The 288,358-nt window shown below is 41.3% G+C and overlaps 8 protein-coding genes across 50 annotated transcripts in view; 4 read left to right on the top strand and 4 right to left on the bottom strand.

The window, feature by feature from the left end:
- Positions 1-76,797, bottom strand: part of tcf7l2 (transcription factor 7 like 2) — an 88,055-nt gene extending 11,258 nt beyond the window's left edge. For 6 of the 39 annotated variants that reach the window (XM_061027822.1, XM_061027836.1, XM_061027839.1 and 3 more), the window contains exons 1-8: positions 76,207-76,795; positions 75,964-76,030; positions 75,645-75,769; positions 46,014-46,115; positions 38,089-38,148; positions 5,452-5,584; positions 2,668-2,770; positions 1,634-1,720 (exon numbers count right to left, since the gene is read on the bottom strand). In XM_061027822.1, the coding sequence (XP_060883805.1) occupies positions 1,634-1,720; positions 2,668-2,770; positions 5,452-5,584; positions 38,089-38,148; positions 46,014-46,115; positions 75,645-75,769; positions 75,964-76,030; positions 76,207-76,395 (866 nt within the window). In that variant the 5' untranslated portion in view covers positions 76,396-76,795. Of the gene's footprint in view, positions 1-1,633; positions 1,721-2,667; positions 2,771-5,451; positions 5,585-11,166; positions 11,292-14,491; positions 14,866-15,324; positions 15,530-15,738; positions 16,005-38,088; positions 38,149-46,013; positions 46,116-75,644; positions 75,770-75,963; positions 76,031-76,206 lie in introns of those variants that run through there. The other 33 variants (XM_061027823.1, XM_061027847.1, XM_061027843.1 and 30 more) reach the window with 18 other exon arrangements.
- Positions 76,798-105,859: 29,062 nt separating this feature from the next.
- Positions 105,860-223,852, bottom strand: vti1a (vesicle transport through interaction with t-SNAREs 1A). Of its 4 annotated transcripts, none has more exons than XM_061028967.1 (9): positions 223,683-223,852; positions 217,664-217,722; positions 216,568-216,678; positions 199,967-200,044; positions 194,406-194,426; positions 187,510-187,594; positions 146,006-146,076; positions 141,908-141,980; positions 105,860-107,381 (listed from the first exon to the last, which is right to left on the bottom strand). In XM_061028967.1, the coding sequence occupies exons 1-8, from the start codon at positions 223,774-223,776 to the stop codon at positions 141,915-141,917; spliced, it is 585 nt and encodes a 194-aa protein (XP_060884950.1). In that variant the 5' UTR covers positions 223,777-223,852; the 3' UTR covers positions 105,860-107,381; positions 141,908-141,914. The 4 variants fall into 4 exon arrangements, with proteins under 4 accessions (XP_060884950.1, XP_060884948.1, XP_060884951.1 ...); XM_061028965.1 differs by having other exon boundaries at positions 141,919-141,980; XM_061028968.1 differs by lacking the exon at positions 194,406-194,426.
- Positions 223,853-224,013: 161 nt separating this feature from the next.
- zdhhc6 (zinc finger DHHC-type palmitoyltransferase 6) lies at positions 224,014-230,338 on the top strand. 2 transcript variants are annotated; one of them, XM_061027528.1, is made up of 11 exons: positions 224,014-224,153; positions 225,397-225,941; positions 226,372-226,463; positions 226,858-227,017; positions 227,139-227,297; positions 228,284-228,337; positions 228,683-228,850; positions 229,044-229,085; positions 229,318-229,463; positions 229,560-229,606; positions 229,705-230,338. In XM_061027528.1, the coding sequence occupies exons 2-11, from the start codon at positions 225,675-225,677 to the stop codon at positions 229,803-229,805; spliced, it is 1,236 nt and encodes a 411-aa protein (XP_060883511.1). In that variant the 5' UTR covers positions 224,014-224,153; positions 225,397-225,674; the 3' UTR covers positions 229,806-230,338. The 2 variants fall into 2 exon arrangements, with proteins under 2 accessions (XP_060883511.1, XP_060883510.1); XM_061027527.1 differs by having other exon boundaries at positions 229,315-229,463.
- Positions 230,339-231,072: 734 nt separating this feature from the next.
- Positions 231,073-239,973, top strand: coasy (CoA synthase). Its single transcript, XM_061029169.1, has 10 exons — positions 231,073-231,233; positions 234,139-234,857; positions 234,965-235,179; positions 235,660-235,791; positions 236,950-237,139; positions 237,755-237,819; positions 237,930-238,014; positions 238,104-238,201; positions 239,165-239,311; positions 239,395-239,973. Exons 2-10 carry the CDS (start codon positions 234,182-234,184, stop codon positions 239,452-239,454), a joined length of 1,668 nt encoding a protein of 555 aa, XP_060885152.1. The 5' UTR covers positions 231,073-231,233; positions 234,139-234,181; the 3' UTR covers positions 239,455-239,973.
- Positions 239,974-240,510: 537 nt separating this feature from the next.
- On the bottom strand, positions 240,511-250,521 carry LOC132956014 (myosin light chain kinase, smooth muscle-like). Its single transcript, XM_061029168.1, has 16 exons — positions 249,793-250,521; positions 248,049-248,195; positions 247,267-247,398; positions 246,888-246,971; positions 246,660-246,790; positions 246,395-246,551; positions 245,792-246,106; positions 245,607-245,703; positions 245,278-245,481; positions 244,729-244,946; positions 244,000-244,123; positions 243,372-243,524; positions 242,884-243,013; positions 242,626-242,707; positions 242,304-242,444; positions 240,511-241,120 (listed from the first exon to the last, which is right to left on the bottom strand). Exons 1-16 carry the CDS (start codon positions 249,956-249,958, stop codon positions 240,912-240,914), a joined length of 2,490 nt encoding a protein of 829 aa, XP_060885151.1. The 5' UTR covers positions 249,959-250,521; the 3' UTR covers positions 240,511-240,911.
- A 7,124-nt stretch (positions 250,522-257,645) lies between these two features.
- On the top strand, positions 257,646-260,658 carry pus3 (pseudouridylate synthase 3). The gene is made up of 7 exons (XM_061028708.1): positions 257,646-257,778; positions 258,079-258,515; positions 258,628-258,905; positions 258,985-259,168; positions 259,328-259,437; positions 259,536-259,708; positions 260,250-260,658. The coding sequence occupies exons 2-7, from the start codon at positions 258,087-258,089 to the stop codon at positions 260,519-260,521; spliced, it is 1,446 nt and encodes a 481-aa protein (XP_060884691.1). The 5' UTR covers positions 257,646-257,778; positions 258,079-258,086; the 3' UTR covers positions 260,522-260,658.
- A 939-nt stretch (positions 260,659-261,597) lies between these two features.
- Positions 261,598-267,074, top strand: dcakd (dephospho-CoA kinase domain containing). The gene is made up of 5 exons (XM_061028326.1): positions 261,598-261,900; positions 262,630-262,757; positions 263,323-263,526; positions 265,410-265,497; positions 265,788-267,074. Exons 2-5 carry the CDS (start codon positions 262,646-262,648, stop codon positions 266,071-266,073), a joined length of 690 nt encoding a protein of 229 aa, XP_060884309.1. The 5' UTR covers positions 261,598-261,900; positions 262,630-262,645; the 3' UTR covers positions 266,074-267,074.
- A 10,215-nt stretch (positions 267,075-277,289) lies between these two features.
- LOC132955794 (C1q-related factor-like) lies at positions 277,290-282,593 on the bottom strand. The gene is made up of 2 exons (XM_061028813.1): positions 281,692-282,593; positions 277,290-277,919 (listed from the first exon to the last, which is right to left on the bottom strand). Exons 1-2 carry the CDS (start codon positions 282,325-282,327, stop codon positions 277,740-277,742), a joined length of 816 nt encoding a protein of 271 aa, XP_060884796.1. The 5' UTR covers positions 282,328-282,593; the 3' UTR covers positions 277,290-277,739.
- Positions 282,594-288,358: the final 5,765 nt, after the last annotated feature.

Genomic DNA, 288,358 nt, shown 5'->3' with positions numbered 1-288,358 from the left:
CAAATTGTTTGAGCTATCACAACAGTCTGCTCCATTCTTTGAACAAAACCAACTAGCTGAAGGCTGTTTCTGAGAGGTATCTGAGCGATTTATATTAGATTTTCTAAAAAAAAAAAAAAAAGAAAAGAAAAGAAAAAAAAAATTCCTTCTGCCTTGGAAAATCACAATTGGGAGTGTTTTTTTTGTTTGTTTTTTTTTAATGCATAAGGATCTTTTTTGTCCAGAGGTCTGTTAACCCCCTCCCATTCTCCAGAGAGCTCCCAGAGCCCTCCATCTATTCAGTTATACTAATTCAATTAGGGGGCCTCATCACAGGGCATTAGCTCTCCCCCATGGCCAGTCCCCCCCACTCCCCAACACACACACACACACACACACACACCCCAGCCAGTATATTCAATTAACTACACTGCAAATAAGATGATCACAATGTAGAGACTGTCATTAAAGGACCAAATTAGCAGTCACTTAAAGCCCAGGTTGGCTGGGTGCTGCTGCCAGATGCCGACGTCTGGGCAAACCCGACGTCTGACCCCTTTGTGGCCTCAAGAGAATCTAACTCTAATCCAGACACCCCTTTTTTAAGAGTTTGTTTGAAGAGAAATATTTGAATTCAATACACGAATTAGTAGAACAAAAGCAAAGACCTAACAGCAAAAACTAAACTTTACCATATCTCTTTGCTTTCCCTCTAAGGGCTATACTTAAAAAAAAGAAAGAAGGTAATTCCCCCTTTGTGGCTTCTCCCTCCCTTCCCACATCTACATGATCCATCAATGTCACAGAGGTCCAAACAAGCCGCCCTCAGGAGCTGCTTTTCCAATCAGGCTGTAATTAAACTAAAGCTTGGCCTCATCCCTGGACTGTTAACCAGCCCCAACCCAAAAAAGTCCCCTGCTGCAAGGGCGTGCACAGAGGAGGAGGAGGAGGAGGAGGAGGAGCTGAGTGAGCAAAGAAGGAGGAGGAGGAGGCTGCTTGTTTTATTTTGTGTTATTGCTTCTTTGGCTGCTCCAGACCCAGAAAACCATCCCAAAATAATCCTTTTCCCACCCAACACTGAGGACATGCATCCCCCTCAAGGGAGCAGTAAGTAGTTTAACACCAACTGACAAACACACACACACACACACGTGTATACAAGATGGCAACGAATACACATATGACCCCCATGGGTGCGCTAATGTCCACAGCAGCACTTGAGCTGGACCCTAATGGGGCTGGACCAAAGCACTAGCCAAGTGTCGGGGTCCCCGGCTTGTATCATGTAGTCCCCCTTCAAAGTGTTGCGCTGTTTGTTTATGTGTCTGGCTGCTCAAACTCACAGCAAGGACATGCCCCGGCTCATTTCAGATCTGCCTGACATGCAGTGGGGGTAAATGTTCTTCAGGGGCCTCATTAGAAAATGATAAATATAATTAATATTTGAGCACGCTAGCTGGAGCACCACACTGGAGGATTGGCCTTTTGAACACAGAGATGGGGAGTGTGAGCTCTCCTTAAGGGAGAAGATGCTGCTCTGTGTGTGTGTGTGTGTGTGTGTGTGTGCAGCCAACACAAACACACAAGTGAACGTAAGAGTGAAGTGAGAAGGTGTGTGCGTGTGTGTTTTTATTCTCCTAAAGGCTCAACTCACCTTGACATGGATGCGTTGACAGTGAGCGCAGTTGGGTAGGGGTGTCTGAAACCCCCTGTTGTGATTGGATAAACAGGTTGACCTTGCCTAGGAAGGGGGGGGGGGGGGGGGAAGAAAAGAAGAAAGGCGTGTTAGGTAAAAGAACAGGGTTGATGGAAGAGGAGAAGGTAAAGCCCTCTGTCTCGCTCTTCTCCCCACCGTGGGCCTCTTTATTCTCATTTGATCAGGACAAAAATCTAGGGGATTGCAGAGCGCGGATCAAAGGGAGGAAAACTCTGAACAATTTGAATGCCACAAATCTTGATAGCGATGGCTAATTAAATTTCATAACCCTTCGCTCGGTGTCGACAGAGTGGGGCCCTGTTCCTCCCCGAGCTGGAACTAGGTGTTTTGTTGTGATAATTAAAGACGAAGCGCGGGTCTCTTTAATGGAGCCATCACGCTAATTGAGGTCTACACATTCAAAGACAAACAATAATGAATGTAAATTTATACCAAAATAAAGTGCAGCAAATCAAAGGGCGCCGTGGCTGCGCTCGGGGCCTCTCTCGGTATTTAGATCGCGGTGAGAAAACATTAAATTAACAGAGCTTAATTTGTAGCCTTTTGTCATATTAACAAGTGTTGACAAGAGTTACCAGGGGAGAGCCCCCGTGTGGAATTGTGGGTAAAATACGGGCAATCACGGTTCATTACTCTAATTGGACCATACAGAGACATGCAAAATAGAATTTGCCAGAAAAGTAGCAAGCTGAGGTTGGTGACGGCCTGAGGAGGCTGCAGTGGGCTGCTGTGGTCCAGGAGTGAGTTTTTTAAGAAAGTTAAAGGATCAGGTTTAAGTTTTAGAGGCTGCGGGGAGAAGATGCCTTCTAAGGAGGAGGAGGAGGAGGAGACAGACCCAGCTTATATGTTTGAGTCTCTATACACAAGGAATAACATCATGATGCAAAGTATGCACATTAAGGGTTGGATTTGATTGTCTTCAATTTGAAGACAACGCTGTAGAAAAAAGGAGTAAAAAAGGTTTCGCTTACTGTGGTACTAGCCATCCTAGTGGATGGGGGATCTGGCCGACAGTGCCAGGTGACAGTGGGTAATAAGGAGATATATCTGGAGGATGAGGAGGCCTTGGAATTCCTGTTGAAGAAGGGGGAGGATAAAGGAGCAGAGAGGAGGTGGACAGACAGGGAGATGACAGAGAGAGAGAGAGAGAGAGAGAACCAAATCTTTGTTAGAGCTCAATTCAATTCTTTGTCGAGAGTTTCACATCCGAACGGGGCAGACATCACAGGAGTGCAGATGGGAGGAAGAAGAAGAGGAGGAGGAGGAAGAGGGCTTGTTGCTTGCATGTACACACAGTGCTAAATCACACTTCCTGATCAAAGGCCTTTGAGGCTGCAGCGGCGGCGGCGGCGGCACAATGTGTTGGAGGGTGAGAGAGGTGAGGAGAAAACACCAACACGATTCTTGTCACATTTGTCTGCTGATTCAGGAGACTAATGATGTAAAATGACGGAGGTTTAGAAGTTAACAAAACACAACAATATAATTAAAGCCTTCACTGTGATCACAGAGCTGCTAATACTGGGCTAACGTTTGATTCCGGCTCATTTACACACACATACAGGCTGGATGGACATGGATTAGTACCATAAACAGGCTGAAAATCAGCAACGTTTTTTGTCCATTTCCCTGTTTGGTTGAAGTTGGATATTTTTGGCTTTTGACTTTTAATCATTTGTTGAAACTCAGAGGAGTTAAACTCCAGATGAAAATGTGAACAGAAAGTAAATCAGCTCATTGGTCCACATTTGCCAAACCACAGAATTTACATTGTTTCCTATCCCCTGCAGATGAACGGTGACAAAGCTGGAGAAAGAAAGATGTACAATCTAAGGACAGCTCTTGTTGCGGGCATATCCGAGCATCTGCAGCGTTGCTCTCACTTTCTGTGGCAGATGACAGGCGAGAACCACATCGACAAGCTGCCCTAAAACAAACGCCTTGAAAAGGTCTCATGTGTAAAAATAACTTTCTCCCTCGTGACAAACTTGAAACAGGGAACAATAGACATGTAAAAAAAAAAAGGCGCAGTACGGAGGTGTGTGTGTGTGTGTTCAGTAGATCACGAACTGGTGGGACTTATATTTTGGCTTTCTCTACCACACAGCTGGCTTTAGCCTGCGCAGCTGTTGCTGCAGTTATTCCGACCTGAGGAAACGCGGCTGAAGCAGATCCAGTCTTCATAGATCAGAATTGGCTGCTGTTGGTGGTTACACCCAAAGTTTGCAGCTGATCTGCTCCAGGTTATATCCAGGAAGTGAATCCTGAGAGGGATTCTGTTACTGATGGACAATGTGCTGTGGAAAACTTCTCTTGGTTTATAAAAAAAAGGGAAGTTCTTTTAAAAAAAAAAAAAAAGAAAGCCTTGGCACATTATCTCATCACCACCCAACACTGAAGACCTAATATGGCTCATTAATTAATTAAACACTGAGGCCAATTAAGCAGCCCCATTAAGCACTACATTAAACAGCAGCTGGTGCATTATTTCCCCCTTGTAAGGACCATCATAATAAGGGAACGTTATTACCTAAAACATTGACTGAATACACTGGGAAATGCATTAACCTGAAAGGGTGAGCTGAATGACAGTTAACAAAATAAAGCGCTGGGTCAAGAATCACTCGGAAATGAATGAAATTGACAAAAAAAAAATGTACGCTGAACGGTTGTGGGAGAAGGGATGTGTGGGCAGACGCGGACTGCTAAATGTGGAGCAGGATCAACAGGCTGTAAAAATATAACAACCGTTCTGACAGGAACTGAGGTAATCATTGATAACCTGAAAAACCGGAATATTCAGGTCACACATTTTTTTTGTACTAATTTTGATACATTCTTCCAAAAAGACAGCCTTAAGAGGTTGCTCTTTGGTATTCAAATGCGATGACCTACAACTACAGAGGCTGTTTTGTTTCAGGTCTTGGCAAGTGGAGTTGTGGTCATGGGAAAGTCGAGGCGGAATTCCATGTTTTACAGTACATCTATCTCGCCACTGCAGGTTTTTTATACTTGAACGATAAGGCCATTTGCCACTGAACCAAATCACCTTCATGGGCATGAATGATTGCCAAATCAATCAGTAACAGCTAAGAGCAGCAGTCCTCTAAAAGAAGCAATCCAGATGACTTTGCCCCACTATAACTAACCACCTCCTAACAAGCTGCAGTTGAGATTCTTTGTCGTTTGAAAGAAAAACTGGTGACAAATTGAAGATTTTCCTCAAATAATGCTTAAATAAATGGTTCCTACCAAAGGTGAAAACCCATATCATTCTTAAACATGCAGGGAAATCGACACGTGACCTCTCCTGTTAACATGACATCTGAATGATTCTTTAATCTCGAGTTGTTTTTACAAGAATATGTCTAGAGACAGACAGACAGACAGACGCCACGGAGACAAACAAGAGTGTGAGCTGAATGTGTGAGCCATGGTGGCAGGGCATAATAAAACATTTACACAGCCAACAGTGCAAACAGTTCTGAAGAGGAGAAGTGCCTTATCTAAGGAGATCTGCCTCTGTGGTTTTCTCAAACTTTTCAGGCATATTTTCTCATCTGTTGAAACACATTGGGATGTTCAGAAGTTTCATTTAAAGCTGTTTGAACATCCACTGTTTCCTGCTAATGTTTTTTTTTTTATAGCAAGAGTCAAGTAGCATGTTGCTAATGGAACTTCTATACACAAGCAAAACCCACACACTTTTTTCAAACATGCATGCATGCAGTGGAAGAGTTCTTTTTGGGTTTTACCTGTTTTGGGATCCACGTCTGTCTGTAGGTGAGGTGGGGGGTTCCCCGGTGTGAAGTGCTCATTGCTGTAGGTGATCAGAGGTGTGAGAGGGTGCACATGGTGAGGGTGCTGTACCACTGGAACCTTATTAGACTGAGAGAAAGGAAGACAGAGAGAGCAGAAAGAGAAAGGGTGGAAGGAAAAAGAAGGCACGGGTGTTAATATCACGGGTTAAAGATTGTACACGCTCGCCACAGATTTACAACTCGGTTTGAAGGCACTCGGAGAGAAGGGATATCAAATTCGAGGTGCTCTTCAGGCGCCAAACCGCCAAACCACAGTGAAAGTAGTGTGGTTTGTAATTAAAAACACTTCTGCGGTGTCACCCTGGAATCCAGTAACACAATCTAAGCGGCTTTGGGGGGTTGCCAGTTCACATTTGGGTCTGATATGTGATGGGGCACTTTTAACCGCGGTTGCAGTGAAGTAATCGATCATCTGTAAAACCACAAAATCAAGGCAGCGCGTGTAAATCCACAGTCATTAGCAGAGCCAGTCAGCGCCACGCTCTCCTCCTCCCTGCTCTCCAGCCTCCTCTTCCTTGCTCCCCTTTTCCCCCTCCTCGTCTATTCCCCCAGGGCCCCCCTGGTTCAGGGAGAGTAAGGGGTGTATTGTAATAAAAGGGTTAGGAGAGAGGAGGTGGGGCTGAAAATCCATTTCTGCATTTTTGCCAAATTAGTTTTAGCTATGTAATCTTCTCTTTGTGCTCCTAAGTGGTGCAGGCCTACTTTTTTTCAATTACCCAAAGATTACAGTGGAGCTTTAGGGGTGTGCTGCCGTGGGCCCCTGTGTTAACCAGAGCTCAGCCCCTTCTCATCGGGGCTGGGCCCAGACAGACACTAATACACGCGCAGTCCCCGCCGACCAGAAGATAACCAGATTAGAGCTGTGCTGTAGATTAGACCGCTGGAAGAGGCTGCTCTCGCCTCTTTACCCACACATCCTTATCCTGCCCTCAGCAAGTCAAAGAAGCAGCACTAATCAGGCTTATCATAACATGGATGATATGTTCGGGGGTGGGGGGGGAGTCAGACACCAAGCTGCTGGTGTGTGTGTTTTCTGTGTATGTATATGCTCTTTCAGAGGCCACACAGCCTCATTAGTGACTTTAAAACCCATGCAAGAAAGGAGAAGAAAAGCTCCACTGTGGCACATTTGCAACTGACTTTGAAAAATTGAGGGACGAGATGTTTGGAAGGGGGAGTGTGGGGGGGGGGGGGGGGGGGAGTTATACATACACAAGATGCTCATTGGAAATACAAATGCAATTCTGTGGGCCCAGGGTGAGACAAATGTGAGTCAAAACTAAATGTTTAACAAGCTTAAAGACCCACAGTCCATCCAGATCCTGGTGCGACATTTTCTCAGCGTATCATGATTTTTTTCCCCCCCCCAAAGTATCTCCTGTACAATCTTGGCCATCTAGACTTCCATTCTGTAGTGGCAGTAGTGGAGGAGAGGAAAGTGGGGGGTGGGCATTCCCTATTGCCATGGTCCCAATGAAAGATTAATGAACCCCAGCAGAACTCCAGGGAGGCAGAGGGACTCCTGGGACTCATTCACAGCCCAGAGCTGAAAGGCTATGAAGGAGAGAGAGGGGTTGGGTGTGTGTGTCTGTGTGTGTGTGTGTGTGTGTTTGTGTGGAGGGGGCGGGGGGTTGAGGTGGAATGGGGTTCGTTAAAAAGAAACACAAACCAAGGCAGTCCTCGTTGTGCTTCCTGATCTGCACATGGAGAATAGAGGGATGAAAAGGAGAAAGTGGTCGAGAAAACAATCAGGACGGAGGTTATGACAGAATGCTAGACGATGGCCTCCTTCTCCTTCGCTCCCTCTCTTTTCTCTTGTCCCCCCCCCATCTCTCACCTCCTAACCTCCTCCTTCACGACTCCCCGCTCCTCCCCCGGGTAATGATGTGAAAGAATGTTGTCAATTCTTCATCTCTTGGTGCTGAAAAGCTTTAGTGGCCATTTAAATGAGTTCTTTTGTCCGGGGGCCCCGGCCATTGAGAAGACAGTTCAAAAATGCCCGTCCACAGAGTCCACATTTAGACAGAGGGTGTTAGAGAGGGCGTGTATGGGACACTGAGAAAAGGGAGAGAGAGAGCTAGAAGGCAGACGATTTGCATCACAGTCCCTTTCTGGTCTGAGAGTGTGCTCTTTTTTTTGTCTGGAAAAGCCTTGAGCAAGTCCAAAGCAATGGGCTGGACTGCTGTCTTCACAGTCGCCTAATTCCACTACAGACAGAGGCTGAATAGGAAGACTAAAATCAAAGAAGTCGGAAGAAGAACAACTGTTTAGTAGTTTGTCTTCCCTGTTTTTGTCTTTTTAAAGTCCTTTAGAGGTTGTTGTTTTTTTACTTATATATGAAATTTCAAGATTGCCTTCATATATTTGGTCAGCTGTCGTGGACTTCCGGTGGTTTTGATGTCTTTAATCAGCTCACCTGCGCAACCAGAAAGTTGCATCTAATGACGTCAAGCCAGCAACGGATGGTCCCCGCCGGAAAGAGACGGCCCAGCACCTGCCCTGTGGCACACCGTGGGACAAAACAAGCCCGGGACTCGTCTGGCAGGCCTGCGAGGCCTGCTGCAGCCGCACACACCGAGAGAGCCGCCCATAGAGAAACAAAAAGCAGGCAACGTGGGAGGCTTAACTCTCTGTGCTCCACAAAAGCCAGGGGAAAAGAAAGAACATTTCCTGCCCCTTACACCCCCGCTGACTCGCATCCTTCTCACCCACCTCCGTCATCATTACAACAAACAAATATAGCAGAGGACTAAAACAGGCACTCTGTAGTCATGATGACCATTTTTCAGGCCTCAAAAAAAAAAAAAAAAAAAAAAAAAAAAGATATTCAGAAGACCACCGCAGGAAAAATTTAAGTGCACAATACTCTTGTTCAAAGATCAATGAGAACATTGACTTTTTTTACAGGCTCAGGACACACACGGCGCCTGCTGCTGAGGAAGGACTGTGAGGAGCAGGCAAGCTCACTTAAAGAAGAGCAGACACAAACAGCAGCTTCTGGTTTTGAAACTGACACTTTTTGGCTCAATCTATTCTCTTCTATTCTTTCCAGCTGCAAGACACATGTGTCTAAAGGAAAGGACACTACAGTTCCTGAATTTCCCACGTCATTGTTGTTATTTTGATCCTACTCTATTGAAAAGGAAGCTTCTGGAAAATACCTGTATATAGAGGCACCAAAGGCTAACAAACAGCACTATGTATTTGGTTAAAAAAAACTCCTGAATATGTATCTCTGAAGGTTTTGCAGCTACGACAAGAAACTATCTACATGGCACAAGATTGAATGTATAAACTGATTACTAAACGCTGTTCCATCACCATGTCAAAACAGCCTTTTGGATGTGGACACATGAATAAGCAGCTTCAAGTCAGACCTCTGGGGAGGGAGAGAGAGAGAGAGAGAGAGAGAGAGAGAGGTACAGGAGGAGGCAGAGGGTGTGAGAAAGTGACAGCAGGGCCGAGTGGGACAGAGGGAGGGAGGCCGAGAGGTGGAGGCCCCGGACAGGAAAAAGCTGTTGGCCTTGCATTTCCGCCTGGTGGCACCTCGCAGGGGCCAATTTGAGCCCTAAATGTAAAGGTGGTGACCTTGCAGGCCCAGGGGGTGGAGGAGGAGGAGGAGGAAGGGGGGGGGGGTAGAGCCTCCGTCTCTCTGCTTTATGTCATGATATGATGAGTTGTCACAACAGCTTGCGGGGCGCTAATGAGCTGTAGTGGAGGCCAGGGCTAGGAGAGGGAGAGAGGGAGAGAGGGAGATGTAGGGATGACAGAGCCTTGATGGATTGAGGTCCTCTCAGGCCTCTAAATTCCAAAGCAAGCAGAAAAAAAAAAAAAAAAAAAGCTGCCAGAGCGCTCTGAGCCTCTCCCAGAGCGTGCAAGTGGCCCGCATCCAAGGCACATGGAGTGACACCACGCAGTAAAGCGCACACACACACACAATAGGAAGTTGGGGGAAAGTGTCAGAAGAAGAGTAATTTGTATGTGTGCGCGAGTATTTGATTTGAGCACAACAGAAAGTACAAACTGTGCTGCCACCGGTCTAATGAATCATCTGGTATCGTTCAATGTCATCCTGTTGGAATCTGTTTACACACACGAACGCTGTTTTCCTCCGGGAGGTATAGAGTGCCCTCTCCAGGCTTCCATCTTCATCTCATTGCAAACACCATATCATACGAAGAAACGTTCACACACACACATTTACAGACACACTCAGTCAACTCAGTCCTCACATTCAAGAAGACAATCTAAAGGAATACTTAGAGTTTTAACGGCGATGGAATATGAAATGCTCCGACAAATTAAAGGCTTATCAGAGTCATGATCCTCCAGCATAGCAAGGCTGATTAAAAAAAAAAGAACCCTGCTACATTTCAGAAACCCTATTTCTTGGTTAATCATTTGAGAATAAAAAATTAAAAAAAACCCTCCATAATATTAGGAACCTGGGAATTGTAAGGAGGAGCAAAAAGGATTTAAAAAGCAGATATGGAGGTGTTGATCAGTTTTCCTCTCTTTCGCAGGGAAGGATGCGTCTCTGAGGGCAAGGGGCTCTCGAGACCACAGTATATTTAAAAGTTAATCTATTCACTTTGCTGCAGTGACATGCCGACTGCTTGATCACAGCGCTGAACAAAAATATTATGTGGGCCAGAGCCTTTGCTCCCCTTCCTCCTGCTCTCTTTGCTAGCACTCAAGTCGTTCGTCACCATTTATTTTCGCTTCCCATCTTTGATAGTCGGCACATCAAATGGAATCGCAGAAAGGACATGTTCTGACATGTCACAGATAAATAAAAGTGTGCACAAATAGCTTAAATATGAGGGTTTTTTTTATTCGGTGGAACTGTTGTATACTGTGAAGACAAATCGCCTCTCAGGGCGCACGTGTATTGAAGCTTTTTTCTTTCAACGTAAACAGCCTCTTGAGCTCTCCAACATACCTGAGTTAAAGGGGGGCTTCTCTGAGAGGGGATATTGTATCGCGGTGTTAAGAGCCACACTGAATTCTGCCTTTTGAAATGCAATCAGCTCCTCAGAATTTCAGTTAAAAGCCAGGCAATTAAGAATATGAATTGGATGGCAACACTAACAAAGGAATATGTTAATCTGGGAGGTTATTGAAATCTTATTTTACATTTCATGGTTAAGGCATGAGCTCCATCAAATGTTTTTTTTTTCTTTTTCATCAAGTTAATAATATTCCTCTCAAGAGACAACAGAACGTTTCTGGAAATGCAGTTTTTTTTTTCATTCATTTGGATGCACTCTTTAATTGAGGCCCTAAATAAAAATGTTTATTATTTAGTTCTTCAATTAAAGAGCATCAACAGCAGATCATTTCAAAGTGTGTGACATTTGCCAAAGTGTGTGCAGCATCAATCTTTCATGGAGTTAGAAATGAGCATGCACATATACTGTACTAAGCATGTGTTAAAAAAAAAAAAGGCTCAAGATTTTTCTGGCAGGATATTTTTAACACGTAAATCTCAGATAGCCACAAGTCCCTCCACCCAAATACCGCCCCCTCAACAGAAACCCTGCACCAAAACAACAACAGCAACCTGTCAAATATGAAGCTAAAAGCTTTCAGACGTAAGAAAAAGGCAGAGACCAGGAAGAAGCAGGGGAGCAGAGCTACGTTACTCACCCAGCTGCTCAGATTGAAGTGCCAGCAGCCCACCTGCTGGAGGAGCGAGAGCCCTGGGCCCAGGACTCCTGCCTTGGCTCCCGTCTCCTCCGGCCCGGCTGGAGCTCCATCCCGCGGGTACATGACCCCCTCAGTCCCACCCCCGCCCTCGCCCCCCTCTCCACCTCCTCCTCCTCCTTCTTCTTCTTCCACCTGGCCCCCCCCAGATCCTTCTTCCCTCTCTCTGTCTCTACGCCGGGGAGAAGCCCTTTTGCTTGTCTTGGCCGCTTCTCTCCTCCACTTCTTCTTCTTCTCCTTCTTTGTCTGTTTCTGCCTTGGCTCCTTCCTCCTGCGTTTGTGAGCGTGTTGCAGGGCATGTGTGGTGTGTGTACGTGTGTGTGTTTATCATCCCCCCCCCCCCCTCTCTCTCTCTCTGGCGCGGCCGGTTGACCGTTGTTCCCCTTTAGGTTTCTGACATTAGCATGTGTATCTCTTGAGGCGTCAGGGTTTGAGGCCTAGTTTCCTCCACGATCACACAGAGAGTCACCACAATCCTTCCAACCCACCCACAACAAAAAAAAAAAACACCTCCCGAAATCCCTCACTCTAACCACAGAAGCCTTCGCTCTCAGCGGCCAGCACACTCCTCTTCTCTCTCAGTGAAAGTTTTTATGCCAGTGACAAGAAAGTGAGCGGCAGACAGAGAGAAGCAAAATTACTGTGAGCAGCTTTGCAGCGCTGCAGCATTCTTCCCACAAGCTATACTCCAGAAAAAAAAAAGATATGCTCACAAACACACACTGGAAAAAAAAAAAAAATCAGTTATTACCCAAATCCCTGCTGTATGTTGGGTCTGTGTATGTGTTTCTTAGAGGATATGTGTGTATGTGTGTGGGCTCTGCTGTGCCTCCAGGATGCCCAGAGACGAACTGGCAGCTTGAAAAGCTTTGGCTACAAGGTAAAGCAAGCAAGGCGAGAGATGGAGACAAAGCGGAGAGAGCAGGAGAGGGAGAGAGAGAGATAGAAAAGGGAAGAAGAAGAAGAAGAAAAAAAAAGAAGGAACAAGACACAACAACATCCACAAAGGGAGGGCAGGCTCAGCAAAGTGTGGCCAACAGTCACTTTATGTGTGTGATGCTGACAGTCCCCTCTTCATACACACTTTCCGGGGGGGGGGGGGGGGGGGGGGGGGAGACTAAGTCTTCACTCTGACATGGACGTGGCACCTTTCAACGCACTCCTTTTATTTATTTTTTTACCCCTTGTTTCCTAAACAATACCTTCGAGTGGAGAAGAATTTATCTCTCAACTCACCCCCATAACTCCGGCGCCATTCAAGGTTCATGTGAACAAGGCCTTAAACCCCCCCACCTCACCCCACCCTCCAGACCCCCCTCACCTCACCCCTCGTCATTTATTCTCTGCAACTATTTCACTTCTGAAGCCATTATTCCTTCAATACTAAAGTCAGATTAAGTGCTCCACATGGTCAAGAGGACTATTTTTTTAATCCAACAAGCACAAAGATATGTAAGAGAAACAAACGAGCTGCATTAAAGGGGAATTCCATCAGACATGACTGTAAATGACATATTTAAGAAGATTCAATATGCTCCTGTATTTTTTTCCACGTTGCGTAATTTCATCGAAAAGGAATAAATATTATTGATTTTGACAAAAAATATATATATATATACATTTTTTCCATTGAGATGGCTGTGAGGAACATTTATGTGCATAAATAATTTATTTATAGGGAATCATTTTATCCTACAAAGATTAAAAAAACGAATTAAACAATATTTTTTAAGAGCTACTATTAATATGAGTATATATTTTATTAACTTTAAATGTTAAAAAATGACAGAATAAAGAGTTTTTTAAAGTATGGATCATTTTAATTAAGTCGACTTGTCGTCCTTTAATTACCTTTAATTACCTTTAATAACCTCTAACAACCTGAGCCTGACTAATGGCCATGACAAATTAAATATTTATAGAGGATATTATCAGCATTTCAGCACAGTAAAATGTAATATATTTTTAATATGATCTAATGAAGAAGGAAAAAAAAGATAATCAACCAAAGAGAGGGGATTTCTTTAAAATGTTGGAATATCATTTAAATATGTATTTTTTTAAATGAGAGGCAATAAGAGCTGAAGCTGTATTTATGTGCTTTAAATGTAGGCTCTTAATAACTTACAGACTCTCTCTCCTGTCCTCGCTCAGCCTCTCTCTCTCTCTCTGTCACTGTGAGGAGCCGACTCCTCTCCTGGCCTGCAGCAGGCAGTCCTGAGGCCCTTAAAGCCAAAACACAGCCCTGGGAATGTCCTTTACACAGCTCGGACAATAGCGCCGGGGCTCCAGCTTGACAAGTAAAAGAGCCCCCGACAAGGCGGCGGCTAATTGCCTGCCCTCCCTCCATTCAGCCGGCCTGCCACGCTCCTGCCATCTCCTTTTGTCCCACGTGCACTTTCTTAAGTAAACTGCCAGTTCACCGGCGAGTGATGGACAGCTCCCAATCACCGAACCACAATGGCATCAACGCCACGACACAAGAGCGCATAGAGGGAGGAAGAAAAAAAAAAACCTCTGCTCCTCTCTACTGTCTGAGATGTTCGCACGAGACCCGAAAGTGTGGAATACAACAAACCCCCCCCCCAAAAAAAAGGAAACAAAAACTTTGAGAAAACAAGCGAACGGAACGGCCTCTGACCTTTACAAACTCGTTCTTTTTTTTTTTTCCTTTCAGATAAATTCATGCGACGCAGGAAAGACGAGAAAATGATTTTAATAAGCTCTTCTTGATGATCCGCTTTTAGAATGTACCTTTAATTATTACAGTATAATTATGTTATTATTTAAAAATGTGTAACATTTGATTAAAAATTAAAGGCGCGTAAAGATTTAAAACGTGATCTTTAAAAAATGTTATCCCTGACTTATTCATAACAGGAACAGCTGAGGAGACGTACGAGCAAAATGACTTTAATCTAAATGTTAACACGAGATATTATTCTTCAAATGACTTCAATATAAATAATACCATGTAATAATTCAATTGAATAGAATTGTATTCCCTAAAACAATAGACAATAATCATATTTAGTTTGATGTCTTATAGAATAATACACCCCTGTCAGGCTGTCAAGACAAAGCAATCAAACACTGCCTTTCATTATCCAAATTGTCAATCTGTCACTTAGCAACATAAGTGTTATAAATTGCCAAACGGAGTCCAGAAAAATAGCCAATAAATAAATCCAATCTAAGATAATATTTAAAGGCAAAGAAGCAGCATAAAATCCAGCAGAGTGATAATTAAAATGTTGAAAAGTCTTACCATTTAAAAGAGCTGTATTTGGGATGCTGCTCGGTTCCTGGTTAAAACAAGCATGCTGGCACTCGTGGTAGTGCACAGACTCCAAGCAGACTCCCACCACCATGTCAGCCACTAATCCACTGGGGGGCAGCACCTCATCTACGGAAGCCCCCCTCGCTAACCCTCGATGGGTTAAGCCGATAAGAGAAGCGGCCGGAGGAGCCAAGGTTCGCCGAAGCAACTAAGGACGGCCGCTCGTTCGGGTCCCAGAGCGGAGAGAGAGAGACCGGGAGCGGGTGGCCAGAGCCGAATGTTCACTCTCAGCCCCCCTCACGCATTCAAACGCACACTCAGGCTGCGCTGCTCCTCTCTGCATCTGACCGGGGACTCCCTCTTTCTTTCCCCCCTCGCCCATCTTCATATCCCCCCTAATAAGCTCTTTTGTGTCCATCTCTCTTTTCTTTGATAAGTTGAAAGAACAACAAAAAAGAGGGAGAGAAAGAAGAGAGGCTTTCATTCAGCGGGCTTGGCAGACATAAAGGTAGTGGAGTGTCGTCTATAGGAGTTGCCCTAACTTGGCTAAACTCAAGCAGCGGGGTGTCTCTCGTCATGTCATTAATCCCCAAAACTAGCCACGCTCCATTCACCGCTAGTCACACTAAATTAAAAGCGAAAAACACAAACGCCGGGGCAGTAAAAAAGTATCAGGAAAGAAGGTGAGAGAAAGAAGCATTCCGATCCGGGGCAAAGGGTGTCCTGCCTGCCGGTAGCCCCAATTTCTCATGTAGGAAACCCACCGGGGGGAAAAAAAACAGCCAAAAAAAAAACGAAGAAGAAGGAAAAAATACATTTACCAGCAAAAAGAGCCCGTCATCCTGGTGCAGCTTTTGCACCCCAAACTCTCTCTCCATCCGGAGCCCTCTTAAGACAACTGAGAGGGGAAAAGAAAACCCCAAACTCCAAAGTCCAAACCAGCCGCACAACACGCCAACAACAGCCGTTAAAACAATAGCATACAAAAATACAAATAAACGAACACAAGCCTCGTATGGTTGTCAGGAGAGCTGGCATTAGATAAATTCAACCCGGCCAACTGGTGGCTTGAAGAGAGGAAGCCCACTCTTAAAGCCGTGATCCGACCATCCACTATACCACCGCTGTGAGCCTTTTAACCACAGCAGAGGAAAAATGACTATTGATCTTCAAATAGCGATAATTGAAAAGATCAAAAAGATTAAACAAAAAAAAAACAGAATGTGCTGACTTACCATGTTGTGCTCCTTTTTTGTTGCGAGGTTTTTTTTTTGTTTAAATAAAAAAAAATATTTGCTCAAAGATGCAGCATTGGAGGTGTCAAATATTTGTAGCCGTCTCTTGATCGTATTACTTCCACAGTCCTGGTTTCCAATGCGTCTGAACTTTTTCCCTTTCTCTTTTATTTTGTTTGTGGTACCTAGCCTTTTTTTCTCCCCCTGCTTAAGACTTTAAAAGCCTTCAGCTCAGCAAAGCAGCACAAATTATCTTGCCACCTTGCTCAGCTCTGATGCTTTGGCCGCTAACTTTGGAAGGCCCTTTACTACTGCATCAAAATTAGCATTGTCAAAGCAGTTAATGAATATTAATATTGTATTTGTCATTGGAGCTGGCCCATTGCTGAACTCCAAGTCATCCATCAGGGACAAGATTAAGCACACAATTATTTCTGACTGACAGGGACCAAATCTGGAAGATTTTTTTTTTCTTTTTTTCTCCAACAATTTAAAGAAAAAGAAACAGCATCATCTTAAGGTACCTCCCATGAGACGAGACAAGATTAATACACTTTTAATGAAGCAAGATTTCAAGAACAGCAGGAACCGCAAGACAAAAAAAAAGAGAATATAGAAATATTTCCAGACATTATTTAAAACCTTTTTTCATGGATTGAAATCCTAAATTACAAATTGTTCTAATCACGGCAGACAAAATTGAAATCAAAAGAACATCCGTTTTTTGTTTCTTTTGATGAAACACATCGGATTATTCTCCTTGAGTTTCTTTTTTTTTTTTTACATGATGTGGATTAGATTTTTCACCTTTTCTTGGAACATTAAGAGAAATAAAAATGTAGAAGCGCAGCAGCGTGAGCGTCACCGCCGCTAAATTTAACATGAAACATTCATTAAAAAAAAAAAAAAAAAAACCCCGGGACCTCCAGCGCTCTCGGTGGAGCCCGTCAGAGCACCGACTGCTGAGGACCACACAGGCAGCCTCCGTCAGCAACCACCCGCCGCAGCGTTTCAGAGCTCCATCCAGGGGCTCTGCGCCACCCGCTTCCCCAAAGAAACAGCCTCACACCGGGAGCCGCGGCTCAGTCAAACACGGCTCTCCGCACAATTTCCCAAACCGTCATCAAACATGTCACGATGCACAACTTCCAATTCTTCATAAATAACTGTGACACTCCCATTTTTGTCTGTTGATTTGTGTTCCTGGAATAAATAAATAAAAGTGAAAAAGCTCTCTTAAATCTGTAATTTTTTCTTTAACTAAAATCAATCCTACCGGTACCTGTCGTGAGAAATTAAGCAGACGACGTGCCATCTTCGCTCCTCTGAACACAAAGTCTCTCTGTATCTTTTTGCATGCTTTTCAAATGCAAACCCTTTTTCATTTTTCACACATATTGTAACTTCTGAACAACACAGACTGGAGCTTCTAAAGCGGCATCCAATCACTTCCTACGACTGTCTTACAATTTCTTCCCAGTCTTGTAACTTTGGTCTGAGAAACGGCGGATTCTTATTTCAGGGCTGAATTAAAACGTATTTTCTAATTTTCTATACGACGATAAAATAAAGGAGAAAGTGTTGAGGGGGTCGCACAAAAAAAATGGCAGATGTGGGGCACTAATGCCAGCAGCGCAGTGAATTGGTGTGAGTGCGGGGGTCAAGCTGCGCGCTCACCTTGGAGCGCCGGGCCCCTGCCGACCACCCTGCCGGCTCCATAATACCATTAGCAACCCTTAGATGAACATACTAAATTGGCCTTTTGTTCTGCGGGTGCCGATCCAGCCTGGGTGACTCGCTGGTGTCACAGAACCAAATACAGATGGTGCTGGGTTTTTCTTCTGAAAAATGAATAGCGGCCAAAAGAAAAGCGCTCCGTTTTTCCCCGAGACTTCAAATCCGTGAAAGCCGTCGGCATGGCGGTGATTATTTTTAAGCGCTTTCATTTTCATTTTAAACTTTACATTTCACCCTGAAATATTTGGAGAAAATGAGTTTAATGAGTGAAAATGTTATCTATAATTGGATTATAATAAATTGTATTTTCTTCTACAAATTTAAACTTTTATTGAATAAATATGAAGTCCAATTCATTAATTTCCAACACAGCACAGAAGAACGATCAATGTCATTTAAATAGAAAGGCAATGAGGATTTCTTCAAAAACAAATTCAACAATTTATTACATTAATTTGGGTCTATTAAAAAATATTTCGAGACAGAAAATTAAATCAATTTGAGCTCAAAATATCAGACTCTAAATATATTTTTCACAGCTCACAAGTTATTTTTATTTCCATGAATAAATAACGCCCAAATATCGTACGAATATGAAACTCAAAGCTGCATAATAAAGATATATATAGATAAAATATCTGAAAAAAAGGGATCCTTTAATTTAAATAATGATTAAACAAATGATCTTTTAATTGTTGTGACACAAGCAGCGGCTCTGATTTAGTGTTCACATGCGACGGGCGCGGCTTAATTCAAGTTGAGAGCCTAAAAACGGGTCCAATCTAGGTGAGGAGGGGAGACGGGCGGCGAGGGAGACGAGAGGGGAGCGAGCGGCTCTGTGGCCCAGCGTGATCACATCAGTGCTGGTATCAAATTAACTCTCTGACTTTGAAACTTATTGATCTGCTATTAAGACACTAGTGAACTTGATGAAGTGAGTGCTGTAGGTGACTCGGGGACTTCAAAGTGTCGCAGCAGCCACATAAAACAAGCCGCTTTGATCCCGGGCTCTGCTCCTGCCATCTAGAGAAGGGGGCTTTAAGAGGAGAACCCCCCAATTCTACTCTACTTTACCTTCTTTTCTCCCCTGCTCACCCCGGGCCCGGTTCTCCTGCACTCTTTTCCAACCCCCTTTTTTCTTCATTTTTTTTATTCTCGGAGTCTGCTGATACCCCAAGAAGCGGAAAAGCATCACAAATTAACAGAACAGTCAGCAAGTTGAGAGTGTACAGAGTCGAAGGCAGATCTCCTTTTCTGATTCTCAGAGAAATAACAAACACACACACACACACACACACACTCAGAGAAACACACACGGAAAATGCAATATGATGTCAAAACAACTACTAGAATAAGGCGGCCATCTAAGCGTAGTGGCATTAAAATTCAGTTGCCGATAAGAAGGGGATTCTTCATGCCAAATACAGCATGTAATAAGGTCGGCGATGAGAGAGACAATGCAGAGAGCGAGATAGCAGCCCTATTGTGTGCTGAATACATCCCCCCCCCTCTTCGCTTAAGGCAACTCTTCCCACTACATTAAATACTGTGTGCTGCCAATCACACCTGCTTTTTTTTTTTTTTTTTTTTTCACTTTGTGCCACTGGGTGGAGGTAGTAGTTAATGTTTTCAACAAGCGCCGTATCACTATAATACACTGAAGCAGACACAAATCACAACTCGTCCACAATTCTTCTTCGTTTCTTTTTTTTTTTTTTTTTTTTTAATAAAAAAAAACATCCTGAGACAAATGTCAGACAATAACACAAGAAAAAAAAAAAACAATAATAAAATGTTGGTTTTTTTTCCCACTCGTTTTTGAGAAATAAAAAAAAACCCTCAGGTTCGCCCTCCACTGAGCTGCTAACCAAGCAAGACCGACAAAATAAATATTAACGGCTAAATTAATCATCTGCAGGACAGTGTTTGCTCTCAGGCTCCAGTACTCACAGGCTTGCGAGTGAGTGTGTGTTTGTGTGTGTTTTGCGTGTGTGTTTGTGTGCGAGTGTGTCTGCACTTGGAGTGCCGGGGCTAAGCTGCGTCTGTTTAATTAAGAGGGGTAAAACAGATGACAAATGCGAGACTGTTAAACATTTAATGTGTGCTTATCTCCCCCCTCATTTGTTTAGTTGGGAGAGATTCAGAGTGGGTGGCGTTTAAGAGTGATGCGCAGAGAGAGAGGGGGGGGGGGGGGGATAAAAAAACATTGGTGGAATTAGAAAGGCAGCCCCGTGTTGCCGTGACAAGTCAGCGAGCAATACGCAGCCGTTTCCTGACAATTGTTTTGACGTTTTGCAACTTAATTCTGTTTGATGAGAAAGAAAGGGATTACGTGATGAATCAAATAAACACAAATGCCAATTCTGCAACACAGCTGTTTGTGAAAGCGTTCAAAAATAAATAAATGAGTTTCAACGTAAATGACACAATGTCACTTAATTACGGGTATAGTATTTTTAGCAGCCTAGCCGAAAATTGTCGAAATAAACCATGCAATTAAAATTGCAACGGTATCAAAGGCCTGTTTCTCCTTCATTTCACCTGACAAAGATGTAATTTTTTTTCCCCCCTCCGTGATCCCCATTGTGTATATGTGGTGCTGATGCACATTGCCTAGAGTCAATGTCAAATCCCAGCTCCAATAGTCCCACAAAAAAAATACAGAACGAACAGCGCCCGCGGCACACACATCCCTTTACTCAACCCACTTGCAATATCTCACCCAAAGTTATCGCTTCCAATGTGACAATGTTAAAATGAAAAACAAAAAAAATATATATTTTATATATATATATATAGATATATGGAAAGAGGGGGAAAGAGACAGAGAGATAAAAAAAAAAGTGGTGGCAGCGGTGAGGGAAAGGATGGGGGGAAAGAAGAGCTGCAGCTAAAAAAGCAAAAAAGAGAGAGAGAGAGAGAAAAAGAAGAAGAAAAGGAGAAGGAGGAGGAGGTGGAGGAGGAGGTGGTGGAGGAAAAAAAAAAAAAAAAAGCCCTGTGCCACGAGCATATATAAGAGAAACCTTCACCAATTAGTGGGGAGAAACGGGAGAGGGAGCTGCCGCGGCGTCGGCACTCAAAGAGCCGGGCCTCGCGGCGAAGCTGTCATGTCGGCAGGATTGATCAACAGGCCTGCTATTTCTAATGGCATGTTGTCATGAAGCTGCAGCCATGGGGAGCCACCTGCCTCAGTCCTCGCACAGCACTCTGCATGTGTATGTGTGTGTGTGTGTGTGTGTGTGTGTGTGTGCTCATGTGTGTGTGTGAAAACTGGGGTTGGGGGGGTACAGCAGCAGCCATACCTTTTCTGTGCCCATATATCTTTTACTAACAATTTAAAAACAGCCTGGAATCCTCCTCCCACTCTCTGGCAGTCAACCTTGCCTTTCCCTGAAGGTGGAAGAAGAAATGTGCCATCCTGGATTGTTCTTTCTTCTCGCACAGCAGAGCCAAGCTTTTGTAAAAGACAACACAATGGATACAAAATGTATGCGGCGGGGAGGGGGGTGTAAAGATGTAAATAAAAGCGTCCTGTTTTGTAAGCTTGAGAATTAAAAATAATTCAACGTGAATACAAATCCTATACTTTCATTTATTCTTAGTAATCAATTACATTTTCTCCATGGGGGGAAATGTCCACGGTTAAACAAATTAAATCTACAATCATGGAGTATGAAACACTATGTAACATGGAGAACACCGTCCTGTGTTATCATCTGAAAGGCAGTGCATTTGATTACAGCCCGTTTCCTCTTTAGGATCAGTGGACGATAAAAAGTCGGCTGCAGAAAGTCATCACAGGGAAACAACAACAAAAAGAAAATTGCCAAACTGAATTTAAAAAAAAAAAGTCACGTTATCCTTTTTTCGGTAACACGTCGACAAAAATTAAAAAAAACGGCTCTGTTTTGGCCTTGGCGGGCAAACAAGACGGCCTCGCTAACAATAAAAAAAAAGTCAAATAAAAGTTACCGAACTTGAGAGTTCAAGGTAGCGCGAGCTGCTTGGAGTGCGTGTCACGTATAGTTAACCTTTTTATCGGGCATGCCTGTGGTCTCATCAGTCGATGAAATTCTTCGCCCGCGGCGCTGGCTTAGCCGAGGGACACGGACCAATAGGAAAATATTTCATTGTGTTAGCATTTCAAATGGCGAGTGGAGGGTGGAGAGGAGGGCATTCGTAGGGGGCGGTGGGGGGAAGAAGCTCTAACCGATCGTTGCCAGCGGAATTAATTGCCTATTCTGAGAATAATGTCCCTTATCCACGATTCTCGGAGGGCCGAACGCAAGCAGAGGCCACTTTTTTTTGTTTTGTTTGGTGTCTTCAAAAAGGAGAGCGCTTAGGGGTACTGGCCGTATTAAGGGTTTATCTCAGTCCCCTTTAGGCCGCGAGGAATAATCAGAAGCACTGAACCAAACTCAACTAATCCATGCCCCAATTAAAAATGTAGAACCCATTATACCTTACGTTAATGTGAATTAACAAATAAACACCTTCCGATGTTGCCGTTTTTTAAATTTTTTTTATTCACGATAAGGACATTTTAACTATAATTTGATTCTTCGGTGAAATTCACTTTTAGACGAAGAAGTGTAAAGCATCTACGTTTGGCTTTCAGCCAGCGCTCCATAAATGGCTCAAGATGGAGCGACCCCGGTGTTGCTTCTATCCCTTTATTTCAGGGGATTTAAGTTCAGGCTCTGTTACACATCGGCCAAACACATGCAATGACCCTTACTGATATTTGTGAATCTTTTTAGCCACATCTTAATCTAAACCCTATAAAGCTCTGCGGCTTTTCAGACTCAAAACAGCATTAAGAACGAGCTTTGTTTGGAAGAACGTAGCCCTGGGAGACGATTCTACGGAGAAGCTGCGAGCGGGCCGGGGTTAGGAAGCCCTCTGGAAAAAATAACAGCTGCTTATGCACTCCAATCAGTGGGAAACAAAACCTTCACCCGACTGCTAAGATTCAACGAAAGAATACATAAATACATTTTTTTTTTTTGAGGAGGGGGTGGCGTCCGTTCCCTCGATATCGACCTCTATTGGGCCCGTTCCTGCTAGGTGTCGATTTCATCCCTCGCCAGATGGACGGGCAAATTCGCAGCAGTCCCCATTACACGCTCTCTCCGTCGCTCATTGTGAATTCAGTCAACGAAGTCAATCTTATTAACTTCCGCGCCGGTTCACACATGACATTTTCTTCAATTTTCTCGCCGACATCAAAAACATCAATTAGCAGCTCGAAAATGGGAAGGAGCGAATGACAGAGTCCGATAACGCCGACTTATTTGAAGCCGAGGGTAAATCTATTCTCCAGTATTGAATGTGTTCATTACAATTGCTTTTTCAAAGAAGACCTCCAAATAGCAAAGAAATTAAATTTATCTTCTAGAAATGTCCAGAAATTGTTCCCCCCCCCCCCCCCCCCCTCTCTTTCTTTCTTTTTTTTTTTTTTAATCCTGTGTCTATCTCTCAGCCTCAGTGGGTGACACAAAGCATTGTGCTGCTGCATTTTTCTTTTTCTCATTAGCACAGATCACAACTCCCACAGAAGTTGAAACCCTGTACTGTAAACTCTGGTGTAACCCGTAAAAAATCCTTTTTTTAAAAAAGGAGACCCACGTTTCTTTAAAAGGAGGCGATAAAGAAGCCCGCAAGTGACCTACAGAACAAAATTTAAGTAGACGATGATAAATGCAGTTTCTATTTTTATCCAACAAGGGGAGCTATTATCAGATTAAAGACATGACGCTCGGCAGGGAAAGAGGTTCCTTCTCTTACTTTTATCAGTCGTCAAAATTCATCTTCACAGAAACGTTTATCTTTTCATTTTTAGTCGCATTTTATCATTTCAGACTTCTGAACAACCTTTTCTTTTCCTGAGGTTATTTAAATCTGTCCATGACTCTTATATTAATATATTTTTGCTAACATTGGGACACTTAACTATTAAACAAATTGAAAATAGAAATCCACACTTTGTGGTAAATACGTAGAAATGATGTACAGAACCTCCTAAATGAATTGTTATTAAATGGCTTTTATTGGAAGCATTAAGATATGGCTTTATATACCTTTGTATTAATGTTTTCTTGATGCCACACTCAAATTAAATTATTTATTTATCAAATGTTGCTTTGTGAAAACCCAGAATCCCAACTTCCATTTATTAAAAAAAAAAAAAAAACCTCAATTTTCTCCACAGCCTCATTGATCATTTCCTGCTCCTCCACATCACAGTCACATCAAAATGTGAAACACAAACCTCCACATTAACGACGCTCTCTCATGGCTCAACTCTTCCATCGGCCTCCATCGCTGATGAACATGTAACTCAATAAACCTCAGCCCCGTAACCTTTAAGTAAAAGGCTATTTTTTGCCGATATCCAAACATTGTCAGACGGCTTCCTCATGCTTGAGTTACATCTCCGAGTAGGGGGTGAACAAAAGCAACTTTAGTGGCTGCAGAAAGACACTCGTAATGTGAGGGCAGGCGGGCGGGTGGGGAGGGGGGGGGGAGAGAGAGAGGGCCGGTCGCATTGGAAGCCGTGCGGATCACATTCCTCCGGCCCCATTGATTTCTGATCTTTTGACATTATTTAGTTGCTTTTTATTTTCTTGCCCGTCTTTTCTTCCATGTCACAAAAGACAGAAATGTCCAAACAAGTGATGTTGGGAGTATCTACTATCTGTCAAAGGAGCAGGCTTTTCCCGGCATTAAAAGCGGCCGAATGCTCTGACGCAGTGCCGAGAAGCGGCGGGATGAAAATATCACTCTTTTTAATGGAGGCTAATCAGATTTCGGATGCCGTTTGCCTTCCAGCCAAAGAGAGATGGAAACGCGTGGAGCAATAGAGCTGTAACCAATACACTTCTGACCTCACCAGAGACAAAATCCTCCACTTTTGCCCCCCCTCGCAACTAATCTACACTAATCGGAATCTAAATAAATCCTACACTGAATTTTACCCAGAATTCTGTGCCAAAAAAAGGAACGAAGCAAGCATGCTGAATGCAGAAACAGACAAGAGGATGCATGTGTCATATATCTGTCTGCTGAATCCTGAACACACAGTAGTGATCAGTTCCATTAAGAAGGGATTTGATCTACACCCCCCCCCCCCCCCGCGTACGCTCGCACCGCACGGCTTCAGATTAGATCACTGTGAAAATGGTCAAATGGTGTGTTTATCTCCCCGTAATTATTTCGATGCAGATATCAAGAGATTGGTTGTTTGCATGTGGCTTGATGAGTGTGCACAGTGTGAGCCAAGACATGCATGCACTTTGCGAGAGCACATACCAAACACACACACACACACACGCACACACACACACGCTACACACGCTACACATGCTGGCGTGGAGAGAGCTGAATGGCTCCTCTCAATGCCATTAACCCATTAGATAGTTTCAACAAAGGCCTGGAAATGATGTTTTATGTGCACGTGTAATTACTACACCCTTCTTTTTTTTTTTGTTGATTTTAGGAGTAATATGAATGTTTTGCTTGGAGACACAAATGGACTTTCAATGAGTTTCAAAGAGGAAACCCCGGACAACAACTGAAACATGTTGAGTTAAGGTAACAAATGGAACCAAAGAAAAACAAAAATCACAATATATGACTCGTCTTCTATTGATACAACTCCATTGATGTGCTTTCAGATTAACTTATCTTGCAAAGAAACAGCCCCGTAGCAACTTTTTTTTTTTTATGAATCCTAGATATCTAGGCAAAAGGACATTTGGAAAGAAAATTGAATTTTCAAAAATCGGAGATAATCTTGCTTTGAGTTAAATCTAATTTAACAATTAAGTCAATGTATTTAGTTTTTACCCGAGATAATTGTTTCTCCGGTCAATACGCGCACTGTCCTCTCTTGTGTGTCCATGTCTCTGTAGTAACAGCTGCTGTTCTTCAGATTGTCCCTCCACCATGTGGTGACCTTCAGTGAAATTCTCTCAATCCTGAGTGCTAACTTTTAAGAACCGAGCTGCCCTTCCAGAGCCGATGTAGCATGTTGACAGTTATACGAGCTTTGTCTGTTCCCAATAATCGCCTCTACTTTTCACTTCACTCCAGTTAGCCCGTGTCACCAGATTACTGGCCCTCCGTATCTACCTTTCCAATTACTTTTTTAAGAGTTTTGGATGGACAAATTTGCGCTTTCATGTCCCGTGTTAGTGGATGAGTCGCTGCTTCGGGCCATGAAAGGAGTGTTTTTAATGAGCTGAGGTGAGGTTAATTGGTTCGCTAAGATCCTTCGAGTCATGTGCCTCTATATGAAATTAAAGTCCATTTCCTGGAGTTTCCCTGGACGGATTTAATAACAAACACTTCAGCCCAATTTTCATTTTTCAGAAGAGGGGGGGTGATGCAGGGAACTGGTGAGAGAAGGAAGGGGGGGGCTTAAGCTGTTGGTGCTTGTTTTGGATTTACCAAACACTTGCTATCCATGTTCCTTCTAATTGAAGTGATGTAATGTCTGCTACCATTCAGAATTACAGTGAACATCCCATGTCTGTAGGTACACCGCTGCTTTCTGTCGAGACTTAAAATCGAATGATCGTCCAAAAAGTTTTCAAATTAGTGTCATTGTTCAAAAGGTAAATGTGCAGCAGTCAAATAGCTGTACATTCAATGCATTGCGACCGCTGCAAACATGCCACGCTACACTAATCCTCCACAAATGACTGGGCCTTTCACTTGCCATTAGGAACTACATGATGTGGATCTGCCCCGACTAAAAGACCTTGTAATCAACACTGGTGCGAATGTGTTTAGTTCAACGTCTGGTTGCGGGGGGTGGGGGGGGGGTCAATGGTCCTGACAGTGTAATTACGGGTTGCCACCGCAATGCAGCGGCCAGACCACTCAGCGCTAATTCAATCCATCTTCATTTCCAACCAGCGACGCCCCTGCCATTGATGGATAGTTATCATTAGAGAGTGACAAAGCTCTGAAACAACTGAGGCGCGAGCTGCAAACCGTTTGTGTGCATGGGTGTGTGTGTGTGTGTGTGTGTGTGTGTGTGTGAAGTCAAGCAGCAGCAGGATGTGTCCTCTCAGATACACACTATTGCCCGAGACAGCAGGATTATATATGACTACAGGGATGAATAACGGAGAGATGGGATGGGGAAGCAGCTTTGGGTCAGGGAGTGAGGTTGCATCCTTCACACACACACACACACACGCACGCACACACACACACAAATAAATACACAGAATACCCACATAGAGTTTGTGTACGTGTACTTGCACAAACAGTTTGGCTCACTGTGACCCCGACACACAGAGAGGCTACGGCTCGACTCAGCAGCCTTTTATAGCATGCTGCTCAGACTGCTTACACACACTCACACACACACTCACACACACACACACACACACTCGTACAGGTCTGGGCACCGTCTGCAGCAAAACACTAAACCACAGCCTGTGATTGAGGCCAACTGCTCTGCTCCTCTATATTTTCAGTCTATATATTCAGTCCACCCTTGGTTATGTATCTTAATTATGTGCTCTGCCTCTTTTTCCCAAAAGAAGGGGGTTACCAAAGCCGGCGAGTCGGGGCACTGGAAGCAGCAGCAGGCCGCTGAAATGAGGCCCTGCCCGTCTATATGGGGCCTCCAGCTCAGCCACTGCATCATTACATGACTTTAAAGCGCAGAACAAAAACACAGTTGATGAATCACTCCCTGCATCTCCGCTATCATGACCGGCTCGCACAATAGAAGCCATCCTGTTTGTGGCATTTTTTATTTATTTTTTGGGGTAAAAAGCTTCAAAACAAACAACGAGCTCCTGAAACTTTTCACAAAGACCAACGGCCGTAATGAGTAAATAGCTCAAAGGGTGGATCAAATGGCGAGAAGATTTTTTTTTTTTTTTAGCACAGAGCTGTGCTCAATGTGATTATCTCTGCTTTTTCCTCCTAGCTTTAGGGGTCAACACCATCTCATAGGCTCCCCCGTCTCTCTCACACACACACACACACACACACACACACACACACACACACACACAAGTTAGGCATTGCCAGTTCAATGACTCAATCGCATCTGGAGCTCGCCATCGATTGTTGCTCAGTGACCCTGCAAAGGCCCATGTGGCGAGTGCCCGCCCCTCCTCCCGGAATTAGACCTGATTCAGTCGCGAGCTGCTATCATGGCCGCCCCTGCCCGTCAACCAGGAGGTGGTGCTACTGGGATGCTGAGAGCTTAATCATTGTTTTGCTAATGCTGCTGAAAGAGCATGCAGGGATTTGTATTTGCAGGTCTTTTCATTTAAAAAAAAAAAAAAAAAAAGAATTGCAGACTTTAAAAAAGGTTGTTTTTTATTTTTGTCTGACACCTGGAGTTGTAGACGCTTCATCAAAAACACAGACGCACTCCTATTCTACTGCCAGCGTCGATTTAGGGACAGCGTGCGCTCAGAGACTCGTATTGCTGCCTGCATGGCTGTATGAGACTCTCTGACTTGTGAGCTCTTGTTCTGCTGGCTCGCTGTGGAGAATGAATGGTTTCGCTACGTCCCGTCCAACCGCAGTGCGAGTACAGCCGCACAATTAAATGTGATGCTTACTCATGCACATTCCTAAATGTGCTATTAAACCCTCGCATACACTTCATTTGCACAACACACTTTCGAGGTTTTAGTACGCATGCATGCAGGCATGAGCTCAGCGGCCAACGTGCTGCAGTTAGACTGGCTGGCCTGCTTGCAGACCCTGCAGTTTGTTTAGCAACACTCCTTTTGACGACGCCCGAAGGGTGCAATTAAGCCCAATTAGAGCCTGTCAGTTTTATTAAGAGGCACAGACTGGCCAGGCTCGGGGGCAGTGAGGGGTAGAGGAGGGAGGAGGAAGAGGAGAGGGAGGAGGAGAAGCAGTACCAAGCTAGCGCTGTGCTCTTGAGAAGCTAGGCTGAGAGGGGAAACATGGGGTAAATATAGAGAATGCTACATGAAAAAGAAATGGACCTGGAATATGAGATGAAGTCTCCACAATCAGGTCAGATTCTGCAAATACCTCAGGTGTTCTCAGTTCAAATACACAGAGGTTACCTTTAGATGCCACATAAACGCTACTTAAAGGTATAGTTTTGTGATCAGAGAGCCTGCAGGGATCAATGGACAACGAAAGCGAACTGTTCTATAAATACTCGCTGGCGACAGTGAATGCAGACATGTGTGGATGCAGATGTCACAAAGCATTTTTCGGAAAGGGGGATAGGGTGGTTGGTGGCTGTGTAGTTATGTGAGCCTGCCCTGGTATATTAGCGTGGCAGTGAATAGAGCAATACAGCTGGCTCGGAACAAAAAAACGGCAGCATCCCTTTCATCAGCAAATCAAAAAAAAAAAAAAGAACGCAAATGAATGTATCATTCCCTCACAATTCCTTTTCCGTCGACCCCTCAACAGAGATGTTTACAGATTGCTATCATTCCCTCTCTTTTTCACATTTGCGCTTGGACATGTTTCAAAAGACGGGGCCTTTTCATCTCCCCTCTCGCTGTGAGGAAATTTGCTCCTTAATGGCTTTCAAAACAGGAAGCGCAGACAATAAAAAAAAAAAAAAAAAAAAGAAGTGAGAAAAACGCTCCGCTCCCCAGTCCAACCCCCCCCCCCCCCCACCCCCCTTCAGTCGACGCATCCTTTAGCGGAGCTGAGTGCTGCAAGAGCACGCTGCTGCCGTGCCAAGGTGCCAACTGTGCCAGTCACACTGACCTCCATCTGCAGGCAACTTGATACCATCTCTCCAACCGCCGCGCACTCCTGCTGAATGGGTTCGCTCAGTCACAGTGAAGTCTGAATGCCATTCAAGGCTCCGGCTTGGAATTGTGTTTCGAGTTTGTGTGCTATTGTATTCTTTGTTCACAGCTGCTGTGTAAAAAAAAAAAAAAACCTTTATCACTACACTGAATACTAACAGGGTTGTATTGGAGGAATGCACACAGGAATACATTACCGCCAATGTGCAAATCATTCCACTATCAGGCAAATTAGAGCTGATTTTTCACAAGTCTTTATCAATGACCCTCAGAAGAGGGAGGTTGAATTGCTACGGACCAGCTTAAATTACTACTTAGGATGGTCTCTTGCCACGTACTAGGCTTACTATTTTAATAGTATATGTAGGTGTCTGTTTACTCATGTTGTATTCATAAATCCGCCTCCTGCAGGGCATCCGTGTCCACTGAGTGCCCTTGAACATGCCATGAGTAGTCTTTCCTCGCCTCGACTAAAAAGAGACCTGAAAGACAGCTACACACGCTTCCGCACAGTTGGATAAAACAAACCTTAACCACACAACTCAACCTCACCAAAGAACTTGCTTTTTTTCAAAAGATGTTCAGAAGAGTGCTTTTTTTTTTTTTTTTTTTTTCCCTCTCTCGCTCCTTGTCTTTGCTTTTTCTCTCCCTGGGTAAAACAAATGCATCATTTTCAGTGTAAAAAAAAAAAAAAGAAAAAAAAGAAAAATCTTTACTCCCTCCTCTCCCTCCCATTGTGCCGTTTCCGTGTATGGAAGAGTTCCCTCCCATTGATTTTCTCCCAGCCAGGGCCCTACCCTATGCGAGCCGCTTCCTCGCTGGTGTCATCTCCTTGTGCCGTTCTGCTTTTAACTGCGTTTTACTCTTGTGGCAAAATGTACAACTGCCAAACTGGCTTTTTCGGAGGGGTTATGGGGGTGCAACAGGAGGAAGAGCTGATACATGCACTCAAAAGTTTTGACTATTGATTTTTTTTTTTTCTTGATGCAGATGGAGAAAAAAAGAGAACTGTTCAAAGCTTCAGAGAGCCTTTTTGATCATACCGACGATCTCGTTGGTTGTATTTTTTTTTTTTTGCTTGTACGGCACAAGAATTACACTTGTTTGTGCTTCATATTGTTTTGTGTTATTGTTCAGCCTCTGTTTTAGAAGGCTTCTAAAACAGAGGGCTTCTAAAACAGAGTGATCAGCATGCACCTTCATCAAGGCCTGGCGACGTGTTTGCAGCATTCACCTCCTGGAGAAAGTGTTGCTGCAGTGGAGAAAATGAGCAGATTTGGCCTACAGCTCCGACGCAGATAAACAAATAAAAACTATCAACAAACAATGAGCACCGCAGAGGGGAAAAAAAAAAAACTCATTATGTGCATCCAAACTAATGACACAACAAATGAGGAAAAGAGTGATAAAATGTCAAGAATCGTTCTGATATCCAAACACTCAAAACAGGATTTTTTTTTAAATCAAAGGCACAAGTGAGGCATGTGCAGAAATCCAGAGATGAAGGAGGAAGCTAGCAGGTGTATTTTCCAGCCACTGCGGCTCCTCATGCACAGCTCCTGCTCCCCACTCTGCCAGCCCCTCTGTGATGAGCGCCTGTGTCCACTGGGGGCTACAATTAGCCCATCAAACTCATTCCAGCCGGGAATCCACACCGCCTCTCCAATCCCCTTTTTCTGACTGTGCGAAGCCTCCAAAGAGACAGGCAACTTGTAAGACGAGGGGAGGTAGCCTTTGATGTGCCAGGTTCTGCCCAGGCCTCCCTTTTTGCTCATATCAAGGCTGAGGAGATATAACAATTAAAATGGCGGGTGAGGCGGGCTGACGCAGCAGTACGCAGCTTGTGCAGCTCGTTGTGCCATGTGCTCTCCTGTTCACCTCGCCCTTACAGGGTTCTGGGTGCAGATATGAGTTTTCCAAATGAGGGTGAAGCAAGATTAGTTTTCATGCCAACGCTATAAATCTGTCCTGTGGTTTCTTCTTTTTCCTGGCTTCTGATTGGTTGGCACTCTTTCTGACTGTGTCTGTCAAAGAGCTTTCACAACATTTCCTCCCTTTGGCTCTGTTTTGACTTTAGTTAGAGAATAACTTGTCAATAAATCACAACTAAAATGTATCACAATTATCAATTCATGATTGACTTATTCATTTAGAAAAAAAAAAAACACAAAGATTTTTTTGGTTGTTTGCCAAATGTTATAATTAACTGCTTTTCTGTTCAAATATTATATCAAAATATACAACTTTAAGTTTTGGAGGCAATTTGAAGACGTTTATAAGACAAGATATTTTTTTCTTTTGTAATTATCTGGCATAAAAAAGATCATCATGTGCAGTCAAGTTATTTAGAAAATGCTCATGACCCCAGCAGTAAGAAGACACTAACATTATTGTTCAAAATATGACTCACACAGGTTGTTTCATTTCATTTTCTGTGTACAGTTTGATCGCTAGATGTCTCCTGTTTTAAATTGGCAATCATTGGTGTCTTTGGATTCATCCGCTGATCTCGTCTGCGACCTAAGGGTTGTGTCCAGAACCCGTGCTGGACTCACTCTGGACTCAGTGGTCCAGGTGCCGCTGTGTTATGTTGCGTAAGACACAGCTCCACTTTCTGTCTCTGCTCTGGTGGGGCTCATTGGCACACAGCCAGGTAATTAGACAGCACGGACCACCAGCCCTCAGAGCGAGGCCAACTACCACTACCACATACACACAACTACAAGCACAGATGCTTACAGATCACACACTCCCACCCTGCACACACACACACACACACACACACATACAGGCCCAGCCCAACACAAGGACTACATTATGTCAAGCAGGATTACAATGACTCCAACCTGACCCGGCGCCGCAGCTGCTCTGCCTCTGGCGTGAGTGTGTCTGAATTTACTGTTTGAGCTAAAAGACAGTACACAGTTTAAACAGGTGTGTACTTATGCAGATGCGCAGCTCAAGCATGTGGTTTGCATTAGTGGCTGCAGTGGAGCCAAAGGGAGCTTTTCTACGGAGCAGGAGTCAGGCCAAACATGTCATTTGGGGTTAGTGATCTATGCAATTTCTATTCCCTGGATTCAGGAAGCAGATATTTCCTGAAAATTCCAACAAAACAAAAAAAAGGTGCATGAATGAATTCTACTCAGGGGTACTGTATGCAGATTTCATTTGCATTAATGTCTATTGCAGATAAAGGAAAAGAAACGATAGAAATGTTTTTTTTTCCCATGACTGAAAATTTAAGAGAATTCCTCCCAGAAACAAGGAAAAGAAATCTGACCGATCAATCAACTTTGTTTCCCAGTTATCTGTTGTCCTCATTCTTTAGTTTTGTTGTGTTGTTAAGGTCTTTCCCAACAGCTTTAAACATCCATCCACAAGTCAAACAGGCTGAAGATGAAATGTCACTCATAAAGCAGATCATTTAAACTGTCTTCAGAGCTGATCCCATTGCTTCCTGTTTTTCTTCACTAATCCCAGCAGGCTTATCGCTCGCTTTGAGTTAGTCGACTGTAAAATCAAAACATCAAGGGTGCGATGATAATTTATTATGGTGATGGGATGATTTCCATAACAGTGAATCTAAGATTGGAGCAGAATAGGTTAGCTTTTTTTTCATTCTGACATAACCAAACAGTGAGTAGGCATAAAGGCAAAAACAAAACAAAAAAGGGAAAGTCATGCTTCAAGAGAGCCGGTGGTATTCTCTCGCTCTCCCTTGTCGGTTACTCCAGATTTTTTTTTCCAAATAAAGAATCTTGTTCAAAAAAAAAAAAAAAAAAAAAAAAAAAATGCCATGGATTCCAGTGGATGCCAGTGAGAATCAAGCGAGCTATTCATGCTGCCAGTTGATTTAGGCACGCCTCGCTACACACCAATCAGCCCGGCCCCGGTCCTTTGCCAGCCACTCACTTGTCTGCCATTCCAACACAAGATGGAGACAGTGCCAAAAGTTCCAATTAAAATATCCATTTGTGATGTCTGTGCAGAAAAAAAAAAAGGAGTTTAAAAAAAAATAAAAAAACAAGTAGCAGGCTTTTTCGATAGCGTAGGAGAAAATACAACAAAAGCTGCCAAATTCTGTGGACAAGCTACATACTTAAGAGTTTTCTGTCTACACAAACTAAGTATGAAGTGTGTGTGTGTGTGTGTGTGTGTGTGTATGTGTGTAGGATGCGTGTGCAGAAAAGTGAGACAGACAGAGCTGGCGTGTGTGTGTGTGTGTGTATGGGAGTGGGAGCGTCTTGTTATGGAGGAACAGAGCATGTTGCAGATAAGAGGGCGACGGTGTTCAAAGGAAAAGGCAGGCCGGTAAAGTGCGCACCGATCCGACATCATCGCCTCACTGTCCCTTAATGAGCCTGGAGAGGACGTCTGGTGTCCACAAAATCGGCTCCTGTCTCGCTCCAAAATCCGCGCCGCTGGGATTTTTTATTCAAATCTCAAGCACAACTGTCACACAGCCAGTCTGGCCGCGCTGTTTATCTTACTCCAGGAGGATGTTAACAAGACAAATGAATGAATAAATACACAAATAATGCGTTTAGGTAATGTTAATAATGTATGAAATGGAAGCTGCTTCCTGACAGTAACGCTGCACTAAGAATTCTTCCCAACTTTGGTGACAGGCTTGTTTATTTTCCTTTCCCAGGATGCAATTGTCTGCATCTTTTGCAAGCGGCGTCTGGCCATTTCAGGGCATCTATAGAAACATCTCAGTGATGAGGGAAAGAGGTTTGACACATTTGTTTAGACTTCTCTCGTGGAAAAAAAAAACAAACTAATATAACATCAGGATTGAGCCTCTCTTTATCCAAAACCTTGAGTGTGATGATGCTCAAGGAACCCAGGTTTCCTTTTCCCCTCCATTAAAACTACCAGGTTGCTATTTCATGACTGGTTTGAGCAGCCTTTTGAACAGGGTCAGTCAATTTGGATTGTGGTTTCACTTTTGAAAGGATGATAAATAGACAGGAAAGCATGCGAGCGTCTGCACAGGTACGGGAGGGAAGTCAAACCGCAGCATCACCTGCCTTAAAAGGAGTGTCCCAAACTTCCAGGACTATTACGAAAAGCAAAACAACAACAACAAAAAAACAAAGACGGGGGGAAAAAAAACGCTCAAAGAAAAACAGACTAGGTAGGAAAATAAAGTCTCACATCTAATTCCTTCCCTGGGCCGAGACAAAAGCAGGGCCTGGCACTCAGGCGCTATCGACTACACAGGCTTGGAAGACGGAGAGGAAGAAAAAAAAAAAATAAATAAATAACAACAGGCACATCAAACCCGGAGCCAAACAAAATCCAAGGAAAAGTTCAGATAGGTCTTCAGTGGAACCGCCAAGAGGAACCAAATCAAATAAATTGGGGGGTTAGACTTGCTCACGCTGGCCCAACAAACCTGAAAACACAGATTGGAATATACGAGGAAGGTGACAGAGGATGATGCTAAATGACTCACAAAGAAGAGACGGAGTGTGTTTACCTCGGGGGGGGAAAAAAACACACTAAAAATTAAAGCCTCCTCTCCTGTTAAAACATGGGTGGGAACAGAAAAGTGAATTCAAGGCGGCTTTAGTGCTCTCTGGAATCACTCAGCATTCCACCGTCTTCAACACACACACACACACACACACACACACACACACACACACACACACACACACACACACACACACACACACACACACACACACACACACACACACACACACACACACACACACACACACACACACACACACACACACACACACACACACACACACACACACACACACACACACACACACACACACACACACACACACACACAGTTAAAATGTGACTGTGACAGTGTATTCATCCATAACTGAGAATTGTTCTTCAGGGAATTTGGCGGGGCTTCATATTCTCTCCCCCTATCTTTCCCCTCAAGTCCCCTCTTCTCTCTCTCTCTCTCTCTCCGTCTCCCTCTCTCTCTCCCTCCCTCTCCGTCTCCCTCTCTCTCACATATGCTTACAACTTACAGTCTATATTGCAACTGTGGGATGTTGGACCTCCATGATCTAGATCTTGACATAAACAAGATGTGTCATGCACTGCATACAGACCAAAAGATCATACAAGACACTAAACCTTCTCTTCTCCTCTTCTATTCTTCCGTTTAAGTCGTGTTTTTATTGTAACCTGACAGCTTCACACTTATTCTTTATTGTGATTGGTCGACTCAAATACACACACACACACACACACACAAAAAGCATAGCATTCCAGGAAACTTTTTCCCAACTTTACAAAAAGCTGTCCATGTGATTGAAACACCCACAGATTGATCTTTTTCGTCCCCCCTTTTTTTTTTCTCGACTAAACAAGTGCACCGACCGTACCTGCAGCCTCTTAAGTCCGAGTGTCAACATCATAACACTCTGGAGCCAAAAGCTACTCCAAAAAAAAAAATCCGCAGGCCACCCCTGGGATATTAGCTTAATCACCTCAACCCCCTTCGCAAAAGTTCACGTCCAAACTTCTTGGAAAAAAACGAAGCAGACTTTTCTGGGGAAAAACAAAGAGGGTTAGCGCGAGTAATAACATAACGTGTTTAATCCGACACAATCATCGCCTCCAACAGCAAGTGAGAACAGCAAGCCAGGAGAGGACTTATAGGAACAACAAATCAATGCTCCTGCAGATGTGTGTGTTGGCAACGCAGAACAACTGAATCAAACAAAAAGGAGTTTATCTTGAGGAAGAAAAAAAACTATAACTATATAAAGTTCAAGTTAAGTTGTCATGTTTTCACTCTGTCTTTCCTCTGCTACCCTCTTTCACCCTTCTCCTTTTTCTAGGTACTTCCCCTCCTCTTTGGGCTCAAACCTCAGACCCTTCCATACTACTTCTGGAGAAGAAGAAAAATCAAGGTCACGTATCGCCTTACTCCAGCCTGCTTACGTGTGGTGAAACCCCCCTCAAACCCCTCCCCTCCTCTTCCAATCCACGCCTTCCCTTACCAGCACCTCTCACTCAAAATCTCATTCCATCACTGCGGCCAAATCCCCCTTCTCATCCCGTCCTCCCTCCTCCCCCATTTATGTTTCTTCCCTCCCCTCTTCTCCCTCGCTCCCACCCTTCCTGTGCCCTCAGCCCAGTGCTAATTGGTAAATCTGTTGAACCATGCCAGCCGTAACAATAAGACACCTGGAGTTCTGTCAAAACAAGTTTCCCTGTGAAACGGCCTCCAGTGTTAATACAGTAGCGTAGGAAGCTGCTGAGTGGTGTTGTCGCTCACGAGGCCGGCTGCAGAACGGAGCCAGTAATTCTGTTATCTCGGGAGACTCATCACAAATAAGATTATTTATCAATATCACCTCTGAGCCTTGACCAAAGATCACCGCGCATGTTTTTCCTAAAGCTCCCCGGCCACTCCTCACCGGCCCGCGAGTCAAATTTCCGGGTTAAACGAGTTCATGCCGCTGTATGTAAACATACGAAACTCCTAACCCGGCCTGACCTAGCTCTGACTGCCTGTCATCCAAAACTGAAGTCGCACCCTAGACGCAGGGATACTACAGACACGCTGGTGTAGACAAAGGTGTGTTTGTAAGACACACATGCAGGAAGACAGACACACCCTACAGCAATCCTGCCAGACCTTGTCAAACAAGTTCTAGCAAAGGCACTTGTATAAGAGAGGGAGGAGGGGGGGGGGGGGAGAGGAATGTTGTTGTTTTTATGCTCCTTATTCTTCCTAATAAACTACACCATCGTATTAATAGCTGTTTGCACAATCAAGAATGATTTACCTTCTTCCCTTCTTTCTTTCTTACTTCCTTTTTTTTTTTTTCTTCCTTTCAAGGACTTTTATTATTTACTGGCAACAAAGGCCCTGCAGAGTGTGCAAAATCAACAAGCAATTGATTAGTCAAACATTTCAAGTAGGCAATCCACAGAGCCGCGGTCCCCTCCGAGGAGATTAATAAGTCATCCTCTGAGCTTCGTAATGCGTCTTCCCGCCTGCCTGGCAAACCAAAAAACAAGACTTACTGATGTCCTCAGCACGTAGGCTCTTCGGGTAAAATCAACACTTACTTTGCATTTAGGGTTCCACTTTCTCAAAGTTATGCAAGGGAGAGCTTTAGGACAAAGACAGGAGGAAAAGCGGTCTACTTTGAATGAGAGAAAGAAGTGCAGTTTTATTTCACTTTCAGGTTGAGTCTGATTGAATCTAAATCTTAAACGAGCTGACACAAACAGGGTCTCTTATTACTCCATCTATCTCTATGTTATGGGTTCAGAAGCAGATGCTGCCAATATAGAAGAGAACTCTCTTCAAAACAGTCTCGTCTCCTGCTGTTGGATTGCGGGCTAATGCAAACCAAATAAAACCGCAACGACTCTCCCAGAGCTAAACCAGAAACAGAGACCAGTTAGGCACGGGATAAATAAAGACAAACAGAATGCATCACACACAAAATGAAGCTTCAAGAAGTCGGACAAAGCTGAACAAGAAAAACGCCGTCATGAAGCTGGACGATCTCTGTTTGGGAGCACGCACATCAAAAGTATGTCAAAAATCTCTCCCTCTACATATACATCCCATCATCTGGATTGGCATTTAGACATTGTAAGAAAGCACACAAAGCAGCAGCTCTGAATTAAAAGCACAAAGCACAGACAACAAAGCAGGATTATCAGCATCATCACCAGGATTTAGTTTTTTTTTTTTTTTTTTTTTTTTTCATTCATTATTTCTTGCTTTTCAATCATCAATTGTCAGGTGTTAATTTGCGTGTAGAATCAACCAAAAAATCTAACAAGATATTTTTGGAATTCAAAGGTCTCTCACCAAATGAAATTGGTGAAGGCTCAGATCTGACTGTCCGGGGAATTCCCAGCAGAAGGACCCCTGAAAGGCAAAGATGGATGTTCCCAAGTCACACAATTATATCAGCTCTACTTCACTTCTTATCACACATACACACACACATCTGCACACAATCCCAGCCGGTCAGGATTTATGCAAAGGAAACATGTTCTCCCTGGAAATAATGCATCCCTTGGCTTTTTAGTTATTTAAACTACTACCTCCTCTGCTGGCTCAGCTCTCTCCCGGGTGCGTGTTCGGCCCCATTATTGCTAATTTTACACAGAGAGAACAGGCTCCGCTCTGGTTACATGACTGTTGGTACTGGCTGGCTGGTTGTTAAAACAATGTTTCATTTTGGAAGAACATTTAAGCTCCTAAGCATTTACACCTTCACAGATATTCAGCTGGTCTAGGGAGCCAGGGTCATCACTACTGAGCTCAATATCTGTAACTGTAAAGGTAGCATGGCCAAGCAAAGAAGACTTCTTTTCTTTAACTGAAATTAGAAAGTAATATGTTGATTTTTTTTTTTTTTTTACAATTTCCTATGCTGGCTAGAGAATTTTTGATACAAATCTTCCTTCCTGATACATATTCCTGATACAGTACCTTGTTACAGGTACCTACTGAATACCCCTCCTATGCCGGTGCAGCAAAAAAAAAAAAGAGAAGCAACTTCTATTCCCTATATTATTTTAACAACTGTATACAATTACCAAGTATGGATGTAATATGATAGCAACCATTGTTGTATGGCCTCCCTCAATACACTCAAGGAACCCTGCCCTAAAAACAAGCTAATCTGCTACTGACAACTTAGCTAACATTAGCGACAGGCTAGCTATCTAGTAGCCATTTCTTTTGCCAAAAAGTGGAAGAAAGATGGAGAGCTAAAATGTAACTGCTTTAGTTTAAATGATCTTATCTTAAAATAAAAACAAGCACAGCACTTCAATGGTTTAACACTTTTTGCTAGCTTTGACTACACTCTTGTATAGAGCCACACTGTTGTTGTTTGCTAATGTTGCATGATAGTCGACCTGAAGCTTGTTATTTGCCACTCTTGTGTCAGCCATGATAAATATTATTTGTGTAGCTTTTGATTTTGTTGAAGAAGAAATAAGTCTTTTTTTTTTTTTTTTTGGCAGGACACTTTATTATGGTTTGAATTTTGGGAATAGACGGGGAACCGGATGATAACTTGTATCTGCTTTTAATACTGCATCCGAGGTATTTCAGATATTGGTATCAGAACAACTCTAGAGCTGACTGCAGGTCCCCAGTGCGGTGATTCTTTTATATTTTTCTCACTTCACTGTGTTCTAAAATTGAAATTGTGACCTGCCAAGTCTTACTAGCTGTTCAAATACAAGATTCTTCAGAGGATAAGGCATTCAGAGGTTAACTTGGCACATTTGTATCTACTGCCCCTAAGAGCAAAAACTCAGATCTCACATCTCCCTGAAAGATTTCAGGAGATGATAGAGGACAGGAAAGGAAAAAAGAGGAAAAAATAGGGAAAGGGAGTTATTGATTTCCTAAAGAAGAAAGGACATGCTAGTAGAAAGTCTCAGAACATGCACAGAAAGGCAACAGGGCCTGTGGTTTACAAAAGGGCTCCAAAAGCTACTGTGCCGGTCGCTTTCTCTGCACAGAGATCGCTGGGTTCTATTTGTACTTGTGCTTGACCCCGAGGCCAGCCAGATAACTTCTCCAACAGTGAACACTGTGGTTATTGGCGAAACACACACACATACACACACTAACAAATACACATATGTATTATCCTTTTAAATGTGCATGTTCGACATAGAGTCACATGTTCCCTGGGGTATCTTAAGTTCAGCCGGGTTATACAACGGTCAAATACCACAGCAAGGAAAATGTACGACTATTTCCCTGGAGCTACTAACAAAGACACACACACAGAGACAATACAACAAACTGCTATTCACTTTGCTTACAATCACATGGTGTGGAGAGGTTCCATAACTACGTTTTCTGCATATTAAGTCGACAAGTATGACCAAGCATGTGCAAAATGCGGCATTTTGATTCCTGGCCAAACGGCCCTTCCTGGCATTTTAAATCTACCTTTACTTTGAAAGGCTCAGGTTTTCTGTTAAGTCAGTAAAGGAGCAATAAGACTCTTCAGCCGCTGTTGTGGTATTGTTGCTGACTAAGCAGCCAACACTGAGCGGATTGTCTGAGGGAACAAGCGGCAGGCCAGACTGCCGGACAAAGACTGAGGTACTCTCATTTTCATTGTCACAGTTCCCGGGACTGACGCCACGTCTCGACTGGGCCTTGGATTTCGGCCCCGATCTGATGATGCAAGCGTGACCCCTTGAAGAAAAGTCTTGTCTTGAAGACAGAGAGTGACAGTCTGTCTTCAGACATGACACAAGGGTCTCTATTTGAGGTCTGGATTACATATATATGGGCATGGATGATAAGCAAAAGTAAATTGAGATGTATATGTTTTTTAGGAGGAATTTAATCAAGAAACCCCTTAAACATAATAGTCAAAAGTCAAAAATCGCCCAATCCTGGACTATATAATCCTACTCTGCCTCTGGTATTGGCTCATATGTGGTATCCATATCGGCAAGTATGCCCCTCAATGCATCGTATCGGTATCAGAAAGCTATCCGAAAATATCTTAGGAAATAGTGACCAAAACATTATTGAACACTGAGATATGAGCTCTCTCTCTTTTTCTGAAAATGTTAAAGGTGGTTTTGGAGGCAACATGCTCAGAAAGAAGACAAAATAGGGGGTCGGAGGTTATGGAGAAAAGGGTATAAAAAGAAGACAGAAAGAGCTGTTGAAGGTTGACATAAGGCAGAAAAAGCCTCCTAGGTAAAACGTGTGGACAGTGTGTGTGGGTGGTGCTCGCTGACCATGGGGTCGCTCATTAACAGCTGAGGAGGCCAGGCATCCCAGAGTTCTGGGCAATTGTCTGGCTAACCCAGGTGCACGGCCTATTCAGACCACAGGAAGCCCCCTTTATCCCCATTCCTACAAACCGAACAGAGAAGCGGTCAAGGAGGGTGAATGTGATCGCGCCTGTCTTTTCTAACACAAACTGAGAGGTGCAGAATTGTTGGGATCCACAGAGTCATTGTGGCATGTGTTTTCACTTCTAATGGCGTTTCTTTTTTTTCTTTTTTTTTTTTTAACAATATCAAAAAACACGTCAGCTCCTTTCACACAACCTCTTTCCAGCACACACTCTTCAGAGAAACAAGGGAGCCTGAATGGTATGAAATACGCATGTTCAGGAGTTGTAAAAAAGGCTCAGGTGGGAGGTCTTACAGGCAATAAAAATGGCCAGATTCCATCACTTCCTCCACACTAATTACCATACACTTGGAGCAAGTGCCCTCCCTCTCTTCTTCCCTGAGCCCATGCTTCACTACCTCTGACATACACACACAAGCACACGGTGAGGGGCAGTTGGGAAATAGTTAACACTCCAGCCGTCCCCTGCTGCCAGTGAAAGCCCACAAAACAATGGAGACATTGTTCGAGCGGGGCTAGGCTCTAGACTCTAAGGCTGTGTGTGTGTGTGTGTGTGTGTGTGTGTGTGTTTTTGTATATGTGTATATGCACGTGAATGTCAGGAAAGTAGTTTTTGTGTATATGCTCTTAACATTTGCATGTTTCTGCCCCAATTCCTCGAATGGCAAATGAAGAAAAATAAGTAAATGAGTAAAAAATACTTATATACTTAAGTTTAGAGGTTTGACTGTTAGCCTGAGATGGACAAGTTTGCCTGATATTGAAAAAAAAAAATTGATCACATAACTGTAAAAAAGATGATTCACCACCTTTCGATCAAATTCTGTCATAAAATTAGCGACATAAGCCGTGATTGCTCTGTAGTTGATGCTAACCATACACACGTAACGTCATAATGAGTTGTGTTATTTGTGTTTCTAGGTGAATCACTTTCTTCGTAACAGATATGTGCTCGTGGCAAAACACCAGAAAGGAAACCCACAAACTGCTAACTCCGTTTGTCCACCATCTTTAAGCCACTTCCCCGTTCCAAACTATTCTCAAAAACTCTCCCGAGTCCACAATGTCAAACACAACACCATAATAGCAAAGTTGACAAGGCAGATGCTGTTTATAATCTTTCCCTCGAGGGCTGTGTGAGGCACGAAAAATATATATTTCTTCGGGTCTATCCCTCAAAAAAAATACACATCAATCGGGGGGGGGGGGGGAGATAAATATTGAATAACTTTCAGCCAATGGCATAAAAGTTCAGCGGCGGCAGGTTTTGTGGCTGCCTGCGGCGTGGTCAGGCACTTCAAAAGGGTCCTGCGTGGCCCCCTTTGAGGGGCATGGTAAACAGGGGCATACAGCGTGCCCCCAGACAGACCGGCCTGCGTGAGGTCACTTCCTCTTCTCTTGCCCACTCTTCAACCTCGCCACATCACACGAGACCGTCTGCCTGCACCTCCGTCCCCGTCCATCTCTCCTCTCCTCCATCCGTCGACTCAGCCATGACGTTCTATACTAAGCATTATCAACAGACGTCTTTATCTTTCCTATAATCTATCGCTGTCTTCTTTCGGTTTTTTTTTTTACTGTCTCAGGTTCACTCAGGCTTCAGATCACTGCTATCTAGCAGGCCAATCGGTGGCTTCTTATCACTGAAAATGTAGCCTGCGAGCACTCCAGGCAGGAAGAGGTCAAGGTGTCTCTCTGCATTTGCAAACAAAAAGAAACTACTGTTTACAGCCCGATGCATTGATAAGGGGACAATGTCCAGGAACATGTAGGCCGACATCATGGAGTAAAAAAAAAAAAAAGACGAGAAAAGGGAAGCTCGACTGATTGAGTGACATTAGCAGGAGACAGCGTAGGGTTATCGCCGACATTCAGGATTGCTGTCCAAAGTTATCCGTCTTCTCTGTATGTACAACAGCAACTATGATGCAAACCAGGGAAACATTCAATCACACTTCCCCTCACAGTCAGAGGTGGATGCTGGAGCAGGAGGGTAGCAAGCAACAATACAAGCTGCATTTCACATTCAATTTTATCACCGGTGCTAACAGGGAGTTGTGTGGCTATGGAGCGGTGCTGCAATGCCTCTGATCTCACCAGCCAGTGTGTTCCATCAAACAGATCCCACTAAAGGGCTGGGCAACGCGAGCAGCCATATTACAATATATGTTGTGATATTGATCCACGTCTGCACTAACAACAGTATTTGTTTAATCGTGCCTTCTTAGAACTAAAGAGAGTGTAAGATACTCAGTATTTATCGTCAAATCCAGGTGTTTTCTTGCTCCTGCAAAGACACCTCACATAGTATTTTAAATCTGCTCTCATGACATAAAAAGACATTGTCATCTGCCCAACTTTATTTTACACTGTTGCTTGTTCAAAGGCATGCTGTGCCTAAAATGTAACTAAAACCCAATGAGCAGCAGCATAGCATTGTTTTTAAGCATTGTGACCAAAGAATTGATATATGCTTACTATATTTATGAAACTAACCATTGTAACAGAGGATTGGGTCCTTTTTCTGTTACTGCTATGTCATTAAAGAATTGCTGTAATCATCATATTTTGTGTTAAAATGTAGATATGTGGATACAGTACCCTGCACATATTATTGTACTATATGTATAAGGGGGTGCCACAGGGTGTTTTGTTTTGTTTTGTTTTATTTTGTTATATGTATTTTTGTTGGTATGTGTCTACATGTGAGCAAAGACTAATAAAAAACATTGATCACAAGAAAAAAAAAAAAACACATGTTGTTCAAAACACATTTGTTGCTCTTTATTCTGCACTTCAGTCACTCCATTGTGTTGTTTAAAGTAGGTCTGCACTTCAGCAATGTGCAAGCTTATTTTTTCCATCTGTCTGGTTGTCCATCTTTGTTGTTTCAAGTTTGTTTTTTGCCCCACAGCCAGTTTCGGTTTTGTGATGAGATGCTGGTGTTTGTTCAAAGACTGTGAGTGTTGCACGTCTGACTGTTTGTATTACAAAGCTCTGACTGAGTATATTGTGAAATAAAAGCTGCTTGAATGTCTCTTTTTTTTATTTATTTTTTACAAACATAAACCTACACAGACGGACAAAAGTGTTTTTTGTTATAATCAAAGATCATTTTAGCACCCAACTCGTCATAGGGCAGTTTTATTTGAAAAAATATTCAAACGCATACATAAACTGTGCCATGACTTCACTTATGCTTTCTAAAAAGTTGGAGGATTATACGTCAGCACTGTCTCTAACCTTTAAAAGTGAATTATATAGCAGGAGTTGAGGTGGATGTGAGGTGGGAAGTATTTACAGCCACATGACTCATATAAGGATAAAACCTCTCAAGTATTTACCTGCAGCTTTTTTGCTGCCTACAACCAGTTTAATGACTTCATAGGAGTTGGGACGCTTTTCTCAGCATCTCCTAAAATAACAAGAGTACCAAGAGGCCCCTGAACTCTTTGGTATAAAAATAACAGCAGCATTACAGAGAAAGATACGGAGAGCCTATGCTGGGCTTGATGTTTTTTTTATTGTTTTGTTTTTTCAAAATAACACTGTCATCTCTATCTTTTTGTCTTTAAACACAACTTCTGACAAGGTTTCTGTTTCAAATAAACAGCCTTGTCGACTCCTGCTATTTTAAGACGTGCTTAACTTAAACGGGCAGAATACCAAGGAGGCCGAGGCTTGCCAATTTTTGAGTAACTGCTCGGGATGGTATTTATTACAGCCCATAAAAGTAACTGAAGTGATCAAATGTCAAATGTGACTCAGAGGGACGCTGTGTCTCTTGACAGTGTAATTTGTGTGATAAAAAATCATCGCCACCTCCCCGTGTGAGCCGCAGAGCCATGGAGACTACTAACTGCGTTGCTGCAGATAAACAAAAAGGGTCAAGCCGTGTATTATTAGCTTGTGCACTGAACTGTTGCTTTAGGTGGTATTGTATTCATGAGCATACAAACCAGAAGGCTTCTCAGTTTGAAACATGTACTTTTTTTATTTTAATTTCCAGAACAATATCCAAAGACTCCAAAGTAACAAATGTGCCGATATTAGCCGATGGGCATTCATGATCACCTCACTAATTCTGCTCAAACCCCACTCTAATTGATTTTCCTGGCTCGCTAACCCTGTGACCACATAAGTACACCCCCCTATGCTCAACCTTTCGCTGACCTCCTGAAAAGTTGATGCCTTTGGCTAACTGCTAAGTTCAAGCGCTCACTCCGGAGCTGCTGTAGCCTCTCAGATATCGACAAGCCTGGGGTGGACGCTCGTGTTATGTGCACGCACTCTCTCCACATGCCCCTATCGCCGTCCAGCCAACTCCTGACGACTCCTCCAACTCAGTGGATAGGGTAATCAATGCTGTAGGAACGCCCACACTTCGCTCGGAGACGGCACGCTAGCAGCCCAGCATTATCTCATTCTTGTGAAAAAGTTGTCAACATGAGATGAGCGCTCCATTATCATCCAGCTCGGTAAAACTGGGATTAGGGTTATCATTGTCTCTAGGATATCATGTGGCAAGCCTGTCCAAAGAACAACTGCTACACCTGAATCCCGGGCCATTAACTCCATGTAACTTACTGAGAGAGAAAAATCTTGCAGTCATCCAAACGTTTAATATGCACGCACAACAGAGCAACACTGTCTGGAATGGTTTGTGACTATGGTTTAAGGGTAAATGCAAACAAATATGCATTATTCCAGCCAACACAACCATTCATGGGGAATACGGGAGTTCTTTAACACTGAGGATGTTTTCAGGGTGGAAGGAAGAAGGAAAAAGCGGGGTTTATTTGTCTTTCTGTCATGAAGAAAAGGAAGAAGAAGAGCTTGGGAGAAAGAGGAAAAAGTACCGAGCGGAGTTTGTTACTTACAACGATGTGTGCCGGTGATGGGGACCTGGCATCTTTAAGTGCTTGTCTACTTTGAAGACCTCCTTGTTGAACATCTAGCAGGGGCCATTTCATCTGTAGGTACTGAATGGCAGAAAAAGGAAACAGAATGGAAAGAAAGAAAAACAAAACATGTTAACAATGCAGAAACCAAAAACCAAAAAAGGGAACAAATTAAAAGTAAGACAAAAAGAAAAGAAAAAAAAAAAGGGGGGGGAGACAACATTTCTTGACGGGTGTGGAAATCAAAAACATGGAGAAGCAAACAAAGATCTAAAGGCGGATGGAGGATGAGGTGAGGATGGCCTCGAGCATGCATCTGAGAGTCCAGCAGGAGAGCACATAGTAGTTGTGTAAGCCAAACACACAGCACAATAACTCTTCCTTTTTATTGTCAAGTTTTTATAGTGTTCTGAATACAAAAAAATAAAACATGTACCATATATCATTTTTTTGTTTTTTTTTTCCTTTCAGTCCCTTACTTGGAATTCCATTATGTCACTTACTCTGAGTTCGGGGAGGGCAGAGGTTAAGGGTAGTACTGTACACGACTCATGGCTTTAGTATGACCTAATGTCATAAATGTGACTGTTGTCAAACTTTTATTGGAACCCATAAAGAGGTTAAAGCGTGGCGTCTCAGCACGCTCCTCTGGAAGGGTAGACCTCATGTCTGCTTTCATAAATGATTGACTTGGCCTCTATCAGAAGTCTCCCTCTCTTTCTCCCACTCTTGCTCTCACGCACACACACACACACACACACACACACAGTAGGGAAAACAGATAAGCAGAAACAAGAGTCATGAGAAACATCTGTCTGTGAGATATAAACTGGGTGGAGTCCTTTTCATTTGATGACAAGTGCTGTGTTTACTGTTCTACCTGGAATGGTTTACCTTGTATCTCTTCCCTGTTCTCTTCCTCAATCACACAATGAAAAATGATATTTGCTTTTGTAAAAGAATGCTTTGCAAAGACTCAAATAAATATAAAAATATGTGTCCAGTTCTCTGTAGCTATTGACTTGCTTGGCTTTGGCATTGGTACAGGAAGTGGTTATCAATGTCACAGCCACCCTGCATTGGGAAAAGGGGGGCATATTAGCTCAAGCCTTTGGAATGGGTGGTGTAGTCAGAGGTGAAGGGCCTTGACTTTATGAAAACTGGCAACTACTGACAAATGGACACGCAACTAACAAGCATTGGCTTCAATCATAGAGTCAAATATTCACCTGGGGGATCGTTTTTTTGGGGGGGATTTGAATGCAATGAAAATGAGTTCAATTTTAGAAAATCTTAAGTTAACTAATACAACCGATTTGTCACACAGAAACAAATATAAAAAACAGGAACTAAAGGCTTCATAATACGAATGAGGAAAAAGGGCTCATTGATATACCACCTTTGTGGAAAACATATTTCAACCTAAAGGACGAGTCATTAAAAGTAAGACAGGATGAGCTCTTCATTTCCAGAGGCTGCCAAAGTAGAAACCAGATATCCCCCGAATACAGCCTTCTTCATTTTGGCATAAACACAAGAAATATAAACCTCTGAGTGGCTTTTTGAGGTATCCCAATGTGCAAATTCCAAACATTAGGTTGTTGCTTCACTTTAAGATAGCATCTGAATCACATTGAACTACATTTCATGTATGAATGATCATGTGCTTCTGTACAATAATGCTGGCTTTCTCCTAGCAGTAGTGTGGAGATACAGGTACATTAGACGTCTTTGTCCTGCAATCCGGCAAGGGTGGCCGCTAGTTTGTATGCAAGTCTCAGGGCTTGTGTGTGTGTGTGTGTGTGTTAGCTCCACATGTGTGTCAGGGATGGTCAGAGAGTGAGTGTGTCGCGACCCTTCCTGAGACTGTGTCTAAATCAGTGGTAATTAGCGAAGAGTTCACTGTGGGGTGCCTGCCAGTGGTAGACGCTGGAGGGAGTTATTGACTCCATGTCCTCGGTTACAGCCCCTGCAAGGGGGAAAAAAAAACCTTTGCTGCCTGGTGTTTCTCCACAACTACTACTCATTTATGACCCCTAGACAGCTTTAACTACTCAAAAAACTGGGTTTGTTTATGCTTGTTTGTATGTCCTGAGAGTGGAAAAAGGAAAGGTTGTAAAAACTCCAGAGTAGAGGTCTTGTGGGTTTTTATGGACCCCCCACACTGGGTATTAATTGCCATGAAGGGGGGGGGGGGGGGGAGGAGGAGGAGGAGGAGGGGGGGAGTGTTGTAAAAGAGGAGGAAAAGAGTGACAGGGTTGCTGTCATCTATGAGGTAATTCAAGACAGTATCCATGGGTGCCACAAGAGTCTAGAAGACAAGAGCAGCGCTGGAGAGAAAGGGGGTCAAATTGTGAATCCAGTCATGGGAAAGTTCTGCCGTATAGCCTGTGCATATGCACCACATGCTCACATGCAAATATTCGACCACAGCTGCAGCCGGACGAGGGGTCGAACAAGAGGACATTCTGAGTCAGTGGGTAAGGAGCGTGAAGGTGACACCCCCTTAGTGTGGCAGTGGGGTAGAGAGAGAGAGGGAGAGACACTGAAATACGACATAGAGAGGGAGGGCGCCGCAGCGCATGCCCTGACAAGTGGCTCCACTTCAGCCCCGCTATTGCAAATGTTCTCACACACTAATCTCTCCTGCAGGTTTTACAAGCATGCCAAGGAAAACGGAGCCCTGGCAAGCGTTGGGCTTTCCGACCACCCCACCCCCACCCCCACCCCCACCCCCACCCCCACCCCCCTTGCCTCCTTCCTCTTTCGCCCAACCCACCCAGCCTGCCCTGCTAACGGACGCACCGCCTGGGCTCGAGTAGGCTGTGACCTCTGACCCGTCTCGGCTGCTCCAAGCCCCTCCCTGTTACCCACTCTGCGACCTGAAAACTCTCCTGCTATGAGGGGGCCCCCCGGGTAACTCAAGAGCCATTCTGATGTGACAAATTGCTCCGGAGTTCCAGGATAACTCTCTCTTCTCCTCTGTCCCTCTTCCTGCCCTCCTCCTATACACACACACACACACACACACACACACACAAACACTAAGCACCCCCCTCCTACCCCTGCAAGAGACCCAAACCCTCTAAGAGCCACTCACTGGTTGTGCCTCAGCTACGGGTTGTGCAGCAGACGGCTTTTCCTTCTCTCCTCTCTCTTTCACCCCCCTATTCCCCCCTCTCAGTAGCCCGACCCCCCCCCCACCCCCCCCTACCCTGCACCCCTCCTCGCCCAGCCAGCCCCACAATGGGCGCTGAATGACTCAATTGTCTCTGATGAAGTGAACGACAAGGGAGTCCTCTAAATCCTTGCAGAGAGATGAACTCACTCTCACTGTCCCGATTTTTACCCGTCCGCTGCTGCTTTCCCAAAGTCAAGAAGAGGGGTTGATGGTCCACGACTGGGGGTCATTTGTAAGGGCTATGAAAACTATATATTTAACTATAATTATTGCAAACATCATTTATCCTTTTAAGAGATGTCCTCCTGATTCAATTATTTTCTCTCCAGAAACCAATTCCAATAACTAGAATTGATAAGCAACACTGAGTAACTCTTGGATAGCCTTGTTATACATAGTGTACTAAGGTGATTGCTGTCATTTTGCTATCTTTAACAAACATGTAACACCTCAGCAGTCCCATGTACTTTTTGTTTTTAATGGTAAAGGAATGTACATAAAACCTCCTCTGAAGGGGACAAACTAATCTTAGTATGTCATCATCACATTGATTACTCATCGATACCTCACACAGCATTCAAGCCAGTATTGGTTGACACAGACGCTGGTATCTGTATCATAACAACTGTAACAGGTTTTGATTTTTCATTGACTATTGAACAGGTGTGGCATAAGTTTCCCAAACCCCAAATGATTTCTTGCGTGATCAAATATTTAAGTGTTCCACTTGTGCATAAAAGACGCAGTATCGAAACATGCTGGCTGTGCAATAACTGTTTAATTATCTGTGGATGAAGAATCTGCTCCCTGTTTCACCAGTGTGTCTTTTACATGTACTACGGTATGTTCAAGTGAGCTCATTCCACTTGCATGCTGGACCAATCGCACACCTTCGAGAGTGAACGCTTCCACACAAAAGGTTTGGCGTGTTGTGAACTACATGAATGTTAACCTAGATCCGCGCTGCTTGTCACCGCAAGGAAAAAAACACACAAGCTGGGGCCCTGGTCCTGGTGTCACAGCTCATGGCAGAGGGGAAGTAGACTAGAAGCAAAACGGGGGTCATCCTGAGCCCCTAACACATCATCCTCACGTCTACAGCCTGGCTTCCACCAATGCTTTTACTAATTCAACAAGCTGGCAGTGAGGCAATTTGGCTTAAAACACTCCTTCCTGGTACCAGAGCTTAACTCTGATCCTCCCAAAAATAAACCATCTTTTTCCACATCCTATCAAACATTAAACAAAAGTCAATACTTGCTATTGACAAAGAACGGGGGGAGAAGTCTTACTCATAAATGTTTTAGTGTGTATGACCGACAGAAAGTGCAGGATTCTTCTGCTTGTTTCTGGTCAACAAACCAGCTTTTTTTTTTTTTTTTCCATCAAGCCCCCATCTGATGTGTTTATCACATGCGGCCCGGCGACTGGAACAGCAGCCGCCCACACGGCTTGTTCGTTTTGTTTTGGATTAAGAGCAGAGGGCTTCGGACCAATCAAACAAACAGGGCTGCTCATGTGCCAAACACTGCAGCTCCCAAACACTGGTCCAACGGGCAGATGATGAGGAGCACTGGGGCTCCGTCGAGCATTCCAGCCATGTGGGCAATGTGAGAAAGAAGCGAGGGCCACAGAAAGACAGACACGCAGCAGCTTGGGTTTAGAGTCAGCATATGGATGTTGGGTGTTGCTCTAGAGAGTCCAGCAGACTTTTGACCCATCTGTGGCTGCCTCGTTTTGCAGACATGACATGACAGCTCTACACAGGCGTTTGCATACAGCTAACAAATGTACATTTACAGTGACCCACTCCTGACATACTTAACGTGCTTACCCACTCGTTCACACCTGAGCAACGAGGCTCACCCACATTTGAACATCCTCCGGTCGACAGGCCCAGCACCTCCTCTGGGAGAGCGCTCAGAGATGGGATTGACAGCTTGCAGATTATACCAATCAGAGCGCTACTATAAAGAGCTTTATTTAAGTCTGAAATGATCAAGGCTAGTAAGAGGAGCCTATTCAAAGCTCTGAAAGTAAACTGCACAGAGCTTAAAAGATTAGTCCCTCCAGTTTGACTACAATTTTATCCCTTTAAAAACAAGTGCTGAGCATATTGTCTTGATCTGTTGCGGATATTGCCAACAGTTTTTGTCCTTACTTACAAGTTCAAGAGACGATGCAAACAAGTGCTTATACAAACACAGAGTTTGTTAAGCAAAGGACAGTAATTTACTCAAATTAGGGAGCGGAGAATCTTAATTTACCAGAGACCCTGGTAATGAAAGTCCCCTTGGACTAAAATGAAATTAAGTGCCAACTCAGCTGAATGATACATTGACACTCTAGAAGTAGCGAGAGTATTACTGGTCAAACCTGAGAGAAAGTTAGCCCAAACCAGAGGGCCCATCACGGCTTCTTCAGTTCTACTAATGCACATTTTATGAGTAAATATTAAAGAAAAAAAACACCCCACCTGCTCTGATAGCCAGAGGCATTTTGCAACCAGGAAAATAAAAGTAGAATGTGGGAAGGCCTGGGGTTTGTGTGCCCTGGGGCAGGAAAGGGTCCGCTGGGCCCATATTTACTCCAAAGCCAGAACCGCTTGGGGGTTCCACTGGCCCCAACAGCACTGGGGCTGCCGACCTGATCCAAAACCTCCCCTTCCACCTCCTACCCCCACTGCAAACACTCCACTTAAAACTCCTCGCCTCTTTGTCTTGCAGAACAACTAAAGCTGACAATTCCATAGGTCAGAATTTCCTCACATTGGGAACGTACACATGACCTCTTCTTCCAATCATCCCAACTCAGAATTGACTTGCTCCCTAAAATTAGGCAGTGAAAACAGGATTCTAAAACTATGATTGTCTAAAATATCTCAGAAAGTATTATATTCTTGGCAAAAAGGACACGTTTGCTTGTCTTCACCTGATCAGTTTGGGGTCCTTTTTTAAAGACTTATTTCCATAGCATTTCACTTTTATCTGGCCAGTTTTGAAAGTAAATTTGGCTTTCTTTAACATTGGTTCAAGAGATAAGTATGGCTTTTCTTTGACACTGTTTGCTTTTCAAGTGTGGACAAAAAGTCCTGTTCAAACACCAGCTGACTGACGGAAATGTTTCAAAGGATTGCGCAATGCGGACTTGACACATTTTTTTCTTCCATAATAAAAAGAATACAAAATGATCCCGTAGTCAGAAGTCAAGCATAAATGAAGCTCCCCTGTGCTCCCATAATTGAAGCACTTCATCAAATGTATTGGATAATGCTAGACAGTAACAAGAATTACACACCTGGAATCACAAAGTGTGTTCTCAAAGGGAGTGTGAGGGTGACATAATTACAGTCCACATCACACCAACTTCTCAACAAGCCTAAGAAAGTAAACAGTGTTCCACTTCTGACTTTTGCACCCCCTCCCCCTTTCCCACTGTCCCTCTCCCTGTGTCATTAAGAGTATCTCTTGGCTGCTCTATAAATATTGTGGCAGGGTGGGTGAAGGCCAGCAGGAGCTGGCTGGTCTTCCATCAGCCCTGCTAATGAACAGGCGCTCTGGCACCTTTAGCACCAGGCCCTGCTGCAGAATGCTTCTGCTTTCAGGCGCTTCTCCTGCTTCACGGTGCTACACTTGCTGTTCTTCCATCTGAATGATGCTATCTATTTTTTTTTTTCTTTTTCTTTCTGACATTAATGGAACTTGAATCTTGATATGCTTCTGTAATCACCAGGGCAACAAACTTGAGTTTGTATTTGCCTACGTGTTCTTCCCCGCCCCTGTTATTGTTATTATCACAGTTGATTTAACCAACAGAGTGGGTGTATTCACCAATATTCTTCAGTCAAATTCTTTTTCAAGTTTTAATCAGCTGTTCCATTAATAGTACCATTACCCACTGGGACAATAGTTCATCTTATCGTATTAAAAAAAACTTTCAGTATTGCCTTAAATGCAGAGTCAGGATTGGTACCACATGTGGCCAGCAAACAGAAACTGGTTGGGAGAAAGCAGACATCAACTTTGCCAAATTTAACAACAATGAAATCATCATGATTAACAAGTTCCTTATTTTTCCTTAAAAGATTTTCAGTTATCCTGATAGAATATCTTGAAGTACTACCTCGATGGTAACTGGATTTGATGACTAAACCTCAGTCTGTGAGCACACTATTCTTGATTTGTGTCTCATTCTGATATGCCGTACAATCAAATAAGTATAATTATTAATGTTAGTCGGACGAGAATACACAGTTCTGTGGAGTAGACTGGTTGATTGCCAGGCAAAAGATCCAGGTCCTGGACCTTCCTGGTTGCAGTCTCGTACACACTGACCTACTTAGAGGTGAACAGGTATACGCCTGCAGGCCTAGGTGTGTCTGAGCCCCTTACGCAAGACCAGGGCCAGGGAAGGAGAAGAGGTTGGGAAACCGAAACACCCTCTCCATGCTTACCTTTGTTTGCGGGGTAACCAAGGTCTGAGGCGTGGAGGGGAGACTAAAAAAAAAAAACGTGAACAGCAGCTGAGCTCTGCTGACAGAGGAAAGTAGGCTGATTGCAGCGCCCACATTGTGCTGGAGAGTGCGAGTGTTTGGCGCTGCGCTGGAGGAGAGCTGAACGCTGCCCTTGATGTTGGGTGTCTGGTTTTGTTCTGCGAGAGTTCACTATGAATTAGTTAAATGGTAGACTGGATATAAGAAAAGCTATGAAACATGCCTCAGAGGGAGAGAATGTGTACACTCACAGGCTTCACAGAGACTTCCGATATTCTGAAAACACTACACGCTATCACACAATTCCACCTACGCACATTCATCAATCAGAAACAGCACTATGTGGAAGGCATCACACACACACACACACATACCAACAGGCAATTAATCTCCACAAACGCATCATACGCAGCCAACAAACACTATTTTGCACTTACTCACACACCTTCAAGCACTTCAGCCTCCATATTCATGAGGCCTGCTCCCTCAGCAGAACTAAAACTTAAGATTCTAAGGGTTTTTAATTTAAATCTCAAATATGGTTTTAGGTTATAGATTTGTTACCCAATCACCTCGGCTCATTCTTTATCTTTAAGCTATCCTATTTGGGATTCCAAAAGCCTCAACCCAACATGTCATTGTTGTTGTAAATGATGGTATTTACAGTGATATGCTTGAAGGAGAGAGAAAAGAGAATTCCCACACAGGCAATTACATGCACACTCACACAGTGGGGTACTGCCGCTTTGCCACAGTGGCTTAATGAATAAATAAGTAATAAGGGCTTGGTTATTGTGGCTCATTAAAATGGGAGATGCTTCCATGACAAAAAAAAAGACCTGAGGAGGGTCAGGGGAGGCAGCTGTGTGGCCCCTCTGTCCCTCCATAACCTGACTGCATGCCCCCAGTACTCACCTCCAAATCAACTCTGTCAGCGATGCACACACACACACCACACACACCACACACACCACACACACACCCCACACACACACACACACACACACACACAGTGCTCCCACCTTTCTCTGACACAGACGCATCTTCATGAATACACACACCTGCAAGCGCTGACTCTTAGAATTAAGAAACACACACAAACATACCTCTCTCATGGTTAATTACCACTTAGCTCAATCACATGGTGATCAGTCCATGAGAGCCGCCCTCCTACCCACACACACACCCCCCCTCCTCCTCCTCCTCCTCCTCCTCCCCAACGACACAAACAGCAGCACACATGCCAATTATTGATGAATCTTTAATACAGCGTTTTACAAAGTCTACATCTCATTTCCTACCACTGAGCAGGTGATTACTTCTCAAACAGGACAAGAAACATAAATGGGGAAAACAGCTTTAGCGTCACAAAACTCTGCATGCATATTGAGAAAGCTGAAATTAGTTTCAGGTAAAATCATCGCAGGGTCGAAATAAAGTGGCCCCATCATTTAAAGAAGAACGCAAACTTTTATTTTTTTTTTACTCCTCCTGCCTTGCATCAATGGCTAGCTATCTATAAAACCCCCGCACAAAAATCCCACGCCGCGATAACATGTCAATAATGAGCTGAGGCCATCTATTGATCAGCTTAATTTTGCATCTATTAGCTAGGGAACGGCTTGCTCCGGGGGCGAGGGAAGCCAGGCGCTAACACGCACCGACAGGCTGGATGGAGATCATTACAACTGATGTTCACACACACGCTGTGATTGACATGGAGATAAGGCAGGGGAGAGCCCGGGCTCGCACGCCTCCCCGCACACTAAGCTAATGATACACCAAACGTGTGCTTGGTGTGTGTACGGCAGTGTGTGTGTGTGTGTGTGTGTGTGTATGATAGAGAGCGTCTATCTAGAAAGAGAGTTGGAGCAGGATTAAAAAAAAAATAAGAGAAAAAGAGGAGAAGAAAAGCAGGCCACACGCCTTTGCTAATTGGCACAGTCAGACAGGGAAGCTCATAAAAGAGGGAAAAAGCATTTAGTGGAGCACCTCGGCTTTCGGGATCGCCTTATCAAGTCGGTGTCATTTAAATAGCAATGACTACTCCACAGAAAAGCCCGGCTTTGACCTGGAATGCATAGCGTCAGCTGATGCTTCCTTAATTACGAGAGTTTGCATACCAAACTCAGCTGAGGCATTCATTATAAAGATGGTTGTTTTCCTGTGATTGTATGATTGCAAGAGCTATATGCCCCTATGTCAACACAGCAACCAAAGAAAGAGCAGAAAGAAGGTGTCGCTTTCTTTTTGAGCATTTCGGTTTTTTTTCCACACTCAAAAGAAAGATGTAAAAGTGCAAAGGATGGATCCATACAGAGAGAAAACAATATGGTGTAATGCTCTTTTCCTCCTGATAGATTACCTATCCACCAACGCTGCACCATAGGGCCTGACTTTGGCATTGATGCAACCAGCTGCAATATTGGATGCCGCATGTCATTCACACATAGAGGGGAAGAAGAAAAAAAAAAAAAAAAAAGAGACAGGGAAGGGGCCGGGTGCTGGAACTGCACCTCTTACCACACCATCAAAAACGAGAGGACTGAATCTTTGTGTACACCTCTGTATGTGTGTGTTTTTACAGGGGAAGGTTCTGTTTTAAGTCAGATAGGTTCTGTGGAGGTGAGGTCAGATGCACACCAAAAAAGAAAAAAACCCTTGGCTACAAACTGTGTGTTTTTGTCAGCTGAGGGATGCAGCGAAGGGATCTAGGGAGCAGCGGGAGGAGGGAAGTGAGGGAGGTGTGTGGGGAGGGGGGGGGAGACGAGAGAGAGGAGGAGAGAGGAAAAAAAAAAAAAAGCCCTCAGCCAAGCCATCAAGTTGAACATTGAACTTCACAGTAGTAGCTGCCTTTCTATGCCTCTCCTTTTGATGTTACCTCCAAAGCAAAGGATCAAAGGCTTGGAGTGTGGCGTGGGGAAGTCCCAAGCTCTTAGCCTGCCAGCCTGTGATATATGCAAAAGTCTACGCCAAAAGAGAGAGAGAGTGGGGCAGAGGAAAAAGAGAGTGAGAGCAAAAATAAAAGAGGAAGCTTGCATGGAATGTGGCTAAATAGTATGTTTGGGTCTAATGAATGACAAGAGGATGATGCAATCAGTCGGCTGGTTACAGTATGAAGTCGAGAGGGAGAAAGTGCACACACACGAGTTTTAGAGGATGGATTCTCAGAGAAGGCCAAGCTTACAGGCGGAGGGGGGGGGGGGTGTGCTGGCAATGTTTGTTGCCCTCACAACGTCCCCTCCTCATCCCCCCCCCCCCCATTCAACCAGCAACATGGGACAGCCACTCCCCCCTCCTCCCCTCCACTTCCACTTCCACCTCACACCAACCCCCAGCGCCTCTCCAACATCAAGGGTTGGAGAGGCTGTGTCGTCTCGACATAAATATACAGAGTGCCGTTAAAGGGAGGACTTCAGTAAACAGTGTGTGCACAGATCCTGGTTGTGTCTCTCTGGAGCACAAACACACACACACACACACACAACAACACACACTCACAACGTGGGCTCAGCTGGGCCAAAGAGGGGAGCAGAGGTGTGCTAAACTTGACAAATCTCTACGAGACAAACACACACACACACACTAAAACGCACACACGCAAACTCACACACCCTTTCCCCAAGGCTGTAGGATTAAGAGGTCCAGCTGGCTGACAGCAAGCCCTTCCTTCCCACGTATCCCGTCGATCTAACTCTCCCCCCCCCCCCCCCCCCCCCCACCCCACCCTCCCACCGCAGCCCCTCCCACACCCCCAACCACTACCCTCCTAAGGTCTGCCAGCCATCCAGCATGCTGAGCATGCCAGGAGGACACACCTGAATTTGACATCGATCCGCCTCAAGTCCGTTTCACCTCAATTTGTCAATTGTGCATTTAAAACAACAGAGAAGAAAAAACACTCCCTCTGAACAGGAAACCAGGATTTTTGGATGAGCATGGAGTCAAAACTTTTGTGGAGCCAGCACACAATAGAAGACTTCCTTTCATCTGCCCCATCAGTGTGGATTATTCATCCATACAGTCCTTGGTCGATGCTACTGGTTGTTTTTTTCACGTTACAGATTCATTTACAGTCCAGACTTTGAGAGATGGAGGATGAAGTAGGAGAGGATGAAGCATGTAGGGAGAGAAAGTGAGATAGTAGTAGATAGAGTTTAGATAGAGATCTGCAGAATAGAGTAGGAGGACCACCCCCCCCCCACCCCCACCCCCTCCCCGTCTCAACAGCTGCCAGGTCACTTTACGAATGTCTGCATGAAAATATGCAGCAGGGTGTTGTTCGAGTGTTATATCATTTTGTCGACAGGGAAGTATGTGCATTTAAATGTTCAAGAAAATAAGCATTCGGTATTCCAATATGTGAGATGACTTGTTTGGATAGGAGAGTTTGGATTATGTTACTTGAATGGATACAGCACATTCCGTCTGCTAGCATGCATCGAGGCCTGAAAGGAACAATGATGCAACGAAGAGGCAGTCCAGACAGGAAGATGAACTGAGAGTCTGAATGATACTGGATTTTTGAGTCAGATACCAAAAATAATATCCTTTAAAGAACCCTTAACCTTGAAAAGCCAAAGAGTGGAGAACTAAGAAAATGTTCAGTTAAAAACACTTGAATGAGTACAGTTCAAATCTTCTATTTTAGTGGTTAGCTAACTGAGGAGCCTTATTGTTAACGATGTAGGCTACTGAAATGATCAAACCCCACTTGTAACAATTATCAAATTACAATGAAAACAACCATTTGAGCTTACAAAACGTGGCACAAGCAGGTGTATGTCTAAATGGAGAGGTATATTTATCGGTAGATCCTTGCATTGGCTATAAAGAACTTTTTAAAAAGTTCAAATGGGTTGCAAAATTTACGTTGACTTCCCTTACTATACCCTCCAAAGGAGAGTTTTTGTGTTTCTAAAACTGGTTACAGGAATGACAGTTTTCTCCTAAAAAAGAGGAGGCTGTGTTCACTAAGTTTGACCGGGGGATTCCAAAACTACAGCGTCAACATTTTGAACTAGACTCAGATGTGAGTGACAGGCTACGCATGAAGAGAAGGCAGGTGATGGAGGTCAGGTCAGGTGAAGTTTGGGTGAATATTGGGGTCTCGATGTGATGAGTGTGATGATCATAATCAGAGGATGCTAAAGCCATACTTTTGATTGCCTTGCCTCAATTGTTCACTAATGAGAATGGAGAAGAAATCCCTCCACTGTGATTCCTTCAAATGAGGCAGATCAGTACCACAGATTGGCCTGGGAGGAGTGAAGAGAGAAAAAAAATAAATACAGACAAGACTTGGTGTAAGAGAAGAATAAGAATTAGGGAGTGAGAAATGGAGAAGGGAGAGAGCAAGAGATAGAAGGAAGGGGAAAAAAAATTCACAATGATGACACGTAAGTGCAAAGAGCGATTAAGGATTTACTTTCAAAAGGACTCCCATTGATCTTTTTTGATAGACCTGCAATAAATCAAACTGGATTGACTCGCATGAGAACCAAGCCTAATCCTTTAGTCAGATCCAGGAGAACTCCAACCAAACCAGCTGTTAATTTAGGCTTTACAAGATAAAGCGGGAGAAATCCAACCTGATGTACCCTAGGGCAGAGGCTTACATCATCTCTGTAAAGCAATCAACTTATTGCCAGTTTGGAGAGGTAATCAGAGCACATACTGAGAGAGGAGAGGGAGGGGAGGGGAGGGAGTGCTCGGGGGAGAGAGGGGGCTGGAATAAGAGAAAAGGGAGACGGCAGAAGAGGTTAGAGAAGGAACAGAGCAAGGAGAGTAAAAGAACTGAAAATTAAAATTGAGTCCACTTTAAGGAAGTTGTTATGGAAAAGAGAAGATACGTTGACTTCTTCTCTGCATTCAGATCTTCTGCCTGAAAGAATAAAACTTAACTTTGAAACAAAAAAAAAAAACATGTTTACAAATAGTACATGTCCAATTATCTCAAGAGGGCGATGGATGAAAAGGAGAGGAGCTAGCTAGCAGTGCACAGTAGCTCTCTGGGCTGTCAGCAGGGAGTGGAGGCAGTCCCCCCCCCTCCTCAACCACACCACCCTGTAATTTCCCTGCAGGCTGGCCCAGACCTCTTCCCCATCCCCAGTGGCCAGTGCCACCTCAACCGGGTCCTGCCAGCCGCGCTGTGGCTGCACCATAGCACAACCATAGTAATTAAAATGGATATTTTTGTTTGGGGGAACAAGAGGGATTTTTTTTTTTTTCCCAAGCTCTGGGCGGAAGTATTGCAAGACACCATCCAGCCCACACTGAGGAAGCCATACTGATGTCTTTTTCAGTTGTGTATTCTGTATGTCAACAGGGCAATATGGGGGTTTTCGTTCCTCTTCTCAACAGTGTCTGCGACACCAGAGTTGAGGATGCACAAGATAAAGCCTGAAAACCACACAAACACCAACCCCCCCCCCCCCCCCCCCCCCCCCTTTCCTATGCACACGCTGACACAAAGACTCATTAGCTCGCCATATCCCCCAGTCTTTAATGTCCTGTTTAACAACACAAAACAACCAGATCAGGGCTGAAATCCAATCACGGGGCCTTGCAGGGCCCATCACGTCGGCCTCGCAGGAGAGCTGAGGAGAAGCAGGCCTTGTAATCTCTGGACACTGTCCAAGGGAAACCAAACCTCAGGAGTCAAAACAAAACCACACGTAAAAATCAGAGTTAAAACAGCAGCCGTTATTCAGCCCATCGTGACCCCGCCAGCACACACACACACACACACACACACACACACAGTGACACACAGACACAAACATGCACACACACCCTTTGGCCCTTGGTTTCACTGTGTGCACACAGGGATCACTCCAACTTCAGCTGGGCTTCTCTCGCATTGCCAAATTGTTTCAGGGTTGGTGACTTTGGGTTTTGACACAGGCTTGTTCCTGTGTGTGAATACAATCACACTGAGACACACACACACACACACACACACACACACACACACACACACACACAGGGTACATCCATATAAAGGAGACTGCCACTTAAGCTAGACTCACATCAGCCTATGCTATCTTTAGCAGCTGGGCTAAACTGTTAAAACCGCACAACAACCCTCCCCAACCCTCGGAGAAAGCCTCCCCAGACTTCATATACGTAAGACTGCCTGGCTCTTTGGCAGCGGCTGCCCGCTGGCACCTCCCTCCACGGTCGTAAGGTCACACGTTTAATTACACAGAAAGTAGTAATCTCACCAGACAGATGGCAAGCAGGCCGCCTCTCAATTACTTTATGCCCAATTGAATCATTACTGGTGTTATTTGCTAAATGATTGGCGCACAGAAAAGTACCACAAAAACTGGATTTATGCTTACAAGTGGGACAGGGGAGGGTTACGGGGGTCGTGGCAGTGTTAGGGCGGAGAGGCAGATGTGCCTCTTGCCAAGCAACTGTGACAGAGATCAAAAAGGCGTGAAGAATACAAGCGCATGACTGTGTTAGCTTTTGGAACAAAAATTGGGAGTTTAATACCATAGTGATCAGTGCCAGACAAAACAGAGCCCTTATTTTTCTCGAAACCAAAACCGGTACAGAACATTAGCCTATGTGGAAACAGTCGGCTCCCGGCAGCCCAGTCGAGGAAACCACAGGACAAGGCCAATTTAAAACGTGAAGAAAGTGTCTGTCTCTTAATAGCGAGCCAAGGAAAAAGAGCAAGGATTTCTTGAGGTTTTTTTTCCCATTTAGGACAAGCAGTTTTGTCATTGGGGAGCGTCCCAGAGGGTCGGGTTTCTTTCCTGATAACCTCCGAACGGACCAGTGTGAGCGACCTCATCTCAGCGTCCACCCCTGTTGATTCCTCACTCATCATTTCTCAGCTCTTCCTGCAAATAGCTTCTGTGAACAATTAGAGGTTGACTTTCCCAGCGTCTGAGACCACAGCATCTCAATCTCTGGCCAGTAGAGCTCAAACTGTCTATCCTGCTGGTGGGAGCCAAGAAACAAGATTCCCCTCAAGTTCTGGCCTCAATTTTACTATTTATTCATCATTGACTGTTGGTTAGGCCACTATCTGCCTGTATTTAACACTACCAGAAAGCTAAATAACAGCACGTTAACTGTGCTGACTGGCCTCATTAATGTCAGGAAAGCAATGCTTTCACTCAGATATTTCAAAAATGTTGACTTAATAACCAAACCCAGTTTTTTGTGTGTTACTGGACAGATATTTTCCAGGTCCAGGCCTGCTCATTTGAGTAACTTGGCAACTTTCTTCCCAATCATTTTTTTTATACCTATGTCTGTCAAATCAAATCTCACATGAATGTCACGCGTGAAAACAAAAACGACACTACATCATTTATGTTTGAGTTCTAAGAGTAAGAAGACTAACAGGTTGGTTTCCCTGGCTTGCGTAACTTTCCAGCCATGAAACAGAGTTGTAGTGAAAAGCATTTGTCCTACCAGTGGCTGCAATACTGGCTGCTTGCCACTAACTGCGAACAGTTGTATTGAGAGGGACGTCCACTGATGTAAAATGATCTGTGGGAGCATATCGAAAACTTCCATGTGTTTTTTCTTTTTTTTCTTTCTGGGTTGAGGTCAGGAATTGTAGTGGACTATAGGCAGCAGCCAGCAGTTGTTCTCCCATGGGGGACGGGAAAGCATCTGGGAAGAAGTGAGCGGGTGGATCAGGAAAAGATGATGACTGGATCTGCTTTTTTACAGCAGAGGATTGTCAGATTGCACTCAAAACGATCCCAGAGGCAAGTGTAGAGAATGAGAAGAAAGCATCATGGAAGTTCCTCTAGAAGCCTCAGAGGGCTTACAGTAATGGCTCCCAGGCACATTCACCACCCCACTTTCCTGAGGGGTCTGGGGTTTCCTGTTCCACTTTCCAGTTGTGCCCTTGCTCCCCTTGGTAGAGAAGCTGCACTGCTGTTCAAATCTACAGTTTTCACAATACTTTACTTAGACATAAAATCATTAAATAGGAGCAGTTGAAGACATATTTGTTACAAATTGCAATTCCAATTGTCGGGTTATCAATGGGACTTTTTCACTTTCAATCAAAGTATTTGAAGAGCATCTTACTCTTTATCTTATTCATAATTCACAAAACATGTACCGGTAAATACATAGATAACTATTTAAAAACTGAACCAATAATTGCACTTTGCGTCTTCCTGTTACAGTGCTAATCAGCCAAATAAGCCCTTTGGTGTTTGATTCTTGGTAAGTATTAAACTCCAGCTTCTTCAAATTAAAAGCTGCATAACAAAACAACAAATCAGCGGAACTAGAAGTATTTGCAGAAAGTTTAATTGTTATACTTGTAATACTTTTAGCAGAATTTGTTAAGCTGTTTTATTAAGCTTAAGCATTTTTAACAGAACTGTATTCAAGTTTGCGTGATTTGAAAAACGTTTGAAACAAAGGCACAAAAGCTTAAAGTAAAGAGGGGTTCTTTACAAGTTTCACTTTATTCCAGAGAAAAATAACATAAAAGCACAAAGCAAGAGTGCAGCATGTATGTTCAGTTCATAGAGTGGCTCAGATAATGCCTGCAAAGGTGAAATATACCGTATGTGCACCAATACGAGTTGAAAGATTGATTCGTTGATCAGCATTTCAATTTCATTGATGCAGTGTAAAAACATCAATCCATATTGTTTCCTTTAAGGAGGAGCTTTATTTTGAAATGTTTTGTCAAATCTGTGACACTGGCTCCAAAAAAAGCAGCAGGTAGATAAAAATCAACTTTACAATGAACACGGGAAAGTCTATATTTTTCTTTCTTTGCAGCATATTTAAGGATTATTGAACCGAGCAGGCCTAGGATCTGGTCTTTTATCAATCACAGGCCCTAAAACTGAATCCAATTAAATCCTATTGTGGCAGACTTTTTTTGATATCACTTAAGTTTCTGCTAATGTTCAAAGTATTAATACATTATACTGTGATGGAAACTTTGATTTAAACCCCTAGCATACAGCATGTTTCAGTCTTAAGCCCCAGCACTGCAGTGAGGCATGCCCATTTGATCCCCTACCGGCAGTGAACTAACTGATGCTGTCTCCCAATGGCCCACACTTCACTGTGGGCCCTGCAGTCTTTCCCCAGCTGCTGTTCGGCAGGCATGGGCTGCAGCTCTGGCACCTGTCTTTGACAAGCCTCAGCATTCACACTGACTCTGGTTTCCTGAGGCCCGTTGCCCGGCAGTCAGGTGACAAATGCTAACTCACACTATGCCTCGGACACAGGCGGCGAAAAAAACACACTTACTACACACTGCAATCCAATTCTGCTGAACCGAGAGGCACTCAAGTATGATCCTGACCACTTAAAAAGCGTCGGCGTCATAGTGAGAGAGGTCTTACTATCTGGTGTTTCTCTGTCTGATAGCATAGCCCTGCCCAGAGTCAGGCTGTGGCTTGGAGCAGTAAACCAAAGCTTACCTCAACGCCTCTCACCAGCCCCTCCACGCTCTAACCACTGTTTTTGCATACCGCTTGGCTTGTGTAACTGTTGAGTGGTTTTGCTCAAGCGAGACAATGGCTGTGTAACAGACTAAGCAGAGCGAAGCCATCCAATGTCACATGGTTCCAAGAGTTGATAAACACAGGTCTGACCACGCTAGACAAGAAAAACCAAAGGAATTAAGTTGAACTAGCTAAAGAGGTTACTTGATATATTAATTATATTATATATTGCCCCAGGTGGAGGCTGCGATTGTTCTGTTAAGAGGGATTTATCAGGTGATCCTGTCAAGGTACTTTACTTACAGCTTTGTCTACTCACAGTAAACATCAGTATTCAGACAGTAAATACAACTTTATTGAAAACTCAAACAAGTTCACAAAGAGGTCAATCTCAGTGAATTCTACCATCAAAATCAACACAAATGCTGTCTCAATATTTTACTTTTATACGCAGCTGCTCTTTTAAACCACTCATTTTGACATTTTTGTCCAGACGCGACTTGATGGATTCACACTCAAAAAAAGAAATGAGGTAATGACTTTAAGTTAGTTAACGACTCGGACTTGCTACATCATGGACACAACTGTGGCATGTGAACAAAAAGCAGGCATTTAACTTTCAGGATGGAGGTGCTGACAGGAGGCTGATTGAGCTCTCAGTACTGCGAAGCATCCTGGTACTCACTCTGCAGGCCAGCAGACCACAGCCACGTTTCTCCACCTCATTTGCAAAGCAATCCTGCTTCCCTCCCACTCAATGCCCTCAGTGCATCTTTTTGTCATTTCCCTGTCTAGGCTCCATTTGTTTATCCACTGAGATGGCAAAGGAGGGAGACGTGGAACCAGGTCTCGAGGAGACTTCTCTGGAGCCAAAAACGCAACTTCACATGCTGGGAAAAAAAAATAAAAATGAAACAACCACTGAGCCAACACACACATTCACCTCTCCCCCGCCTGACTAATGTGCCCTGACACTCGTACATCACCCGTAAATTGGCCAAATGAATTAACCACGGCCCCTGCTTAGCTTTACGGGCTTTTAAATGGATTTTCTCCTCTCCAGGTCTGCCCAATAATTGCATTTATCCATCTTGTTGAAGCCAGGTTTACACACTCCTAAAGATCATGCCAATCCCCGGATGCATTTTCCGCTCTGGTGGCAAGAGAGTGAGAGATTTGTCATTGGATCATAACAGGTAATTCAAACAACAATTAGCTCCACGACTCCGCCGTATGTCAATGTCTGGCTCCTTGTTGGACAGGACCTTGGTTGGAGCGATGACGTGCCTTCTGTCTCCTCATCTGTCTGGATATCTTCTTGCTACCGTTCTCTTATGTCTGAGTGCGATAAATCAAGCCTTGTATTACTCTTTATCTATCATCCTAGCCTGCAGGTTAAAACAGCAAACAGCCTCAGTAGAGGAAAGTAGCGGCTATAAGTCTTGCACTATTTCATCGTTCACATTCAGTTGGAGAGCAGAGGCAGAGCTGTGAACACCGGCATCAGTGGGGGTCATCTGTGCACTTGTGAATGTTTGAACAGAAGTGCATTAGACACTGGGGGGGGCCCAGAGGACAATTCAGCTATGTAAACATGCAGCAACTTCCTTCCCTCAGCTCCTCCAGGCCCTGCACAGAGACAAGCCACTGTTTAAACAGTGCACACAGCATTCCTGTGCCTGGGCCCCGGCCAGCTGCTGCATCCTCACTGCAGGCCTGCCCGGCCGCCGGAGCAGAGACAGATACAGGCCTTACAACAGCCAGGGTCATCCTCGACACACAAAGGGCTTTTATAGACATGCAAAACTGGACTCTTCTGATAGAAAGTCTCCAAAGCGCAATGCTGACTACTACGCCGACTGCCAAAGTCCAGGCTAACCTCGCACGGAAAGAAAGATTAGCTATTGAGGAGTCTGAAATCATCACGTCGCCAATGGGTCCATCCTGAAATCTTAAGCGCTTGACGCCACAGTGATGACAAAGCTGGAAATTTATCTTTATTGATTTTTCAAATATGCAAAGTGTGGTGGCCAATAAAGATAAATGGGGGCAGTAAAGAAAGATAAAGAGCGTCCTGGTTCTAAAGGGCATCGTGACGTTTTCCACATGACACAAAGGCCATCTTCGCTTAGCTATGCCAGTCTCTTAGCTTAACTTTCATTATGACTAAACAGGTTTCATTTCCAGTTAATGTCTGAAATTGACCTTTAGCTTCCATGCCAACAATTAACAACAAGTTAAATAAAGTCTGTTTGACATTGAATTTCAAAGATCATAATCTGTTAACCACAGGCCAAAGTTGAGACATGAACATTTCCAATTGTAGGTGTAAAACCAAGTGATACAATGTCAAAGGCCAGGAAATCCTTGCATGTCTATTCAGACAAACGTAGGGGTTTGTGTTGGTAATTTTGGAAGAGTTGTTCCACTTCCGGCATATTCCAAACAAAATAAGAAATGTAATCTCTCAGTCCAACAGTTTTTAGAAGGGATGGCTTCGGGGGAAGATGCTGGAATAAGACTTGAGTCTCACTTTGGGTCAAGAAGCTGAAGTAGATAAATCCAAATGGAGTAAAAAAAAAAAAAAAAAAACTCCTGAGAGCATTCCCCTGCTAAAAAGAAAAGGTGTAAGATCACGTATGGGAATATGTGCAGCATGAATTCCCATTGAATATTTTCCAGGTGTGCTGTTTCTTACACTGGGTTTTATTATAGGAGTGGCTGCAGCCATTACTTCCCTAAATCAGTCGCGATGAACACCATGTCTGTATAAAATAATAAAATAATAAAAAGAGTCCTTATTTCAATGAAATAGTCAGGGAAACTAGATTTGCATTGCTCTCCACTTTGACAGTCCCATGACAGTCAGCTTAGTGCCTTCGTCTGCCTCTCATTTCATCCCTTCTGGCAGGACATTGAAGGCCACTCACTCATCTCACTTGTCCAAATAAGTCACTCCATTCACTCTGACCCCTAGAGGGAGGGAGGCCATTGACATTTCACTCTGTGAGTCAATTTGTTCACTGTTGGATTTGACCCGGAACACTTTGGATGCTCCTCATATTATACATTTTCAGCGCTATGCATATTGAAAGTCCATTTAAAAAAATATTTATTTAGGGTAAAGACAATTAAAAGACATATATTTGAAAGCAAAATGTGTTTAATTTTTCAGTACTGAGTCTCCTTAATTAATGTTTCTATTATAGCAAATGTATTTAAAATTTCGCACAACCAATCATGTTGCTTGAAGCTGCATTTTTTTGGGGCAAAATAAACACTCCATTACCTACACAATGGCTGGCAAATGAATGCTGACGTGCTACGCATAGGCCATGTGTGGATGTGACAAGCTGTTCACATGAAATGTTATCTCGAGCAGTACACAAGTTGACAGCTGTCTCTTTACAAGAGTCGCATTATTATTGTGTTTAAATAGGTTTCTAACAGCTGGTTAAAGAGCTAACATGGGAATTTACTCTTAATCTGTTTTCCATTGGAATTGGTTCCTCAGCTAGAGGGGGGAAAAAAACAAGAGGAATCTAACGCTGTTCCACACAGCTCGCCAGTCAGTGTAAAGGGGTTACATCTTATTAGCCTTGTGCATTTTTGAGTAATCTCGCCAACATTTTTTTTTTTTCCTTTCCTCGAAATCCTACCATAATCCGCAGATTAGTAGATGAATTTATTTCTGCCTTGCTCTCTTAAACCTTCCTCACCTTTTGCAGGCGGTTATGAATCCAGCACCTTTAACGGCAAACAAGCAGACGATCACCTCATTAGTGGACTCACTTCGCTTCTCAGACACACACACACACACACACACACACACACACTCACAATCACACACAGCCCTTGGAGCTTATCCCGCTACAATTAAAAGTTTAATTAGTAGATTAAAAATACATTGACTGGAGTTTTATCACCTAAACTCCTCTATTATGTGTTTAGCACACACAAAGTGCCTCCTTCCCATCAGAGCCATTTTGAACAGATTATCTGCAATACAGAAATTCCCTTGACTACTTGAAGACTGGAGATACAAACTAGCGGAAACAAGCTGCTAAAAACACCATCTGCAAAAAATATCGTATGTAGCTCAACTAATTTAGATACTGCACAAAGTGTGATAGTATGTACCGTGAATTGAAAATCATGTAACAGGAATTATAATATTGCAGCATGTAGGGGCTGAAAACGCCAACAAGATGAGGGGGAAATACAATTGTGTTTATTAGTGAGATAATTTCCCACCATTGCCTTCTAATTATTATTGTACCAGAGGCATAACATATATGGAATTAACTGCATTTTAAAAAGGTATTAGCATGAATGAAATTCTTCTTCTGTGGTACGTTCCAGAGCATTCTACCACATCCATAAAAGGCTGGTGTACCACAGGTGTTCACTGCACACTGGCACAGCTAGTCATTATCTAGCCCAACATGATCATTAAGAGCTGTGATGGCAGTGTGGCACCTCCTCCCTGCATGCACACACACACACACACACACACACACACACACACACACACACACACACACAAGCCTGAAAAAAAAAAAAAACCTGTGCTGGAGAATCAAGCACTGCTATCAGTTGTTGTAAAAAAGGGGTGAGAGGGGAAGCTCCTTTCTCAACGAAAAAGCATGTCAGCGGCGGTGCACTTTGACCCTTCCCAAACCCACTCCACAATCCAAACAGAAGGTCAGCACCACCAGGATTCCTCCAGCGTCACAGCGGCCCTCTCGCACAGAGCTTTAGCGGCTGATTTATCATTTTCTTATAAATGGTGATTAAGCCCAGAAGCGCAGAAAGCAATGTGGAAAAAGGGGGTCGGAGAAAAGTTGCCTGCTCCAATCTGTGTTCAATCCCTGCTGGGTTTTATTTTATGTTTCTTTTCTTTCTTTTTTTTTTTAAACGGGAAGATAAATGTGAAGCCTAGGGGCACCATTGTTTGGACATCTAACCAGGAACTGTCGCTGCTCTCATTGCCCCGGCATTAACAGCAATTATGCGCTCTATTCAGACGGCTTTTGTGCGTCCGACCCCCTGCCCTCCCCTCACTCTCGCTCCCCCCCTTCCACTCACACACACACACACGCAGTCCCTGCACACATTTCCCGCTTCTCTTTGCCCCCTCCCAAGCCCGTGCTTCCCCTCCCACTCCGCTACTGGTGAACTCATTTGGCTACTGGAGCACTCTGGTCCCATTATGAATGAACTTACAGAAATATGCACATTCAGGCAAGGAAAATACGGGGGGGGGGGGGGGGGGGAGAAGAAATGCACATACCAGAGGCCTTTCTAGTGCGATACCTGAGCTCTAACAATTCTACACATTTCAGTTTACTATAGTTACTGTATAGTTATGATGCCCATTTACAGCTACACAGGACGACATACTTTAGAAACACTTCAACCTGGCACTGTGTTGCTTGTGAATTACAGTTTCAGGGGTTTGTGATTAAGACACTTTGTAAAAAAAATACCAACTCTAGCTAACCTTTAAACTAGCTTATTTGAACCATAACATTTATATACAATATTCCCATAACCTTTTCTTTTCAGCTGAGCGCAGAAACAGTGAAAACTCTGTACTTCTAAAAGCTCCAGGAAAGTTCACTGTCCTGGATGAAAAGTGAGATAAAGCCTCGAGTTCTACCAACAGACACTATTGAAAGTGTCTGGTCCTGTTTTTGTACTTGGGGGGCCTTTTAACAGGGATGAACAGATTCGCTTTGCACTGTCCTGCTACGATATATACAAAAAGAGAGAAAGGAAACAGAGACAGTCAAAAAAACAGTAAACAAAAGATCCTGCGCACTTTTCTGCTCTTATTTTGAAATTCAAGGGAATGTCAAATGTAATGGATGGAAAAAAAGTAAATAAATATAATGCAACCTGCTCTGTGTATTGTTACAAGTTTAAATTTTGTCTGCATGCATGCACACACAATAATTTAATTTCCATGTTTGAGGGAGCCCCGAGCCCTGTGGGCCAGGAGCAGAGCCAGCCTATATTTAACAGATGACAAAAGTTGCATTCCAGATGTACAGTACTATCTTTGTGTCAAGCTCTATAGAAATGCATGGGAGAAAAGAGGGAGCAAAAAAGGGGGGGGGGGGGTGCTGCTTGGAGAGTGTGATGGTGGTTGTGTTTGGGGGGGGTAGTGGGGTAGGGGGGGGTTACACTGGGGGGCTGTGAGGGGGCACTAGTGCACAGCTGCTAAACTAATGCCTTTTTTCTCTATGCTCAGGCACAGAAAAGTAGAGTGTGGTGGCTCACTGACAGAAACAGGAGGTGAAAATGAATTCATCCATTCTGATAATATTTGCACAAAAAGAAGAAGAAAAAAAAAACATCCAGGCCGTGCTAATTAGTAACAGGCATAATCTGCTACATTGAAGTCAAAATTAGGCATCAGATTAGCTGTTATTACATTAAAAACAATTAAGTGAATGATTTAATTAAGAAAAAGGTTCCGCACCAAACCAAGCTTGACTGCAGCTGAATTTAAGATACACCCAAACCCAGCTCGCAGCACCACCAGGGATCCACTACTGGCTCTGCACTAGTTAAAAATCTGATAAGAAACACACTCACAAACTGACAGGTTTTTTTTTTTTTTTGTTTGTTTTTTTTTCGCTTGTGTGATGTTTCAAGCAGAGTGACAGATAGATGAGCTCTTACAATGCTCAGCCTGCCAACATCATCAGCATTAGACAATTACGCCTTGCTAGCGACGAGAATATATATATTGTTTCTTTCTTGGTAAATATTTACAGCGCAAATCTTTTCCATTCATTCACCAGGCACCAACAAAACCTTACTGTACTCCTTCTGCCCTCTCTTTCTGAGTCCCCACCACCACCACCACCACTACCCCCCCACCACCACCACCCCTACATCTGCGATTCATTGACTTTACAATTTACCACATGTCGAGATGGGAGAGGTCGAGCCTCCATCTGAATCACAGCACAAATATGCGAGTGATTTATTGTTTTAAAAACCCCGGGCCGATTTAGTGCAACTCCACTTTTCCTGAGCATTACTCCTATTGGCAGACCATGAACAATTACAGTTTGGACTAATTAAGCTCAGAGAATGTGCTGCGCACCGCTAATGTCTAGCAGGCCCCAATTTTAGTTTAATGGTGCCAAACTTTGCTTCCCAGCCCCCCCCCCTCCCTCCCTCCCCTTTCTCTAACTTAACTCCTCAAATCCAAAGCAGATTGTGCTTTTTATGACTGTTTATTGAGTCGAGGAAAAATAAGGACCTTTTCTTTCCCCTCTCTCCTCGCATAGGATGAGAGGAGCAGCAGAGAGAAAGAGAGAGAGAGAGAGAGAGAAGGAGCACATAAAGGAGTAGTGGGAGGGAGAGAGAGAGAGAGCGGGAGCCGCTTCCGCCATACTTTGTAAACAAAAGTGATTTGCAAGACAAAAGGAGCGCAACCTTCCGACTAAATTCAGAGTGCATTTTGCGGCTAGGGGCACAAATTGTGGCCGCGTCGTGCCACCAAACCCCCTGTGGACACCAATTAGGCCCTATTAACATGTAAAGCCAATTTGATAAGGTGTGGGCCCTATCCCTTAAATCCGCATTAAAATCTTTCCTCTTGTCACAGCCAAAAAATCCATTTACAGCAGCCAAACACACATAATCCATATGATATACCATTGTTATGCTTATGCTGCTGCCATGTTAAGGGAAGATACTGTCTGTCTGTGTCAATTATAACAGATAAGGCCGGAGCAATGTGTGCACGTGAGCACAAAGGCAGCAATGTTGCATTCACTTACTGCATGTTCATTACAATAATCTGAGCAGAAAATCCTCCATTATTTCTCCCTAATATAAAGAACCAGAGAGGAGGAAGTCAGCCCACATTGAGGGGGGATTTATTTTCTTCCAAAAGGTGAATCTGCGGCAACATGAGCAATCCTGGAAGCGAAACAAAGAGGGAAAAAGGGGAGAAAAGCTATTGTTTCAACCACACAAAGCCTTTCCACCGTCTTGTAGTGGAATCGCCACGGGTCTGGGAGCGTCTTTTTTTTTTGTGTGTGTGCTCTAAACACAGCAGTTGATGCTCGGTGTCCTCCTCCCTCCCCCCCCCCCCCCCCCCCACCCCACCCCCCACACACACTGCCCCCCTTACTTTCTAGCTCTTTTTTAAACTAGTTGTAATTATACGTCGAAACTCAAAACCTCCGCCAAAAGTCTCCAGGCTTGGAGAATTATGGGGCCAGGGGTGGCGTCAAATATCTTAACATTCATAAGTCCGAGAGGCAGTAAATAAAGCCAGTGGATTTACGGCCCTGCAGCCCCCAATGCAGGAGAGCCGGCCGCCCAGATCCTGCTCTCCCTCCCTGAGCCTCTGCGGTCTCTTAGACCTGTTGAGGTGTGATGTTAGCCCACAGCACCGGAGTTAACCCGACGCCTTTTTTCACAAGACCTGTGTAAGCAGCGGCAGGAAACAAAAGGTAGACACAGAGAGGAAGGGAGATAGAGAAAGCAGGAGGGAGCGAAAAAAAGGATGGAAAAGCAGGGTGAACTGGGCAGGCCACTTCTTCAATTGGACCTCCACCCAGTGATCCAGCAGGAACCTTGTGTGAGGTTTAGGGAGGAGGAGAGGAAGCAGGAGGAGGACGAGAGGAGGAGAGGAAGGCTTTTGAAAGCCCGGGCACAACATCATGTCAAATTGCTAAATGATGCTAAACTGTGAGTCTCCTTGGACTAAGGTGGTAGGAAAAACAAATTGTCACTGATTATAGCTCCCAGAGGTCAAACAAATTATGTAAACCACCACATGCAGGATTGTTTTCCCTTTCCGAAGCATGTTAAAACAGAAATTAAGGAAAGGAAGCAGAACGTCAAAATAGATCAGGATTAGTGCCAAGTGACAGACAGAAAAATCTAAATTCTTATAATTTATCTTTTTAACAAAATGCTCATATTAGTGCTTTACAGAAATAAAAAAAATCTAATTTGAATAATAACATCTAAAAATGTAAATACAAAATTCAAAGGCCCCCGATTTTTTTTAACTGAAATCCTAAAAATAAAAGCAGAGCATCGCCCAAACCAAGAGGAGCAGACGAAGAAGAAAAGGAAACGCAGCGAGAATCAAAGGGCTCAAAGACAGAGAAAAGAACTCATCGCAATTATACCAGCAGTCATATTCAGCGCCTCACATGACATGTTAGGGAGCAGGACAGCTAATCAATGTCCAGGTGAATTATTTATGCCAGCTTTAAGTCTAATACATTTATATTACAGCGACCGCTCACTTCAAAGCTCTAATGGCTGGACACACAGGGCGCTGCAGACAGTGGGGGCCGAGGCTCACCGCGAGCCGAAAAAAAAACGTGTTCTTCCGCAGTCGCTGCTCAGGTAGATCTGTGAATTAAGGTGCAGTAAATGTAGTTTTCTAATTTGCTAAAGCGGCCAAACATGATAAGGTGTTTTTAAGATTTGTTTCATGACTTCTATATCTGGTTTGCAAGAAATCAATGTCCAGTAAAATCTAAAAAAAAAAAAAAAAAAGAACATTTGTGTTGTATTCTCTATGAAGGATCTTTGCTTTTGTGAGTTATTGCACATTGTTCTTCAGGTGAGGAACTACAAGGGCAAAGGTCAACACGGTCTCGCCGCAGCATCCTCCAGCCATGCTCCAAAATTGACTGCTTTTCCTACCTGCTGCATAAGCACAATGAACTGAGCGCTTCACGGACTGCAACAGAACACAACGCTGCGATAACCACAAAGACGACTACAAACCTCCCTGCCTCCGAAACAAGGAAGTGCCTCAGCTCAAATCATGTGTGTTGTTGTCAATGCGTGTTTGTGTCAGCGCTGATGAGAATAATGAGTGACTAATTCCAAATAGCAGCCAGTAGTGTTAACAAGGCCGGCTGACTAAGAGGGAAAGAATGGCAAAATGTTCTCATATGAGCATATGCTGGGAATGATCAAATCTGTTCAGCCATAAAAACACACACACACACACACACACACACACACAAACACACACAAACAAACAAGTAACGAGAGAATTGTGTAAGCAGCAAAAAACATTTTCAGGTGAAACGCCGGCTGATCATGTGGAACTCATAAGCAAAAATTGTGTCAAACACAAAAGAAGGCATTATGTGTCAGGTGTGCGTTGATTTAACAAACAAAAAAAATTCAGGTGACAAATATCAGTTTCGTTCGCCAGAGCTGAGGTGGAGGTGGTGGTGGTGGGGTGGAGGGGGTCACATTTCCTAATGCCTGGTCTTTGCCTTAGCCTTGTAAAATGAGATGACAGGTCCTAAAGTGCAGACTTGTAATTGCAACCGTTTAAAATAGGGGGGCAAAGAAAAAAAAAAAAAAACACCCGTGGTTTGAGAAAATGATTCCGCTTAAGGATTGCACGTTGCCCAGTGGGACTAGCGAGGTGCTGAGCAAATGAGTAAGTGTGCATAATTATAGCGCTGATGATTGTGTCTAAATAACATGAATTTATTTATAAATACGGGGTTTACAAAGCACATGCCTTTTTATATTAAAAAAAAAAGGCAGTGGTTTCCTGATTAGAAACAAATGTGGTGCACATGCAGAGCACCAAGTGTTGCACAATCATAACCTCTCAATAACTCACATTTGTTCAATTAAATTAATCAATTTAAAAAAAAAAATGCAATGGTAATGTGCAGGGGAAAAAAAAAACAGATTTTTATTTTTTAATGCATGCACCTTTAGCCTAATGCCTCTACACGTTTTTGACACATGCAAATCACTTTGACGAGCTCATTTGCATATTGATTTTATTTGTGTGTGTTTTTACATTGCTTTGCACGGCGTGCAGCATGTCAGGGAGTCAGTGTGAAGGTCTGAATGCTCATGCAGCTCGAGTTGGAAAAAAGGGCATGTTTGATGAGGCTGTGCAAACACGAGCCAAGTGCATAATTCAGTGGGTTTTTAAAAACATGCACTTCTGCACGGAATACAGCAGAACCCGCACCATGAATTAGCGTTACAATTACAACAACAGTAATTATAACAATATTACTACATTTGGAAAATGTTGTGCATTTAATTTGAAAGTTTTAAGAATGGAAAATAAAGTTTAACAATTCAGATTTTTTTCAAATATAACCATCATTTTCCTAGTCCTAGCGCTTAGCACTGTTAGCATTGTTAGCTGCCGTCCGCACACACACACACACACACACACACACACACACACACACACACACACGCACACGCACACACACACACAGGCTGCAGGCGGACATGCATGCCATTGTACTGTACACTTCATGAGCAGTTGCAAAACTTGGCTCTACATTTTTTTTATCGGCTTCTCTTTCTGGGTGACAACTCTCCGTGTCTGCCTTGCCTCTGTTTCTACCCGGTGTGTGTGTGTGTGCGTGTGTGTGTGTGTGTGTGTGTGTGTGAGGAGTGTGTGTGCACATACAGTGGTAAATAAATGAACTTACTGTGCGTGCTGTTGGAGAAAGTGATCCATTGGGAAGGTAGGGGCTTGTGAGATCGGGGATCATTATAAATGGATAGCCCGGGTACGGTGGGCTCTTGAACAGCCCTCCATCTTGCCTTTTCGCAGCTAACATGGCGGGGGGGAAAAAAAAGAAGAAAACTTTTTTTTAATAAAGTGGCCTTGAGAAGTTTATTTATTTCCCTCCACATTTTTATGCATTAGAGGGGGGGTTAAGCGAAGGCATATCCCTCCGCCGGGCACATGTAATGTCACCGTGCAGAAAAATAAAACAAGAGAGGAAGAATAAAGCAGAAACTCACCCTCCTCTAAACTTTCTCTTGTTTTGTCTCTGAAAGTTTCAGATCTAGGCGGAGGCCGTCTTTCCGCCTTGAAATGCAATGAAACACAGGGATTGCGTTAAAGTTTAACACAGCGGGCGACGTGGGGAGACAGTTAACTTTCTTTTTTTTTCAAGCGTTAACATGTCACAAAATGTAGGCCTCTTAACTTTACTTTAAAAACAGCGCTGATCGATGCCCCGCTTTTTCTTATGCGCAACTTACCTCTGAGTCCGACGAGCTGTTTTGATTCGTTTCCGACTCGTTTACGAGAGAAGATTTGACATCGGCTAAATCCCTTTCTGCCGAGGAGTTCTCCGAAATTTTCTCTTCCTGCTCTCCTTCGTCTTTGAAGGAAATCATTTCATCGTTTGCACCCAGATCGTCCCCTCCACCGCCGTTGAGTTGCGGCATTTTTCCCGTGCAAAAATCTTCTCTTTTTTTTTTGCTCAAGAGGGGGGCAAAAAAAAAAACACGAAGTTTTTTTTTTTTTTTGAAAAAACCCTTGATCTCGGGGATCTAGAAAGTCCGAGTGTAAGTTTGGGGGTTTCTGTATTGGCGTTTTCCAAAGCTCTGGCCGGTTGGTAGAAAACTCAAAAAAGAAGGGAATCTTGGCAGAAAAAGGGGAGCCGGAGAAGGAGCCGAGCCGCTCGGATTGAGTGAGTTGAAGTTGGTCGGAGTGGTTTTCAGTTCAAAGGCGGCGCTGATTGACAGATAGAGAGGGATGGAAATAGAGAGAGTCTGGATTCAGGATTATTGACAGGGAGAAACACACAAGAAACTAATGAGATTCAAACAGGGAGGGACTTGAAGTGACGTTTTCATAAATAGGAGGAAAAAAAGGAGAGAGGGGGGAGAGAGAGAGAGAGAGAGAGGGAGCGAGTGAGTGAGAGAGAGAGAGAGAGAGAGCAGGCGGAGGACTGCGGTGAAAAAGCATGTGAGGAGGAAAAAGGCAGTTTGGGAGCAGGACAGTGATGGTAAAATAGGAGGAAGATAGGAAGTTGCTAGAAAATGTGGATTAAACGCACACATGGGCGGTCTCCTGGTGGAAAGGAAAAAAAAAAAAAAAAAAAAGGAGGCACTTCCTGAGGCTGTTTGACTCCACCAGTCTGTCACACAGGGGCCAAATTAAGTGAACACTCCAGCTTAAATTAAAGTTTGTATTTTATTTCAACGTATCCTTCACATTAAGGCTCAATAACCTACTTTTCTTTCTTTTCTTTCTTTTTTTCTTTTTTTTTTTGCTTACTAAATACCAGAGGCCAATCAAAGCAGAATAAAAGCATTTTACTCCAAGCTTGTTTTCCAATTTTATCTGCTTTGTCAGTTCCTTTAGATCTATTTTTCATTGTATTAGATAATGTTTCCTCAGATCTATTTTTTGGGACGGAGGGTGTTATTGCATCCTGCTTTTTCTTGACAGGTGTGATGTCCTGTGGGACTAACCTGAATTCCTCACTGGCAGCACAGACTGCTTTTATAATTTTTTTTTTTTTTTCTTTAATTTTTTTTTTTTTTTTTTATCTTCTCCCTCAGCAGACAGACTGGACACAAATAACTGACGCAGATTTGGATGCTCTATTTCTGTGCTTCTTATAGAAATGCTGGTCGCCTAAACAAAGACATACAGAACATAATGTGCACTGAAGGTGATCGCAGTTTTAAGAGGTAGAATTCAACCAAAATAAATTGCTTTGGCTAAATAAAAGATATTCCCTTCAAGTATATGTCTTAAAAAAAAGCCTTTTTTGCTCTTTGCCTACTTTTGTTCATTTTATGTGAACAACAGTTATTATAAGAGGTTAATAGGCATTTCTAAAAGGGCTGTTTACTTTATGAATTACTAAAGATTAAAAAGGAAGAAAATATATTAGAAAAGGAGAAAATGCTAAATACTGAATAATTTCCTTTAAGTTAAAAAAGATTAAGAGAGGTTAACACAAAATAATAATACACAAAAGCCTGCCGTTTCCATCTGAAATGTAAAGAAGCAATAAGGGGGAAGACCTGCATGAGTGTGTGTGTGTGTGTGTGTGTGTGTGCGCGCGTGTGTGTGTGTGTATTTGTCATGATGAGCTCAGCACCCCTCATTCAGTCCCCCTTATCTCATCAGCTCAGGAAATGCACTTTCTATCACAGACGATATTTGATGCAGGAATCACAAAATCAACAATGAATATGAGATGTACAACAACGAGTGAACGGAGCTGACACACACACACACACAGACACACACACACACACACACACACACACACACACACACACACACACACGCAGGTGACACTTACACTCTGTTGCAACACGGCTGGCTCCTTTCACACAAAATAAATCAGTGTAAGATCAAACGGAGACGCAGAATAGCTGATTAAAAAATATTGTTTCATGTCATCGTGCGGTTAGATGCATAAAACCAAATATTATGACAGTAATTCATCTGTTTCTGCTCTTGTCAGGCAGCAGTGATGAGGAATTATGTGCACAGTGTAAAAAGCTTGTGAAGCTGCATACAGACGCATCTACACCAGGCAGCACCATGAAAGCAGACTATTCCGCTGCATGATCACTGATGTGCTTTATCTGGATGAGGTGAGAGCAGTGTGTGTGTGTGTGCGTGTGTGTGTGTGTGTGTGTGTGTGCGTGTGCGTGCGAGCTGGCTGCAGAACAGGCAGCAGTGTGACGGGGGGAAAAGGGGATCGACGTCTCTGGTTCTCTGCCGGTGGAAGAGGAAGAGGCACCCCGCCGATCAGGGCCACTCCAAAAACGGAGCCCCACACCGGCCAGACCAAAGCAGAGGAGCTCCAAGCTGGCCTCTCCCTGGATCGCCTCAGCAGGTACCTGAGAGTGTACCAGGAGGGGGGCTCTGGCAGCGTGTTATCAAGCCTGCCATTGGGGGGGGGGGGGGGGGGGGGGGGGTTTACACCTGCCTCTGATGATTCTAATCTACAGGACCCTTTAATAAGATGATGATAGGCTGCATAGCCAGGGCTTTTTTGTTGCTGTTATTCATATTGTCGTCGTGGGCTTTTCACACTCACCTCTGCTCCTCATGCAGATGTGGTGTCTGTACAGCAGGGGATTGTCTCGTCCACACACATCCATGTGTCAGACTGCGGAGGAAGTCCGAGGAAGCATCAGCCAGTGTGTGTGTGTGATCACAAGACTGAAGATCTCTGCCGTCTTCATCTGCCCGAGTGATTGAGTGATGACCTCTGCAATAATCAAGAACATCAAATGATAGTTCTGTCTCTGTAGCTTATACATTTTACACTTTAAATAACACAAGATGCTATATTAAAACCTCATTGTGTTTCTTTACTCATAGCTCTCTTATTGTTCTTTATGATTATTATTTGTGCTACTTATCATAATTCCTGGGCGGTTAAAAAAAATACACAACATGTGTCTCGCCTTTTATGTTCAAATATTTCCCACTCATTCTGTCTTGATGATATTATTTCATAGGGCAGGTACAAATTGTGATGATGAAATAACTCAACTTACTCTTGAAATGTGCATTACTTTACATAACATAAGGATGCAGCTACATTATATTTATTGTACAAGGCATGCTTTTATTGACTATAGATGGTTTTAAATGATTCTGGAGACATGGGTTCCTTAAATGTTGTGAATGAAATAGTCAATACGTTTTGTTTAAATAAGCAGAGTGATGAGAGTTTTTCCACAGAGGGGTGTGTGCTTATCGTCTATGTTCAGTCGTCTGAATCTCTTTGCACGTTGTATTGAATTTATAGGATGTGTTGTTTAAATGTAAAAAATAAAGAAATGAAGGAAGCGTTTTATAGAAGCAGTTGAATAAGATCACTCGTGTATGCGATCTTAAGGTCCATGTACTGTATAAAGACAAAAGTCTACCTAAAAAAAAAGCTAATACATGTATTGTAAATCGCAGCATTTTTTAAATCGATCTGTTATGTGTCGTTGAATTATGCGTTTTGGAAAGCACAGTGTTCTCTGAAAGTTGTGTCATTTTGATTAGCTTTGACTCTCTTTTGTTTGTCTTCCATGCAGTGTGTAAAAGAACAAAAAAGGAAGAAATACCTGGTCAAATAAAGAACTACTAAAATAAAACAATTCCAAAATCCCAAAACAGAGCACCAAACTTCTTTACAAAATCCCCCCCCCCCCCCCCTCGCCCCCACCCACACACACTTTTCTGTGAGCGCCCTCATCGTTTCATCTCTAGCGAGGTAACAGCAGCAAACAGTGAGTGCACATGGGCTGTGTTTGCAAACAGTTAATTACCCATCATGCATCTGTGTTGCCAACCATACCAACTAAAAGGTCTCTCATTGCTGATTAACATATTACCGCTGGACATTTTCTCCCCCCCCCCCCCCCCCCTTGCACAAAACATGCTTGTTTTAGTGCAACTGTGGTTTGATGTATTCCAGTGATGAAGTTTTGTTTGCTTGATAATAAATGAAACTTAACATTGAGCTTCAGTCGCATTTAGACGAGTGCTTATTCTCTCTATTGTTCGGAAAGGATGCTACTAAGTATTTTGGCATTTAATGTCAGAGCAGCTCATATGAATTCTGTCAGCGGGTTAATACTGTGGTTAGCCATAATTACATGTATACTAATGGTGCTCATCAGTGTTTGGAATGGACAGGATGGAGAAATCCAGGTCTGATTCACCTGATTATGAAAAGACTGTTTCATGCTTTATAGTAAAAGCAAATCAGACAAGAAGTATTATGAGGTTGTGCTTGTATTTTTGTGTTAATGTTTGTCTTCTTGAATAGCGTACTAAACAGGGCTTAAATTCAGCATGTCATTCTCTTACATGCACAAGGTTTCTTTACTGAAATCTTTACAAAAGCTCTGAGGAGATATTTGTTGCTTCTGCACGACCGGCATTTGAATTCTACACATCAAAACACACAAAATACTGAGGAAAAAGTTGTTTTCTTTGGAAACAAACCATTATATATATATATATATGCTGCATATGTCCTACAAATATATATTTCCTGTTCTTCTCTTCTTGTTCATGTAGAAAAGGAGCCTTTCTGATTTTTTTGCCCCCTTAGCATTCTAATTATTTAACACTATATGATAAATACAAATAAAAGCTTTGTATGCAGGGAGTGTATTCTGAAGTCCTTGAATTTAAAAAGAGTGTTGTGTTGACCTAAGCTTAAAGGGCTTCTATATAAATATTTGTCTGAATTGTCAGCACTGAAGCACAGAGATTTTCAGAGTGTTTTTGCTTACAAGTCAACAATATAAGAGGGAATACTTTTCCCAGAGCGCATCAGAAATGAAAAGGAGCTATGTGTATGTTCAACAATTTCCCCCCCTAAAATGAATAAAATGTCTGGATTTTTACAATCCAAATCACAATAAAAATAGTATAGAAATGTAATAATAGAGAAATTGGGAGTGAGTATTGGCCCGTGACTCCACACTTGTGTAGTATCCATAATAACTGCCAAAATCTTAGACAATTAAAACCAACTTTTCATTAGATTAACAGTTTATGATTTAGAATTCTAAATCAATAACATTTCAGGAAGTAGAGTCTAATGTTTTACACAGAAAAGAGTTGAGCTAGGAGTCTGCATGTCATTCTCATGATTAATGTATGCACACTCCTTTATCCATCATTGTATGTATTTGGACTCAAGCAGCAAGCAGCTGAGTGTCTCCAGATCTCATCCACACAGCATCGTGGGAACCAAATCAGGCCACGGCTACCTCTCCCGACGCCTCCAAAACAAACAGCCAAGCGCTTTTCAGAAACGGACGCGATAGTCATTAATCAAAGGTCCCCGGGCAGGCCATGAACTCTCTAAACACGGAATCCACCTGAGAGAGGAGGTAACCTGCAGACAGTGTGGACTCTGCTGGCGCAGATCTGGGCACAAATAACGTTCAGCTGTCCGTCAAGGCTGCACCTCGCGTGGGGAGGACAGCCAAGCCGCCGCTAGATGGTAAATGTTACTTAAAGGTCAATGGTATAGACGCCAGTGGGTTAATGGGTTGAGTTGAATTTTCACAATTTCTTACAAGGTACCATAAGGGATTTTTATGCCCTTTATTTATTTCTTGATTGGGAGAAAAGATGGTGTGTGTTTTCTACTGGATCGTCTGCCTGACTCATTGAGTTGATGGAGTGTAATGTTGATTTTATCCCACAGAAAATCCCTGACAGACTTAATAATCAAACTGGGGGAAAAAATCAGAGATGTATGAACCCCTCCGGTAATTCTTCTTAAGATTACATCCACCTTACAAGATAAGCTCTTATAGTCATTCATGTAAGATCCTGATGAGTTTAAGATGCTGAACCACTAAAGCAAAAGTCAGGGGGGAAAAGTGTTTAAAAAAAAGCAGCTTCCTGTTGACCCCTGCTTTGTTTTCGGGAACAAAATAGGACCCCTCCTTTTCTATGATGGTGTTGTGTACTGGACTCATCACATGTTTTGACTCTTTAAGGGGGAGAAAGTATTTCTTAAGAGACTAGGAGCTTTTCACAGAAGCTACTTCCTCAAACAGGAAGCAGGGGGCCTTATTGTGAGAGTGAAAAAGAAGGAACAGGGTCTTCTTCACGTCCCTGACAATGGCGGGCATAATTAAAATCACAGCGAGGGCAAGTTGACCTTTCAGAGGTCTGAATGAAGGGTCATTATGCGCACGATGGAGGCAGTTTGTCTTTGTGCGACTGTCTGTGTTATGTGAAGAAGAAGAAGAAGAAGAAGAATTTATACTTTATTGATCCCGCGAGGGGAAATTCGTTTTTACACTCTGTCTAGTAAACATGCTACACAAACATGAACTGAAATACACACACATGCACAAACAGGATCCTGTGGACATGCACTAATGGAGAGGTCTCAGAGTGAGGGGGCTGCCCTACGGCGGGCGCTCCTGAGCTTGTGGGGGGGGGGGGTTAGGTGCCTTGCTCAAGGGCACCTCGGCAGTGCTCAGGAAGTGGCCTGGCACCTCTCCAGCTACCAGACCAATTTCCGGACTTGGTCCGTGCCGGGACCTGAACCGGCGACCTTCCGATTCCCAACCCAAGTCCCTACAGACTGAGCTACTGCCGCCAAAATTGTTTTGTGCTTTTTTTAAAGTCTAAATTGGCATGTGCATTCATTTTATTCAGAGCCATTTATACAACTTTGTTCAATGAAAGAAATCATATCATATCGATATAAAGATTATATTTTGTGTCGCTCCTACTCACAAAAGGTGCTCCTTGAATTTTGAAGTGCATTCACTGGTTTCAGGGCTATTTTTCCGAGATATTTGAGGCACTTTAGTTCAGTGAAGGACATTTGAGCACTTTATCTCATAATCTTATACAGAAGACAAAACCCAACCATAAAAAATGGAAAATTAACGATATTATATCAAACATAAAAAGAGCATTACTTTACATTACACTTGTTCTCACTTACTTTTCTTAATGCTATAAATGATTGAAAAAAGGCTTCAGCCCAGAGAAACAGTTGCATCTTTAACGCTCTTCATGCACACTTATTAACGAGCGACACAATGGAGCCGCGACCTTGAGTCAAATTAGTTTCCTCAGTGCAAATCAGAGCAACGCTGTGTTCATTTGGCCATGTTTTCATTAACAGAATGGAAGATGAGCCCATTAATGAGACATCATTCCGCGTTTCTTTTAACAATACGAGTCAGAAGAAAGGTAAACATCAGCCAAGGTTAAGTTGTGAGCGGGTTATAGTTGATGCAAAGGCTCGTGGCTCTGTAGTCACTCCTTTCTGTCACTGTCTCCGAACGAAGACAACAGGAAAATAGTGTGCAGCTCCAATAAATACAAATATTAATCAGACTGTGAAGTATGGCCATATATGCATCTAAACTCAGTTTGTTAGGAGTCAAAGATTATGAAGATGAAAATGGATAGAAAATATATATTTGAATAAAGAAGAGTCAAAGTTCAGAAATGTAAATGTAATATTTATCTTAACCCGTCTTTATGCTCTTATTCTGGGCTCAGAGGCTATTTGTTAGTCCATATATAAAAGTCACATTTCTACTTAACGACATTTAGATTTCATACCATTTCAAACCTCATACCAAGAGGCATAGAGCCTCTCTATAGAATCTTAATAAATGTATGTTTTTGTGCAGATATGGCAGCACATTGATAACAGTGTTTAACTCAAACCTGTACACTTTCGGGAACATCTGGGTCTGTTTTAGGAATGAGGGATTTGGAAGCCCTTTTGGATGATCCAAGCCAGACACCGATTGAGGTTACGTTTACAGATTCAGATAAATGAACACATTGACGTGTTGGATTGCCATTACTGTTGAATTAAAGCTGAATTTTATGTTGTAATTAGTTGAAAAAAGGACAATTTGAAGTATTTTATCTCAATTGTAATGATGCGTCATATAAAAAAAGACTAGTCGAGGTGAAGGCAGGAAGGTTCAAAGATTCAATGCTACATCATGCAAGAATTTATATTTTGTTAAACTAACCGATTGACAAAAAAGTAATAGCCAGTCTAGCCAAGTTTGACTCGTGGCTGCCCTCTTACTTGGTCACTCTCCTGCTCTCTTTCTTATGTCCTGCATCAAAGTCTGTTTGACAAGGTTGCATAATGTAAGAACCCATTTCTGGGGTGCTGAGTGGGAATAAAAGAGGTTACATTGTCCCTATTCAGAGGCTGTGTATTTAAGATTAAAATATAGTTACATAATGTTTCAGATGCACAGTGGTCAAAATTTAAGATTATTTTGCAAACAAACAATCTATTTAGAATTGTTTACATTTTCAAATCGCATCCATAAAAAGCTCTCCTTGTTCAATTTCATGTACCTTAATCTTGAACCTATAACGACTTTCAAAAGCCAATATTTCAGGTTTAAGATGTCAATATTCAACATGGTCCTAATCATGAAATTAATTCTCTAGTTATTCTTTTTCATAGTGAAATATTAATAAAGCAGATGGTGAAAAGCAACGAGGGCAACACCAAACAACACATTTAGTTCTTGTAATTTCTCTCTTTGTTGAAATGTTTTTTGTTGTCAATATGACTCACACTGTACGCTCACAGCTGCTCTTTGAGGTCCATCAGCCTTTTGTTTGACTCTAAAGGAGGGATGTGGGTGTATGAAGTTTAAGGGCATAGTTGTTTGGAATATTGATTACCTCTCAGGTATTCCTTTACCTAAAAAAGATTGATCCCAAAATCGTTTATAATCAGACAGAGAGGTATGAGATACAGCATGAACACAGACACTGGACACGCACACTCAAAATCACACATACTCACCATTAAGGCCCCTTCAGCATCAACTGGAGTTTTTTTGGCTGCAGCCCTCATGGTTCTCTTCAAGGATCCTAATTGAGAAATTAATGCAGAAAAATCAATTGGCCTCAAGTTTTGTGTCCAATAGACTCCCGAAGGCTTCAAGCGAGCAGCAATCAATGCTTTCCACATGGGTGGCTCCAAAGCGCCTTCACTCTTTTGTTTATGAGTTCATAGCTGGAGGATTTTGATATATGAATTTTAATGAAATAAACACAACTGATTCACCTTTTATGATCCGCATGAGATGCAAAATGCTTATTCCGCAGCATGGAATAATGTCTTTTGGTCGCCACTTAAGAGTCACTTAACTAGAACGAGGAGATATCTAAGAAGTGGAATACATTGTGCAGAAATTGTGCCCTCTCCGCCAACACTTTTGAGCCTGCCTTATTTACACTTCAAAATGAGGATCTTTTAACACTGTGTGATCATCCGCCGCATTGTCAGTAAATGAATCGGCGTGTTTTGTGCGCCCCCCCCCCCCCCCCCCCCCCTCGCCGGGAGGAGATTGGGTGATTTATGGCCATTTTAAAGCACTGCGCATCATCATGAGGTCAATGCAAAAGCAACCTTGAATTCCCTTCAACACAACTGTCTTTTACCAGCACTCCAAAGAAAATGTGAGTGTGCATTGTGACTCGAGGCAGAAGCAAAATGGAGAAAAACGATCTGTAAGTATTTTACAACTGTAGCTCAAACACTGATGCGTTTCCCTCTTTTTTCCTCCCTTTCTAGGTCGAAATCCCAACAAGGAGAAAATGGACTCTTGTGGTGGTTGCAGTGGGAAAACGAGTGCCATGTTCATCTTTGTGCTCGTTAACCACCTTCCAAATTCATCACAAGCCCAGAGATCAGATCACAGTAATATTTGATCAATATTAATAAGGATAGGCAAACTCCTCCAGTAATTACCACAGTCTCTGGGCTTTGATTTCGACCATTACTAACGCCTCTGCATCTTTAGATTTTAAAAAAAGCGACCCCCTTTTATTTCATAACATTAAATCCCGACATGCATCTTCTAAAAGCTCTAATAAGACAAAGATAAGATTTGCATCCCCATACAAGTGTCGTTTTCAATTGATTATGAAGCCGCCATTGATGTGCGAGAAATTGATGTTTTCCTCTGTTCTTAAGGGCGGCTAATAGAAGGGGCGGGCTTTGAGGAGGAGACTTTGCCACTTTGATCTTCAATCAGCAAAAAATCCCACTTATTCTTTGTCAGACTATATTTGGTAAATAACAGTGACAATCTGCAGGGCCTGGAAACGGAGAGAATGAGAGAGGGAGAGTAAGCGAGATGTGATAAAGCAAAAAAAGAGGGGTCAGAAAGTGGGAGAAAAAGGGAAGACAGTTGAACAAAAGTGCCAGAAAAGAGGGAAGTATTTTGCTTATTAAATGCAGGATTTTAAAAAGTGATACAAAACTTTAACAATGATCTCCAAAAAAAAAACACCAAAGTGTTGAGTCCTAAGATGCCAAAATAGCCGAAGCTGTCTGCTGCTAACACCTCACACAGCTGACAGGAAATATTTCTTACCTCGTTTATTTTGGGTAAATCGAATTCTACACAAGTGCCCCACCGTTTCTGTGAGTGACATACTTTATGACACACACAGTAAGCTTCTAATTAGGCCCCATGAAAAACAACAGGTGGATGTGAGAAAATGATAAATCACTCAGCAAATATGGCTGCCAACAAAACTGCTGCCTTTCAAATTTGCACAGAGGACTTGTTGGTGGACATGAACTCGTAACAGATGCACAAAATGTTTTTACAGCACACTGATTTTTGCATGGCTTTTGTAATGACATTCAGTGATATTACAAATAGGCTACCTTATTATGAAGAAAAGATTATTCATGACCAATGTGTTATATAAAATATACAAATAAACTTGATGAATACAGGCACCATGGAAATAAAATTATTTTGCACTTCCATGATGTTAATAAAGCGTTTTACTTACATAGGCTACATAGAAGCGTGATATTTAGAGCAGTACTAAACAGCTTTTAAGATACCTCTCCCATGCCTGTTAGTCTGGTGAACAACTGGTTTGAGCACTCAAACAGCACAACTCAGCTAGCTAGTAATGTTAGCTAAAAGTTATTCTTAATACCTTAAAGAGCCCATATTCTGCCCTTTTTGGGGTTCGTATATTTAATCTATGTACCTACTTTTGTACGTTCACAACAGCTAAAGTCTGAAAAAAGTGTCTGTTTTCATGTACTGCTCCTCCTTGCTCCCTCTCCGCTCTGAGTCCGTCAGCTGCACTCTGCTGAGCCCACACTGTTAGACCCCACGTGGGCCAAGTCTGCTCTGATTGGTCTGCCGATCCGCTCTGTCGTTATTGGTCAGTTGCTCAGCACTCGGAAACTTCTCGGAAATTTCAACATGAGCTGCAGGGCTTGTGCCACAACGAGCCAATGGGCTTAGATCAGTGATCTCACACTGACAATGACGCCGCACTGACAAATTTTTATCGAGGGGGGCTAGAACCGAGCGTTACATGCGGCTAATGCTACAGCTAACAGGAGGACGTAGGAGAAGCCGCGTTTCCGCAGACTTTGATTTTTTGCACATAGATGTGCCTAAACATGCACAGGACACTTGGAAAACACACTAAAGGGCATATAAAACCAGAAAAAGAAGAATATGGGACCTTTAAATCCTGTCACAAGCTATCTAAGCTAACAACAGATGTTACTAAACTAGCTCAATGCCAATCACCATCTTGTTACCAACTAGCTTACCTAGCTAAACTATAGCTAGCATAAAAGCGAAGTAAGGTCTAGCTTAACCTATAATTTAGCTAAGTTAGGTTAGCTATCTTTACCCATGTAGATGTTGCCTGGGCTGCTGTTCACAGGAGCAATATGCCAACATGGCCGCCATCTTGAAGGGTAGCTGCGGCTCTTAATAAATGTAGGCTATGTTTATAACAGTGGGATTTTCACCGCAATGCTCTATTTTACAGCCACTTAGGTTAGATTATTGTTGTTCCCTACAGTATAGCATCACAGTAGTATTGTAAGGAGTACAGTAGAGAATCGGAGTAACATTTTCATTGTAACGGCCAAATTAGGCTACATACATAAATAAATAACTATAAATCAGTATGTAGCCTATCAGTGAAACCAATAGACTAGGGCAGGCTTCCCTGATGAGAGATAGGCCTAATATATGAGAAAAAGCAGCATCTTCCGTTCTTTGCTTTCATGATAAACGCGAGCACTTCCTGAATCAAGATTTGTAAAAAAAAAACAAAAAAAACACTGCATACCAATTTCTACACGCCAAGCCACAATAATAATGAAAGTTGCAGTTCATTTAATTAGTTGCAGGTTGACTTTTTTTAGTTATTGGAAGAGGTAAAGCTACCTGTTTAACCAGGAGAGGAAAGGTTAAAACACCTGCGAAAGTTGTGAAGGGCGCACACCTCAAGAAACAATAAAGTGAAGCCAAAGTGAAAGGACAACCAAATAAGCCCCATAAAGAGATATAGAAATACGAGAAGGTTGGACAACAAAGGCTTGAATAGAGCAGAGTTTAGTTAAAAGGGACATGAGACAGGAGCTGGAGAGGTAGCCTGAGACAGAGGGAGCTCAGTGGGAGGTGGAGGAGAGGCTGGGGGCAGGCTCCAGGCAGAGGAGAGGGCAGGGAAGGATTCATGGCCCAGGATCAGCAACAGCACACTCAATAAACCCCAATGGACATCAGGAAGAAAACCTAATATGCCTTCAACACATGCAAGCACTCATTTACAAATGTTTACAACCTTTAAGGAACAAAAAAAAAAGTGATTTGATGCCGTTCGATATCATGCCTACAACAGCTGAAAAGCAAACTGGGGATTAACCTGAAAACAGAGGGTAAATAGCACAGCCATTTGTTGTTTTTTTTGGTTTATATGTTTTCTTATGGGTTTTTTTTCCAGCTTCCGTCAAGGAGTGGAAGAAAATTAGAACATTTAAGAGTGCAGGGAGTGCAGGGAAGGTGTGATTTACACTGACTTCAAAAATGAGAACAGACTCTCTCACTCTTGACAGAAAAGTATAGTTTGAAGTCTAGAAGATCAGAAACAGATTCAAAGTATATTAGGGAAATTGATGAAGTAAAAAAAAAAGAATCAGGTTCAAATAACAGTAAATACCAGCGAGATACAGAAACAGAATTTCTTACAGATGTTGGTCTGTAGCTGGAGTGGACAAATGTACAGAGGTGACGTTATTATTGAAAAAGTTGTTTTTAACTAAAGGGTTGCTTGTTTAAAAGTGTCTTTTAGATTTTCTGTGACTCAACACATTAAGATATTGTTTTTCACAGTAGAGTGCAGTTCAAAATGATATATGAAGTGCTTTAAAGATCTAGAGAATTTCCTCTTTCCAATGATCTTATATCAAAAAACGATTCATTACAATAGTTTTATGATGTTTTTTTTTCTTATTCAGCGCACATGGGTGTAGATGCATAAATGATTTCAAAATAATATGACCGTATAACCCCACCAAAACATAATTAGTAGTGTGATATTGATTTTCTAATTTACTGATGATTCATGAATATGGATTGAAAGAAGCTGCCAAGAAGAAATAATGAAGAGCATTTCACCCACAGCTCTAATAAGTCTGACTTCACTCCTACCCTAAAGTGAGAGGATATAAGGATGTGAATGTGGAGAGACTCTGCTGCTGCTGCAAAGCTCCAGTGAGGACTGAGGGCTTCGTGTAGTGGTTACCGGCTCACTGAAGCCTCTGACCCAGCGACCACCAGCCTCTCAAAAGTAACTCAAGCCAAAAGTGAACATAAGAGTTTCTTTCTTCCAGCCCTGTTAGAGCTTGAATCCATAAAAAGCTCTCCTGGTTCACTCAGTCTAAAGATGGCCAACTCTTCCAAACATCTCCGACCAAAACTATTAAAACTCTTTAAAAAAAATCCACACAAGCTGTCTCTGCCCTAGAGATGTTTCATATTAACTAATGAGGACATGGTAAATGTGCACTTTGGCGTTTGCAGCAGAAATAATCAGATTTTAATACAGTTGTCAAATGCCTTTTTACCTAAATTGAAGCATTGAAAGAATTGGTAAAAAATACTACAAATCATTGTGTTGCAAAATTTAGTAACACTGAAAAGCACAGCACTGATAAGCACAATTTTTTTGAGTTAATCGTAAATAATTTAGAAGAGTTATGATAATAGTCTCTGAAATGGAGTTAACTCTCTTGTTTTGATAGGATACTGCGAGGTTTTATAGTGGAGCGTGAAGGCAAAGACGTTAATGAAGAAAACTTTGTCGTCTTTCTCAAGGAATGAAAATTTCAGAGGGGCTGTTGCTCTTCGATCCCTGCAGGTCCATTAGCGGCCCCCATAGCCCACCACGACGTGAGAGAAAAACCTGTGTCAAAAGTCTGTTTTCTAACGGAGCCTCATCTGCATATTTGAATAATACATAGTGCTTATAAGCATATTAAATGGAATGTGGCCATGCGTCATTTGAAGGCAGAGATTAGACCTTCCCAGTTAATTATAAAGATGTCAAATGTCAACGGGTGAACCCACGCCCTGGGGTCGCCCCCTTTAGTTTGGTGATTATATGCACAAACTATAGATAAAGTGTCATCATACAGGCTATTAAGGTGCTGAGGCTTTAAGAGAGGCTTCCCCTCGCCTTTATTATTATGCAGAATCTGTCAGGGGAGGAAAACGAGACCACGCACTCTTAATGGTTTCTCAAACAACGGCTAAACTCAGCCTCATATTTTCTCACAGACTTTGAAACAAGGATTAATAGAGAGGCTCAACTGATGTTAAATCGCTAAATTAGCTAGTTGAGACCTTTGAGTTTCTAGAATCTTTTTGAGATAACACACCCTACCATGAGACAACGGTAAGGATTTGTGTGTGTGAGAGGATTTGTTTTGGTCATTACTGTACCATTAAGAGCCAATCAGCTCAGCAGGGCAGCCTTGTGGAAAGCAGCCCGGGCCCCGAAGAGCACCTTGGGGTTCACCTTGACAGGACCGCCAGTCAAACGGGGCAGCCCTCTCTGTGTTCCTGTCAATCTGACTCCCCTCTGAAGTTCATTTAAAGGGAGGAGAAAGCGGCTCACTAGCTCCTAACAGGTAAGAAGGGCCCATATTATCAGCCCTTAGAGAGAGCAGGGCAGAAGTCTGATGTGCTCTTTCAACTGTACTAAACTGTCTGTACTGTAGCTCAGCTCTCTGACTGACTAGACACACACACACACACACACACACACACACACACACACACACACACACACACACACACACACACACACACACACACACACACACACACACACACACACACACACACACACACACTCGCAGAAACATACATACAGCAGCTCTGTTGGATGATTGCAAAACAGAGAGAAAGAGAGGGAGCAAAAAGAAGAAAGATGAGAGGAGCTGATTTGCATGGGGAAATGGAGATGCAAAGAAACAAAGATTAAGGGTAAGGGAATAAGGATGAGATTAAACCTAGCCTCGCTTGTGTGTGTGTGTGTGTGTGTGTGTGTGTGTGTGTGTGTTTGTGTGTGCAAAACAGAAAGAAGGAGAGAGCTGAGTGAGCAAACAAGAGAGAGAATGGTATATTTTCAATGGAAGGTATATTGCAATCCACTTTTCTGATTTTAGGAGTACACTGGGGGGCTAAGGAGTTTGTTTTGGTTTCGGGGAGCTGACACAACATCCACAGCTTCCACCGTCAGGCAAACCCCACCATGCACACACAAACACACACACACACACACACACACACACACACACATTCACACCCCAACATGAGGCCCCAGCCCAGCCCTTCCAGCTTCAGCTTCCTCAATATTTCATGGGATGAGCCCATGCTGACTAACTCAAGGCCATGCAAGCAAGACTCCCCAACCAACCAAAGCTCTCGCAGTCTGCTGAGGTTCCTGCTTGCCGATAACAACGATCATGAAAACAATAACATTTAGCTGCAGTTCACAGGAATCAGATAAATGAAACAAAGAAGAACACAGTGAATGCGAGATAAATGCCGTTAGATGTAAATGACGAAAGTTTTTCATTGAATGCAAAGAAGATACAAAGAAGGTTTCTTACTAGCATCAAAATATTCTTCAGCTTGCACAATTACGCACAGGCACTTTTTTGATTGGATCCTGTGGGATTCAAGCAGGTAAAAAGTTATTTAGTCGGAACTTTTTCTTTTTTAAAAGATTGCATGAAGTTACCTCACATAGGCTCGTCTTTGTCTCCGTTTTGACTTGCTGGTCCTCCTTTACAATCCCAGCAGAGGATTATCTGTCCAGAAACACATGAAGGGAAAACTAACTGGTCACATGCTCCGGTAAATTATTAAAGGCACTCGAACAAAAGGTGCTCTTACATTTGTTTGATTTTGTGCGAGTGTTCGGGTAGAGGATGGTACTAACATAGATGAGGTTTGTAGCTTGATCCCCACTGGTTTCAAGCATATGGCAGACCTTACTGGCGAGATCAATGGAAATGTTTTTATGTGTAATTTATAAAAGGGCCAAAAGAAACAGCGTGTTAGGCCATTCTGAATACTTTCTACAGTATGTAGCTCTTAGTCCCATTAGTTTGTATTTATTTATTCAGCTTACTGGTCATGGCGCACGCCCCATGTACGGCGGCTGTAGTTCTTGTCCCAGCAGCCGTCGGTTCGAAAGCTGACCTCGGCCCGTTACTGCATGACGTCCCCCTGCTCTCTCCTCCCGGACTTTCCTGTATCTCTTCAGCCGTCCTGTCTAGTGAAGGAAAAATACCCCCAAAAATAACAAAAACACTAAGATTACTTGTTTGCAGGATTCTTTTATTGTTGGTTAAGGTGTTTTTTTGTGGGACGAAAAATGGAAAATATTCAAAATATCCGCTCACAGGTAGGTCTGGTATTATGATATTTCAGCCTGCACTTCCGGTGTGTTCATTGGATAATCTGGCCGCAACACAAGATAAGTGGGCTTTAGTTACCACCACATTTCTTAAGACGCTAATATTCACTTCATCAAGTGTGTGAGACATTCATAGCAATGGGGCTCATCAGTATAGCAAGGAGCCATTTTCTGCTGAATGTGCTTATAAGCTAAATAAAATATGTGCAAGAAGATGAGCACAGAGATGTTGCGTTGCTGGCAACACAGTTAGAGATGCATTGCATTTTTTGCAGGTGTAAAAAATTATATAGTTTCTTCGACTCATTTTTGCAAGTTTAGCAGGGGATTTTTCTTTGGTCTTATTCTGTTTGGTGTACTGCGCATAGATGTGTTGTATGGATGGTCACTGTGCACAAAGTGTCCTGTTGGCAGAGGTAGCCCTCTCCCCAATACGGAATCTGAGGATAAGACCATTTTGGGTGTTTGTTGTTTTTAAAAGAAAATCTGAAACTGTATACAGTTTTGGCCTGATCTTTATTTTTGAGTCTTTTCAGCGAGAATATCGAACCATCAAACACTCCAATTTTTGCCACTCTGCCTTGTTTTGTCTAGATTTTCTTCAAGCTGAGTGTCATCGGAGAGTAAACTATGTGTATGCTTTCAGTCCTTTGTATTTTTCCCTCCGCCTCCCCTTTCTCTCTCTCTCGCCGGATGTGTGCGAGAGAGCCGATGTGCGCTTGTGTGTGTGTTTGCAAACGAACGTGTGCAGGCTTTGTTTTTCTTTTGAACATCCCTTTGATGTTGCTGTTTATTTATTTATTTCCCTGCCTGCGAAGGCCCTTTCTCGCGGTTAGGGCTGGAGCGGATTGGGCGCGCGTTGCTCTCAGTGCCATCCATCAGCGAGGAGCCTCTCTGACGGATGAACCGATGACCCCCGCTCCCTATAGCACATCAGCTTGAAGCTGGAGCTGCGCTGAGGGATTTTTGTTTTTAAGGAGACGTATTGTAACCAGGAGGGCCTCTGCTTCATCACCACCTTGTCTGGCTGAATACCAGTGTGCGTCACATCATGTAAAACACTATTTCATGTGTGGCCAGGAGGCATTGCTTTACTTTGGCTACCCAATGATAATGGAGTTCTTGTAGTTGGTGTACTTTCTGGTTGATTTGATACCTGTGTCTATTCTTGTCAATCTACAGGCTACAACATTTTGGCGTTACGGCTGAGGTCAGTCCAAAGAACATTTATAATTAAACACATATCACTTTCAAAGCCTGATGGAAAAATAATAGAAATGATTAAAAGAGCAGAGTATGTTAAGTTTTGATGATGAATTTGGAAAATGATACTTGAGGTACCTTCAGTCTGAATGTCCCTGAATCTGTCCATGGTGCTGAAATGGCATGGCCAGTATCAAATGGGGGTGTTGGTTGGTCACAGCATGCAATGGATGGAAAAGATACGGGTTTAATCATAAACCAACGTTTGTTCTCAGCTCTCAGTGCTTCTTACAGATGACCAAGGTATACCCCTTGAGGGTGTTCAAGATTTGAACCACACTAATCATTACTTAAAACCCATCTGTGGCATAATTAGACCCTCAGATAAGCCATGCTTAGTGACGGAGGAAGAAAATGACTCAACAGTTCAGAGAAAGTCAAAATTGAGGTGGTGATCAGAGCGGATTGATCGGTCAAACAAAACTCGACGTTCTCCCAGGATCATGAGGTCCTGCAACGACCTGTGATGAAAATACACAGAACACTTTTGACATCACAGATTTGGTCCACGACACATGTATCACAGCTAGAGACTAATTTTCAAATTTAATGTGACGGATTTCCTTCATTCACTGGATGTAACTGCACTGAAAGTACTTCAATGACATACCCATAATTTAGTAATTTCAGCAAATGCATTTATATATATATATATATATATATATATATATATAAATAAATAGACAGAAGTTTCCCTCATTCTACAGAAAGAATGTTGATTTCTTGTTCCTTGAAGCAAGTCTTTTGGACCATGGCCTCCAGCTTCATGTTCAGCTTGTCTTTGACCAAGTGTCAGGCATTCTTTGGCTAGTGTCTTCTCTAGTGGATATCCATCATCCATCAGTCTGTGTCTCTTAACCTGTGGAGTTAAACCTCTGACAGACACCTACTGAGACATCCTGACAGTTGGAAGAAACCTGAACCCATGTGTCCTTTTGTCTTTGCTCAGTCAAGGAACCGTATCCGCTGAAATGTACCTCGGATTAACGATGAACACTGATTAACCTCTGCATAATTTCCAAGAAGTTGTAGCATTGCATTTATTTGTGAGCTTATCTATTTATTTACATTTGCACCAACATGTCATGCGTGCAAAAAAAAACCTTGAAATGTGAGCTTGATGTTTTTAGCAGATTATGTTTGATTTTCCAAAGAGAGGTTTTTTCAAATGGTGCTTTCAAAAGCCTTCAATTGTTGGAGAGAACAAAAAGGCACAGCTTTGCCTGGAATATAGGCCACCAAAACATTATTTAACAGGTATGAGGGGTATAGCAAACTAGCTATCATTAGATCCCAGTGACTTGAACTCACATTCTTACGTAGATCTGTAGTGCATTATCAGGGGCTGCCACTATTTTGCTGCCTTCTAAGTGTTCCCCTTTCTGAATTCGAGTCGCCTTCCCGTTCCTGACACACAGAGGACAGACCTACAACGCACTGTGTATCTCAGTACTGCCGCCTTTAGGTGCTGATAAAAAAACAGAAGCAATCATGTAGAATTCACAGAAGCGCTGTTATACCTGACGTGGTCAAAGTTTTCTTTTAAAGCCGGAATCAGTTACGGAGCGGTCACACTGGTCAAACGAACTGGACTATAGCGTTGAAGCGCGCTTGGGCACGATACAGATGGCCAGTGTGACCGCGCCCTAAGGGCAAGAGTCCACTTGAGGCTGACTGCAGCAGCACCGGAAGACACATACTCACCCATTCACCCATTGACTGAAAGTTAGGTTGAGACAGCATTTCCAGCATGGAGACAGCCGTTGACGGTACTCCAAAGCCCCCTGCATTAACAGATGGGTGACATCACTCAGCCATCCTCCATTAATATTTACAGTCGGGGTTCCCACCCTGAGCTTGATGTCACAGCAACAAGGGAAAAAAAATCCATGTCAACTCCAGGGCTCCATAGAAAATGTCAGTATGGTTTAAATATGTTGAATGCTGTCATAACCGACAGAAATACTACAAGTTGTGGTAAACTGGAAAGTTAAAATACCCATTATCTTTCTAGTTTGCAAAAATGTCACTTCCTGGAGCTTTCGCAGAAAATACAACCCGGGGAAACTTTTTATACAGGCAACACAGATAGACAGTGAACATCTACTTTTTCACATCAGTTAACCGTTCGCTTATTAATGGGCGATAAAAAAAACGATTTATACATGTAAAAAGTTACATATAGCACCTTTTATATGATTTAATTTCATATCTACAAAACTTCTTTTGACTCTTATTCAACCAGATGGACCCAGACTGCACCACAATGCTGTCTGGGTCCATCTGAAGGATCTCTTTAATTACAATTGAAAGGCAAATTCAGTACACAGCTTCATCCCCACAGAGAAAAAAGTTATTTTGTTAGTGTTTTAATCTCAAAATTGTTTTCTTATGAATAATTAAAAGCAACCTGACTTTGAGGCTATGTCTTAACACATCAAAATAACAGCTGTATGAAATGTACATATCACCTCTGATAACAAAGGAAGATGCACATCTGAAAGAGCACAAATAAAAAATGGAGAGAGGATGCTACCTGAAAGAAGGTCCAACATAATGAACACAATAATGCAACGTACAGTCAGTAAGAGAAATGAGCCCAAGGCCACAGCACTACAGACCAATAGAGATAAGTGTTCAGCAACTGACCTTCCTTCATTCTTTACAGAAAGGCAGGTACTCATAACAAAAAGTTCCTAGTCACACAATTTCTCGCCCCAACGTACTTCTCCATCCCATTATCCTGCTTTCGCATAAAGACAACCGAATGAGAAAGCATTTCTACATTAATAAGCACTTTGGGTGTCCATTGAAAGGCCCATTGTGCAACTGTAAGATCATGTCCTTTCTTAATGCTGTGTCCTTCAACCAATGCCATCAACTGAGCATACAAGGTGATTGCATTTGATATCAATGGGCATAAACAGTTACTGGGTTGAATAAGCATCTTATGTTATTACACTTAAGAGAGACATTTTGTCCATTGGCATGATTTCTATGAGTTTTAGAAGTGCTCTCGCAATGACTGCATCGACCCTGGTGCCATTGTGTCCACAGGGGTTAATACAGCTGCGACCATTTGTGTTCCTCAGTACTTAAATCCAAGGTTTTAAGCTATGCAAACAAGTGTTCTTATTTGTTGGGAATTCATTCTGGTTAGTATAACATGGAATGCAGTTCATTTTCAATACATCTTCTGTTTAACCTGACAGCAAAACATCATATTTCCTCAGGGAAAAATAGAATTAAAGTTAAAGTTGAAGCCTAACGAAATCACGGGACTGACTTGGTTATATGTATTGCCTTTGATCTATCCCATGTTCACTTTGAATTTAAAACATCATGATGAAATTCATAGTCTAATTTCAAAGTCAAATATTTCATGGATCTTCACATCATTCTTTAAAGGCAGGTATGCCAAACAGATCTTCTACCACTGATAGACTTACTAGTGTAGAAGTCATTCACAATGACATTTTCCAATCAAACACTGAGTATGAAAGAAGCTTAAAACAGACTTTTATAAAACTTTGGTGGTCGAAACACAAAGAACTGATTGCAGATTAGGCACTCACCCTAGAACCACCTTGGTGGAAAAGGGGTAACACTGATCTGGGCCCAACCAGGCCAGAGCACGGTTACCTCTTGTACTTACGTCATCACGCCGTAATACTAAATGGTGGCAGATTATCCCCAAAGACCTCCCAGTTCTTGTGGGTTTAATCCAGCTGACTCTGAATATTTGCGTCTGCCCAAATTTTGAGTGAACACTGGACCCTGCATCGAACCAACTTCAACCCTTTACAGTCGCATAGATTAGGCCATAGTACATGTCTATGTTGTGTACCAGTGCTTGTGCTCATGCATGAGCTACTGTACTATGCTGAAACCGACCCCCTCCAACAATGCCAGGGCCAAGGAAGTCGATATGGAGCACTCATATTAGTCAACAATAACTGGACTTTTGGGGTCTAACTTGCTTGGGCAAGGTATGGATTCCCATAGTGCCCATAAATAGCCTGTAAGGAAGGTCCAGATGATTGCTAACAATCTGCTGTTCCTCAGAACGTCCAGAAAAAAAAGTTTTGTTTTGTTTACCTTTAACTTCAAACTAGACTTCATTGAAAGAAGTCCACTCCTACACATATGAAGTATTCACATTCTACCTTTATCTTGGTAAACACACCTAGCAGGGGTTTTCAGAAGCTAAAAGCTCATTTACATTTGTTTTTGCTGCAATGAATAAGACTGGCGTGCATTGCTGTTGTTTTGTACCGACACAGCAAAATGAAGGTTGATGCATATTTGGTTGCCAAAAACAAAGCACAAAGTCCTAAAAACCAGATTGCTGGGTGGTGTGCAGAATTTGCCTGGCGAAGGTCTCAGGACATTTTTTTTCTCTCTCTCCCTGGAGGAGAGTGTGTGAATTCAGCATTTTGATCCCAGAGTGTAATCGAGCGTCTCCTTGTCTGGAGAACCGCTGAGGGATTGAAGCACGATCAATCACCCCTCTCTGGACTGTCCAGCTGTTTTACATGTGGCTGAGTCCAGGCTGCCCACTGGTGGGAACAATGAAGAGAGAAGGCGTGAAAACTTTCACATGGCATGTTTGTGAATGAGGTAGGTTGATGATTTTCTGATCGTGTCAATGAAGCGTGGCATTCGCTTTTACTTTCAGGAGTATTTATTGTGGTGCATTTCAACCTTTAAACAATAAGAAGAAAAGAAAAAAACAACGAAGCCTTGCATGTATTTACGGTGCTGTAAACTCTGGATTTGCTCCAGCTCTTTCTAATAGATTTATTTGTTCTCCACTCTATGGAAAAATAACATACAATCTCATAATCTAATGCGGCATTGTCTCATGAATGGTCCTCAGTTGGGGCAACCTTTGTGGTTCACTTTAACAAGCATGCCAACAGAATAATTAATATGTTTTGACCCCCTCCTACGCCGGTCAAAGAAAAGCCTATAGGCCAAAAGTGTTGTTGGCCTGTTTAGCATAAAATGAGTGTATTAATACCCGGAGACTCAATTATTTTGAAAATAGTTTGCTTGACACTGCAGGTTACGACAAGCTGCCAACTTTAAAGACCTTTAGAGAGAGGCAATGTTGGTTTTGGAACTAATTAAAGATAACAGTATGTCATGGGTTTATTGAAATTCTGTGTAAGAAATGTCTTTAAAATACAGAAATAGAATTTGTGTTGTAATTTATTGACGACTTGTTATGTTTCTGGATATATTTAACATGATGCATTTTATTTAGAATTAAATTATAAACTAAGCAGTGTTACAATCTTGATAGAGCTCACATATCCTATAAACCCTCAATCCTATCACATGAAAAAGCGTTAAGATTGCTATGATTCGGGTTCAATCCCTCCTCTACAGTATGTTAGCTCTTCACTCCAGCCTGGTAGATCCAGGCGATTCTCTTTACCCATAATCCCCCTGCTGACTCCTTCCCCTTTCTCTCACCTGATTAGAATTTCTGCTGTGGCCTCTGGGATTGGACGATTTCAACATATTTTATTTAACTGCTTTTGTAAGCCCTAATATTCAGCAGCTGTGATCTATGGCTGAATTACAATTTTCAGGGTCAAGGAGGGACTTGGCTGTGGAGAAGGGGTAGGTACAACTGCTGTGCTGGTCTGGGGGGGGGGGGGGGGGGATTGTGTGTGTGTGTGTGTGTGTTGGAGGGAGGGAGGGGAGAGGTGAAAGAAAAAGAAAAAAACCGAGAGAAAAGGGGAAGTAAGAATCTCACGAGTTGTCTTTAAAAATGAATGAGAAAATGGGTAATCCCAGAGTCACAGCATGAAAAGAGGGAAAATCAATATGGCCTCTCAGTTCACTGGGGCCCTCACAAGTCCTTGAGATGAACAAAAAGTTGTGCATTTTGTTGCCACATCTATATGTCTCAATAGAGAGGTGTGTGTGTGTTTAAGACTGTGAGTGTGTCTCCTTCTTGTGTGTTTCCAAGGCTGTGAACGAGGATACGAGAATGTGTGCATGTTTTTGAGGATACGTGGTTCAAATTTTGGAGCTTGAGTGCGGGTGTCCATAAATAGTACGCTTCTAAACCACACCAGTGATGTCCCTAAGTCTAGAAAAATGACTTGCAGGACCATCTTTCTTGGAGAAATAGATAAGGACAAAGCAAGATTCTTTTATCTGCCTTGCGCTGCTAGAACGTCACTATTTCCCAAGAGACAGAGGACATCATACAGGTTCTGTAACCTTTGGACCCCAGATTCAATTGACCCCACGCGCCAGCCTGAAACAGGCGCCCTCATAAGAATCCAATTCCACTTCCTGGCCTATGTGGAGAAAAGTGTGCTAGCGAGCTCTGGGATTGGATGCCCTCTCATGAATATTTAATTGCCACCAACCATCTGAGGCGAAGGTTTTGTGGGGGGGGGGGGGGGGGGGGGGGGGGGGGTAGGTAACAGAATGCTGGGGGTATTGCTCTTTCTGTAACCACGAGACAATAACACACATTCCTGTCTTCCCATCATCAAGCATTCCTTCCAACTACCTGCATGTCTAAGAGTTAGGGTAGCTTCACAGCGAATTTGCAAGTGCACACCTTCTCCATCTGTCCATCCGTCCGTCCGTCCGTCCGTCCGTGCACTCACCACCCTTCTCCTCTGAGCTGTCATGCTAAGCGATGCCCTCCCCTCCACCCTCCACCCTCCCCTCCCCCGTTGATTAGCGAGCTCTTCAGTAGCCTGTCATGGCGGATGTGCTCCATCAAAGCTGATCGACTCCCCGTTTTTCCAGAAAGATGTCGCGGGTTATCAGTGCACGCTCAGATCTCCAGCTACGGGAGGAGCGTGACTGGCAGGCCGTCTTTTGAAGACAGTGATTCCTCCACTGATGCCTCCCAGTTGGAAATTTAGAATCGTGTCTGCTAAGACACCATATGCAAAGTAAATTACTGTACAGGGGCGAGCCCGACTAAACCCTCATCTCTTTGAACGTCCAGGCCACTGAGTGTCTTCCGGGCAACCTGGACTCTTTTAGACAGATTCTCACTTTTGTGCTAGTTTTTTTTCTCTTACTATCATTTGTCCACTTTTTAAATACTTTTGCTTGGGTACCAGAAAATAACATGACCTTTACAAATCCACTCCAAAAGCCTTTCATAGTGCACCTACTAAATGTTTATCGGAAAGTATTTTATTTGGTTATCTGTATTCCATTTCTATGTCTTGCTCTGTCTTCATTTCATTAGCCATTCAGTCACGGTAGATGGTGGTTCACCAATATGTCTGGTTCTGCTCATGGTGTCTGCCTGTTAAAAGGCAGTTTTTCCTAGCCAAGTGCTTGCTCATGGTGTATAAATGTTGAGTCTTTTTTAAATTAAAATTACAAAGATAACAGTAGAAATTCTCTATATGTAAAATGTCATAAGATAACTTTTGTTTTGATTTGGAGCTACATAAAATTGAATTGATCAATTGATTGATAAACATATGTAACATCTACTCGGGTACACTCTGCTCCTCATGAAGTTATACACAGTTAGGTCTTTAATTTTGAAATGGCAAAGGGCAAACATCTAAATAGCAACGTAAGCATGCAGCTATAAAACAGCTCCTATTTCTCCATCTCCTCATTATCATGCAAATGACATCGCTGGTTACAACTGTATGTCTTTGTAGTGGTAAAGTGTTAATTTCAGTTCAAAGGCTGTGGCAGTATTCTACAGGGAGGGAGATGGAAGGTAAGATGGAAATGGAGATGGAGGGGAGATGAGGAAGGAGGGGGTGCTGAGTGGTTTAGCCTGGCTCAGCCTGGCTCTGACCCGGCTCTTTGTGTTTCTATTGTCTCCATGGCAAACAGTATTAGAGTGTCTTCTGCACAAGGCTAGCTGTGCCCTTAAAATCAAAAAGGGAGGCAGACGAGGCTGCTATGGACTTGGAAATGTCAGTTCCTGGCTTTACGTCCTAACTTGTTCCCAGTCGGGTCTCTCCCTGAGTGTTATTTTTTTTTTAGGACATGTGTTCAATGGCAGCAAACGGAAGCTGGAGAAGGGAAATGCAAGTTATGACACAGCTTCTTGGTTGCCGAGATCCAGAACTGTTTTAATGACAGACTGTAAACACAGACAATGACAGCGATCACAAAAGTCTTTTTAGTTTAGGAGCGGCTCAGATTCTGATTGGTTATACTAACAGACAAGATAACCTGCTGATCCTGGAAGAATGAGTCATAGTGACATTACCGCAAAGAGATATTTGTGCATACTGACAAATCAACATAACCTTTACACCAGGAACTCCAGTTCCACCTCCTCCACAGGGGGACACATCCTGCATGCACATGCACACAAGCATCCATGTATGTATGACTGTAGCCCCTGTGACTTCCTCAAATAATGGGGGGCATTGTCATTTCTTTGTGAGCACAAACACCATTAAAACGGTCGACGGCACTGATGGGGGCGAGAGAAAAGACAGATAAAGGGCCGAGGAGAGAAAGAAAGCCATTCTGCTAGGACGGGTGGCGTGTACAAGCGGGGAACATGGCTCCTCTTCTAACAGACATACAGTGGAGCGTGTGTGTCGTTTTATTGAAGGGGCGTCCACCATACGTGTGTGTGTGTGTGTGTGTGTGTGAAATCAAACAGTAGAAGATTCATTGTACTGCTCAAACAGTGCCATTGTGTTTTTTTCTTTTCTTGGAGAGCTGTTGTTGCAGGGCCTTCTTTAATATGTGGCTGTGTGGTAGGGGGTGGCAACATCGTGGACACTCCTGGAGATGAAGCGCCCACCCTCCTGTTGTGATCCCACCACTGGGGCTGTTTATCCCGTTTAAGGCCCGCCCCTACGCCGGGGGGACAGACAGCTGAAACAACGCTTGTCACAATCCCTTGTGGTGGTAAATGGCTGACAAACATCAGGCTTTTTTTTTTTTTTTTTGTAAATGGTGGTGCTTCACAGAGGTTCCTTGTTGAGGAACCCTTTTTTTTTTTTTTGTTGTTGCTTTAATGTAAACCTACTGGAAAAGATCAGTGAGAACAGGAGTTACCGCTGAGCGAGACACGAGGGGATGATAGGCGGTCTGACGCAAGATGGCGGTGCAAAGTAAAATCACACTCTGCTGATGAAGAGAGAAGACCAAAACCATCCATATCACAACACTTGATTTATCATTACTACATTACGCGAGGAACTGAATGTGATTCAGGTGGAAATGTTTCAGCTCTCACTGGGCAGCGGGAAAAGCGGACGTGGTTTGAAAAAAAAACGAACAGGGACGCCAAAAGACTCAGGAGAAGTCGGAGAGAGAGTTTCAAAATCACTTTCAGACATCATATAATTAACTGCCCCCCCCCCTTCTCTCCTGGTGTCTGTATGGAAGACACAGCTCCAGTCACTTAAGGAGGGTTAACACCCGTCTAAATTAAATATTAAAAGGTGTCTGTACCTGCTGCTATTGTTGCCCCTTGGAATAAGATATAACCTATTTTTGACAAGTTTTCATCCTCAGCCTTCTGCGGAGAGACGCTTGTCGAAAACCAAATCAGCAGAAAAAAAGGGGGGTGGTGGTGGTGGTACTGAGGCGTTGGGTGGGGTGGGGGGGGGGGGGGGGGCACTGATGAATAATCTAGTTCAAATTCCAACGACACCCCCGCTCAGAGAAAGGGAGGTAAAGTAAGGTATGAGAAGAGAGAGAGAGAGAGAGAGATGGACAGGTGGAGAAAAGGAAAAGGATGGACAGAGGAGGGGGAGATAAAAGCTGAGGGGTGGGGTGGGGGGGGGGGGGGGTAGTGAGGGATGAGTAAAAAGGAGAAAAAAAAGAGGGGGAAAAAGGGAGGAGTGGCAGATGACAGCCGACGTCTGCCAAGGTATCACATGACGGTGCTCCTGTTTAAATAATAAAACGGGACGAAGGCTCTAAACAAATCGTTATCTTCCCACCTCCATGCATTCAGCCTTCCCTCTGCCCCTCCCTCGCTCTCCTCGCTTTTAAAAACTTGTTTTAATGCCATTTCTTAATGAACATAATAGCTCGGCGCTAATAATGAAAAGAAAATAAAAACATCTAAAACGCGGAGGGGCCCCCGAGTTGTCGCCGGCGCTCAATTATTTCCTTGTCAAGTGGGTCTGTTTTTAATGAGGCCCTGTGGGACTGACGTCTGTCAGTCAGCCCTGACTTTTTGACACCATTACAACTTCAAATAGAAGCCGCCGCCACGCTGCCTTCCACCGCTCGCTCGCTAGCTACTGCTCCGCTCATCTGACAGGCTGGGAGGGGGGGGGGGGAAGGGGGGGGAGGACAGGGAGGAGGAGGAAAGGTGGCAGGAGAGGTAGCGAGAAGGGGGGTACAAGAGGGAGAGGAGGAAAGAGAGACAGAGAGAGGGAGAGGGAGAGGGAAAAAAAAAGAGAGCACATCAGCACGTAGGTAGGCTACACAGACACACACAGACACACACACACACACACACACACACACACACACACACACACACACACACACACACACACACACACACACACACACACACACACACACACACACACACACACACACACACACACACACACACACACACACACACACACACACACACACACACAGACACAGACACAGACACACACACACACACACACACAGTGCACTGGGTGAAAAAACAATCAACGAGGGTCATTATCAGATGAGGTTTGTCAAACTGCCAGGGATTTCAGCCCTTCCACCCCCCACCTCTACACTTCCTTGTTCACTTCCTTCCTTCCACTTCCTTCCTTCCTCTTCCTTTCATTATTCCTTCACTTTAATGATAAGTCTTGGTGGGTCGGCCCCGCATGGGACGGTCAGAGGCATGCTATTTTGTCGGCCATTAATTTGAGGCTTTGAAGCAGACGGCGGCGCTGCGGCTGCTGAGGGCCTGTGAAATGATGGTTGGTAGGAGGGGGGGGGGGGGGGGGGGGGTGTTTGGGGGCTCACCAACCAAGACACCCCCGCATCTCGGAAAAATGGAGACCGTGGCCCTGAAACAGAATAGCAAATGTCCTCGTTGGGAACCACCACGCCAAGCACACTCCAATACTCCACACCTCCATGTGTGTAAGTGTGTGTGCGTTCGTGTCGTGTACAGGACCTCATTCATGTATCAAACTTCTGAAAAATCCTCCAAAGATGCTCTTAAATGTAGATTATTCCACCCCCCCCCCCACCACCCTGAAGAATGGCTTTCCCCTGAAGAATGTAACAGCAGAAAACTCACACGTTTTTTTTTCAAACACCTGTAAATGTATCACATCATCAGTCATCACACAGATAAACACAGAAAACGAGAACTGAAGCACAATCTTCAGAACGTGACAAGAGAAACTGAGCAAAACATACAAGTTCTAAAACAAGTTAAATCCATTTATAAGAACAAAAAATAAATCGTTAAGACACTACACTTGAAATCCACATGTTTGAGTTGGTCCTGGTGAGCAGTCTGCGTGAAGTCTAAAAACTTCAATCAGAAAAACATGTTGCTAATGTTAAATCAGATAGCCATTTATCTTTTTTTTTAATTTTTTTTTTTTAAATACAGTTCAAGCACAGAAACTTTAATGGAAAACTCATTGATGCATTTATAAATAAATAGAAACAGAATCACTTGTACTGAGATCAAACCACTATACATGATGTAGATTTAAATGTTAGTAAATACAGTATCATATCTTTAATTATGAACAATGAGAGCTATGTGTAAAAAGTCTACAGGAATGAGGTGTGGGAGTCAGTTCTGGACGTGCAGGGGCGACCTGGAACGATGGCTATAAAGCCTGTATTGACTTACTATAATATGTGCTGTGCTCTAAAGTTTAGTTCTGTCTGTTTTTGTAGTCAAAACATGAAAGAGTAGACTTTCTGTTTTAAATCTTAGAAACCTTCCTAAAATGTTTCCTGAAAATGAACCTCCCTGCTCTTAATGAAACAAACAACATTTTTTACCTTGATTGACTGAACTGACCTCAAACTTGTTACATGCGTCTTCTCTCTTCTCTCATTTCTTTCAGGCTCTGCCGAGCGTTTTCTTTTTAAGGAGTGTGAACAGCATTTCTCATCATGAAGGCACTGTCCTCTGTGCTGTGTAGGGGCTACATGAAGAAGAATCTTTTCGTTACAGATGCTCATAAATACTACAGAATGTGTGTCTACTTTTGGTGTTAGTAACAAGCACAGTGTGGGGCTGCCAAACTATGACTGTCACTCAAATAAACATGTGCAAAACACTCTTATACCACTCCTTCTCCGTCTCAAATGCACACATACATCCCTCTATAACATTTGACCAACCCCCAATACTGGAAGAATCAATCTACGTACCGAAATCTGCATTGTGTAGCAAAAAAAGAAAAACGTAACGTAAAAGAAGACAGAAAAAACAAACGGTTTTGTTCACCAGGGTATAGGATGGGCTGCGAAACCACACAGAGGACAACGCTGTGAACAATATGAACTATCATAAAATGATCTCCCCATCTGGAGATGCAAGTTAGAGCCTGACAGACAGAGGGTTGAACTGAGAAAATATAAGAGACAGAAAAGGAAGTAGAAAAATAGGGTAAAAGAGAAAGAAAGAGCAAACAGGAAAAGGAGAAAGAGATGGAAAAAAGCTCCCTGTCAGGCTTTGGAAACATTGATTCATGGGGACCATTTGTTCTAATTACAGCAGAGCAACGCTTTTGTCGCTATTAATCACGGCTGTGTGTGTTTGTATTTGTGTCAGTGGGGAGCGAGTGTGAGTATGTGTGTATATATGCGTGTGTAGGGCGTAGATCAGTGGCCTCGCAGATTGAAATAGATGGCCAGGATGATGGTGAGAAGGAGGATGGCTCCGAGGATGAAGACCAGGACACGGTTCTGGATGATCCTGCAGAGATAGAGAGAGACGTAGAAAGAAAGAGAGAGAGAGAGAGAGAGAGAGCAAAAGATCAGGCAGGGTTCACAGAAGTCATATTGTGTCTGCAGAGAAAAATAAAACACGTAAAACAGTCACATGTTTATGTGTTAACTAAATGACCAGCAATCAACTGGAGCCTGATCGTGTTTAATAGCTACCATAAGGTCTGCATGCACGGTATTTATTGGTATACAATCACTACCATGGGAGCGTAAAAACACAATATTTTCTGAAAGCTGAAAGGCTTTTTTCAGTAAATGTGACACAGTTCTTCTGACTTGCATACACACGTATCCTCGGTAAAAATGTCTCTCTGACGTGTGGTACGCATGCTGACATAGAAAACAGAGCAAAACACTTATAAACAAGCATGACATGCATAAATAAGTTCGCACAGCCTCTAAAACTTTATTTGCACAATAAGGTGGAAAAAGTGGCTCAGTGGTTTCCTGGAGGTAATAAAATCACTGAATTACCGATGGAATTTGCAATAAAAAGACTCACTCTTTTGCACATTTAAAATTCTCCCACTGTGACCTAAGTAAACCTGACAAGAGGGGGCTTTGAAGAAAGAAACACACAGGAGAGAGAGAGACGCAGAGAGAGAGGTAGTGGGTGCTGGTGTGCAGAGGAGTTACAGGCCTTCGCATCAAGAGTGGGAGCAACTCATCTCGTGTGTGTGTGTGTGTGCGCTCCTTCAAAGTTTGTACCTCCACGCATGCACAGACAGCGACACAAACACACACAAACGAGCGAACCCTCCGCTGCCCCTGACAAATGAGAGAATTATCACATTTGCTGACATGTGGAGGGGGGAGGCAGAGAAAAGGAGGGTGGTGGGGGGGGGGGGGGGGGGGGGTGCACACTGTCCACTTCTCTAAGCAGGAGATGAATAGCCCATGCTGTGGCCATTTATCACTGGGGAGGTGGGGGGGTTGGCTGGCTGCTCAGTCACCCTGCTACCCTCTAAACCCCTCAGCCTGAGCCTGACACACCGGGCGAGCTCCAGTCCAGCAGCTCGGACCTGCAGTAGCCACAAATCGCCACTTAGCTGGTAAAACCCAAAGCCATGGAAGACAGGACAACAGAAATAAAACACTGCACACTGTTGTTATGTATCACAGCGGTGCTTTTATGCTTACGTCTTTGTATTTCCTGTGTGTGTGCCTTTTTTTTTTTTTGTGCCTACATCGTACAACTTATTTAGCACAAAGGACTCCACAGACACACTCCAAAACACACATTTATACCGACTGCTGTATGGAGGAGACTGTTATAGAAGCTTTCTAAAAGCTATAACCACTTGTTATGTGTCTTTAGCAGTGGCCTTTTCTGGGGGATGTAGACCGGGGCCCGTGAAATCTGATTGGCCACCCCATAAGCCTTAACTATGCTCGGCTATCTGCACAATCAGAGGTGGGACTTATGTTCAAATCAACTTATCAGGCTGTGTTGCTTTTGTGACATTTGGATTTAAAAAAAAAATAAATTCTGTTGGTATTTTGTACAGAGACTTTTTGGGTTACATTCTTCTTCTCGGGTCTTTAAAGAATTAAGCATGGACGATTTTTAAAGTGCTACTTGTTGTGTTATTTTTATTGATTTATTACGATAACTTAACTTAAGTAGTTGGGGCAGAAAATGTAATGCCCCCCCCTGCATAAGTCAGGACCCCCGTTTTGCTGCAGTAGTCCAAAAACTTTAGACATGCTCCTGGTCCTTTCAGAAACAAAACTTTCTAATAACACACTTTAATGCTCTGAATGGATAACACCAGAAAGATCTCACTAGACTAACTACTGCTTGCACTGTAAGTAGTACTGCCTGATAAGTAGACAGTTTATCCTTGAATAAATGCATATTAACATGACAGTGTTATGGGTGCTATGAGTCCAGTCTTTAACCAGGTTTGAGCCTTCATAAAGAGAAAAAAAATGTAATGAAATACAATATGTGCCCACATGTCTGTGTTGTGGGAACAGTATAAGAGAAGCCATGATAGGCGAGCGCAATCGTGGTGTTTGGATGAGCAGCTGGGGAAACGATCCCACTGAAACACTAATCAGAGCATACTAAGCAAGGCCACATCTTCCCCCATTAATTGACATTCATTATTTAGAATGATTATTTATCCAAGCCAAATACCCAGAGGAGGTGCTTGTGTGTGTGTGTGTGTGTGTGTGTGTGTGTGTGTGCGTGTGCGTGTGTGTGTGAGTGTGTGAGTAGGATCCAGATTGCCTTGTGTTGTTACTTTTCAGTTAGGGGGGAAAAAAAGGGAGGGTGACTCGAGGCCTGGGGGTTGAAAATGAATAGGAAGTTAGTTTTTATCCCACTGGGTGAGGAGGCCTTATGTTGTAAAAAAAAAAAAAAAAAAAAAAAAAAAAAAAAGAAGAATTGCATTCACTACAAGGAGTCTGATTTGGTGGAAAACAATGCTGAGTAACTTCAAACACTTAAATGTTCAAAGCAGTAAGGAAAATGACAGCGCCGTGATTCAAGAGCTACTTCTCTGGGGACAGATATTTTCAAAAATACCTACTTTGACCTAAACTGATTCTCTGCGCACCAATCTAACACAAACACGTCTTGAAGTGTAATGTAAAGTAGCTGATCTTATTTGTGGCACTCACGCAGATGTTTGATACAAATTTAGCACTGCCCAGTCAAAAACTTTCATCAGCTGAAGCAGAAATAAAATTAAGGTTAAAATCTTATCTCGCTACAAATCTAACTCTGAAGTATGACGCTCGCTGTTCTCGCTGTGAGGAAACATAATAGGGCTTTACCAGCACTCGTAACCTCACACATCTCTTTTCATAAGCTGGCAATAATTCAACAGATCTGGTGAAGGTTATGAATCAAGGGTCACCTTTGACCAGAGGACCTGTATGCACACATATACACACACCTGTGCTTAATAATCCAGGCAGACAGACTGGGAGGAGTTAGTCATTATTTATTCTAGCAATGTTTGGATTTATCTGAACACATTGACACTTTAAAAAGCCACAGTCTTTTCCTATGACCGCCTGAGGACTAGGGGTGGGTCTAAATAACGCTAAGGCATTATATACAATCATCCTGATACGTGTGATACAATTATTGTATCGCTGGTGCCAACTATTGATGATTTAATTCAAACAGATACAGCGCTCTTAACAGATTTCCCCGCAAATTTGACTCACAGCGTCACCACTTAATGACAATTGAAGGTAGTGCTTATGACATAAATGAAGGTAAGGTTGAAGTTAATTGGCAAAAGAAGAAGTAGACAGCGGGATAAAGGAAGAAGAGGAAAATGACAGCGGGATAATGTCAGTCAGCAGTGAAAAGGAGTTTAGAGATGAAGCATGATAGGAGGTGAAAATGACACAAAGTTGCAGTGAATAAATACCTTAACCTGCACTTTACCTTTATAGGGGAGAGGATATTGTGATGTATGATTTTATGATGGTCTTGCGTGTATCAAACTTCACAGAAACACTGTGTTGTGATACTATCGTTACGATGGGCCAGGCAACGTATCGTACCGTACCGCCCTCCTTTTCGACACACAAAAGATGTGACACCAGAATCAGACACCATAGAAAATGAACTCTCGGTGTTAAATAGGTAAAAGGACCGATTATAAAATCATTTCATCATCTCCTTCTTCTCTTCGTTTGTCATTTACAAACACTATAAAAGGAAAAAATCTCATGGGATAGAAAAGTGTTCATAAATCTAAGGAAAAAATAATTGGTTTCCTATAACTGGAAGATTTCATCGACGCATGTATATTCAGTCTCCAGCTCAGAAGACAAATGAGCTTCTAAAGAGAAAAATAAAACGTTTTAGTTTTAGCATCAATTCTATAAGCAACAAAAGTAGTGAAAGTACCCCACAAAAAAAAAGAACCCACCTCCAAACCCCATCAAAAAAGAAATAAGACAAAAAAAAAAAATCCCCCAAAATTGGGAGGTATGAGAGTGAAGAACATGGTCTTCCTCTGCCGTGTGGTTGATCCCGTCCTGACACGTGGCCAGACAGAACAGAACTTATCAAACCGGATCCATCCTCCAGCTTTGACACTTGACATAGAGGTGGGGGGTGAGATGTGTGTGTGTGGGTTTGTAGAAGGAGTGTGTAATGCACACAGCACACGTACAAGTGTGCAGAAGGAACGCTGACCCACGTACACACTCCCCGACACGCACACAAACACAGTCTGAGAAGGTTAAGCTTCACCCTGCTATCCAGAGTGATACTATGATCCTTAAGTCTAAGTCTCTGACCACAAACAAACAGAACAAAAACAAACAGATAACTAATAAATAAATAAATAATCTATATGCAGACGGATCAGCAGTTCTTCTAAGTTAGATGCCAGCCAATGACAGCACACAATACTGGCTGCATGTTAGAAAAAGATAGAGAGATAGAGAGAGAAAGGGGGGGGGGGGGGGGGGGAGAGAGAGTCAAAATGATGAGTGCAAAAGAGTGAGAAAAAAGAAAACAGGAAGGAAGGAAGGACAGAAATGGACAAAAAAAGCAGCTGAGTGAAAAACAAGATAAAAACAGGTGTAGAGAAACAGAGAGAGTGAGGAAAGAAAGAGAACGATGGGAAAGAGAGAACTACAGAGACAGAGAGACAAGGGGGGAGAGAGAGAGAGAGACAGAGAGAGGAGAGTCCGTTTACCCGGGGAGGCAGAGCTGGAGGAGAGGCTCCTCCGAGACAGATGAAAATAATGAGGACTTTTCTGTCAGGAAAGATTTACAAAATCGTACCAGTGTTATTAAAATTTAAAATCTCCCGTTTTTTTTTTTTTTCCTTTTTCTCCCTTCCCACCCTCTTCCTCCCTCCCTCTCTTCCTTCTCCCTGTTTTTTTCCCCCTCCTCTTCCAGCAGCACAGCCTTATTACCAGCTCTAATGAGCACCAGGATACACCTCAGCTGTGTGTGTGTTTCCGCATTGGTGTGTGTGTGTGTGTGTGTGTGTGCGTGTGTGTTGGGGTCCATGCAGGTCCCTTGGCGCCTGCTCCATCAGTGCCCCAGATTCCCCAGTCCCTTCAGTGACACACACACACACACACACACACACACACACACACACAAAACACACAAGGGTGGGCATGGAGACACACACTGACACACATGCAAACACAGAGATGACACTCATAGGTAGCTGGACATGCATACACACAAACACACATCTCTCAGACAGACATATAACACCCCCTGACCCAAAACAAAAACAGTCTCAGTCAGACAGACTGAAGCAGATAGGCCCAACCCACCTTAAAACACACACACACACACACACACATAAACACACACTGTCTGAACTGAGAACAAACTTAGCAGCAGAGTTACATCTCTCAGGCCCTCCCCGATCCCTCCTCTTTTCACTAGTAGACCAATAAAATAAAAATCAATGGCTGTCTGAGCCATTCTTACTCTCCTCCCTCCAAACCCTGGGAATATATACAGCATGGGAGAGGGGGGGAGGTGGGGGAGAGGGGTTGGGAGGATTGGGGGGGAGTCAGGGAGGAGGGAGGGAGGGAGGGAAGGATCAATGTGCTCACAAATGGTTTGAGTGATGGACACGGAGGTGGATCGCTGTGAGGGGTAACTCCTAACTAATGCATCGACTTGTTATCACAAACTAATACAAATATATGTTTCATTGTGGGAGCACGAGCGCGCGCGCACACACACACACACACACACACACACACTTATCGGTATTTTTCTGGGGCGCACACGGATAAAAACCTGCCATATAACACAACCATGCGCCAAAACAAAAGGGGAGCTGGGTCGAGCGAAGAAAGGTGAGAAACGTGCGACGCTTCAATCAAGTGAAAGAAGAACGAGGAAGAATGAGGCAGAACGTTTCAGGACAATCACATCGGGGTTCATGTTGCTCTGCAGAGATAATGACTTGACCTGTTTGTTGGGAGAGATCTGATCCCGCCACGCATGTTCCGCCTATTGTCCCCAAGGGGGTGTTCAAGATAAGTGATGATTTCTGAAACACACACACACACACACACACACACACAAACACACACAAACAACTCGAGTGGGTCTTTAATTGAAATCTGTTTGCTGTAATTATTTAACTACATTCCCAAACATTATGGGAATTCCCAAAAGGCAAACAACATTTTCTGCCAGACTATGTACCTTATAGTCTGGCAGTAATCACATATACTGTTAATAAGGGCGTAGACTAAAGATTGGTGTCCATGGAAACAAAATTGGATTCATGCTTTAACATGATGTTATTATTTTATTGTTACATAAAGCAAAATATTACTGAAGGATTAAAAAAAAGGAATTCTGGTTGATTCTATCACTCCAACAACTGATTGACAGACAGACTAAAATTCTTCTTCTTCTCATTCATTGATGTGTTTGATAGTGTGGAAGGTTTGAAGTGTAAAAATACTTATGTAAAAAATGTTTATATTTATGACTTGTAGAGATGAAACATCAGAGCTGCAGCCTACATTAATTTTCAGTATTGATTAATCGGATGATCTTTATCTCAAGTTCAATAGAACAATATCAAACTGATAGATGCCGTTGCTATTTGAAACAGTCTCAGCCTCTTGTCTTTTTCTTTTAAATCTGAGGAACTACCAAACAACGTCAGTAAACTCAACAAAATACGTCTAACACAAACACAAGCAGCCAGTTTTTAAATCTAAAGAGTTTGGGATGGTTAAGGGTGGTGAACATAAATTAGCTGTTATTCCATCCACTCATCAATTTCTTCACCGGTCTTTGAAGTTGAATTAAAAACTTTCAATTCCCTTTAAACTGTTTGCGTTCAGGAGCTTTAGATCCGTTGTCATTTCACAGTTCTTCCCCAGAAATTGAATATTCTGCAAATTCTAACATACAAAGTAACCTGTTCTTTTCTCAAACCTTTAACAAAGTATGAAACCCATTCCTTGATTTTTTTTTTTTGTTGAAATTATTGATCTCTAAAAAGTCGCAGACCTTTTATTGACCTGTATCGGCTACATTATTTTTTCACAACAGAGAAAACTGACATAAAAGATGAACAGGGTTTTTTTTTTATTTGTAGGACGTGGTCTGAACAGAGTACTTCATGTCAGTCTGACTTTCTCTCTCTCGCTCTCTCTCTCTCTCTCTCTCTCACTTTACTCCCTCTCTTTCTGTATCCAGCTTGATACAGGAGAACAGCACCGGGGCTCTACAGGTTCATCCATTTTTTATTTGGCGGCTAACAACCCCGGCCAGCAGCAGCTGCAGCAGCAGCAGCAGCAGCCTAGACTGGGACCCAGCTCTCTCCCAGAAAAGTGTTGCAAGGAGAGAGGAAGGATGGAGAAAAGGAGGGAGTAGAAAGTGGGAGGAAAATTCAGCGTGGGAGGAGAGTGTGTGTATGCAAGAGTATGTGAGACATAAAAAAAAAAAAAAAAAATGGAAAGAGAGAGAGAAGGGGATGGAGAGGGAAATGGAAAATAGGCAGAGTGGGTGAAGGAGAAAGAGAAAGACAGAATACATTTCAACTGTGTCTGGAATTTTTACGAACTTTCTTTGCCGGAAGCGATTTGAGGGAAGCTGCTGAAGCTTCTGCTCATCCTGTTGTGATGTTCAGGTGGCTTTCTGAGTCTGCCTGGTTACCTACCTGAGTCCTCAATGTCCGTATACTGTATATATCTATCCTCCTATGTGATTTCTTTTTGCTCCCTCGCTTGGACATTCAGTCCCTTATTTGGTTCTGATTTTCCACTCCCTTTTTTCGACTTGATTTCCTGTTTCTACTGCTCTCACTCTTGCTGGAGGGTGGAAGTCAACATACTTTTTTTTTTTTTTTTTTTACTTTGTTTGCTGTTTATAGCCTACAGGAGAATGTATAACCAATGACTTTAGTTTTGAAGGTAGATCATGAGCTTGTTCTAGGCTTCTAACCAGCTCCATGTTTAATATTTGCGATTTAAATACTAAGGACCTCTCAATCAGAAAATGACATCAACTAAAATTACTAGATTATTTATCTGTCTCTGCAGCATAGTATCAAATTTAAGCCAAAACAAAAGTATGAAGATGTAACATAATAGAGTTATATTTTTTGTATGTACATCTGTTTTAATTTAACAAAAAGGTAGACAATGGAATAAATATCCAATAGGCTGCACTGATACAGTCTGGATATTTGAGCTAATTTTAATCTAATTTGGGAGTATTTTAAACAATCACTGGGTGCAGTTGCCTTTTCAATCTAATGTGGTTACTGTCAAGTTTGGCTTAAAACAAAAAGAAATCTGTATCCATTACTAACTCTTCCATTCTCATCGTTTGTTGCAGCTTTGCTCACTTCTCAACAGTCCAGAATCTACTGAGAAAAATAATACAACTATTTGTTCAGCTTAGACTTTGCTTTGGGATTAGACGTAATATTCCTATACCCTGATATCATGACATTCCTCCCCATTTCTCCTCTCTGCTAAGATTTCCCAAAACACAAAATCCCCCTTGTATACACAGCGCGAGGGCCAGGGGCCAGCTGCAGATCCGATTACTGGCCGTGGTGAAAAAGGGCGTAACACTATCCATTAGGGCTGAAGGCCTCCAAAGCGATGATGTCCACAAATTTTTTATTGTTTGTTCAGTATTGAAATCTCATTAAAGCACATAAATCATGTATGCACACGACGGATGATTTTTAAAGGGAAGGAAAAGGGAACGAGAAAGACAAAAGAAAGCGTCAAAGTGGAGCTGGGATGCCTAGGGAGCATAAGACACCTGAGGCGATGGTTAAAGGCATCTGCAAGCTTTGTTACGAGCACGATATAGTGACAGAGTTTGGAGGAAAAAAGGCTGCTTATAGGCATCACACAATGTTTCTTTATCTAATTAATGCACAGGTTTTTCCTCATATAACTTTCCAAAGAGTGTTTTTTATTGTTTTTTACTTTAACAAAAGATACTAAGATTTTTTTTGATTCCATTAGCATTCAGGTCGGGGAAGCACGGCGTGATTCATTCACAGTCTGACACCTAAAACAAACTCTGCTGTTGTGAAATTTGACCTGACTTGATATCAAGCTTATGATATGCCTGTACTAGCAATAAGTAAAAGAAAACTATCACAAGATTACAAAAGACTACAAAAATGGTGTTTAAAACAACATTCAAGATGGGTTAATTGATAAAAAAAAGAAGGAAAATCTATCTCCCTTTAAAGTCTTTCCAAACATTAAGTAGTACAGATTGTTTTACATAAAAGTGGAGATGACAGCAATTAGAATTTGTCCCCAATAGTTTCATTTCGAGTGCTTCCCTTAAACCGCTTTCTGCTCCAAACAAATCCATCCATCAGACAGATGCTTTTTAAACTCTCTGGGTCCAGAAAGATGTCTGTTTAGGATTCCGCGACAAAGACGCGATGAGGATATTAGTGTTTACGTCTGAGTCCTTTTTATTAACTGGTAAGGAAGCTTCCCGCGTGGTGTTTGTTTGCCATTTTAAACCAACTCTCCAAATATTTGCTTCAAGTCCCGTGTGGTTTTTTAAGGCTCTGCATCCTGTGTCTCCAGATATACGGCCGATGTTGCAACATTGCCCACAAGCATGCACACAAACACATCCAAGCACGGAACATACAAGCACACACGCACACACACGCACGCATACACACACACACACACACACATACACACCCACACAAGCTGACCTACGTCTTATACAAATGTACAAAGAGCTTGCACTGGCCAAACACAACTGTGTTTTTGCCTGCAAACATTCCTATACATGTGACTTAAAGAAATAAAACATCCTTTAAACAACTTCTATATTGTATGATAAAGTTTGTTCACATCTCCCAACAGAGGGAATCTCTGCTTGTCTCAGATTCCTATGAATACAAGAGAAAAATACTGGTCAAACAAGCATGTGTAATATGTAAGCAGATTTTGACTTCCAAAGTTATTAGATAGCAGAGTAAGTTTTGCCCCGCAATGAGAAAAAAACATTTTTCCTTTTTCTATATTTGGTCTGCACATATCGTGGTATTTTTGAATTGCATATCTGTAAAGAGTATTTAATACTAATAGAAGTATAGAGCCTAAAATCTCCTTTGCTACACTGAAAATAAAACACTTTTAATATATGTGGATATTTAGGCTGAGAGGATTCCAAGGGTTTTAAAGTCAAGTTTGCATATCCATCTGCAGACTGTCAAGACTGCAGACTGTCAATGCCCCAGTTAAGCAAAAAGAACAAACTATTTCTTGAACTTGACCTCGTGACCTTTAGGCCACCCTTGCCCCTTGCTCTGCCATGCAGGTATGAAACAACTGAGTCAGCCAAAGGTCACAGTGTCAGAGATTGGGTAAGGAAAACTTTGCACATGTGTGTGTCTGACTCAAGCCGAGCTTTGAGCGAAATGTGCGAAGACTTCAGAAGCGCGCCTGGCAATCTGGTGTGAAATAACACTGATCAATTAAGGATTATGTGAACCATCGAGTCCGGCTTGTTAGGACACGCAGGTACATGTTATCCAACAGGTAAGCTGAGCATAAAGAGAGAGAGGAGGAGACAGGGAGGGAGAGAGAATGTAGGGCTATAATGTCATCCCACAACCCCCCATTTGACACTACAAGGGAGGCTTTAGTCAGTCTAAATAATCCATGCTGTTCCATTAAATTTGCAGACTAGCTTCCCTAGTCTCTGTCTCAGCTGAGAGAGGAAAGAGAGGAATGGAGTGATGAGAGAGGGGAGTTAGATAATGGTTCAGAATCAACTGAAGAAACAGTTTCTTACATGGATAAATCACTATTTAAATTATCTTAAAAATTGAATAAAACATGGTTTATATGGAGGAGGAAACATATAGGGGGGGGGGGGGGGGGGAATTGAAGAGCAAGTTCAAAATTTCAGTGTGAAACTGATTTCCTCACGATTACCTTCAAATATTTCTCCCCTTCCACAAACTCGTGAGAGAGAAGCACTTTCCCTGTGTGGGGGGAAGCCACCAGTGTGACGAGGATTGTTGCAGTAACAGAGTTATTGACTTGTTGCTCCTGCTACATTTGCTTAGTTCTCTGGAGGCCCGATCAATAGACTCAGGGCTCTGAAGCCAAGCTAATCAGGGCCTGCAGCCATATGGGGTCAGCCTTCTGCGAAAACACATGAAAAGAAAAAGATGGGAAGGAGGGGGGAAAAGAAGCGGAAAAGCATGTACAGAAAGGGGGAAACTGAAAAAGAAGAAAAAGCACGGGGGCAAAACGATGACAGCTTGAGTTAATAGATAGAAAAATCTCTTTTTAATTTGTTTATTTTCCCTCCACAGCGCGAGGTAAACTCGTGTGGCAATTCACACTCTCTTCCTCGGCAGCCGTGTGGGCGTGAGGCACCATGAGAGATGCAGATTGCTGCTTCACCTCTGCTTTTCCTGTGAACTGTGGTTCAAAAAGTCAAGGGGCATCTGGGCTGCTCTGGGACTTTTGGAAAATGCAAGAGCCAATCCATATTTGCAGAATCCAGTTGCGAGATCTCAAGGGGATCGGAGGTGCTTAACATAGATGTGGAAGGAGGGAGTCAATCTAAAGCATGTTAACGTGATTATTTGGAAGGGGATTCAAAGGCGAAGGTTCAGAGAAACGGTGTCAAATAAATTATTTCTAATGACGCAACATGCTAGGAGTTGTGAGCATCACAAGACAGGATGTTCCTTCAGATTTTGAGACTTTTGGAAGGCTAACAAACATAGAAATATAGCGCATTAGGGCAATAATGGCTGTATATTCTGTTTGCGATTGAGCAGATTTACTTGTTCACATTGGTCCTCATGAGATCCTGAGCTGTCCATCGAGTCCCTTGAATCATCTCCATCCCTACTTTCTGCACATCACAAGCCCACTATGGAATGCCATGGCAAATTCATGGGGGAACTGTCCATTAAAAATTAATGATCAAGTTGAGCGATGGGGGTTTCTCTCAGTTTTTTTTCTTCTTGGTATCTATGGTCACTGCTGCGCTAAGAGACTTCCTGCGAGAAATAAAACCAAAGAGTAAAAGAGAGGAAAGAAAGAGAAAAGGGCAAAGAAGGCTAAGGTAAAGGCTAGAAGGGCGTTTGGGTGTTCGATATTTTCTTCTGAGAGGCCAGAGCTTGGTTAGATTCAGCGCAAGCAGGGTCTTGATACTCAGGTCCCAAGGTGTTAACACAAACTTGTACACTGTTTGTGTCATTGTGTTTTTTGTTTTTTTTGGTGCCCTTTCTGAACACTTCTTTGTGTTGTGTTTGCAGCAGGTGAGTTGGGATTCTCGTGCCCGGTGAGACGGTTATAAAGGCAAGGTGGTTTTCAATGACACTGAGTCTGTCTGTTTGCCTTCCGCCAGCTTTTTTTGTGAGGCAAACTAAGGCCAAGAACTTTACCACAAGATTGAACTGATGGCTCGATTTAAGAGGCGATAGCTGGAACTTTATGAGAAGAAAACAAACAAAACTTTCTCTGGGAATAAAAGGAAAAGCCCTTGAGGCTGCTAGCGGTGGTGAGAGGTCCGTTTTAGAGGATGCAAATCAGAGAGCAAGAGGATGCAGAAGAAGGGAAAAAAAAAGAAACCAGAGAACAAGGACTGGAACAAACACTCGTACTTTCATGCAAATATTCAAACCCTTAAAAAAAAAATACACTTGATGATGGAAATATTGAAAGTGTTTATCAATGGAGCCCTGTTCTCTGTCTTTGCCACAACCCCTCGCAACACCCTCCGGAATACCAACACCCACCATCACAGCATAAGTGGAAGTGCAGGGTCAGCAGCGTCCCCACTGGCCTTGCTGACCAACAGATATTCTAATAATCACCTTCCTTCTGTACTGTCAGGCCGCCAACCAACCAATGGATCCCTCGGCCTGCCTTCGCCCTCCATCTCCACTTATATTGGGGGCTTTACGGAGCGGCGCTGCTTCGATACATTAAAACTGCTGCCCCATGATCAAACGAGCAAATACCTCCCGGGTCAGCAAAGGGCTACCCCACGTCAGTTAACAATGCAGCATTTAAACATCAGTCGTATGCAAAGCGCCTGGTACACAGGGGAGGAGATGGGCGGCAGGAGAAAGCAGAGAAAGCAAGGCCTGGACCAGAGAGATAATGAGCGGGCGAGTACACAGGAGAACATCAGCAGCTATTTAACGCTACAATGTCAGCCCCAACACAGCTTTATGATGAAAATATATGATGCGAGGCTCCATCAGCACCATAACACCGATGAAACTCGTTATGTTTTAGATTCAGAGTTTTCGCAAATCACTAACACCATTTGCTCTGTCAGTCACAACATCCAACAATGGAGAAAAAAAAATCCATCAGGGGAGAATTTTTGCAGATGAGAATTTTGAAGACTTAAGAGGAATTTTCATTTGGCATTGATTTTGGCGCCCCCTGTTGACTCATCGGTAGCTCTTGTCTCTGTCTTTTATGTTGTGTGCATGTATAAGAACAAAGAAATTAAGTCCTGCTTTACCTTAACTGTCAAAAATATCACCATGTTTTTTGTCAGCATTGGATATCAAAATATGGTTCAATGGATAGAGGTCAAAACTCATAACATTTACACATGTACATATCCACCAGTTCAATGCAAACACTGGCACTCAACATTGGAGATGTATGGCAAACATACAGCTGTCCTAATTAGAGCCACAAATGTACCCACTTCCCTGTCAATCAAATACCTAGGTAAGTATAGCTTTTTAAATATTACACAAACAGGGTGGTGAATCATTTTTAGTGCGAATAACCCTTTAGTGGAACTTAAGGGTGAAGAGGTGAAGGAATTTTTTTTTTTCTGGCGTATCCCTCTCTCCCTCTGCCTACTGCTTGGTTAACCGACTGACCTGCTGTCAAAGGAGCCTTTGTGAGTGCGCTTTGGCGGAGGTCCAATCAGATCCTCCGGCTTGTCTGTCTCAGAGAGGAAAATGGCGCCCCTGGTATGCCATCAGCGGCAGAAATGTGCAGACAGTCTGACTGCTGGGGCAGGCTGTGCTTGCTGTGGCCCTTGGAAAAACTATGCCGGAGGAATTACCTGTCTGGCACACGGCCAGGGGGACTCGTACTACAAGGGCCGGTGGTTATTTATCTGTTTATTCACTTAAACCTTATGCACACAGGCACTTTCGAAAACATTTTATCTCCGTAACACTCGCTTCCACAGGTTCTGACAACACTCTCCTTTGAACTACACAGGGAGTCCGTGGGGTTTGAGATAGCAACAATAAGTTTTAAGAGCAGACGCTTTTTATTCGTAAGTAAACCTGAATGAAAACTTTTACTGAATGACAACTGGCAGTTAAAACACATCACTAACTGTACCTTCTATACTCAGCGCAGGAAGGGTAGGGTTTCAAAATGAAGCTGAATTACAAAGGAAAAACAGATTGTGTATCAAGATAGCGAGGGGCTAATATCTTGACTAGTTGAAAAGAGAGTTTATTGTAGGAAGGTGCTTCTGTAGGAGAGCATGTTGAGTTCTACAAAGACGTGTAGAAGGTTGATATGGTTAGATAAGACGTCCTTTACCATATTATTGACAAATGAGCAAGTTCATAAGTGGCCTACAGCAAGAGCACAGTACAGGCCTGGATGCTTGAACCATACAGTGAAGGCATCTGTAATGCTGTTGATGGGCATGTTAATGGCACGCTTTCTGTCCATTTAGAGAAAATAGTCCCTGTAAATCAGAGAGAAAACTTTAGACTGACGCATTAAGACCGTGCTCTCCAAGACTATCATGAAAACAAGAAGGAGAAGATCATATTTTGGAGAAATTTGTTCACTCCCTTCTCTAAATTCATCAAAAATCAAAAGATCCCTGGTCGTGGCAGATGGGACACAGCAAAGCAGTAATTAATGACTTGAAACTTAATGAACGGCATGATGAAATTTTGCGAAAGGTGTATTGTGTCAGCGTGAGACTGTGGGAACTACCAAACCCAGAAACAAATCAAACACTGAAACGAACACAAACACACTACACAACAAGAATACAAGTTCTGACAAGGCCCCGGTTTAAACTAAACAAAGATCACAACCTGCTCCCAACACAATCCCTGTTCATTTCCACTCAGTAAAAAAAGAAACTGCCAGAGACGAATACGACTGCTCAACAAAGTGCCGCTTGTGACACATCATCCGAGGAAGCAAGTGTTTAGGCTCCCGCATCAGAAACAAACTTCTGACAGCGGGAGATGATGAAACGGAGCGGATGCAAAATTATTCGTGCACTCCTCAGAACCTGCTGATCCTGCTGCAGCCTGGAGCATGCCCCCTACCCTCCCCCTGAGAGAAAGAAAGTGAGGAAAAGGCCACAGAAATGAGAAAAAAGGAAGGTGGAAGCAGATAGATGAGGGATGTAGGAATGCTAAATTTCTCATAATTACAAAGGATTCTGACATTTCCACTGCGCCAAACATGAGGCCCTGCTTTAATTGACCTCCTCATGTGAATGAATGTAAGCAGTACAGTAAGTCCGCACAAACAAAAAGTCAATCTCTCTCCAGAAAACCACAAACGCGCTTGTGCACGTCCACACACAGACATTTTCTTTTGCGCAATGTGACATACAGTACGACCTCATTTCCAATGACACACTCGGCAGATCATAAACGTCCACATGTTTAGACCCAAACACCGCTCTCAGCGGTGCTCACGTGTGTCTGCGAGCTCGCGGTGAAGGCGGGGTGAGGAGGATGGTCTGGGGAGAATAGTCGAGACTTGCTCATTTCACACTGCGAGGTGAGCCAGGGAGCAGTAACAGAATCTAGCTATAAAATATGGACGCAGTGGAAAAGAGGGAGGGAGGGAGGGCAGGAGGGGGGTGACTATGTCCAATGGTATAGTGTGTTTCTAAATGCCACCTCTTCCAGACTCCCCTCCCTACTGGCCATTCTCACAGTTATCCATTATCTTAACCCCTGTCCCTCTGCGCAAGTCTGGCTCACAAGCACACTTTTGCTGGACGTTTTTCACCTTGACTGGCCTCTTGTTGACGTAAGCGGAGAAAGTGAGAATGAAGCTGATTAGGACTTGCAGTAATTCTTTGAAACTGATAATAAGCTCATGTTGCTCCACTTTATAAATATTGAATTTATTTTGATGTGATGCTTATCATAAGTCACTGTCTTTGGGCAGCATTTATGATGTAACTGGACAACTTGAAAGCACAAGAAAAAATACTCTAACAAAACTAGACCCTTAATCTACAACTGCTTACATTTATGTTAAAATTGCTTGTTGGTTCAATCCTGGCTTCTTTTCATATTTCTCCTTCCAATGTCGAGGGCTTTTTTTTTTTTTTTTTTGACCCAACATCTTTGAGTATTATCAAAGTCTCAGGTTCTCAGGAGGGGGTCCACACCTCAAACACTGCTGCTGCCAACAGATATAACCCCTTTATTCATCTTTTTCTTCATTTGTGTTAAGTGCGCCGGTTGAAGCAACCATTGAGGAGAGAGGCAACTCCACAGAGGGGGAAAAAAAAGAGGAGAGGTGAGGTGGATTTTAACATGAGCGTTAAGGAGCAAGAGAGAATAAATGGTAAACATTTTAATTAGTGATAGTAATTTCACATAATGTACAAAAAGGAGCTAGATTATATGGATTATATTTTTTTTATTTTGGCCATAAGATACATCTAGAGGGCACCCTTATGTGCTCCAAAGCTCTAGCAACTGAACGGATTTCACGGGTTATTCTATTCTCGTCTGCCGGCCACAGTGGTGTGTAAAATGAGAGGGAATGCAATGTTTTGGGAAATCTAATTTGAGGCCTGTGTTTGTTTTCCCTGCCTTATTTTGCAACCATGAGGCTGGCTCCAAAGCTGCACAACTCTCTTTTCTCTTAGTTTCACAATAACAGTGCCCAACGCCGACATCCAACCAGAACCCTTATACTAAAGTGAGCCGAGTGAGATTGAGTTAACATGGGTCTTTTTTTTTTTTTGCTCTTCTCCTCATCTGCAGAGTTAAGCAGACAGTTAATTGGGAGGTTATCCACCGTGTCACAGGAACATATGCACACGAGCGTACATACAGACATATTTTTTTAAAAACACAAATATTAGCAGCCATCTTTTGGCAGCTAATTGCGACATGTTCCCTGTGGGAGGAGAGAGGGGTCCTCGGTCGATAATTAATCCTCGTTTGGAAAAGTAAATGACATTCATTAGCAGGAAATCGAGCCAAGTGCCATTATTTACATGGCAATAATCTGGAGCGTGCTGGTGGTGCTCTTTTAATGTTACAGAAATAACTCTGGGACAGGGGACGAGTACAGTTGCTTTCCTGCCTTTTTTCCGTGTCTTCACACCCAGGAACAATTAGGCCCGGGTGAACAGATGGGGACGCCTCTGAGTGAGAAAAGCTCCTCTGAACGACTCTTCATCTCCTTCTTATCTCACTCCCTCTTCCAAACACACTCATCCATGTGCAAACACACACACACACACACGGCCACACAGGAAAGCAATGAAAAATACACAGATCTGGAAATTGCACATTTAAACACACACACATGCACACAAAAGAGCACCCCAAGTACAAAGCACACTGAGCTTACTTTTAACATTAACTGTCGGAAGACAAGCCTCTTACATAAGGCTTAACAAGAACTTTGAAAATGTTGGCACACTGAAAACACTGAAGGTACAAACACAGAATCTGGCCTGTGGCTATTCATGGACAAAAGGACACTGGCTTTAAATATCAAGGTAATAATGGGGGGTTCATAGAAAAGGTTTCCAACCTAATATTTGTGATTTTCTTATGTTTATAAATTAAAAGTGTGTTTCCTTAACTTATAATTGAACCCCCACCCCCCAATTCTTTGGTTTCTTTAGTGGGTGTATAGACAGTGCATGCTTTGTATACATTTGTAGAACCAAACACAATAGATATATATCTATATGTTTGTGTTAACACAGCTGAAGCCAGCGTAATGATCAAAATGTTACACAATGGGCCATTTGTTGCGCAACCCAGAGGTTTTTTTTCCACAATAGTACAAGCCTCAGCACAATGTACTGTTGGGGGGGATTCACACGTGAATGGAAAGCCATGAATGTAAAGACAAAGCAGACCTGTGGACAATACTGACCGTCAACAACCATCGGATTGTATTCTGAAAAGTAAAGAGGCAGGAGTGAAAAGATGCACAAAACAGAAAAGTGGTAGTCAGCTGCTCCACTCTATTCTTTGCTTGGTTTACACTACTCTAAACCGTTTAGTAGTAGTTTACTGCATAGTGGAATTTCTCAAAAGTCAAACAAGAGACATCAATCAATCTATCCCAATGCATACCAAACACATCAGCTAGTTTTAAAATAAATACTGTGTGGGTTCAACTGTGAAAGTGCATAACATTCTAAAAGTTGAAGTGAAAATGGGGATCTAAACAACTTAAACACAGCGCTCTAATTCAAATAGTTAATAGCATAATTTGATTGAAACACATTCTTCCCAACACACTGCAATGGAGCTTGTTTTCAAGTTATTTCTGATTACTCAGAGGACTTTTATATTGTCTGTTTTGCAACTATTCACTTTTTTTGAAGCTCAATTTCTTGAACAAATAGTTGAGGGGTTGCAGAACAAAAGTTTTATTTTTAAAATATCTAATAGGTAGACCTTTTGGTGGTAAATTTAAAGCTCCAGTCTGTGGTTTTACAACACATCACCTATCACCCTCATCACTTCTTTATCCCCAATGACCTGGATCCTGTTGGGTGTCCCACTCTGGCAACTATCATGCATCAGGCCACAGCCATGAAAAGAAACACACCTCTTATTGTGTGACGTGTTAACTGGCTTTGTCCATCTAAGTACAATGATTAAAGTATCAGTCCTTGGGGAACCAGGTGACAAAAACTGAACAGAACTGAATGTATATGCCCTAGCCTCACAGTTTCAGCATGCCCTTAGCCTCTATGGACAAGGGGGACAGTCCCTGGCCCCTCTGGCCATGCTGCTAGACAGGGAGTGTTCGCTTTAGACAGTCTAACCTCCCATTTACCCCTAAGATTAGGTAACATCATCTTGTGTTTGCTGACTACAAGAAAGCAGCCTCCAGTACTGCAGGCCTCCTTCTCCATCATATTCTGTTACGGCTCCAAAACAATAGCCCCTGTCAAAAAGACAAACACTAAATATCTCTTAATCCCTCCTTTTTCTTACAGCTCAATCTAAATCAATCCCAAAACTAGAAAACTAAACCATGGGAAGTTATGAAAACCCAACAGGGGCACTGGGCATGTTACTTTGAGACTTTCTTGCTCTTTCTAGAACTGTTGAATTAATGAATACCTAATGATACCCACTCTGTAAATCTTGTGGTTGTTTCCTATTAGTGACCAAACTTGAAATGAAGCTTTCTTGCCCTCCATCCTCCCTCGACGCCAACCATATGCCAGGCTGTTATTTTAGCTATAGGGTGGAATGAGGCCTAGCATGACCTTTCCTGAGCTGAAGGGAAACTTCCGAGAGAAATCCGATAAAATCCAGGGAGCGGGCCTCGCTAATTCGTTCGTCCAGCTCACCACACTTCCGCGACCTCTTTTCCTACAGCCAGCCCCCCACCATACCCCCGATCGATCTGCTTATCTCCCAAGATCAAAGGCTTGCACCGCCGTTGTACATTTAGCCTCGACTGGGTCCTCCCACATCATGTCTAAATATTAATGATAATAAAGTCTCACACCCATCCCTGTGTCAGGCAATTACAGCCAACATTGATCCTCGGCTCTCTGTTCCAATTAGAACTCACCGCTCGTAATGCGTCCTAGCACATCAAAGGATAACAGCCATTGATCCACTCCTGGATCTTAACGTTTACCGTTAGGAGAGAGGCAGGGGGATGTGGCGTCGCGGTGGGGGGAAGCAATATTCTGACTAGAGAAGAAGAGGGGAGAAAAGAAATCATTTCATCCAGCCAGTCAGGTAAAGGAAGTGCTAAAACTCAGAGGGCAAGGCATCGCAGTATGGGCTCAAAAATAACAGACACTGACTGTTCAGAAGGTTTCTACTATCCAGAGCCCTGGAATCTACTTCACTAGAGCACAGCCACACCAAAACTCAAATCTCTTTTGTCTTGACAGAGATGTTATTGCTCAAATCCACAAAGAGAATTTGCACACACAAAAAACACAAGCAAAAAAACCCCCACTTTAATAAGCAAAACATAATCGCAACAAGATCGGTAAGAAACAATGAAAAGTCCATCTGAAAGTTCAGTAAAGGGGCAATAAATCCTCCACTGTCACACTTCTTCTCTCTCTCTTTGTCTTTAAGGATAATGGCTATTTTTAAATATCTATGATTGAACCAAACAATACAAATGGAAGAAACTCTTGTGATTTATGATCAGCCTCATAAATCGCCGGTCTCAGTGGGAGGAAGGAAAATCTTCAGTAAAACATGAGCCTGCATGTCTTCTCCCACATCTATGTCTTAAGGCCAACTATCCTTGACAACTGACCTCTATGACATCTTAAAGTTTGAGGAAAGAGAATGATTTACATTTTTTTTTTTTAACAGAAAACAACATTCTTCGGCAAAACAACGCTCAGAGAGAGAGTGAGAAACAGAATCAACAAAGGCGCAAAATCCTTCCCATTGAGTCAATAGACAGCGACACGTCACCATTAAACCAGGGACATTCCTTGCACAAATGAAGCCAAACAATCCCACTGTTGACACCATTATTTGACAGGGCCTGTTGTTATGCTCTTTCTTTGCTGGACTGATAGCTATGATAGTGCTGGCCTTGGGCAAGACCTCACAGCCGCCTTTGTCACAGAGCTGGAGGAAGGCTTAACCACAGCACTGGGCTACAATGATACTCTTCAGGCCACCATAATACACAGAGACACTGTGCAACTAGAATGCGGCCCAATGGTTTGTATACCTAAAATTAATTGACTGACCGTAGCTGACTTCTTAACACTGGGTTCAAATATGTTCAATATGAAACACAGGCATAATGCCTTTACACATTTAACTAGTATCAATGCTGCAATAGAGCTGCCATCAGAGGTGCATTCTGAAATACAAATTGAATGCCAATTTATACCTGGATGGGGAATTTGGACTGTTGTCTTGTTGGTTGAGGTTCAATCATAGGTCATGGCACAAAACTACATGAACTTTCATGGCATTCCCTTAAACATTTAGTCAACCAGGCCATCTTCTAGGCCATAAACAAATTGTTCAAGTTGATTTTAAAAATACTCTCTAAACTCTTTAACACCTTTTGCTTTCTTCCAGTGTTTGTTTGTGTACCGCATTTTTCCTTTCTCGACCCACTGTCCTCTTGCTGTGGTATCCCTCAGTATTATACGCTTTAGCTAACATGGTGCTTTGCTTCAACTCTGTACCTCGGTCTCGACCCAACTGCGTAATTAAAGATTGGTGAAATGTAACCAGTGTTTAGAAATGGTTTATGTCAAGTCTGTTCTGAAATGCTGCACCACAGGGAAACTTTTAGATCCGATGGGGTGTGCATCTACGTCTAGTTAAATAAAAAAGAATCTTGGCCAGGAGAGTCAGGCAAAACATCTAACCGAGAGAGCCTCAGTGAGAGCCAGGTCAAATGATGAAGGCAGTGTACAATAGCTGCGCAATAGTAACGGTAGGAAAACATTTGTTGCTGGCTTGGATATCAGGCTCCTCACATGTGTGTGATACTCAGTGATGCATTCAGGTCAGCTGAGGAGAATGAGGGGACTGGCCGCCTCCACAAACAGGCTGGGAAAGTGACACTAGGATGCTAGGCCAAGACATCAATGTCCTCACAACTTCCCTTTAACACTGAAGCAATGTCAGCCCTGGCGCCATCAGAATATTGGGTGGGGTTTAAAGTTTACACTATGGCTGAGAGGATGTACCCATGTGACCCAGCAAACGCTTCGAAAATAAACAATGCTGCTCTAAATTTTGAAAGGCAATGGTTTTCAAGACATTAACTGATAGTTAACCCCTGAAAGGATTTCAATATCTATATAGGGACTGTCTCTAATCTGCCAGCTTAACACTAAAGCCAGTACAGTAGTTAATACTGTACAAGGCAAGGTTCTTATTGTTAAAATCAGAATAAGGCTGTAAAAAAATATTTTAAACTTAAAGTATATGTTCACATTAGTATCACAGAGATGACTCTAGCTTCACAAAATCAGCCAATATAAGGCCATTTCATTACTTTTGCAGATATTTCTTAGATTTACTTAATTATTTATCTTTTAACAATTTTCTAAAGTAAGAATTTTTATTATTTTTGTTCTGCAAGAAGTACAAGAAATAATCCTGGGTATATCACTCCAAAGGGTGAAGGGAATGGTTTCATAGGTCAGCATTTTTCATTTTCACAGCCCTGCAAGAACTCTGGCAGATGTAAGATTGGCAACTGCCCTCTCGTACTTTAGAGGCAAAGTGTGTCTATGTGTGTGCAAATAACATTATTTGAGTTATATTGCACCCCAGGGATACTCAGAAATGCAATAAAAAACATATAATAAAAGAATGGTCAGTTGTGTTACATCCAGTCTTGGATAACTATCCATCAAAAAAGTTGGCTACCAAAAGAAATGTGGAAAAAAACATTTGCAAAGTTTTCAGAGCTATTCTGTGAGCAAGGTGGTTGAGACAGATCACGATGGGATGATGTTGACCCTTGAGGTGCAAACTAAGATCCCTGTCGCCAGAGAAACGTGAAGATGGTGGTGAGAGCAGGGAAGTCTACTCTCCAGTTGGCAGCAGGCCTGGCCTAGCACCAGGGTGCTCAGCCAACAGCTCCTCTCCTCTGTCAGACCCCCCCTGGCCTCCTCCACCTCTTCCTCCACAGCCTCCTGGATGCCAGTCTGCCTGGCTGGTGTGGGCCAAACAAGCCCAAGCCATTGGGCCAAAGGGGCAACGGAACTGCTGCCAGCTGGGCCAGCTCTTCACGGCCGAGCACCACTCTCCAAACAAACAGTGCAGTGGGCCAGAAGCCACGGGCAACATGGAACCTGTCATTACCAGCCATGCATGGCTGGTTTACTCCCCGAAATCCTATCTGGGCCAAAGGCCTGAACATCTACAGCACTTGATTTGAATGTCTGAGCCAGGGTTTGTCATACGAGAATCCCCTTTTAGAATAATGCTATATCATCAGCATATTAAGGTATATGGCACCATAAACTGTTTACAAATCCTGTTGACTGTAACTTTCAACACTACTTTAGGCAATATGAATGACTACTTTTCATGAAAATTTTTAAAGACATGACTGACAAGGTCACACAATTACACAGGAGTGAAAAAGTGGATAGTGGAAAGAGTGTGCCTGCCAAACAGCCACTTAAGATTAAATGCATACCGTCTAATTATACAACTAGAAAACTTCTTGGCGATCTTGAGCCAAAAATGTACTCTATTGGCATTGGGACTTACTGGGTTTCCTCCCTGATCAAGGTTCCTAAAGATTTTGTGGCATAACTCTGCTTTGTCCTTAAGAATTTGGCTACCACGAAGGATGGTTTGAGACATCCATCATGACAAAAGGCCATTTCAACCTCACTAAATACGAATTAGATAGAGAGGACTGTAAAACTTCCATGTCCAACCATGCTTTTGTTGGATGCACCACTGGCACTGTGTCAAAGATGGACTTTGTCAATACTCAACACAGAGATAAATTGTGTTTCAGTGGGTTTATCAGCATAATTCAATCATCTTCATCTAGACATAAGCATGCAACACATATCAGTGGTCATGCCCGAGTTGTCGTGAAACTTTCTAATTCAAAGAACTATGGATCTGTTTCTTTCTCATTTGTTTGTGTCACATGAAGTAGCTAATGTCTAACATATTTGAATGTTCTGATGCAGGATTTCATTTTTTGGAATAAAAAGAATGACATACAAATGATGAGTAATGATTTACACCAGTTTTAAGTGTTGTTGAGCCTTAGATATGTCCTTCTTGAGAATTAAGTAATTGATTTACTTCTCTTACATCATTAAATACTATTCTTTCCATATACATTATCCTCTACATAAATAACCCCTGATTTTGGTAGACATTTATAAATTAATTCAATAACTTGTTAGACCAAGACAAACTTGGCACCCTTTTCAGATGAAGAAACAAAAACTTAACATTTGGCCAAAAACCTAAAGAGCAAGTTCTATCAATTGGTCTCCAAAAACATTAAGTGATTTTGGTCTTAAATTATTAGGTCAAGGCTTTTCGCATTTTATTATTCAAACCTTTTAAATGTTTTAATGACACAGCCCAGGGCTAGGCATTATGCTGAAACAACAAATCATAAACTTTTTTTTAAAGTTGTATCCTTCTGATGCAGAAAATTACAAAAAAATATTTTGCACAATGTAAAACATGTTTTGGCTTCAGTATAATAATCTTGAGTTGAAAGTTATACAATGCAAAGTTGTATGGACCTTCAACAACTGAGATGGATCTTCAGAATTTTTTGCCAATTTCTATGAATTGTTATCTATCTTGCTGAAGTACGTTGTATGCTCCGAGCAGATCTCTATGAATTTTCTTAAAAAGAATAAGATTGACATTTCATGTAGTAGTGGCAGACTCCATTTTGAGATTATATTTGGCAAATAAGATATTTTCAAAGCTTATTTTCTATAGTTCTTGTCAAAACTGTTGAGTTTCCACGCCATAGAAGGCTTTTCACTGCAAGCAATTCCAAACCATTGAGAGATGGGTGGGAGGATGGGTTCTGTCCTTTTGCCTTTCAGCTTTAGGACAGAAAAAAAACCAAGTTTTATTTTTATGGTTAGCAGAATCACTCAAGGTTAGAAGCTTTGCTTAAAAAAGAGATAAATTCTCTGTTTCGGTATTTTAAATGAAGCTCCTGATGCCTACAAGTGCTTAACCTAACAACCTTTTGACTTTGTTGAAAAAAAGTGTCCCTATTTTGTTCGTATTGCCCATTGTGATGAAGGGGATCTTTCATACTATCTACAACATGGCAACATTGTACTGCCTTTGTTTTCATTGCACCATCCTGGGGGTCTTTCAGGATGAGATTCAGACATACAGTGGCGCAGTTAATGATTGATGGGTTAGAAGAAAATATTCAAAAGAAGAAAAAACACCAGTCAAGATTCAGCATTTGTGAATATTTCAGGCTCCTGCACCCTGCCAAAGAAAGATCTGAGCGGCAACAACAATAACAGCAAAAGCTGTTCTTAACTATCCCTCCAGATGCAAACACAACTATGACAGTTGACTTATTTTTTCAGACAATCACTGTTTTGAAAAACTACTTAGACATCTTTGTTGGGAAAAAAAAATACACACAGTAGCCATCTAGAACCCTAAGCCTCATTGCACATGGCACTGAGGTCTTCCCTTTCCACTATTGTGAGCTACAGTATGGTTTTAGCCAAAAAAATGGACCGTACAAAGATGGTGAGAGGAAGAATTAAATCAGAGCTGACTTGAAGTGCAGAGAAGGTATGTACAGTGCAAGTGTTTGGGCAGGAGCCACTTTATCCTGGCAAGCAAAACAGCCTTAGAGCAAGTTATCATGGCACAGGGATCCCATGTCCTGGCATGGCTCAAGATGGAATGATGCCTGACATGCGCATATGAGTACAGAGGCTATGGCAAAGATTTTGGAAGCAAAATAGCCCTTCTCTCGTCTTGACACAACTGTGTACAATCAGTATTACTGTGGCATTCCACAATATTCCAGGCAGCTGTTGCATAGTTTGCCCAGAAGTATGCACAATAGCTTGCTGGGAGGGAACAACAATCAGATAAGAGACAATGTGATAGGTTCTAATTGCTTCAAAATGTCCTGAAGAAGGCCCCCTATTATCTATTTAAATCGGCTGATAATGGGTGGCTAGGAGGAGGAGAAGGAAAAGGGGAAGAAGTAGGAGGAGGGGGGGCGACCTAGTCAGAGGGAGAAAGCTATCCTCTGCGCTGCTGTCGCCTCATTATTTTCCGTCTTGACGGACGCCTGCGCTCAACCCCTGGATGAATGGCCCTGTGCTGAATAAGTTATCGCCAGACACACAAAGGGAAGAGTGCCACAAACAACACAGCATTACTGCAAAGCATGAATCTCTTCTTCCTCTCTTTCGCTGTCTTTCTTCCACCCTCAAACCCCCCCACCGACACCATGCTCCTTCCCCCTGCTCCCTGTAGACGAAAGGCAGGCCCTGCCACAGACTGAAATCTCACCTGTAATTTCTACAGAAGCTCACAGTAGGTGGGGAAAGAAAAAATGTAACGGATATCATAAAATAAAAGGGAGGAAGGATACAGGCATCTATGCTTGCTGGAAAGATATATATCTCCATTCCTCCATTTTGTTTCATCTCTCCTTATTGTTTGTGCAGCTCCTCAGTGAAGACAGGGACCTCCTTTGGACGGACTCTGAAGATGTCTGAGAGGATGTTTTTCTCCCTTCTTCTTAAGACAAGGCCCACAGCATGATCAGTGAAAACGGTTTGGCTTCATCTAATGTTTGTTTCCTTTTCTGTTGTTTGGTACTGCAGGGACCTGGCATATCAAATCATAATCACCTCTTTACAATGCTCCCCTGAGAGGATGTACGAGAGGGTTCCTTATAGCTGCTAAACGGCTAGCTGGGGGATAAAAACAACAAGAAACAGTCCATTCCCAAATGGTTAAAGCTAAGATTCAATCCACAGCCGCCAATAAATCTCCCTCGCTGTCACTCAAAAGTAGCAGTGGAACTTTTGGACAGGAGAGTCTCATTCCCCTCTGACCGGGAAATCAGAGGGTGCCGCGGCCTCGACAGGCGCACGACGGCAGATCAAACAGGGCGGGTACCCTTGGAGTGACACCTGGAGCCACTTCAAGGGATGAGAGCGCCACTGATCTCCAGTCATCTCGTCAGAACGACAGTCTGTCAGGGTTAGAAGGGGGGGGAAAAAAAGAAGCTCTATCAACTATGATGGTATGAGCGAGGTCGAATGAAGCATTACCTCAATGTCCTCGCTGGTTGACCCCAGAGAAGATGTTCCAAAGAGTTAGTTTGGTCTGAATGCTCATGTTCAGCCTTGATGCCCATTTCAGGGACTTGGTGACAGCTACTGTAGTTGTGCTGAATTAGCAGTTTCACTCAAGACATGACTAGTTTTGCTTGTTCTGCTTTGATTGCAAATGTCATCTGCCTTAAAAGGAATAAACTTTAAAGCTAGCTGTCTGTGCTGAACTCTGACATTTTTTGCCTGATTTCAGTTCTGAAAAATATCAAGACCTTCTTCACCACCACATTTCGAATAATTACAATTCAACCATGTCCTGACCTATCCAAAAAAAAAAAACAGAAGCCTGCTAAGGATTGGATAATAGAGAGAGGGAGATATGTAGGGAGAAAAAGGGGGCTTTGGCAGCCAGTTAAGCAAGTCAATCCTCACCAGACAAATGCATCCCTTATATAAAACAACAACACGTCTTTGCCCTTGTCAACAACCCCTTCCTCTGCAGCCCAGGCTTGTGTGTGTGTGTGTGTATCCTTTTTCTTCTTTCTGCAGAAAATGTCCCATCAGCACTCTCTAATGGGCGAGGTGGAAGAAGAGAGAAAAAGACAGAGATGAAGCAGGAGGAGAGCAAGACAGAGAGAGAGAGAGAGAGAGAGAGAGAGAGAGAGAGAGAGAGAGAGAGAGAGGTGGCAGTGGTGCTTGTTTGGCTCAGGAGCAGTGAGTAATGAGGCTGAGGCGCACCCTGTCATTGTCCCAGCAGCAGCCTGTAGCAGCAGACACAGACACACACACACACACACACACACACACACACACACACACACACACACACACACACACACACACACACACACACACACACACACACACACACACACACACTGGAAACTTAAAAAGTATCTCCTATCTCCAAGCAAGACTCTTATCTGACATTCAAAACCAAAAAAGTAAAATAAGTTGGTAGAAATAAAACAGTAGTACAATGCTTTGCATAATATTTCAACCACTGGAACTTAAACATATGTCAGGGTCTGAATTTCGGCAAGAGTTTGTGGGAATTGCGCACAAAATAATAAATGACTGCAAGTCTTGCAGTAATAATGCAGAAGAACCCTGCACATATTAACTACGTTTCAAATGCCCTCGTATGTTACAAAACAAATGTCTGCACAGGTGTGTACAGACTGGCTGAAGATGATGCATCACCATGAGCAACATCAGTCTGGATCACTTGCGCACTAGCTCGCCATCTCCCTCTCCCCAACACACGTGGACTAAGGCAGGTGTGGAGTAAATAGGTGAGAGGACTATGTGACAACGCAGTCTTTCCAAAGCATAGACTGTAACTGGGTGGCCTACCCAGGTATATTCATGGCCGCTTAAGTATATTTGACAACTATTTAAGCCTTTTTATTTAATCAATTCATGTATCATTGTCGTTTATGATCAATGGACAATCTGATCTTGTTCTGATCTGTTGACAGTGGCATCTGACGCATGCTCAGCATTACGCTATTGGTTTGGGATATCTTTCAATATCTAAGTAAGGTCTTGATAGCATGTAGACCACAACTGGACTGCAATAAAACATTCATAAGTTGTGATATTTAGCCTTAGCCTAATATTTAGCATAACCTTACCTATTATGAATAGGGTTATGCATTAGTGTCAGAGCCATTGTATACTGGTGGCACAAGTCCCATCCACTTGTTAAAATCTTTATTTGAACACCCCCCCCCCCACACACACACACACACACTTTTACTGAGTCAGAAACATAGCGCAGACTGGACCACAACATGTTTGTAGAAGATATTGATTTCTGTCAAACAACATAATTACTTATTAAAGGACAGCTCAGTTTGCTGACTTGTTATCAATGCTTTTATTATCAATAGAAAATGATTCACCCTATTATGAAAGATGAATTTCAGGCCCTGTATGTTGTCAAAATGAACTGCAAAAGAAAACCTATTTTATTGGGGTTGTAGAAACTGGACCAACCCAAAATAGTCAGTGACTTTAAGGTAGGCAAGAAAGGATATATTTTACACAGCATTCAAAATTATCTATTTATTGCATTAATAACTAAACCAGTAAAATTAGATTATACCATTTGCCTTCAGGTTAGCTTGCACAATAGACAAAAGCCTGATTTCTGAATTACTCTTGTTTGATAATCTAAGCCCCAATAGGTCTGTAAAATGCCCAATAGGTCTTGACATGAATCAAGTTTAGCAAGGGATTGGGAGCAAAAACTGTTCATGCTTTGACACTCTGCTCCTTTGCCAGAATAAAAAAAAAAAAAAACAGACTGGACATAAAAAGCAAATAGTTCTACTCTGGAGAGGCCAAAAAAAAAAAGGCCAGAGATGGGACTGACCCAGAGGGATGCAGGAATATAGGGAAGGGGGGGAAGGGGTCGAATGGGGTGGCAATGATGCCAGGCTGAACATGGCAAAGCAAAGGGAATATGTTTAAATGGAGTACATGGAATTATCGTGGCAGCAACATGGAGGGGAGATCAGAGAGAGTGGGATCCACTGGGAGTGATCTGCTACTCTCGAGACAGAAAACACGAACAGCTATGACTACTGTGATGAGTTCAGCTGCAATAAAAAGTAAAATAGAATGAGAAATAGGGCAAATATGTCATACACAATGTCATAGACATGGAATTAATCCTTATGAATTAAGAATAAGAAGGGTTTATATGACTGTGGAGGACAGTAACTGCATGTTGCATGTGATGGTCCAATGGTTGAACTTGGAGCCCAATAACCTGACCCTCCAGAAGTGCAACACATAGTAATCACATTTTTCTCTGCTTTTCTTGACACCAAAAAAAATGGAAACCCAAATAAATAAATGAAAAGAAATCGTGAGACAAAAACATCTGAGCTGCAATCTGTCCCATCTTTCAGCTTCAATTAAAAAAAACCTCATCTTTTTGTTCAACTTCAAGAGGGCCCCAAGACTCCAAAACCCACCGCAGCTCACTGGTAGAAATTGAATTCCATTAATTATGTGACCTACATATCCCAGTAGTTAATATTCCAGGCAGACCAATAGAAGGAGAGAGTATATATTTTCCAAATAATACAGGAGATAGGCCGAACTTGGAGAAAGTTCTCTGCTACACATGGTTTTTTGAGGTCATGATAGGGATTGATTGGGTTTTTCGGTTCACCAATCGAGGACAAAAGAAGAGAACTATTGATTTACTTATAGGTAAATATGAGATGACATAGGCAAAGACACATTAGTAAAAGATCAATAGTATAACAGGAATCTGATCTTGCAATGTGTAACTACAGTATTAAATCATAGAAATGAAATGGCCACAGTTCAGGACAGCTTGTCAAAACAGCTTGTCAAGACACGCCTCAAAAAAGGGAAGTTTGTATCTCAGTAACACTGTGCCTGCATTACTGGGAGCTCCTGCATCATCCTCACCCTGCTCACGGGCTGATCTCTTAATCAGTGTCCAGAACGTGCATGAGTCCTCTTCTGAAGGCTGAGGCGCTGTCCATCCTCCCTGCCCGTCGCTCCTGCCAGTCCCAGCCATGAATATGGAGCTGTTCTGTGGCTGGGAGCTTGCTTATGTTTTCTGTCTGATATCTAGGCCCCATTCCCATTTCAAAGGGAGGTCCACCCGGGGCCTTGACTTTTTGATCTGCCTGACGACTGAGTCGACCACCTGCATGTGGGATCAGCTGCCAGCGAGAGCAGACAACCCCTCTGCTTCAAAATATACATCTCCCCCCCCCCTCTTTCAATCCTGCCTGCTTCATTGCCCTTCACTGTGCCCCCCCTTCCATGAAGCCGCCAGGAGCCCCAGTGGTCCTAACTAGGTCTGGAGCTGCATCCCTCTCCCGACTGTTCTGACCATGGTGGGTGAGATGCTTGAGATGTTCAGTGTAGCAGCAGGAAGGCTCACGCTTCAGTCACAGGGCCGTTTAGTACAAAAAAGGAGCCATGGTTTTAATGTCATGGAAACAACAGAGGCCTAAAGATTCCCTTAAGGTCTTTGATTTCTTTAATGATGGTTTGTGATCCATGCTATGAGTCACTTCCTTCCATTATGCGCTCCACAAAAACACATATATCTATCAAGGGCAATCAAATTGGAAGCTAACGAAGACAAATTTGTTGAAATGAACGTCCCCTAAATGTTTATATACATAAGACTTACAAGTTTGTATTATACGATGCAAATTACTTTTTTGAACTACTCAATGCTGTTAATATTCACATTACAAATAACATACAACTGATTTGTGTATCATAAAAACAAAGACATCTTAAAAAAAAAAAAAAAACATCTGTTAAGAAGTAATGCAAGAAGTCAAAGTTGCTTAATCTCCTGCCATGCATTGTTCTTGTCAAATCTTTTGTTCCTGGTACTTTGGTACCGGTCGTCTCGTTAAATGTGACTTCATTAAGAAGATTATTTGATGATATAGACATTAATATAATATAAGGATTTAGCTTCTGCCTCATCGAGATCACTGCTCCTGTCATGATTAAATTAAAAATCCAAAAGATTTCAAAAAATTGAATAAAAAATTAACTAAGAGAGGATGCCCCGGATGCCCGTCACTAGACCACTGACATCCACTGAGTAGATGAAAAGAGCTGATGTGAGACAGAGGCGGTGTTTGTGAGGCTAATTATAAACAGCACATAATAGTGTTTTATAGCAATTAACCTCATTGGAAGTGTGAGGTGTCACAGTCAGGAATCTGCTTAGGTTAATTTTCAAACAAAGCAACAGTTATTTTAAATGTGTGTGTGTGTCTCTCAGTGTTTCTAACAATAAGTGATACTCACAAAGTCTTTAAGTTAATTGGCTTTCTTGCACTGTGACAGCTTCCCTAATGAGTGTCTCATTGTTTCTCAGCCGGGGTGATATACATCAGTCCGTAAAGAGATTTAAGAAGAGGTGTCAGTTTAAAGAAACTTCGCCAACAATGGAAAAGGAGACCATGCATCTTGTGGATCATGATGAATCACTCCTTTCACATGCTGAAGACTAGTTAGTGACTATGGATCAAACCCAAAGAGGTCTCTTCAACATTAAAGTCGCCTCACTAAATGTGCTCAATTCAACAGTTACATTTTATACCCCCCTAACCCTAACCCTAACACAATGTTCTATTGATGTAAAACAATCTACCTGAACAGATTTATCTTCCAATATGAATCACAGTGTCACCATTCATGACCTCTCATGGAGGCACTTTGTAATATTCAGTTAAATCGGATATTGTGATTTGTGATATGATTGTCTGGCAGTATATCGGCTGTCAATAAGTCGTATCATGGGCCACGTAACACGTATCGCATGGTAAGGTATCATACCGTATCGTATCACATTGCATTGTATCAAATCTTGAGTTACCATGTGATTCCGAGCCCTAGTCTTTGTCCACCTCCGCTTCGTGTTATAAATGCAGTGGTTAATTATAACAACAAAGGATTTTTTTTTGGTTTTTTTTACTCAATTTGTTGAATAATTTGCAAATTTGTTGAAGACGTAAAGCAATGCACATGTTCTATACTTGAGACAAACAAGTGGAGGAACCAACCACCCCCAACCAAACAACCGTGTGAAGGAACTACAATTTCTCTGACATCGCACACAAATAAACAATTAATCAAAAGGCAGAAAACCAGGGGAGCAAATAATGAAATGAATGGACAAATGAGGACAAATTGCCTCAAAAGGGGGGGGTGGGCTGTGAGATAGCATCGAACCATCCTGAACTTACTTCTCAGCTCTCAGTTCTCTATCTCCTGTTATAAATGACTTCAGATTTGATGTTTCCAGTCCACAAACTTACAACAAAACCCCCTCTTTTATTCAAACAGTGAAGAAAGAAGAAGAAGAAAAAAAAGACTTTTTTTTTTGTTAAAGAGAAAGCAGGGGGTGCATGTTGTGCTGCTCCCATCAAGCAGAAAGGCAGGAGGTAGTCGTAGAGGCTCGCAGCCGGGCTCCACTTTGGAAGGCCCTCATAAATCCTGATTTGAGCGGAGCGCTAACCAGAAGAGGTTCGGCACGTCAAGAGAGGAGGGGGGGGGGGGAGTGGCAGCACGCCTCTTAAAATGCTACGTCTGATTAAGTCTTCCCATTAGGTGACAGCTGAACTTTAACATTAATATGATAATATTGAAATAAGTGTGTTATTTACTTCAGCGGCAGAGGGGGGTGCAGGGGAGGCGAGAGGGAGGGAGGAGGGAATGATGAATGATTTCTGGACAGCTTTGGCTGACACGCCAGGAAACTTGACCCCCCCCCCCCTGCTGCCGTCCTCCTCTTCCCATAATCAGACTTGACAAAATGGAGACATATGCAGAAATATTGGTTACAGTCGGCGTCACAGCCCTTCTCAGGCCGCCCCTCTCTTGTAAGTGCCGGCTGCCCTGTGAGCCGCCCTCCAAATTGTCTATGGGCACTGAAGCATCTATTTCAATTGGCACTTCCTTCCTGGCCGCAGGATTTTACATTTAGTCGGTGTCATTTACATATTACTCTTAATCAAAATCCACAGTGGGCGACAGGGAGAAGAAAAAAAACAAGAAAGAGGGGAGCGAGAAACAAAACCGTGGCGTTACGGTTCAGGGACAGGCACACAGGCACTTTATGAAATGGAGATGTGACAAGACATTACAGTGTGTGTGTGTGTGTGTGTGTGTGTGTGTGTGTGTGTGTGTGTGTGTGTGTGTGTGTGTGTGCGGCTGCGTGTGTGTGTTAGATAGCAGATGCATATAATACCAAGACTATTGAAATATTTGCGTGTGAATGCTTGTGTTTGTGTGATTGTTGGAGGCTGTATTGTGCATAAACTAGCGACCAAGAGAGACAAAGAGTGCAAGTTGGATGTGGATTGGAAGTGCATTTTGAAAAAAAAAAACACAAAGGCAAAGAGAAGAAAAGAATAGAGACATGAACACACTTGTCTTTGTAAGACAACTATTTTCTGAGTCCACCCCTTAAACATGTCAAGCAAAGAGCGTTGCATGTAAAAGAGGTGGAATTCACACTATTACAAAGTTTGATTATTTACAGTAACCTTTAAGTTGTCTTCTCAGAAGCAAAACTAAGGAAATTAAAAAAGTAAAGATGATTCTTAAAAAAAGTACAAGTTGATTTGAGGAGCGGAAAAGAAGCTGCCTTTTATCACAAGTCAATTTTGAAACAACTGTCCATTATTTAATTTATGACTTATAAGTTTGAATGGAATACATTACGAATTACAATATTTCTTTGGAATTTTTAAGTTTTAGTTTTGTTGATCAATTCATATATAGGTTAAACTGTTTGGGTAATCTTCCCAACCTGTGTAGTGAGTAATGTTGCAAAAACTGTATATAACATTTCATGATTCATGATGAAGTTGGGTCAGTTCGGCCTAGTGAATTAGATGGGGATGACTTGGAGTAAAGCTTGCAGCAGTTAGACCGACATACATACGAAAGAGTTGCAGAAACATGGTCCCTACCTGCCTCTTACCTTCTCAGCATGCCAGTTAGGATACGAGAACTCTTGCCCAGGTTGGCGTCTGTTTCTCTCAGCTGAGGGGACAAAAAAGAGGGAGAAGTGGGGGTTTCAGTTTCAGTTCTAATCCAACAATGTAACAAAATTAAAGAGCATAAATATATCCCCAGCTCAATGCACGTTAAAAAAAAAAAGAACATTTAGGAACTTTATTATAACATTAAAGTCCTTACAAGAATAACAGCAATACTGTAAGCTTGTGTAAGGCTACAGTGCTGCACAGCTTTGTACTACAGGCCTTAAGGCAAAGTAGTTTGCTCACGGGCAATTTCAGAAGGCCCTCTAACGCTTGACACTTTCTCCTTCCACCTAAAGTTGTTAGTTGGAAGCTAGAGCTAGACATCCTTTGATTAGGATTTTCCTTTTTTTACCTTTAGGTTACAGGTTCATCTGTCTCGAGACAACCCCCTACCAAATCGACTTTAAAAAAAACTGCTAGGTTTACCAAAATGTAACCCCTTTTTCTTTGTTCGCTGAGAAACATTCACCAAGAAGACAATGGAGGATTCCTTACAAGAAGGTGGACATTTTAATGTAGAACCTTTTCTACTCAGCTTGTTGTATGCAGTCATAAGAATGGTGCAGGAAAAAAGATTGTTAGGTGCTCTTTGTATTTGAAATATATAACAGAATAGAGAGTCCACTGACTACTCAGGGCTTATTGCCATGGCTATTTTATGGCTCCATCTTCACTCTGCCTTTTCTTTTGTTTTTTCCCATCCCAGAGACTTAGAGATGTTTTCATTCCAGCCTCTTATCAGCTGTGGGGGACTCTCACTGGGAAAAGGAAGTGGCAGTGATGTTGCCAACAAGGTGCAAGTGTGACTGTGAGAAAATGCTGACACGGCACAGAGTGAGCTGAAATGAACGTCTACCTGTAGTCACATTTCTGGAGGATGATGAGAGAGCGTGGGGAAGAATGTCTGCAGAGTGGCTCTCTCTAGAGTCAGCAGGGAGTCGGTCCTCTTCATGTCTCTCTCAGATAATAACTGCCATCCTAATAAAGCTACTTTGACTCAGTAAGTTTTCATCAGCTTTTTTTACTCTTTGTTTTAGTCTATTTTTAATTTTCACTTCTCTCTACAGTGGTTCTAGTATTATTATTTTTTTCCTGTTTGTTCAGACTGATTTTGCAGTCATCTCTCACACTCCCTCCCCATCCCTCCTTTACTGCTACTTTCTTCCTCTCCTTCCTTCCTTCCTTCCCTCCTTCCCTCTGGCAGAACGGGTCAGTGCGAATGCAGGTTGCGAGAGCCAAGGATGCATGTGGTACCGGGTAGGAGGTGGGGGACCTGGGGTTTGGGCCCTCTGGCAAAGACAACAAGGCCTGCAGTTGCCTGATGTCTGCCTCTACCCACAGATCTGTCCCCCTAGATACTTCACAGTTTCTCCCAAAATACATCTCTGAATCATTCCTTCTTTCCACTCCTCTTTCTCTCTCCACAGCCTCTCACAAAACATCATGACTTTCTTTTTTTAACGTGAAATGGAAAACCTACTGACATTTTAGTGCGGCTGAGTGTCTAAAATTAACAGCGTCTGCCTGAGAACGAGAGGAGGATGTTTTCCTTATGTTTAGTTTTTTATGTACAGCTAGTAAAGAAAAAAACTCCCTACGGTAACTTTGGTAACTTTCCATGGTTAAAAAAATTACTTTTATTACTACTTATTTTTAATTAAGCTAATTTTCAGGTAAAATTTAACATTTTTATTATCACTTTACTTCTTATCTGTAAGGCCAAACATTACGTAAAAACAAGGGAACAGATTTAACCTTGGTGATGAAGAGCGCTAGAAAGCTAGCTGCAGGATTCTGTGCTGGGTTGCACCTGAGTACTTCATTCTCATGGGCTGTCATTAAAAGATTATGCATCTACTGTACTTCTCGGTATACTGTAACAGAGAAGAGAGAACCATGATGTAGTAAACTTAGATCAAGAATTGTAGAAAGAAGTCACATAATTAAAAACATTTTTGACAAAGGAAGCCAATGTAGACTTGCAAAAAACTGCAGTTCCTAGAGAGTCCACTTGAGGCTGGCTGTAAACGCCAAGGAATTCTCATCTGGTCCCAAATTTAAAAAAAAGCTGTTTTTACAGCAAAGTTTAACATGTTTACAGCTTGATTCAAAATATTTTTTATATTTTTTATTTTTTATTATATGAGTGAATATTTTTTACAACCAATCATCTATTTTTACTCTTACATTTAGAGTTTAGCCTACATTAGCATAATTGAGGGCATGTTTGTGATGGCTTACAGGTTGGCCAGTTGTAGCTGTTTGCTAAGAAGTTAAAGGATAACCTTAACTCCACCCCTTTGTGGGATTCTTGACTGATTGAAAGTTAGGTGTGGGGTGAATTTCCGATAAAGTGACCGCAATCGTTTGGCTTCATAACGCATCTTCAAAAATCAATGAGTGACGTCACTGACACTATGTTCATTTTCATACAGCCTATGGATTTGTTTTGCAAAGGTATTGGACATCTAAAATAGAAATAGAAATTCCAACTCTTAAATTTCAAATATCAAATTGATTCACTTAAAAATATTACTGGCTAAATCTAGTAAATTTCTCCACTGCTACCTCGAGCTGTATGAACTCTCCAGTAGAACTGTTAAATTGATTCTTCGATCCTCTCAGTGGTTCAAAGTTAGAAGCATACTGCTTTGACCCATTGTTGAAACCATGGGTTGACTTCCATTTGACAACCATTGACTTCTATTTGTACCATAAAAGCAAAACAAAAGGCCACACCCCCTGCTGAGCTGTGTGCTCGTGTGTGTACACTTGTGTGTGTGTGTTTTTATGTTGGTGCTGTAGCATCTATGCTAAAACTATACCTCTTCCACCTCACATCTCTTTAATGCAAAAGAGATGGTTAACCAGCCCTTTCATGCCATGTTTTTACATCTTGGTCTCTTTATGCTTTACTTTTGCCCAACAAAGTGCCTTTAGAGCCCTCTGAGTGTGAGTGTGTGTGTGTGTGTGTGTGTGTTTGTACATGTGGGGGTGGGAGGAGGGGGGGTGGGGGGTTCGGCAAAGGAGACTCATGGGAAGAAGTGGGAGAGAGTGAGAAAGGAAAGAAAGAGAGAGCAGGTACTCTCAGTAGACACTGCGGACCGTTTTGAAAGGAGATGTTTGATTTTCCTTTGAAATCGCCTGCGCAAGGCCCTCTGCCATGTTTTGGTCTTTAAGTATTCTGTGTTCAGGGTGCCGTCAGGACCGGGCCCCCTTCCTGTGTTTGGTCTTTTTCTGTGTCCGCCTACCTGTCTGTTTTGGCTAGCATGGTGTAAGGAGGGGCAAGGTGTGAGGATTGTAGGGGGAAGAAGAGGGCTGAGAAGTGAAGGGGAGAAGGGGAGGAAGGATTGGCAGCTGGCATCGGAAATGCCATTCAGGTGAGAAGAAGAAAACGGTAAAGAAAGGTGTACAGATTCTGATAATATGCACCCACAAGAATGATGATGTGGAAATAAATACTCAACATTTGAACTCAAATTGATGCTTTTTGAATCCAAGAATGATGCTCCTCATGATCTTCATATTCTGTTCTGAGCTTTGTAAGGATTTTAGTGGTTCTTTATATGAATGATGCTTTATAAATTAACTTGCCTAATAAGCTGAATCCGAACTTATATCTGTATAAGTTTACAGAAGCTTTGATGACAACATTTTGAATTAGGATCGAATGTCCAACCTTTTTTTAGATTTTTAATATGCAAATAAGTCAGTATATTACATAATAAGAATGCTACCGTTGATTTGGTCATCCAGTGGCATTAAAAGCACTCAACACAACTAAGTACCATGTAAATACATCTCTGCTCACTCGATGTGCCCAGGAGTGTAGACTTGTTTTTGTGTGTTTACTTGGCAGACCGGGCAGAAAGTGGTGAATGTTGTCAACGTTGCCAACCAGCTGTAACGCCTTTATGGTCTCACAAACACTTGTTAGAATAGACAGATGAGTGTGTGCAGGTGGCATGTGTCAGTGTGTGAGTGTGTGAGTGAGAGAGATAGTGTGTGTGTGTGTGTACCCACCCTTTCTCTGGCTCTCTGGATCTTCTCACGGTCACTGTGCAGGTTGGTGAGAATCTCCTGACCCACTTGTTCTGTAAGAGAAACAGTCGTGGCATAAGACGAGATGTCTGACACTTACGAAATCAAATGTGAAAATCGTGAAACTGATCATGAAATAGGGATTGGAAAAAAAAAAACCCAATAGCTTCAGTCGTACATTTGCAATAATGTTCTGAATCTTGGAATACCTTAATTGAACGGGGTGGCTGCTAACAGTTTGATTTCTGTAGCTTTAGTAAAAGAACGTTTATATTCGTATATGAAGTGTTTTAAAATGGATTCAATCAGTGAGTCTTTTGGAGGGAAAAAGCATAATGTATGCAGCCATTGTGCTACATTTCCTTGCTGTCACTGTAACACTGTCCAGAGGGAGTTTTAGATGGACAGATGATAAAATATTGTTGCTATGGGAATTGTTTTTGTTTTAAGCTTTCTGAAAATGCTGCAGTAAATAGTTGTGAAGTTGTGGGCGACAGTACCCCCAGCATCCTGCTTGTCAGTGGGGTCCACTCAGCCGATGCAATATTCATTAAACCATTCTTTTTTAAATGCCTCTCGTCAGTTGTTGATGTAAACACATTAACGTGCGGTTATAAAACATCCCCGACAAGGCACCTGACAAGCTCATCAGTGGTCACTGTCATTTTCCTGTCCCTTGGGGTTGAGGATGACAAAAGGATGCAAAAAAAAAAAAAAACATTAAAAAAAAGAAAAGATAAGCCAAATAAGCTGCCCCCCTCTACTTAAAAAAAAAACAAAAAACACTGCTGCCACCAATACAACCACGCTGGTACAGCATTAGCGTTTAAAAATGAGGGAGGCAGACGATGAATCAGGGGAAAAAAGGAAAAGAAGTGAAGAATCTTTGCATGGATCAAAGACGGGCTTTCAAGCGCACCAAACAAATCCGGAATAAACAACGCAGTTGCTGACTGTATTACACTACACAGGTGCCGCACACCAAAGGGCCCACGTGCTGAGCGCCTGTTTGGGGGTGGGGAGGGGGTGGGGGGTGGGACGACGACAGAGCAAAAAATGGGCTACATCTGGCAGCAAAACAAGAGAGACGGGTAGAAATACACAGAAAGAGAGAGAGAAGGAAAGGGGAACAGGGAAAAGTAGAAAAAAGGCAAAGCACTGTCACATGAACGACATTCGTCTCCCATTCATCCTGTCCCCCCACCCCCCCCCCCCATCCCTACACTGTAACCGACTCAAATGTGTCTCTTCCTGCCTTCATTAATTTCTAATCTGGGACAAGACAGATTGAAGGATACCCAGATTAAACAGTGCAGTCAGACAGTCACATGTGACAAATAGGGCAGATTAAAAGACTGAGTGCAGGTATTAATAACCATAAAAAAATACAAGCCCTCCCCCGTCGCTATCAGACTGAGAACAAGGGATAAACAGGAAGGGAGTTGTGGCGGAAATCTTCTGTTAAAGAAACAAATAGGCACATCTATCCATCTCTGTCAGGGTTGTGTGTGTTTTTCTCAAATAAATGAGTGTGACAAGGACTGCAGCAGCAGAAGGTTTTTTTTTGATGGCAAGTGCATTATTGGAAAGGTTTTCAATGTGTAAAAAGATGGATGAGGTAGTCTGAGAAAAGGCCTCCAATGAAAGCTTAGCAGTGGTACAGAGGATCATTACACACATTCAGTAAAAGTATGTTTCGTGTTCTTTTAAGTGCAGACAGTGCAAGAAGCCAGCAGGTAATTCAGTAGAGAAAATGTGTTGTTGTTTAAACTGAGTCATACAGAATTATCACACTCGAATGGTCAACTTAAAAATGTAACCGCTGAAGGAAAAAAAAATAAAGCCATCGTACCTTTCTTTTGTAGAAAGATAGATATCAATAAACCTCATAATTATATCTGCAGTATAGTTCATCTAACAACCTGCATTATGAGGAAAACCTCTATACAAAAGTGCATATTACAAAAAGTTATAGGGTCCACTGATTTAGGATTTTTGGGGCCGATATCAATTTTTCACACATCTGTAGAAAATTAGCAGATACCAATAGTCACTGGATATGCTAATATTGGCCGACATTATGGGCTGGCCGATTAAACAGTTGAGCTTTTAAAAAAGTTGTTTCATTGCATATTTAGATAAAAATGTCCTTGGCTCTGTGGCTGTCAACATTTCTTCCCATTCCTCCAATCAGTCTATTTGGGTTTCCCCCACAACACTGAGCCATAATGGGCGTACACAACACCTCCCCAGGAAATGCATGGTGGTTCATTTTTTGTCAACTCTTGCATTACTTATTATCTGGCATGCATCTTAATTTTTATTCATCTCGTTTAAGTCCTGCTGTCCGGTTGTCTGTTTAAGGGTTTATTAGATACTGCAAAAAATAACTCGTAAAGGTACAGAAGAAAATACCTTTAAAGAGAATCTCACAAAAGAAGGTTATCAAATAAGAAACTGCTTCTAAAAAGTGAAAAACCCTTTTTGTAACTGTATTAAAATCATGATTATCACAGACTTCATAAAAACAGTGTTCCACCCAAAAAAACCACCATGGCTATTAAACAGTTTTTGAATGCAGAAAATGAAGCCATGCTTGCCAAATATTCAATTTAACACATTTTCCTTAACCACAAAAAATAAAGACAACCAAATATTATATTTATGACCAGGGCAAAATTGTGAAATTTCTTCTCAAATTAAGAGTAGACGGTTGATTGAAAAAAAAATAAAAATAAAAAAATAAAAAATAAGCAGGAGAGGAGACATCATTTACTGTAAATGCCCCCGACTTGTTGCTCGTTAGTGTATAAAATATTCCCTTCCTGTTTAAACAGCTATTAACAATTGAAATAACCCTGGCCTGGAAGCCTTGCTCTGACTCACTTGTTAAAGATCCCCATCCCCTAAGGTCCATTTAACAAGCCCATTATTCCATTACATTACACTCCACACCAGCAGCACCAGAGAGCCTTAAATTAACTCACTCCTCTAATGTAAATGTAGAAAAGAATTAGTATAGAAAAGTTGAGGGCAAAAATTAGATGGAGCGGGGGGTGGGGGGCAGTCAGGAATTAGAAAGACCACTGACATGGCAGAGTACAGCTCTATTTTTAAGAATGAGGCCTAGAAAACAAACCAATGAGGCTCAATGATTTCTGGCTGCTATGACTCTGGTGTACAGCTCCAATAAATTCAAAAGTAACAAATAAAACAAACAGCAACTAGATCATTCATTCATTAAGAAAGCAAAATCTTTTCTGATTTACTTCATTGTTAAGATTTTCAGCCTTTCTTGTCAAATGTGATATTAAGAAAATCCTACATCTTTGCTCTGTGGGCTGTAAATTTGAGCGCTACGATGACCTCATCATCAACTTTATGGACTTATTTTCTCTTTGAACAAAAAGGCTGACATGATCATTCAAATGTCCGTGTAAAATGTGTCATACTGTGAGCCCATTTCTGTCACTCCTGGCTCAGAAGAAGACAGATCAGAATCGTAACAATACCAGCACCAGCCAAACCTCCACAGACTTCAACTTTTCTCCAGTGTATGGATGGACACATTATAATTGGAGGCATCATCGTTTTTATACTGCAGCTGTTTCAGAGCAGTTACACACTGTCTGAGGGCTCTGTCTCCTTCTCTGTGTCGTTTTTTTTTTGTTTTGTTTTTTTGCCTTGCTCCCTCCATCCCCAGAGCAGAAAGGGTACAAGACCTGACAGTGGTGTTGCTCTGAGGCCCGGCTCAGCTCCTTTTCATTAAGCAGTTGAGACCACTTTTTGAAGGTTACCACACACACTCGTATCCGGACATAAGCCACACACTCCAACAAACGTGGTAGGAAAGCCCATGGGAGGGTTGAGGGGAAGTGAGGAGGAGCCTGATGTTAGACCATACATTTACTCTCGCTCCCTCTCTTTGCACACACACACACACACACACACACACACACACACACACACACACACACACACACACACACACACACACACACACACACACACACACACACACACACACACACACACACACACACACACACACACACACACACACACACACACACACACACACACACACACACACACACACACACACACACACACACACACACACACACACACACACACACACACACACACACACACACACACACACACACACACACACACACACACACACACACACACAGAGTGCTGAAGTCAACTTATCTGCCTCTGACTCCCAGGTGAATAAAGTTACCTGTCTTTGTGCACTTCCAGAGAAGATTTTTTTTAAGGACTTCTCAAGTCTACAACCGCCTGGTGACACACTTTCATCACCTCCATCAAAGTTGTACCCACACTGGGATGTATTTGTAATGCTGAGCCCACAGGCCATGAGGCTAGCGCCTTCACAATGAGATATAGCTAAAACATAAAGAGGTGCCAAGTGCTGGGTCACAGGGGGGGCAGGTAGCATCTGGGGGGTTCAGCAATGTTATGACAGGTAACTTATAATAATAACAAACTCTATTGCATGTCGATCGGGAGAATGTTACTCCTCAGCATTCTTAATAGAGTTGCAAATACTGCTTCGAGATACTCTGATATTATTTCTTTCTTTCCTGATAGCAGGACTTGACTCTGAATGTAGCCCTTTAATACCAGCAGAATTTAAAAAAACACATGTACTACTAGTGGGAAAAAAACATGTATTGTTGATACTTAAAAGACAGCCTGCCCATACTGTACACATCACCTTATATTACGATTGAACACCCTTTAATACTCACCGTTCTTTAATGTGGCGCTATTGTATTCTTATTTGTTTTGTTCTCATCATTTAGATGTTGTGCTTTAAGCGTGTCTAATGGTTTAATATATTACACCTGAAGTGTGTTACTTTGTGTTTTAATTTGCATATATTTGCACATGCAAGTCAAAGACAGATTTTTGTAAAAGTAGACAATAAAGTCACTCCTCTAATAATGCTGAATTCACAAAAACAGCTACTGTAGCACCAGACTGTCATTTGTTGTTGACACTTGAAAATGAACCTGAAATCAGTTTGTCTTTTTGGGAGGGGGGGTTAATACATTTTGCTAATGGATTGGTGCATTGGTTAGTGTACTCTACCAATATCAATATCGATGTAAACCACCAATACTGCCCGCTATTGGGTATCAACAGTTCCACCCAATGCAATAATCTGATTCCAAAACTAGCTACCCAAAAATGGACCTCTTTTAAGTGTAACGTTAGTCAAAGCTTGGAAAAATGTCAACAATGAGTGTTTTTCCACCAATAATATATGCTTTCTTGTCAGAGAGGTACTTCACCAATGCTATAGTCTACCTGTCTGAATCTGTACAGTATCGGCAAGGAAAGATAGTATTGTTCCCTGCAATTATCAAAAATTCTCCTCAATATTGGGATTCCTCCATCCTGTGCGTTCAACATTGAGACGAGGCACCTCAGCCTTTTTAAGAGTCCAAGAACCGAAAAAAGGTCCAAAAGCAAGTTATATTCTGGACAGGGAGAAGTACAGCCATAACATTCTATCCTGACTTCAGCCCATGCGCCGACTCGTCCCTTTGCATGTGTATGAGCAGTGGTGGGCAGTCAGGGTGGATTTCTGGGGCCTTTCTTCACTCCGCCAGGCTCTGTTTTATTCATCGCCTGTGCCCTGACCCCGCAGAGCTCCTGTTCTGACAAATCACTTCTGATTAAGACAGATCTCTGTTAGTCAGCCACTCAACTTGGCCTATTCATCATTCCATAGAAAATATCCCTCTCTCATACCCAGCCCCGTCCCTCCTCCCAGCTCGTTTGCCTGTCCGTCAGACCGAAGCAAGGCGCAATAGAAATTTCCGGCTGCTGTTTTAAATGGCTGATTATAGACAATTGGTGGATGGAGAGACGTAAGAGCGTCTTATGGGTGATAAGACGCAGGTTTAATGGGTATAAATGACCGGGCCTGCAGGAGAGCAGCTGGTAATAGAACCATTTGTTTAAAGCTGAGCTGGGGTGGAGAAAATTGAAAGCTGCATTTTCCTTCCATTTGAGCTCCCCCTCCCCTTTTCCCTTCACCTCAACCTCAAAGTCAAATTCTCAGATCGCCAGATTTACATTTCCTTTAAACTGCAGAGTCCCCTTCACCCTCATTCAATGAGAATTGATGAGGCTTGGGGAAGAATAGTTTGTTTTACATTTATGAAATTACCCATACCTATATATCCCTGCAGACCCCGCTGCACACACTAAGAAACACTCGCTCTTATATTACTTTGCTTTTCGTGAGTTAGCAACAATAAAAACAGAATATTTACGGAAAGTTTAATTACTAGTACAGTCAGATGTCTTAAAGCATTCATATGCAAAGTTAAACTAAAATAAACAGCAAACTCTGCGTGCTGTGCCAAAGAATCTTGACAGCCACGAAGCTATTGTGTTAAAATTTCTAACAAACCAGATTAAATTAACCTGAACGAGAACCCGAGGGCTGAGAAGCAGGAGGGGTGAGCGCAGAATGAGGATTCCTACAAGCAAATTGCCTGGACTTAATCAACCAGTCTTACTGAACCATCCAAATGAAAACTAATGGACTTGGGTGCTTGCTGTGATTGCCCCACATGCAACAATGTGTGGGTAGCAGCCCCTGCTTTCTGAGGTCCTCAATTAAAAAACCAGGGAATTTCTACAGACGACTGGTCACCCTATACACCTTCTTCTTCTTCTTCTGCTTCTTCAGTGTGTGTGTGTGTGTCCTGATTGGTCGATTGTGAAGCTCAATCAGTGCAGACTTATTAATTCCATTTCCAGTGCTGGGAACATGATTTTTTATGTGTTGATTAAACTTGGTCAAAATCGTTAAAAAATGTATGAAGTGAAGAATTAAAAGTCATATCCGGAATGAGCTAATTCCTGTATGCATTATTCATAGTGCTGACATTTGTGTCACACAATTGCGCTGGCCACATTGTAACTAAAGTATAAATAAATAAATAGCACATGAATAGAACTTAAAAAACACTAGTACATCAAACTTTATTCAGCCACAGTCAACCTAATTAAACAAATAAGAGTTTAAGTGCTATAGTGTGCAGCTTTAATAATGAGATTTTATTAAGAGTTGTACAAATGATGGGTCTGAAGCATTTTTGCATTGTGATAACTTAATGAACATATATTAACTGAAGGGCAAAGTAAAAGTTGTTGGATGTGAAAAGAAAATCAAGCAGATTTGAGCTGAAGTAATGACATAAAATCTGGGCAGATTCATAGAAAACAACACGTCAGCTGGTCCCTAATCAAACCCAACATCTGATTTAACAACCCCCACCACCCCGCCCAACAAAACTGACGGAGGAGAAAAAGTTTGCCAGTTTGTCGAGAAAAAAAAAAATGGACTCAGGGAGGGATGTATGGAGGAGGAGGAGGAGGAGGAGGAGGGAGGAGGAAGAAAGTGAAAACTTGACGTTCCTCCGGTTCGTTTTCAACAGTTTAGGAGCGTTAATCATCACATTACAGTTGATTAAAGGCTTTTACGTCTCTAATCAGAACGTTGACAGGCAGATCAAAGAGCGAAACACAAATTTCTTGCCTTTTAATTATCTGTACAACACCACACCTCGGGCAGCTCTTCCCCTGCCTATCTCCTCAAACTCAGCGAAAGACTGCGAAAGGGAGATCTAACACTCTAGAACAGTTCATTATCCAATAAAACGGGAGATTTGGGGGGGAATACACACACACACACACACACACACACACACTCATGCACGCACGCTAACAAAGCTTTAAGGCTTTATGATTAGTGACGACCTGGGGGAGGCCCGCAGTCTTCTTCATTAACATGTCCCAAAATGGAACACCTTAATTATGTTTGTCAAAATCGGACTTGGCGTCGTCAGGCTCATTTGCATGTTTTGACAAGGCCTGTTGGGAGCCCCCCTCTCCATATTTTCATCAGAGCGCTAGGAGTATTTAGCACTTTTCAACACCCACTGATAATAGGGTTTTGTTGCTAAATGAATGAAATAACTTGTTAAATGTGCTTGTTGGATTCGCCCACCCAGCACCTACGGTTTGAGAGTTAAAGTTAAAACTGATGAAAACATCGAGTGAAGTACACACAAAGGAGCCTCTACACTGTCTCGATCAATGCCCCATCACCACGCCTGTTCAAAACCGATGAGGATGTGACGCCTCGCGCAGCCTGACGGTTCCTGCCCAGCTGTTCCCTGTCAAGTGGTTTGGACATGAAAAAAGAAATCGGTGCTACTTTTAGAAAAAGATTTGGCATCGCTTTGGAGGTTCTCACATGTTCCTTAGCACATTCTTCGCTACAACAGATTGCTACCTGACTCAAGATCACATCCCATTTGAATATAAGAAAGCAACAGACCGCTCCTTCCCTTCCCCCTCCCCCCATTAACCGCTAACTAGATGAATCCTCGTTACGTCGATGATATGTAAAACAAGCATGGTCGAAAAACAAAACAAACAATCTGTGGGGACACGGGACTGTCGGCAGCAATTTAGCATCGGAGGAAAAGGAGGGCATGAAAGCGAGACTTCAAACATTAGCCTGAATGGAAGGCGCAGGCCATTAGAAGTGGTTGCACTGACAGGATCTGACAGTTGGAAACACTTAAAGATTATTTTCCTCAAACTTTGAATTCATTAATACTCATGAGCTGAGGAAAGGCTCCAAAAACACAAGCAAAAAAAAAAAAAAAAAAAAGGGGAGAGAACTGGGCTCAGTGTTGAAGCTGGCTGTAGAGTGACAGGTTGCACCACTGAGGCCAGTTCAGTCTCAGTGAATGAAACCCATTTTCACGGTACTAATCAGCATTGTAACTCGTTTCCTGGTTTCATCTCTTCTTAATGAAATGTTATTTTTGGATTATAAAGCATTTGTTTTATGCTTTACTTCTACAGTCAGCACATTAATGAAATCAAACTAATGACGGATTATTTACCAAGAGCAACAACAACAAAAAAAAAGTATAAATCTCAACGTAAACTGGGTTAATTTTACAAAACAGTCTTGTGAAAGTTATGTTAATCTTGGTCTAGTGATTCCAAGAGGTCTTTTGTGGTTGCTGGGAATGGTTAATATGAAGCATGAGAACCACTGGTGTGTCTGATGGGACTAGAATAGGTCAAACACTGGCAATCGCTTCACAGTATTAGCCGGTTATGACAGCAAACAATATACCTTTTTTTTACCGTAACTAACCTGACACTTATTTTCCTTATGTATTGAGGACTGACTGCCAGTCAGTAGTGAAGTTATTGCAGGTCAAACCCATGTTGAAATTGTCAAAGTAGCACTGCAAGAGCTTCTGGAATCGCTCCGGGACATTGTAAGCCTTCAGTGTTGCTTCAACTTAATCTTTGAGGTAGTTAAGTGGTAGAAAGTGTTTTTGAACAAACCTTTGACTAACTTCTTGAGTCGCAAACCATTTTTGTCATAATTTAACATTCTAATATAAAACCGTAAAGGACATTATTTGCTGGCTTTTCCTCAATTTCAGTCTCATATTAATGCTTCAAATGGTAGATCATTACTAAGACTTTCTTTCAGGCCTTTGTGTTATCACTCTATAGCACTTGCATTGTATCTGCATCTCAATATGTAAAGAAGGAGGTTGTTGCAAAGCTAAAACTGACAAGAATGATGGCCAAAATAAAATACTTGTCTATTATTTGTCACGCATCGGAGATCAGCATATAAAAAGCTCCTTTCATGTACCATAGAAACATTTCAACTTTTTGCGTCTTTAATGCTGGCATTCAGTGTAACACTTCTGCAAAGATGATACATCAAATTCTCTTTTTTCGCAAATCTAAGGTGCTCTGACAATTTCCTTTGAGCCGAGCAACAGTTGGAGCTTGTTATCAGAACACTGCGGCATTGTGTCTGCTCTGACAGACGGCAGAGACAGAAGTTTTGTGTTTTACTTTAGGGTAATACCATCACACTTCCCTGCTCTGGTAAAAAGGAAAATAATACTGCTATTATAGGAGGGAATAGGAGGCACAGAGGGGACTCACAAAAGAGAGACACATCATGCGCCTCATTTGACAATGACCGGGGCCACAGAGTTGAAGGCAGATGATTGTCAGCTTCTGTGAGTACGTACACAACATGGCACGACAAGTCAGGGCATGTCAAAGGCCACAGCATACAGTGGATAATGTCTTTACTTAAGATTGTTTCTCTCCACTATTTGAAATAAACAGTCATTTCCATGTTATTTTTTTTAAAGAATACACATCTACTGTGAACAGTGAAAAACAGACTGAGGTCAATAATGATGCCTCTATATAACCTCAGAAGTCATCAGGAATTAGACTTTTTCTTTCTCGTTATTTTTAACGCCTCTTACTAATGGGTTTGTGTCCGATTTGCAGCATTCAGACTGGAAGGACATTTTCGACAGAGGTCAAAAAGCTCTTGCTGGAGCTTTTTGACCTCTGTCGAAAATGTCCTTGAAGAGCAACTTTATAAACAAATTAGACCGACGCGTTTCAGCTTGTGGCCTTCATCCAGGGTCATCATCGGAAATTTTCTACAGATAAGACAGCCAAGAGATAAGATGTATGAAAGTTATTTATGGTAGTTTTAAGCATTCTTGAAGATGGAATGGAAATATGAGAGGAAATGACCTCAGTAAAAACATGGGAGAATGATGTCTATCTTTACAATCAAATAAAAACAAAGTGCAAAATGCATAAAAAAAAAAAATGACACCTGCATTTTGCATTACTCTAAAATCAAGACAGATGTTAAAAAAAAAAAGAAGAAAAAAAGGTGACAACCATAAATCCAAATTCTTGTGACCAGAAAGTCACACAAGGAGCAGCACATTGGGTTGACTTCCTGAGTGTGCCTCTCAACTGACGTAAATGTAATTCAGCACGGTGCATCACCGCCGGGATGACGAGATGTCTTCTCATCCTCATCATGAACTAACTACCGACCCGCCTGCCACCATCTCCCACACTAATGAAGCATATCTAAGTTTTGAGACATGGCAGAACTAATTTAATCTACCTTCTGAGGGGCCTTAGCGCCATCAAATTAATTATTCATAAAGGACATGATATTATAACTCAATTGTCAACTCAGTAGCTGGCCTCTTTCTTTTTCCTTTTTTTTTTTTTCTAACCTTCCCTTGCCTGTCGTTCCCTTTTGTCTTGGACTCCCTTTCTTTTGAAAGAAACTCCCTCACTTTTAATCTATAACTGAGCAATACACATTGTCACCGTGGCTGCTGAACAAAATTATTTCCTTTCTTGTTTTGTTGAAGTTTGTAGACGAAGGTGACAATAGGGTAGGGGAGAGTTTCTAGGATTGGCGCCGGCTCCCTGAGGGGTTTACGGCATGCTCTTCACTGTAGAGAAGAGAAAGACAGAGAGTCATCATGTCTGTAATAACACAACCGTAGATACGTTTTTTTTTTCTCCTTATGAATAATGTATGCCATCTGGCAAAGCTAATTTTGCCATAATGTTACACAGACAGGTTGGCCAAGAAGAAGGGGGGGGGGGGGCGCACAACATTTCTTACTCACAGTGGTTCTTTTTGCCACGTGTCATTTTCTCTACAGGGGTAGGACATCGGTATGCAACCCTGTCATGACTGACAGCAACAGCAGCAGCCAGGCATGTCTACAACACCCTATAGAGAGAAACTAATACTAATATGCTGATTCCTCATATAAGTATGTGTCTCTGTGCTCTGTGCAAATCAGCATGTGGTCCATACAGCCAGGCATCTGAGAGCAAAAACATAACCAACGACAACTCTTTGGCTTTCAATTCATCTATTTTAAGAGTATTCTTCTGTCGGTACATGATCAGTCCATGCCCAAGAACATTTGTAAATACATATAGCATTTCCACCTCTGCTTCATACATACACATGAAGACACACAAACACAAAACATGAGTTTTTAAAAAGCTCTGCAGCTGGTCAAAGGAAAGGTGCACAGCACTTTGAAGACTATATCGCTAGAAGGGCAACAACCACACTCACGGCAACTTTTTTTTTTGGATAGACCAGCACGTGGCAATACACAAGGTTGGCAAACGCCCAAACACTTTGTTGCCCCTGCACTTGACTCTTGACAAGCTGAGGCCTACGATACCTGTTGGCATGGCTCATCTACACAAGTTTGTATCATTTGAGACTGCTTACAAAAAACGAAGACGGTCCAAACTTCATTGTGCAGAATAGAATTTGTATGTAGGCAACCAAAGAGGTGCCTAATGCTGGCTTCAGTCCAAAACCAAGCTACTTCAAGCCCGCCTGTGGTTCACTTTATCAGGTAGGTGGTTAAGAAGACAGCCAGCAGACGAAGACCAAGTTTGGTCCACTCCACTCCGGAGTTAAACTGAGTCTTTGGCTTGCTTGATACAACTATTTGTTTACTTTCACCATCTACAGGTGTTTGGCTAATGAACCTATTTACCTGAACCCTTGTGTGCAGGGAAGAGGAGGAAAAATGCAGGTAGGTACAATCAAGTATTAAGTGACTCTTTTTGAGTAGACTTGGCTGGCTAAATGAACAAGCACTGCTGTTTGTTACAGGCTTAAAAGCAAACCATTCGGTTTGGACACGTAGTAGTGCTATTTAGTTTAAAGTATAAAGCATTGAGTTAGAAAACGATAAACACAATGTTTAAAAAAAACTCCACAGTGCACCTTTAATTGGACTACACCAACTCCTTTTAAAAATGCGCTTAAAACGACTAAAAAAAGTTTGTCAGCGTGACAGCTGTAATAGCAGAACATCTTCAGCCAACAGTGTCTGCACTGGTATGATACAGTGCTGCAATACGAGCCTTTGCATGCTCCCTCCCCTGATTGTAATTGAGGCCGACGCGTGACAGCCCCCCGTGTGCCCTCTCTGCAGCGGCCTGGGGCAGAGGGCGTTCTGACAGAGGACGCACCGGAGACGGGTGGCACAGGGTCCTGGCCTGGCACGGCCATTGCACGGTACCCTGAGGGGCACTGACCCCCTTCCTCCTATGAACCCACGGCAACTTTCGCTGTCTCACCTCTGTCAGCGGGCATCTCGGAGGCTAACGAGAGGGCAGCCGAGACTGCTTAACAATTCCGCCACATCCGATGGCTGAGGTATGCAAGCAGCTCTTTTTTTTCTTTTTTTTTTTTCCCCTTCTCTTCCCTCAGCGTTACCCCCCCCCCACCACCTCTTGCTCTGAGACCTTTGGTGAAATAAGTGTCACACGGAGGAGACAGGCAGTCATCAACACTTTATACCTGGGAGGTATATTAATGCTGTGATGGTTTCCTGGGAGAGGGAAGAAAAGAAAAAAAAGCTCTGTCCTCGTAGAAGGAGATAAAGGACAAAGCCTTGGACAACTTTTAAGAACGTGAACTTCTGCATTGTTAAGGGGGACATGACTTAAAAGATATTGGCGCACAAGGTAGAAGCAGAGACAGAAATTGATCTTATGTAAAGCAGTGTCTCAGAAGCTATACTGGAAATACTAATACACGGTCATATGTCTTTGAAAGAACCGATATACACATTTTTCCTCATACAAGTTTTCCTTGCTCAATAAGAAACTGAGAAAGATAGGAATTGCGTCATGTGCGAGAAGGACCAAGGGAGTTTCAAGGAGAGAAAAACGATAAAAAAGAGCAAGTTTCTCCATGCAGATGCTCCCCACCAAGATCCAAGTTACAAATGAAACTTCACTTCCACAACAAGTGGAGCTGGAAGCCTACAGGGGCCTTCTGGTATCCAGTCTGAGATGCATAATTAAAGGAACACGGAGAGGGAGCATGTTATTACCAATGTTTTCATTAGGCCAAGTTAACACGTCGGGTTTCCCCCACAGACCTGCAGACAACAGGCGAAAAAGTGGAAGGACTAGGATTCTGCTTTATAGGGTCAAAAACTCTGCTCAAGAACTGTTCACCCCTAGTGCTGGTTCTGCATCTTCCAGCTCTGGCCGTAACGGTACTGGATGAAAAAACAACATTTAATTTTGACATCAGAAATATGAAAAGGCAAGCGCGAGCCCTGCTTTTTCATGATATTTTTTACTCTTTTCCCCAACATCCAGGCTTAAATTAGCCAGGATTTTTAAGATCAGGGACTGTTTTTTAGGCTATGAAAAATGGATTAAATGAAGAGGAAGTCTGGCCTAATGAGCTCCCTGGGCTATGGAGCAGCAGGGACCGTGAGGGGAAAGAAGGGAGTCGAGGCAAGCCTTTGAGGAAGAAGGGGGCCGCAGCCATGCCCAAAGTGTGCCAGCTTCTCCTCGCTTTAGCGCCAATGGCACAGACGGCACCTGGGCAAAGCATGACCACCCTTGTCCCGTGCCAAAGAAGAAGAGAGGGAGAGCAGTAAGTTTGTGTTGAAACTGAAACTTCTATCTGCCATCTTGATTTTCTTTGAGGTATTTTTATATATGCATTATTTCTTTTTTCGATGTTTTAGTCCTTGAAAATATGTTCTTTATTGTGTGTCAGCCTATATATGCCCTTTTGATAGAACAAACAAGCTGGAGGTATGACACATAAGAAAGTCTTTCTGCTGCAGCTCTCTTATTGAAAATAGCACAACACAGTGGAGAGCAAACGGCTGAAAAAACAATGAACACATGAACAATTAAGCAGAGAGGACAGAACTTATCATTCAGTACCAAGGATTACCCTAGGTTATCTAACCATCTTATATGGGTTTTCTTATTTATTATTTTATTTTTTTATAAACTAAAATAAAGAAAGTAACAGTGTCCAAAAAGTAGAAGAAGAAATCAAACAGTTTTTTTTCCTGAACCCTTTCTCACTTTTGTTCTAATAGTTTATACTTATATATTTAGTTTTTAATATGATTAGCTGCAAAAAATTACAACGTGGAATTCCGTATATATTCAAGCTGCAAGAAACTAACAATTAGTCATTTGATCATGTACTCAAACTGAAATATGTCTTTGGATGAGATATATTTCCATACATGCTGAGCACAGAAAGTCCAATTAATGGTAATGACAGCTAAAGTGACTTGATATATTCTGCACTGAAATGTAAGACCAGCTCTTTTGTCTTCCTGTTTCCATGTTTCCAGTTGCAAGTTGTGATAAATATGGACTGTTATACCTAAGATTGTTTCTCTAGAAGTTGTCAATTTAACTTCTTTAAGGTTAACAATGTGGGTTTTGTTCTATAGTTTAAATATTTTCTATTAAAATTGCTAATAATTGATATATTTTTAGATACTGTAGCACAGGGTGCATGTAATTGTAACATAATGCACTCCATTTTATCATCACAATCTGCAGATTTGGGGAATTCATGATAATGTTTTACTATAATAAAAAAGGAATAATTTATTCGAGGGCTCTTTTGATTGTACTGCACAAGTGTTCATTCACATTAGATTTGTGTTACAACATGTCAAGGCTATATGAATGAAATGTCATCTGCTGAGCAGAAAGATTTTGAAACCTATCAAATTTGAACAATAAAACCTTGTGATAAAGCTGTCCTGTCACTTCAGTGCAGCACACAGGCCAAACATTCATCTGAGCTAAGACGGCCGTGCTGAAAACAATCTTAATAACTTGTGTTTTCTTGATTTCTAGAGTTGTCCTGCATGCTATGAAATGTACCAATGCTGAGACAGTTTGGTCAAATTGTTGCAAAAATACTGCACAGCTGCCGTCTACAATAAACGTTTTAATAATATACTTTAAATATTTATCATTGTATCTCTTATTTTGTCTTTATATGACAACATGATAGTTTAAGAAAGGTACCCATCACAATCAAACTACAAGAATAAAGTTGTGGGAACAGTGCAAAATAAATCTAAATTAGGATCCAAAGATGAATAGTTGGTGGTGGTCATAGTTTCAAAGTATTGAAATCTTTTCATCGTTTCATTTATCACATATTGGCCAGTTTGCTTTGGCAAATAGACTCCAAGCCAGGCAGGTTGCCAGTGACCATGGGACCCACCGGGACAGGCCGAGCCTTTATGCCAAAGGAATGTCAACAGCTGTCCAAAGCAGGAGGAAAGGAGGAGGTGGGGTCTGTGGACGACGACGGGGGTGGGGGGGGGGGACAGAGAGGAAGCAGGAAGGAATTACCCTGGCAGGTAAGAGGCACCTGGATAGCAGCCAACGTAAAGAAAGAGGGAACTAAATAAAGGGAGACAAAGATCCTTCACTCATCTTTAAGAGATACAAGTCAAAAGAAGAAGAAAAAAAAGACAGTGAGAACAACAGCTAGAGGAGAGGACAGGAAGGGGAGGAGGGGGTAGCTGGCACATTCCTCAGCTACTTTTCCTGACAGCGATTAGAACCTGTCAGAGCCTCTCAACCTGCCACTCCTCTGCACTCATAGGAGGCCTGTCATTACAAATAGCCCAGATTAAAATACCACGCTCCTGGGGCAACAGGCCTTGACCCCCCCACCTACCCCACATTGCCACATGTCTACCCGCACAGTCACCCACGCTGTCGAGAGGGAGGGAGAGAGGGAGGAAAGCTATTAAGGGGGAGCGATATTAAGAAGACAAAAAAAAGTACAGCCAGGAATAGACCTAAGCTGACCTAAGAAAAGATGTAACGTGGGAGAAAAGAATGGATGAGGTGCTAAAAAAACAAAAACGTGCTGGGTCCTGTCAAGTTGCAGCTTGTCATCTTGTATCCCGTTATGTCTGATCTTATCCTCTCTTTTTTTTTTTCATGTTGTATAGAATTGTATTGCGTCATGGCATGTCGTATTGTATTGTATCGTGTCTTATTGCGTTGTGTCGTGCTGTCACAGGTCACAGTCTTCGATACATCAGCCGTGGGTTCAACTCCTGACCTCAAACCTTTGACGCATGCCTACTGCCCTCGCCCCCCACTCACGTTTCCTGTCTCTCTTCGCCTCTCCTATCAATACAGGCATACAATATTTGGAACTTCTGTCAGGTTACTGTGTTGAAATCCATAAAACTGAAACACACACAAACACACACACACAAAAACTCCAGTATTTGTGTTCTACCTGAGATGCACAGCTATGCAGTTTGATTAGGCTAATGGAAACAAAGCACTGAGAAGCAGTTTCGTTTTCCAGCTCAACTTTTTTTTGTACATGACACCTTGTATTCCTGTATGAGGCAGACATTTGCAAACACAGAATAATGAGTCCAATGTGTCCCGGATCTATCTGGTGCCATCGTGAATCGTCTGTCCTGACACTGAAAAATGACCTATCTCAGCAAGATTTGGAAGGGTGTGTGTGTGTGTGTGGCAGTCACCAGCACCGTGCTGACAGCCCAATAGAGTAGAAGAGGAAGGCATCATTAGGATCACACACATACATTTACAAATACACACATACGGGCACAAATATCTCACAAGCCCTCTATCAGGCATATGAAATTGTGCGCTTGGCTGCTTGCATGGAAAAAGAAAGAAAGCGTCTCTTGACTGATATTTTCTAAGTCAAACAGAGCGTGACGTCGCGGCCGCTGTCATGTCAAAGTGGCATGCACACTGAGGCAGAGCCAGACAGAAAAACAGATTACATGACACAACACATCTTAGTTCTTCACAGTCCTAATATAAACATAAACACATGACTGAGCGCAACTCAACAGGGTGTGACATAATATACTGTAATACACGTATCAATGCCAGGCAGTTTTATTAAAATAGATTAGCCTGAAATTACCTGACACTCTCGCTAGCTAAAAAAAAGGAAAAATCAATGTCCATATGGTGTCATAAAGAGAAGCACCTGCAGTGGATTGGATTTAAATCAGTGTGAAGACCTTTGGTGTCACTTACAAAAAGGGAGAAAAAATAAATAAAATTAACCCGCAGGTACGATGCCAAAAACATCAAATCAGCTCTCGAACCCAAAACTCGTCTTTTTTTATTTACCTCTAAATAGCTGTAAAATAAATCTTTGATACGAAGACAGCAGGTTTCTGACAACAACATTAGCTCATAATGATGAATTTAAATGAGCAAACTTGTCCGTCTCCTGAGAGGAGATGACAACTGAATGATGTGCAATTAAGGCCCATCACTTGTTTAATTGTCCAAACGGGGGATGAAGGAGACAAACAACAGAGATAAAAGTTAAACTAAAGGGACGTGTTTTTTTTTTTTTTTACAATTAATTCTTCTACAAAGTCGGTGACACAAAATCAACCGAAAGACCAACCTGTAAAACTGAAAGAAGTGCTCGAACAATCCTTTCCTGGGACATAAAATCCTCACAATCAGCTCTTCAATTACAAATGTCTTCAGGGATTGTTTCGTCTGGCTGGTGACTGTTTTTTATTCCCGCAATAAAAACCATAAGAAACTTGGATTTCTGTATAAGCTTCTTTAAGAAATAACTTGGGTTTATATCCTGTTGGCTTGTTCTGTATTCCTCATTATAGAACAGGAAGCAAAGGGCGAACAGACGGATACGAGGAGGTGACAGTGAAAGACAGAGATCTCCGGTGACATGCTGAGACATAAACAGCTGATAGTTATCTGTGCACCAAGCCCGGGTTATGTTGCTGTGAATTAAGCTCACAGCCGTGATGTCTGAGATGGGAAAAACAAAATGAGAAGACATTTTGGTGACAGACAACCTCACTCTGCAGGAGAATTGTCAGGTGGCCAAAGCCGAGAGAGGGTCATTGTGATTGCTGACTTCTAGCATTAGTACAAAACTTGCTGTAAAGTGTAATCTACAGATTTGTCACATACAAAGTAAATGATGTCACGTTTACGACTACAGGTTTGCAGTGGTCCTATTAATTGAATATAGACCTGAAGAAAAGTAATACCCCAATATTCTGAAAGTTGAGAAATCAATTCCGTGATTTTTTTTTTTTTTTTTAAAGAAAGACATTTGTTCTAGATTCTTCAATTTACGGTTTTGCTGCTTTGTGACATTTTGTCAATAAAAAAAAGTCAATAGGTGGTGCCGCAGGTGACGCAGTAGTTAGTGTGCAGCCCCATGTGCGGAGGCTAGACATCCAAGTGGGCGGTCCGGGTTCAAATTCAACCTGTGGATCCTTTCCCGCAGGTCATTCCTCACTCTCTCTCTCTCTCGCCCTGATTTCCAACTCTATCCACTGTCCCATCTCTCCAATAAAGGCACAAAAGGCCCCAAAATGAATCTTCAAAAAAAAAAAAAAAGTCTATAGGTTTGGAATCTTGGATTGACAAAACAAAGTAAAGAGAAGGGGTCACTTTGGGCTTTGGAAAATGTTGGTAAGCATAAAAATCCACTTTACACTTTTTACAGACAGACATTTTAAATTGCATAAAGCATTTGCAGAGAGTGCTTGAATACTTTCAAACGCACAATTTCCCAAAATAGCCAATACAATTAAGCATGTAAGTCGGGAAGTTAAACTTTTTTCCAAGAAGAGCAAAAATAATGGAGCTCCCAAAAGTGAAAGTGAAACTGACAATTAAAAAAAAAAAAAAAAGCCAAAATAATGTAGTTCTTGAATCTGAAAGTGTCATGACCTGGGCACAAGTGTTCCTCAGTTTGCAGTAGAGATTACACTGGTGACATTAAGTTGGATTTCCTTAGAGATGGGAAAGACACAACACATCCTGCATCCTCTTATCTCCACTCAGGTCATGCACTCCAAAAATAAAGCACAAAAACCTCAAATAATTATAATAACAAACAAAAAACTGAGGCTGCCAGGTGCACAGTATTCATGCAGTATCATACCTAGATGGTACAAGCATATAATGTTTAATGTATAGCGCTCTCGCCCATCACACATGGAAAATATGTACATATTCCAAAACAATGAGGTGGTACACAACTGCAAGTGGCAAGAGGGAGAGGTAAGGAGTGTGTGTGTGTGTGTGTGTGTGTGTGTGTGTGTGTGTTTATGTGTGCAGACAAACTCCTGATAGTGACCCCATACCTCATCTCCAGGGCATAAATAAACATGTGTGTGTGAGCGCGCCTGTGGATTATAATCAGAGAGAAAAGGGAATCAAATTTATTCCGCGGCTGTCATTAATATTTCAGTCCTGTTACTGTAGCCCATGTGAAAAGAGCATGAATGATTAATTTAGACATCACCTCTGTCACAAGCCCTTACTAGGCCCGGCCCGTGATCCACCTTTGAGAATAGTAAACAAAAGGTGGGCTCTCCCTCGGTTTTTGTTGTGGTCTGGTTTGGGCTGTTCCTGTCTGGCGACTGGGGGGGGTGGGGGTGTGGTGGTGTGTAGGTGTAGGGATAAGGTGCTCTGCTGTGTTGTTGGACAAGTTGGCTATCTTTGTGGTTTGGTGGTGACACTTGTGTTAAGTGAGAAGCAGCAGTAGGTTGGGGACAGTTGCACAACCGTAAATGTTATTATAGGTCATAGGAGAATTTATATGATCTGTCGTCACGAGGAGGCTTGGATAAAAAAATATTGTGACTTGCTATGGGCAATAATATACTTAACCTCATAGACAGCGTTTCGTTATGTGATCTTTGTTAGTTATTTTCAATATTTGGGATTTTCCAGGTGCTGGAGGAACTGTCTATCTTCCAGGAAGCCAATCACTTTGAGACACTTTTCTTCTTGCTGTTAGATCTACAGAGAACAAATGTACATATATTGGGGGGGAAATAGTGGAACATTTTCAACATCTTTATGTGCTATGACATTCATCTAGAAAGTGGTTAGCACATTTTTATTTTAACCAAAACTCTCTTTTTGTTTTAACCTGGTTGTGTAAGATATTTTAACATAAACCACATATATTCATTTTTATTTCATCTTCAATGTTAAAACACTTGATGGTCTGATTTACCTGGTTACCTGTTTTCAGCACTATGTAACTTTGGCAGCAAGCCAGAGGTTATCTCAAGAAGTGCGTGCGGATTTACAGCACTAGTTCACACAACAGCCTTCAGTTACAAACAAGCCAGTTAGCCCAATCTTTGGAATTGTTTGATACAATGGCTGAGGCTGGGAGACAAAAGAGGACGGTGACAGATGAAGAAGAAAAAGAGAGTGACGGAACATGAAGCGGGACTACAGTGAATACTGGACAGGCTTTGAGAGCTTTGTTAAACAGTAGGGTACAAGTCCAATGCAGAGCTGGCTAAGATGAAACACTATGTGTGATATGGGGAAGTGATTTTGTAAAGGTTAAAAAAAAAATGATATTCCTGAAAGTTTTCATGCATGATTAGTTGAAGGAAATGTTAGCGGTGCATGGGTCCCTGTCCACTAAAGTTCCACTATAGGTCAAAAACAGCACCTACTCTTTTACATCAGCACATATTGGAGTAAATAACACTGATGCCAGCCACTCCAAAACTAATATATATGAGCTGTTTATTTGTTTCTGTCTGACATAAACTCCAGATAACAGACCTCACAACAAAAACACAGCAATACAACCTATTAGCCTGCAAGCCACATACATCAAGAACTGAAAAGCTCAGACAGCCCCATGTTTACACCCTCATCCTGAGACTATGGGTGAGCATCTTAGCTGTTGATGGATGGGGGAGGCATCCACGAGGTCCTATCAAACTGACATGTGCCCCATACCTGTGCTTTTGATTTGTGTTTGGGCTTTGTGTGACACTTGTCTGACAAGTGGAGATCACAAGGAGACAGGATCCATCTATCAGACCGCTGATGCCACTGCTGCCGTCTCCAGGGCCTGAGGGCGTGGTGGGTACGTGTGCGTGTGTGTGTGCATGTATGTGTGTGTGTATAAGACAGCTGAAATAAGTGTGTGAGTCTATATTTGTCTATGAGTAAACTATTGATTGATTTTTTTAAAATGTGCATACAAGAGAAAGGAAATTTGAAGGTTTACGTATGTAACGAATAAAATAAGGTAAGGGTTACTGTTTGTGTGTGTGTGGTTGTGTGTGGCTACCTGCTGAGCAGTAAGCCCACAGGGGCAAAGCGAGGAAGCATGACACTGATGCGATGTGTTGGCATGTGCCCTCGGGTGGTTTTGGTGTGGTTGTCATTTTGTTGTTTTCGCACAGCTCCCCCTTCGTCATACCCCGCATTATTCAAATAACGCGCTTTAAAGTTCCATAAATAAATAATGATTTCACAACTAGATGGATTGATGAACAGTGATGGAGAAGTATTTTTTTTTCCCCTTTCCTCACAGATTTCTTGTTGTTTGGACAAAGTCTTTGACAGGCACTCATCCCTCGGGAGATCGACCTTATCCGAAAAAGAAGTGCTGGGTAAGAGGGATGTTGTCTCGCTGAGCTGTGTATTCATGTTTGTGTGAATTGGTCTATTTTAATTCAAACCATGTCTTGTTTGTTTGGTTTTTTTTTTTGGTTTTTTTTTAAATAAAGAAGTTCCACTCTCTTAAATAGTTATGTGGATAAACTGGCTGTGTCGGTCAATAACTTGAAAGAAACAACCAAGTGTGTCAAGAGGTCAACCTCAACAAGAGGAGCCAAAAGATCTGTTATACATAACACACAATACAATGGAGCACAAAATACACACTTTCTCTGTCCTTCTCTCAAACACACAGAGAAAAAAAAAAAACACTGATATACAGCGGATATTAACATAATAGAAGATTACATACAGGATCATAGACTACTGAACTTCTTTCTAACACATATACATGTTACTACACCCCACCCCTCTCTAAACAAATCTCCATAGCTTATGGGACCTGAGGAGGTCAGCATGCATCTGAAACTTCCTTGTCTTTTCCCCAGAAACAAAAAATGTGTGGGACTTAAAAGCAGCGGCAACTCGCTGGTTCTCTTCTCTATAGTTCCTAAAGCCAATGCAGATCAATACGCAGCCATACATACCACAACTGGAACAACTCCTGTCAAAGGTTACTCCTTTTTCTCTGCGTTTTCTCTCTTTATTTCAGCAGGGCGGAGGAGGATGAGGAGACGCGGAGACAAGGAATGAGAGGGGGAGAGAGAGGAGACGGATGTGGAGAAGTAAGAGGAGAGCAAGGAAGATAAAAACCTAAAATGATCCCTCTCTATAGTTGCGGAACTCTGTGCTAATGGGTTTTGACACATCGCCAGCAGGCCAAAGAGAGAGGGGGCTGGGGGTGAGTCGATAGTGGTGCGCGGCGGTGGCCAGAGGCTAGCAGCAGCGGCTAGGCCGAACCCCTGGTACTAGCATGGGCTGGGGGCCTGACCACTAATCATTAGAAAGTCAATGAGTCCTCTAGCGCTTGCAGCTACGCTAGCCTTCCCAGGGAGCCACACCACCTAGTGAGGGCCTTATTGTGAATGTTCACTCACAATAATGATATATCCTACATAGACAATAAGGTTGTTTTACACATATCGACACATATCTGGACACACAACTTAAATAGAAATACATAGCAGGGACAAAATATTAAGAGACACACGGAAAACACACACGTTTCATGATGTGCGCCATGTCAGTCTCCAGCCTTTGATGCCTTGGCTCTATCATTAAGCACGGTTCCTTCTCCTGCCCCACACTGGACACAGCCTCTCCCGAGACCTCACACAAACTGCTCCCAGGTCACACCGGGGCTCGGGCGCCTCACCCAGACCCCATGCATTTTTTAGAGGCCTCAAAGTGACGGTGACACGCGGCTTCTGACTAGACTGCTTAATGAGGCAGAGTTTCTCTCATTGGCAGAGACTTAATTTAAAGAAAAGTTAACGTGAATGTCAAAAAGTCCTTTATTTAACTTTCTATATCATTCCTATCAAGTTATTTGCCTCTTATGGAACACCTGTTCATAAGATTAGGTGTAAATATATATGTAATTAAGCATGTGCAGGATCACATCTTAATGACAATTAGTGATATAGGCACTTAAAGTGTTCTTTACCAACACCTACTCAATGCTAATGGTGGGCTGATGATGGTTGAGTGAGTGGCATAATGAAGATGGCAGTGGTTATGTTTTTTTGTATTACACTATGCAAAGATAAACCTGTTTGAAGACATTTCATACCATACAGCTGGAAAGTTAGCAGTTCTAGAGTCTGAGAAACTACTTTCCAGGACTAAATGTTTAATTAGGCAATATAATGAAATGTGTTATATATGTTTAATCACATTCAGGGCATAGTTGTGATTGTTAAAATTATGATAGTGAAGTAGTATAGTATGAAGTGTTTTTCAGATTGGAAGGTGGCCAATGGCAGGAACTATTTTAGTAAGAGCCAGGAAGTAGCTTTGTTGCTGGACTGAGCGGCAAGGCAATGGGCACAAGACAAACAACTTCCTGGTCTAAGAAGGGCCTTAAATAGAACAAAACAAGACAAGACAAGTTGTGCTCGGGAAGATTTGATGATGGTTTGAAGTTAAATTTGTTACAAATAGAAAAAGGTTCACGAAATAAGAAGATGAATACATAAAGAGTAGATCAAGTTATATTCATTGGGTGGTTTAGTGCGTGTTCTGCTGTGTGCATGTATATGTGTGTGTGTGTGTGTGTGTGTGTGTGTGTGTGTGTGTGTGTTAATACCAATATGCCATCCAATTGTTTGGACAAATGAGCTTAAAAAAAGTGCATATCCAAAATAAAATCAATAGCCTTAAAGCTTCTTAGCCCCACTCTGATCAATATGCATGCAATCAAACTTTTTCACCGACATTACCTCCACCACTATGTGCCCATTGATCGGGTCCATTGATCCTGACGCTCAACCTGCGTTTAGGAGCGGAAGATATGGATGTTTAGCACTTGGGATCTCATCTGGCCATCTTCGTGAACTCTGACCTTTGTGTTAATCCTCAGACAAAAGATAGAACTTATTGGAACCTATAAAGTCCGACCTTGAATCACCCCAGGGGTTGGACCCGAGCAGCAGGGTGCCAAAATGGACTCAGGCCAATACTTCCTTCTGGGTCCTGGAATCTACTACAACAACACCCTGACAAATATCAAGATTTTTTTTGTCATATTGTTTTTTTTTTTACTTGCATGATTTGGAACAATCAAGGTTTACTTTTAAGCAAGTTTGTCGAGATTTAGTCAAATGAGACACTGGTTGAACACAACCGATAAGATCAAGAGCAAAAGAAATGAAGACGAGAGGAAAGAGAGAGTGACGAAGGGTCAATAAGGGTGGGGCAGCCAGAACCAGGGTCTAGCAGGGGATTTGCGTTCGCTGAGCCTTCTCACTGATGTGCCGCCAGGCCCTTTGAAGGGATTATTAACACATTTTGATTACTCTGGTCCAGTTGTCACAGAAAATATAACCTCCATCAGGACTAAAAAATGGGCGGCCCTTTTCTTCTCCAGCCTCCCTCGAGTTGCTGTTGCTCCCTTTACTCCCCACAGTCCCTCTTTACGCCCTGGGCTGGCCCGACTCAAAGCAATCCACTAATTACAGTCTCAGACATCTTGTACAATGGACTAACACACTATTAAGTCTGATAGAGGAAAAACAGCCTCTTCAACTCATATGCATCATTTGAAACACAAACCTACTCATAACCTATAATGGCACTAGGTCTTACATGTGGGAAGGTTCAGTTTGTTGGGTTTTTAAAACATCTTTATCTAAATTGTCTGTTCCCATATTCATCAGATTATATTAATATTGCAGGTTGCTAATAATTGAATGAGCACCTCTATGTGTTATCGAAAAATGGCTCTACCAATTATTTATAATCAATATTAAAATTTGAAGCCAAGTCCTCTGGAGGTTTGATGTATCAAATCCCCCAATCCTGTTTTGTGATGGGCCAACTTTGTATCAGTGCCACTAAATCTCAAATGTCCATCTTTTCCCATTAATTGCTAGGTTTCCCATGCCACTAGTAAGAACGGTTTGCCACATCCTTTTTCAACCAGTTTGGATCAATTAGGCGTGACTCTTGACCACTGACAACACCAAGTCTTAGAGCAAGAAATCAACAAGTGCATTTTTTCTGCTGTTGTTTAGAAGAGCTGACAACAACAGGAGCACTCATTGGCACTCTGGTATATTGTTCAGACCAACCCATCACCCAGTAGGGTCAACAACTGTTGTGCGTGGGTTGGCCTTTTTTTATTTCAGAAAGCAAAGTGGTCATAGTAAAGGGTTTTCTCAAGATTTAACTGAAAAATACATTGTAAAGTCAATTTGCTTTTTGATCGTGAGTCAAAAGTTACAGCTTATAAACGATCAAAATAGGTTTGATCTACCACCCCTTTCCTATTGATAGTTTGGTCTTTAAAATGTCAAAAGGTTCTTAAAAGTTACATCACAATTGCCAAGAGCCAAAATTGAAGCTTCAAGTTTTTTTAGTCAAACTAAGTCCAAAACTCGAGACTGTTTTTTAAGTTTATTTTTGGAATTTAAAGTTTTTTATCGATTGCACTGAGGATAGATTCAGAAACAAGACTAAGAGAGTGAGGAATGACAAGCAGGAAAGGAGCCGAAAGTCAGAGTCGAACCCGGGCTGCCCACTTAGCCCCCATACATAATGCATAACGGAATGGCAAGGCAATCTGGGGCCCCAAAAAACCCAAAGCTTAAATTAACAAAATGACTAAAATAATTACACTTTTGAACCTGAAAGTGAATGTGTTTGACAATTAAACCCACAAAATATTCGCTTACGAATTAAACAAAAGACTTTCTGTTAATGTACTTCATGTTAGTATGAGACTTGACCTGAATACCTGTATCTTTAGTACCTTAGTAGTAGTTCTTTAACTCTTCTAACACCAGACACTTGAATTGAGTTCACTGAGGGTACAATTTCCTCACACTGTGATGATGCTGGTGCACAACCTTGTTGGCCACCAATGCCAAAAATAAAAGCCAATAAATATGTCACTTGAAACTATATTGAGCAAGCAGTACTGTTTACAAACCAGTTTTAAATGGGGAATAGCTACAGGCATTCTAGGACTGTAGAAACAACAACCAGAGCTATAGCAAAGGTTTGAGGGTGGTAAGTTTTCATCTTCTTTTTTTAAATAATTTTGATTTTCCTTTATGTTTCTAAAACCAACGTTAAATGTATCCTGCAAACAAGTATTTACATATATACTTTATAAATATATATATATATATACTTTATAAATATACAGTACATATCTATCTATATATATAGATAGATATATATATAGCATAAAAGTTGCCCTTCATGCCATAGAATGGATTTCTTGTCCAATTAAGATCTGTTCAGTTCCATATGTTATATTAATCAAAATCTCAGGAAAAATGTCATTCAGATGCTAAAATCTAATTTCACATTTATAATCTGGATTTCTCTAAATAAAGAATTGTGTATTTTTCTGTTTGGATGAGAGGTCAGGTGCAAAGTATACCCTCAGAGTGTTCACACAAGTGTGAAGAAATACTGAATAGTTCTATTTAGCTAAAGGCTAAAGTCTAATATCGAAGACTTTATTAAATCTGCTACAACATATTTAAATGTGCAAATAAAATGATCTGATACAATGCCAAACTGACCAGAGATATATGGTACGTGTTCATTTTGAGGTGATTTTTGCCTTCAAAAACTAAAGCAGCCTATTGGTGTCTTGTTAGTGTTTGTGCTTTTGACTTCTGTGATGCACACGCCTACCCAGCTTCACACTCTGTCACTTCAAGCCTAAATGAAAAAGATGCTAACAGACAAGCAAACACACATTTCCTTCCAGAATAAAGCCTCTTCTTTCTTTTCCAGGAACTGAGTTGGGAGATTCAGAGGAGGAAAAAAAAACACATCAAGAACAAAGGGAAACAAACTCAGCAGTGACTAAAGGAGAAAGGAGAGAATCAAGTAAACGGAAGAGTGGTTTTCACTGTGAACCTTAGCATCATTTACTGGGATAAGCACAGCTAATACATAAGAGAGAACGCTTCTCTTTGTAGACCATTAACCACGTATCCTGTTTGTGAAATGTATATTCATAAACAGACTGAGGAGTGAGCAAAGGGGCCTTCTCTAAACATACACATGATCTGTGGTAAGGGCCAACACAGTCGACTTCAAAGGGTCCAGAGTGGGAGAGGTAAAAGTAGGCCAGGCCACGGCCGGGGAGAGAAGTGGCGGGGATACAGAGGGTAGAAAGAAAGAGAGAGGGATAGAGGATGGAGAGAGCGATAGAGAAAGAGAGAGAGAGGTCGGTCCCAGGCTGGGAGGAAGCTCAGGTGCGAGTTGTGAGGAGGCACCTTCTGTTCGTGGGCTCTTAGGCCCCACTGCCCAGGACGAGACACGGGGCCCCTCTTGTTTGGCCCAAATAAATCCAGGTGGCTCAAGACGCATGCCCTTGTCACTCAACACAACTTCAACCCCCCACAAACACACACACATGCACGCATGTGATGACATATACACACTCAAAGACCCTAATGGACTGTTTTTTTTTTTTTTGGAAAGACCTTCAGAGAATTTCTGACAAATCCAGAAAACGTTAACCACACTCATTTTGCCTAATTCTAGAAAACAAAATATATTGATTACAAAACATATATATATATATATATAAAGATGCTACTTCTATGCTTAATGTGCTGCAGGAGCATCTGAAGCACCCACGCCCAGAAAAAGACAATAGATGAACTTTTCTTACATATTCTCAATAAATATGTCCACCTCTACACTAAAGCCCAGCGCCCACAAAAGGTCTAACGCAGACATTAAACCTACTGAGATGCAAGATTTGCTTGTACAGTGACCACCTTCCTTACAGTTTCGTATCAGAGGGCTCTTTGATTTGCTGTTCAAGTGGTGACATTTATGATTGCTATACAACAGGAAGGCTGCAGCAGATGGAATGTGCTCTTGTGCTGCTGTTTATGGACCAGAGTACACTGCGGCCTCATATGCCCAATTTTGGAGATGATGACGTTTTTTTCACAGGCTATACTTTAGCTGACATTGAGGAAAAGGAAGCATCTTTTTTTTTTTTTTAATGATTGACATTCAAGCTCAAATAACAACACAGGTAATGCAAACTATGATAAAAGTTTGGACTTTTTTTTTTGTTTAAAATGTGACAGAAATGACCTGTCTCCCTGTGAAGATAATCTTGACAGATCTACCCCCCCCCGCCAAAAAAAACAAAAAAAAAAACTTTTGCTGCAAGAAAAGGATGCTCAAACCAGTCAAATCAATTACATCAAAGATGGAGCTCACATATCCAGACTTGTTAAGTTAACTGTAGTCATATTGCAGAGGCAGGGTGCCGGAGCCATTGCTGTCACTTGACAACGCTTGCGTCTAAATTGGGAGTGAAGGCCTCCCCAGGAGAGATGGGTGAACCTGTCACAGAAGACTGAGGGAGCAGAAGTGTTCAAAAAAAAAAAAAAAAAACCACAGCCACACACAAATACTAAATCAACAGAAGCTCCATATGCTTAAGATCTTAATCATCATCACCATCATCTGTTCTGTCCCTTTAGTGTGTGTGCTTTTTTCGTTCGTGTGTGTGCATGTGTTATGTGTGTGTGTGTAGTTCAAATGAAAAAAAAAAAAAAAGAAGGGACATCTGGAATACAATTATTCCAAGAAACCCTCACACACTCGCATTCACACACACATTTTCTCTTTGCTCTAAATTTGCATGAATTCCATACATCTGGCCTTTAAGAGGCAACAACAATTATTCACTGAGATGGTTGTTAGAGTCCAAATGTAACCGGCCACTAGTCTAAACAGCTCATTAAAACAGCACAATACCTACTTCAAGCACTCAGGAAAATTGGCATGCAACTCTATCACTGCAATATCCTACAGTTGTGAATGTCCATTCTGGATAATATAATGAATTCTGAGCTGCTTTGTGGAGAAAGTGAAAGTCCCGTATATTTCTTTTTGATTTCATGACACTCTTTTCATGCACTGCTTTCTTTGTCTGCTCCCTCTGTCAGTATTGCCGGAAATTTAGGTTTTTACATTTTTTTTTAAGTAAACTATCCTTCTGGAGATGAAATGTTTGATTAGTTCTTTGTCTGCAAATCTTACCCCAGGCCTGCTTCTCTTAACATAAATGTAAAAAAAATATTTTAAAAAATGTCATGCTTTTATCTGATGTAACATTAACTTATTGTTAATAACAAACATTTTCTATGTAGCAAGAAAATAATACGTCTTAAAAACCAAAAGATCCTGTTGTATGAAGTTATCTTGTTGATTTTGATTCCTGGATGATGCACTTAAAAGATGATAAGGAAAACATCAGCTTAATTAGTGAAACATGTTTGCTTCAAAAAAAAAGGGACATTCCAAGAATATTTCTTTTTCAGGTGGCCTTCACCAAACATTGAAAAAAGTCGACATCAATGCGTGGTGGACCCTGTCCTGTGTGTAGTCCTAAGTACGCCCATATTCACATCAAACCTGAGATGGGCAAGACCAAGGAAAGTGTCCCTTAGGCCATCTTAGCCAGTCCTTCACAACTGAGCTTTAAAAGATGGGCCGCGGTACAGTACGCTGCAGTTGGCCTTGATTGATGATTGAGTAACCCAAGATCATAGATGTGCTCAGAGAGGACTTGCCGGTGCAGAGCTGTGCATACATCAGCCCTTCAGGACTACCACTCCAGTACATACATCACGCGGTGAGACTGACTGATGTGAGCACGGGGACTATGTAGACCACTTAAGGGGAGCTTTTTTTTCTACAAGGCAGACAACAGTCAAAGTTGGCTTTAAATGATAAAAGCACAGGAAGGGATGACTTTGTTGTTATAAATCACATTTTATCTGACTTTAATAACTGAGGTGCGAACCACGTGCGCTTGTTACTAGGAAACAAACACACCCAGACACACTTACAGCAGCACACGTATTAACTTGTGCTGATATCCTTGACAGGCACGACTACAAAAAAGCACAACTCAGTGCTAAATAAATAAGTTCTTGCTGCATTTTCTTTTTAGGAACTCTTGGGCTCACATAGACCCGTCCAAAGGATTATGTACATGCATCCCTGCGTGCACAGAGGCCCCCTTTCAGCACCTTCTCACAGTGAGAACAAGCGGCGCCTCCCAGCCTAAAGCAGCTCAAGGGCGCGGCCTATCTACCGAACGAGAGAATGCATTTCAAACCAGCCACCCAGCCTCCTTCCACTCAGCGCCTTGGTACATTTATATGGGAGTCAAACTGTTTGTACTGTCAAGGTTATGTTATTTAACAGGGGGACAGGAAAAAGGATAGAGACAAGTTCCAGGCAATTTAAAATTCTGATGTGTGCTGCAACAACTGTGGTATCCAGAAGAAGTGAGAAATGAGACCAATTAACTTCAGTCCAGCAATTCTTTCAGACCTACATATGAGAGTCCCTTGAAATTTCTGCCATTTCAAATTTGTGTAATGAATGATTTTCTTTTTTTTTTAAACTGATGTGACACCAAAGAATACCGATTTAAATTTGGATAATTTTTTTGCTCAATTTGTGACATGCTGAAGTCACACAAATTAAAAAAAAAAAGGACAAAGTCAGCATGGTGTTTGTGGCCAAGTTTGCTCATAACTGAGATGCAGATTCTCCTGTTCCCAAAGCAACACGCACACGTGCGCGTGCACCAATGTGCTCGAGCAGCACGCAGAGCACTCCTAAGGTTACCCCCCAGGACAAAAGCTTTACCGTCCCACTGACTGGCAGATGGGGCAACCAGCTGACATCTCGGCCCGGCTCCGTTTCATGTTCCCCGGGTGTCTTAAACGGGCGGGTACCCTGTCTGATGGGCACGGGACAGCCAAGGAGGAAGCTCCTTTGACAAGGGAGGGGGTGGGGGTGGGGGTGCTCCTGGGGGCTAGCGTTGAGGAAAAAGGGAGCAAGGACAGACGGAGACGGCTAATGTGCTTCACTGTGTTTGTACAGTATAATTGTGTGTCTTGCAGGGTGGGAGGCTTGGGGAACTTCTACAGAAGACTCACATTAATAAAGAGCTAATGACTGCATTTAGCCCCTATAAGGTTTGCTAACACGGGATCAAATATGATCCTCAAGGCTGGAGTCGACACTTGCAGTTGAAGGGATCACGAGCTGTTATACTTTTTTTTTAAATTTGACAGAGTAATTTAAATCTAAGAGTACAAGCTTTTCCTATTGTAACCCAAAAAGGCGGCACACAGCAGTATGCAGACGTGAAGCTACAGGGTCTCTATCTGTGCTGCTGAAAAACATCTGTGTGACTATGAGCGAACTGACACGGTGCATTCACTAAATGACTCCGACAACAAAGCAGCAGCTTCAGCATCTTTAGCTAAAGAGAAGTCATTGTTGTTTCCTCACAGACCTTTGGATTAAGTCCCCAGCTGTGGAAATGGCTTTGGAATAACCTAATAATACCTTGCTTAAAGACAAAAATAATATATATAAAGCAGTTCAATGTTTCTCAAAAGCATCAACATTGTGAGCTTAAACCTAGTTTCACTTACATCATATAAAACAATGTAATGTGACTTTTAATGGTTTCATCTTTCACTGTGATCAACCATAATTACTTAAATTCCATAAGCACATGAAATGACGTTTAAAGAAATCATTTAAAAAAAATAATTAATTACTCTCTGGTCTGAAGAGAATCATATCTGGTTTTGTTTTATTGTGATAAGTTGATAAAAAAAAATGCTTGTATTTATTTTTAAGTCCTGTGTTAACACTGGCAAATCGCTGATATAGATATATTTTTTATTGAGAATATTTTTAGGGAGAATATAAAAATGAAAAACAAATCTATTACAATTATGGAAATGGTGGTGCTGTGTACATTACAGGTTTTGTTTACTGATGAACGTGACGGGAAAAACTACAAAACTACAAATAAAGTATTTGTAATTAAGTGCAATGGCCATGGCACGGTGCAAACAATAGGTGGTTTATTTAAAAGCATTTAATCATTAAATTAATGAATTGATTAAATTGTATTTCTTACTTGCTAACAAGCCATGTTTAAAATGGTAATAGTAAATACACATAGGCTTTAAAATATCAATAATAATGAATAAAATCTAAAATGTAAAAATCTTTAAATGAATGATAACAGACTGTTAACATTAAACGTCATCAGCACTTAGCTGGGTTACAAGCTTCATTAACAACTTAGTGTGACAGTCTGAATACTACTTTTAATCTGACATTTATTTACCTGTTCATGTATTTATGTTGAAAAAATTGATTATTGTTTCTTTTATAAGCAGGCTCGCTTTTAGATAGGTCTCAATAAAATGTTAAAGTTTTATAAAGTTAATATAAGCTGTCAATCAGGTGAAAAACAATGAAGTCTCTTATTTATTTCAGGTTTTCACAGATTACAAATTAAAAATCTATTTCTTCCATTCCCTAAAATATATCTTTGATAACTTAACACAAATCCAGAGAAATAAAATAACTACTATATTTCAATGATGACTGTCAAAGTTATAAAATCCTTTAAAAAAAAAAAAAAAAAAAAAAAGCATGCACAGAGACTATGACGTATGAGAGGCATGGCAGATTTGGTTGAAAACTACTGTTGTCATTTTATAAAGCTTTGAGCAAAGTTAAAAGAGAAAAAGAGCCACGCCCCCTTTAACAATTTCTCTTCTTAAACTTCTAAATCTATGTTTAAAAAAAAAATTCCATCTCTGTCTGTCAGCTTGACCTGAGAGTGTGAACACACACAGCTAATGGTGGTTTGACTCACACTGTAGCCCTCCCCTTCAAATATCATAGATTTAATGAAAAGCACAGTTCACCTTAATACATTGTAGAAAAAAAACTAAAAAACTAAAATGAAGTAAGTGCTTCAAATCACAGCCAGGAGATTGTTTCCCCTCTAGTTGTAAGCATGTTCCACGATGTGAAATCATTTTCTGTGGCTGCTTCATTTCCACACATCTTGATCTCTTGGTCCTTTATGAAAGCTTATCAACACGGACCCTAAAACATTTCTCCTCTTTTCTCTTCCTCCTTTTAGAGTTTTAACTGCCATCAATCCTTTTGTCATCCACAGCGTCATTCTCATCACTGAATTAAGATTTCTGATTTACGTCCTCGGGTGACAAGGTGGCACATTTCTCTCTCACTTCCAATCCTTTTACTTTATTTCAATATTTCTTCTTCTTTTCTTTTTTTTCTTTCTTAAGTTGGTTCTCCCTTTCTGTTTTTAATATTTCAGCGCCTCAGAAGTAGCGGCTCTTTTAAAGCGCCCGTAGGGGCTCCAAGTCCTCGCTTTTGTCTGCCATTTCCTTCTGAAACAGTTTTTCTTTAACCCTGTGCGGCTCTTCACAGTTGTTGTCTTAGCTCTCTCCACTCTGTCGCGCTTTCTGCTGCTTTCTTTTTCTCCGCCCCCCCATCACCATCACCACCCTCCTTCGCTTCTCTTCCTCCCTCTGCTTTTTTTTCTGTGTCAGCCAGAGGTCAACGCTACACTTTTTTCTCCTGCATGCAAGAAGGCAGGGGGTATCTTTTTAGTAATTGTAACCTAAAAATAGAATTAAAAGAGTCTGATTTAAGGTTGGGCCGAAGGTGTCTTTTTAAGATATAGTGGCGTACCACTATCTAGACATTGGAGGGTATTTCGTTTTTTGGAGATAAGATGATATCAATAAATGATTCGGACGAGGTTTGATCCAGAATATAGACCAATTTATGAACTGCGTTGAAATCACCTTATTTTCAAGGTTAACAACAAGTGATTCTTTGCATTTATAAAAGCAGAAATATCCTTTTTTAAAGAAATGAATAGCTCCTATATTTAGCTCGTTTGTATTGGAATGGTGGTAAACAAACAACTTGTCACATTAGCCCTGGTTTTGGACTTTCCTTATGGTCTGCTATTCAGAAAATCACATTGTTTGCGTAATGTAAAACATGTTCTTAAACAATGCTGATGTTGTTGGTTTAGAATTCTAATAAATGTGACACTGGAGCTCAAGTTACCTGCTCAATCTCTGGTATTAACTCAACAAACCAATCACCAAGCAGTGTAAAGCTGCAGGCGGCTGATGTTTAAATGTGTAAAAAGCTATGCAAGACTTTTAAAGACCTATGTTAAATATTTGAATGTTCCACTAAATTTGTGTCTCGCGTGAGTTCTCGCATGAATATAAAAATCAATCTTTTAGAGTTAAGACTTTTAATTGCGGAATGGAAAACTAACATTTCTCTGAGTTACATTCCTCTCTTGTTTAAGCCCTGAAAGCTCCAATGAGCTCTCTAGTCAGATCATTACTTCCAAGAGTCTCATTATATTGAGAGCCTTGTTGGAGCTAATAACTGACTAAAGGTCTAATTATTAGATTTTCCCTTTAATTTTATTAATGCTAGCTAACACCTTGTGCAGACCCAACACACTGAGGGAGTCAAGGAGGCTAATAGTTCTTGTTGGTGGTGGTGGTGGTGGTGGTGGTGGTGGACTCATGATCTGTGATTATTCAGTCAGAGAATGTTGATAGACATCCATCTTTGCTTTTCTGTTCATTAAATTTTGAACAAACGTTTCACTTATTGGCATCTTAGCAGATGGACTTAGCTTAAGCTAATATTTGGATTGTCGCGACAGCACCTGTCGATGCACAGGGAACACACAGGGAAACAGGCGCGCACACACAAACACATACTCGAGTCTGTTGGTTCAGCTCTTCCATTGAGGGGTGCGTATGCTAGCGGGGCCATTGTGCGCGTAAGGCCTTTTGTCTGAGCAGCCTGAAACTGGTGATTGCACCTTAGCTACCGCAGTTCAAGCGTAAACAGTGTTTTCATGCCCTCCGATATACACTGTTGCCAGTGGACCCCTAAATCCCTGGAACAGCTGAGTCCTAGGGTGTCAAAGATAATGGCGATTTATTGCAGTGCGAGGCTTTCTCATTGCCCCTCCCGCCCCTCTTTCCAATCGCCCCCCAACAAACCCCCCCACCCCTCCTCCTCCCTCAAACAGATTAAAATTAAGCCTTAAACATGTGAGGATGGAATTAACACATTTAGCGAGTCTCCTCTTCCCACATCCCATTTTCGCTCCAGAGCGGCTGATCCCCGCTGCCGAACGCGGGTGCAATTTTAATGACTCGCGACGTTTTTGAAGTCCACATGAAAAAAGCGTCGCTCGCCGTTTGTGGCGGCGCTAGATACGGCTAGGCCACGGCCGGCCATGATTGGGGGGGACACACGCCGCCGACTCGGACTCCAGGCTCTTCGATAGGATCGGTGTCATTTTCCTCTCCACGATAAGACGCCTTGCTGACAAGGTCCGATTAGGAGAGAAAAAATCATTATTGCTACGCCTTTCATCCACCGGGGGTTTACCGATAAACAGCTCACCCACGGCTACATTTTCTGAGAGCGAGATGTTATGCGTTGGAGCATATATATTTAGGAAATGTGGTTTCAAGCGAATTTTTTTGGGGTCTCTGTAATACTTATTTTTCCCTTTTTTTCAAAGCAACAGAAAAATATTATTTTGAAAGATTTTTTTTTTTAAGGCCTCCATTCTCCTCAACTGAAAACTCAAGCTGTGAAATATTAAAGTCTGAACCCTCTCCTCCAGTAATCAAAGATCTATCAATTTACTTTCTTTTCTTTTTAGAATATAACAAAACTATGATTTTACCAACCTAGTAGAAGAAGAAGTGATTTACGAGACTATACCTTAAGAAGAAATAAGACAGATATTCTATAATATGAAAACTATATATCGTAGAAAAGAGAAAATAAACTCAATACTAATGTAAGAAAAAACTAAGTATTAGGTTAATGATATTTAGATTGTATACATAGACGGTGTACAATTCAAACAATTCATTCATGTAGGGACACAAAATAAGATCCTCAACAAATAAAAATATAAAAGTTTTAGCGCTGAAGCAAGTCAAAAAGGTTGAATTAATTTTTTATTTTATTTTATCAATCCGTAAAAATTATGCTGAGGAAAAAATTAAAGCTATTGTTTTTTGTTTTTTTTAAAGAACTATGGTCACTATATTTACACCTTATGGGAGAATAATTAAAACTATTTTTTAATAACTAGTAATATGTTTAATATTACATTTAAAAAATATGTTATTGTGCTCAATGTTCTGAATTTGTATATATTGAAGAACGATTTTTTTTTTTTTGTCATAGCTAATAATAGCCTCAGCCTAAAATAGCACAAGGCCTTTCTCAATAAATGTAACCGATTGTGTCATTCGCTTAAGTGTTTGCTTATGGATTTGAGGAGTGACGCCACTTTGGTGGCCCAGCACCAAAAGAATCATGGAGTCTGATCTTTAGAGAGAACAGGGAGTAATAAAGTGAGTGGGAGAGAAACAGAGACGGAGACGGAGATGGAGGGGGAGAGATAGAGAGTCGGGACAAACGTGTGCTGTGTTACTGGGCCACTCCAGCGCCCATGGACTCTCAGCAAGACTCAAAGCCACACTCCGCTTCAAAAGGGAGCCATGAAGATTTTTTTTTTTTTATGTTTACAAAAACATATTTATTTATTTCTCGTCACTCTGTCATTTATCTTTTTTTTTTATTTCCGTCCCAGCACCCCTTGCTCTGCCACTGGAATCATGTTCGATGATGCCGACGCACTTGCCCTCCCTTCTCCCCCCCCCCTCCTACTCTCGTTTAATACCACTGCAGTTGAAAATCAAACTGCTCTAAAACAAATTGATGTAGTCTTTAATATAGTCGTCACATCATCACAGGGTCCCTGTGTGTCTGCCTTGGTGACAACTGCAGGGCTGCTTAGCTTAGCCCAGCGATGGCTGCCACTTTGTTGGTCGCTTCAATGATTTATCACAAAAAGAGAGGGAGATTGTGAGAGAGGGGAGAGAGAGAAAACAAGAGAGACGAAAGAAAAGTCCCCTGGATCATGATTGAGTCGCTGGCACCTTTGATTGACAAGGTCTAATCAGCTTATCTCCATCCTAATAAAGTTGATAGCCTGCGGTGCTGCTCTCTACCTGGCATGGCGTGAACTTTGGGCTCGGCTGTGGCCCCCAAGGGGCCAGCCCCGGCCCTCTCTGCTTATCTGAACGGGACTGAAATCAATCCCTAATGAGCTGTTTTCATTTTGCAGGATTGATTACAGGCCCCTAAACACCAAGACGACTCGCCTAAGAAGTGTTCTCAGCCTCTTGCTGGCCACCTTTAAAATGCAGAGTAGCAACGCTTTTGTCTGTCTCAGTCTTTGTTTCTGCAGCTCATTTCTGCTGCCATTGCTAAGTTATTTGTGTCAACTGAACAAGCATAAAGGGGGATGAATTTTCAAAGTAGATTCACTCCACATTTTCTGGTTGATTTCCTGAATTGTTCTTTTATTAAAGTCATGCTTCAGAAATGCATCCATTATTTTATAATAGTACAAACTAAAGACAAGTTAAAATGAAACCCTATACAAGTCATGTCCCTGCCACCAAACTACAGAAGCTTGAAGCACCAGTAAACTACAGCTACAATGAGCCCATAATGTAAGTTCAGAAAGTTTTCAATTACTTTTAAATTTACAATTACAATGAATGTGCTAGAACGATTTACAGGTCAATGGCAAAGGCTTTCCTAGGCTAAGGTTAAGAATATACTCCATTCTAACAATAATAACAATAATAACAGAATACAAAACATTGGATTTTTTTTAACCATAAAAGGATTTGGAGGGAACATTTTTTAAGCCTTATTTTGTATGAACTGTCAATCACTGTGTCAACTCTCTTCCCCTGGATGAATTATAATCAAAAAGGTGGAGAAAATAATCATTGCAACTTCGATGTCTAATCTGACATGCCATTTATTTCTCAACAAGCAATCATAAATCATTCAAAGTCTTTTTTTTTTTTTAACTGCAGAGGAAAGCACTCAAAAAGCCATGTCTTTGATTTTAGCATCAGTCAAGCCTCCGCATTTGGGCATTTCAAATGCCCCTGACTCAAATGTAGTTAAATTGGCTAACTGCATGCCCTCCCTCTTTATTTAGGGCCCTCTTTAACTGGGCTAGCCCCCATGTCTGCTTGTTGCTCTGCCTGGGCTTTTAAGTCAGTGCTCCTCACTAATGAAGTTCTATACTTTATTTATGAGACAAACAGAGGTCCCTGCTTCTTGAGTGTGCGTGTGGTAAATAGCTCTGTATGTCCAAAGAGTCTCCTCTATTTCCCTGTGAGGGCTCTCACGGCTTTTGGCAAGCCTTTGTTTTTGCTAAATACACTGGGGATACTGAGAATGGTAGAAGAAGAAAAAAAGCTCAAATCTGATAAAATGGTACTCTGTGAAGATTCGTCTTTTCTTAGAACTAAGAGTCCTCTCTTTTTCTCCTTAAATGTGACCTAGAAGCATCCTGGCTTTTTTGTTCCTGGTCATTAAGAGATATATTGTCGACACTGAAGAGGAAAAGGGGGCAAAGCTGAGTTTCTGCACCATTTCTTTGTTCAGGATCTATCTCTTTGAAATAAAATGTCTTTTACTTCCACTTCCCCCATTGGTCAATTACGGCTCTTAAGGGTGACTGTGTCATTGTGGATAGAGAATCTTACTTTGAATTACATGGAAAATAATGACGCTAAACTGCTCTTGGTAAAAAAAAGTACAACTCAGATGTCTGAGTGGAGTTAAGGTTTTTGTGGCAAGAAAAGTGTTTGCACAATGACTAGAGAGTGTCTGATTGGAGAAACTCTTAACGCTGTAATTATTCCTGTTTAACATCTGTGGCTGCTACACCTTTATGCTTTATGACTCACAGATTACTCCTCAACAACCGCCAATGCCATTTTCATAATGTGGTACACTTTGATTTTTATTTATTTAACTAAGATTCTTTTTGTTCCAAAAGTAAACTACTAAAAGAGACAGTTTAGAGTTGGCAAAAAGAAATCCCAATCCTAAATGTGCGATTTGTTACAATCCTCTGAGAACTTTGGTATCTGGATAGAGCAAAGTTTGCGTAAGATGTCTGGAGAAGAAGTGTGAAACGCAACAATGGAAACCACAAAAATAAATACATTTCTTGAGCTGGGTGAAGAGCTCAAAATTAAAGACTGAATACGGAATCAAAACGTGAACTCAGCCTTAACCTTAAAAACCAGGAGATCAATATGGCCGCTGTCCAGAGTTTGTGTTGAATTTGAGAGCTCAGCTTGTATAGTAATTAGACTGGTGCGCATATTCCCTGTGTATCTTCATTCTTTGTGCCGATGTATTCCCTGTTTGACCCACGGACTTTGCCGTTTCAGGTTGTGCATCTGAGCGGAGGGTTGGTATCGACAGCAGAGCAAAAGGAAAGGGTCATGGATTAAAGGCGCGGGGCTGAGCCTCCCCACCATACCACAAACACAGACCCAGCTGGTGTGGACCAAGCCAAGTGTGTGGGACCGAGGCGAGATAAACGAGCATTGTTCTTAGCTAGCCGCACACACACAGCGGATGAGACGGCCACCAGTGACATAGAGGTCAAGGGGCATGTGGTCGACTACGGCAGGAAAACCGACGGTCCCAGTAGGTAGTGAACAATGTTAGCCATGGCCCACTTCTTTAACACCAACCAAGCTGTGAAGGAAAACATCAAAAAAAAAAAAAAACAAGCCAGTCTGGTAAATGATACGACTGGGTGGAATTTTAAAAAAACCTGTCAGCTGTCGCAGAATCCGACACTCGAGAAACTCGGAAACGGCGGGATCATCTGAGGCATTTGAATCAACCTTTTTAAGCAGAGAATGTAGATTGTATTTATGAATCTGTGAATGCAAGTAACAGAGAACATCAAAAGCAGCTGGTCTGTGTGCGAACCTTCCTTGACTTGAATTATTAAATCTGTCGATGTCGCGCACGCCAGCCACCCCGCGATTATAGTGTAAATTGACAAACTTTTTCAAAACTACAACGGAAGCCACGGAAAGCTGGTTGATACTTCAAGAATGAGCTTTGATACATCTCTGAGGAATACACTCTGCCTCGATAATGTGGTGACTGTCAGGAAGGAAGACTGGGGGGGGGGTGGGGGGGGAATATGCTAACTGGTTAAATCTATTTAAGATCCCAATGAGCTTTTTTTTTTCTCCTATTTTAAGATAAAAACAATCCTTGATAATGAGTAAAAAAGGAGTTGTATGGGTTTTTTTTTTGGATGGTTTATTTAGAAAGTGATAGTGTTTTTTTTATTTCTTCCTTCTACGCTGAATTAAGAACTTCAGGAGGAACGCTGACGTTGTTTATTTTCATAGACCCCCCTGTCTGTTTGTGGAAAAAAAATAATAAAAACCCACCACCACCACCACCAACACACACATAGACAACACAAAAAGACACACACAGTCATAGAGATGCACGAGATTTCTTCAGGAGCAGAGCAAGGAGAAGCGGCGCCCGATCTGCCGCCTGTACACCTCTCTCTCTCCCCTCCGTCGCTCGCCTTTGATGTGCTCCAGAAAAATGTCATCAGGCGTCAAGGAAGAGGTTTTTTTTTTGTTTCGCCTCGCCCCCCCCCCCTCCCCACAAACACACATATCCACCCACCTCGCATATGAGCAAGACAATTTGCTGTCGCTCACTCACCACTATCTTAACCCCCTCAAACCCACCCATCCCGACTATTTCCTAACCCAATCCAAAACAGGAATACGTACCAGTTTCTACCGCTATCTGGTAGCCGGCCTCCAGTCTCCGTGATGACCTTTCCAGCTTCTCTGTGTTGTCCAACAGATGCGCTCTCTGCAACAAATGGAGAGAGAGAGAGAGAAAAAAATATATAAAGTTGGAGAAACAAACACAGAAAAAAAAAAAATTGATTGAGAGGACTGGGACCCATTTCAAAGAAACACATCAACGCTGTCACATAAACAGACAGACCACATCCACAGCGACAACATAATACAGCCAGGTTGGCAATAACCTTCATGGATGACAATGTGTTATATGCTGATGGAATATCAAGCATATGCATGTTGGGAGTGACAGTGTAAGAGGTGCTGCTGCCTCATCTTGGACATAAAAACAAGAAGTTCTTTGAGGTGTGTTGCCTGCTCTGATTGTTTCACAGCTCAGGCGTCTGCTGCACACACAGAAGTTAGGCAAGGGAGGTGGAGAGAATTAAAATAAAATTGTATTCAAAATATTCCAGGCATACAAATTTTTGTCCAAGTTATGGCTTCCAACTGGAGAAATCACGTATACCTCCTAAATTTGTCTTTGAATATCATCATCTAGTGTTTTTTTACTTTTAATTATACCATTAAAAATCACAATATCTGAGCCTTTTCCAACCTAACAATTTCATAACTTTATCAAATGAACAACAGAGAGATGTAAAATTTAATAGTTACCCTCAAATAAACAGAAACATTATTTTTTCCTTCTGCTTTGGGTTTATTCATATTAGTGCACTCCAACAGTATTCATCATCTAGTCCCCCCCACCCCACCCCCCATTGGCTTACTCACAGCTACTGACAAGGCTGCCCATTGACAGCGTTCAGTTCACAGAGCACATCTAGAAAAGATGTGTTCATAAATACTTAATTAAGCAATTTGATCTCTATTTTTTCAAAGTGGTTGTTTATGAGAATCAAGGTGATACCCCATGAAATACCTCACGTACACATATATATATATATCAATGGATAACAGCTTCTGGTTTAGGTTCTTCTGCATCGCTATAGAATTCAAGTCTGACGAGCAAGGCGAGAAAAAAGAGATCTGGTCTGTTGACTGTTGGCCTTGAGGTGCAACTTAAGAGTTGTCAATAGTAGCGGTTGACGGTTATGGGTTGTTTTCATTGTACAACCATGACTGCACTAAGCATTGATAACTATACAATAAAGGTGCAGTTAAACGGAAATGGCCACATTCATTAAATTCGCTTTTCAAAGCCCTTTCTTTAAGCAGAATAATTATTTATTTGTATATAAGCAGTGGTACAGAAAATCCATCCATCATACTGAATGCAAGCAAAATGAGTAATGCAAGCTTTATTTTTACTCAGTTATATAGAATATGCATGTTGCCTGTACCAAAAAGTTTTAACAAATCTGTGGGGTTTTGTGAACGGTAAATTATAGATAGACTGTACTTATATGAGGCTATAAATCTTCTACTGGACATCTACTACCACTCAAAGCGCTCATGTCACAACAATTCACACATTGATGATGCTATAATCATTTGGCCGTCAGTGTTAACTATTCCCATTTATACGCACTCTCCCACCACTGGCCAGGGGAGCAATTTAGGGTTCAGTGTCTGGCCTAAGGACACTTGAGTTGCTGAGTCTAGAACATTAATATTAAACAGTTGTATGTATACGGTTTAGTACAAATGTTGGAATGGTGTTTCTAGTTGATTTGAAATCATTTTTTCCCACTGCAAACATCAGAAAACTCCTAATTTCATCTCAGCTAACAGCCACAGGTAGTCAAGAGAATAGTCAGAAAATGACTCACAGACAGTGACTGTTCTGTTTTTTTTGTTGGGGTTGCAAAAAACTGCCAAAAACTGGCAATTTCAAACAATGGAATTTTTTTTTTTTTCTTCCCCAGAAGTTTCTCTTCACTTTTAAAGAATGTGCCTATGTTTTGGACAGTCATTTCAGATTATAATTTCCCAGGTCCTGTAACTGTCATTTATCCACCCAAAAAAAATCTACGTTTTAAATCTGATTCGGTCTGTGTCTGACCTTTCACTGCGTGGATTCCTAAAATCTAATAAAATAAGAGTCTCATTAAAAGAAATAGATGTGCTAACAGAGAGGCTAACCATGGAAGCATCTGTTTGACTGTTTGAAATGATTCCTTGACTTTGTTCATTTCATCATCACAGTTTCTCTGGTGAGACTTTCAATACTAAACAAACTTTTTGGAGCATGGTTTAAATTTAACAAAACTACTACTTTTTCAGAAAAATGTTAAGCAAATATTGAATAAGACACCGTGTAATCTAAATAAAGCTTCAAACAGTGTATATACCCCCATGTTGTCCACTGTAGCAACACCGTCCATGTGTAAATCAAAACTACGAACTGGCTCTGATTAAATTCAAACTGCATTCAGAGAAGAGGATCATAAAACATCAAAAACAAGGAAGGCCAAAATGTTTACTCCAATGTTGTTGGTTTAAGGTTTTGATGGTCTTTCTAATATGCTCTGTTAAGAATCTGATCAGATGTAACATATCTGACACTCAAAAAATCAACCCAACGAATGACAACCCGCCTCTCTGACATGGGTTTATCCCCATTACATGAGTGAAGGGGACAGGGGGGGGAGAAGTGAAATCTCGAGTTTTGGTAAGGCTGTCAAAATGCGTAACAGCTAATCACTCAGAGGAAATGGAGAAAAGAAACGTGGCGAGAGAGAGAGAGAGAGAGAGAGAGAGAAAAGAAAAAGTCAACGACACACTTTTCAAAGTTTGACAATAAGAGGGATGGGGGAAAAAGAGCAGGGAGGAGAAAACTCCCTCTGAACTCTTTTCTTTCCCTTGCTTCCTTTTTCTCGGAGCCCGCTGACAGATGTCATTTAAAATTGCAGAGATACTTTTGAATAGTTAAAGGGAGGGCAGAGGGAGGAAGATGGAGGGATGGAAGAACTGGTGGGTGGGTGGGTGGATGGTAAAATTGGCTGCTGAAAGAAAAGTGATTAGGATGGTGAACGGTGAGCAGGACAGGATGCAAGGTGTGGTGGGTTTTTTTTATTGGTAAAGGTTGTGGTTGGTGTTTTGGGGTGAGGACACATGGGTGATAGCACCAACAGAGATCGTGGCAACTACACATAGGAGGAAAACAGACACCAAGCTTGGGCTATAATGAGCCCCTATGGATCAGAGGGGACGTATTGACATGCAATGCTTAAGCTAATACACCTAGACCATGGCTGCAGTGCCTGTGTGTGCCTGGGAGCATGAGGCAGCTGGGGATACTGACAGACTATTGCGCACTCCCCTGGTTCTTCAAAGAGCTCAAGTGATTAGTATGTTATCATTACCATTCGAAACGTGATTTTCCTATTCCCTCTCGGCAAAGGTGACACGTCTCGGGGAGACGGCCGGCAGACTCACTGCGATGGAAAGCCACTTCAAAAGCTTTCTCCTCCTGAATTTCTCTCTCTCTCTCTCGTTCTGTCTTCTTTTAGGGCCAGGGGGAGGGGAGGGGAGGGGTGAGTGTGGGTGGGTGGGTAGGTGCGTTGTTGGGTGTGTGAGTTGGGAAGGGAAGGGGGGGGGGGGGGGCGTGAGGGGTAGCTGGAGGGTAGTGGTGGCAGTGAGGGAGTATAAATATATATATGTGTGTGTGTGTGTGTGTGTGTGTGTGCGTGTGATCATTAGAATAATGCGCCCCGAGTTTGACGGTGACAGAACCTGAAGGAAAGGGTGAGAGTTCAGCCACAGAGAATCCAGTAATGGCACACTGTGATGGCCCCTAATAATGAAACAATCCTGGCATGGACACAGGATGACACAGTGGAAAATAATGAAAAGGAACATGTACAATTAAAACTAAACATCCTACACATCTTTGATTGACACGTTATGTCTACAAAATTGGTCTAAAATAAGAAGACTCTTGACGCTTGGAAATAGATTTTGTTCTCATATCTGAATGGTACAAGTGAATCAAAAACATCTGGATGTATCCAGGTGTTCTGTGCCGGTTAGCAAGCAAATTCTAAGAGACCCTTGTCAGCGATTTTACTGAAGGGAATCCAAAGTGTCTACTGCCAGCTCCTACTGTGCTACACACCCCCATATCAAGGCTTGACCCCTGCGGTCGTGATAAAAAACGATGCAAAACCGTCAGAATACGGCAAAGACACACATTCCCTCACACCAGATTCAAGCTCAAATACTCTGCCATTACTACACTTAAGAAAAACTAAAAGGATCTAATCTAAATGATTTCTGATCGTCTTGTGGCTTCCAGCGAAGGATTTAAAAATAATATATGATAAATATTATGCATCTCTGAGTGTGCACCCCCCCCCCCCCCCCCTCCCCTCCATCAGCACCACCGTTTCTGCCTATGCATGTATGCCTTTTCATCTGACACCTACATTTTGAACAAAGATCTTCATAGGAACCTCGAAAAATTGTGTTTTTTTGTTGTGCTTCTTTTTGCGTCAAGAAACACTCTTCAGTTGTAAGTTATTAACAGGGAGCCCCAGAACAATGCAGCTGTAGCTCAAAAGAAAAAAATCTCTCTCCCCTCTTCTTTTAATGCTCTCCTGCCTTTTTTCAATATCAAACACAGGCAGTTACTATCACCATTTTCCAAAGTTCAGATGATTTCCTTATTATTTCAATAAGGGTGGGGGAGAGTCAAAGTGAATAATGATGACAGCTGTGATTCAGACTGACTGTGTGATCTTCTGTGCCGTTTGTTTGGGACTTGTAAGACGAGGAATTACAAGTGTCAAACAGCTGTGAATATGGGTGCTAAATATTTAAACATGTTTTTCAGCTGAAGAAAAAAAAAAGTATAGTTTTTTTTTTTTTTTTTAAAGCAAGGCTTAAGTGTGTATAAGCTGTGCCAGCCTTTGATTCAAATGCAGGAAGAGAAGAAACAGACTACGATGGAGAAGTGCGATGGGGGGGGGGGGGGGGGGGGTGCAGAATCAAACCCTGATTGTACAGATTGGGTCATTCCAAAAGGGACTGACAGGTGAAGTAACTCAAGATGTTTTGTGAACCTCAGGTGTACTCAGGATATGGTCCAGAGGGTGGGAAGATGAACAAATGAGCAGCTAAAGAAAAATAGTTTGATAACATGACAGCCGGTCCAGGATGGTGATTTTTAATTTTGAGTTCTGGTGAATGCTGATGCTTTGTTAGGAACTCTGCTGTGGTAGAATGAATATAGCCTCACTCATACTGTAACATACTGTAGGGAAACAAGTGAAGACATGCTTCAAATGACAAGCTTAACAATGTGACCTACAGAAACAAAACCTGCCTCAAATGGAGCTTAATGTACTTTTCTTTTTTAATACAGCCTTCATTATTTGTTTTTAAAATGATGAATATAAAGTGACATCTACTAAGTAAGTTTCATTATCATCATGATTTTTAAGTGAGTTTCTGACCTAACCAAGGACACAGTGTTATTAAAAGATGACATCACACTTAAAGTAAATGTAAATCAGCATTTACTGTTTGACTAATCTTACTGGTCTACAAATACTACAAAATACTTCGTCTGAACATGAAATCATTCTTCAGGCTTTGTCAGACTGATCATTTGGATATTTATGCTCGTCACATCATCTATCTGAATGATGCTCGGAGTTTAACTTTCTTAAAATAAAGCTCATTTGTTATTGATTATGAATGGACAAACTCAAAGTTAGTTGAAACAGCGACAGTGAGTACTGATTCTACCTTGCCAAACCAGTTCCACTGCATCATCATTGTCATTGTCTTTGTTCACCACCTCATTATAGCATAGTATAGTAGTGGATAGAGTAACACAGCATGTCCCAATCAGAAATTAACTAGTTCATTAGGTTTGTTTTGGGGCCTTTATTGGAGAGATAGGACAGTGGATAAAGTCTGAAATAAGAGAGAGAGAGAGTGTGGGGAATGACATGCAGGAAAGGAGCAACAGGTCGGATTCAAACCCGGGCCACCCGCTTGGAGGACTGTAGCCTCTGTACATGGGGCCCCACTAGACTAAACACTTTGAAAATTATATGAATAGTAATTCATCATTTATGCTGACTAGCGGTGGTAACAGTTTGTTCTTAATTCATAAAAAGCATTTCTGGGTTAGGAAACTTATCAGCTTCATGTTTCTGCTGATTGCACATTGTAGCTTAACCATATCTGCTCAACCAAGATCAGTTACCTTTAAGGTGTTGAAAGTGTATAAATGAAACCTACCAGTATTCCAAAAGCAGGCCCAGTACCGGTCAGTTTCAAGAGTTTCATTTAGACATTAGCATGTTTCTTGGATTTGTTGTCTGTCTGGTGTTATTTGATTTCATTTGAGAATCAGTAAACACATTTAAATGGACAAAAACAGTTACAATCATTCCATGCCGTGCAGGTTGCTCATGATGAGTAATGAAAAACATTAAGATGTAATGAACTGAGTACGGTAACTGTTGGAAATGGCAGCGACATCAATGTAACAATGAATGATAGGTCTTAAACACCATGTAAAAGAAAAATATCAAACATTAATAAAATGTATCAGTGACCACGTAAGAAGGCCTTATGTGAGGGCAGTAAGGGAGAGCAACAGTCTCTCTTAAATGTAAGAACTTGATCAAGTTCTGAACTCAATGAAGCTACTCTCTGCCTTACTTCATTCATCAATATTATTCTTAGACAGGTGTATCAGAGGTTTTATCTTATCTACACTTTCTGACATGTGAGGAAGGGAACCCTAATCTTCATTGAATCCATTATCTCTGACTGTTCAATCAAACATGCAACAACTGAAAAAAACGATTCAAATTTTCTTACATGACAGATGGAGGGCAAATTGAAATTTCAGTGGGAAAGCAGAATTTAAATTGTTAGAGCAGAGCAGCACTTACCTCTTCACGCAACTTTATCAGCTGCATCACGAGGGCAGAAAGAGAAGAGAGAGAGAGAGAGAAAAAAAAAAGATGGAGAGAGTGAGGGAGAGATAAAAAACTGTAGAAATATGGCAGGAGGAAGAGCAGTCATGAGGCTGGGTACAGAATTAACCCTGACGATTTATCTGTTTGCACGTTTAGCATTTGGAGAATCACAAGACAAACACATTAAACGGAAGCTTAACGCTTTTTTTTTTTTTTTTTTTTGAACAAACAAAGATCAAGTCCTGGCGCTGTCACATGAAACAAAGCGAGGGAATGGATCGCTCCATTTGTGATATCAGCTATCATTATCAACAAAAAAAGTCACGTCAAAATAGCTGATACAGTGGGAGAAAGGGGAAAAAATAAGTGCATGAGAGTCTGCACAGTCACAGGTTTAAATGGGGGAATTGTGTTGTATCTGTCATTTTGCTGAATTCTCTGGAAATGGATGAAAAGGAAAGAATGTGCCCTTTGGAGCCCGAGGTGGAGAAACGCTGAGCCATTCCATTTGTACCGCTGTTTGTCAATGCTGATACCCTGTCACTTTTTTTTCATGTAGCTCTCGCTTCTCACTTAAGGTGAATGCTGTTGAAAACCATGTGAGCCATGTATACATTCATACAAGTGCAGGGCTTCTTATTGGGACAGCCACAGATCATGAAAAATGAATCTTAGCATAGCTATACATTTTTGATGAAAGGGAATGGCAAATTTAAAGTGAAGTAAATAAGAAATGCTATTTCTATTCCCTGTCCCGGAAACCCCTTACATCCCTGATAATGAATCAGACATTCGAGGGAGGGAAACAATCCCATTTGCCATTAATTATGCCTAATCACGATTTAAGAGGTTGCTACCCTGGCCTGTTCTTAAGTGAGGGCTGTACGAGAAGAAGAAGAAGAAGAAGAAGAAGGATGGGGCTTCTCGTGGGAATGCAACACGTTTGGCTGAAAAATGGGGGAGGACAGATTTCTTAATTTGAAAGCGTTAAAACAGTGGATTTTTTTTTTTTCATTATTTAAATCCACATTTCTTGGCCAACACTGGAGGGAAGCAGATCTTAAGGCAGGCTAAGAGCCACTATTGCTTCCAGTGTTGTTTTATTTTTTGGTTAATAGGCGCAAGAAAAGGCAAGTTTTTATATCTTCAATTATGAACTTAATTGCAAACTTTTAAGATTTGATAAAGTAGCAGCTGGGAGAAGGGGCACAAAGTGTGTACATATTTAAGAAACAGTTACAAAGTGGAGCAATTAAAGCAACAGCTCCTTCTTCCTGCTCTCGAGACCAAAATAAAATCAGAGAACTTACATTTAACATCTGTTCTTTTTATACTTATTCTATGAAACTGCACTGCCAACATATCTCACCTCTCTTCATTTAACATCGCCTGAAAACACTGTCAGCGCAGGGGGAATGTTTACTATATAAAATACAAACAGAAATTTCCAGTCCTTCCCACAATACAATGCTGCATTCCAAACAGCACGACACACCCCGGAAATTTTCGAGGCATCTCAAAATAGTTCATGCACTTTTTTTTTTTGATTTTTTGCCATTGAAAAACATATATATATATATATATATATATATATATTTAACGATGAAGGATCACTGGAATACTGCAACTATAAAAAAAATATTGTCAATATCTGCAACGTGGGAGGTAAACAAGCATAATTGCATGTTTTTTTTTCTAAAGAGCTCTTCCTTGAGAATGTCTAGAACGAGACGTACTCAAGGATGGAAACCGTCTTCTTCTAACTTAAGCAACAACTCCCCTCTAAGAATGCATTATTGAAGAGGCCAAAGTTTAAAACGACACTGTGGATGTGATTATTTGGGGCTTGAAAAACAACCCAGCGGATCCTGCGATCCCTCACCACCACCCCCCCATCAGTCAATGGGTACCAAACAAAACTTGTTCGAGCTCATTTGTGCCGCCTGACTGATTGCAAGTCCTCGTGAAGGATTTGTTAAAACTATACGAGGTGCCATGTTGAGCTGCGTTTCTTCCTGTCAAGCTTTATTTTTTCCTTTTGGCATCCTTTTCTTTAAAAACAGCCAACGGTGCTCGCGCTGCTCAAGAGATACAGAGCAGTAAATACTGAATATTGTAAATGTTATAATTACTCCTGCATGAGCGCCTTTTCCTTCTGTTTTTGTGATGCCTGCCAGTATTCAAAATTGCACTGCTGCAATTTTTCTGTTATGATAATCAGCAATTTTTTTTTTTTTTTTTTCAAACAAAAGATTTTTTTTTATTTTTTTTTATCCAATACGGAATTCGATACAAGTGGTAATCTGCTTCCTTTGTAGCCTGTCAAATCTGGTCCATGCCGGCTCAAACCAGCACAATCTCTTGTGGCCAAGCCTTCTGCTGTGACTGAAATCGAAACTATTCCGTGTAGTGTTGGTGTGTATGTGCTGCTTTGTGTGTGGTGTCTGAGAGTATGTGTGTGGGGTGTCTGTGTGCGTGTGCTGCATGCAGAAGGAAACAGAAAAGAAAAAAAATGTGCAATAGTAGCCTACCACATTATTAAAAAAAACGAGCGATAGTGCCAATTCAGTCTCTGTCCGCATACAGATAACAAATAAATGCCGAACTCTATTAAATCGTCCTTTAGCCATTATCGCAGGGCCAACACGCCATTTTCAGAACTTATGACGGTCCCCTATTTACTTAGCTATAAATCCTTGCCATGTAACCAACAGATTTGTGACTGGTAATGATCTGCTCAGCCAGGGCTATATGAAATGATCCTGACCTCTTTCAGATCGTCAGGAATTAAATTGACCGACTTGCCCCCGGCCCCCACCATCTTTTCCCCTCTCCTATCGCCGCCGTCTCGTTAGATAAAAAAAAAAAAGGCCTGAAGTTCCGAGCACTCCACTCACAGCACGACCAAGACAAGTATTATCTCTGGAACTTTTTTTTTAAATGAAAATGAGGTAAACACGGCACCTTGGAGAAAAAGGGGAAAAAGAAAAACATCTATCATCTATTTACTTGCTTCTGGCCTCAGTATGAACTCTCTCTCTCTCTCTCAGGCTTTGTTAGTGTTTCAGATAAACTGTTTTAATCACAACTTTTCTATTCTAACATCAGACTCATTTAAAGCTAATTAATACTGTTTTCCCCAAATTTAACTATTTATAACGTATGGTTTAAAAATTCATATTTTCACTCTTCTTATATTTTTTTTGTAAAAGAATAATGAGGAGTATAAAAAGATAAATTTAAGACACATTTTTTAGAAAAATCATCAAGTCACTTTCTTTAGTTTATATGGTTTTAATGATATCAGGTTTGGCCTACATTTTCAAAGATGAGCGAAAAATTACACCTTTATATTTTACTTTTTTTTTTTTAATTTAATTAAGATCAACTGAATTTCAGAATTTAATTTAGGATTTTTATGTAAGCTGACAAATACGAATTGAGCTGTAAAAAGGTTGAATGACACATTGTGTGTACGTTTATTTGTTAAGGAGGCATCCCATTGTTTTTTTTATTTAGTAGAGCCAATATTTTAAAAAGTCAAAATCATATTTAAATGATAAATATTACCAAAATAATTGAGTAATTATTTAATAAATATATAGTATAATTGTCATGAATAACATACCTACATTTCAAATTTAAATAATAAGCACTAAAACAGTATTGTGATTTTAAATCTGTAACAGTAATGCAGAGTTGATCAAATGCCTTTTAAAAAAGTAATATTCAAACATTTTTCTTTGAGATGTGTCAATCCTACATAATATATATGGCTTTTAAATATGTTTGTTTACATTTTTAATGAAAAGGAAATCAGATTTAAAAGGCAATAGGATGTGTGTGTTTTTCCAGCTTCCCTTTGACAGGGTTTGGATTGAACTCATCAGTGTCTCAAATGTGACATCTCTGACAGCGACTCTCCTTCCAACTTGTGCAGAAAATGTCAGAGTCACTTTTGTGTCTCACTAATTTGCCTGGAATATGCATTTCAATTACACATGGAGGCTCGTGATACATATGTTTCTAAGATGTGCAGTTCACGGGTCATCATTGAAATGGAAATAGGAAAATGTTCAAAAAAAAAAAGAAAAAGAAAAACACAAACAACTTTATTTAGCTTGGCTTGGCTGCAAATCATCTAAATATACTCACTTAAAGCACTGTGGGACTAAATGTGTAAATATGCATTTGAGCATTCATCTTTGTCTTTTTTCTTCTTTTTTTCCCAGAGTGCCCGTTTGGAAATGCAAAGTATTTATTTGCATGTGTGCGTCTGTGTATGTGTGTTGCCTTCAGACACTGTAACCCCTCCGAGTTGACAGCCGATTCTAAAGGCAATATATAATTAGTCAAAAGACGTTTGGTCAGAGTTGAGAGTGGCTGCGTTTGAGTGGCAGCTGTGCAGGTGAGAAATAGGTAAGTGCGTCTTAAATGTTAAAACGCTGTTTTTCTGAGTCCGTTGATGTATCGCCGGTTTGATGCGGCTCTACATTGATTCAAAACAACTAAGGTTTAAAATAACATGCAGCATATTTTGGCCCATTAAGATCGCAATGCGAGATAATTGTGTTCCGTCTTCGTTGCCGCCGTCATAAAACTGCTGTGAATGAATCTTTTGTAGCCACTGCTGACGATGAATGAAAACTGCTAATGTGTTCTTTATCCCTTGTTTCTATCCTGCCAATTCAACAGGCTGAACTGATACTCAAACAAAAATGTCAGTCTTTTGTCTTTTAGTACACAATTAACCAATCAGGCCTTTGTTGATAGAGAAGAGATCCAAAAATAAAGAAATCAAAAAGAATGTGAGATTTTTTTTTTTTTTTAATCAAAGGCTTTGATTTCATAGAAATTAGAAATATGTACTGGTTTAAGATTAATTTCAAGGAAGTGCTGCATCAAAATATTGTGTGTATTTTTTTTAATATCAGTTGTCAACAATATCAGAAGATGCATTATTAATTTTGAGCATCTTCGTTGTGAAAGTTGGCCACCCTTGGAGTTTAAAGAAAGAGCAGTGAACAAGACTTTGTAGGGCTGTGTGTGTGTGTGTGTGCGTGTGTGTGTGTGTGTGTGTGTGTGTGTGTGTGTGTGTGTGTGTGTGTGTGTGTGTGTGTGCGTGTGTGTGAACCTTGATGGAGGGTCTTTTATTGGCCTAAGTCCACACCCGGCTGGAGAACAGCTGTGGGACGGTTGGAGTGGGGAGGCCAGTGGGAAAGTGGATTGAAATTTGTGTTAGACTGTGTGTATATGTTTAGCTGTGTGTGTGTGTGTGTGTGTGTGTGTGTGTGTGTGTGTGTGTGTGTGTTTGTGGGCCACAATCTGGCTTTGGCCAGACACTGCTCCCATGCCCTGAGCCCACTCACAAGCAGCCCAGCTTTGCATTAAACAGTGTTCCTTCCGCTTGACTTGGTGACAATACTGTGGTCTCAGCTCTTGATGGCTCCTATAAGGGGCCCCTCTCCTCACCCTAGGGGCCAGTCAGCCACCCACACTGGTGGTTGGGTTTGGACCCCTGATTAGCACCTCACCTGGTTCTCTGAGGAGCTGGCGTCATCCCCCAGGAGCTCGTTGCGCACTTCGTCACTGTAGGCGATACGTGACCTTTTCTGCAGGGGGAGGAGGAGGAGAAAGAAGGACAAAAAAGAAGAAGAGGGAGAGGGGAAACAGAGGAGAGGAGAAAAAGAGAAAAAACAAGAGGGGAAATATGGCTTAGTACTGTCGGCGATGCAAAAAAACACAACAGGCATTCCTTAAGCACGAGAGCCCCCTAATGGAACTCGGTGACAAGTGACACACTTGCCGGTTGTCTGAATGCGTGTCTCTGTGTGGGTTAGTGTACCTCTGCAACACATGAACTGAAAACAACATGTCTAGGTTTGTGCCCATGCCTCCCATCCGAGGTGAGCTACTCTACCTAGTGCACTTGTGCCACAGCAGTGGCAGAAAGGACTCCCCCCCCCCCAACAAGCTTGCCCACTTAAACAAATATAAGTTGAGGGATGAAAACCCTGATCTCGTGTGCATGGAGAGGCTGTGGAACAGGGGGACAGGGGAGAGGGCCGTGGAGATGTATTATGAGGAAGTATCACTTGTCAGTGCTAAATCTTTTCTGGGGGCTGTCACTGCTGTCATCTCAGTGCTGTGGCAGGCTCTGTGATAACACCAATGCTGAGACTCAGACAGGGAATAATTCATCACCCATTGGCGGCCCATCGGATTTGGGGTTGCCTCTCTCTCCCTCAAACACACACACACACACACACACACACACACATATATAAACCCTTACTCTCTCTCACTCTCTCTCTCTCTCTCTTTCTGTCTCTAGATAGGCTGGAATAAGAGGGAATGCCATGTCCAAAAAAAAAAAAGGAGACAAAAAAACAAAAAGACACACACATTTCATACACACTTCAGAGCATGCCACCTCCGACTGTCGAAGAGTGGGCTGCCGTTGTACCGCTTGTTTACAGACGCCCGACCCGTGGAAAAAACAGCCTCTTGGCATGCCCTCTAAACTAAATACACACCAGCAAGCAGACACAGAAAGTGTTTACTAAGCCTCCTTCGCGTTCTCTCCCTGCCTTGACAAGGTTTCTAGGTGGGCTGCAGGAGGTGGGCAAAAATCAAAGACGGAACACAAGCAGAGGAATGAAAATATCACTTTTACTCCACTCGAAATTCTTTCTATTTTCTATATTTGCTTAGTTGTGCACTCAAAATAAACAAAACAAAGTCAGAGAATCAGTGAAGGAACACCAATTACCTAGTGGGGACATTTTTTTTTTCTTCTCTCAAATACAGTATCTTTCCCCTGTATCTTTTTATTATCAGAAAAAAAAAAAGTTTGAAGAAGCTCCCGCACACTGTACTTTGATGCTACCTTCTGTAAGAAAAGCACAAATCAAACTTGAAAAAGACAATTCCAACCTCAAGAGTGATCATATCAAGTTCCTTGATTGAAATAACTTTGGAGCCAATCACAACAGGGCCAGTTGATTCTTTTTTTTTTTTGTTGGTCTCTCCTGATAATCTGGAGCAGTGAGTGGAAAGTCATGGCTGATGTGATTTGGTTGTTATTATCGTGATGGTGAGGGCCACAGTTCTCTGGAGTAATTACCGACTAGACCGAGGGCCTGATTGACCTGGACCACAAAAACCCATTAGATAAAGAGTGCACCCAAACAATACTGAACCACGGGGACCTTAGCCAGCCACAGAACGCCCACTGAGGGGAAAAGAGGAAATCGGCAGCGCAGAGTCAAATCAAAAACCCCCCACCCCCACCCCCATACACATTACACTGAAGCACGATGTCAAAATGTGCTCTTAAAGATGTTTTTGTAACAGGTTTTTTTCATTGTGACTTACAAATTTCACCAGGTTAAGTTTATAATTACTGTAAGAGCACTATATTGTATAACAGGAAACAACAACAATTAAAGCCATACAGTTGCAGTGCATTTTTAAAAATCTTTAAATCACTTTTATTCCCCTTCTTTTTTTCTCTTCCATGTAAAATATAGGGAGCATAAAAAATACATATTTAACAAATTTGGTACCCCTTGTCCATGTACTAAAAATGTATCTATTAAATGATCACATTTTGTATAAAACTAAATTTGTATGTATTCTTTTTTTTTTTATTTAACCAGGAAATTAACCCATTGAGATCAGGATCTGTTTCACATGGGGGACCTGGCCATGAGGGCAGCAGCACACGTCTTAATATCACATCAGATGATTACATCAGATAGATTTATTTAAATTCTGATTTGAGCATGCATATAAACACTATCTTGGTTAAGGGGTAAATAAGGGGTCACTGGCCTGCTGTCAGCACATCCAAAGAAACATCAAATTGAAGTCGAAGCAGAAAAACAATAAGCATCAATCTGAAGACAGCTTGTACATAAGGCGCAGACACACGCACGCACACAAACATATTTGTTGCCAGGAAAACACCCACATATTCCATTTAAGTGAGAGTTTCATCTTAAAGAGCTGCAGTGCAACTAAGGGGGGAAAGACGACTTCAGCAGTAATTGAGGCGAGGAAGCCTGGGAGAAGCATTGATTTGAATGTTAAGGCTTACGTCGCCTTCAAACCATGCGCAGGGTTTTTGTTTTTTGGGGTGTTTTTTTTTTTTTTTTTCTTCTAAATATCTGTCTGTTACAGATGAATGTGTGAAGCGTTTCTGCAATGAGAAGAGTGCAGATAACAAAGAAACTATAAAGAGTGGAAAATGTCATTGAAATGAAAGTGTACCTACAGTATACACTCCAGTTTTTGGATTCCCCCTCTGGAAAACAACACATTCCTGAGTGATTACTGTCTTTCCATTTGATGTGAGACACAGACAGCTGTGCAATATTGACTGCTTAATACAGTGACATATTGTGATTATAAGTTAAGGTGTTTGGGAAAAAAAATAGCTGAATGACAAGAGGATGAATGCTAAGGTCAGGGAAACAGATATCAGATATCTTTTCTATATTAAATCCCTCTTTTCTATAAAGAAAATGCACTCAATCGCTCAGATTTTACCTACAGCATGTAAAGACTGAGCTCCGTATCTCTTAGACGTAACCAACTAATCAGGCTTTGTAATCTAAAAAAGAATGAGCGCTTTCAGAAGATACCTTATTGCTCAGGAAAGAAAAAAGGATGCTTTTTTTAATCCTTTTGAAAGGTCTGTCTTTTGTCACTTTTTTTTTTAATCTTGGGTGAGAATTTGCTTCTATTCCCGGAAGCACACAAGGAAAAGTACAAAGGTACATCTTAACTTTATGCAAAGTGGCCTGCCTTTAAAAACTCCACACATGCCGTCAAATGCAGCGATGGAGGTGCTGCTGTCCTGTCAAAAACACACGTTTTTACCTCTGTTGACATGGAAAGCAGACGGGAGGAAAGAAAAAAAAACGCATTCTTCTTTGCCCATCAAACTGTAATTACATATGCATGCATAACAATTCATATCAGATATGCTAATCAGCTCTGCGTAATCCTCTGAGCTGCAAATTATATTTATTTAATTATAGCAAATCTATGGATCTTTCCTTCGTGCAGTTTCTTTATAGTTTGTGGACATGCATGAGTATATCTTGTCGAAATTAGCGCCATTTTTTTTTAAGTTCCTCAGTGGTCCACGAAGAAGAAGGTTAGTCTTAAAAAATGTGTTAGCTTTAGATGCATTATTAACTGTAAAATAACGCCCTTCCACTGGTTTCTGGCAGCCAGCAATAACGGTCTTTGTAAAGTAATAAGAAAAAGTTCCCTATCTTCAAAAAAACAACACAATAATTAAAATCAAATAAAGTGAGATTTATAAACACATTTCAATGCCCTCCAACTCTCCTACATGCTTTTCTCCACTGTGCGACTACCGATACAAGGACGAGCGCAAATGATTGTGGCGCCTGGAAAGCGGCAAAAATGTAAACAGTTCATTAGATGGGAAATAAAAGGCGTAAAAATACCCAGGGGCAGAGTGTAATGAGGGGCCCTGAAGTTACTCCGCGCACGCTCTTTCCTTCCACTTTCTCGTTTTTTTTTTTTTTCCTTCTTTTTTCGCCTTACACACATGGCCAGTGGCATAGCATGAAGAGCAATTAACCATATTCAATTTACAGTACTATGTTCCATTACGGGCTTCTTCACCACTGGGAGAGCGGCAGGGCATTTCCAAATTTAGAAGTAATAACGTTTAAGTCCAGCTCCATGTGTTAGTCTGACACTGGCATTTAACTGTCCATTTTCTTTACTGTTAGAGCCGCTCTTTAAAGTGGGAACTTATTAAAAACCGCCATTAAAATAGAACTTTAGGTGGGCGCACAGTAAAACTTTTCTTCCGCAGTTTAAAATCCTTGAAAAATTAGAAAGCAAAAAATACAAAAAAAGTCAGTTCGGTAATGACATGACAAAATGTCTTTGTGTGCTAGACTTAAAGGTTATCGATATCACTTGCTTTCCTCCCCCTGCTGTGATTTTTTCCCAGGTGATGTGTGGACCAGTGCCAGCACCCCCCTTGCACAAGTGTGTGGTGGGGGTGGGGGGTGGGGGGGGCAGAGGTGGACTGATCATGCGGCATGGCGTTAAAAGGAAGCTGAGACCTTTAAGCAGGCACAAGTATCACAACAGCATCTTAAATAATGCATATCTGCTTGGCAGGGGTTTAAACACAGACTCGCGCACCCACAAAGGGAAAACACACACACACAAATTGTTGCCTCGCGTCTTTTTTACTCTCCTTTAACACAAACAAATCGGGGCGAGGTTGTTCAATTAAGTAAGAGCTCTTTTTCAATGCATTTGATATATTATCAGACAAAGGGAAAGAGCTACAATTGGGATTGTCACAGGAGGGTGTCATTTGTGCCTTTGTTTCATTGTGGTCTTTGGTGTCATCGAATCCTCCACTTCTGACTGCTGCTGTGTGTGTGTGTGTGTGTGTATGTGTGTGTGTGTGCAGCAGTGTTACTGTATGAGCGACAGAGGCTTCTGTGAGCCTTTGCATCCCGGGGAAACCTCCTTTAGAGAGCGTACGCGTGCGACATATGTGAACGCTAGCCCGGTGTGTGTTCTCTCCCCCTAATGGAAGAGCAGCAGTGGCAGAGGAGCCGGAGCCTCAGATAACAGCATGGGGCCTCTCATTAGCTCACAGGTTGGTGCTTTGGTGGCTTTGACGCGCGCCGTATTGTGTTCCACTTGCATGGAAAACCTGAAGGAGTCGCACAGAGGCGGTTGTCGAAAAACACAAATAAAGGTGAATGATCAACCGAGGCGTGGTAATAAATGAGCCTGCGACATTTCTAAACAGGTACGAGGTGAGGAGACTTTTTTTGAGGGGAGTTGGCAGAGTATATCAGCTTCTAAAAGGACTGATTTCAGTAAGAAAAAAAAAAAGGGTTAAGGTCAGAGACAAACTTCTCTTTATCAGTTTTATTCAATAAGATATTAAAATGCCAATGCCAATTTTCACTTTGTATCGCTGAATCGATCATTTTCTATATTGGATCACAAGAGAAGTGGATTTTATCTCAGGGGGGAAATACCAACCGCTTCGCTGGTGAAAGACTATTTTATTCTGATACAGGCCTTTCATGCTCGTACCTCTGTGATACCGGTGGTGTATTTCCCTGTCAAAGTCATTTCTATTGCTAAGTACAGCCGAGATCAGTCAATAAGCCTAACGACTGTACCCACAAAGCGAGAGGCCGAGAGGCGGCAAGAGTAAAAAAAGGAGGAAAGGGGGGGATCGCAAGTGAACTCCAAACAAAAGAGCAAATTCGAGGAGGGCTTTGATTGAAGAAGCGCCATATACTTTTTGAAGGCCGAGGGATCATCTCTCGATGGTTATTTCTTTAAGGCATGAGGGCCCGATTAAACCCAATATTAAAATATGGAGGCGCTTCTAATGAAAAATCAAAGGCCCCGTTTCCCCTCCCACACCCCCCATCCTTCCATCTCTCTTTCCCTCCTTCTCTCATGTTCTGACAGGTTCTCTCCTCTCGCCTGTGGACGTGAAAGGAGGGGACAGGAAGAAAGACAGAGTGAAAGTATGGAAAGAAAGAAAGAGGAGAAAGAAGGAGAGAAAACGGGGAGAGAGAGAGGGTTATAGAGATGAGGGACCTAGGTGCTGGTGGTGCAAAACAGAGACAGACAGCATTGGTTGGAGGAGTAAATCAATAGAGCAGAGCCGTCGGGGAGGCGGGCAGCCAGGGCAAGCAGAGAGGAGAGGAGAGGGGGAACCTGCGCAGGGGCCCGGGCTCCGATCACAACGCTGGCTTCTGGCGTGCAGTGGGGAATAAAGTGGGCCTCCCCGGGTCAGCACCAGAGAAAAAGGTGAGATTAGAGGAAAGTGGAGGAGGGATTTTCACAGAGGGAAGGTGGGAGGGGTGGGAGAGGTGGGTGTTAGAGGATGACGAGGAGAGAAAAAGTGTGTGGAGGAGGAAGGGGGGGGGTGTTAGGAGATGTGCATTGCAGGATACCTGGCAAGCCAGGGACCAACCGGCCCATTAGCCTGTGGCTACCTACATATGGTTCACTGAACCCTCTGCTGAGAGGAGCTCCTCTCCTATCAGTCTTCCCATCTTTTTTAAAGAAAGAAATACCTTCACTTTTAACCCTTTCTCTGCTTTGGAAAGAGGTTCACTCCTGACCTCGATTTATGATTCATTTTTTGTTTGATGTCTATTCTTGGAGTGTTATCTAAAATTGAAAAATGTAATAAAAAAATAAAAAAAACCTAGACACAAAGGGAGAGGAGTCGGGCCTGCTGAGCATGTGCGTGTGCGCATCTGTCAGTGGACACGCACATAAGACTATCTCCTTCAGTGCTTTTGCCTTTTCTTGTAATGTGACCATTGTTGGTGCTGAATAGCCCGCTCATTAGCATAAGAATGCCGCAGCACATATAGGACTTAGCCAGATCATTATCTCTATATATTTATGTATACTTTGTTATTTCACTAGCCAGAACACATTCAAATGCTGATGAGGCCAGGAAGGCCCCCCTCCAAAGCCCTTCCAACATGTGCCCTCCTGAACTTCTCGATACACTTACCAGTTTCCGGGGAGTCTGCAGGTTTTGTGCTGGAATTTGCAAAAGTGGTTCAAAAAATTCGGAGAAACAGTAAACTGTAGGCCAAAGGGGGTTGACCTGCTTACACCTTTAAAGCAGATTTAGAAACAACAGAAACACACTATAATGATCCCAGAAACAAACAGCACACATGAATGATTAACAAAACCAGTGTTTACTGTTTATTCTTTTTGGTAAAGGCAGCAGGAAATGTGGAGGGATCATGTGCTGTTGAGTATAAAAAAATTACATCCATTTAAAGCTTCTTTGATTGATTTTTCTTCTTCTTATTAGTAAACACTTAAAGCCGTGAATGTTTCATGTATATTATGAAAATAACAGATAAAAAAAAAGTTTGACAGCGCAGAACAAACAAGTTCTGGATGAGGGGAACAAATCTAAAAGGGTTTAGTCTCACTGCACGAGTAGAAGGATGCTCTAATGGTGGCCGACCTCTGGGATAATTGTAAAAAAAAAAAAAAAAAAGGACGTAATTCATCTTCCACAATGTAATTCTGATCAAGGCCACAGCCAGAATCCACTGCAGGCTTCAAAACCAGCAGAGAAAAGGCAAAACTGTTGGTCGCTGAAAGCAACAACAAAAAAACACACCAGTTTCCCTTTCTTTGTGGCCCGCTGCCTCATTAGAAACACTTAGGACGAGAGGAGGAAACTAAGTTTAATTGTGTGTCTGCATGTGTATGTGAAGAAAAGAGGGGGTGGATGGCTGTTAGCAGGGGGTTAAAACATGTGTAAACACATAGCCTTAAGTATGAAGGAACACAAATGTAAAGATTTCTTCGGTCTATTCACCCCTTTCCTCTCTCCTCTTCTCGGAGACTTACTTATTAAAAAGCAAATGCTGCTGCCTAAAATACAGAAGAAAAAACACAGACCCAATGATTCATAATGTATTTCATAAATACTTCATGAATGTCTTCGCCATACTTAAGCCAGTCTGGTTAAAAAAAAAAAAAAAAAAAAAAAAAAAAACACTGTCACCTATTCTAGTACCCGCTTGTCAGCACATCACTGGGGAGTGGGTGTCACATGTCACTTCTGGTTTACACTGCTGCGTGGGACAGGCTCGGTGCACGGAAAACCGGGGGTAGGACAGGAAGAAGAACAGAAGGAAAAAGTGGAGGGGAGGTGAAAAGGGGAGTAAAAGGAGGGAGGGAGGAGGAAGGGGGTGTTATCATATCATCGCCCCCATGTCTTTATATTGTCTCCCCCCCCCCCCCCCCCCCTCCCTTATTATCTTTGGCCCCCACTCGCTCCAGTCACTCAATCACACAAGCCCCGAGGACAGTGAGGGGACCTGGGAGGGCCTCGGCTTGCTTCATGGCAGACTCAGCCAGACAAGCGTCTGAAAGCTATACTGATCGCTGTCAGGGAGTGTGGAAGGAGTGCGGCGACTTTGGAGGAGGCCAGGAGAGATAAGCGAGAGAGGAAACGATCGCGTAGATAAGGATAACGGCCGAATTTGCACACTGCCAAACAAAACCTGTGCTCCAGGCGTAATGCAGATATACACCCCCCCCCCCCCCCCCCCCCATCCATACTGACAAGTGTTAACATAAAGAGACGGAGAGGGAGGAGAGGGTGATCTGCCTACAAATTATGGGCTATGTGATTTTCCGCCAGACAACTCCTGACAAGAACTCATCTTGTTAATGACTGTAAAACTATCACGAGGATGACAGTAAAGCAAATGATCTCAGAATTTATTCCCACTTCTCTGTCTGCGGTGCTCTCTCTTAGCGCCTATCATATCTAGAAAATGGTTTGCAAACATGTTTCTTTGTGATAGATTTGAGCTTGTATTTGCTGCAGCTTCAATTTAAGGTCTGGTAAAAAAAGAAGAAGAAGAAGAAGAAGAAGAAGGAGTGTGACGACTTTATGCTTTTCCAGGACGCTTCTGGTCTTCTTTTAGACCTTTAGTGTTACTTTAAAAACATAATTAATTGAATCCTTTACCTTGGAAATACACTTTTATGGCAACTTGATTGCAACTGCCATCACATTTAGTCAAAAGCCGTCCGCTATTAGTCATGCAGACACCACACATACTTTTCAAACACAGATATGGACACACATCAATCACACATAAAACTTAGATTCATGTTCCATTCAATGACGCAGTTTATTATAACTAAAACCCAACCTATCCGTATGATATTATCTTTAAAAAAAAGGAATAAAAAGAATAAAAAATAACTTCATTGCTGCATGAAATTCTGATTATCGTCTCCTTCACATTTCTCCCGATAATGAAACAGAAACATGGCATTTCTGGACAACACATCCTTTTGTCCTTATTGTGACACCGTCCTTCAACCCAGATTTGACCCTCTGCTGCCATTACACCATCAAACCCAATAGAAAAAAAAAAAAAAAAGGCTTCAGCACGAGTGACTAAAGGCTAATCCGTAAAAATGAATCCCATCTTCGTGTCCGTAAAGACGACATGGAAAAGCCTCCAACGCCTCAAATCCACAAAAGGCTCGAGGAAGACATTACTGCGCGCAACAACTTCCATATGAAAGATGTAATTCAGAAGAAGGGAAGAAGATCTATTTGTTTACATCTTAAATCTGCAGAGGAAGTATAGAAAAAAAGGAAAAAAAAATCCCTGTCAGTTGAGGGAGTCCTTTTAAAACTGGTTATGAGTAATTAGACTTTGGTGTCATTGATGGGTTGTTAAGCGACAAGCCATGAAAAGAGTCAATCTGCCTTTACTCCTCTGTGTCTAATAAGAACAAGTAAGCCAAGGCAACCTAAGGCGATTTAAAGTGTCTAACATCCAACTCATGTTGTCTGTTCGCAGGAGTCACCACGACGAGGACAAGGGGGGGGCCAAACAACGAGGACCCTTCAAGATGGATTACAACCACGCTCATTTATAATCGCCACTAGTTTGTTCTAATGTGGGAAGTACAGTCAGTGGGGCCTAAATCTCCCATCAAAACCCGAAATCTCAACGTAATTATCAGCATCTGGTTTAAAAAAAAAAAGTATGATTTCCGAGCTCCTTAAGACAACTAACACAACTTTCTGATAACTTTGCAAACTCTTCTTGAGTTTGCTTTAGGTTGCTAATTGTGACAAACATAATGAGTTTTTCCGACCACTTTGGCAACCTTGAATTGCCTATGATAACTCACTGAACAATTAACCACGCACATTCCCATCGTGAGGAGGGTAAATGAAGGTCATTTCAATCTTCATCCACTTTGCTTGGTTATATTTAAGATGGGAGGGAGGGCTCTCGATGGACATCCGAAGGTAGCGGTTAATATGCAAAGAGTGAAAACAAGTTCCCAACTAAGAAGATCCTATACTTTATGGGATGTATACTTGACTCTAGAATTTAAAGATAAAAAGATCACCTGCTCATGGACAGCTCATGGATGTACAAGCAAACTCAAGAAGTATCTTAAGTTAAACATCAGAGTAATTCATGAGAAAAACAAATTGAATTTAATAAAAAAAAACTTTATGAAAGGAAAGCGGTTACACAGGAAAAACAACTTTAAAAACCCTTGACAAATCCTCATTTATTATATGCAATGATATGATCATGGACAACTCTCAGATGGAGAAGCAAAGAAAGTCAGGGATCATTAAGTTGTCTTCTTCAACATTTACATTTCCTTCCTGATAATTGGAACCAAAAACAAAAAAAAGAGTCGCAAGTCACAGGAGAAGTTTGCCTTGGCCTCATCGACGGTGCGTTTACATTTGACAGACGTCCCATAATCTCATATGAAACACCGTCTCCTCACTCACAAGTTCTCACAAAAAGGTCATGTTCCAATTCATTAGATACAAGCTCTCCACTGAAAGCCCCAATGCTAATTAACTCTAGAAGGTTGCAAGATAATAACCACTTATGAAACTGATATATTGAGGTAAATCATAATTAAGAAATAAAAGAGTAATGAGTACCAACAGCTTTTTATTTTTTTTCCTCCATTGCATTCACCTTGGTGTACCTGGCAAATCAACTGTTCAGCCTCTCAAGGTCGGCTGACTCTTTGGAAAAGCATTAATTATCTCTCTGGGCGGACACTAGGAGGCATTCTATCTAAAGGTTTTTATTGAAAGAAAAGGCAGTTCAGACGTGGTGCACACTTGACCGTGACTGTAGCTGCGAACAACAGCCCATTAGACGATCAGAAATAAGAAAGAGATAGAAGTATCCCTGTGACATGCAAGAGTCCACTACCGCTAAAACCATCATGGAATAAATGAAAGGAAGCATTGAAAGAGGCAAACGGAAATCCTCCAGCCTTAGTTTCAAATACTTCTGAATAGACCTAATTTAAGTGCGTGCACATTTTTTAACTGTGAAAACAGACTTATAAACCTCATGTTTTGATATATATTTCAAAAGGAACAATGATGCTTGGTAATGCGCTACATCTTCATGAAAACGGTAGCTTTCTATTTCAAATTAAGGTTAATCAAGTCAATAAAAGTGCCTTGACCAGAGCTGGAAGAGAACATTTTAAAAGATTCAAATGGGAAGCTTGTCATACCTTGAAACTTAATATCTACTTATTAACTGTTCTAGGATTCAATGATCCCTTCAAGAAAAGACTCATGAGCAGGAGGTGCTTTATGCTATGAAGAAAAATAAATAAATCGAGGGGGAAAAAAACACCTCTGCGTAAGAACTAAGCTTAAATATCAGCAAGAACCGCTAATGTTAGACAGATTCATTTAAATGTGAGAATTTGGAAAACATTTCAAAACGACCGTCCTTTTCTATAAGTTATTAAGTCACTCATATTTATTTTTACCTCCTTAATTAACTTTTAGAGAATGAGCGGTCTGGGAAAAAAAATATGAAAGAAAATTGCATTAAAGTTAGAAGCCAGATTGCTTAAATGCACTCTCTATTAGCTGAGCTTCAACACAAGGACATATTGGTCACATTATTTTAATCTCTATTACAGAGTTTAAAGGATGAGGTCAGACATAGTAATAAGTGGAAGGATTTATCATAGGGAGTCCACTTAAGACATCAGAAAGGCAAAGTAATTGCTAAATGTGCCCAATATTGTCCTTGCCATATACCTCAGGTTGAGGAAGAATTCTTAGAGCGATACCGCCATCTGCTGGAAAAAGAGGTCAACAACGACAGCGGCTAGTGCGAGAGGGAGGGGGATAGTATGCTGATGCATCACAGTCTATCTATAATATCAGACAAAAAGAGACACTTCCTGAGTTTTCTTTGTAAGGTCCACATGATCATGTCATGAAAACAAAGGTATTTTTAATTGTTTCAAATGATGACAAATAAGTACTGCAATCAGTTTTGTCTCACTCTGTTCCCATTGATGCACTGGTGTTCAAGAGTTAAAATAATCAGGTACTTTATTACCTTTATTACTTAGCTACTTTCCTAGAAAAATTGACTTTTTGTTACTTTTAGCCAGCAAGCTGAAGTGCATTACCTCAAATTCTTACCTAGCCATAAAGTTTACAGACATACCATGTAAAGTTTTGTTGGTTTTTTTTCTTTTCGATTTTTTGTTTTGGGGTTGTTTTGGAGGTTTTCTTTTGAGTTTTTTTTTTTTTTAAAGATAAGAGCCACTTGGAGATAGATTTAGAAAAAAAAAATCATGTGTTGATATTTGTGACCAAATGTCCTCAAAGGTTTCAACACATTTTTTAACATTTCTCAAAGTGATCAGGCTGATATTGAGAAGTCAAATTAAGTAAACGAAACCTATAAAGTGGACCGTCAAATGATTATACACTATATCAATTTGTTGTATTTTCAACTTTGATGATATTGTATTTAGATTTGATAGTAAATGTATTATGTTGTTAATACATGTATGTTTGTTAATTTTTTTATGATTTATTTGAGGGGGTTTCGATGCTTTATGTTTGTTTTTTATTTTTTGCCATGTGTCAAATGTAGAGGGTGGGGCTGGGTGATATGAAGTTGGTGAATGTCAATGTGCTTTTGATTACAGAATAACACTAAAATGTATTTAAAACATTGAAATAAACGTGTTAAACAAGCTGGTTTGTTTGACTTGTTTTGTCCTGAGGTGTAAGTTCACTTGGCCTTAAAATCTTTCAGATGGGTTTACATTTTGAGGCACGGACCTAACAATGCAACATGGAGGAACTTTTGAAAGAAAGGACAGATTTCGATACTAAAAATACATACTGACAACAGAGTAGACACAGCTATGAGCTTCTAACGCTTACAAGCACAACTTCATCTCTCTGATCCAGTGGTCCTTATTGCTGAGGTCTCATCACAATGCCCATGTCAGAAAAATCTCACATTTACAATTACCAGGGTATATCATTTTGACTCACTTCCTCGATAGTTGATTGTGTTTGGTGAGACACAGCAGACATCTTGAGACCCCCGCCTTCCCCACTGGGACAGACGACACGTGGCCCCTTTGAAGACGGCGTCTCTGTTTACTTGATAGATTTCATTAAATTAAGCTTACGTTGGGCCTCTTCTGTGCCTGATCAAAGCAGCTGCTAAGAGCCATGTCACACTGCTTGCCCAAATAGCCATCAAACAGGATTGTCATTGTCCTTTTTTAATTCTTTTCCCACTCTGACTTCCTTTATTCTGTTTTGGTCAGGCTGGCATCCCCTCTTTAGCTTCTGCAATGACAGTTTGCCACGACCCAGCACCTCTAAGACCCCCTCAGTCCCCTCTATTAATCGCAATGAAGCTGTCAGCCAAGCCAACAAAGCTCCATCTCATATATACACCTTTGGGATGCCCGTTTGATAAGTTGTCTTCCTGGATGAAATGGCTGGGTTACAGAGGTCGACTCGGGGGCCCTTGTCTGGAAAAAGGAGCAGGAATGAGGTCTCAAGCTGGCACACCGGTGGTAGGAAGACTTCAAACCACGGGGTGAATGGGAGGATGAGAGAGCAGGTTAAGGGGGTAGACACCCGTGGGAGGCCAGTAGGGGGTGGGTTTTTGTGGAGGGAGATTGGGTAGTGAGGGAGTGGAAAGGCCTTGATATCCACAGAAAAGCACAACAAAGCCGGAGCTTTTTACATTAAAAAGAAAGGAGATTGCCCCCTTTTCTTTTTTTTTTTTTTTTTTCAGGAGATGCCTTTTAGATCGAGAGTGTCATGTCCTCCCCGGGCCTGCAGGAAGGGAGAGGCTGAGCCCGGCTATAGCATTTGGCACATCTGAGGCACATCTGAGGGGGTTGAAGTTCTTGCCTTCTGAGCACTTGCATCAGATTTATGGGAGGCCAGATATACGAGATGTAACTCTGTGAGGGTGGGTGATCCTGGTTTAAATGTACACTGATCTGACCACATCACACAGAGAGGTGCACAAATGAAAATAACTGCGGAGTCACGGCTAGACGCAACCAAACTAATCTTTTATTCTTTCTCTACTAGGACTGTCCTGCTGCTGCTACCTTCTGCTTTGCTTTTCAGCAATGTGTGCAATTTAAGAATGCTGTATTTCATATGTGAGGAATTGAGTTATAACTAAGCTTTGGTTTATGTGCCTTGTATTAAAAGTATACTTTCAGAGGGTGGATGCTTACTTCCCCCCCCCCCCCACGTATCCCTTTAGAACAGGCGTAAATAAATGCAAAGTAACAGAAATTAGCAGCAATCTTAGCCACAGCAGGTGCTACCAGCTTGATGATTAGGCAAGCTAAGTGTGGGGAGAAGAAAAGTTAAAGATTAATCATCAGCCAATTAAATGCCCACAGCGAGGTAAGTAAACTGTCTTGGCACAGAGATCTGCTCTGTGATCTCAGTTAGCACATCTCTGTGGCGCGCACACAGATCACTGGCACGCCATATCGCCAACCAAACGGGTAGTTTATGAAGGTTTTTGAGGGGTTTGGAAAGGTGATGGATTTGAAGGAAAGGTGCTTTATTCTCAGATTTTATGCAACACAGTAGTTTGTAAGCATTGCAAGTGATATATGTTGTTAAATGTTTAATATAATAATTAGATTTATATATACAAGGAGGTCAGCTCTGTAGTATAACAGATTAGTGTCCATTTTCTCTATAATATTCATAAGAATGTTTAAAATATCCACTTTCTCGTGGTGTACTCTCAACTTTTCTTTCACTTGTAACAGTGGTTGTTATTTCCTGCAGTCAAGTTCTTCTAGCACGAGCTACCCAACAATCAAAGGGAATAAGTTACATTTGAGAGACCCTTTAAATTGATTTCAAGGCTTTAAGAAAAGTCTGTTGGCTACATAACTTTGTTTGGAACAACTCAATGGCAAGGTTAAACATTGCACCCAACCAACCCCATTTCAGCTTCCTGTGAATTACTCTAAAAGTTCTTCAACGTATGATTCAGTGTTTATTTTCCAGGCCGTTCTGGGGTTGTTGTTTTTTTTTGGGGGGGGGGGTTATTTCACATCACAGTTGATTTGTGTAAGGACTCCTCTCCGCTCTACACTCCAGCTCAAGGTCAGCAGGTTGCATTTACACTACGGGTTTATTATTGGGTTGTGAGCACCAGCACAACAACAACAAGAACAACAAAAACTTTAAAGAGAAAGCAATAACAGACAACAGACTGAACATAGACGCAATTAAGTATAAAACTAATTTTTGCATGGTAATGATTTGAATTCATACAAATAAATCAAAGATACTTCAAATAAAAGGTTGAACTTATAATGTGAGAAAAGAAACAAGCAAGTTATGGATCCGATATAAGCTCATTTATATTGTATCATATTGTAAAATATCATGAGCTTTATTGGTTGCTAACAATGATAACTTAAAGCAAAAGACCCAGAGGACTAGGCGGTTCATTAAGCTTTGATAGAGACTCAAGTCAGGGCATACAGTGATTTATGAATTACTAAACAAGGCCAGATTCTGCAGCAACAACACAAACACACAACCTGTTCTCAATAGGCATCACTAGCTAGTTCAAATCCAAACTCGGAATTAACCCCGATGGAGGCACCCCTGTGCTTCAGTGTAATGCTGTTGGTGAGAGATATTCTGTGTTTGTAAGAGAGAGAGAGAGGGAGTTTTTTTTTACAATGAATGTGCATGTGAACCACATGACAACTTATAGCTACTGTGTGTCATATGCATAGACAGGTTTTTGCTATACAGAGGGACATTTTTAAAATTAAAACTTTAAAAAGAAGATTTGCTAAAAAGTTGGATTAATACAAATTCATCTTTAGTAGGGGCGGGACAAAAATATTGATACGGCAATATTTCGTTATCCTGACTCGTGTGATACAATTATGGAAGTGATACCAAACAGCAGTGAAAAAATACAAGAATCCCAAACTTTTCCTTTTTAGGCACATTTTATATTCTTTAACGAATCAAGTATGGTGATTTATCATTTTATAATTGTCTATCAATTATCATATAATCTCTGTATCGTGACATGGGCTGTGTATCGTGTATCTTATCGTGTATGGTATACTACAGTATCTAATCTTGAGTCATTCTGCAATTCCCACCCCTCAATGTAAATATGTGCCGATCCTTCCTAAGAAATTAAAGAAGGGTTTTTTTTGTACTTACAAAGTCTTTCTCCAGCTTCTCCATCTCCTGCTTGTAGCTCTTCAGCCTGCTGTTGTACATGGCTCGGCTCTGGATGGGGATCTCCCGCACCTCCAGGTCCATCTGCTCCAGCTGAAGCACACAGTAAATACAGTTAATTTAACAAACTTACCGAATATTTTTGTCCTTGCTGAAAATTTAAGAAAAAAAAAGAATATCACATCTAGATAATAAATAGGAATAAGATACATTGGATAGCTGACAGGTTTAGAGTTCATTCTTTAAATCTTTCTGTTCGACTGCCAACCTGGTGAGATATGTACTTTTAATTATAAACACTTGTATTTATTGGCTCTCCCTTTCTCCTAATGATCATACTTCTCTCACCATCTACACAATTCCGTAACTGTTACATTGCTTAGTCTTCAAAAGAAGTCATTGTCTATGACAAAAAAAAACCTGCCCAAGATAGAATTTGTGACAACTCTGTAAATATTCAAACTTGCTGAAATGAGGAACTTCAGCAGCATTAACTTGAATACTTTCTAGAGTTGATCATAAAAAAAGAGAACGCCTCCCGCTCGTGTCACTCAGCTGGGATAAAAGCTGCGACATAGGATGGCTGTTCTGTAAATAAATACGCAATCAAATATGAGGGCCCGTTCATTGCGGTGACATGCAGAGGCCCAACGACGTCGCAGTGAATGAAGTAAAAGTACATTTGATGTATGGCTAGACAGGTCTCTCTGTGTGGTGGATTTGGTGGAAACTAATCACTGTGACATAACAAGACAACTGCGACAACAATTTGTCTCTGTCAGGTGACTTTGCTCATTTTTAAACAGCAACATGAAGACTCCCACCTCCAGATAATGGCTTGAAATGTGTCATAGGGGTGTCACTTAAAAGCAGATTACTGGAAAGTAATCATGCGAGGAGAGAAGCCGCCTTTCCGCCATGTGAAGCGTGTGTTTTGTGTGCGCGTCTGTATGTCATGTCACCACCAGGATAATACAGGTGCCGTTGTCTGGTGCCAGGGAAAATTGTTTCCTCCCTCTTCCACAAATTCATTATTTAGGAAATGGGAAGAGGAGAAAATTAATGATCAAAGACGTACCAACTCTCTGACTTCTTCAAGCTGTTTGTCGACATTTAGAACCAGCTGTGTCTTCTCCTCTGAAAGGGAAAAAAAACAGCAACATATTGATCAGCCGACAGAGGAACAGCGCTTCATGACAACAACCTAACTCCCCCGCAACGGGGGAAGAGAGGGGGAGAAGGAAAGAAAGAGACTGGGAGAAAACAACACACGAGGACACATTTGAAGATATATTTACACATTCTCTCTACACGATGAGCCAACATTTGATGTCTCTTAGTTATTGGCGTCTATGAGGCCTTTGTAGGTTTCCGTTGAGGAGCAGTGAGACACCTCGTGCCAACTCAAAGGGAAGGGAGGTGTCAGCTTTGCTCACTTGCCAGAAGTATGAGTCCCGCTCAGAATAACTTACGCACCGTTCTGCACCTCACCCCATGGCTGCTCTAACCCATTACCCATTGAAACTCATTACGACTTGCTAGAGTTCCTGAGAGGTGAGTGAACTAGAATACATCCATTTGTATTAAAGGCAGCAACAGCTAAATTTATCTACGTGTAAGTGCTGGTATTTGTTCTGGAATCAGCTCTTTGGCATTAAAAGTTACCTACATGGACTGTAGAGGTGATTAAGAATTAATATATGGTTTTTTAAAAAGGTCATTTTAAACATGATTACATGTAATTGAGCACCACAATTTCAGGAGCATAATCATCATTAAATAACCTACATTAGCAAATCAATCAAATTTTTAACTAAAAGGTTTGGACTTTTTTTTTTCTGAATCACTTTCTTGTGAATTGAAATTGTTGGATTGCTTTTAATAATCGCTAGACACAAAATGAGTCTATGAAATCAGTTAAAGCTCACATGGCAGATGACGTTCATTCTACAGAATTCTGAAAATTTACAAAAATCTGAAACTTTAGAATACAATTAACAGCATACTTGGCATTTTAAGAGTTAAACTAGTTTAGGTGGTAATATATAAAATACACCAGTCAAGCAATATTTGTAGGCGTCAAGTTCACGTCAAATGTCCAAGTACAGTATGCCATGATAGACTGACTCCATGGTCCATATTCATGTTTTAAAGAAGCCTATAGCGTATGTGCTGTGCACTCAACACCTTAGTACGTTAATTAAGCAATAAGTTTCGAAAAACAAAAAGAAGAAGAAACATTTACTATCTTATCCTAGAAAATTATTCAATATGTGTTAGAAGAAATGTCAAACTGCAATTTTGGGACGTCACTGCTAATCAAACCTCACAAAAAAAAGAGCAAAGTGAATCCCTTATAATACTTTTTACTACTTCCAGCTTATGAGTAGTTACTCCTTTTCACACACACACACATGCAGATACACACAAATACATTTGAAGTAGTGTGTGTGTAAGTAGAAACAAAATAAAACTGTAAGGATTTTGGTCAAAATGTGACAGGTTGTAAGAATGTGTTATTCAGCCATTATTTTATTTTAATATTTACATGTTTGCTCAACCTTCTTTGACTTGTCAAATTATCTTTGGTAAAACATGATGTACCGGTGAGTGTCTACATTTCTTCTGCAAAGGCCCCTAACATTGTCAAAATAGTCACTACGTGAGGCTTACTTGCTATTTTCAGCCCAGATCTTCACATCACACCCGATATTTAAATGCAATACAGAAATTGGCCTTGAGTAGGAATATTAGAGATGCAGTTCTTGTTCAAGTCCTTCTTTGCAAGAGTTTTGTAGTCTGTCAAGCCAACACCAGAGGATAATATACACCAGGATGTGACAACTGTCTGCTCAAACAAAAAGACATCAGATGATCCTGAAAAAGATACAACCAAATAAAAAGCACTTAATGTCCTCAAATAGACAGCAAGTGTCAGTAAATCAGTTTATGTGGATATCAGTGGATATCGTCCCATGAGTGTTACACTTCTTGAACAGGAAAGAAGCAACCCCAGATGAAGCAAGATGAATCTCAAATATCTTTCTCAAAAACAAAGATGGTCAGAAACTCTTACTTGTGATCAATTCTGACATCTGTCTTTCTGCCTGTCCGGCCTGCGGCACCTTTCCTGCAAGTCATCCCCCACTTTCTCTCAACCCTATTTCCTTCTCTATCCACTCTAAAAAGCCCCAAAAGAAATCCTAAAAGAAGTATTATTTAAAGAGTCAATTTTGAGTCAATAAAAATCAAGGACCACCTTTACATTTTCAAAGAGGCGTTACTAAAACTTCAAGCTCTGAAGCAAATCACAAGGTTATTAGTTGAGGGGTTGCAGTACAACATAAATAAGCTAAGCCGAGATCTTTATTTCTCAGGCACCATGGGCCTACATTACCTTTTGCCAGTCCTCAAATTCATTTTTAAAACCTGTGTCCAACCCTACCTACACAGTCAACAGCCAGAGGCGATTCACTGAAAGGTGCGATGGTGCTTTCTTGCTCATACTCAGGTTGGAGCTGGGGGGCTGTGAAATATGTATGGATATTTACCAAGACTACAACTGGCTGACAGACGGATGAGGAGTTCTGAACACAATAGAGAGCAAAATACAGAAGAAGAAGAAGAAGCTTGGCAAATATTTTCTCCATATTGGAGTTGAAAATGATTGACAGGCGAGCTCTTTCGCTAACAACTCTAAGGTGGAGGGAAATGACATTCATGTTTCATGGGGAAAAGCCTAACATTTCATCATATTCTTGTTCAAATATTTCCTGAACCTTCCATTCACTTGATTGTTCCATGAATTAAGGTAGTAAAGGACAGCTTTTCCACAGGCCCTGGTCATTATCAGGAATTGTGCACATGTAAAATAGAGAGATTCAACAACAGCTATGACAATGGCTCTTTGTCTGGAGTTATATTAATGTGTTAAATAGAGGGCAGAATCCAGCCACTTCAGGAAGAAGAGCCAGAGGGACTTAAGAAAAAAGAGAAGAAAACCCCTTAATGAGAAGGAAGGGAATTGAAATTCAACTGTAAACTATTCTGTTGGTGGCAGACGACAATGAACAGCTACTTATGGTTGTAATGTGTTTCCTGGCTTTGTACATATTCATATGGGCTTACTGTGACACAGTCAACAGATGGCGAGAGGCAGCAATGTGGAATTACGCCGTGGAATGGGCTGCCATGAAGCTTCAAAGATGCCAATTCCAAACCAGGAAAAAAAATTCAGTCAAGCGAGGTTTTGTGCCCTTTGAAAAACCAATGAGCGGGTCTGAGTCCAGAGGACGAGATAAATGTTCCAAGCACGGGGTTGGATTCAGTTTTTAGCAGTCCAAACTGATAACCAACTACAAGCAGTAGTCAACTAGTTATGGAAAAAACTCAGCAGAATTTACTTAAGTTTATTTCACAATACCAGTCAGAATTAAAAACTGGCTGTAAATGTTGTGGTGATGATAAAACCAGAACATTTGATTGCCATATATGGTTCCCCGGGACAAGAGAGTCACCCGAGAGAGGCTAATTACACATGGCAACCTTTATGGCGTTATAAGTAAGCAGTCTCGTGATGCTGGAAGAAAACAAAGACTGCTCTTCATATTTTACCGTTAAGAGAATAGACACAGAAGTGCCAACAAATTTAACAAAATGTGTGTCCCTTCTTGGACTACACTGAATGCTTTAAATCATCTTTATTGCAGCTTAAAGGCTAACAGCCTTTGTTATTGTATGGTTTCATAAGTCCCCACTTTACTTTCTGTATATGACATTGTTTAGCTTGTTTGCTCGTTTGAAAATACATACGTTGATTTCATCTGTCAATCTAAACTCCAAGAATGAATAATCCAATAAACCAATCATTTTAAAAACGGCGCCAAACTTGAAGTATGATGTAAGTCTGTTTGTTTTTTTGAATAACAATCTGACAACTATTTCAAATCCACTTCAAAGTGTGATATGTATGAACTAACACAATGCAACTCAAATCTGTTTAGGCAGTATGACCATGGGGCACTGGATGGCCTCGTGGTTATGTCACATGCCTGATGTACAGAGGCTACAGTCATCCTCACAGCAGCTCGGTTTGAATCAGATCTCAGCCCTTTTCTGCATGTCTTCCCCCACTCTCTTCTCCAAACCTTTTCTGTCTCTCTTAAGATGTCCTATCCAATGAAGGCAAAAAGGCCCAAAAAATAGTAGTATGACCAAAGCAAAAAACAGTGTTTTGCATTGGGTAAATATGGGCTGGTCCTCACCTTCATGAGAACAAATAGGCTGGTATGCACAACTGCCAAACCTGAAAAGATTTACTGTATGTCTTCCTAAAACAGCTGTATGGTTGTAGAAGGGTCAATGACTCTTTTGTTTGAGAATAAAATTGTAGTGTCCAAGTCATCAACGTAAAAAAAACACAGTGCAGAATTTAGTAAAGGAAACAAATTGGTTAAAGACCAATGCATCAGCTCCACATGGAAAGACAATGCTTGATATGGCAGAGTTAAAATGCACAGTTTGTATTTTGTTATTATGATATTACAATCATCTGCCTAGAGCATGTCATCAACACTTCTCTCTCCCCGTTTTAATATTTTGATCTACAGTGTATTGAGTAAAGAATAAGTCAATAAAAGTCAATATACAATATTAATCCATTGTCATAATTATTGCAATATGAGCATTTGCAGTAAACACGTTGCAAAAGTCAAAAAAAAAAAATATTTTAATTGGTAAAAAAAGTAATTTTATGTAAAGAAGCAACGCTTTCTCATTCAGCCTGTGTACAATTTACCCATTGGATGGAGGCCTGGGTATAAGAGTCATTATTTTACACCATTCTGAAGCAGTCAGATAAATTCCAGATCAAATGGTGCCATGAAGTTGTGACATTTAATTGCTTTTTGGAATTATTTTGGAGTTGGGATGAACGTCTCGCAAACACAGACCTGTGTAAACGTGAAGAACAGTCAGGTAGTCATAGAAAGTGTGAGTTATGGATAATGCACACTCCTTTCACCTAATTTAAGGTTGCTAAGCACTTAAATAAACAACGAGTATCCACCCAATCAAGCAAATGCTAAGCAACCTGACACCAGTCATTTGACTACATAACCTAAAGGGACAATGGAGGCATGCAGAAGAATAAAAGAAAAAGTATTCTATTCAAGCCAATCAAACAGATCGATGTATTAGTGTTCATCAAAAAAACCTGACTTGACTACATGGGTTCTTTCTTTTGAACAGTATTTCTGAAAACAACGGCTAAAATTCAGAGAAAATGAATCACCCATCCCTTCAACTATTTTCTATCAGCATTTATTTACTTTAAATCTTTGATCTTTTTTCTAGCTTCACTTAAGCACATTATGTCGACTTCAGAAAAAAAAACACACAGACAGATTCACGCAAATGGAAAAAAACTCAGTGGGACCAGTAGACCTGATGAGCTACAGTGCTGAAAGACACAACACAAGGCTGACATCCAAATGTCTGATCTGTTGTTATTACTACCCTTTGTTTGATGTACGTGTTTATAAATATATTTTAATAGGAAGGTAATGGATTTTTTTGTAGTTGCTCAAAATACAAAAAGCTAAAAAAAAATATTTATTTTATTAATCAAAATAAGAATATGCGTTCAGTAAACAACTGAATAATCACTGTGATCATGATCATTCTTTTTTATATTTTAAAGTGTTATTATAGTAACTAGAAGAAGTGCTGCTTAAGGCTTGTGTTTTGTCTCTCACGCCACAAACAAATCGTCTTATATATATATATACTGGAAATAGATGTTATTTGGCTTTAAGTTCAGTATTACACTTTTAAAACTAGTAAAACATTGTTAATTATAACCAAGTAACTAGACCAGCCAACAATACATGATGTGTCCTTTTACATGAGAACCCAGAGTGCACTAAAGAGCTTTCGTAACATTTTGTACGTTAAATTACCAGGAGAAATATAGCAAATTAAATAAATAACACAACAAGGGCTGCTGGCTGCGGTTAGCCTTCTTAGCAGAGGAATGCCAGCTAGCTGACACCTAGCTCCGGCTAAACGATTCCAACAACTACATTAAACAGTCTTACCTCCGCTTAGTTTGGGGATTTTGCCAACTTTGTTCGTAATTTCTGCTGTTAATGTTGAAAAGTCCTGTTCATATGCTTCAAAGTCCGAGGACATTTTGACGTTTGAGTTTAAAACAGGTGTCTCTGTGTTTGACAGTTAGCTGAGAATAATAATAACACTGAATGGAGTCTCTTCCTGGAGTTTCAGTTTAATATGTTCGGGAAGGAACTAGACCTTTTTTATTTATTTATTTTTTTTTTTGGTGTGACTTAAAATGGTTAAGATTGGCAGTAGAAAATATAACTTACATTTTTGTTACTAAAAAAAAGCATTAATTAGAATTGTAGTTCTGTGATAGTTAATTTAAAAAAATGCGTACGATTAAAAGTGTCAACAAGGGGTTGAAGTGTTGTAGAGCCTGAGACACCATGAGGAAGGTTCCTGTCTGCACACAGAAGAAAATCAAGGAAAAAAACCAAGGAAGTGGCCAGGTTTGTTATTTAAAGTGACAGCTTTATTCTCCATTCATAAAAACTACGAGTGTACGTGTAAGGAAGAGGATTTGTCACGTCTTTAAGATGCAGCGTTATCCTCTTGAAAAGGTTAATCCAGCCCGAGTCTTGTGAAGCCAGCTAACAGGCTAGCAAACGAGCTAACTTGCTTCTACGTTAACATCAGCTCTTGTGCTCAACCAAAGCAAAACGCGAAGTACTTCATGTACGGTTCTTTTTTAATACAATTTGTCTTGCTGATGTTTTTGCAGGCGTAGTCAAAGTAAAGTTGGATTGTTTCTTTTCCTTCTTAGCGAAAATTAGCTATCTTGTCAGCTAATTAGTCAGGTCTCTGTTGAAGAGATGCTGCAGCTTTGCATCCAGTAAGATTCCTCTCCAAAGGCTATTTAGCTACTTGTTGAAATTTCTAAAAAGTTCCTGATTGACAGTGTAGTATGGCTGTTATGACTAAGATGTGAGTGACAAAAATGTAAAATAGTTAGAAAGAAAATAGTAGGAGAAATTGAATGAATTCTGATGTTAACTCCACCTCATTGATGTAAATGACGTCAGACCAAATATTGGAAATATCACAGCACCATAAACTGTGTTGAGGTTTTTTTTTTCTTAATTTGATTGTTTGTATAATATAATAATATAATAATAATAATAATAATAATAATAATAATAATAAAGTTTATTTTTTAGAGCACTTATGTGCTACAAAGTGCTTTACAGAAAAAAAGAAAAAATCCCAACAAATACACAACAATAAAATCCTATTAAAAGCATGAAAAATACAACAACAAGTGCAGCAATCATCCAGTTAACAGAGAAAAGAGAAACAACCGAGACAAAGACTGGCTAACGTTAACAGTAAAACAAATAAAACGTCCTGGATGAAACAAGGAGAGACGCCGCCTCCCAACTGGAAGGTCGAGGGTTCAATCCCCAGCTGAGCAACATGTCTGATGTGTCCTTGTGCAAGACACTTAACCCCGCATTGCTTTCAGTGGCGGTGTATGAATGGATTAGTGTTGTACTTACTCTCTGATGTACGTCGCTTTGGATAAAAGCGTCTGCTAAGTGAATTGTAGAATGTAGCTAGTCTGTATAGTGTACAAACTAACCACAGTACGTCAAGCGACTGATAGCAATGTTAGTATTTCATTGTTAAAAACTTGCTATGAAATGAAGGATGTCTGATGTTTTGTTCTGATGTCTCCCCTCTCCTGTATCCTAGATGGGGAGGTTGAGTCTGTCACAAGGATAGTGTGCTCCGCAGACTGGTAGGAGAGGATGCTGCTGTTTGCCAGTTCAAGGAACGATGGGATACAGACAGCCCCAGTGACCAAAGACCAAGCCAGTTGCTGGGTTCTCAGAAAAAGAGGAAAAATATGTGCATTGTCTTCTCCGCTGATTTTGCAAGATAGCAGAGGAAGAAAGTAACATATTGACGTTCGTCAAAACAATTCAGGAACTCAACAGCCAAAATACTTCTTCTAACCTTGCTGCGAAAAGATGAACTTTCTGTCAACCTTTGTGACGTTTGAGAACCTCCATGAGGTTAGGAGATTGTGCCACTGGGGACCAGTCATAGCCCTGTCTGTCATAGCTATATGTTCCACCATGGCAATTCTGGACTCCATCATCTGGTACTGGCCGCTAGACACTACAGGTGGTAGCATTAACTTCATCATGCTCCTTAACTGGACTGTCCTCATCCTCTACAACTACTTCAACGCTATGTTTGTTGGACCTGGATACATTCCTCATGGCTGGAAACCAGTAAGAATCCTCAATTGAAATTAGATAAGAGTTAGACAACAACTGATATTGGGTTTTTGAAATCACTAACAACACAGATATTTCCTTTTTAAAAGCACATATTGCAAATGAAGCAGCCAATATAGTGAATTTTGAAATTTGAATCAAAATAAACCTTTTGGACAAAGCAAAGGTATTTTGATTAATAGACAACTTAGATAGTATTGTAGTGGGCTTTGGCAGACATAATATGTGAAACATCAAAGCCCCCAAATCTGTATTCTTTGTTTTGAAGAATAAGAAAAAAATCTCCTATCCCCACATGTACCAATACTGTAATACGCCCATTTCTGCCAGATAATATTAGCCAAAAGACTTGCTTTTATTAGCAAATCATTTATCGTAGGACGTTACATTAGACATTTTGACTCATTTGTCTGTCCTTAAACAGGGGAATCAGCTGGATACCCAATACCTGCAGTACTGCAGAGTGTGCCAAGGATACAAGTCCCCCAGATCCCACCATTGCCGCAAGTGTAACAGGTAACTACCCCGAATTCTGAATTAATCAAATTATGACCTGGAGAAAACAAAAGCGCACTGTGATAGAACTACTATAGACAATCATCAGTCTTCTTCCAGCACATCAAACTTAAACTGGCTTGTGCTTGTATTTGACTTATCCGTGTCATTTTGGCCCTCATCTGTAGAGTACCTGGACAGCATACAACGTGTTGCACAGAGACATTACATACATCACACAATCTAATTATGTGATGTTAAATAGATTAACGTCATATCCCTGTGGCGTTCATCTTTTTTTCCTAAACAAAAAGAGCCAGTGTGACTTGCTGATGAACATGTCACACTATGTCCTCCCTAACGACCAATCAGTTCCCCCAGCACTCCTCTCCTCCTCTGCCTCCCCTCCCTCCAGGTGTGTGATGAAGATGGACCACCACTGCCCTTGGATAAACAACTGCTGCGGCCATCTCAACCACGCCTACTTCACCAGCTTCCTGCTGCTGGCTCCACTGGGCTGCTCGCATGCTGCTTTCATCTTCATTATGACCATGTACACACAGCTGTATGAGAGGGTCAGTAGTCTTTTTGACCTATTGCATCACGCCTGTTACAGCTGCAGCTTTTCTCCAGAAAGTTAACCTCATACAGACGGTGTAATACATGTCAATGTTTTTTCTTTCCCTTTCAATACAGATATCATTTGGCTGGAGCACTGTGAAGATTGACATGAGTGCCGTACGCCAATTCCAGCCCCTCATGCCCTTTAGTATGCCCGCCTTCGCTGCCACACTCTTTGCCTTAGGCCTGGCACTGGGCACCACTATTGCTGTTGGCATGCTTTTCGTCATACAGGTACATTTTTAAAGGGTGTTTTCGGAATTTACACAAGCTGTTTTCAATGAAAAGTTGGAGTTAAAGCTCCAATTTCTGACCGACTGTTAGCTGCTGAATATCATGTGAAAACCTGTCCAGTCAGCAAATAGTGATAGTACTTAATGTTGTGATTGAAGCCTAGTTCAAACTTAGGTGGGTATTTTCTTTTAAACAGAGGCTTTGCTCCTCCGTTTAAAAAAAGAATCCCGTCCACACTAAATTCTCAAAAACATCTTAGTACACATGAAAATACAGAACGCACTGTTACAGCTGCCATGAGCATGTCAAGTCAAAAAACGATGTTCTTGAAATGCCAAAATGTTCTCGCCATTCCTCTGCAATGACCATTTCATTTACAAAGTTGTCCATTCAGTCGCCTCTGCTCGTCAACACAGTGGAAGAGTAACTGTGTACCGGTATATTTGTGTAAGCATGTAAAAAGTCCAGTTAGCAACGTTAACACCAGCACTGGCTTGTTTATGTCTGCCAGTGCACTAATTTCATGTGACCTAAAGTGACAGCGTTGCAAAATGACACCAAATAAAGGAGAAACCTGCGCACAGCATTACATTCCGAGCCCAAAATTCTGTTTTCCCCGTCTACTCATAAACATCTTAAACAGAGTTTCTAAAAATCTTCACCCTGGAAAATTGAACTGAGGTAAAAAATATTTACCTCAGGTGTATCAGATGGTTCTAAACATGCAAGCTTCACCATTTTCATCCTGATCATCGTGCAAAAATCAGACAGAAATTGTGTAAAGACTCAAAGTGAAACAGGAACCCAAGCAAAATAAAAACTAAATAATGACTGTAATACAAGGAAGAATTTCACATGAAGTAAGAAATATCAGCTTTCATAACAAAGTGCTTATTACACATTCATGTGGTCTCTGATGCTCTAATATTGCCCCTTATAAAGGAAAATGTAAGTTGACTAATAATTGAATAATTTGTCCTTTCTAGATGAAAGTCATCCTTCGAAATAAGACCTCGATCGAGTCCTGGATTGAGGAAAAGGTCAGGATGTCTCTTTGTTTCAGAGTCAATTGTTTTTTTGTCGACAATATATATATATATATATATATATATATATATATACATACTGTATATATATTTTTTTTATCTACAAATGACAGACAATGATAACAGGTTTTTCTTTCTGGGTGGTATTGCAGGAAATATATTAAACAACATATTTTATCACTGCATTATCAAAGTTTTTTTGTTTTTTTTGTTAATATCACTTTTAGAGCACCTGCCAGGACAATAGAGCTTGATGATTACAGAAACTTGACACCACCACCACACCCACCTGATCCCATTGACACACATACACACACTTCTCCATGTCTGTTCCCCTAGGCCAAAGACAGAATACAGCACTACCAAACAGGGGAGGCGTTCATCTTCCCGTACGACCTCGCCAGCCGCTGGCAGAACTTCAAGCAAGTTTTCACGTGGTCAGGGGCGCCCAAGGGTGATGGCATTGAATGGCCAGTCCATCCCAAGTGTCACCAACACACCTTAACTGTAGGTTGAGTTTGTTTGTTGAGTTGGGTAATGTGCACTTAGTGCTATTTTAGATCAACACTTCATACTTGGCAACTGTGAAATGTCTTTACATTTCATATGATGACTTTGTAGAGTTAATAAAACAGCAGTGTATGCTTTTGGAAATCTTCTTTGAATAATGACTTTAATTGTCTTGTTCCTCTTTAAACAGATTGAGCAACTGAAGCAGAAAGCTGATAAAAGAGTAAGAAGTGTAAGTATTTCTATTGTGACATCCAATCATCAGTTGTGCCATTTTGTGGAAGGAAAGAAGGTTCATATTAAATCAATGTCACTTGATGCAGACTGTCTGAAAAGTCAGAACTTTAAATGGGTTCAGATTAAGGATGAAGACTACCATTAATGCACACGTGTGTCTTGTCTGAGTTTAAGCCATCGTCAGATCACTAGAATAATCAGATACTTTTGATTGCCTCGGCCAGCAGGTCCAGTACCGGGCGGTGGAGGATTATAATGGAGCCTGCTGCCCTCTGAGCAAAGGTCTCCAAACCTTTTTCAGAACCCCATGCACCGAGGAGCCAAGGATCCCCCTGAAAAAGGGGGACACCATCCTAGCCACCCGGGGAACAAAGTGAGTGAATTAAGGCTGCACAGAAACAACAATCATATATGTTCTTCTGGAAATTTGTCTAATATACTTTTTTCTTCTCTCTCTCCCCCTCTTTAGATGGTGGATGTATGGAGACAAAGCTTTAAGCGAGGAGCAGATAATAGGTGAAATAACAGGTTTTTGCTTTTCTTTGAAATTATTTGAATTCACTTTAAAAAAAAAAAAGTGTAATAGCATTCTTTCTTTCTGTTTTGCTTTTCAGGGGGTGAGCGTATAAGAGGATGGTTTCCCAGGCGATGTGTGGAGAAGTGCCATTATGACACAGCTGCCAGCGATAGCACCAGCGAGAAGAAAGTCAACTAATTTATTTGAACAGGCTTTATGTGGAGCAGGGGAGTTAAACTGAACAACATGTGTCTGTCTGTGTTCATGAACATACATCCACTGAAGATGTCATGCCTGATTCAGGCTCCCCATCCAGAATTCCACAGTTATAATTAAATTATTTACACATTTCAACATAAACCTTTTTTTTTTCTGCTAACATAGTTCTCAAAGTCTAACCGAGGACTGCAGAATTGTGAGAGGGATTCAGTTTGACTCCTCTGAGAAAATGTCAAACCCAGCAAAAGTCTTACTTTCCAAGAAATGCCACCAGGCTTTAATGTGACTTCTTTGTGATTCTATTACTTTTTACTTGAATTTGTTGTTTTGACTGGTGTTGATGTCTGTTTTTTGGCTAATTATGCAATGCCTCTGCCCAGCTTACCCCAGGGCCTCGTCATGCAATTCTTTCTACAGTTCTGGGATAACTCTTAATTCTTTTATTTTTTATTTTTGTAAAAACAAGTTGTTGGCCTCAAATATAAATTGAAAATTAAAAATGTTCTGCTACAGTGATTGTTTGAGTCTGACTTTGTACTTCTCCATTTTCAATAAATGTATTCATTAAAACTCTTAAGACTTGGGGGGGAAAAAAACTTTTTTTAAATTTAATTCATGTTCTGGTTATTACTGACTGGAAACTTGCCTTACTTCTGCATTGTACCATATTGAGTTTATTTAGTTTGGGCAAACATGAAATCATTTCATATATTTCTATTCAATATACCTGAATAATTCCTACATACTATGAAAACTAAGTCCAACAAAGATTTCCAAAAGGACATTGTGTTACATGAAAATTGTTTTGCGTGTTACCTCAGACAGAATCCAAAAAGACAAATTTGAGGTTTCCTAAGACTTCTTTGCTTTGAAAAGGGATTTTTCATCGTATTTAGGTCTTTCAGTCTCTTTGTAAAGTTTTTTTTTTTTACACAGCTCCACTATCTTGGAAGAGGCTTTGGAATTTAGTTTGGAGCCTTAAAAATGCATATATGACCAGGCTCTTAGTTATTTATTAATCCAATTGATTCGTTTTATTGTGCCCAAAATTGTGTTCAATCTCCCTTTTTCCTCTTGTTCCAAACACCAGTACTGTTGTGAAACAGAGCACTACACAATTTATTCATATATGCGTTATCCCTTTTTAAGACTACGTATCCCAGACGTCAACGTTTTTCTATCAACCAATCGGAGCGTGTGTGTCATATGACGTCATTATCCAACCCATTTCATGTGTATGTGACTTCCCACCACCACCAGTGGGTGCTTACCAGATTGAACTGCAGAAGAGCCTCAAACGTTGACGATTATTAGGGAAACCATATTCTCGAGTGATATGTAGACAGTTTACTTTCATCCGTCACGATTCATCCGTTCTTTACGTCGTCTTTGATTTGCTCAACACAGGTAAACTCAAGCTTAAACATTGAAGGTTTCCCCCTCTGCCTGTTTGTCAACATTTGCTCTGTAATTATATGGGGCGCAGCAAATGTTGTGTAAAACAAGATACGGACTATTCCTTTATTTTAGGTTTAAATATATGCTAATAGTCAACGTTTCTTCTGGATTATTATCTTGTTTAGTTACAATCTCTTTGCAAGGTTTTTTTTTTCACATTTCATTTTTGTACAGGCAATGTAATGGTAGTACTAAAAATCTAGATAACTACGACTTTGACTGTTGACAAATTATTTACAGAGCCAGCTGTCAACTAGTGCAAAACTGTCACATTGCTTCATATCCTACCTAAGTATCCTACTGATGTCGTTTCCTTCCTCCTGTTTGCTAGATGGCTTAACACATCCGAGATATAAAAAAAACAAACACTTTCCTGTTGTCATTGCTTAATATCTGAAAGTTCCACTAATAATTGAATCTCTCGGATTAATTGAAGTAATCGCTCAATTAATCCAAGAAAAGAGCCATTCCCTCGTAGGGCAACCAACACCAATGTCACAATGTCAAAATGTTGCCTTGGTGAAATGTAACAGAGAGTAACAACTTCAGCAATGGGAAGGATTTTTAAACAGGAGTGGTATTGTTAAAGCTTGTAATTCAACATAGTCTGGCTACCGTACATACCAAGTAAACAAGAGCAGAGGACCTAGAGACACTGCAGGTATGTTGGTAGTATTACATTTGATTAAAACACTCTCTATTCGATTTATTTTGCATTCATTTATTTTGATTTTTTTGAAAGATATAACAACAAAAAACAAGCAACCCACATAAAAAAAAAACCCACAGACCAAAACAAAAAAAGTGACACACACATCACCAATGACATAACCATGATTTACTTTCAGTTTTTGCAACCAAAATAATGTTTCCATACATCCCCCCCCCCCCCCCATTCATTATATATTTTATTAAATTAAGATATCACCACATTTTCCCTTGCCAACCTGTATCTAAACATCCTCCATCACGTGTTGCCATGGAAACCATCTGTCAAGGAATTCTGCATTTTGCGGTCTTATTTTGAAAGTTATCTTTTCCATTATGTAAATGCCTTTTACAACTAATTTCCAAGACTCGTGGGTTGAGGGGACAGTCCCAAAATATACGAGCAAAGTTAGCAGATTCTTCTCCACAATTCCTCCAACATGAACTTGATTGACTGGGATCTATTTTTGAAAGGATGTAGGGTGTTCTGAAAAATCTGTTCACTGTTTTCCACTGGAATTCTCTCCATATGTTTGCATTAGTGACTTCATGAATTTCTGAGGAAATGCTGACCCATGCCTCTCCACTAATTTCTAATTTCAACTCCCCCTCCCATTTATTTTTTACGTGAAAGTTGTTTTCCTGTTTCATACCTGATAATTCTTTATATAGCCTGGAAACAGGTCTCTTTTGTTTCTTGAATTTTGATCAGGTATTGTTCAATTAGGGAGCCACCTTTCTGCAGGTTGGTCCAGTTAGCCTGTGTAAGCAGAAAACTTCTTATCTGTAGATATCTGAAGAAGTCCGATCTTGGTGGGTTAAAATCGTGACATAATGTTGAAATGTTTTGACTTCGGGGCCTCCCATAAGCTGATGAACAAAGCAGAGGTTAAGGTTCCTCCATGTCTTATATCCAACATCCAGTTTTAAGGGAACAACATCTTTTAGATAAGCAATACTTGATAATGTTGATATCTCCCTAGGAAGACTGAAAGTTCGTTGGACCTCCCTCCATGCAAAAAGAGTTGTTTTTGACCATCTCCCCAGAAATTCTTCCATCGTTTTACTTTCAGAGAATGGAATGTTTGCCAATGGTATTTGAATACATGTGAACTTCTCAATATTAAGCCACCTTGTATCCACACTGTCTGAAATCCAGACGGTCAGAGCTCTTATTTGGCAGACCAACCAATAGTGCCTGAGATGAGGAAGTTCCCACCCTCCTTGTAGTTTGGTCAGCTGTAAAACTTTATATCGGACGCGTGGGCGCCTTCCCAAACCATAGACACTGGTGCATGGTCCGACAGGGTTATATTATGGATTTTGCATTCTAATGCTCTATAAAATTCACTCCCGGCAATAAAGAAATATTCAATCCTAGAGTATGTGGAGTGAGGGTGAGAATAAAATGTATAATCCCTATTCCTTGGATGTAGAGTTCTCCAAATATCCATAAAGCCAAGCTCCTCAAACCACAAACCTAATTCACTGGTAAGCAAGTATTTAATATATCCAGACTAGTTAACATTATTATTAGTATTATTATTATATGTATATATTTTTAAAGTATCCTCCTGTTCACATAAAAGGCCTTTCTTTGGATTGATCTGCAGACACGTTTACTTTTTAAAACCTATGATACTTGTATGGGTATTTGTTTTCATTCTTTCCCTGTAGATTGCAAATCTCTCTGTCAAATACCACAAATTAAATTTTAACAGTTTGCAAAAGACTTACCATCAATACAACTAATTTCCTAATATTACTCATTTCTAGTTTGTAACTGTTGAGACCTTATATGTTAATCAATTTAATAGCCTCCCAGTCTTTTTTGCTCATATTGTGTGTTTGGATAACCTGCTGCTGTAACGCCACAATTTCCCAGTTTGGGATCAATAAAGTAATTCTATTCTATTCTTTGAGCTGATATAGTTTTCTGATTGTTGGATGTTATGCATTAAGAATCTAGAAGTGTTGCAAAACAGACATTCCCACAACGGCTTGTGTGTGGTCAGCATTGTAATTTGGCCGAAATATAATTGCGAGCTAAATATTTTAACATCACATTTCTGCTGCAATTTTTGACTTCATGTGTTTTTCCCTTCCCCTGTTTACCCATCCCCATCCCCAAACACAAACCCCACAGATTCCTGTGACGACTGTGATTCCCTGTGATATCTGCCAGTAACATGTCCATGTTCAGCACGGGCATCCTGGTGCTGACATCTCCTCTTCACATCCTCCCCTTACGCATCGCGCCAGTCCTCAGCTCAGCTGCCGAGCGCGTGGAGCGCACGCTATATGTCCACCTCCAACCCGGGCTGAACCTGGGAAGTGGGAGCCAGCCCCGTCCAGTTTTCATTCCACCGGTAGTGGATCTGTCTACGCTTATCTCGCGCCTTTACAGCAATGCAGCTGATGTTTGCGGCCACCTGGATGTCCGTGTTTTGCTGACCAATGTCCGCAGCCAGTCGACTGCCAGCGGTGGGACCACGATACAGACCTCCCCGTTCCCCACGCCACAGTCTCTGTCGCACTCGCCAGAGGTGGTGCTAACGGACTTTGCGCTGCAGGATCCGGGTCAGTCACATCAGGTTACGCAGTGTCTGCAGAGGTATACAGGCCGATGCTACGTCTGCAGCCCCAGCCTGCGCTCAGTGCTGCTTCACCAACAGCCAGTGAGTCTGCAGGATGAAGAGGAAGGCGTGAAGGAGAAGGCAGAACCCATGGAGACCTACAGCGACGTGGTGGTAGGGGGGACATTTGACCGGCTCCATGGGGCCCACAAGACACTACTTAACATCTCATGCCTGCTAGCCGACAAACGGTTCCTTATCGGTGTGTGTGACCAAGCTATGCTGAAAAGTATGTTTGTATTTGCATTTAGCGGTGTTTAGCACGTCACTTCTCTGAGGTCAATCGTCTCACATTTCCATTTCGATCTCTCTGACGACCTTTCCCTCTGGCTTTAGGAAAAGTTCTAAAAGAGCTGGTCCAGCCCTACGCTCTGCGGGTAGAGAAACTGCGGGAGTTCCTGCAGGACATCAGACCCTCTCTGGAGGTGGAGATTGTGCCCCTTGACGACCCCTATGGAGTCTCCGTGGTCGACCCGTTGCTGCAGTGCATTGTGGTTAGCGAGGAGACCAGAAAGGGAGGCGAGGCTGTCAACAAGAAACGCATAGAAAATGTAAATCTGGATAACAATCTGTATTACTTTTTCCTCTTCCTAATTCATTAAACACATTAAACACAGGACAGGGGACAAAGTTAAGTGCACTCCTGTATATCAGTTTATGGTGTTTTCTTAAGCTAGTTCCATTGCAGCCATTTTTTTTTTTTTTTTTTTTTGAGGAATTATTATTATTTATAGCCCTGGTTCAGTTTGAATACATGTCGTCTTATTGTAAGTTTTCGGCACCTATGTCAATAGAGGATAATCCTATTTGATTACGATCTCAATCTCTAATGCGCTTTAATAGCTAATACTGAAACCACGTTTTATTCTGAAGGATTACAGTTTTTCCATTACTTGCTTACTAAATGAGAGGAAACTGATTTCTGTTGCCCATTTTAATCTATAATCTTTTCTAGCAATTGGGAACCTTAGCCTGGCCTGACTTTGGATTTTTTTCTTTTATTTGTGTGTTTTGTCTGCCTCCTAAACCAGGGCCTTCCAGCTCTCGTACTCCATGAGATCCAGCTGCTTAAAGATGCCCACCACACTGAGACAGAGGAGGAGAAGATCAGCTCCTCTAGTCTACGCTCTCGTCTTCTGGGAACCCTTCTCGCACCGCCTCAAGTAAGGCCTAGTTTGAACTGATTGAACATTTTGATAAGGGATTCCAATGCAGCTGTTATCATGTGTCTTTCTTTTTCTATCGGGGGCTTATTAAAAAAGGGTCTGATGCCTTTTAAGGGGGGGTTATCATTGATGATCTTAAGGCGCACAGAGAATATTATAATCACACTGCTTGAATAAGGTGTAATCCTAAAAAGAAAGATCAGGTTAAGATTAACTTTATTGATCCCCACAAGGGGAAATTCGGTTTTTACACTCTGTTTATCATGCAACACACACAGGCTGAAATATATACACATGCACAAACAAGATCCTATGGACATGCTCTAATGGAGAGTCAAGTGATCTGGCACCTCTCCAGCTACCAGAACAAACTTCCATATTTGGTCCGCACCGGGACTTGAACCGGCGACTCTCCGGTTCCCAACCCAAGTCCCTACACACACACTACACTTGTATTTGCTCTTAATGTTAATCTTAATTCCTGTTAAATGGAATTCTTTGTCTAATGTTGACAAGGTTCCGCACAGCCTCAAGTCACAAAAAGTTATTGTCAAATTTGCTCTAAAGTGCATTCCATTGGAATTCATTCACTGAAGCAAAACATTTAATTTCTGCAGCACCATTTGAATAAAGGAGAAAGAGTGTTTCAAAGAACAAATGGCAGCTGAGCATTAGCTAACAAAGGTCAGACTTTAATGTCTAACTGTTCTAGTAGAAGCCGTCTTATTCAGAAAAACAGCTTGTCCTTCCAGCAAGTGTCAAAGTACAGTTCCTCTGTTACAGCTACACACCACCTTCTGTGTGAAAATAGGTGTATGAATGTGTTTCAGAATCAGACTCAGAAATACTTTTATTAATCCCAGGGGGGAATTCGGTTTGATGGGAGTGTGGCTGGAAAATGGACCTGACTTGAGAACACTAAGTTCGCACTTTGCATGTTCCTGCAGATATGAACCATTTTACTATCAGAGAGCGCTCCTGCAGCAAGGGGTGCGGATAATATTCAAGCAAGTCTGACTGGTTTATGAAGCTGTTTGTGTCACCTGAAACTGCAAATTAAAGCACATTTTATCACACACGGCCTTAACCCATGATGAGGCTGTGACGTTTGGCTTGTTATTTCACGCATTTGTATCTCCTGCATTTCTGCACTAGGACACATCCCATCTCCCTCCCCTTCCATATGTGATCGGCCTGACCGGGGGCAGCGGCAGTGGGAAGAGCTCCATTGCCAAGCGGCTGGAAACACTGGGTGCCGTCCGGATAGACTGCGACAAGCTGGGCCATGAGGTGTACCAGCCTGGCACTGCAGCTTATCACAGAGTGCTCGAAGAATTTGGGTCAGGTGAGGAAACACTTTGCATTGAAGTCACGTTGTGATTGGAAATGGTAGGATGGGGGTAGAGAGGGGTCATCCATACGTAGCCTAGTTTTTTTGGAAAATAAAAAATGCGCTTCTTAGATAAGATGGAGGATAATGACCTTTCATCTTGAAGTATTTAAACATTTAAGAGATTTAAAGGTCAGGAGCATGAGGTCTCTAATTTGATTTGATGATAGTTGACGGGATGTCTGCTGGCTTTTGGCGCAGTGACAGACTAATGGAGCGAGTGAGAGGTCAAAATAACACATTTAAAAGGCCATGAGTGTTACCCATTCCTCTTAAAACCAATCCATCTTACCACTTTTGTGGTTATTTATTTTCCTGTACAGGATTTGTCCATTTTCTACCCTTTAACTTTATTGAAATGTGCGTTTAAACCAGTGGCAACAAATGTTAGAAAAACTTGCACACTATTTTTTTAGACATTTAAAGTTGAGCTCCACTGACTTTTCCTTGAAGACACATTTTAAGAGTAACACATAACCCTGCTATATCTTAATCCGGAGTTTAACATTTTACCATTAAAGCATATGGTGCCCACTTGCATGATTTCCATGTTGTTTTTGTCACTTTTAGATCTACTGAATGACGATAAAACCATCAACAGACGTGCATTAGGAAGAAAGGTTTTTGGAAACCAGGTAATGTGACAAGTTCAAATCTTTCAGCACTTTATGGTTGTTCGTGACATGTGACAGATCACACCCCTCTGTGCGTTGACAATACACCAAAGACGCTGTTTTTCATTCAGGAGCGGTTAAAAGCCCTAACAAACATTGTATGGCCTGAGATCGCACTCCTGGTGAAAGAGAGAATCAGAAACGCAAGAGAGGAAGGTATCGTACGGGCATTTGTTCATCTCCAAATACACACACGATAAAGAAACACTTTGATTGTATGTAATACAATTCTGTGTTCTTTTCAGGTAAGCAGGTTTGTGTGGTGGACGCAGCAGTTTTACTGGAAGCCGGTTGGACAGACATGGTCCACGAGATCTGGGTCACAGTCATCCCCGAGGAGGAGGTCTGTACCTGCAGTCCTTAATTTGACAAACAGGGAGTCACGCAAGCTTGAGTGACTGTTATAATAATAGTGAAGCAGTGTCATGTCCTCACATATCCTTTAAAGAGTGTCAAGAGGTTTTACTGTACACCAGGTACATTATCAGGCTTTGTAAGTGGCAAAAGGGAGATGGCAGTATCAGTGTTAATTCTTGAAAAAATGTAGTTAAAGGATATAGCACCAAATTATATAGAGTCCCTTTAGAAGTAAATGATGGAAAGGATTGGTGGACAGTCAAGTGGTTATTACAATTGACTGTACATAAGCAAATGCAGAAGTTACTTCACCCTGCATTCTTTCCATTGGCCAGCAGGGGGTAATCTCAGTGGTTGCAAAGTTTCTTGGACTTATCAGCTCAGGAAACATTTTTTGACTTTACATTTTTAAATCTTTTTAGACACAACATCATCTTAGTTTTGTTGATTGTGTTTTCATGAAGAGTAAAATTGTCCATAAATCAGAGACTGCTTGAGAGCATTGGTTCCCAACCTAGGCTCACGTCCACCCTGGACCCCAGTTTGGGTACAATGCCCTTTGTTAAAAATACATTACGCTTTACTCAAAAATAAAAGGTTACTTGGAATTCATGTGGGTCCTGGCGTAGGAGGGGTCGGCTCAGCTTTTTAAGGTTCAAATAAAGGGGGTTGAGAACCACTGCTTTAGGGTATGGCTACCTATGTTTGACTTGTCAATAGCACTGTCAGCCACAATAGAGATGTAGCATTGGGTATCCACCCTCTTTTCCAAATATGGTCACTTCTGGTTTGAAAGAAAACAAGATGTCTATAGCTAAAATAACGGCCTCAACACTTTAAGAAGTGAGTGAGTTCACATCTCAGTTGGTGACAATGGTTATGTCCACTTCCTTTATGTGATCTTTGGCTTGAATAAATAAACACTTACGTTGTTCCCCTCCCCTCTCAGGCTGTGTCGAGGATAACCGAGCGAGATGGTGTTAACACAGACGACGCCCTGCGCCGGCTCCAGAGTCAGTGGTCCAATGCTAAGCAAGTAGAGCACGCCAATGTTGTGCTCAGCACTCTGTGGGAGCCAGAGGTCACTCAGAAACAGGTCAGACACCCATCATGTCATCTGTATTTAGTTTACAGATTGTACTTTTTGTGTCCACTCTGACATTGTCTTTTGTGTCAAAGGTACTGAAAGCTTGGAATCTTCTTCAGAAGAGAATCCAACAGAGACAGGAGGGACAGTAGGAACGTGTGTGTGTGTGTGTGTAAACACATCATGTCAGCTGTAACTGAGGCATACAGAGTAAAACATGTGTCAGGTCCAGGGACGCACATAACAGCGATACACACGAGGAGAAAAATGCCGCCTTGTAAAGAAGTGGGATTGGTTTCAGCAGCACGCTCAACAAGCTCTCTCACTTCTTTGCCCGTGACTCAGTGCCTGATTGACTTTCATCAAGTTTTTAAACTCTAGCTTTATTTAAAGATGATGTATTGAAAGATGTGTGGATGAGAAAAAGGTGAACTATCCCTAACAAAATAATTTGGGCATTTACAAGCTGAAATTCATGTTTGGGATCATAAAGTGTCATATTGTACCGAGAATTGAAGATCAAGATTGCTTTTTTATTAGCATGCATCTAAATAGATACTGTTGTGAATTATAATTTACCAAACAAGGTTTGGTATTTGTAGAAATATCAGCGATCTCTTACAATTTGAATAAGTAAACTGACTAATAAAGAAAAGAATGGACACATACGATTTCATGTCTTGGACTTGTTTATCTGAAAATATAAAAATGCTTACCTTTCTACAATTGAAATTTAACAGAAAGTTCTGTTTATTTCAATGGTTTTCCCAGAACTAGTTGTCAATTTTTTAAAATAATTTCTGAATGAGCTCAGCTGAACAATTAAAAAATGCATGCCTCTGAAAACTAAACTACAAAAATATATTTATGGTGATTTATTTAGTTTCTGACAGGCTTAACTTTGTCTCCACTAACCATGTTCACATTACAATTGCTGCTTTATTGCTTAGCTATACCTTAAATTATTGTTCAATAAAGTCACTGAAGCATAATGTGGTCGTACAGTTGGTGAGAATTATGAATTATTTTGAATATCATCTGGAAACTAAAAAAACTAACTAAATAAAAATTGACATTTTAACCCGTATGTGATCTATTTTTGCTGTAATTTTAAGGTGTAAACAGCCTTTGAATTCTTTCATGGATAATCTACAAAACTTTATGCTTAGTTTTGATATATACCTTGCAATAATTACCAAAACATAGCCTTTTAAGAAAGTATTTAGCCTTTAATTGCAATATCATCAAAACATTACCATGTATCTAAATGTGCAAAACGTACATTTGACCTTACACGAACACCTGTGTTGTGAATTTGGCTGTGCTTAGCTACGGCAGCATTTAACATAACTTTAATACAAGTAGCACAAAACCTTGGGAAACATGTTCAGCACATTGAAAAGAATACAGATAAGTACTAGTTAAGGTGAGTTGTGAAACTAAGAGCTTTGGGTATGCGTGTCCAAATCTTATTGTCCTCTTAATGGTGAATGAACACAACACACCCTGTTTGCCTTTTGTGTGGCAGTGAATGAACTGTGCCTCCATGACACCATAAAAGTCCAGGCTCTATAAAGTAAGTCTACTTCTCCTTTAAGTGAAGGGAATACTAAGTTGTTTCTTCAACTTTCAGCTTGGCAGAGCACATTGCTTCCCCCAGCTTGTTGCTGGCCCTGCACACATAAACCCCAGAGTCTGAAGGCTCCAGAGCAGCCAAAACCAGAGAACAGAGCCCGTCACGTTGCTCCATGGTCACTCTGCTGGATTCAGGCACCGGCTTCTCGTTCTGAAGCCACTTCACCTCTGGCTGTGGGTATCCTAGAATAGAGACAACAGGACTTTACTATAACAAAAACATAACATAGCAATGCTTCATACTGACTTATTTTCAAGCATCAAGACAAGCTAGCTGTTTGACATTTCTATATAATGACTGTGTTTTCCTATAGATTGACAGTATACCTCTAGGTGGCGCAATCATGTGAATTCATATTACAAAATATATTGTAGGTTAATTTAACTTGTTATAATGTTTTACCCGCAAACAGTTTGAGGGAAAACATAACAAAATAGCAAAGTTGCTAATGAAAGTAGTTTGATTCAAACTACTTAGCTACTAGCAGGTTTAACTAGCTTGAATGGAAAAGCAACAGTTGTCCTTTATCGAAGATGTTTTCGACAAAGTTCTGTATGTGTTAAGTTTCAAGTAATGTTTCCACGTTTAATTATGGTTTCTCCCCATGGCTAAGACAAGAAGATGGCGTTCACTTTAGTACAATCTGTACAGTCAACAAGCTTCAGCCAGCAGTCAGCGAGCTTAGCTTCCCGCAAAGACTAGACGAAGTAAAGCAGCTAGCTTAGCTGTTTCTGTATTTGACAAGTTACTTCCTGGGTTTTCAGGCAAAAATGTGATGTTTGTGCTCACGTTTAAATAGCCTAACTCCTAGCCACCATTATAACACAACATTACACACGTTGGTTTCATACAGCTTACACAAAGGACATATAATAAGTGGGAAAATGCCAATAGATTTAGATTTAATTAGCTTTGGACAGATCCAAGTTAGCTGAACAGACAAGGTTAATTTGTCGGCATTTTGCCTTTATTCAATAGGACAGAGGATAGAGTAGGAAATGGAAGAGAGAGAGTGACATGCAGTAAAGGAGCAGCGGATCGGACTTATACCCGGCAATCTGTTTGGAGGACTATATGGGGCCTAACCGCTAGGCCATTTGCACCCCAACAAACGATGTTTGTAATAGATAATAAATTGCTCCACAGAATTATTATTAACTGCAGTGCTGAATAATAATAAACCCTTTTTTAAAACCTATTATATATGTGACCCATAGTGTATATTCAAACATGAATCATGACAGCTTTAAGTTAAGCCAGTAGGTCTAAAGCATTATGAGCACTTCTGACAGTGTTGTTTTTTGCTCGAGGTACTTGTGCTCGGGCATTATATAATGAAGTGCATCACAGTTAATGTCACCCTACCATTGAGAATGCATGTTAGATGAGCAGTCGCTCCTTTGGGAAGGGCGATGTCCTTCAGGGCCTGCTGGAAGCGAGGTTCACTCTGAAGCTGCTTGTCCAGCGACTGGATGGCCTCCTCTGCCTCTTGGCTCCAGCCTGGCTCTGGATGAGAGGAGATGATTGTGACGAATACAACTGAAACGAGGCTTTTCTGATCACAAAACGTTAAACTTGAAATGACAATCTCAAAGTGTGAGTCATTTGCCATATGGACGTAGCTGTAGGGCTTTAGAGGACTTTGTGTATGCATGGATATGTGCGAGTGTCTTTTTATCGGTCTTACCCTCTGAAGAGCTGCCAGGGGAGTCTGGCCTGTTGGAGAGGTTAGCCATGCGCTGTAGGGCCAAAACAGCCTTTCCAGTTTTCTTGAAGTTTAAAGGACAAATGGCACTGGATGAAAAACTACACTTATAACCCAGCTTCAGGTCTATATAGGACAATAACCTGAAATGTATTCATAGTTGACTTCTGATAAGCAGACTGTATATCTGTTCAATGCTGAGCTGACAACAACTGTGTGATAATTTTTCAGACGTGTTACCTTCCATTTGCATCTGGCCAGGAAGCGTTTCATCTTCCCCTTTTTGAGGGATTTGGTTGGTGTGCGGCTCAGAAGGGTAAATGAGACCATCCAAGGGTGGGCGAGGGCTTCGGTAGATGACAACCTGCACCTAGCGTGCGCATGGATAGAAAGGGAGAAGCAACAGCTGTCAAATTATGCCAGCAGTCTGCAGAGCTCACTGTGATAAAGCTGTGGATTATCTGCTCAAAATTAAACTCTCCTTGACTCATTTTCAGAGCCTTTTTAATAGTTTGATATGATACAAATTATCATCATTATGAATGGCTTGAATTGTCATATGGAAGAAATAGCTTCTATCATGGCAGTGAAGTTTTAGCTGTACAACCAGAGACAGGCTAGTTGAATTCAAGCAGTTTTTTTGAGCACAGAGTGTATCATATAGTCAGCTGGTTTGAGATGCTTCTGGAAGATTTAAATAAAATGGATAGAAACAAAACCAGAACAACCTCTTGTCCTTTTTCAGCAGGGAGCTGATGAAGTCTTTAGCTTGATCAGAGATGTCTTCGAAACTCTCCTCGTCAAACTCATAGCAGGCAGCGGTCACATGAGCTAAAGTCTCAGCATCGCTGTTTCCCTGGAAGGGTGACTCTCCACTGAGCCTGGAACACAAGACATTACAACAAAATGATGCACAGCCTCCTGCAAGCCAAATGCTTCGCCATGTTTTTCGCATAAGAAGCATACCCACAACGTTAGTGTCTGTAAACAATAACAACAGAAATAACCTAATATGACCAAGTTAAGTTACATGGAAAGTATGCACATTCAAATAATTGTAATACTGGTTATGTTTAGGGGTGGTAGAAATGCAATACTACCAGGAGATGGCGCCAAAACTTTATTTGTACACAACCACTTTGGATTTTAGATTACATTACAGAACCCAACAAACTAACATATTCCTTTTACTTTTAGCTATTTTCAACTGACTTTGCCATAGTTGAAACAGGTATGGGGGGGGGGGTATATTTTTTTTAGTGTATTTTTTTCTGCCAGAAAACCATGGTTCTATTTAAATTTTAGAACGTGCTACTCCAGCAATTGTTTAACCACTGAATCCTTTGTTGGACTTACAAAATGAAGCAGATGACTCCAATGCTCCACATGTCGCTCTCCAGGCCCACAGGCTCATAGTTGATCACCTCAGGGGCCACAAACTCCGGCGTGCCATGCATCACCCTCAGAGGGTTACCCTCCTCTAGGGAAGAGATAAGAGGTAATGTAAATGTATCCCTGAATCTTTTGTTTGTGACTGTTTATATTAGACTATTACAGACAGCTCTAGCCATCTGTAAATAGATCCACCCAGTTTAGAGCCGCCGCGTCTGGAGCGTTACTAAATTTTCTGCCTGAGTTGGCCTCACAGGCTTCGCTGCGTGCATTTATTGAATTAAGGAAGTTAAGTATTTGTTATGTAATGGGTTGACATCGAGGAAATGTAGAAATAACACTCTTATGTTGTCGGCTATTATTCAAAGCTTGGCAAAATACAAAAATGAATACACATCATCTACACTGAATGCAGCCAAGAATTTTTTATGTGAACCACAACAGGAGGCATTTTATCGTCTATGCCGGATGCACAAGCAGCACAGCGCTGACTGCTACCCTATAAGGACTCTTGGATTTCCCTGAATTGTGACTTTAACAAGAAAACACACAGGATATGTCATTCAATTGAATGCACACAGGGCTACTTTTTCACCCTCCCTGGTGAGTAACTGTAAAAGTTAAATATAAGTCCCACTGAGAGATCCCACTGAGATCATTTCGAGACCGTTTCCGCCAATCTTGCACACTCACCCAGTTTACTAGCTAAGCCAAAGTCAATGATCTTGATCTGTGTGCCAGTTGTGTCCATGCAGACGATGTTCTCCGGTTTGAGGTCCAGGTGGACGATGTTCTGCTTGTGAACGTACTGCATGCCCTCCAGGATCTGCTGCATGTAGCGGGCACTGGTGGGCTCTGTGTGCTCAAAGGCTTCATCCACGATGCGTTCAAAGAGCTCCCCACCTGCAATACTGGGCAGGGAAATCACACACATTCAAGTCCATGCATCAAAAGGCTATATAACTGTACCTGAGGAGTTTTCAGCTAGAAATATCGGAAAGCTACAGCAATATGTTTGTTTAATTGCCAACAAAGACATGCATTCATCAAATCGTCCTCTTGTATGTCTTCCCTTATGGTTTGCCTCCATTGCATTTTTCAACAGTTTCACCTGGTAAATTTTGTCTTTTAGATATAATTACAATAAATCCCTGACAATCTTCTATCACTGTTCAAAGACACACTTGACACCCTCTTGTATCTATAATTCTTCTCCATTATCCATTTACAACTTTTACTTACTACTCCATGACCATGACCATCTCCGAGCATGTCTCATAGGCAGCCAGACACTGGACCAGTTTCGGGTGATGAAGAAAGTTCATTAGTTCGATCTCTTGGCGAGCCGCATCCCTCTCCTTCGACCTCCGGGCTCGGTAGAACTTCCCTGCACACTCCTGACTCGTCTCTTTGTGGGACAACCGGAACACCTGGCCGAACTTCCCACTAAAAAAAAAAAAAAAAAAAGTTTCATCCAAAACAAACAAGAGGCATTTCAGTTTGATTGACTTCGAAACAATTCTCATCTATCAAAGTAGCGTTGGTTTTAAATATGAAGATTCCATGCTTACACTCCCAGCTTCTCGTGCACATTGTAGTGATCCTTGGCCTTGTGTTTGGTGTCAATCGTCACTGTGATGAACGACTCAGGCTCTTGCTTTTTTGGCTCTTCAAACACAAAGACAAGACGACAAATAAGCCGATCCCTCTTGACAGCAAGCAGAGAACTCTCACGCTATTTTCTCATACCACTTACTGGCAGTTTCCATCTTTATACACTCAGACTCCTGGCTTGGCTCGCCAACCCCTGCCGAGTTGTACGCCCTGACACGAAAGCGGTACTGCCCAAAAGGCTCCAGGCCCGAGCGGACGTGGTAGGATGTGTTTTTACAATGGCTTGTTACTTCAGTCCAGCTCCCGGGCTCAGTCAGACCCTCCTGTTGTCTGACCTCCACGATGTAGCCCAACACGGCCGTGCCTCCGTCGTAACTGGGACCCGTCCAGGACAGGACCAGGGATTGAGTGGACAGCTGGGAAACAACAGGTTGGGATGCAGGGGGTTCGGGCCGATCTAAGGAGAAATTCACGGACAAAATATTCAAAGTTAGCTTGTTTGCATCGTTTAAGAGCACATTCCTGGAGCTGCTAATGTTCATACACGTTGCATGGGTTCTTATCTGTTTTTATTATAGTTCCCTCTTTAGTACATGTTCTATCTGTAACTTTGTGTTAAATCAATCAACATCTCTGCAACAAAAAGAGCTGATATCTGAGGATGAATTAAAGATGAATGAAGTGTTGCATTGTCTCAAGTCTCATTTTAAAACTTAAAATAATGTAAATTAAAGGTTTTGCTCACCTATGACACTAAGAGAAACTGTATGCTGGGCAGAGCCTTTTCTGTTCCGTACTATGACGGTGTATGAGCCTGTGTCTTCAGGGCAGACCTTGAAGACCTCCATACTGCTCTGTGTCTCACTGCTCATCACAGACTGCTTCAGCCCTCCAATCACCACCTGAAGAGAAAACAAAAAGGAGGAAACAGAAACCAAAACTTTTACTGGCACCACATTCCAAAGTGAGGACAAACAGCTTAAAACAAGAAGGGACTTTGACAGTGTTACCTTGTCTTTGTTGAAAATCCAGCAGCAGGCCACGGGGACAGAGCTGCTCCTGAACTCACAGTGTAGCCGGGCCTGCTCTCCTAATCGAACCTCCAGCTGATCTGGTGGGTTCAAAAACTCCACAGGAGGCACTGAGGGGAGGCACAGGTTGTCCTTATTAGTAAAAAAAATGACTAAGTGTAAGAACTGTTACTTTACTCGATTACATGTTGCCTGCCCTCTACTTACCTTTGCTAGAGGAAACTCTTTCAATGTGGGTATCTCTGATGTCTGTGGAGACTGAGGAAGCAGGTGGGCTAACAGGTGTGTGTGCTACAACAGGCAAGGTGAAAAAGAAGGCAACCAATCAAAAGAGAGCAGTCAAGTTAGGTTGCAGTGGGACCAGTAGGGATACCATTTTCAGTAACCAGAAAAAGCTACATTTTCAAATCTTTATGTTTATTTACATGTTTTTAAAAGCAGGCATGTTTGTTGTTGCTTTCCTGTCAACTGTGAGTGTTATATTCATCATTAAATTAAATTCTTTTTTACCTTTCTTATAAACAGAAATGCTGGGATTGATCAAATACAAATACTATAAGAAGCCTAAAACTGGTGTGTAACCTACCCTTTTCTTCTTCTTTTTGTTGGCTTTCCACCTCAGAGGCCAAGGACAAGATGTTGTTTTCAGATGATGCATCCTTTACGTTGTCTTCACTGTGCAGCTCATGGTTGCTCACTCTGGGTTTTCCTGTTGATGCTGTTGCATTGCAAATAAAGTAAAACAGGTTTAATGGTCTCCTAATGTTTGATAGTATTGTCGAAACACTCGATTCCTGCTTCACCTGTGATATGTAATATAGCACTGCTTTACTTCTTCCCTGCAGTGTTCTATCTATCTACACATCCCAGCAAACCCCAGGAGAACACAGAAGAAAGACGCACTCATTTAAAGCTCCTGTGAGGAATTTTTAGCTGATATTAAACAGACTGAAATTAATGTTGTTCCCTTTATATGACCTTCAGAAGCAAACAAGACTATCAGCGTAAAGATTGACTGTTTCTGTATAAATATTTTTAATTCCCAAATCTGCTGTTACGGGGTAGGTGTCAGACAAATTGATTGAGAAACAATCTTTTTTTTCTGTGTCAAAAACTGTTTAGTGACACCTTTGACTCTTAAAAGAAAGCAGGATGAGATCTGAAAAAAATAAACAAAGATACTAATACATACAGGGCAATAAATAGGAAAATGAATAAGAGGTACATAATAACCACAGGGGGGCGCTTAAATCGATGCAAACTTCTAACTACTGACTGCAATGGCTCTAAGATCTATGGCTGGTATACATTCAAGCAAAGTCCCCTGGCTTAGAATGGAGAGTAGGTTTAAGGTATTCAGTCGTTTACCATTGTTTTGCCAGGAAACTCTGAGAGGCAGACTTCCTGTGATAACACCTTGAAAAGTAGCATCGCTTCCTTCGCAGACTATGCAGTCGCTGAGTGGTTGTTTGTAGTGAGGCTTTTCCAGCGCCTGGACAGGTTGAAGTCTGGAGTCTATGAAGAGACGAGAAGTTAAAGACAAGAGGCTGTGATGTGTTATGGGCATATTTCAACGGAATGCAATCAGTGGCCTGTGGTTTCCTCCACCACTGACCATGTAAGGGTGGGCACCCTTAATGAAAAAAATTGTATTAGCTAATTGAGTGAAGTGGTTCTGTATTGCAAAACATTTTTTTGAAAGCCTTTCTGCCCTGGAGATAATGTCTGATGAAATACATTTCAAAATCAGGGGGAAAAATCACAACCTAGTTTAAAAAACAACACTAATTGTGCTGTTTAGACAATCTTTAAAGACTGCGTAGGCTTATCAGATCTCCTTTTTATTGACATGTTTTCCTTGTTTTGATTCACATCTACTTGGCTTCAAACAGTACAACAGCACAACTTAGAACCAGCAGTGCAGCCTTGTATCTTTGAGTCGTCTGAGCAAGCATCTAAAAATATGTATTTTAACTGAACAGTGAGTTTCAAAACGCCCTGCTACCCATTTCATAGCCCATGCATAAAGCGATAGCTCAGATCCCCCACAATTGTTCTAAAAGCCATAAAGGAAATGCTGAATGATTTGGTTAGCTACAGCTGTTATTATGAAATAAGAATTTCCTGGCAATGTTGAACACATCTTCCTGAAAACAGATCAAATGGCAGTAAACACTTCCATCCATCCATAACAACACATGGACATTGCTCATTCATCGCTCAAGTCCTTTTTGTTGGCAGCCGTGTTATTTTTCCTATGATCTGTAGATGGAGTTAATTGAGCAATTATTGCTAAAACCATGCACATTTTTATCACAATATCTCAGAAGTTGACGAAAATATGTCAATGAAAATTCTTCACATTTCAAATACATTTTAAACAAGATGCAATAAAATTATATTCTAAATTCTATATTCCTAAATTATAGTCAGAAGGCTTTGGTTGTGTGGATTTTAAAAGTTGTCCATAAAAAAAAAAAAAAGACTGATATGAATGTGCAATATTCAGTAAGTCCGTTACCCTTGTGGAGTATGTTACAGTTGTGAGGGTCGGGGGAATGTGACATGGTGTTTACACGACTGCCCCACCACGTGAACATATGTTTGTTAGTGTTGGAATGTCCGGCCGAGTCGGTAATGGGTGGTCACCAGTGAATGAAGGAATGCTATTAGTTTGAGTTACTTTGTTAGTGTGCATGGGCTTTGGGTAGAAAAGCAGAGGCACATTGCTTTTTGTGTCTTTAAATCCTAAGTGCATTAGTGAACACATATCATAGTTACCCTGTTATATCAGCAGTTGCACCTAAAATGATGTTTGTAAAGTAGCAGCCAAACCTCAGGGGGGCTTACAATATCATACACATGTCCTCCAATAGATTCAATTATTACTGGTTTCCCCTGATAGCTCTATGTTCATATGTATCAAATACTTAACATCTAGAGTTTCCTAATTGGAAACGTTCACTTTCTGTTACTATCCTGTTTATAGAGAGATCAAGAGAAAGGAGATTTCCTTCCAGTTGTTTTGTATGTTATATTAAGCAAAGGCTTTCAACATAAAATCTAACACCTGTCTAAAAATCAACTCTCTGCCTGTTCTTTTAGTGTTTACCTGTTGAAGATAAGACTTCACATTTGTTGTTTCCCAGCAGCGCCCTGTCAGTGGTGTCCAGTCCATCCTCTTTCTGCCTCTTCACGCAGAACGGTCTAGCCTGAGGCTTAAGGGTCAACCGGAAAGTTGACACGAAGGTCGTTTGCTTCCTGCCATCCTTGTCCATCCTCGGGTAGAAATCAAAGTTTCAAAACGGACCACATCAGTCAGACATCGTTGTCCTCTTCTCATAGGTTGTGGTTTGTTGTACTGCAAAGCTCAAAGATACTAACAGGAGGAGCCTCTGCTTACACAGACTGCCTCTACAAATCACAGCCCACTCTCAGCCCCACAGTACACAGGAAACAGGCAATTTGATCTGAAAGGCCCATTAAAAACACACATGTCCTGCCCTGGTTGTCCCTCCTACACTGAGAACAGAGGGAGATACACAGGCACACATGGGACAGAAAACAAAAGAGATAGTTGGAAACATGTGGGCGAGAGAAAACATTCAAGCTGAAGGGAAACAAAAAGGAATGAGGTGGATAAAGATAAAAGAAGCACGTACAAGAGGGGGAAAACACACATTTACCTGTTTTTTTTTTCTCACAACATAATTCTCCCTGTCAGCTTCTTTTTGCCATTTTATTCCTGTGAAAATGTTTTTCCCTTTTACCGCACAGCAGATGTAGGTTGATCCACACTGTCAGAGTCAGAGCAGGAATCAAGTAAAGCCAGTATGGCAGCTTGCAGTGCAACATGAAGACAAGTCATTGAAGTGGCTTTTGTCAATAGCAGGACTTCCGGGGTTTCTCTGTGTTCAGGTGGAGGAGGGGTAACGGCAAACTCCACTTGTAAATAACACCTTTAATTCTATTGACATGCGAAAGCTGATGGTCGGGCGTGTCCCATGGGTTTTCTTTTGTATACCTTGTGTGTACTGACTGTAATCTGAAGTTTCTTTTTCCCATACTAAAAAGGCTAAAAGGTTAGTAGATAAGATAAGATAATCCTTCATTTATCCCACAATGGGGAAATTTACATTGTTACAGCAGCAAAGAGGCTGTCAATGTTGACTATTTGTAAAGGCAGTTTTAGTGGAAGACTGTATATGCACCTTCTTTGTTTTTTACACAGGATCCCTTTAAAACAACAAATCTCAGCATGTAGCACACAAAACACACAGAGTGGGAAAACCCTTAAAATCTCTGTTTATTGTTTCATAAAAAAATGTCGAAATTAAAAGGAAACATTTGGAGATAGTCGCAAAATTTGGACAACACAACTGTTCAAAAAAGGTGAAAACATTCAGATGACACACAGGAAGGGAATTAGCTGCATGTTGCTTGCTTCTTGCTTCACTCAGTTGACAACTTACCACATCACCCGTTGATGGTAGTCCTCTCAAAGCCACATGCCAACTTACTTAAGAAGCCAATCTCTGCCCTTAAAACACAACAGTCAATGCAGAGGCAGGCCTGCGCGGCGTAAACTACATTGCATGACTGTAAAGGTACATTTCACATGCATACAATATGCACTGCGAGAGATGAAAGGTTCAAAGTGTTTGCTACATGTGAAGGCAAAACCATACACAGCTGTGTTCAATCATCCTGAATCACAGCCCTTCACCCACAGCAGTTGTGAAAGCCCTTCTTAGTTAAATACCTGTATGCTAAAGGTTAATGAAGTTGCATATTTAATTGTATGTCTGGAAAAAAAAGCCAAGTGCAATAAGGCAATGACATATTGTAATTTTCAGAAATACAGCATGTTGTGAATTATATTGAATATATATATTAAAATGTACATGTTAGCATGAGAATTTTTTATCAAACGTATTTAAGAAAACGACTGCATTTGTTTCTGCTGAGTATTAAGACAGCCCCATCTGTGCTTCTTCAGAAGTCGATTTAAATTACAAAAGAACGTCAACGGTTGTGTAACCTTTTTTTTTCCAATAAATGAGTTAATATTTTGTGGTTTTAGACGGTCACATTTCACTCCGTGTTGGTCGGTGAAAGAATGTGAGGAAGGAGTTACATGAACTGGAATTTGTAAGTGCTTCCACATGGTGGGGGGCACATAAATTATGTCCCCTAGTGATATAAGCAGCATGATTGATGGACCAGACATCAAGGACAGATTAACTGTTCTCATTCCAACTGTCTGTTAAGCTTTCCATATATGGAGATTTGAAAAGGTTGGTTGAAACACTCAAATGCAAACAGTTGAACTTTTTTTTTTTTTACTTCAACAAACACAGGTCACACAGATGTAGTTTATGGAATAAAAGATTGAAGCCAATGCAGGAGTGAAAAAAAAATTGCAGTTCCTCTAGTTGTCCACTTGGGGATGGCTCTTAAAGACCGGGAAGTCCCATACACACCCATGTTAAAAAGTGTATTTTGTCAGCAGAAATATAAGTTTACAGCCTGGTATAAAAAATTATTTTGGTCTGAATAGCTCATGTCATTATCGGCACACCCGGCACAGAGGTTTAAAGATACTCCCCGTTCAATACGACTGTTTTTAGTCTATAGTAGAAAGGTTTTTTGTAGGTTTTAGAATTTGAAGTTTTCCTAAACAGAAAAATCTCGATATGTTTGGATAATGTTCGGACAACAAAGGGATCAGACAAATGTACAAACTTTTTCACCCTTCAAACTAATCAGGTGGTTAATAAATTCAAGTCCCTGTTAGGAACTTTCAGTATGTGTCGCTTTTGGTGCCCCCTGTGGACAAAGCGATGCTTCTTATCTCTTTGCTGATTTATTCTTGCACATATGTAAGAAGGGTCTGATGAAGTGAAATCTCATTCACTCACTGCAAACAAAGGCAAATGTAACTCAATTCATCTGACATCTTAACCCCCGCCCCTGGTGGCAGTTTCAGGTATTAAAAATGTCTATATAGAAACAGTAAGACCGGTCAATTATGGCCTTGTTTGCTCACATAGAGGCAGCAGTATTAATTTCACTTGTTCCATAGTCAGAAAAAAAACTCCTCAATGGAGAATTAATTTGTGGTCCATTTGATTTATTTTTTTAATTTCAGTATTGCTTTACCACATTATGTCATGTGAATAGCACTGTGTTTAATTAGCTTTTGGCGGGATTTCATGGATGTAAGGATTTCTTCTTCATACTGATTAGATTCTGCCCCAGCATGTTGCATAACACATTTAATTTCTAACATGTTGGTATACAAAAACTTTTAGTTGTTGTTTGTTGTTTCTGTTTTGTAGAACTTGCAAATGGACATGTTTCTTATTTTCTGCTCTCCGTTGTATCACCAGATATCTTCAGGTATGTATTTCAAATTAAACTCTGAATAAAACTTTGTCATAATGTCTTGGTACTACGTTTAAACTGAATTAACAGGGCTGCATATGACATTAAAATATCAGTGTTTATGACATCATCCCTGAGGAGAGTGGCCCTTTGCCATACTCTAAGCTGAGGAACATTCTTTATAAATCTCCTTTTAAGGTGAAAAGATGCCACAGAATTCGTTAATGTGCATTAAGTTTCCCCCCCATCCGCATACAGTATGGCATTTCCTCTTTATTAAAATGTCATTATTGTACTCCAATGTTAATATTCCATGAAGTAAATATCAGAGCCCCTGAACCCCACCTCTGTCCTCGATCGTTTTCCTTATCAGACGGAAATCGTGCAAGAAAAAAAGTCTTGTGGAATTCAAAACAGGAAAAGCAATGAGCCGGCCTGTGTTGCTGAGCACTCCAACTATGGTAATCAATTTGACTTCCTGTTCCCAAGATGCAGTTCAAACAAACTCTGTGTTGTTCCCACAAACTCCTACAAACAACACTTCACCACTCCAATGCAGATGTTATTCATGTTGGAATTCGTGGGACAGCTGATAGTAGTTTCCAGTTTGTATTCCAAATAAGTGGAATAGGGCCCTCCTGTGGTTGTGTACCTCATTTTTCAGAAATGATCTCGAATGTCCCCCAATATCAATTACCGCACAGCAGTTTAAGACCAGTGAGTACCATAAGTTAAACTTTAAATAGGACAAAACAACTGACACAGTATGCTTAAAGACTATTAAGGTCTTAACTGCTGTCATAAAGAAATGTTCTTTTATATCCCCTCAGATTTTTTTTTTAACAATTTGTTAGGGAGCAAAACCTAGTTGCGACTGAGTCTCCAGAATATGCAATGCAAATAGACTGAGTCTCCAGAATTTGACAATCACAGCCTCATGCACTCTGGCTTGGAGTCTGAGGGAGCAGAAAGATTTGTGAAGAGACACTGCCAGTGCTTCACCAGCAGCCCAGATGCACAATCTACTGTGACAAAGATTGTTGTGCTGCAGCCAGAGGCCTCTGTCCTCAGCCAGTCCATGGAGCGGCGTCAGGTCTCCTCCAGCTATAAGCCACATGTTGGCTGAGAAGCTCTGGGGAAGTTCTCGGACGTCAAATGGATGAAAAGAGAAAACAAGTCCCAATGCTCAGATAAAAGCATGTGAGAGAAGAAAAGACAGACGAATTCTTAGGTTAGCTTAAAGGACCTTCCTTGACCCCTTGATTCTTTATCCATTGCCTGGGTTTTGAGAAGCTCTTTGCTTTCTTGGTAAAAAATAAACCCATTGAATTGCTTTTACATTTTCCCCTTTTTTCCAGCAACGGTTGAACAATGGGGTGGAGTCTTGGTTTGTGATGGGCATAAATCCATGCCTCCAGGTGATTGGCACCACCGGTGTGATAGGAGGCAAACAGTTTTTGACTGTGTCTGAGCGAGTTATTGTGAGATCAGTTTAAGTTAATTTGTGTTCTTTTGTATGGTTGTACTGGATCAGTGGTACATTTATGTGGATTATTGGACTCCTGGATCAAGAACAGATCAACGACATCCTAAGAAATACATTGGACATTGGTTCTTCGCTCCGTGGAGAACATTTAGGGTGTTCCCAATCCATCCCTCAGTGGCTAAAGTATTTGACTTACTGGCACTCACTCGTTCTCCTTGTGGCTTTATTCCTCGATGTTGATGGTTTTATCGTTACCCTCACGCTTCTCTTGGGTCATGTTGCAGCATTCATTCTTCTGTAATGGCTTGTGTAAGTAACATAATCTCATAACATAATGAGATTGTTTCCTCATAGACTTGATTAAGAACGTGTCTTTGCTGTAGTTTTGGGTGGGGGGTTTTTTGTGGTTGCACAGCTGGAGGTAGATTAAAAGAAAAGAACTCATAAACAGCCATCAGAAATGTTTCAACAGATGTTTTTCCTTATAACTATTTTGGTGCAACAAAGGGGTCACATTCTGTCTTTAATATGACACATTGGATGTCTCTTGTTTGTTTGTTTTTTTTGTCTGAAAAACCAATTCAGATAAATCAGGAACCTTCCTTAAAAGTAGGGCCGAACAACAACAGGGAAAAACTGACATAGTGATAACTTTGATATATTGTGATATGAAAAAATACATGAAGTTATTCCATAAGAATTTAAATGCTTAAATATGGCAAATTAACAATTCAATCTCACAAAAATATTTCAATCATTTTTGAAGTATGGTCTTTTTCAGATAGTGATGATATGAAGTGTGATAAAGAAACCAGTACTTAGGAAGCCGCATTAGCTTAAAGGGGCTATATGTAACTTTTTACATGTATAAATTGTTTTTATCGCCCATTAATAAGCGAACGGTTAACTGATGTGAAAAAGTAGATGTTCACTGTCTATCTGTGTTGCCTGTATAAAAAGTTTCCACGGGTTGTATTTTCCGCGAAAGCTTGAAGTGACGTTTTATACACGTTCTCCTCACTCCGCTCCGCTTACAGAGATCAACAGTACAAACTCATCACACACTCCCGGTCTTCACCTGCACAGCCAGAGGCCGTCTTCCACACACTTACAAAGGCGGACAAACTCATCACACACTCCTGCTCTCGTTTTTGTAGGATGGAGAATGAATACAGACACACAGACTCCTTCACAGACTTTCACCTGTGTATGACCACTTATCTCCTCTGTAAACATTATGTCGGTAAATATCCAGTGTTTCGCGGCCGATGATGATGCTCGTTTGTGTATGTACGAGCACGTATGACGAGCACGCGAGGGAGAGCGAGCAACAGGTTACTGGTGCAGTTCGCCTAACGGCCATGCGGTGTCACTACAAACGCAGTATTTTTGAAAGTTACGTATAGCCCCTTTAAGCTGCTTTTCAGCGTTACTGGTGAATAAATGTGAGGGTGTAAAATGTATCCATGCACAGTGCTTATTTGCGTAGATTAGTTTTTTTCTTATTTCATGTGATAGATACAAACTTTTGGGGTGTGTTTATTGAGAAAGCTCATTTTGCAATAATGATAAAATTGTGATTTATTGTGCAGCCCTACTATAATTAAATCCCCAGACAAGACAGAATTAGGTTATAATAAAGGTCTCAATAAATGATGGACCTTTTCTATTTACTTTTTGTTGACAGTGAAACCGCTGCCTCTAGGCCCTGTCTTGCATCCGTGTTCCCCCCACATCTTGTTATTTCAATTTCTCAATATTGTGTGGCAAACAATGGTAAATGACAACAAACAAAGCAAAATTATAAAGCAGTGTGTCTCTTTTTTGTGCCCTTTTGCCCTAAAATTTAGATTACACTGAATAAAATGGTGAACAAGTAGAACAAAAAGTTCATTTATTCAAAATGAGGAAAACTCTTGGTATAAATTGTGGTTTTATCTGAACCATCTACTTGTCATGTTGAAAGAAGGTGTGGATGAATGCTTTCAGCATTGCTCTGTAGAGGTAAACTATGTTATAGTAGAATTAGGCTATATAGATGCATTTATATGTTCCTTTTTCTTTGAGGATGTGATGCATACATTTTTAAGTTTTAAATAACTCCTAATTGTTTGCAAAAAACAGATGTTCCTTTTTTAAGCCCTGGAAATGTTTCTTCTCAATGCTATTAAACAGACATTGAATAAATGCATGAATGTACCTGTTAGTAATGGAATAACTCACTCGTATTTTCCGGCATGATTAAGCTATTTAGTTGAAACTTTGCAAAAAAATGTGCATGAGAAAATGTTCAGGCAAACGGTGATGCATATATTGGAAAAGTACAAAATGACATGAATGATAATAAAGCCTATCTCATTCTGTTTGCCTGGGGTTGAGCGATCCAGAATTAATTAGAATTTATGGAGACAAGAAAAATAACCTTCTCACCCAACTGCAAGTTCACATGCTGCCAGTAAATTCTAACCTTTTTTTTTTTTTAACTGTTACAGGTTTTAGGTTATCAGTCTGGGTGCTTCTGTCTGGATATGAGATGACAAAGCACTAAAAGTCTTAGCTGATGTGTCACTGTGCCCAAACTGACCGTCCACATCAATGACATTTACTTTTGACTAATATTTGATTTATTTTTCGAGTTTAGTTCATCTTTACTGGGCTTTGTTTATTCACCATTATGACCATTTCATTGATATGTTAATATACTTGCTTTCATGCCTATCAAACAGGAGATGAGTTTATTGTAGTTTTAATGTCATCCATATCAAGTAGGGGTATTTGTAATAATTGATGCATTCTGGGAAAGTGGCTTTTTTTCTACCCTGTTAAGCTGTTTATTTCTTGCCGTTTAGATAAACCCATATTCGTCTTGTAAGCTCATGACTGAAGAGGTCAAACTATCCAATAGCCTTTTCACAACATACAATGAAAAAACAAATACATTAGGCTATGTAATAAGATTCTTACATGTATATAATAATGTTAAATGACGTCTTACTGTGCGTTGACTGGTTTAAAAACCCCTAAAACGGTGTTAAAGTTTGGGACACTTGTCGCTAGGCAATCTCGGTATAAACTACATTCCCCAGTGACCCTATACAGGAAACACGTCCGTTGTCAAAACTAGTCCGACGTGAATTAAACTGAAGAGTAACGTGTGCGTTAGCAACTCTAACAACTTACTACAAACGAGAAATCCATCCGCATCATTGGGGACTTAAAATAAAGGTAATAACAATGGTTTATAAGAATTTTATTTGGCTTCACATCCGGTCTTAACTGCGCTGTTCAGCACCACACGAGTGTGTTTTTAGCATGTAGCCGGTAAACATGTGAAACAGAGTTCAGATAGCTGAATGAATTGTGGGAACCAGCATCTTTGCATTTAGTGAAAGTCTGTCTCACTTGTTTAAGCAATATGAGCTTTGAAAATACAAGTGAAGATAACTAATTCCGTGTTTTTGTGTGAGCTTACAGATGTGTTAATTACCCGGGGAAGTAATTTTGTGTCTCTCCTCGTTCATTCAGAAAGCAGCATGTCGGAAGCTTTAATCCAGCGTATAAAGCAGCTGGAGGCAGAGCTGGAGAAAGTCAAGTCGCAACTGAAGGAGAAGAGTAAAGCTGGAGAAGACACAGACGTGGTTTCCAGTCAATCTCCTAATGCACACCCAGAGGGCAGACCTGATTGTAACACCAGCAGCAGCAGCAGCAGCAAGAAAATAGGTAAGAAAAGTGGCAAAGAGCGTCCCTTCGACTTCTCTGCTCATCCCCGGCGCCATGTGGCTTTGCGGCTGGCTTACCTGGGATGGTCCTACCAGGGGTTTGCGGTCCAGGAGAACACAGACAACACCGTGGAGGCCAGACTCTTTGAAGCTCTGCTGAAGACGCGTCTGATTCAGGACCGACAGAGCTCCAACTATCACCGCTGCGGTCGCACCGATAAGGGAGTCAGCGCCTTTTCCCAGGTGAGTTCTCTTGAGACTGAAGGTGGGGGCTGTATTATCTTCAAGTAAGACAACAAAAACATACAAGATATCTAACTGAGCTATTTCTCTTAATCTTGTCTCCTCTCCACAGGTCATAACCGTCGATTTGCGCTCCACGCAGTTTAGTGGAGGACTGGGCTTCATACTGCCTGAAAATGTCGACGTCACTGTCAAAAACAAAGCTTCCGCCTCTGAACTTCCATACGTGAAGATGCTTAACAGAGTCCTTCCCCAGGACGTCAGGATCTTGGACTGGGCACCAGCAGCGGAGGGCTTCAGTGCCCGCTTTGACTGCAAGTCCCGCACCTATCGGTACTACTTCCCCCGGGGACGCTTGGATGTTGCGTTGATGGCAGACGCCGCAAAAAGGTGGGTGAAGACATGGAAATAGCATACCGATCAGAATGGCAGTTCTTTTGACCGATGGACGTCTTTGAACACCCAACAGATATGAAGGCACTCGTGATTTTCGTAACATATGCAAAATGGACGTGGGAAACGGAGTCCTGCAGTTCGAGAGGACCATCTTGTCAGCGTCGGTGAAGCCTGCGCAGCCTCAGCATGTCTCAAGCACGGACAAATATGACCTCTTCGTGTTTGAGATTAAAGGACTGGCCTTCCTTTACCACCAGGTATCAAAAAAAACAAAATTTGAAATATCTGATCAGCAATGAATATCATATTTTTTTTGCTAGTTTTCATTGCAATTTACACGCAATCTCTTGTGGAGTTTTTATATTATTAGTGAAGTCTCTAACTGAATTAAATTTCCTCATTTTGTTGTGATTTAGGTGCGGTGCATGATGGCATTGCTTCTCCTAATAGGACAGAAACTGGAATCCCCGGAGATAATTGAAAAGCTGCTGGATGTTCAGAGTAACCCAAGAAAACCACAGTACAGGTGCATTCACAATAAATGAAATTCAGACAAGTGTCAAACACTGTGGGTAATACAAACTGTTAAGAATCTTTCATGAACACCTCTCTTCTCGTCTCCAGCATGGCAGTGGACTATCCGCTGGTCCTGTACGACTGCCACTTTGAAGGTTTGAGCTGGCAGCAGGAGAACGAGGAGGTGAATCACGTCCTGTCTGCGCTCACACAACACTGGACCATGAGTGCGGTCAAGGCTCACGTCCTCCATGGCATGATCCAGGGTTTGGAGACCATAGGTGAGGATTTCAGTCAGATGAAAAGGACCTAATGAGAGACCTTTTAAAATTCTCAGTTTAGTGGTTAGTCTGTTAGCTTTGTTAAAATAAATATTAAGCTGTGACTCCCCCCCCAAACAGAGATGGCAGGGATCCTGGAGGCTGTAATTAGATGTGAACAATTAATCATGGCACCTTTTTGATATATCCATGATTATTCTTAATTCAAGAAAAACAAATTACATTTTTATCGGAGGAAAAATCTGTCTTTCTTATTAAGGAGACAAATTAACCTATTTCACATAAATATAAGCTTTTTTCCATCCAGATGAAGAACTAATCTGGCATTTAAAAAAAAATGCAAGCAACTCCCTTAGAATGCCTCCTATTAATATTTTCATGCACTTTAAAGCTTATGAAAATAATAGAATACATCTCCATATAGGGGGATTTTTAGACTTACCAAAGTCATGTACTCCTTTCAATATTTTGCTTAAAACCAATATATTATAAACATCAAAGGTCATTTGTGTGTTTTTGTTTCCTTTCTCTCTGTCCACAGGTGGAATTTCCTCCAACCACTGCTGGCTGGTAGAGGGCAGCAGGCAGAGAAACTACCGGCCCCTCCTAGAGCGTCCACGCTGTGAGAGCCTGGAGTCCAGGATAAACCATTTTGTCAAAAGAGGCAGACTGGAGCGAGAGGAAGGGGAGAACGGAGGTGAAATGGTCCACAGAGGGAAAAAGTCCAAACACTCCCACAGTTCCCCCGGTCAGCCGGTTGCTTCGGAAATGCCTTCATCAAAACAAAATGCAGATGAAAGTGGAGAAGACTAGAGTTTTCTGACACGAGAATGGACCTGAAACTTTGATCATATCAAAACGTTTTATTAACTTTAAAAACACTTGATTTACATTTTTATTTATGTAAATATTGAGTTTGCTTTGAAATAAATACATTTTGGAGAAAGTGACCCCTACTATTTTTTTAAATAGGTCTGCAGGGCTGATAATGTTCTTTATTAGTGAACAAATTGTTTAGTCTGTAAGATGTTAGTAAATGTAGAAAATGTCCACTGATTCCCAAAACCACAGATGAAGTCCTTACTTTTTTGTTTAGTCCACAAACCAAACATATCCAGTTTACTCTTACAGAGGAGCAAGGACACCTGGAAATATGTCATATTTCAGGAGCAGTAGTCATGTAATGTAAACCTTTATTTCCTTTAGAAACAAACTAAATCGATGTCATTTAGTTTCATAGTTTACAACAATGTTATCAATTAACTTAGCTGTAGTTTGTAACTCTGGCTTTTGTACGGTGGCTGGGAAGTGCAAAGCAAAATTACAAATGTGAGACAAATTTACATTTTGAAAAACCTTTTTACATTTTTAGAAAACAATTACAAAACCAAAACACTTATACCAAGAAAAAAACAAAAACACATTTACATCTTATAAAACAAATTTACAAACGACAGAATCTTGACAAAATGGGAATGTACCAAATGTCGGACGTGACCCGGAGTGAGGGGGTCATTTTGTTTGTTTTGTTTTGTCGCGGTACATTCCCTTTCCGTCAATATTCTGTCATTTGTAAATTTGTTTGGGGACTGGTAAAAGTGTTCTGCCTCTTGTAAATTTGTCTCAGCGATTGTAAAAGTGTTTCACATCTTGTAAATTTGTTTTGTCCTTGGTAAGTATTTTTGGTTTTGTAATTTTGTTTCATAAAATGTAAAAATGTTTTTCAAAATTTAAATTTGTGTCACATTTTGTAAAAGTGTATAACACTTTGTAATTTTGCTTTGCACTCCCCAGCCACCGTACATTTTGGGGCTCAAGCTGAACGGGAACTTGGGAAAAAAAAAAAAACAGCTAGGCGGAACTAATGTTAAGTTGGACAAAAATCGGACAGTTTTTTAAGTGACGCTAAGAAGCTAGGTCGTTAGCAGTCAGTTCAGCATAAGTCAAGAGTGGCAGACAGCTACACTCGGTATTAAAAGTACCTCTCTCCGTGTCGTCTGACTTACTATCAGACTGGACGCAGCGGAAATGGCTGAGACTTCGTGTGTTTGTACATTTGTGGTCGCTCTGACCTGAACAAGACTTGTGCTAACGTTAGCTTTGTTAGCACTCCTGCTTGTTTACTGTCACTGCAGCAGGACAGGACAGCCTGTACGATCAGCTGAGTGAAGGAGTACCACTCGGTTTACGAGGTAAATAAAAACATGCATAAAACAAGTCTTTGAAAATATCTAACAAAGTAAGAGTTGGAGTTATTTTCTCAAGCATGACTGTTTTTTTTAAATGTTAAGCAGCTAGTAAGTCTAGTCGGGGTTTATAAATACTTAGTGTAGTTCAACACCTCACCAGCAGGGGGCGTGCTATTAATATGTGCAATATATGCATTTAAGAAGTTAGGGTTAACTATTGATTACACAATAACTTTTCTGCACCAAACTAAAGCTTGTTTGTTTCTTTTTAGTAACATTAATTGAAACTCATGATTTAAATTAAGTGTCAGTTCTTTTGTCAGCTTCATTTCTCCAGGTGTGTTTTCACTTGCAGTAAGAGATGCTGTAACATTTCTCAGCTACGTAATTTCTCATGATTTTATTTGCAGTCAACACTCTCATTTGCCACATTATATATAAAAAAAATTTCAAGATTTATTTTTGGGCTTTTTATGCCTTTAATGGAGAGATAGGACAGTGGATAGAGTCAGAAATCAAGGGGAATGACATGCGGGAAAGAAGCCACAGGTGGGATTTGAACCCGGGTCCGCCCGCTTGAGACTACAGCCTCCATACATGGGGCGCGCGCACTAACCACTGCATCACCAGCGCCCACATTATATTTTTTTAAATACATTTTATTCACTTTTTTTTTTTTAACTTATAATAAACTGTGTCAGTAAAATGACTATTCTGACTTTTATCTTTCAGTGTTTTTTCTCCCAAGATGTTCCTAGTGGGGCTGACAGGAGGTATAGCCTCAGGGAAAAGCACTGTGTCCACGATGCTGCGAGAGCTCGGCTGCCCCATTATTGATGCTGATGTTGTGGCCAGGAAAGGTGGGTGAAAATCTTCCCCTGCAATGATTTTGATTTTCTTTAAATGAATTACATTTCCGGATGAGAACTGCACACCAGCTGAGCGGTTCTGCATGAGAAAAGTCTTCCAGATTTTCGGGAAATGAGGTTTCGCGTACATCTACCTCATTAGCCACTGGTGTAGATTTGTTTATTAACGCTTGGCCTGTAGGAGGCTCATTAAGACAATCGCTTGGAGGGCTAGCATGAATCATATCAGTCATCTCTGCTGACTGCAGGGATAGAATTTGAGCTGTGTGAGATAATAAGGTCACAGGAGTAGGTGAATAATATACAGCTGCGTGTACAAGAGAGTATAAGGCACATTGCTAATGATGTCATGATACTTGAGTTATTAAAAGAACCACCTTTTCCCCTTCTATGTATCGTTTGCTGGCCTTTATATGAACCCTTTTGCACTATCATGTGTTTTCCTGCCACTGTATGAGCTCACTGATACTAAAAAAAAAATGTAATATTTGACTCACTTGTTTTATTAAGAAAACAAAGGAATTTAATGGAAAATCTCATGTTACTTCCTCCGCAGTTGTGGAGCCACACACCCCTGCCTACACCCGCATCGTCTACCACTTCGGGCCAGAGATCCTCCTGGAGAACGGGGAGATCGACCGCCAGAAGCTGGGTCAGCTCATCTTCACCAACGAGGAGAAAAGGAAGCTCCTGAACTCCATCACCCACCCGGAGATCCATAAAGCGATGCTCAAAGAGATCCTGTTCTACTTTCTCAGGGGTGAGTTTGGCTCAGTTATCTGTTTAACAGTGGAACCGAGAATACTTCACTGAAAGGGAGCCAAGGCTGTTTGGCAGCGCAGCAGTGGGCTTTAGGGTCTTAGGCTGCGTCTCACAAAGCTCTCCGTGAGCCAAGAAGTGAAAGATTTGAGAATATGCCAAACACTTTATAAGGTAAGAGGTGATAAAAGGAGTAAAAAGTTTCTGCAAACAAGACTTTTTCTTTTAAAAATTAAAATCACAAGTTGTATAAGTATACTGCAACATCCAAGACGCGCACTCATTTTCATACATTTCTTCATATAGAGAGGGCCTCAGGTTACACTGCTTGTACACCACTCGTGAAAGTGTTGGAATACCTTTTGATGTCAATGTGGATTTCAATAACTGGATTTGAGAATAGGCCTTTACCAAGGAACCATTCTAGCCTCTTAAAAAATATAAATGTTCTTACTACTAATGAAGAGATGTAGGCGTACCCTTGCATTTATGTGATTTGATTGCAAACACTTTGTAAGACCTGGCTCAGTTCACTGAACTAGCCTAGCCTAGCTGAGGTAACAGTGGCATCAGCTTGATGTGCAGCCCGTCCTGATATCCTGTGTCTGCAGAAGAGTGTAGGAGAAACCCTGTTTTTTTCCATCATTTTATCTTTGAAAATCATTTTTGAGTCATTCTGAAAGTCAATATTTTGTTTTTCTTTCTTCTACGTTTACAGTTAGAGTCTCTGAGCTTTGAGTCTCTCAAACACTAGTTTCTTGTTGAAGTGTAGACTGTTGATTTGGAGAGGAGACCCGAGTCGATAATGAGATCATTGCACTGAATGGGATACTTTAAGATACACAGTGCGTGCGTGCGTGTGAAACCAGGACTGTTTGTACACAAGTCATGTCTTGAGCTTCTGCAACGCCATAACACAATGTGAAACCACACACAGGGACACCAATATTACACCATTGCAGAGGCATTGTATGAGTACAAAGGCGTAATCATGGTAGAATTTAACTCAGGCGCTGTTTGAATGGCGATGTGTGAGCTAGTTTTCAAAGATCACTGGCCCAACCATTGTAACCACTGGCCCAGGAACGTTACTTTTGATTGGAAAAATAACAATCACCAATTTACTCTTGAACTATTCTGATGCAAGATTAAATTACAACTTTTATTTAATTAATTGAGCTCAAATATTTTGTATTTTTCTTATATTTATGAGCTCATGTTTATTCACCGTGCTGTAAGAGTCTACTTAATCTGATTGATATTAATATGAGGCTGTGATAGAGCTGGAATTGTAATGATCACCTTTCTCTCCTTCTTTCTTCTCTGTGAGAAACTCTTCCTCCTTAGATCCTTGCTTGAGGAGCTCTCTTGCTTTGTGAATAACTTTTATCTTCACCAGGATCTAGTCTTTAACTTTAAGGGGAAATTTAGCTGCAGGGTGTTCCAGCTCCAGCTGTCTGTCACTGTGGCTGAAACTTTTCTCCCTTCTGTTTCCGTCACGCCCTGCTGTCACTCTCTCGACTCTTCCGGTGATTGTTTTCCTTTGAATGCTGATTTAAGCCCGGGTTTTGTCGGGATCTGATGGTTTTAAAACTGTTTTTATCAGAGAAAACCTGCGCTAAAATCTGTGTGCGAGTGTACAATTCCAGAGTAGCGAGCGCGCTTGTGGGAGGGACAGCAGTGAAGCCGTCGGCTGCCTTTCAACTGTGACACACATGCGCGCGCACGAGCGCTTGTGATACGTTGATGCTGTAGCAGTTATTAGCGCGACGTTTTTAAAATAATTACTGACAAAACACCGGTATGACAGGTGAATATGCAATCAGTTATAATGTCGAGCCCTGCTTAAGTGTGTTAACATCCCCTCCTCTTCTGTCTCCCTAGGTTACCGCTATGTGGTGCTGGATGTGCCCCTTCTCTTTGAAACCAGGCGTCTCACTCAGTTTCTAAACCACACTGTAGTAGTTTACTGGTAAGACCACAGCTCTGTGTTCCTATTTTGACACATCTTTGAGTTTGACTGTTGGACAGTTTGTTTAAAAGTTACATATTTTTAAATCATGAGATATTTTGAGGCTTGTTTTTGACAACAACAGGACATCATGCCCTGAAGTTTTACCTCTCTCCAGCCATTTCTCGGTGCCTATTTTAGCATGACTCACCGCCCCTGGATTTTTTAACAAGACACTCTGACTGTTCCATAAATACCCCCCCCCCCCCCCCCCCCCCCCCCCCCCCCCCCCATTGTCTGTTCCTTTTCAGTGACCCTGCCACTCAGCTGCTGCGTCTGATGCAGAGGGACGACCTGACCCAGGAGCAGGCCGAGCAGCGCGTGGCTGCGCAGATGCCGCTCAATGAAAAGCGCGGCTTAGCCAATCACGTTATCGAGAACTCAAGCAGCCGAGAAGACACTCATCGGCAGGTCCTGCGGCTGCACACAAAGCTGGAGGACTCCATGGACTTCCTCTTAGTGAGGGTCATAGCTATTGCAACCACTGCTGGTCTGGGTGGGATGCTGCTGTATGCAGCTAAGATACTTCTGTCCTAACAGAGAACAGATGAGGGGTTAGACGAGGTTTGGTCCAGGATGTGGTCCAGGGATGAGGGCGTGAGTAGAAGAAGGCAAAGGCACATTCAATTTACTGTGAGATTAGTTTCACAGCACCCACCTCTACAGCTCAGAGGTGTGACGTGCTCTGTCGGCAGTTAACACGGACTTACATTATCGACACGACACGCACTGACATGTGGTTTGGTGTGAAGAGTTTCTATGTGCAATTCATCAGGTTTTACTCGGTGACCTTAAAACATTAAGGCAGTACCTTAGACGCACATCTGATGTACTAGCTCCTGAATGTTCTCTACAGAATTCACTGTTAAGGGCCTTAAAGTGGCTGAATCCTTAGATTATGTTGCAGCAGGCAACTCATAACAAACATTCAGTAAAGAGTAAAGTCAAACCTAAAATTGTAAAAAGCAAAGAGATTTATTTTGATACAGCTTAACCCATTATAAAGTGATAAAAGTTAGGTGCTGCATAGATTATAAAAAAACGTACTATAGCGGGAGAAAGAGCAAAAACAGGTAAAAGGCTGTACTCTCCATTCATGCCTTTTTTCTGCATTCATCATTTACCTGGTACAACTGTCAGCTTCATTTCTAGAATTAAAACACTTGAGATATCTCCAGTCCTAGTTATGTCTTACATTGGATGGAGTGTTCCACATTGATAGACATTTTTAAAAAGTGCAAAGATATGACCTTAATATTTTCACTGTATGTGATTGACCTGTGTAATGAAGATTAATAACTGAATGTATTTGACAATCCATTTTTAATGGGAACAGCGTGAACTTCCACAAATGAACAGACTTTATACTTATCACTGTATTTTCTTACACTTGAAGCTGACCTTCTGTATGTAAATACCTGATTCTATCTGATTTTTTGTTTTGTTTGTCACTCACTTCTAACTCAAACACAACGTTTGTAACATTAGCTGCTTAGCTGAACTATAAAGGATCAAACATTACTGTTTTAAAGGAACAACCATTGTCAAGTGATGTCATTTCTTTGCTCATGGTTTATTATATGAGTCATAGTTTTGGCTTTTAGATGCCTTCCCATAAAAAATGTTTCATGATTTGCGTTTATTCCCCTAGATATTTTATCGTTTTGGACACCAGAAGACAGTTTTCATCTGACGCGCGGAATATTAGTCTGCATTTTAATCTGACTTGAGAGTATTTGAGCTGGATTTAGTGAGATTACAACCACAATGAAAAACTTGCATTTTAAAGACTTCAGACTTTATTGTCACCAGAGGGAAATTATTTTTCACAGCACCGTTACTGTTCAAACAGAGAAGTCCCACCAAAGAACATACATACACAAAACACAGAGTATAACAAGTTAAGAGTTCCCACCCCAAACATCAAATCTCTAATACATACATTTTGAGTAAACATTTGAGTTGGATATGATTCTCTACTCTCAAATTATGAAATTTAAAAATAGTTGCATGTCAGTGAATTATAGATTAGATATCACATTTGTCCAGAAATCATATGAAACTCAAATAACTAATGACGTGATCTTGTTTTATTAGTCTTTATGTTTCTTGCAATGTGAAAAGGGGAGCTTTGAACAACGTTGGTCTTCAAGATGGTGTTCAAGATATTGGTCAAATGTTGATGTTAAAAAAAAATAAAGGTGAGTTAAAGGTACAAAATAGTGAATCAGCTTTGGGCATTTTAAAAAGAGGAACGTTTAGAGAGACCAATTTTAGAATCGAAAGTTAACTAACAAAAGCCACAATATCCAGACTTTTTAGTGACTTGTATCGGTCATATTCTATAAACACTGGATCCTAAATGTCCCATAATGCAACTTGGTTATAGCTTTATAACAGGGCCTAATTAAGAGATAAAATGATTATGTGTAAAACCTGTGAAATCATCATCAAACACTTATTTAGTCTGATTGATTTGACTTGTCTTCCTTTGCAAACTGATATTCCAAAGCCAAAAAAAAAAAAAACCTTGTCTGTTAACTATCGTGATCGAATCAACACATGCACTTGTTTGCGAGAAAAGTTGACATGCATCCCAATCAATCAGCTGAACCTTTGCCCTCTGTAATTATGAGTAAGAATCACATTGGCAGTTTGGCAATGCATCAATTTGCAACCAAACATTGTTGGTCAATCCACTGATAAAATAAGATCCCACAGGAGAATGTGTCAGTGAACAGACTTCAGGAGAAGAAAATAATGAACTTGTATCACTGGTCAGCTGGGATGTCCTTGCTCTTGTCCACATTAGAACTTGTGCATAAAAATTCGGGCCCACGGGCAAGCGTGTTGACATCATCCTGGCACTAAAGTCCCACTAGCCTGTGTGGCTCACTTGGCCCCATCTGACGCTCCTACTGGTCTGTTCTTTGTTTTCATCAAGCAACAGCAGAATTAATGCAAAGTGACTCAGGCTGCGGTGGGCGGAGGGAGGGGGGGGGGGGGTCAGTGAACCAAGGCAGTTGGATACATAATTCATACCTAAATCAAAGGCACAAACACAATCCAGTCCTTTACACACACATGATAATGATGATTGTTTGCTACACACAATCATACTGTATTATCATTAATCCATGGTCGTCAATCTGCCACATACATTAAGAATAACACCATTCTGTTCTTCGGTTTCTTTTTTTTTTAAACATGGCTCCACGGGGATTCAGGAGGGTACCACGCTTTATTGGGCAGCCAGCTGTTCAGCAGAGATTTCCAAGTGTGCCTTTTGTCAGTCTCTTCCTGTGACACAGACAGAGGCCAGATGCAGAGCATGGAAGGAGGACTATATCTGTACCAGCAAGTGTGAATGCCCACTGGCAGAGGAGGGTGGCGAAGTCTCCGTCTGAATATAAATTGAGTTTAATTTCTGACGGTGTCGAGCTAAAAGGTGAAAGTCTTAAGTTGCCTTGTTACACTTTGTTAGAGTTCATGGATGCAGGCACAACCCAGCCGCTTTATTGTGTCTTGTGGGTCCTCTCTGGCAGCAGCGCAAATAATTTTCTGATGGCAGGGGGTAAAGACTTCTATAATCTCACCATCATGTTCAGAGAGCTGGCCTACGGCACCGCAGTGTGTCGACATTTTGGAATCTCCTGTCTGAGTGGTTTTTCATCATTTACTCCTCCTACAGCCGATAGGGAAGGTACAGCTCGAGCAAAGGCACGGAAAAATAAATAGCTCTGCATCAAACTCAGCCCTTCACTCTGGATAATTGATTGCTAACCTACTTTTTAGTCTGAATTGTTTACTTTTTTTTATCCCCACATTTAAAGCACATCTGTCTAGAGGGCATAATTCATCAGAGGTTTTAAAAAGCAATTCAGTCGTGCAACTTTAGTTAATTATATTGTAATGCCAAGACATACACAGTTAAATATGTATAAGTTCCTCTTTATGTGTTTGGATCGACATGTTAAGCCTTAATTTCAAGGGGTACGGTATCGTAACATATCGTGATATGTAACGCAGCGCATGGTATTGTATCGTAACGCATCGTAACGTATCGTAATGCAACACATGGTATCATAACATATCGTGACATGTAACGCAACGCATGGTATTGTATCGTAACGCATCGTAACGCAACGCATGGTATCGTAACATATCGTGATATGTAACGTAACGCATCGTAACATATCGTGATATGTAATGTAATGCATCGTAACATTTCGTAACATTTCGTAACACATGGTATTTGATCGTAACGTATCGTAACGCAACGCATGGTATCGTAAAATATCACGATATGTTACGTAATGCATCGTAACGTTTCGTAGCGCATGGTATTGTAATGTAACATAAATCGTATCATAACGTTTCTTAATGCATGGTGTCATTTCGTAACATGGTATCATAACGCATCGTATCGTAACACCGTATTGTAACGCATCGTATCGTAAGGCATCGTATCGTAAGGCATCGTAACGCATCGTATCGTAACGCATCATATCGTAACGCATCGTATCGTAACACATCGTATCGTAACACATCGTATCGTAACACATCGTATCGTAACACATTGTAACGTATCACATTGTAACATATCACATTGTAACGTATCACATTGTAACGTATCGCATTGTAACATATATCGCATCATATCGTATCGTATCCTATTGTATCGTAACATATCGTATTTTATCGTATTGTACTACCATACCCTACTGTATTATATTCTATTGTATTGTATCATATTGTATCGTATCATAGATGGTCGAATTGTTTATTATCAAATTAAATGGTATTAGGACTTAGGCTTTGCCTTGGAAGGAAATATCTAAATGAAGAGTCTGAGGCACATTGAACAGAGGAAATATTATCTTAATTAAGATGTAATAATCTTGAAAAATATTTTGGGTATATTTTCCCTGGAGGACTTGTCTTTTTAATCCATTTTAAATTTAACATGAGCATTTGTGAGTTATTTGTTATTAAGAGGAAACTTATTAAAGCTGGAGTGTTGCAGTAAGTGTTGTTGCATTATTTGATCATTCTGGAAAAGCACAAATTGACATGAAGTGGAATGAGAAAAACAGCTCACACAGCCACTAGTGTGTCCACTCGCTCTCAGCACATTACACCAGGTCACATATGCATCTGAACACTGAACGGGTAAAAATAAAAGCCTGAGCAACTGTACCCACTGTAGTGCTCTTGAACTCTGGCATCTGGTGTCACGCTGAGGAAGGGGCAATCGCAGCGCCTCCGTAGCCCCTTGTCAGGCTGCATCCACGAGACTGCGGTGAGGTGAAGAGACAGGCAACACGCCAGCGGAGCGTCCCCGGCCACATGACTCAACCTGTCCCTACGTGTTAGCCTGGGCTCAGTCAGGGCCATGAGGGAACAAGGGCGATGGAATTGAGTCACTGACACACTGGACAGTCCCCAGATCAGATTGGGAAGGAGGGATAGAGGGGGCATGTTGTCATGTTCTCCTAAGGAGTGCTAGGACAAGGGGTAGTGCACCCACGCAAAGACAGCATTATCCACAAAAATGTAAAATCATGATTTCTGTCCCACATCCACCGTTGAGTGTATTTATACATTCTGCCACACAAGTAACATCAGTCTACAGGATGAGATATTGAACACAAATTAAAGCCACTCGTTTTTTTTAAGCAAATCACCCACTCATAAAATAGCTCCTTTATGCTGCTACAGGCTATAACTTGATTAACCTTCAATATCCTTTTTTTCACTTTAGTTCTGTTATTACTTAAAGCTTTTCTTGTGAATTAAGGATGAAAAACAACATTAGAACCCTAAACAGAAAGTAGATTACAATTTATATTCATAAACAGGTTGCAATCCAGTGCATTGTATGTGTTTTCTTACATGTTTTTTCTTTTCTGTGGAATTGTATTTAATTATTTTTTGTATTTTTCATTTGTTATGTTCTTGCTGTTGTTTATGTTCTTCTGTGTTTGGTTTAGTTTTCTTTGTTCTTGCTGTTTGTTGAAGCACTTTGTAAACCTGTGTTTTTAAAGGTGCAATATAAATAAAGTTATTATTATTATTATTATTATTATTATTATTATTATTATTTATTAGGGCTGTGTTTAATCTTAACATACATACAAGTTCTCAGTTATAACATTGATGCATATCTGTCTTATATTGCCATCAGCAGAGAGCAATATCCTTTGCTGTACTACAACGTGGACACAACTTCTTACTTATTGGCCTGTCAGGATAAACTGCAAATAGCAGTGGGTTTGTGTTCATCAAGGTATAGCTTTTTTGGCTGGGGGGGGACTTTTCAATGCTTTTCTACGAGAGGACAGATGATGGAGCAGGAAACTTGGGATAGACATGCAGAAAAAGAGCAAAAGATCCAACTAGAACCCAACCGACCGCTTGGAGGGCTAAAGCCTCTATGGGACGCAACCTAACCGCAAGGCCATAGGCCCCCAAAAACTACATTGGGGTACCCAAACATTGGTGAGTCCTCATTTCGAGACAAAATTATGTAAATAATGATGTACAGTAGATAGTCCCCAGAATAAAAAATGAATAGTATCAATAAGTAACAGCTTTTGTTATCCTCAGGTACCTTTGGGGTAGCTTATCATCACTGTGAAAAAGAATACCCATAATTACTGTTTGGGTTTAACAGAATACTACTGTTGTTCCATTAGTCCGACCATTTACCTCAAACCTCTGTTTTGTTTCCCAGAGCTGTAGAATTTTTAATTTGGAGGTTATGTAATAATCTGGCAAATCATATTAAATCACCTCTCAAATATTAGCAGTTAAAACTGCACTGAGTGCTCACGAATACCGTATTTCCCCTCTGGATTTGTTGGCTAATCCACCACACAGCAGAGCAAACTGAGCGTAAAGCAGCAGAAACTGATTAGACTATTGTCCTTTTAACAATACAAGCAAGATTTAGGGTCTTACAAAGCAACCGTTAACTTCCTGTTACCTACTTGTAATCATACCTTTAATTGTATTCATTGAGATTTTGATGGGCCCATTGTAGGCCTACATCATGTTTCCATGTCAACAGAGCTCTCCTTCACAGGCATGAGAGGACTGCCGACTTGTTGTTGCATAAAAAGGAAGATTCCTACCTAACACAATGATGCATAAACATGCAACTGCCGACCGTGAATTCACACTGTCACAAACAATGACATCTTTTCAAACCCTTGATATAATTGTCAGTAAAATTTCTGCAGAGAGGCTGGAAGAATGTTGGATTTAGGTCTGTAGCCTCAAGGAGTAGTTCAGCAAGAATGCACACAGCACTGTTTTTTGGTGGATTCTGTAGGAATCCGAGTGATACATACAAACTTGTGGTGATTAAGAATGGGGCTATAAAAAGACAAGTAGGACAGATTCTGTTCATTGATTTTAAGCTATGTTAGAATAGCTGTAAGGAAGGTGCTAACATTCAGGCGATGGGTCTATCTGTCCACTACTTTGGTCTTGACTGAAATATCTGAACTCCTTGATGGATTGCCATGACATTGTTGTAAAGATTTAAAAGAGTAGATGTTCAGAAACAATTTTCTCATTTAAAACTCATGTCTGTGGAAATGAAAAAAGGAGTAACCACATGGAACCACGGGTGTGAGAAACAAGACACAGGTGAAACAAACGGGCTATCAAAGTCGAGGGAAAACACACAAAGGGAGGAAGCAAAACTAGTATGGCAACACTGGGGGAAAGAACTACAAAATAAAACAGGAAACACTAAAGACCAACAGAGAACTCAGGAATATAACACTAACACACTGAGTGAGAAACACAAGGGAAGTAAAAGATAGACAAAATACAACACAACACAAATCAAACTCAAGGCTATGACAGAAACACTGAAACGTCTCAAATTCAAGAACTGTGACATGGGGAAATTTCTCTAGCTGCACCTGACAGGCAAAAACAAGTTTGTGTAGACATTTCTTGCTCTAGGACAATTAATACTCATTTCATGGTCTATGTGGCGAGGTTACAATTTGTTTTAGTATGTAGTCATATGGATTGAATGATATTTGGTAAACACATCCTTGTCCCCCCCCAGAGGGTGGATTGCAGTAACACTGATGATTCCCTGAGCAGGTTAAAGTTTCAACTTCTCCAACAATTAAGTATTCATCTTGAAATACTATCAAAACGTGATAAACTTGAGTCTTCTAAATATCAGCTTGTTAGCATCATTCTAAGCATGTTAGCAAGCACTGCTCAGAATGATGCTAACGTGCTCAGAAAGATAGCATGGCAGTAAGCTCTTTTTCTTTCTACGGTTTATGCTTGCTTTTAGCACCATAAAAAACTATTAAAATGACTTAATTAGGACATGTGGGACTAGTTCTGCTGCCAAATTGTGGTCTAAGAAAACATCTTCTTAAGTGCATGCTTACACAAGTAAAACCGTTTGTTCAAGCTCGTGTGGGCAGGTGGCTGTACTTTAGTAGGAGGAAATGAACAGGAGCACAAAGGGGCAATTTAGTTTTAACACTTGAAGCATCTATCTCTAATTTGGATCTCCCCTGGTGAGTTAAGTGGCAATGTTCAAGATAACATCACCAAGGGCTCATTAACATCGCACAAGACCTTTCAGGGGAGGTTCTCTCCACAAGCCACACATTCTTCTGTTGCGACGAAACAAACATGCAGGAACACACACACACACACACACACACACACACACACACACAGACCTACAATCACACACTAGCATTCTGTTGTAGCCTGATAAGCCTCATGTCTCACCAATTGGCCCCTGCAAATGTCAAGCCGAAGCCATCTCAGTTTACTGATAGGGAGTGGGAGCGAGTGAGTGAATCTAAATTTCCTTCAGTTACGTTTGCATACACTGGAGATTACCTAATAAAAAAAACAAGTCTGCAGCAGAGACATAATCTTTCAAATCCCTCTACTTAAACATGATGAAAAGAGGTACAGTAGAAAATCTTAAAATATCCCCACACAGCCCAGTCCAAGGGACGAAGCTTACGTCAACAAAAAGCAGCTTACAGCACTTGAACGCTTATCTTCAAACCGTGGACCTGCTTAAAGTCAGGGACAACTTGAGATGAAATAGAAGTATAAAGGTTCCCCCGTCGCATACAGCCCAGATGCTGTTTCAACACTTTAATAAAACACCTGCCCGGGAGTGTCCTGTTGGGTAGGTTGTTCAGCTAAAGTCACGATTCAAACCAGACAGCCCTGAGGAGGGGGATTGTGTCGCTTACACCAGCACAATAGCTTGAGCTAAGGATCACCCAGTTTTTCAGGATGAGGCAAACACGGTGCCTGCCAAGATTATTTCTCTGCACAGAGGTTTCCACAGATGGTTTTTGGCCGAACCCCCCGTTGCCTCTGACCTTGGTAAATGTCTCAGCAAAGAAGAAAAGGTAGATGGCAAATAGGGGGTTCCTATTTATCTATTCAATATGATGCAATACCTAGCATTTGCTGCTTACATGATTGCATTGCTTAATTAACCTTTTCTCTGAAAAAAAGTCAGGTCATGCTTTTTTTCCCCCTGTTTTACTTATTTATTTTGACGGTAAAGAATGTTGAACTTATGGCTTAAGGTCTCTAACACCTTTTTCCCCTGTATATATGGAATGCTTTTGTTGTGTTTGTGCTTCTCCTTGAGGACTTAAAGAAGAGTCCAGATGTTGCACCCTCTCATGCAATGTTACGGCTCCAGTAGTTTCGGCAGTGAAAGCCATTTCTAGCAGACCGGAGGCATTTGTCTTTGACATTGTGACATGAGGTCTCTAATTTGACGATGTGCTCATACGCCCTGCAAGGAGAAAAGAGCCTGTGCGAACGTTCAGCTGCCCTGAGGCTCGGGTGACCTCTGCTAAGGCACGGACCCTCCGCCTTAATTGTATCTGGAGGAATTCTGCTGCATAAGTTTAGACCAGAGGGCTTCATGGCCCTCACTGTACAAAACGGTTAAACAGACAACAGGATGCTCTTACCCTGTACAGACATTTCAATAGACTATTACACCAGTTCAAAACAAAATGTTAGATTTAATTGAGATTCATGTGGCATTTCAGGATGTGAAATTGGGCTCATACTCAGTTTTTTAACCTTCAGTGGGTGACTCAATGTGCCTTTTGACATTGTTTCCATGTCAATATTATATATCAGCACGCAAAACTTTTGCTCTTGAACTCTCTTGAGTTTTTTTTTTTTTCAAACTAAATAAAAGACAGTTCGCCCCCTATATGGTCTACGTCAAAGAGGAAGTGTGTCCAAAGAATTTAATGTTACCAAAGTGCGCTTTTAAGAAAATATAAAAATACATGCATCTCTTTTTACAGTTCAGGCCTGGAAGCTACTTCCTTGTCTCTGACACTTGTGTCGCCGTCACAACAGAGCCTAATTTGCCCTGGATTACTTTCTGACACTGATCTAAGCTTTGTCATGATATGTTCTAACACCAATACCCCTGACTTTTTTCCCCGCGCTGTATCGGAGCAAATCCTCACCCATTAGAGGGTAAAAAAGCACAGCGCTCCTATGATTGTGAGACACAATCATCTTTCGCTTCATTTGGCATTTAACACAGCTGTGATTTCCTGTCCTTTTCCCTCAGTGATCATCTCTGCATTGATTGCCTCTCGCTGGCTCTCCTGTGTGTAACATCAGCAGGACTAATTGCTTGTTTTACTGGAAAATTGAGGGATAAAACTACCTGATCAAGAAAGAAATAAGGTGAGCGACATTAAGCATACATAACGTGTGAGGAAATGCAAAAAAAAACCTTTTTTAATGAAAAGTCATGGACATTAAAAGTAAAAGAAACACCAATAGATTCTCTTTAAGCCCATGATTACACTTTGTTTAAAATCACTGTATTTCTCTTCAACATTGGTGGAAACACACAAAACATTTTAACAAGTGTTACATGCATTACTTTAATAAATAAGTCTTTACAAATGAGCACATTAGCCATAACACAATTGACCAACTAACTACCAACATATATATTATTTAAAAGACACACAATATTGTGTTTGTACAATACTTTGACTGTGATGAGACACAAATCCAATACCAAACTTACAGTATATACACAAGTCAAATGTTAAAATGACATGATATTCCAAATCTTCACATAGAGACACAATACACTTTAGGACAGCTACCATCCAAAAAAAAAGCATCATCTCAATTTGGCGTCCAATATTTGACAAATTCCCAATTTTTAGGTTTAAATATGCGTTTTGAAGCCAAAAGCAGACATGCATTCATACATTTCAGTTACTCCATTTCTTGTGATAACGAGTCATTTCTGGTTGTTTTTCTGAAGATCTTCACTTGTTCATCTCCTCAGCTAGAGATAACAATGCTGATTTTCCTGAGCCGAGTTTGTTTTGGTTGTTCTATATTGATCTCGACTTGTTTTCCCATTATCTCAGATGGCGAGACGTGGCTCCTCGTGATAGCGAGATCATTTTCCTGTAGACTGGTGCTCACTTTGATAGGCCAAACCACAACAAGCCATTCTGCCATTGCCCAAACTAATGAGGTAAGAAAGTAAAGGCCTATTTCTATATTTGTTTTGTGCTTTTCTATCTCTGGGGGACCCGAGACAAATAAGTTCAGAAATCGAGAAAACGACCAGAAAGTTCAATCACCAAAAAACAGAGATGCATATCCATTATGGCTTTTGTATGTATCATACAAACAGCATACGATACATTTTTTTAACATAAACCTTAACATTTACTTTTACATACACTGCAGTCGCCACAGCTGTTAGATTTCCACGCTTGAAATTGACATGACAGCTTAAAAATGATGGCGAGGCTTCTGCACTGTCAGGACTGCTACTGCACCACAGCATGACACACAAAGATGACTGTCACTGTTTTGTTGCTCACGTCCATCACCCTGGCGGCATAGGCACCCTGTTTACAATGGAACATATGGATGAGGTGGATCGTTACCGCTAACCACAGGTCCACAGCATTAGTCACAGACAGTATCAATGCTGACCTCAAACATCTGTAAAAAAAAAACAAAAAAAAAAACACACAACAATAATCTGATGGTGGATCAGTGGCTAAGGGCAACATCGACCTTACAGCGAGAGCTGTGCGAGAGTCAGGAAGTGAATGTCCTCTGGCTTTGACCTTTCACCTCTCAGTCTACGTCCTGTCCGCTCATCAGTCGGCATATAGGATGAAACCTGAGAAGGTGCTATACTTGTTGCTGTTGCCCCCGTGAGCTTTGCCCCCATCCAGTTTTATGAAAACCTCATCGCCTGCATCCAAATGAAGGATGGCACTGTTGCTGGCGTAGTCATAACTCTGGTCCTGGTCTTGGGCAATGGCGCTGGCCCTCACCTGGAATATGACACACAGGGAAGAGGAGAGTAAGGAAAAGATGCTTGATGCCTATCGTCATGCATTCATACATTTTATGTATTCTGTTTTCCTGTGATAAAGAGTAATTTCCAGCTGTCTCAGAAATATCTAGATTTATGAATGTCTTATCCCCAGAGTTGTAAAAGCACAAAACAGACACAGAAATAAGCCTAACTTACCTCATTAGTGCGGAAATGGCAGCATGCATGTCAGGGTTTGACATATCACAGTGACCAGCTTCTTTTTTTTTTTTTTTATTGAGATTGCCGGAAAATTATTCCAATATCACAGTAATTCAATCGCGTTAAGACAATGAGAAAATCAATCTGTTTTAATGGAAAAAACAAGCTTTGTCATTCAAAGAACATGAGGAAAAATAAGAAACCATCATCTCAAGAAACCAACCCTAAATTTAACAGTTGCCACTGGAAAACCAGCGTTGTTTTCTCGAGAAAAACAGGACGAACAAGTCGAGATATTCAGAGAGCAAAGACTGGTTATAACATAAAAATGGAGTACATGACACGCATGGATGTATGTCCGCTTAGGGCTTCCGTAGTTATGACCAAGTGCATTCACTCATAGGAAATAATAGGAATATATGAAATATTATAACCTCTTTCAAAAAAGTCATTATTTAGATGATATGACAGAGGATGACAAAAAATAATTGACGTACACAAACACAACTAAACAATGTGCTGCCGCAATTCTCCGATGTGTGAGTTGATCAGAAAAACACTTAATTTCAAGGGAATATTTGTAAGAACTGTGGACTGTATTTGAGACTTTTTGTGGAATGTGTGTCCCCTATGATGAATATCCTGTTTTTCTCTCATGACTCAACTGAAAGGGTCAGGATTGAGTCAGTCTGCCTCTAAGGAAGGATGGCCGGGCATACTATCCCTATGCTTCGTGTTCCACATTCACCTTTTTTTTTTTTGGGGTGGAACACTAAAAATACCACATTATCCCATATATGAGTGTCATCATGTCAACATGAAGTAATTACTGGAGGTGTTAGAAGTTGCTTTGCATGTACAGCTAGAAGGCAGAAAACCCCTCTAAGCTTAACTGATGTATAATGATCTGGGTTGCCAGGTTGGATGTCATGCTGTTACTTCACCAGACACTCCATGAAAGTGGCAACCTAGCTTTAACCAACTGGTGGCTACATTTTCTTTAAAACGTAAAACGTTATATAATTAGGAAATAGTTCTAATTAGAGCCAGGGGAGTAAGTTGTTCACCTACAGAGGCTGCAGGGTTCAAAAGTAGAGGTTGAGCGAGAGATGACAGCATGATGATGGATTTCTGACACTTGAGGGCAACGCAGCCTGATTTCTCTTCCCTCCCTGTGTCTAAACTCTGCTCTACTAGAGCAGCATGATGTCTGATGATTACCGACAATACACTTTAAACTATATCTTACTTTGTGCATTATGTTTGCTATAGGGTCTATCTCATATCACTTCTTTGGTCATTTTAACCAGGGAGGTGCTAAATTAGTGGCTAAAGCAGAGGGGCAACACTTTTCCCTCATTGGCTTAATGTGTGAATAAATATGAATGAAGATGTATCATTATGTAGATGATTTAATCAGTAGTTTAAGTGTTTTTGTTCCTAATGGGTCCCCATTAACCAGGTAGGGACTGTTATTCTGTTTTGTGGTTAGTGCACTGTTTTGTTCTTAGCCTGAACTTTGGTTATTTGTATGCGGATTCATGAAAACCTTCATTGATGATTACATTTTCTTTGGCAGAATTCAAGCCATTTACTTTTAGTTTCATCATGTTTCATGAAAAATCTCAAATTCAAAGTTTCTTAAGACAATTTGAGATTTAAATATAGCAATAACAAAAAGATAAATGTGTGACTGTGGTGATTAAGCTTTGTACATATGTAAGGTTTCTAGACAGCAGCAGAAAAGTTCAGTGAGGAAGGCACCTCAAAATAATCCCCATAAAGAAATAGTCAGCCAAATTGTGTACCACAATAATTAAAGTATCAAGCTGACAGATGTGTCTTCAGTATAGACTGTTAATTAAAGTACCCTTCATTTCATTTTAATCTTTATTTCTTTTTAAAGAATAACCTCTTTATTGTTTTGTTTTTTTTCACTTTATCAGCAGATTCAATGCCCTTTTCACAATTTAAGTAGAAAAAAATATTGCTAATCGCAGTATGTGTATATTGGGGAAAGTTTTTTAAATATGGTGTAGGGTTACAACATTAGGATGAGAAGTTGGAAAGAGCCACATTGCCCTTTTAAATTAAGGCACAGCCTCTTTACAAAAATACAAGCTAACTGTAAAAACTTAAAGAGGAATATTATACATTATATTGTCATCAGTGTATAAGCTGCAATATAAAATATTAAATTATTTTACATTTGTGTTGATAATCTGTCCAAGAAATGTTTTTCAATGTGATGTTTTTGTCTTTGATTTCAGTACAAGTCAATTTGTTCCTTGCTGACAATACAAAAACAACTGCAATTTGAAGCTTTTAGAACACTAAATATCAAAATGTGTTTAGATTTGTGCAGCCTGTAATTATTTTGTAATTCATGAAGTGTACCATGTAATGAGTAAAAACCTAAAAAGACAATTGTAACATAGTAGACCCTTCAGCTCTATGAAGCACCCTCAACATAAAGTGATTTGTATTATGCTCCACAAATATGTTATTTACTGAGTGGCCCTTGTGTTGGATTAAAAAAAATAATTTGCAGGTGTTTGTGTTGCTGTATCCAATCTGTGTCCAGCCTGTTGCCGCCTGTCTGAGATGTTTGCAGGGAAATATCAAGGTTCAGGTTACCATGGTGCTTGATCAGTGTCATCACCTGGGGCTTTGAAGACATTACAACATTATCCATGAATATAGCAAAAGTCCTGGTTTGAGAGTGAAACGCCTGAGCCTGACAGGCAGTCTGATAACGCACACTAGCACATCATGACTCCATGAAGTTTGTTGTATTTCAAAGGGCACCAGCTTTGAACTAGCCACTACCCCAGGCTGTGTTCTGATGTGTGCAGAGTTGAGATAGCGCTGCACTTCTTCCACTCACTTCAACGTGTACATCATCAGATGTGTAATATGCACAGATACACAATCTGGCAGCATGCCACTATGAATTGTCATTATGCTGTACTATAACACCAGAACGAGACAGACCTAAAATCACTATCCACATGAATGCATGACTACTCAATTTATCCTGCTTGCTCTCTGAGTATTTAAATGTGGGTTCTTCTAAAACAGGATTCAGTTTTTTTCTCTCATAATGTCAATAATCTACACTTACTTACTTAGTTGAAGATTTTTTTGTTATTTTTTTTCCATTTTTTCCATGGACTAGAGTCCGTTTTCCCCAGATGACCTGTGCAGTATCTGGTATGGTGTAAATGCCAGTCAATGCTCTGTTATGATACCATAACCAATCCCCCCCCCCCCCACCCCAAAAAAAAAAACTGATATCAGGTAAATTATCTCGTGATGATAACAAACAACAGTGCGGTGCCAGCAGAGAATGTAATGTTAGTCAAAGTTATCAAGTGTTAGCCTAGAGTCCTTTTTGTCAATTATGTATAGTTTTTTTTTTTTTTACATCACACTAGAAATAGAGGGGTACTTTATATTTCCCACTAATCCAGTCTATGTATCAGAATCTGTATTGAAGAGGAAAATAATTCACTATTAAACAGTGAATTGGTTTGCGAAGGTGTCTTTAGATTTAAAGTGTTACCCACCAGACCATTCTTGATCAGGTCAGCCCACATGCTGGTTCCATCTCCTCCCCTCATCAGCACATTGTAGATGAAAAAGTACGTTCCAGGAATCTTACAGGTGAACTTGCCTGTTGCCCCTTCATAGTTCCCACCAATGTTAGTCACCACGTCATCAAATCGTAGAATATCGTAACCTTCTTGAGGGTTTCGAAGTCCTGCATAAAAAGCCACCCGAGGGGAGGTGTTGTAGGTGGTTGTGCTGACTGACCCTTTTCCCCCTAAACCTAGAATCCCTGTCCGCACAATGTCGACACCATCTCCCGGGGGGCCTTTAGGTCCTGGTGGGCCCGGCTCTCCAGGTGGTCCTGGGGGTCCAGGCTTGCCCGGCCGTCCTGGTTTTCCTTGGGGGCCGTGAGCACTGTAAGTAGGCAGGGGTGGGCCTATGCTGTGGTCGCTCAAATCTGCGTCGTTGTCCACCTGTAGGCCTGTGGTCGCTGTATCTAGTCCTGTGCCCGCTGTACCCGTGCTGGAGAAGGGGTCACAAACCATGCGGCAGGTACCCAGCATCTCAAAGTGGCTTGCGCTGTCATCCGCTCCACCCGTGCCAACAGAGCTGACAAGCACAGGTATGAGAACTACCAGAACCAGGACCAGCATGACCCCCACGGCAGCTGCCACCAGGGTCTTACGCCCGATGCTCAGCCGGGGAAGGGGCTGCGCAGCCACCGTGGAACTCTCCGGGGTGGAAATGGTGACTGTGGGGAGTGCGTCCACCTGGCAAAACGCAGACACACTGAGGATCTTGGATGATGGAGATGGAGAGCTGGTACGAGTGAGTGACAGAGCAATGTAGGAGTAAAGGAGAGTGGAGCAAAGGACTGAAGTGATCAAAAGGAGAGAGGGATTGGGAGAGTGAGGAGAGAGAGTAAGAGGAAAGGAGGAGGGAGAGAGTAAGACTGCTTGTGAGAAGAAGAAAAAAAAAGAAAAGACGCAAGGGGAGGAGAGAGTGAGCAACATACACTCACCAACAATCTGAGTCAGGGCTGAGGAGGGCACTTTCCTACTGGCAGCCAGGGTAGAGTGTGATATTTAGGGCACAGAACATGCAAAGAAATTTTTTTGGGGGAAATTTCTTGATAAGGGATCTCTATTTATTTTTTTATAACACCATTATTATACTACCACTAACATTTCTATACTCCATTATTGTTTATTTGACCCTAAACATTTCAATCAAATTAAATAATTGGCAATGATTTTGTATGCCAAAATATTTTGAGTACATTAAAATAATTCTAGACCTCTAAGAAGCACTGATTTATATATAATTATTGTTGTTTAATCGATTATTTTAACGTATTTTTTTGAAGGTGAATTTGTAAGGAAAATATTTTATTATTACATTAGTAATAGATGTAATCCCTATTGGCTTTCATAGGATATTACTCCATTAATTAATTGCCGAGTCCTTAGGTTGTGACAACAAAATAAAACCGGCACAAGCAGAGAAGTCTGGCAGAGAAGCTGTTCACAAACAAGACATACACCACTTCTAAAATCTAAAGGGATTGTTAAAATGTTATCCAAATCTAGGTTTTAAATGTTAGCTTTGACAGTGTTTCTGGATTCATGTGATGAAGACATTGACCCTCCTTTATAGATTTTAGCTGTGGTGATATAGCCTACTTGTGCTCAAGCCACCGGCTGTGAAATGTCATAATGTTTCCTGTCTGTTGCAAAGATTTGTTTTAATGATATACAGTTAGTCTTGCAAATTAGAGTAGGTCTACTTGAAGCAGACAACTGGAGTTAACATAGCCAGCTAGCTTACAGCGCAACACTTTTCTGCCAGGAGTGCTTATTTTTTTAGCATTTCATTGGGAAGCTAAAGCCAGCTAGGAAAACTATTTTTTAAAGAATTATAGTTTGCTCTACCAAATTTTTTTTATAGAGATAGCTTCCCTTTACTTTTCAGATGAAGTAGTTTTTACTGAAGCTAAAATGAATGTTTTGGGCCCAAATGTTTTGTGTGCTAGCAGTTAGCATGCTATGTGGATTTCAGGTTGATCTACAACTTGGCATTGCCTGTTGATTTTTCTTTACTAATGCTGCTCTCACCCCTCTGTTATATCCTTCAAATTAATATTAGTGGTAGATTCTTTTTTTTAATGGCTGTTTTTTAGTTTCTAGCACTTGTTTCAGATAATCAACATTAAATAGGTGTTCCAAGTCATGTTTCTTAGATTCTTATATCTTCCTGGCTGATGAGTTTTAATCTACACAACGGCTGCAACATATTATTCATTTTAAGTTCCGTTTTAAGATTTTTCTTTCTTTCTTTGCAATGTTTGGAGATGGCTAGTGCCCATATTTAATGTATTTATTATAGTTGTGTTAGTTTCTGTAGCAAATACAGTGAAGGTGTTTGCTGTTTCCCCTCTCCATTGCTTGGTGCATGCTCGTTGGAAATCATCTTCTTAAAGCCTAAAAATGAAATATCACTTCAGCTCATATTCTGTATCAACTCAAATACATTCCACATAATTCCACATGAGTTGGCTGAATACACTCACACTCGTCCAATCTCAGTGTGTTGGCAGGGAGGCATCTGCTCGATTTGCCAGTTCTCTGTACGTTCAACGTTTTCAAAACTCCTCTGAGTTGATGTACTGATTTTAAGAAGGTTTCTAGATGTTTCCATTGGAGTGTCATGTAAATGGACAGACGTGGACATGAAACCATTTCATTTTGTTCCCTGTTCAAACCCCAAAGCCTGTATGTAAAACTTTGTCCAAAATCTCCACAGACACTGAATATTTTACTGTTGCAGGATTTGTTTCAATTAAAAAGTTGACACACAAAAAAATGTTGGGTTTTTTAATTTCTGTTTTCACAAAGGCAGGGTGTAGTATATCTAAAACATGACTGATTATTTGTCAAATATACATAATGTTCCTCCGTCAACTACACATTGTGGGAGAAACTTGTAAATTCTCCCTCCTACCAATTAACCAACATCCAAAAAAAACAAAGTCACATTGAAGCCAGTTACATAAACTTGGCTCGTTGGAATCATCCAGTTATATTTGATTTGCTTGAGTGGTATAAGCAGGCAGTAGATTTTGTGACTCTTCTCCACATTTTTAATGCTGCTGTTGTCATAGAACACGACAATAGTACTGAGTCAGACACCTCAAGCGCTGCTGTCTTGCTGGGTCTTTCTAGAGGATGACATATAGTAAAATCAGAGACGTAAAAACAGTCAGTATGACAGAGGACAGATTTAATTTTTTAAAATATTTTAATGATACCTAATATAACCATTTTTCATTTAGTGGCGGTTGCAACTAAAAACAAATATAGGCTAATTTATTTCACATCAGGGCCTGCAATGTGAACCTCTCTTTCTACTAAGAGAAACATGTAATAAAAAAAAATGTGATGGAAAATTAGACGTGTACTCCCATATTAAAATCCTGTCTATTTTGACACTTAGTATTGAAATAATCTGAAAACAGTTTGTCAGTCTTCTCTATGAAGTGATATACAAAGACTTGGCTTTATTTGTTGCATTTAGTGCCCTCTTGTGGTTCTCTAACATATCTCAAAATAAATGATTGATATTCATCCACCCAGCATTTGCGTTCCATTCTTCATAGATCCAAAGTTAAACCAAAGCTAAACACACTTTCAATAAAGTGTCTAGACCACACTTTACTTGGATAAATAAAGAAGTATAAAAACAGTAAAGTAGTCGATAAGAATTAATGAAAATCACAAAAGGCTAAGATAAAAAATAAGAGGTGGATCAAAGATAGTGTCACAAGAAGAGGCTCTGAGCAGTGATTTAAAAATAAAGATGTCCCTACAGGTGATATTTATTTAAGTTGAAATTGCAAGAAGAGAGGATAAGAACAAGACTGTAAATGAATAACCCAGGCTTCTACTTACTTCACTTTATGAAATTAGCCTGCCTCTATTTCGTACAGCCGTTCACACGAGGTGACTAAGTGAGATGTGCCCTTTATTTGTCCAAACATACAGCACAGTTTTGTAAGAAGAAAAAAAAAACGGACTGGCCCTAAGATTGGGAATGGCTTTCATTTGAAGTTTTTCCGAAATGAAATATTATTACTTTTCTTTCTTTTTTAAAGAATTGTTCCTTAAAACATTTATTAATTCATACATGAGTGTTTATACATTTCTTTCATTTCCTTTTCTTAAAAAAACCCAGATATGGCAAAAGATGTATTTATTCAAATGTTCTTGTTGTTATAAAAAAAGTGACATGAAAAAAAAATCCAATGACTTCTAATTTTAAACATAAATAAATAAAGTATTAAGGAATAAAACTAACATTGAAAATTACACAAGTTAAGTATAAATTGTGGTTGTATTCTACTATTGATCATGATCCGTCCTTCATTAGTCTTTAACTATAAAAATATGACTTATAATGAATATGATTTCTAGACTTCATGACTTACATTACACTCTCTCTCTCTCTCCCCTGGATGTCTGACTCTATCCACTGTCCTATCTCTAAATAAAGACATTAAAATCCCAAAAATAAACCTTAGAAAAAAGCAAGCCTTGTGTCCTTTAAGCAATTAAATGTTGGTGACTAAATCAGTAAAGTCTGGTTAAGCCTGGATCCCAAGTGTCACTCTTTGAGAGTCTTTCAAAAGTCAACGTCAGACCCCTTATAGACTGCATGATTTTAGGGATTTTAACAGCCTTCAGGACTGACTTAGTAAACCAACAGGATTCAGCCTTGAAATTAGGGGAAATCAGTGTAACATCAAAAAAGAGCCTCTGTATCTGTGCTGATTTGTTCTTAATCCTACAATAAGGAAAATTGGCTAGTAGTAAAAAGTTTTCGTGAAAAAAAAAAAAGAATGTGTTGGGCAAGTTTGACTTATGTCCCACTGACTGCATTTACGTCTTTAATCCAGAGGATGGCGCCCATTGCTCGTTTTTGTCAAGATGTTTTAGAAAATGAAAAGAAAGGCACATTAGAGACACTAAACTGGGCTCAGTCAGTCATTATCAGTTTTGATGAAGCATCCAAAGAAGCAAGATTCTCAGTGTCTTTTGTGCACTATCAATATGCAACTTCTGGTTTTGAGAGAATTGGGACAATATCCTGTCCCTGTGCAGCAGCAGAAACCTATCTTATCAATCCGGGGAAGGTGTAGACCACCCATCTCGAGCAGCCCTGCTCACATTCCAGAATAGACACAGGGGACTGCCCTGTCAGTAACTCAAGAACGGGCCGTCTTTGATGTCTATATACAGGATGAACTCGGCTGGAAAGTGTATTTATCTGTCTTTTGGGGGGATGTAAGGTGATATACTTTTGGCCCTTGTGTCTGTTTATTGGATCTCTTTTATTCAAGGGAAAGGTGGGGCAGATGTTAAAACTGTAATTCTTTCTTTTTGTTTCGGAGGGTGGGGTGGGGGGGTGGGGTGGGGGGGGGGAGAGTACAGTATAGTACAGTACAGTCTTGTTACATAAAAATTATACAAATAATCAGATTCCTTCAGATTTCAACCCTTCACTAAATGTAACATTTAAGTTAACATAACATTACATAACGTTAAAGCCTTTTGAACTGGTATAATAACCCCCTTTGTAAAGCGAAAGCATATCAGCTCCTTGTATGTTTACACAAGGATTCAAACGGAGTAACTTCCTTGATTCTTTCTATTTGGACTCTTCCTTTTTAGGCAATAGGCCGCTGCCTTGCAGTCCCTCTTGGGATTCTGTGGGAATTCCTTAGCTGGTATGCTTGGCCATTGGTTTTCATTCCTAAAATATTGTTATTTCAGGATATGAGAACGGGATGAAGACAGAACTGACGACTGGTGCAAAAATGGAATTGAATAAAATGTTGCAACATGTTGCCTTGGGGCAATCTTGACCATGCTCTGACCTGAGCTTGTAAACAATTGTTTGTGGGTGTGGTTTTTGCTGGAGTCACAAAGTAATTTAGTCTCTCAAGACTGCAGATAACAATAACATAAACAGGCATCCACAGCACGTTAATATTAGGCTGATGCTTTCACATATTGCTCAGCTTGCTACCTTAAATTCCAGCATCCTTACTGACACATGTGTTTGTATATACCAGACTTATTTGTAATTTCCCTCGGGATCAATAAATTATCTAACATCTATTCAACTGGGAGCCCTGGGCAGAAACAGAACCTTTATCATTCCCAGGCTGGCCCTTAAACTTTTTACATAAAATACGGTAGAGTTTTAATAACACAGGCTGATTTTGCAGTTTTAATGTAGGAGAGTAAGACTGACTAAAAAACACATTTTAAATGCAAGAGTGTATATATTTCAACAAATGTTACTCAGTGTACGGGACTTACTTTATTCAGTTATAGATAATTATTTTATCAGAAGTTGCTTTAGCCCATTCATGGGTTGGCCTATATTCATAAGTAGAGGGAGTTTAGGGAATTCATAAATAAATAAAAAAGTTCATGAATAATTGTATTTATGCAAACCACAAAAAGAAACCCTCCTTCTCTTTTAAAATTAACTGTTGCATCGTTGACAGTTAAATTGTTAGCTTTATAGGTCAGACAAATAAAATGTAAATGTTAATATATTTGTTACCTCACTTCACCTCAAATAGGCTAATTGTTTCAAAGCCCTGTTAAAGTATGCAAC

Source organism: Labrus mixtus, chromosome 21 (genome assembly GCF_963584025.1).
Source record: "Labrus mixtus chromosome 21, fLabMix1.1, whole genome shotgun sequence".
Lineage (NCBI taxonomy): Eukaryota > Metazoa > Chordata > Actinopteri > Labriformes > Labridae > Labrus > Labrus mixtus.
This window is presented reverse-complemented; position numbering and strand designations above follow the sequence as displayed.

Coding starts and splice junctions, on each gene's coding strand:
- vti1a (XM_061028965.1), bottom strand. CDS start 223,776: ATGTCCTCGGACTTTGAAGCATATGAACAGGACTTTTCAACATTAACA. Junction 217,723..223,682: donor AATCCCCAAACTAAGCGGAG/GTAAGACTGTTT, acceptor TTTCCCTTTCAG/AGGAGAAGACACAGCTGGTT. Junction 141,981..146,005: donor TCCAGAGAGCCAGAGAAAGG/GTGGGTACACAC, acceptor TTGTCCCCTCAG/CTGAGAGAAACAGACGCCAA.
- dcakd (XM_061028326.1), top strand. CDS start 262,646: ATGTTCCTAGTGGGGCTGACAGGAGGTATAGCCTCAGGGAAAAGCACT. Junction 263,527..265,409: donor CCTGTTCTACTTTCTCAGGG/GTGAGTTTGGCT, acceptor CTGTCTCCCTAG/GTTACCGCTATGTGGTGCTG. Junction 265,498..265,787: donor CACACTGTAGTAGTTTACTG/GTAAGACCACAG, acceptor GTTCCTTTTCAG/TGACCCTGCCACTCAGCTGC.
- LOC132955794 (XM_061028813.1), bottom strand. CDS start 282,327: ATGCTGGTCCTGGTTCTGGTAGTTCTCATACCTGTGCTTGTCAGCTCT. Junction 277,920..281,691: donor ACCTGATCAAGAATGGTCTG/GTGGGTAACACT, acceptor GTCATATTCCAG/GTGAGGGCCAGCGCCATTGC.
- LOC132956014 (XM_061029168.1), bottom strand. CDS start 249,958: ATGGACAAGGATGGCAGGAAGCAAACGACCTTCGTGTCAACTTTCCGG. Junction 246,791..246,887: donor AAGAGTTTCCTCTAGCAAAG/GTAAGTAGAGGG, acceptor GCCTCCCCTCAG/TGCCTCCTGTGGAGTTTTTG. Junction 242,445..242,625: donor CCCTGGCAGCTCTTCAGAGG/GTAAGACCGATA, acceptor CCTCTCATCCAG/AGCCAGGCTGGAGCCAAGAG.
- zdhhc6 (XM_061027527.1), top strand. CDS start 225,675: ATGAACTTTCTGTCAACCTTTGTGACGTTTGAGAACCTCCATGAGGTT. Junction 228,851..229,043: donor GTCACCAACACACCTTAACT/GTAGGTTGAGTT, acceptor CTCTTTAAACAG/ATTGAGCAACTGAAGCAGAA. Junction 229,607..229,704: donor AAGCGAGGAGCAGATAATAG/GTGAAATAACAG, acceptor TTTGCTTTTCAG/GGGGTGAGCGTATAAGAGGA.
- coasy (XM_061029169.1), top strand. CDS start 234,182: ATGTCCATGTTCAGCACGGGCATCCTGGTGCTGACATCTCCTCTTCAC. Junction 235,792..236,949: donor CCCTTCTCGCACCGCCTCAA/GTAAGGCCTAGT, acceptor TTTCTGCACTAG/GACACATCCCATCTCCCTCC. Junction 237,820..237,929: donor GAAAGGTTTTTGGAAACCAG/GTAATGTGACAA, acceptor TTTTTCATTCAG/GAGCGGTTAAAAGCCCTAAC.
- pus3 (XM_061028708.1), top strand. CDS start 258,087: ATGTCGGAAGCTTTAATCCAGCGTATAAAGCAGCTGGAGGCAGAGCTG. Junction 258,516..258,627: donor GAGTCAGCGCCTTTTCCCAG/GTGAGTTCTCTT, acceptor TCCTCTCCACAG/GTCATAACCGTCGATTTGCG. Junction 259,169..259,327: donor TGGCCTTCCTTTACCACCAG/GTATCAAAAAAA, acceptor GTTGTGATTTAG/GTGCGGTGCATGATGGCATT.